Raw genomic sequence first — 288358 nt, forward strand, 5'->3', positions numbered from 1 at the left:
ATGTCTGCGTCTCTTTTCCTGCCCTGCAAATAGGTTCCTCAGTACCATTTTCCTAGATTCCATATACATGCTTTGATATACGATATCTGTCTTTCTCTTTCTGACTTACTTCACTCTGTATGACAGACTCTAGGTTCATCCACATCACTCTCCATGTTTGACTTTGACAAGATTCTGCAAGGATTCAATGCTTCCTGTTCCCCCTCTGTAAAATGGATGTAATAGGAGTAGCTTTTCTTGGAGTTGTGGTGAAGATTACGTGCAAGAGCACATGTGAAGCACTTAGCAAACTGCCTGGTGCAGACTGAGTGTTGAATACATGTCAGCTGCTATTGTTACTGCAGGTTGATCTATTTACAGCGAGGAAGCACAGGAGCAGGCTCAGCCTGGGGAGCGGGGAGATCTTGAACTCTATTCTGGAATGTGGAGTTTGAGGTCCTGACTATCCAAGCGGTCTGTCCACTAAAGAGGATTTACAGGAGAAAAGTTGGGCTACATACAGGAGTCATGGGTATCCAGGTAGAATTTGAAACTATGGGAACTAATTAATTCTACATCTGAGAGCAGTGTGCAGAGTGAGTAGAACGTAAATAAATAAAATAAATAAAGCAGGAAAACCAATATGTACAGGGAAGGGAGGCTTAAGAGAAATTAAGAAGGAGACATCAGCAATTTGGGAGGGGAACATAGGGAAGAAGCACTTTCAAATAGTCTTTGAGCATGCTCAAACACGACAAGGCATGTCCATTGGCTTTAGTAGCAAAGGGGTTGATGCAAACCTTGTGTTCCAAGGAGCACAAAGCCAGAGGGCAGAAAGCAGAGGCACTGTGTTATGAAGGAGGCAAACCGAGCCCCTGGGCTTTGACTGCTCTTTCTAGAAGCTTGTCTGGGAATGAAATAACTGGGAGAGATTTGAGAATGTGTACACATGCAAATAAATAAGATGTCAGAAAAGAGGAAAAAAATATATGGGAAAGAGTACACATGAGAGGGCAGGGTCCCTGAGGATGTGTTCTCCGATTCTCCGATTCTTCTGTTTTGCTTTCTTAGATAAGTAGGATTTGTAAATTCAGAAAGATGAATCATTATTTTTGGCACTTACTTACATAAGATCTCTCTTAAAGCCCTCATGGGAGCACGTGTTTCGTCCTGTTATATATCCTTTTTCTGTACCGTTTCTTAAAATAAATAACATATTCAAAGGAACAGTGAGAGAGAAATCAATCTGCAGTGACATCACATGTCTAGGGATTATTCTCTGTGTCCAAACAGAAATAGTTCTTTTTAATAGCTTTTCCTATTAACATGCCACCTCTTGGAAGAAAAAGAAAGTGCTGTGCCTCACAGTTGGAAAACTTTTCTATTTTAACTTCTCCAAAAAGGTAATTGAGTGATTTCATCTGTCTATAAAAGTAGCAGGTGTGTGCGTGTGTTTAAGAGACTTGGGAGTTGAACTGAAAAGTCTTTCTATAATTAAAGATATTTTCAAACTGTCAGTGAAAACAATCATAAATATGTTTGATCTCAGGATGTGACAGAGGCATTTCTAGTAACAAGAAGTGCGTGCATGCAGCCCCTGGGAGGGGCTCCTATGCTGAGCTCTGTCCCTGCAGCCCTGCTTCAGAGCCACTATAAATAGAGACAGTGCGCATAGGAGAACCAATATGCTCTTCTGTATCAGCATCTGATTGATCCCAGGAAATGAACTGCTATTAAAGCTGATGACAAGAACTGGATGATCATTTTCAAATTATTTTAAATAGGTTTTCAATGCATACGCTGCTTGACATGTAAGGAAAATGTTATTTACATATATATAACTTTGAGAGAACTGAGGAAAAGCTCAATGAGAAATAGCCTTCATGATTACCAAGCCCATGTCCTTCTAGGCCAGAATACTGCCATGTGTGTTCCTCATGTGAGTCCTGATTATTTGCCAGACACTGTGCTATGTACTTTAAAAGCGTTTACAATTGTTAACGATTACAGTCCTATGCCATAGATACCAGTATCACCCCACTTAGCAGAGGAGGAATTCGAATCTCAGTTGAATGACTTTCCCACTTTTTGAGATTTGGTATGTGGGCTTTAGAGCTACTAGTGGGGAGACCAGTCTTCCTAGCAGTTTGAAAATTGAGTGATATTTTGGGGCAAAACAACTAAGATTAAAGAAAATATCCTCACTTTATGAAATTGGTATATTCCTCAAAAGTTGTGGGCCTGGATGTATATATAAATTTTATAAATGTCTACAGCTCTATTTGAAAGGGGCCCTGCTGTGAACACTGAGTAAAGTGTTCTATAAGCAAAGAGTGTAAGTGATTATTTCCCAAATAAACACACTCGTATGGAACTAACTGCACAAATGGGGACCTCAGTGCTTCATACCGTGTGGCTAAGATGTGGACTCCTGTAAATTGAGTGTCACGGCACATGGTGGCCACTAGAGACGGGGCCATGCTCCACCAAGGGCATGGAGCTGGCCTGGGCCTGCTTGCAGCGATCAGCACGCCATCTCCTGTGCCCTTCTTGGTAAGGGTGTCTAGCGTAGACTTTTATGATTCCTGCTATGTTTCCATGATTCCAAATCTTTTTTGAAATATTTTTGTAAATATCCCATAGTTTCCTAAGAAAATTTTATTATGTGCACCTTTATTTCTTGTTATTTTTATATTATTTCAAATTTATAGAAATATGAGGATAGTTCAAAGAACTACGTCCATACCTTTAACCAGATACACCAATTGCTTACATTTTCCCCATTTTCTCTTATCATTTTCTCTCACTCTCTTTAAATGCTTATTTTTTATTCTGAAACAGTTAAGAATAAATCTCAGACATCATGCCCCTTTATCCTAAAGAGTTCAATGTGTCTATCCTAGGAACAAAGATATTCTTCTACATAACCCACATAACTGCGATTATAAAATCAGGACACTTAACACTGATACATTCCTATTATCTAATGGTGTATATTCAAATTGTATCAATTGTCCCAATTATGTTCTTTGTAGTTATTTTTTTCCCAGTCTAGGGTCCAATCCAGGACCATACATTGAATTATGTCTCTTTAATCTGGAACTGTTGCTCAGTCTTTCTGTGTCTTTCATGATTTTGACAATTAAAAAAAAAGTACAGGCTAGCTGTTTGATGGAATGTCCCTCAGTTTGGGCCTGTTTGATATTAACTCATAATTAGACATTAGACCATGTGTTGTTAGCAAGAATTCCAAAGAAGTGATGTATCTTTCTTGATGTTTCACAGCAGGTAGCACAAGATTCATTTAGTTCCATTACTGATGACCTTGATTTTCACCACTTAGTAACATGGTAGCTACCAAGTCTCTCCTCTGTAAAGTTATTGTTTCTCTCTTCGTCATTAATAAATAATTTGTGCGGGCATCCATTGACGATTCTTGGCTGAATGAGTTATTACTGTGGTATTCCAAAGTGGTGATTTTCTAACTTTTCTTGCATAGCAAAGAATTTTATCCCCTGTTATGTATTTATTCACTTATTTATCTCAGTTTACATGAGTTTGGACTCATGGATTTTATTTTGTTCAATAGGATGCAATATTTCATTATCATTATATGAGGTGATGGTGTGTTAATTAACTTGATGGGGGAACCCCTTCACAAAGTATATCAAATCATCACATTATACACTTTCAAATCTTACAGTTTTTCTGGTCAATGATGCTTCAATAAAGCTGAAAAAAATACATTCTCATAGCATGGAATTTGATTCTAATATATACAAAATCAATTATGAATAGTCAGTGATGTTGAAGAGTGGTATCTTTGTTGTAATCAGTGTACCACTTCTCAAACAATCTACTAATATTTCTCTTTTTTAAGCTAGTATAAAGTTCACCACTATCAGTAGGATGATTCTCCCTTTTAGATTTTAGGTTCTGGTAAATTCACATTAGTCGCACCTTCTGTAAGATTTTTCTATTTTCTTTGCTCAGGCACCCTCTTAACCTCAAAGAACAACTTGAGAGGTCAGGAATGGATTAAAATATATGTTGATAATAAATAGTTGCTTCTAATAATTATTGATTCATTTCTCTGTGTACTTTAGTCCAATAAGTATTATCCATTTGGCCTCTTAACAGCCTATTTTGTTTGGGATGTCTTCTGGTCAGTCTCTCTTTACAAATCCTACATTGTAGAATTCTCAAAATTAAATCTTATTTGCATGTGTAGAAATCTACAAACTTATGACCAAAAGTGAAATGGCATAAACTTACATGTGAATCTATTGATTACCATTGCTTCTCATATTGTCATTGAACAGGAGAGGCACGGAATGGTTTAACTGAAATTATACCAGGGAAACTCTGTGTACCACGTTCAGAGGCTAAAGAACAAGGAATCTAATAATTGTGAAACTTCCTGGAGAAAAATTACCTGGAAGAAAAGTAGAGTTTGGAAGGATTTCAAATTTAGATCATAAGTTTCGAAAACATATGTAGTGCCTTTTTGACTAGGCCTCTTCTTGGACTTAGGAAAACAGGTAGGGTAGTTAGGAGTGAAGAAAGGAGTCTGCTGGTTGAGAGGCATTGAACTAGGACTAAATTTTCCATTTAGCATGTTATTTAGGGTTTGTATTTGCTTTGTGCCTAGCCCAAATGAGGCATTCTATTTCTTGGGGAAGTATTTTCTCTACTGTAGATATTCTAAGAAGTCTTTATTTTGTTCTGTGATAATTTTAGAAAATAACCTTGACTCTCCATTAGAGGGAGGTTTACTTGAGTTTGCAAGTTGTTATTTTAGATGGTGAAAGCCACACAGATGTACAACTTCACTGTAAATGTGGTCTTAAGTAGCACTTAATCTTAATCGTACTTAGCTGCGTCTAATGGAAAACCGTTTTTGTTTTCTTTTAATTTTAGAGGAATGGTATTTGTTCCACCGTGGCCTATCTGAAATGGTATTGGTGTTGGAAACACAGCACTCTGTAGCAGGTTCACGTTTATTTGCCAGAATGGTTGATCCAAAAGGTTAAATACCTCTGTACTTCCTACAGCAGTATATAGAAAATGAGTTCAGATGGCTTTCATCTATCACCAGATGCTGTGCTTCCATTGGTCCCACACTGATACAGACAACCTAAAAAATAAGTCAAACTGTAGCCATTGAAAGCTGCCACTCTGGTCTGTGGGTACATAATGGCTTTCCCGCTCAACCCTGCAAAGCTGGCTGCAGCTCAGTGATTATACATCAGCTCTGAGGCAGAGAGCTTCCGTGTGAAGATGATGCATCGCCCAAATTCAGCAGTGCATTGCGCACACTCATTTTAATCATTGCCTGTATACTATTGCTGTCATCCTTTTTTTTCTTCACAAGAATATAAGTATTTACTTACAAATTTTTAATCAGGAACAAAGCATCAGGTAAGCAGGGGACTGTTTATTATTATAGACTGTGAGTCGATTATTTCCTCATTTTTATGGCCAATTGATGACTAGTTTCAAGTTATAAGCAAATGTTGACTGATGGTAATATCTATTAAGCACATGCAAATGGTAAATGCAGTATAAAACCTAGGAAAGCCATAATTCTTGTTATCTAACAGTGCATAATCTAAGACTAAAAGATAGTCATATGTTCAGCCTCTGCCTTCCTTACCCACCGGATCCAAAGGAGATTGGCAATAAGGCTGTGAGTGAAACAGTCTTCCCTAGTCATTCTTAATTAAGTCAGCTTTTTATTGAGTAGATGATATCTGAGAATGTTTTTGGGAGGGGCGGCTGATTACAAGTGGGCCCAAGGGAACTTTTTGGGTGATGGAAATGTCCTATATGTTGATTGTGCTGGTAGCTACATGAGTGAATACATTTGTCAAAACACATCAAACTATATATTCAAAATGGATGAATTTTAATATATTTAAATCATACCTGGCTCCTAATTCATAAAGCAATCCTGGAAATTAATGTAAAGTCCAACTAACTGATAGAATATTCTTCAAAGGATATGAAAAATCAATTCACAGAAAAGGAAATACAAATGACTATGAAGAAAATATACTGGTACTAGACTCCTCTCAAAATAAGGAAAGGCAATTTAAAATAACATAATGTAGTTTTTGTTTTTTTGTTTTTTTTTTACATGTAAGTTTGAGGAAAATTATTGATAACAAACACATTGTATAAGAAAACAGGTGCTATCCAAAGGACAGCATGAAGAATCCTTGTGATGATGGAAGTGTTCTGTATCCAGGCTGGGTCAATGTCAACATCTGGCTGTCATATTGTGCTATAGTTTTGCAAATGTTACCATCAGGGGAAACTGGGTAAAGGATACACAGGATCCCTCTGAAGTTATTTCTTACAACTGCATGTGACTCTGCGATTACCTCAAAATAAAAAGTTGAATTAAAAAGAGTCCATGTACAGATTAGCATGGATAATATGCTACTTTGTATATAAAAATTGTGAGAAGCAATCTATAATTGTTTTATTGTAAATAAATAATGGAATGCTAGAAAAATTCTTAAGAAATTTAAAAATGTGGGAGGGAGGGATGGAGGGAAAATGGGAGACATGAATAGAAAGGAGACTTGTCACTGTATGTTCTTTTAAATTTCCAATTTGTATGTGCTTCTGTCTTAGATTATAAAGTCCCATAGGCCAAGTATATGTGTTTTCTTGATACATACCTGCACACTTCTCCATGCTATTAGTTATTTAATAATTTGTTTAATGCTTGCTAACTGATTTATAAACGTGAGTTAGGAGATTTGCCAAGAGGACAAATCTAGTTGAATAAAAATGTAAAACATGGAGAATGGATTAAAAAAAGCTGGAAGCTGAGTGGTGGAATAGAAGATAGTAAGAAATATGAGAAATAGACACACTTGTGAACACTTACCAAATGTAATTAATTTTTTTCCATCCTCATTTTCTTTATTTGATATGAACTCGTCATTATGAAGCTGTCGGCTCTGGCTGTTGGGTAACTAAACTTTCTAATTCTTGGATCAGTGTTCATTTAGTCTATTTACTTCATCGACTCAACCCTTATCTTGATACTGCATGAGTGTGCGTGTGTGTGTGTGTGTGTGTGTGTGTGAGGTGGGGAGGTAGTAAGAGAGAAGGAGAAATGGCACATCCTACAGTTTAGTCTTCAGGTTTCTAGTCATTTCTCAATTCACTTTCTATCCCAAAGAGCCCACACATATAAAACAATTAGATGCCAGGCACCATGTAAGCACTTTCTGCACTTATTAACGTAATACTTGTAACAACGCTATGACGAAAGTTGTATTATTATCATACTCAGCTTTATTTTTCTCATCTATGAAATAGGTGAAGTGAACAACTTTCCAACATCATATAGCTAGTAAGTAATGGAACCAAGATTCAATGCAGGTCTGTCTGATACCAAAGTGTATGCTCTTTTCTTCTCTGCTTATATCTGAATGAGGAGTAATCAGGTGAGCAGAGCAGAGGTGGTGCCGTGATTAACGACACGCATCTATCTCCAGAATAGTTCATGGGGAGAGAGGCAAGAATTGGGTGACTCCTTGACCAGATTATAGTAGTCTGTATAATGAAATGCCTGCGATATCATAGATGCTTGGGTCATCATGAAGGAAATGTATACTTTATAGAAAGTATGGAAAACATTTTGTCAAAAAATGGAACGTGGGAGAAAAGAACAAAACATTTGATGTCCTGTCCTGGGGAAAAGGACATGGTGGTGCCTTTTACTAGTGAAAATTGGTAGTAGAGTTATCTTGGTTAATTAAAAAAGAGAGGGAAATACTTCTATTGCCCGGTTCTGCTATATGTGTTAGGATGTTATTCAGACAGGGAATGAGGACTGGCTAGCTGACAGAAGGGCAGAGAGATGTGAAGTGTATGAGGAAGTCGTGACTCAAGACAATTAGGATGGCTAAGCTTGTTTTGATGGCATACTTGGAAAGAAAAGGACAGGGCCAGTACAAAGATGAAGAAAACCAGACTCCTAAATTAGAGAAAATGAGGAGGAAAGAGAGAGACCATGAATTGGTTCAATGATAGATTGATAGATTTGAAATAGATCTTTGAAAGAATCAGATGCGTTTGTATAACTGTTTAAGGTAGAACGTTTCATTGTGCTGAACAATATCAGGGTATAATTTTCAGGTAATTTTAGGCTGGTGGAAATACCACTTTCGTGGAGCCTGCTGTATTTCCCTTCTCCTCACGTTTGGACTTCTGCTGATGGAAGTGCACTCCAGGCACCAGTGCCGTACCAAGTGCCAAGTCCCATTCCAACTCTAAAATTAACCATGATGGCCCTTTGGGAACCTCAAGGATATAGAGACTACAATTTTAAATTGTCTCCTTTCCTTCCTGCACCTCTTCACTTGGTTAGGCCAGAATTTACACCTGACTCTCTCAGATAATTGTTGGATGGCTGCCAATCCTAGTAGGGACAATGGTTTAGAAAAATCCTCTCTCACTGATTTCAGGGAGTTTGCACATACCATGGGGGAAATACGCCTTGCTGTAGCCCACCCCTCTGGGAATTCATGGACCAGTGACTGCACATAATGAAGCTCTACCTGGGGAGAGAGCCTCCGTGATAATCTAGTGATCTTCAAGAGAGAAAGTCTGAGCCCAAGGAGCTGCTCTCAAGATTATGTCCTTGTGGAGAGTGCTTCCTTTTAAAAGTCAGCCTCCTTCCATCGCACTGTCCAGTTGCAATGGAGTTTCTCCACAGCCTAAAAATTATCACCCGACCCACAGTTTGGGGGACGTGCAGTAGACTTCCAGGGTTTGTTAAATCTCCATAGCCTAGTATCTCACACGTGTGCTACTGACATTTAACCCAGAGGAAACAATTTTTTTCTAAAAGTAAATGGTTACCAAGGAGATTACAACTATTTGGCAGGAACCAAACGTAGTCTAAAGTTTGGACAAAGTGCTAGGGGAAAAAAAGGTACATTGTGGTATAGTGCTGAGGCCCTTTATATTCCTCCTGATTAAAATTCGCCTGATAACTTACTTTCTGGAAACAAAATGTAATTCCTCAATGCTAACCTTTGATTCTTAAGACCTAGATAGTAAATAATGAATGGGACCTAGATAAAATGAGTTCTAAAAATGTAATTTTTACTTTATCTGATAAATTATATTTTCTTAAAAAGAGCCTCTTTAGAGATTCATACTAAAATATTTACAGATGAGGTAGTATGATGTCTGGGATTTGCTTCAAAATAATCCATGTGTGAGGGGAAAGGAATAGGTAGAAGTATAGAAAAAAGAAGACTGGCCAAGAGTTAATAATTAATCGAATTTAGGTGATGGGTACATGATAGTCTATTGTGCTACCCACTGTACTTTTGCATATGTTTTCCGTCATGAAAAGCTGGAAAATAATAGCACATAATGGTCAATCTTAGAGGCATTTAATTCTTGGGAATTTGACTACTTTCCTCAAGACAGATCATCCAAAATTTCATAGCAACTGTACATCATGCTTACTACTTAGCTCTGCCTCCAGGTCTTTATTTAGCATTAAATGTTGGCAAAAAGTATGGATATATTTTCAAGGAGGAAGCTCCAAGGAATTCAGCTTGATTAAGCCAAATGTGGAAGAATCTATATCATATCCACCTGCATTTCTAAGGGAGCGCTCTCTGCTGGGTCAAGAGACCTACATGCTCAGGTGCCAGAAAAAAGTGAGGTTCTAAAAAGAGAGGACAGAGTGTGGATAGAATTCAGTTTTTTTTTTTTTTTTTTCACACACACTGTATTTTATTTTTACAGGAGATAAATAAACTGACACCAAGCATTGTAAATGGATGACCACAACAAAAGCAACAATGATTGCAATTACCAAACATGAAACACACTCATACTATGTCATAATATTGACATTCAGTCCAGTAATCCTCCACTGTAACAGCTCCTTTACTTTGCAGTGAAAATTGATTTGTATATTTTTTGCCTCTGAGTCCTTGTGGGATTTTTTTTTTTTAATTCATAACAGAAAGTCACAAAAATTATAATCATCCTCATCAGTTCACTCAGTCCCATGTAATTAATTTTCTTTTTCATCTTGATCTTTTGTTAGCACTTTTATGAATTCATCAGTTTTCCATTAGAGTTCTGAAAATGCTTATTCATTCAGTTCAGCAGTATAGTCAGTTACCAGAAACCTGTACTTGTCAGAGGCTTTTCCATGAATTCCTTGAAGATGAAACCCTTTTATAGGAACATTTTTGCGAAAGCATCAGAGTACACCCAAAACTGTCTGTAAATGACAAAAGACTTAAAAATGACCACGGTTAAAGAGTTGATGAGGGCTTCCCTGGTGGTGCAGTGGTTAAGAATCCACCTGCTAATGCAGGGGACACGGGTTCGAGCCCTGGTCCGGGAAAAAACCAAAAAAAAAAAAAAAAAAAAAAAAAAGAGTTGATGAAAGTTCATAATAATGCAATTGACAAGGAAATTTAGGTATTTCTGAGATATACATTTTAAAGTAATAACTAGAATTATGACTTATAACATTATACCAGAACATATAAGATTTTTAGAAATTTCATGTAATGTCTGAAACATTTATATTAACATATTTCCATACAAATAACCCAAAGAAAGTTTAGTATTAGTTGTTTTTTGTTTGTTTGTTTTTTTATACTGCAAGTTATTAGTCATCAGTTTTATACACATGACTGTATACATGTCACTCCCAATCACCCAATTCAGCACACCACCATCCCCACCCCACCATGGTTTTCCCCCCTTGGTGTCCATACGTTTGTTCTCTACATCTGTGTCTCAACTTCTGCCCTGCAAACCGGTTCATCTGTACCATTTTTCTAGATTCCACATATATGCGTTAATATGTGATATTTGTTTTTCTCCTTCTGACTTACTTCACTCTGTATGACAGTCTCTAGATTCATCCACGTCTCAACAAATGACCCAATTTCGTTCCTTTTTATGGTGGAGTAATAGTCCATTGTATATATGTACCACAACTTCTTTAACCATTCGTCTGTCGATGGGCATTTAGGTTGCTTCCATGACCTGGCCATTGTAAATAGTGCTGCAATGAACATTGGGGTGCATGTGTCTTTTTGAATTATGGTTTTCTCTGGGTATATGCCCAATAGTGGGATTGCTGGATCATATGGTAATTCTATTTTTAGTTTTTTTAAGGAACCTGCATACTGTTCTCCATAGTGGCTGTATCAATTTATATTCCCACCAACAGTGCAAGAGGGTTCCCTTTTCTCCACACCCTCTCCAGCATTTGTTGTTTGTAGATTTTCTGATGATGCCCATTCTAACTGGTGTGAGGTGATACCTCATTGTAGTTTTGATTTGCGTTTCTCTAATAATTAGTGATGTTGAGCAGCTTTTCATGTGCTTCTTGGCCATCTGTATGTCTTCTTTGGAGAAATGTCTATTTAGGTCTTCTGCCCATTTTTGGATTGGGTTGTTTATTTCTTTAATATTGAGCTGCATGAGCTGTTTATATATTTTGGAGTTTAATCCTTTGTCCGTTGATTCGTTTGCAAATATTTTCTCCCATTCTGAGGGTTGTCTTTTCGTCTTGTTTATGGTTTCCTTTGCTGTGCAAAAGCTTTTAAGTTTCATTAGGTCCCATTTGTTTATTTTTGTTTTTATTTCCATTATTCTGGAGGTAGATCAAAAAAGATCTTGCTGTGATTTATGTCATATAGTGTTCTTCCTATTTTTTCCTCTAAGAGTTTTATAGTGCCCGTTCTTCCATTTAGGTCTCGAATCCAATTTGAGTTTATTTTTGTGTATGGTGTTAGGGAGTATTCTAATTTCATTCTTTTACATGTAGCTGTCCAGTTTTCCCAGCACCATTTATTGAAGAGACTGTCTTTTCTCCACTGTATATCTTTGCCTCCTTTGTCACAGATTAGTTGACCATAGAGGTGCATGGGTTTATCTCTGGGCTTTCTATCTTGTTCCATTGATCTATGTTTCTGTTTTTGTGCCAGTACCATATTGTCTTGATTACTGTAGCTTTGTAGTATAGTCTGAAGTCAGGGAGTCTGATTCCTCTGACTCCATTTTTTCCCCTCAAGACTGCTTTGGCTATTCAGGGTCTTTTGTATCTCCATACAAATTTTAAGATGATTTGTTCTAGCTCCGTAAAAAATGCCATTGGTAATTTGATAGGGATTGCACTGAATCTGTAGATTGCTTTGGGTAGTATAGTCATTCTCACAATATTGATTCTTCCAATCCAAGAACATGGTATATCTCTCCATCTGCTTGTATCATCTTTAATTTCTTTCATCAGTGTCTTATAGTTTTCTGCATACAGGTCTTTTGTTTCCCTAGGTAGGTTTATTCCTAGGTATTTTATTCTTTTTGTTGCAATGGTAGATGGGAGTGTCTCCATAATTTCTCTTTCAGATTTTTCATCATTAGTGTATAGGAATGCAAGAGATTTCTGTGCATTGTGTATCCTTCAACTTTACCAAATTCATTGATTAGCTCTAGTAGTTTTCTGGTGGCATTTTTAGGATTCTCTATGTATAGTATCATGTCATCTGCAAACAGTGACAGTTTTACTTCTTTTTTTCCAATTTGTATTCCTTTTATTTCTTTTTCTTCTCTGATTGCCATGGCTAGGACTTCCAAAACTATGTTGAATAATAGTGGTGAGAGTGGACATCCTTGTCTCATTCCTGATCTTAGAGGAAATGCTTTCAGTTTTTCACCAATGAGAATGTTTGCTGTGGGTTTGTCATATATGGCCTTTATTATGTTGAGGTAGGTTCCCTCTATGCCCACTTTCTGGAGAGTTTTTATCATAAATGGGTGTTGAATTTTGTCAAAAGCTTTTTCTGCATCTATTGAGATGATCATATGGTTTTTATTCTTCAATTTGTTAATATGGTGTATCACATTGATTGATTTGCGTATATTGAAGAAACCTTGCATCCCTGGGATAAATCCCACTTGATCATGGTGTATGATCCTTTTAATGTGTTGTTGGATTCTGTTTGCTCGTATTTTGTTGAGGATTTTTGCATCTATATTCATCAGTGATATTGGTCTGTAATTTTCTTTTTTTGTAGTATCTTTGGTTTTGGTATCAGGGTGATGGTGGCCTCATAGAATGAGTTTGGGAGTGTTCCTTCCTCTGCAATTTTTTGGAAGAGTTTGAGAAGGATGGGTATTAGCTCTTCTCTAAATGTCTGATAGAATTCACCTGTGAAGCCCTCTGGTCCTGGACTTTTGTTTGTTGGAAGATATTTAATCACAGTTTCAATTTCATTGCTTGTGATTGGTCTATTCATATTTTCTGTTTCTTCCTGGTTCAGCCTTGGAAGGTTATACCTTTCTAAGAATTTGTCCATTTCTTCCAGGTTGTCCATTTTATTGGCGTAGAGTTCCTTGCAGTAGTCTCTTAGGATGCTTTGTATTTCTGCGGTGTCTGTTGTAACTTCTCCTTTTTCATTTCTAATTTTATTGATTTGAGTCTTCTCCCTCTTTTTCTTTTTTTTTTTTCCCTCTTTTTCTTGATGAGTCTGGCTAATGGTTTATCAATTTTGTTTATCTTCTCAAAGAACCAGCTTTTAGTTTTATTGATTTTGCTATTGTTTTCTGTGTTTCTATTTCATTTATTTCTGCTCTGATCTTTATGATTTCTTTCCTTCTGCTAACTTTGGGGTTTTTTTGTTCTTCTTTCTCTAGTTCCTTTAGGTGTAAGGTTAGATTGTTTACTTGAGATTTTTCTTGTTTCTTGAGGTAGGCTTGTATAGCTATAAACTTCCCTCTTAGAACTGCTTTTGTTGCATCCCATAGGTTTTTGATCATGTTTTCATTGTCATTTGTCTCTAGGTACTTTTTTATTTCCTCTTTGATTTCTTCAGTGATCTCTTGGTTATTTAGTAATGTATTGTTTAGCCTCCATGTGTTTGTATTTTTTACGTTTTTTTTCCCTATAATTCATTTCTAATCTCATAGCATTGTGGTCAGAAAAGATGCTTGATATGATTTCAATTTTCTTAAATTTACTGAGGCTTGATTTGTGACCCAAGATGTGATCTATCCTGGAGAATGTTCCATGTGCACTTGAGAAGAAAGTGTAATCTTCTGTTTTTGGATGGAATGTCCTATAAATATCAATTAAATCTATCTGGTCTATTGTGTCATTTAAAGCTTCTGTTTCCTTATTTGTTTTCATTTTGGATGATCTGTCCATTGGTGTAAGTGAGGTGTTAAAGTCCCCCACTGTTATTGTGTTACTGTCGATTTCCTGTTTTATAGCTGTTAGCAGTTGCCTTATGTATTGAGGCGCTCCTATGTTGGGTGCATATATATTTATAATTGTTATATTGTCTTCTTGGATTGATCCCTTGATCATTATGTCGTGTCCTTCTTTATCCCATGTAACATTCTTTATTTTAAAGTCTATTTTATCTGATGAGTATAGCTACTCCAGCTTTCTTTTGATTTCCATTTGCATGGAATATCTTTTTCCATCCCCTCACTTTCAGTCTGTATGTGTCCCTAGGTCTGAAGTGGGCCTCTTGTAGACAGCATATATATGGGTCTTGTTTTTGTATCCATTCAGCAAGCCTGTGTCTTTTGGTTGGAACATTTAATCCATTCACGTTTAAGGTAATTATTGATATGTATGTTCCTATGACCATTTTCTTAATTGTTTTCGGTTTGTTTTTATAGGTCCTTTTCTTCTCTTGTGTTTCCCACTTAGAGAAGTTCCTTTAGCATTTGTTGTAGAGCTGGTTTGGTGGTGCTGAATTCTATTAGCTTTTGCTTGTCTGTGAAGCTTTTGATTTCTCCATCGAATCTGAATGAGATCCTTGCAGGGTAGAGTAGTCTTTGTTGTAGGTTCTTCCCTTTCATCACTTTAAGTATATCATGCCACTCCTTCCTGGCTTGTAGAGTTTCTGCTGAGAAATCAGCTGTTAACCTGTGGGAGTTCCCTTGTATGTTATTTTTTGTTTTTCCCTTGCTGCTTTCAATAATTTTTCTGTGTCTTTAATTTTTGCCAGTTTGATTACTGTGTGTCTCAGCGTGTTCCTCCTTGGGTTTATCCTGTGTGGGACTTGCTGTGCTTCTTGGACTTGGGTGGCTATTTCCTTTCCCATGTTAGGGAATATTTTGGCTATAATCTCTTCAAATATTTTCTCTGGTCCTTTCTCTCTCTCTTTTCCTTCTGGGACTCCTATAATGCGAATGTTGTTGCGTTTAATGTTGTCCCAGAGATCTCTTAGGCTGTCTTCATTTCTTTTCATTCTTTTTTCTTTATTCTGTCCCACAGCAGTGAATTCCACCATTCTGTCTTCCAGGTCACTTATCCATTCTTCTGCCTCAGTTATTCTGCTATTGATTCCTTCTAGTGTATTTTTCATTTCAGTTATTGTATTGTTCATCTCTGTTTGTTTGTTCTTTAATTCTTCTAGGTCTTTGTTAAACATTTCTTGCATCTTCTCGATCTTTGCCTTCATTGTTTTTCAGAGGTCCTGGATCATCTTCACTCTCATTATTCGGAATTCTGTTTCTGGAAGGTTGCCTATCTCCACTTCATGTACTGGTTTTTCTGGGGTTTTCTCTTATTCCTTCATCTGGTAAATAAGCCCTCTGTCTTTTCATCTTGTCTATCTTTCTGTGAATGTAGTTTTTGTTCCACAGGCTGCAGAATTGTAGTTCTTCTTGCTTCTGCTGTCTGCCCTCTGGTGGATGAGGCTATCTAAGAGGCTTGATGGGAGAGACTGGTGGTGGGTAGAGCTGACTGTTGCTCTCGTGGGCAGAGCTCAGTAAAACTTTAATCCACTTGACTGCTGATGGGTGGGGCTGGGTTCCCTCCCTGTTGGTTGTTTGGCCTGAGGCAACCCAACACCGGAGCCTACCTGGGCTCTGTGGTGGGGCTAATGACAGACTCTGGGAGGGCTCACGCCAAGGAGTACTTCCCAGAACTTCTGCTGCCAGTGTCCTTGAACCCACGGTGAGCCCCACCCCCCCCCCACCTCTGCAGGAGACCCTCCAACACTAGCAGGTAGGTCTGGTTCAGTCTCCCCTGGGGTCACTGCTCCTTCCCCTGGGTCCCGATGCGCACACTACTTTGTGTGTGCCCTCCAAGAGTGGGGTCTCTGTTTCCCCCAGTCCTGTCAAAGTCCTGCAATCAGTTCCCACTAGGCTTCAAAGTCTGATTCTCTATGAATTCCTCCTCCCGTTGCCGGACCCCCAGGTTGGGAAGCCTGACATGGGGCTCAGAACCTTCACTCCAGTGGGTGGACTTCTGTGGTATAAGTGTTCTCCAGTCTGTGATTCACCCACCCAGCAGTTATGGGATTTGATTTTACTGTGATTGCGCCCCTCCTACCATATCATTGTGGCTTCTCCTTTGTCTTTGGATGTGGGGTATGGTTTTCGGTGAGTTCCAGTGTCTTCCTGTCGATGCTTGTCCAGCAGCTAGTTGTGATTCTGGTGTTCTCTCAAGAGGGAGTGAGAGCACGTCCTTTTACTCCGCCATCTTGGTTCCTCCCTAGAATTCAGTTTTTATTAGTCCCTATGATCCTTGGCATCAAATCTATGTCAATGGATGTTTATAAAATTTGTTCAATTAGAATTCTCCTGAAAAAATTCTAATAAGTGCATTTCAAATTCTGTTGTTTTGCAAAATGCCAGGGATTAATAAGTTCAATTACAATTTCCTCCAGAAAAGCAAGAGCACTCCCAATGCACTGATTTTTTTTTTTTAAGAGTTAGTCATTGCCAAAGCACAGTTACCAGATAGGTCATGCTAATTTTCCAACGAGGTCGGCAGCTACAGCTTATATTACAATGTTGGAACCTATTGTTAGTGCAGATGCATTTTTAGATACAGCCAGAAAAATAGAGAGATGGATGTCGTTCATTCATTAATCAATCATTTAGGAGGGAATTCTGGCATAATGTTATATGCACGGGCTCTGGAGCCAGACTGCCAGCAAGAATCTCAACATTCCCTCTTACTGTGTGGTCTTGGGCAGGTTATGGCACCTTTTTGTGTCTCATTTTCCCCCAACTCTTTCATAGTGTAGTGGTTTAACTAAGTTAATATTCATAAAGGCTCTAGAACAGAGTTAGCTTTTGCAGTCATGGAGCTTATAGTAAGATAGGCTGTTAAGACATCAATCCTAGAATGTTGGAGCTTGAACAAAGACTAGGAAGCCTAGTCTAATCCTCTTATTTTATAGCTTAGGAGGCGTGAAGGAATACCAGTGTCCATGTTCCACCATCAGAGAGCTGGCATCTGGGTTGGGCCCTCGGGTGAGTCTAATGTGCAACCAGGGGTGAGATCAGTGACTTGAAAGTTACAGAAAACTGTTCTGCTGGAGGTTTTTCTGCTTAATCTTACTATCTGACATCTGGATGGAACATTCTATGAGGGCTCTCAGCCCTTCACCCAATGTCTGTGCATCCGTTCCCACTATGTTAAAGCAGAGCAACACAAACATGTAATTAGTGTGCTCATACCTAATATTTATTGCTGTGAACACCTCTGATTTTTCTTTCCCAGCTTAAAAATAGCCGTTTGCTTTAAAATGCCAAACGTGACAAGAGGGAGGGGATATGGGGATATATGTATATGTATAGCTGATTCACTTTGTTATACAGCAGAAACTAACATACCATTGTAAAGCAATTATGCTCCAATAAAGATGTTAAAAATAAAATGGCTCTGAAGAACCTAGGGGCGGGACAGGAATAAAGACGCAGGCGTAGAGAATGGACCTGAGGACACGGGGCGAGGGAAGGGGAAGCTGGGATGAAGTGAGAGAGTGGCTTGGACATATATACACTACCAAATGTAAAATAGATAGCTAGTGGGAATTAGCTGTATAGCACAGGGAGATCAGCTCGGAGCTTTGTGTCCACCTAGAGGGGTGGGATAGGGAGGGCGGGAGGGAGGCACAAGAGGGAGGGGATATAGGGATATATGTATACGTATAGCTGATACACTTTGTTATACAGCAGAAACTAACACACCATTGTAAAGCAATTATACCCCAATAAAGATGTTAAAAAAAAAACGCCACGTGTGACAAGGCCAGCGTTGCTAAGGGTAGAGGTGAAGGCAATTTGCCTAAATCTGAAGCTTAGCAAAGAGCCTGGACTAGCCCAGTCATGTCACTTTAGACAGTAACAATTTTCTGCCACCTAGTGGATACTTCAAAGAATAAACCATATCTTTATTTTTAAAAAAATCAACATTATCACAAAGCAATGACTTCTAAGGGTCCTGCTACCAGAAGGAAACGTTTTGGGGTTAGTGAGAGAAATCGTTTTCCACACACTATGTCTGAAATGTAGTCTTCCATTTTTATTCATTTACTGACTTATTTTTTCAATGGAAAAAAATTTATTGTCCCATCACTTCTCTTAATATTGCTAAAAAAAAAATAGTAGATACACAAAGTATAAATCCAAATATGCTTAATTCCTAGAAGTTTACATGCTTATCGGCCTGTGGTATAGATAAATATGTTTGTATTTGGCTCTTTCAAAAATTTCTCCTACTGGAAGAAATTAAAATATTGTCTACACAGAGACTCTCAAGGAATCTACAAAAACGCTCTTAGGACCAATAAGTGGGTTTAGTAAGGTTGCAGATAAAAGGTGAACACAAAAAAATCGACTGTATTCCTGCAAACAAGTAATGTGCAATGGAGAATCAAAGTTTTAAAAAAATCCCATTTACAAAAGCTCCAAAATAACTGAAGTATTTAGGTATAAATCTAACAAAATTTGTGTAGGATCTGTATGCTTAAAATTGCAACAAAAAACCTACTGGCAGACAAATAACTATTCTGCAATTCAGGGAATTATGTACCAGCCAGAATATAAATAAGGCTTAATAAAAGTTCGATAACAAAGTAATATTCAGAGTAATAAACACATTGCTTTACTTAAAAAAAATTCTCCTTTCCAATATTGGGGGCAGTAGTGTCCAAGTTTAAGAGCATGAACTCAAAAGCCAAGCTTCCTGTTTTAAAATTCGGGCTTTCCCCTCTATTAACAGTGGGAATTGGAGAACTTAACCTCTTTGTGCCTTGGTTTCCCCATGTGATAAGGATAGTACCTGCCTCACAGGGCTGCTGAGAGGATGAAATCCATGCAAAGTCCTTGGTGTCAATGTCATTAGTATTTTTAACTGTTGTTATTGTTTATGTGTGTATCAGTATTTACTAATTATGGGGAAGAAGTTCAGAAGTGGCTTGTACTGAGACCCAATTCAATTTAAAAAATTAACAAGCATTTATTTAGGCTTATTTTATACTCAACATTACAGGGAATACAAAACTGAATCAGACAGTGCCCTGTTTTGAGTCAGTGTTCTCAGAAACGAATGGGGGAGAATTAACTATAATTCAAAGCAAATATATTGAGTGTGAGACTGGAAGCATACTGAGTGTGAGACCAGAGTTATAAACAAAGTAGAGAGGTGGAGGAGGGTATTTGCAGCTGGAGAAGTTGACTTATGAGCTGTAGCTTAAATAATGGATAAATTTTAATGGAAATTAAATTGCCTAAGTGGAGATGGTAGGGAGGACTCCACAGGTACATATTTTAAGCAAAGGAATCAAATTGGGAAAAATCTAGGATTTATTTATTCTGGATGCAGTAAGATCGGTCTAAAGCATAAGATTGCTTCATTCTTTCACCCAACACTTATTTGAGCATCTACTCTGTGCCAGGCTCTGTCGAGGTACATTTATGATGGTCCAATAGAGTAGACAAAGACTCCATCCTTAAGGATGCGTATTCCAATGAGGAAGGAATACCGGGAGAGGAAGTCTGAGAGGAGAGGGTGGGACTAGATTTTGGAGGAGCCCTAATGAGGTGCCAACAAAGGCTGCTGAGTAAGATGGAGCCATGATCAGGTGCTACTTGAGAAATATTTATGTGGTGGAGGAAGTGTGAGTGATAGATAAAAAGACGATGCTGTAGAGGCACAAAAACATACTTCAGTAGGCGGTAATGAACGTCCAGGTGAGAGGGAATGAAACCTTGAACCATGGAAGCGAAAAGGAGGAAACTGACTTAGAAGACATCCAACAGGGGGGAGCAGGACTTGGACCAGCATGACGAGGGCATGTGAAGAGTGATGCAAGACGATGACACTAGGCTCGCTGAGGAGAGGGGAGGCATAGTTACGTAGTGCGTCGTCCGCATCACTGGCACCATAGACGCTGGAGCCAGACCTATCTGTATCATGACTCAAGCCAATTATATTATCTCTTTAAACCACAGTTCCCTCATCAGCCCAATGGGAATAAGTAAAAGTACCACTTTATTAGATTGTTGTAGAAAATAAAGACAAGTCCTTCCCACATTACTGCAGACATGGTGAGCGCTCAGCCCTGGAGGCTATTCTTGGGGGAAGTAAAGAAGGCTAAGCAGAGTCACCTACACCTGCCTGTATTTAGCATCAGATGTGCTTGTAGTGGGGGGGCGTTGCTCTCACCTTACAGCTGACGGTTGTTCACAAAGAAGATAATTAGCCAAGAAGTTTTTGACAATTATTCCGCATTAGAAAATGAATCACAGATTAAAGGACCTTAATTTTTAAAAAACTTTTGTTGGAGTGTAGTTGATTTACAATGTTGTGTTAGTTTCAGGTGTACAACAAAGTGAATCAGTTATCCATATACATATATCCACTCTTTTTTAGATTCTTTTCCCATATAGGCCATTACAGAGTATTGAGTAGAGTTCCCTGTGCTATACAGTAGGTCTTTATTAGTTACCTACTTTATATATAGCCGTGTGTGTATGTCAATCTCAATCTCCCAGTTTATCCCTGCCCCCTTACCCCCTGGTAACCATAAGTTTGTTTTCTACATCTGTGACTCTATTTCTGCTTTGTAAATAAGTTCATTTGTACATTTTTTTTTTCTTTTTAGATTTAAAGTAATTTATTTTGCATTTGGGAATCCAAGCAGTTGTGAATTTTGGTAGTATTCTCCTCATAAACTGGCATAGTCCTCATTTCAGCAGCTAGAAGCATACCTCTTATGAGGGACAGAGATTTCGTGAAAAACCTAAGAATGAGAATTGGACTAAAGTTTCAATAGCCAGAGTGTTTTATTTCCCCCAATCTCAGGACCTGTCTCTGAACATTTGCCAGCTGAAGACTTTTATTATCCCATCTTGAGAAGCTACATATCGAGCATAATATCAGGAAGCAGAACTGTGGGTGCTGGTTAAGGACCAGGCAATATGGATCAAGAAGTGTACCTAGATGTCTATTTTCTGGAATTCCTTCCAAAGTAATTATGTGAAGAGTCTGAATCTGTGTCCAGAGGGAATTAATGCACATTAACACAAAGAGAGCACTGAAATAGGAGAGGTGAGATGGTCAAAGGGGAAGCTTAATAAGGAGGAACAAGAGAAACACCATACCTGGGGAGGAATGAGGCAGCTCATGAATGCTGCTCTGGTACGCTAAGAAAATTTAGGATGCCCAAAGCTACACATACTCAGCAACAGGTTAGAGTAAAATTGTCTTGCACTTTTGAGAGACACAGAGAATGCACTTTGCAGTTTAAGCAAAGTAAGTACAATTACATTTCTAGCTGTAAGTACATGAAACAAAACTTGTTTGGATAGATCGACTCCAAATTTGGCAGGCGTATTTGGGATGGTATGGCATAACATAAAAGCTACTCCGCATGCAAAATCTACTTTGAGGGCCCAAGAGGAAACTTCAAGTATAGGCAGTTATTCTCCAGGGCACCTGAAAATTAAGTGTCTGAAGAAACCCATGTGAATTCTGGTTGAAAGAAGCACACTCCACAGATCAGTAGTCACTGGACAGAGGAAACAGCGACATCAAATTTAAAAAATTCAAAGCAGATGCTTGAAGATGCAGGTGTTGATTTGCAATCTAGCTGCTTCTCACATGGGCAACTTCATATAACACGATCAGGATGAGTAGCAAAAAAGATTTACATATTTATCATGGTTACTGACAATCAACATAGGAAGAATATTATTGTAACAATGATAACACTTTCACAACTAAAATTTAATTCAGTAAGTATTTATTGGTCATCTACCAAGTGGCAGACATTTTGCCAAGCTCTGGGTGTATAAAGATGAGTAAAAGCATGATCTAGGGGTGGAGTCAGGGTGGAAAAGAAGGTGAAGATAACTAACGTTTAATAACTTTTTAATAAGTTAAATATGTTTTAGGCAGATGGGAAGCAGTTTGCATCTATTTCATCTAATATTCAGAGCAGCTTTTTGAAGTTTATATTACAGATCCCCAATTAAAGATTGAAAAACCGAGGCTCAGAGAGTTTAGTAACTACCAGATGTCACACGCCAAGGGAAGTGGCTAGGCTGGGATCTGAACCCGGTTTATCTGGCTCCAAAGACCATCATCTTTTAATTAGATTTTCTCCCATTCCTAACTGTAATATAAATTGAGTTATTTAAACTGCTCACAGAATTGTAAAAGAAGTTGAGGAAAATGATTAATTTTTTTCTAAGGGATATCAATAGAGATTTGACATAGGAGGTAACTTTGATCTGGGCTTCAGAGGTTGATTAACATTTTGACAGGCAGGAGACTCCTAGGCAGAGAAAGTGTAAAGGAATGAAATTTGAAAGAAACGAAAAAAGCTTGCAAGGGAAAATTTTAAAAGTGTGGCTTTTCTTATAGGAATTAGGTGTAAGGGACTGGGGAGAGCAGGGAACCAAGACAGATTTTTTTAAAAGAACAACTTTATGAGATGTACTTACATATCATACAATCCACTCATTTCAAGTGTACAATTTAATGATTTTTAGTAATTTTGCCAAGTGGTGCCACCATCACCATAAATCAGTTTTGGAATATTTTCATTCCCCTATTAAAGATCCCTCATGCCCATTTACATTAGAACCCCATTCCCACTCCTAGCTCTAGGAAACCACAGATCTACTTTCTGTCTCTATAAATTTGCATTTTTGACATTTCATATAAATGGAATCATACGTGACCATTTTTGTCTGGCTTCTTCCATTTAGAATAATGTTTTCAAAGTTCATGTTGTGGCATGTTTCAGTACATCATTCTTTTTTATGGTTGACTAATATTCCATTGTATGGCTGTACGATGCTTGTTTATCCATTCATCAATTGAATACTTGGGTGGTTCCACTTTTTGGCTATTAGGAATAATGCTGTTACGAACATTTATGTGGACATATGTTTTCATAGCTCTCGGGTAGATAACTAGAAGTAGAATTGCTGGGCTGTTTGGTAGTTTTATATTTAACTGTTTGAGAAACTGCCAAACTGTTTTCCAAAGTGCCTGCATCATTTACATTCCTGCCAGCAGTGTATGAGGGTTCCTGTTTCTCTACATCTTAATAGCACTTGTTATTGTCGACTTATAAATCACAGTCATTCTAGTCTGTGTGAAATGGTATCTTGTGGTTTTAACTTGCATTTTCTTAATGACTAATGGTGTTGAGCATCTTTTCATGTGCCCAAGACATAAAATCTAAAGACTCTGTTTGGATGATGCATTTAAGATGCGGAACATAAGAAAATAAGTGGAATTTGTAGGAAGGATAGTGAAGTTGTGAGCTGCCTGCATAATACTGATTTGCAGATGTTCAGAAGGCAGAGAAAAACTTGGGTCTGGAACTCAGAAGAGAATTGAAGGCAGGACACGTAGATTTGGGCTCAGTTACACAGAAAAGGCAATTGAAATCAAGAAACTAGATGTGTTCATTGACCGGGAAAATGTGGAGCAAGAAGCTTGAGGAGAGAATGTTTAAGAATATCTGTTTTAAAGAAATGGATAAAGGATAGTGTACAGGCAAGGGAGGCACAACTTTAGGTGACATTAAGAGAGACAGGTGTCATGGATGCCATTGGAAGACAATCTTAAAATTTTGCCAATGTTGATATCTTATTGTACTTCTTTTCAGTGTTTTTCTTCACACATAAATTAATAAATTAAGTAACATTGGAATATATCATACATATTGTTTTATAACACTTTATTTCCACTCAACCTCAATCATGAGCATTTTTTCATGTCACTAAGTAGTCTTAAAAAATTATTTTTTTCGTGGCTGTTTTTAAAGTTATTTCATTATAAGTAGGTATCATAATTTATTCTCTTATTTTGGACCTTTACATTGGTTTCTTGTTTGGGGCTTTTTAAAGAACACTGCAGTAAACCTTCCAGTACAAAAATATTTGTGTGGCTCTCCAATGATTCCTCCAGTATAAGTTCTTAGAAATCAGAATTTCTTATTCAAAGCTTATGGAAAAAATTTTAAGGTTCTTTTTATATACGTTGACAAATTGCCTTCCAGAAGTACCTTTCTCTCCCCAGCTGTGTATAAAAATAATGAGCCAGATGTATTGAACATGAAAAGAACATCTCATAAACATAAGGACAATATTTAACATCATTACTATTTTAGAAGATGTGTTTCCAAGATTGCCATGAGCACCTATTGATGGGAACCGCCTGGAGAATTTTGTAATTTTTTAATTTTTAAAATTATTTAAAGTGTACAACATGGTAATGTGATATGTATATACATAATGAAATGATTACTGTGGTCAGATTTTGAAGGAACAAGGGAAGGCCAACAATAGCAAATACCTCACAGCAGCATTGGAAGGTGAATATTAATGACTTTGGCAACTATGTATCTGTTGGTGGCATCTTAAGAGTAATTTTCCCTTGAGAGGGGGAGACAGATACCAAATTATAATTCTCAAAAATCTTATTAAAAATGTTCTTTTTCTTTGTCCATTTATTTTGCTTTCTTCAAATGCCTTGTGGTTTTGAAAATGTTTTATTATACTGTAGGGAAAAATCAATTTAATTTTCTGTTTTTTTCAAGAATGTTAATTTTTTATCACCACTCTTTTTTTCTTCATTTCTTCTTTATCCATGCTCCCTCATTTATTTCCTTGGGTTAGAGTTTTCAGATAAACAGCTTCATAGGTGATGCTACAGAAACAAATCAAGGATAGGCTGTCATTTGTATAAAGAAAGAATAAGCCTTTGGGATTCAGTGTGTGGACTTCCATAAATGTCAAACCTAACTTTTGTTTTTGTATGTGGTGGGAATAGAATTTAATGTCACTGTTTGAGTCACTGAATGGGTGTCTGTTGAGCTCATTAATGTTCCCCATTCAGAGAACCCTTTATGGACATCCACTCCATAAGCTTATTACCATTCATGGGAAAATATTTGACCCAAATACTATTTGCTTCTCTGTGACATGGATCATAATTCTATCACAGTGAGCTGTTTCCTTTCTCAACCACAGAGATATACAATCCAGGCATTCCAAATACACATAAACTCTGTTATTTCTTTCATAAACTCAAACTTGAGCATGAATCTCTTCTGTTTCTTTCCCCTCCTTTTTGATTCTCAATTTGAGAACTATCTCCTCCAACCCCACATTCAACAGGGTATCTGGTCCAAAAGCTGGTCATCTGGGGAAATTCAGAATGTTCAGAATTCTGAACAAGAACTTCTCTAATTCTCTCTGGATAATGCATTTTTAGAACTGTCTAGGAAGCCACATGGATGATTGAGTGGATGGACTAATTTCTAATTTCTCTTGAGTTTGATGGTTCAAATGAAGACTCTTGGTATCCTTGCCCCTTGGTGTTCTTTTGTTATGTTGGCATAACAAATCTAAACACAGTAACTTCTGAGAAGTTACAAGGTCAAATCTATCTTATGACATTTTACCCAAGTCTTGCTAGGTCTCCTTTACCTCTTCCTGGAAAGAGGACCTCAGAGTTCCCCAAACATTTCTTTAGTTATCCCAGCTGACTCTTGGAATGTTTCTGATAGAATAATAAAGATTTAAAGGTCTGATGCTTCTGAGGGAGAGGTTCATGCTAAAAGTAATACCCCAGCAAGTATAGTTTCTAGTGATATTCTGTTTCATTGAAGAAACACCATTCTAAGACATAAAAGTTTATCTTTTGAGTACCCTTTAGAATTTCATTATATTTCAAAGCCTTACGATTTTTAAAAATGCTCTAGAAATGTTTGAGAGATATTCTTCTGAACCTTTGTGAAACACGTTCTGACATTAAATGATTTAATCATCTAATGTAACTCTAAAGAGAACCTAATTGATGCTTATAGTGTGGATTAGCAAAAGTTTCATGAAGTCTGTTACAGACACAGATTTTGCTTTAGATAAAACAAAAGATTAAAACCACTAAGAGTTTTAACAATTCCTCTTATATATAAATAGTATTCCTCCAATATATAAAAGAAATTAGCAGAAGACTACCTCTGTCAAAACAGGAAAATCCAATTGAATGGGATATTTCTGATAGAACATTTTTAGAATCACAAATAATAATTAAAATAATTTTTAGTTTAGAATATTTTAAAATTTGATCACTAAGAAAGAACATAGATGTGGAGGCATTGCTGTTTGGGTCAGACAGAATTGAATTATGCTATTTTTGTATTAATACGAAATGATATTTGGACATATGGTTAATTTAGGTGTTACAAAAATGAAGATAAAAGTCATTATGCCCACTTACGTAACAAAAGCAGAAACACTACAAAGTTATTCCATACCTCTTTTGCTTACTGCACAGTTAATGTAAAAAATAAATATCTAAAAACAATTTGAGAAATATGTACTATACAAACTCATTCAGCATAAGAAACTTCTGAAAACCAGAATTTGTAAAACAAGTAAAAGCAGTATTGTTGTGATAGTAAACATCTGTAAATGTATTTGAGAATAATTTATGTGCTCAATTAAATATATCTAAAATGTACTGTAGCAATCATTTTCCTATTTAAAATATGAATTATTATCAATACAACAAGTAGGTTAAAAAGTATTTTTTTCTTAAATTCAAAAATGGTGTTACTAACAATAGACATATATTTTTAGGTTGATTTTTCATTTGTAGTACTAAATTTTGCAGTGATATTTAACCGAGGCCATTCGTGACAGTGTTATGCATTTTCACAATGGTTGACCGATCTTTCACTCCAAAGTACAGCTTAATGTTTTTTTAAAGTAAGTTTTGAACCCATGATTGTAGTGCTGTCACACTTCACTTAACCAGTGGGCCTAGATTGTCCCAAAATAACGTTTATGATTTTGTTAAGTGAAAACTGAAACGTTGGTCACGCTTCCTGTTATCATGGAAGCAGAAATTCTTCTCTTCATTTTTCTCCTTCACCTCTAACCCCAACATGACAACACAAAATATTTGATTCATTGACTTGTCTACTCATCTATATCAACAAATCTAGCTCTTGGCTTGCATTACCTATTGCTGTTTCTCTCTTTTCACTTCTGTAGCCACTAACCAAATGTATTACTGCAGTCGGAGATCTTCATCTTTGGAACCTTACCCTCTTCAGTTCTAGGCCACACGGCAGCATTAGCACAATGTTCCTCACACACTGTCGTTAATGCTTTTTCTCCCCTATTTAAGAACAATTAGTAACTTTCTGTTGCCTGTTCTATTAAGTGTAAGCCTTTAATCCTAAGAGTTCATTATTCTCCCTTCATCTGACCCTTTCTCGTTTAGCAATCCCATTTCTTCTTGCTCTTTGGCACAGTTGTTCTGCTACTTCCAAGCCATCTGGCTGCTCTTAGCACACAGGATTTGCTTCTAACTGCTTCCCTACCTGTGCAGATGTCACGCCTTGAATCACTGGAAGCCCGCTGCTTCCTGAGACAGCCCATTCCATTTTTGGGTAGGTCACTTAGAGAAGTTTTCTCTTTACTGAGCTAAATCAACTCTAGTATATTGTGTATGACTTTTACTTTTATCTTTGTCAGTCTAAGGCTGTCTTCCTTCTCAGTTGTCATGAATATGTGTGTTATGTCTATAGTGGCACTTTTCATAAGCTCTCTACATCCGGCTCTCCCACGCTTCCATACCCTGATCTACCCTCCCACCACCCCAGAATCACAGGAGCTTGAGCTCTAACTGCGCACAGTAAATGTTTAATACATGTTTGATGACTAAGCTACCTTCTAAATAGGGAATAAATATCTTCTAAAAATAGAAATAATTCTCTATTTAGAAGGTAGCTTAGTCATGTGAAAGTATATGTACTTAACTATACTTATCAAAGGATCACAAAATCTCTGTCTTGGAAATGGTTCTGTGAATTTTTTTAATTGTAAAGATTGAACACAAGCCTGATCACGTGCATACTCACACCCACCCCCCTATCCCACACAGCAAAATGCCTAAACAATACCAATTGTTTAAGAAAAACCATTACATTTTGTATGTTTGTTTATAATTGACTAACTGAGACAGTGTTACATGTTGTATATCTACACAGATTCAAAATGGCTTGGTTTTCTAAATATATGATACACTGTTATATTCTAGATCATAGAACAATTGGCATATTCAGTTTCACATGTGTAATTTCAAACAATGCAGGAAAAATATGGATATTTTTGCCTGCATTTAACAATGTGAATAAGAGAAAATATCTTGGCATTGTTAATACCAAAAAAAGGACAATTATATCTTTCAAATCGCCTATGAAGCCTGACCTTTTATTAGTATCTCTAAATTGCTAATCTCCAAATGTCCTTGCATTTTAAACTATTTCAAAAAATGTGTTTCCATAACAATTTTAATTAAATCTCTTGTGATGTAGTTGTAATCAGCCACAGCATGTAATTAGACTTCAATCAGAACCTTTAATGCTATGCAGTAATCTGAGAGTAGACACTTATAAAAATGTTATGTCAATGTGGGTTTCTTCTCGTGACCTCTCTCTGCTCCACCCAAGTGACACCATAACAAAGGGTGGTAACTGAGCATGGAGAGCAGAGGTTGATTTCCATTTATCCCACATAATGTGGAAAATTTTGTCCAGGGGCAGCTAGGTAAGGTCATCATCAGTAGATGTCTGGTATAAAGTTAAACACATGGTGATAGGCTTTTTACTAAGGCTGTGACCAATAAACACTGGCTTATTTGTAGATTGGCTACCGAGGGTTGAGAGTGCCCCTCACAGTCATGCAAGAGCTTGAAGCTCTAGAACACCATTGGCATGGGTGAGGTGAGTTGCATGGGCATGGAGGAACAGTGGGGAGGGCTCGTCTGTAGACCTTATCGCTCTGTGGTGCTGCTTTGCAGGTCCTGAATTATCAGCAGTGAATTATTCTTTTTCAGTTCTTGTTATTACTAGGTTTCTTTAAAGCCCACTTTTATGTCTTCCCATTAATCAACTATGTAATTTTGGAAGGCAAAATGCATGACGCTCAGAGCTAGTTATGCATTCTATTATGCCTTTAGGTATCTGGGTGAAAGTCAGGTTCCAACACTCAATCCCTTCCCTAAAACTCATTTCCAGAAGTGATGATTTAATGATCTATTTACTTTAAAGGTTTGCCTTTGGGGACTGATTATCTTGGTTAGCTCTTTTGAAAGAATAGAATTTTCTTTCATGGAATCTGTAAGTATTTAGAAAAAAATCTTTGTGGGCTTTGAAATGCATTTAATACAAAATGTGTTGAAACCTATGCTTTGACTATCCTTAGGGAGAAAGGACCCTTTTATAGATATGCAGAGAATATAAAGAGAATGAGAGGCATAGTGTCCAGAATTCTCAAATTCCACTGATTAAATATGGTAACCAACCAGCTGTGGAAGCAGGATGGATGAGGGCAAATCGTAGCTTTGTTCTTCAACTCTGAAGTCAGTACTTGTGAACAATAAAAGAATGATAAAATGACAAAATACTTAAATGTGATGATTAGTAATCAGTTCCTCCTGATCATTTTTGTTCTACCATTCACAGCCAATCATGTTATGTATAACTAGCTAGTTAGGAATGCAAACATTAGTTTCATGTATGCCCTTCAATTTGATCTCTTGTTTTCCTTTTTACTCTGCAGGTTTGAAAAACATCAGTTTTCAGTAATATCATCCATGACTTCTAGGTATAGATCATACACTTGATTACAGTAAAGAAATATTTTCCTGTATTTCTAACAGCAGAGTGCAGTATTTTGCAAGGAAAGGTGCCTTTGCGACTTAGTATATATTCATTTCTGTTAGACTGTGTTTTTTTTTTTTTTTTTTTTTGAGCTCTTATAACATAGTTCAATCAGACTGTGTGCAAAAACTCTTCCGCTATAAACTCTACGTGAATTTTTTCTAAAAATTAAGTCAGAAATACAGCGTCGATCGAGTTCTGGATTTAGTGAGAACAAAAGCAAGGTGGATTTCAGGTGGGGAAGGACTGTCTTCTACATGTCAGTGTCCACCCCAGAGCCACATTTGTGGCAGAAGATTTCCTTGTTGTGAGTCAGGAAGCCTTCCCCCACCAAGGAGACTGAGCACTTCTCACAGTTAAAGCATTCGCTGTGCCACTGGCGGTCTTGAAAGCAGATAAACTTGGCACCTCTGAAACCTGTAAAGGAATTGGAGAAAAAGAGTAATCTATTCTTTCAACAGATAGATTGAGCATTCTCTCAGGGACTCTTCTGGGAACTGGAGATACAGCAGTGAGCAAGACCATGTAGAGGCAAGTAACCTAAGAAAGGAGGCTGCCCCCAGTGACCTGTGTCCATCTGGGAAAGTCGCCCGTGGACAAGTTCTTTCTATGAGACCCAGCCAGATTCTCAGTCAAATTTTTTCATAATCCACATAAGTAGGTAGAATCTGGGTATACAAAGCACATATTTTTGGAGACAGTTAAGGATTGCCTAAGACATAAGGAAATACAGGGTAGTGCAGTGAGAAGAGGGTATAGGTTTTGAAGTCAGACATATCTAAGTATGAATATTTATTTTCCCTCTTTGTGACCCTGTTTACTTAGAAGCAAAATTAAGATAAAATAAATGTATACTTCCCAGCCTGGTATTTGATATCTTAATGACTTGTAGTTCTCTTCTCTTCCCTCTTTTTTCATGTTTCATTTTATTCAGGATAAAGTCCCATGGTCGTATTGGGGCTTGGGACACAATTCCCAAAAGCCCTAAATAGAGAATTTCATCTAAACTATCCTGTAGCTAGCCTAATGTGATGACCTTATTACCTTGCCCAGAGGTGACTTCAGCATAGGCTTGCAGCAAAGATCTGTGAATCTGATCCCTCTGGCCACTGAGGCCATGCTACCCATTGATGAGTTTCTAAGAGGTGCTTGGTCAGCCTCTGTCACTTCAACTTGGGCCTCACTTGAACCATAGGGTTTCTAAGAAAGGTATGAGAATTTGAGTCTTCAGTGAGACTCTATCTCTATATCCCAAATTTGAATCCAGCGTATGGTTCAAGGAACTGATTTTGAGGAGTCGTAGAAAAGGAGAAAAGGTCTAAGGATTGGGAAGGGGTTGGGATGCCCTAGGCTTGAGTCTTTATTTGCCAATGATAATGAACTTTTGTTTTCATCCTGGAAACGTTTTTTGATGTCTTCACATAAATTTACTAGTTCAGGGATAAATTTACATCAAATTCTTGTACTTTTCTTGATTAAATTTATAGCTTGCTTATTTATGATGCTGTCATCACTACTTTCTAATAAGAGTAAATCAATAATGTACCAATTAATTCCCTTAATATTATTCAAAACAAGCTGACTGCAAGAATAATGTGCTGTATATATATAAATCATCTCTGTTCATCAAACTAATTATTATACATCCAGCATTTTGATGCACATGAGGTTTTCTTGATTTTATTATTAGGCCTTGTACAGGTGGCAAATGTAAAAATAATTCTTTCTAGAATTTTACAAAGAAGAATAAAAAAGAAGCATCTGGTAGCAGGAATATAAGAAAGTCCTGACTCAACATGTGAGCTGATTGTAAAGTTTTTTGATTTTGGATATGTTTACTCCCTCAGGTCACAAGAGTCATTTGCAATAAGAAAGTCAGCAATGAAACAGGTCTCTGACACCTGTTTTATTTGGCTTCATTTATTCCTGAAAATTCTGTAGAATAAGAGCTAGCATTTGTTGAGCACATGAAGATGAGCCAGTCACTATTCTAAGCCCTTTACTTCATATAGCTCTCACCTCACCTTCATGGGGTAGATATTACCATCAACCCGACTTTGCAGACAGAAATTGTCGAACAGAGAGGTGCAGACTCTTGGCCAAATCACCCAGATGCTAAGTGGCAGATCTGGGATTCAATTTCAATCCTAGGCCATCTGGTTTCAGAGCCTATGCTCCTAACTTCACCAAATTGTCTAAAATTTCTTTTTTAAAGAACATAACCGGGAACCTTAGCATCCCTTTCTGAAGAAATCAACATTTGAAACTCACTTTACTAAAAATAAACAGAAATAGAAGAAAGCAAAGATGTGATCTTGTTCAATTCCTCATTTTGCAAATAAGGCAAATGAGGACCTTGGAGGTGAGTTTTGTACCCATGGGTCACACAGTAGTCAGGGGCAGAGGCAAGACCAAGGTCTTTTACTCCCTAGATCAGAGCTCTTCCTACTAGACCAAGCTGGTTCATTTATCCCAGAAAGTTTGCAAGGTAAATCCTATCTTGCAGGAGGAGAAAAAATTGTAATTACATCTTGAGTTTGTTCCTTATAGATTTAGTTACTTTAAAATAGTGTTTTGAAAACATTCTAACATAGTTTCTTAGGATGACATATTGTTTGCATGAATGTACAACTTTCAGAAGATAAATATATGGTAGTATAGTTCCCTGTGGTACATTAGTTCAAATAGTTCAATTTTAAAGAAGCACTACTACAGGGCCTATATACATTTAAGAATCAGATCAAAACATATTAAAGTGAGTTGGAAGTTTTTGCAGGCATTTAGTTTTTGGTGTCTCTCAATCACAGAACTAAAAGAAGGTTAAGATAATGACCAAAAGACTGTCCTAAATTAAATGCATATCCTGCATGTGGATTACTTTGGGGACAAATCATTGGTTCCTGATCATCCCTATGCTTCATGTGGAACAATGTAGTTTTTCTGTCTGATCTAAAAAAAAAAAAAAAAAAAGCTGTGCTCAGTGATTGACCTGTAACAACCCATCAGAAAAATCACATGAATCTGTGATGGGTCAGAAATGAAGCTCATCAAGGTCAGGGCTTGTGTAGGCGCTTTCAGATCAGTATTAGCCATTTGGGTCCCCAGAAAGTTTTCAAACCATTTTGAGTTGTTTAATTGTCTCATTTCTTCATGGAACACCCCCCCGCCCCGGCCCCCAATTTTTTTTTCTGGCCAATTCAAGAAAAGTGTTGTAGAATAAATTGACTAAATCCATTGGGCTGTGATTGCAGATTCTACTGATTTTGCTGCTCCAGTTACTGTTGCATTTATGGAAGTCCCATTTCTAACTAAAACCAGTAGAGATGGTGGCTTATTCTCTTGGCTTCAGGAGTTGCCAGATGTATAGAAGCAGGAGAGCAGCGTGGTTAAGAGCCCAAGATTTGGAGCCCTATAGTCTGGGATTGTCGACGTAAGCCCTTGAAAGGGTTGGAGAGGTGACATAGCTGAGTGATAGAGACAAGGTGGAAGCAGCAAAGGGGGCATGCCCTACATAATGGGCCAGCCACTCAGCTCCATATGACCGTGACCCGGCCGGGAAAGCGAGGGTAGTCTGCTCACCCTGGGCAGGCTCTTTGTTTACTTTTTGGCTACAGAGATGGATTTTACATTAGTTGTTTACAAACAAGTGCAGGCCAAACAAACCATGCTTGCTGGCCAGATATAGCCCATAGGCCAGTGTGAGATTCTGAAAAACATGGTGCCTTCCTTGTATAGACAGACAGAACTGTGTTCTGTTCATCCAGGAAACTCCCTCCCTTGCAAGTAAGTGAAAGCCTATCAAGCTGGGTTTGCAGCAAAACTCTTTATTTGAAGATGAATAAATATTCAGTTTTACTTTGTGATATATTTGAAGATAGAGGAGGAGGAAAAGGATAAAATAATCTTTAATTCTGTGTTATATAAACTGAGCTAAAAGTGAAATATGACCTAAGAGTACTAGGAATGGAGAACAGAAGTATAGTTCTGCCACGTTATTCGGTGACCATACATTGCCTAAAAGAATAGCTTTTGGATTTCTCAGGTGTGATGAGATCTTCAGTTCCTTTACTACAGGATTAGCATTTTAGAAGTGTCTCTAAGGAAAATGTAATGCTCTTTTTACCTTGAAAATCCATTTAACACAGATCGGATTTACCATTTATGTTATTTTCAAATCATGTCATGTATATTTTGTTTCTTCAACAGAATGCTATCTTGTTTTTTTATCTCATCTATTCACAATTAAAACTTACTGTAAGTGAATAGAAAGCAAAGAGAATAATACATTTGTTAGAAGCATCTTAAATTGAGGTTTAATTAATTCCTGACCTATGCTATCCTAATTATTATAGCTTCAGATTTTTGTACAGTACTTGCATTTAATTAAAACTTTTTCTATTTTAAGGCCCTGTTACCCTTGTTTGGAATTCAGCATTTTGTTTTATAAGTATCCCTTCCCCCACTCAACTTAAAAGTTCTGCCTCAGATCAGGCCTCCTTGTGAAGGTCTTCTCCGCTCATCTTATCCTCCTTCCCTGAATTATTACTTTATGTAGAGTCAGTACCATGAGGTTTAGTATTAATTACCCTCTACAGAGCATAGCTACCTTAATTATACTCTATACTTGCCTTGAGGGTTCTGCGTAATATTTATATTTATATATAGGTACCCATGTTTATTTCAAAAGGAAACATAAAGGAAAGATCATTCTTTTTTAAATTGCATTTCCTGAATTTAACTACATAGCATTTACAGAGCCATAACTGTCTCATGGTAGGACCATATTAAACTGAATAACTCACCAGTAATAGGCTTGGTGCAGGTGGCACACTTTTTGGCATAAAGATGGTTGTAGCAGTCCAAGCAGAATGGATAATCATCTCTGGACATAAACTCTTCTTCACAGAGCTCTTTCCTACAGCCACGGCACAGAAAGCACTCTTTATGCCATGGCTGGCCACAAAACATTATCCCACCTGAAGTAATCACCTGGCAAATGATCACAAAAAAGGCAATGACTGTGGAAGTTATTACAATTCAGACGTTTTGTGATTCTCTTCTGTGCCCACAAGTGGTACTTTGGGCTACTCTATCACACTGTGTCAGAATGTCTTTTCTCTGTGATTTTTTTGAATCTATATTAGAAACAAAAGGCTACAGGGATTAAATAGAACTGGTGATAAATATCCTAATTTTTCTCCTACAGTGGAACAGAAAGGAAGCAGGGCCCTAATGAACTCAGGAAGATGAAAAAGAAATAGGCCCTTGATTCTTTTGCTCATCTTTCTCTTTCTTGTTGGTTTTCAAAGATCTGTTTTTAGAGCTAACATATTTTCTATGCTATGTTCTTATGTCCATGTATAACTTTTAAGGATCCTAAAAAAAAAAAAGCTTCTTTTTTTTCCTGAATGCTTTATTCCAGCAGTAGTAACCCTGAAAAGAATTGATCAACACCATAATCTACTAATAATGAATAATATTTCTGAGGTGTTTTTTCAGTCTTCAACCCTGTTCTTAACTTCTTCTTAACATTCTCGATGTCCTGACACAGTAGGGACTATTATCTTTCCCCCTTTAGAGATGAGCACCTACTGAGAGTTAGAGCAGTTAAGTCACTTGCTAGGGTCACACAGAGCTAGCATTCAAACTTGCACAGTCTTATTCCACAGCGCATGTGCTTAACCATGAACACAGTACTGAGATTAGATTACTTTGCACTGATAAGCAGTTGACAAGTCTTTGTTGAATGAATGAACAAACACTAAGGGAAAAAATGTTTGGAAAGCAACTCCAGTATTGTATCTAGCACAAATAGGGGTGCTGTGGGCAACTTCAGCATTAGGGCTCAAAGTCATAAGTGCTGGTTGTACATTGAACCTTAATGTGTGATATGCTAGGGTTTTGCAGAGATGCTTGTTATTCCTCCATAAGATTTATTTTCTAAACCAGTTTAATCTGGATTTTACTTTTTTAAAGGCTGAGATATCTTTATTTAAAAGTCAGATGGAAAAATATTAGCTTTTCTTGTGTAGCAATTTTTAAGTCATAGCATCTTTCAAATCCACGGCTCTTGAGCTCCTGGGGTGTCCGGGGAACCTGGCATATGCTCATGGAAATGTCTCATAATGACTGAAGCAATGTGATATCTGAGATGCCGCCTGTAATCTTTGTATGCAAATTAACTAGATATAGAAAAAGTAGTCTATTCTAAGCCATGCTATTGTGACATCTAAGTATCCTATAGCCATCCTATAGGATACTTGTCTATCCTATAGGCTTTTGAAAAGATTATTCTAAAAATATTTTAAAATCTTACAATGACTATCTTAAAAATTAAAGATACTTGATAGAAAGTTATTTTTCATAAAGGAGAAAAAGTATACTATTCTAAATAAGTAAATAGAAAACATAACGGTGTGTGTGAGCTAAAGCAATTTAAAATGCCCCCTACTGACTTCAAATGCCTTACAGAAGGCACAGCAGAATTCCAGATTCCTTTGATTTGTTTGGTCAAATGATTAGCAGGCAATGCTTAAAAGATTCAAAACTTGAAAACTGTATTCACAGCAAAATAAAACTTGATGTACCCACCAAAGATTGTTTCATTAGGGAGAAGAAACTCTGGAACGTTAAAAATTGTTTGCTTGTGATTATATTCTTTTGAAGAGGCAGATGGGCTAAGATGAAGTCTAATATCCAAGTGTGGTTTTTGCTACTGATTGATCCCAGGATTTAGAACAAGTTTCTTCTCTGGCAAAGTGGAGGCAATAATGATTTTGCACCCAGTGGATGAAAGCTGATGAATTACAGAATACTCTATGTGAAACTTGAGGAGTTTGAATTCAGAGTACTACAGTTTGAGGTTACTTGCTTTTTGGTAGAAAATAGATTTTATTTTGTGAAACTAAAATGTGTGAAAAAAGTTCTATGGGCCTGATGGTCAAGTAGTTTTTGCTTATTTTCTTTTGTTTTCTATTTGGTCTTTGGCTTGGGTTGAAACAAATTGTTTTTCTTCAGCTTGGATCATCTTGATCTGTAACATTTATATCCAGCTTTCCTTAAAGGACTTGTGGTTTTAAAAAATTAAATAGAAAATAATCTGGCATGTTGTGATCTGTCTACTACCCAATAGAAACATTTCATAAATTTTTTGGTGACTTCAAATCATGTCCTAAATACAGGGCAGGCTCCTCTAACCTGGGAAACACCAGGGCTTTGGCCCCAGGTAGTGCTCAGCTCTGATGTACTAGAGAAGTTCTCTTGAATCTTTATAGCATTGAAAGAAACTTTATATTGTGTGCCCAACAAATGATTTTAAGATGAGTCTCACGAGTGTCATTAATATTTTAGTGTAAGTCCTTAAGAAACGTAGCCTAAAAATGGCCAACTTAGTTGTCCCGCAAAGCAGTGAGATAAATCTATTTTATTTCCAGCATCCCTTTCTAAATGCATGTCATTGACTGATAATTTTTCGGAGCTTCATCTGTCACAGGGTCATAGGGTCTGACTGTTTCTTGTAAAGTCATTTTCTAAGTTGTTATTTCTGGTAGAGTAATGGAAGTCTTCGGGTGTAAGATGGTTTTGTAGCATGTTACTTTCAACTGTAATTTTCAGCCATCATGACAGTGTAATTTAATAATTATAGCATAGGGGTTGATTGATGCCTCTTCAAATGCAGTACCAGTATTTTAAATATATGTGGAAAATCATTGAGTGTGTATGTTTGTACATGCATTTGTAGAAAGTGGCAATGACACTTCAGATGCAAGTATGCAAGTGGTCTTAAGAGACCTGCCAGAGTAGCCTGTAGATCAAAAATGTTTAGAAACCACTGGACTTATCCAATATGTTTTCATGATTCATGCTTTCTCATCACAAGTTATAGGGTTATTTGAAACTTATGATGCCTCACAGGTCAAGAATTTCTTTGAGAACATCAATATATATTTATGGAATACAGACAGACTTTATCAAGGTGATAGAGATGAGTGACTTTTTCACGTAAAAGCTTAGAGGATACAAAAAGAATTGGACCATGTTTACTTGAAAAAAAATGACTTTTTTTCCTATTGGAAAATATGTTTTGAATGGGTGTCCAAGTTGAAAGGCCCTGCATGGAGCTCTGGAGCTGGAGGTGAAGGAAACCACTTGCAGTTCTTAAGTCATCTTTCTGTCTTTCTGTCTAATGAATTTCCCTAATGATCTTGTCAATCTCTTGAGTGTCACTCTCTTATCTATCCACTCTTTTTTTTTTTTAACATCTTTATTGGGGTATAATTGCTTTACAATGGTGTGTTAGTTTCTTCTGTGTAACAAAATGAATCAGCTATACGTATACATATATCCCCATATCCCCTCCCTCTTGCATCTCCCTCCCACCCTCCCTATCCCACCCCTCTAAGTGGTCACAAAGCACCGAGCTGATCTCCCTTTGCTATGCAGCTGCTTCCCACTAGCTATCGATTTTACATTTGGTAGTGTATATATGTCAGTGCTACTCTCTCACTTCGTCCCATCTTATCCTTCCCACTCCCTGTGTCCTCAAGTCCATTCTCTACGTCTGCGTTTTTATTCCTGTCCTGCCCCTAGGTTCATCAGAACCATTTTTTTTTAGATTCCATATATATGTGTTAGCATACAGTATTTGTTTTTCTTTTTCTGACTTACTTCACTCTGTATGACAGACTCTGTGTCCATCCACCTCACTACAGATAACTCAATTTCATTTCTTTTTATGGCTGAGTAATATTCCATTATATATATATGCCATATCTTCTTTATCCATTCATTTGTTGATGGACATTTAGGTTGGTTCCATGTCATGGCTATTGTAAATAGTGCTGCAATGAATATTGTGGTACATATCTCTTTTTGAATTATGGTTTTCTCAAGGTATATGCCGTGTAGTGGGATTGCTGTGTCATATGGTAGTTCTATTTTTTATCTACTCTTTAGAAATATAAAAGCTTCAAGCTAAGAAGACATTTATATTGCTTGGACATAATGTGAGGAGTGAAATATCCTGTTTAAATTGGTTCCCTTGGTCACTCTGTGAGACAAATCCATATCTCTCTGAAATTAAATGGATCAAAAATTTTCTAAGAAATATTTTGTATTCAAAGAGAGACATGGGCCCTCTACCAGAATATGTGAAACCTTGCCTGAACAGCAGTGAATGGAACTGGAATATCAAATCACTTGAGCCTTTGGAACATTAAATTCATGTTCTGGGTGGAATTTTATGGTGATAAAAATAGATGGGCCTCCTCACTGTGACAGGTAGTGCTTTTGAACATGTTGGAATTCAAAATTAACATGAATGTGCAAAGACGGATATAACATGATAGTATCAGTTCATTGCAAACATATAATGCCGCTAAAAAGCAATGGTTTGGAAGATTTCACAAGCTTCATCCTCTTTAGATATTTACCTTCTTACAAAAGCTGCAGTAGTGAGCAAACTCCATCTCAAAACACGGCACACAATAATTGCCACTCTCTATGGAAATCAAAGGTTTAGTTCCTATTGGCTGTTGGCAATGCTTGCACACAAAGCAGGTTTCATGCCAGTAGTTTCCCTTAAATTCCATTTTTCGGGAACCTGTACCCCCAAAGTAAGAACCTGTTAGTACAAATCAAGCATAATTGTTTTCTTTTAAGCAATAATATGTCAAATTACTTAAAATATATACTAAAGTTAAGGTGAAAAAAGCAATCATCCATATAGAAAAAATAGTGTTTACTGGTTTCCAAAACATTTATCTGAAAAAAGAGGTCAATAAATAGAGTTCAGCCACGGTGATGGTGAATCACTCTTTCGCTGGAAACTCTTGTGCTGTTTCACAATTTTGAGATGCGAAAGTACTATAAATGTAGACTCTGAAAGGCTGCACATGGTTCAGATAAACTGGGACATAATAAGCATTACAGGGATATTAGGAATGCCCAGGGCACAAACTCCTGGGCTTGATGTTGTGTAGTTATGGTCTCCTAGAAAATCTTTGAACCTATAATAAGAAAATGAGAGAGAATTGTTCGTATGCTGCTGCCCATAGGGATTGAGAAGAGGATCAAAACAGAGAATTAGTACTTGCTAAAGGTGTAACAATTTACTTGGATCCTTGTTTTCCCTGGGAGAAAATAAAGATGACTGACCTTCACACCAGTTTGTGTTGAGCTACAAAATGATGATTGGTCCCATTCTCCTATGATGGATTATGTTTTCTGATGTTATTGGTTCTGCCTAGGACAGGGTGTTTAGTGCAGTGTTAGTATTATTTATTGGTATAGATTTTATCTTTATTCCATGGCTCAGTTTCTGGTTCAAAATGTTTCTATGAATTAAGTTTATGAAAAAACACAAGACAGTACTTTGCCCATTGGAGACAGAAAGAACAATCTTTTCATGTCTAAAGTACACTAAATGAGATAAAGAGATAGCAGAAAGATGTCTTTCTGAGAAGCAGGGTTTTGTGTAGTATAGTCCCCCTTTATCTGTGAGGGGTACCTCCCACGACCCCCAGTGGATGTGTGACACTGCAGACAATACCAAACCCTATATATATATACTATGTTTTTTTCCTATACATACAGAACTATGTTAAAGTTTAGTTATAAATTAGGCATTGCAAGAGATTAACAACAATAACATAATAAAATAGAACAGTTACAACAGTATACTGTAATAAAAGTTACGTGAAGGTGGTCTCTCTCTCAAAATACCTTATTGTACAAGTTTAATGCTTTTTCCATCTTAACCAAGCACCTATCATGCTCCGTGGCCATAACTTTTGCAGCTGGAGGTGCAAAACTAGCACGAATTTCTTTTTCCTTCTTCACAGTTTCATGGATGGAAAATTCGTTCTTACATTAGATCTCAGCAACCTCAGCATACAACTTCTTTCCTTACTAAGTTGAGAACTTCCTTTTCATTTAAAGGGAGCACTTTATGGCTTTTCTTTGGCGTACCTGAATGGCCAGCATCACTACTCTTGCACTTTGAGGCCATTATTAACTAAAATAAGGGTTTCTTGAACACAAGCACTGCAATACAGCAACGGTCTGATCTGATAACTGAGATGGTTAATTAAGTGACTACTGGCCAGGATGCTCTGGACAAAGAGATGATTCACGTCATGGGCAGGATGGAGGGGGATTTCATCATGCTACTTAGAAGAGCACACAGTTTAAAACTTAAGAAACTTTTACTGCTGGAATTTTCCACTTAATATTTTCAGACTTAATATTTTTGGCCTCGGGTAATTTTAACCATGGAAAGTGTAAACCATGGATAAGGGGGAATTAATGTACTACACTCTTCCTGTGCTTGGGTTTAATTCAAAGCGTTGCAGGTTCAGTTATAGACCAGGAGTGCCTTGTGATCTTACCAGGCATGATGGTCTTCTTACAATGGAAGCACTTGGAGGAGCACTCATTAGAGTAGTATTCGGAGCACAGCTGGCACTCATCCTTGGCAGCAAAAGGCTTTTCCGCCAAAGACTGATTGCATTTGGCGCAATTGAAGCATCCTTCATGCCAGTGATGGCCTTTGTAACAAAGATCCTTTGAGACAGTAAATAAAAGTTAATTAAGTATGTTTGTGACCAAACAGGCCATTTTATAAAACAATACTAAACACTCTTGGGACTCTGGTGCCAGTAGGTGGTGCTGGTAGCTTGAGGGCATGTTGTTATTGATACTTATTACCCATAGAGAGGCGACTCTCTGGGGCAATTAAGAACTAGACCCTGGGGCTTCCTTGGTTGGTCACAAAAGACAGATGGAAAATAAGTGTACTCTCCTGTTTCTTCACATTCCCTCTACCTTCCTTTTATAAACTATAAGAAAGGTTTTTCATGGAATGATTTTTATTTTTAGGTTGTAACATCCTATTACTGTTTGAGATTTACCTAAACAAAATCTCAACACTAGTTAACTAAAACAAAGACCACCCCGACTCCCCCCCAAAAAAGGAGAAAAAAATATATAATAATGTGCATTCTGGGAGGAATGGGTGTATGCGTGAGAGGTATCAGCGCACAATGGTTTAATGAAGATGGGGCTAATGTGAAGCGAGAAGATACAGGTTTTTGAATCTTTATGGCTCCAATTATTTGTAATAGTTATTCACTTTTATCATTCTAGAAATAACATTTCAGCTGTGTAACTTTGGGCAAATAACTTCTTTCATCTTTAGCATCCTAAACTATCTCCTAAGATCATTGTAAGGATATTAAAGTGTATCTTATGTTTCACAGTGCTGAGCATAGCGCCTGGAACTTGATTGATGATAGCTTTGAAAATCCTTATATCTAGTAGCAGAGCATTAGAGTATTAACAGTCAACACTAAAGAAAAAGAGGCATTCCAAAGCACTTGTCTGCTGTTCATATGCAATAATTCTGTGAACTGAGGTAAGACCTACCTTGGAATCTGATTTGATCGGTTCTTTGCACTCCTCACAATAGTTAGAAAAGATACGATCATAACAAGTAACACAGTATGGATTATCATCCTTTAGTACATACTTCCCAAGAAGTGATGCCATGCAGTATTGACAATCAAATTGAGCAGTTGTCATTTTGGCTTAATCCTATGAATAAAAAAATAATTTACATATATAAAGGCAAGATTTTTTGATAAGATAAATTATAAAGCCTCAATACAACATGAGTCAAGCACTTGAATAGATTTATATTTTCTTATATGAACACCCACCAATTTAGGAAATAAGCTGTATTCATGGTGACACTTGGAGAGATTTAGGAAAGGCTACTCTCCCATCTTGGCAGTTCCTGTGTGTTTTACTAGCAAAATGCATTAAACCAGCAGCCAGAGTGTGAAAAAAGATCTTGTATTCCTCATTCACTAATGTGGAATTCAATGAGAATGTAATATGTGTTGAAATAGGATGGTTTCATCTCAAGGATATAAATATGAACTGTCGATAGAGCTTTCACTAACTGTCATAAGTTACTGTCTTGTTGGAGAGTTCTGGAGGTGGAGTTCCATGGGAATAACAACAGTCTTTTTTTGCTCTAACTGAAATAGAAATTACTAATCAAGTACATTGTCATTTTCCCCGCCATCCTTTTATTTCCCAATTCTTTATCGGGTACCTAATGAGGGTTCTGCACATTAGTCCTAAGGTCTTCCTGTACCATAGACTCTCCCTTGGGACGTCCTCCTTACCTGTGGCTTCAACCTCCCTAAATATACTGTTGACTCAAATCTCTAGCTTTAGCCTGTTCTTCATTTGCCTCCTGGATATCTCCACTTAAATGCCCCACACTTAGCTGGTCAAATACAACTCCTCAGCAGTGAGGATTCAGTCCAAGTGTTAGGTCTGTGTGACTGCCACTGAGCAATTTTCCAGATGTGGACATGCAGTTAAAACCATCAGTGGTAGAAAAGAGCTATCGGATTCTTCAGGTTTTAGGGCTAAACTAACATGTACACAGAAGGAAGAATAACAGCAGCATTTTATAGAATGAAAAACATAAAGCCAAGGTCAGGATAAGAATTCTAGTTATTTTGTAAATTTAGGAAAACCATTAAAAAACAAAACACGTGGATTTCAAAAGGGTTTAATTAGGCATTGAACACAAGTTTTTCATTGTCACCAAAAATAATACCACTGATTTTCTTAGAAAATAAATACATTGGGAACTATGAATATTTTCTAATTCTCCACCTCAGAAATTTGTTTTTTTAAATTTTAGCAAAATCAGAAAATCAGTTAATTATTGTGATGATTTTTACAGCATTTTTAATGCCAGTTTTTATTTACTACATTCAAATTGCATTCTCACATATTTTGCCTTCTTTTAATGATGAAGTTTCCAGCAGAGTGTCTTGCTGAATGTACATTGTCATTAATTCTGTTTATAGCAGATCTTTACTAACAAAGAAAAGACTAAGGATTTAGAATATATGTGTCTTTTCCCAGGAAAGATGAAAATTCAGACTAGAAGTTCCCAGTGGAACATGCCAAAATTATCTGCAAGGAACACTGAATTCCCTATTTGATTAATTCCACAGAAATGTCCCTTTTTAGTGAATACAAACACACTAAAAGGATTGCTGAGAGCTTGGAAACAGGAGGAAATAGATCTAAATCCCCTGAAAGATTTAAAAATGCAAATTTTATTCACATTTACAGTGATCCAGTGTTTATCTCTTAATAGTGAAATACGGTATATACCTTTAACTTTCATCACTTAATATGGAAAATACCATTTTCATTGTTAATATTTCTTTAGTTTTAGATGTATATAATAGCACCATGAAGCACAGCCTCTCAGGACTTAGGAACTCCCAGACTACTTCCATTTTGTGAGGCTTTTAGTATATTATAAAATGAAGAAACACCAAAGGGATCACAAAATTGGTAGAATTTCAAGTTTTTATTTTAAACAACACTCTAAATACAACATTATAATACCTGTACCTCATTTGGTGTTCAGAAGTCTAAATAACTAAAATCTAAATATCTAAATAAATATTTATTTTATAATATAAATATTGATATAGAAATGTATATCAGTGAATATAAATACTTGTCTAAATGTAAGTACAAGAAGATTCTGCCCCATCCCCATTCTAATCACATAATAGGCCTTGCTCCATACAAATTCTTAACAAAATTGACCCTATTTTCTCCAGTTTTTTAAAGGAGAAAGTACATCTTATTCCATCTGTTTTTTTAAAAACAAAGTCAGGGAGTTGGGGAGGGTGAGAAGAGTCAGTTCAATATCTCAGAACTATGTAATTTTGCATTTTATAGAACTGTACAGTGGGAGTAGGCATTTGGTCCAGGTCAACACGTGTTAAATGTCTACTCTGTAATAGTTGAAGTCCCTGCCCTCAAGAAGTCTGGATTCTCTTAGCTCTTACCTTGGTAATAGTGAATAAATTTGAGATAAGAGAACAAACTGAACGTTTGTGCTCTTATTCTTAGCTGGGGAAAGTACACTAAGAAATTCAGTCCTCATTTTCATAAAGTCTATCATTTAACTATGGGTATATGAGTACATCTATATAGAGTTTCTTAGAGGTGTTATAACCATAAATATGATACACATTCCACTAGAACCATATAGAATTCTTAGCAACTAATAGAAAGGAGTGAGGAGCTACAGTAAAGGGAGACCTTTCTAAGAAGATTTGAAGGAAGTTAAGCTTTTGCAAGTCTGTTAGGAAGGAAGGAAGGAAGGGAAGAAGGATCTTGATTAGCAGGGAAGGAAGGGGAAAAGATAAATGGGAGAATGGCACAGGATTACATCCAAAGTTGGGGAATGGTGAGTCTTGACAACAGATTTTCACCGGGGTCCATTCAGGATAAAGGAAGACCTTGAAACTATTTAAAGCTTTTCAAAGCTATTTGGACCTTTAATAAAAGCAGTTCTAAGTGGTGTGAGGGCAGGCAAAAGAGGCAAGAGTATGAATTTTTCCCATTGGGTCACATTTTCCCACCTTATTTGCTCCTAAACATCATTCTGTACTTTTTTTTGGCCTTTGTCTCTTTTTTCCCCCTCTTCTTTGTCCCTTACATTAATATTTTTGAATAATCAGAGAATAACTAGTGTCCTCAAGAGCAGACCAAATGTCTAGTTTTTAATCATTTTCTAACAGGTAAAACTGTAGGAAAGGGGATAGGGACTATATGAATCTCACCTCAAGAGCCCCCATCTGAGGGTTAATTTGGCAAAGATATTGAAAAATGTTTGCTTTCAAAGATTTAAAATCCTTGAACAGAGCTGATTTATAATTATGAGTCATAAGAAATCTTAATAGTATCCTAATTGAATAGCATTTAACTTTTCCTGGCAAGAACTTAGAAACGTTAGTATCAATATCAATTAGACATTCTTGTCAAACTTTTCAAAAGGATTAGATTATATTCTTGCCAAACTTCTATCAAAGTGATTCTGCAATTATGCAACAGTTTAAGCACAGAATTTTTATCATTGCATACTGGAGTTTTGGAAGACTGATTTAGAGGTACACTGATATATCAAAGAACCTATGAAGATAAGATAAATAGCTCAGAAGTCCAATGTCATGAATGCACTTGGCTTTCTTTTTCCAATTCTCTCCCTTAGATTTTAGATTTCTACCTAAAAGCATGTGAGTTTATTGGTCCTAACTTCTATAGCTGAGAATGCTGTTTCATAACATGTTTCACATGTTATTTTTAAAACCAGGAATAATTTTGTGTCAAGTTATGTTATATGGTGAGTTAATGATTAGAAGTTTAATGCTGTGAGCAGTGTACTCACTTATATTTTTATTATGCTGAACAGATTCCCAAAAAGTATAGTTGAGAGAATATCAAGCAGGAGAGAGGCAAGGACTTGAGGCTATGCAGGGTATCTTTAATATGCTTTGGTTTGCAAGGCATCACACACCATTCATTCATTCTATAAACAGGTAATTTTTTTTTTTTGCACAGTAATCTGCTAGAAGTTATGAAGGACATAAAAATAGACTAGACTCAAATCCCATCCTCAGAGAGCTTATAATCTAGTAGGAAGAATATGGACATTTTATAAATAACTAAACAAAGGTTTGGAAGTGATAAGGAGAAATGAAAAGTTATAATAATTTAGAGCAATGGTTCTAAACACAATGCATGTTAGAATTTTTTAAATTTCCAAAGTGCACTCCTATTCGAAACCAATTAAATTGGGATTTCTGGGGGTAGAGAATGAGAATAAGTATTTTTCAGCTCCCAGAAGGTTCTAATGTCCAGTGATAATTAAAAACCACCAGTTAAGAGAAGGATGAAGGAAATTACTTTTACCTGGGAAAAATTCAGGAACAACTTAGAGAAAATGGCATTTGAATGGATCGTGTGGTAGTTATCATGGGTTGGTTCTCCCAACCCTGGCTCTATCCTCCTCCTAGTTGGAGAAGTCAGGCAGCTAAAGACATCTCCTGGACCCTCTTACAGCTAGTGTTGAGGATGCAAATTTGGCTCTGCTAACTCCAGACAGGTGTGTGTACATTGGAAGGTGGGAGTGATACGTTCTTGCTGCTGTTGCTGCCGGCAGGCTGGGTCGTAGAAATGTGAGTGGTTTCCCCCGTTCAGAATGCCTGAACTCAGGTTTTCCAGGGTCCAGGGACTTGTTTTCGGTCTGTGAGAGGTAGTCGTGGTAGTGGTATCAGCGGTGGCAGCAGGTTCCTGACCTCTGGATTACAGGGCAGGATGGGTGCTGTGGTGGGCAAAGAGCAGCCTCTACCATCCTTGAAGGAATTGTTAAAAATACTAACAGTGAGTTCTAATGCTCCCGTGTGTTTCCTGAGAGCCATGTACTGTGTTAACCACTTTGTGTAGATTCTCTCTCTTAATCCTCACAACAATCCTGTAGGATGGGTCTATTATTAATATCCCCATTTGACAGATGAAGAAGCTTAGAGAGGCCAAGATAACTTGGCTGATAAAAATGCCAAATCCAGGATTTTATCCTACACCTGTCAGAAACTGAAGCCCAGGATCTGAGCCTGTGTAAACCTCTCCTTTCCTGAAGATGTTGAGGGAGGGCACTTGAGACTGACCAACAGAATTAGGAAAGATGTTTATACTTGAATACATGAGGCCTGCATGGAAAATAGCAAGTAATCTATTTGAAGTGGCTTGCAGGGCATGAGAGGGTACTAATTGGAGGACAAGTTTGGAAAAGTAGGCTGGGCAAGATCACCAATGGCTTAAGTTTCAAGCTAGAGATGAACATATGTTTTCTATAGAAAAGATATAACCACTGATGATTGAGAATAGATGAGTGAAGTGTTTTGAGCTGAGATTCGTGAAAATTAATGGAAATAGTGAGAGAAGGGATTGGAAGGTAGATATACCACAGACAGGAAATCGATAAGGAGTCTATTTTTTAACATTCCATTTAATCAACATATATTATTATTATCCCCATGTAAAAAGAGTTGTTTTATGTATTTTGGTGGGAATATGAAGAAGAATTCTTATTGAGGAAATAATGGCCAGTCTATTAAAACTGACAAAATACATCATGTTACAAATTTAAAAAACAAAACAAAAACTATGACCCTCACCCAGACTAAAAACACACAACCTAGGCACCTCTGGGTAAAACTACTAAAAATCAAAGATAAATAACATCTTAAAAGTAGGTTAGGGCTTCCCTGGTGGCGCAGTGGTTGGGAGTCCGCCTGCCAATGCAGGGGACACGGGTTCGTGTCCCGGTCCGGGAAGATCCCACATGCCGCGGAGCGGCTAGGCCCGTGAGCCACAACTACTGAGCCTGCGCGTCTGGAGCCTGTGCTCTGCAATGGGAGAGGCCGCGACAGTGAGAGGCCCACGCACCGCGATGAAGAGTGGCCCCCGCTCGCCGCAACTGGAGAAAGCCCTCGCACAGAAACGAAGACCCAACACAACCAAAATAAATAAATAAATAAATATATTAAAAAAAAAAAAAAGTAGGTTAAAAATATTACTTCCAGAGTAACAACAAATTGAGAATTTACCTACTTCTCAACAGAAAAAAATGGAAGGTAGACAATGGAAAGATAAAATGGCTGAAAGAAAATGGGAGCCAACCTAGAAGTCTATACTCAGGTAAAATATCTTTTGATAAAAAAGGTGAAGAAAAGATATTATCAGAAACTGAATATATCAATAGCACACCCATATTAAAGTAAATATCAAACAGTGTTCTTCAAGGAAAAGGACACTGAGCTCAGATTGAAGCTTAAAGATAAAAGGGTGAAAAACAACAAAAATTATAAATATGTAGGTGAATCTGAATAAACATTAACAGAACAACTTTAAAGAATTTGAACACTTAGGCAAAATGGGAAACTTCAAAGATAAGTAAAACGTTAAAACGGATACAAAAAGAAATATAAAATTTTAACTGGTTGGTAACTATTAGAGAAACTGAATTTGAAATTAAAAGCCTACATATAAAGTAAAATACAAGGCCACGTGGCTTCTCCAGTGGATTTTACCAAGATTTAGGAAGAAATAACACCAATATTAACAAACTATACCAAATAATTAAAAACAAGAAACATGATCCACTTAATTTTGAACCCATTAAAACTTTGATTACCAAAATCTAAAAACATTATGAGAAAAATTTATAGGCCAATCATACTCATAATAATAAATTTTGCAGTAAATACAAAAAATTTAGCACAGACAATAACTAATTGAATCCAGTGATATGTGAAAAAGTTAATATCATGATAAGCTGAGTTTATCCCAGGAATGCAATTTTAGTTTAAAATTAAGAAGAGAATCACTGTATTTTACCACATTTACCAAATAAAAGAGTAAGCCATATACTTAGCAGATGCAGAAAAGACTGATAATTTAAAAAATTGCTCATTGGAGGATACTATTAATAATGAAAAGCCACAAAATGACAGATTAGTAGATGATATTTGCCACATATATAACTGACAAAGGATTAAAATGCAGAATATATAAAACATCAATAAGAATTTAAAATAAACTAATGGAAAAATGGGCAAAAGATATAAGAAAAAAATTTTTCTTTTTAAAATGACAGATATTTTAAAGGAAGCTCATTCAACTCAGTATGAAATAATTTGTACTCATGGTCAGAAAAAATTAGCAAGTCTGACAATATGAAATGTTGGTGAGGATAAGGAGCAACTGGAACTCACACACTGAAATAAGAATGAAAGATGAATGGATAAACCACTCTGAAAAACAATTTTTCATTATATTGTAAAGTTGAACATGTATCCTTCATATGACTCAGTAATTTCTCTCCTAAGTGTGTGACTCATAAAATCTTGCAAAGGTCACCTGAAAGAAAGTTCGTGGCAACATAGTTTATAGTAGCCCTAGTAGCAGGAGACTCTGAATGTCTATCGAAGGGAAAATGGATAAATAAGTAGATGTATGGTCATATAACATACTGCTATATGGCAATAAAACAGATGAATTACAGGTGCCCTCCTTAATACAGATAAACCTCACTACTGAGTGAAGTAAGTAAGTTATAAAATAGTAAATACACCGTGATTGCATTTTTATAAAGTTAAAAAACAGCCAAAATTGATTATTAGGAATTATGATAAATATATGGTAACATGTTATTAAACATAATAAATGTTATTAAAGCTATTTTAAAAAGCATGATGATGATGATAAACACAAGAATTAGGATGCAGTTTAAGATTATCTAACTTCTGGAGTTAGTCGGGGATTGGGAAGTTGCAGAGGGTTTCAAATATGTGGAAAATATTTGATTTCTTAAGCCAAATTATTTTTATACTTTGCATATATTAGAAACATTATTTTCTATATATGTAATGTTTTGTTTTTAATAGTTTAAAAAATGAGTGGGTGATAAATGAGTTCTTTCCTTATGTTTGTCAACAGAGAAGTAATCCAGATGGATGTAGTAATATCCTGAGAATATTTTTGTGTGCTAATGGTGGTCATGGAATTTATTGTCCAAACAGGGAAGATATGGGGATAATTGTGGGCTGATTCAAAGGGTAAATTTCTCAGGGTGACCATTTGGATGCAAAAAAGAGAAGGAGACAAAGTTTTCTCTCTTTCTTTCAATACTCAGTTACCATGAAAGTGTGCAAAGCCAAAACATGGTTCCAATATGTATGATCTTTGTCTTATTACTTTACAATAAGACACGAGCTGTGTCTTACTATCGTGTCAGAGATTACAAATTTCAAAAGTAAGAGGGCTTTTACTTTTTATGGTGAAATTGAAACATACTACGATATAATTTGGGCCTTCTGGTTTCCAATAATGTCTCTATGTTGGTGTGGTTTTGAGGAATTTTATTTACTTGAGGGAGTTGAATTACCATATATCCTATATTCTAAATATCAAATATAAGTTGTTACGTTGATTTGATTATAGCTTTCTTTGTTCCATGTGGAGGCAGGCAGTACTATATAAAATCATCAAATTGATTATGTGTCTTGATAAGAGGATATACAGTAAATGGTATTTAAGATTACTTCTATCTCTACTACATGATTTGTAAATTTTGCTAAATGGGTGAAAATAATGCCACAATCACTACTTTTGCACATACGTAAAAGTGCACTATTCTTCAATTCAAAGTTTGTTGGGTTTTCTGGCTTAATTTTCATCTGGTTATTCAAAGTAGCCTCATTCAGCCTGTATAAATACATTGCTGCTCATCTGAGAGTGCTACATGACTATTTCAATTGCCCATTCAGGTCTTTCATTGATTCTGTAAAGTAGATCTGTTTCTGCTTTTCTTTAGGAAAGAACTTGAAAGCATTGAAATCTAAAGGGCATAAGGAATATTAAAATGCTCTTGGGAAATGTTAGTTCAAAACGCTGACGTCTTTGAAACTTGTGTGATTGATATACGGAACTTGGGTGAAGACGGAGAGTGGATGAAGAATCTTAATTCGAACTGTACCTAAATGAATTTACCTGTGCTAGTTTTCCCATTTAGGATTTTAATTTGAACTGTTGCTGTGAGGGCAGATAGGGGCTGATGGCCAGTCAAGGGCACTTTGGAAGCCTCACTGAGGAAAATATATTGCTCTGTGCTCTATAAGGAGTTACAGAAACCATCCTCAGTGTGTGGTTATGCAATCCACCTAGTCTGCCAAGGCAGTGTTTTCAATCATTCTCCCCTCTCTCCCTGCCTGTACCCCCTACATATATTTATTGGGTACCATATCCTATTGATTCCACTTCAGAAGCATTCCTTAAATCTTTGTTTAGGCCCTCCTCGTATCTCTGATGGACCATAGTGGCTTACATCGAACTGAAGATATTATTAAAAGTTTCTCCCTCTACTGAGTAGAACCAAGCACATTTCTACTGTATGAATTTTGCTCTCTAAATAAGCTCAATTTCCCTGGGAGTTCCAGAACATCTTCCACAATACTCAAGAAAAATCTTTCTCAGGCTCATGATCATCTCCCTTCCTTGGAGAAGAACCTCCAACAGCTCTTCTTTGACTATAAAATAAAGTCCATTACTTAGCATAGAGACCCTTTGCTACTTTGTCTACTTTTCTCACTATCTCTTCATCCCTTTCCCAACCCTGTACCATCTGAAACGCACACACTGCACCTATGCTTTAGCCATTTCCCATGACTCCCTATTCTTCAAATATACTATGTCTTGTTACACCTTTGAACCTTCATGCGTGACTTTTCTTCTGTCTCTAATGACTTTCTTCTTGTCACCCCCCCCCCCCCATTGACCACCTACTTCTCAGTCAAGGTCCAGCTAAAAATCCTTCTCTCTGCAGCTTTCTCAGATCTCTCTGGACAGAAGTTGCTCCCATTAGTTCATACATATGTCTCTTTTTCTTTTGCCACACTTGGTAACAGTTATTTTGTACTGTGTGTGTCTCACTTCTAAGCTCTTCAAGGGTAAGGATGTTGCTTAGTTCTGTGTGTCTCAGGTCTGAGCATAGCAGGACCTCAGAACATGCTTTATGGCTGAAGAAATGAATGAATGGAAAACTTCCTACTTCCCATGAGCTTGGAGTCCAAGACAAGAACTAATGAAAACACATATGCAAAGGGAATTCTATCAACAGAATAAAAGATAAAGACTCAAGTATAAAAAAAGTTAAGAATTTGCATATGTTCACTTGAGTAGTGAATTAATTCATATCTATTATATCTATGGCAAATACATCTAAGGACGAGATAAGATTAGGGAACGGAAGGTGAAGATCTAAGGGCCTGTCCATGACAAGGAGAGTCCTTTCACTTTCCCTGAAGAAGACAGCTAGAATGCCCTTTAAATACCAGCTGAGGAAGGTATCAAAGAAACAGCAGAACATGGTTAATCTGTTGACATTATTAAAGGGTTTCCTCTCTAAACTGTGGGCACCAATAGGCTTCCATTAACAGTTTTTGAACTGTATGATCAAATACTTCAATTCTCTGTTGGAAGATGCACCAGCCTTTCTGCATCCATGAATATGATTTTCGGAGACAGATCATGTCTTTACCAAGATTGCAAGGTCATTGTCTTCAGAGATAGGTGATACTAGCTGAAGTATTATTTCACTGAAGTGTTATTTCTGAGTGAAATTGACAATTTGGGTGGACTTAAATGAGATATATGAAAAAATATATCCTCCAAAGTCTGTGTAAACTAGGCCAGACAAAATAAGTATATGTTGTACAGTGGAAAAATTTAGATTCACAGATTTAAAAATATCATGGAGTTGGAATAACTAGTAAAGTTCTACTCTTAGTTTTTTCCTTTGTTTCTTTTCCTAGTTCTGAGGGTGGAGTTGAACAGACCGGTGTGTACTTCCGTATCTGTTTTCTGCTTATAACCCAAGACATAACAAACATACTGAGAAAAATATTGGGTTGGAAAGCAGAGGCTATAGATTTTTGCACTAGTTGCTTAAGCACGAGCATGGAAACTACTGCTATGGAAACCGTATAATCTTTCTGGCACTTACTTTCCTTAACTATGAAATGAGAACATTATTAGCTGCTTGTGATCCCACCCACAGATCAAGTGAGATTAGAATGGAAAAGTCATGAGTGAGTTGGCTGTAGGTGTATTTGACTTGATGGAAAGTGTAATTGTAAGTGTAGTTCCCATTTTGAAGAAGGAGGCTATTTTCTAGACCCCTCAAACACTACTTCTGAAAACTAAACAATTTAAAAAATAACTAAAGCCATAACTTCAGGCCATCAATCAAAAATTACCTAAAACAAGCATCATAGAATTGTGGTGGAATGCTTGATATTAGTCTCTAGGGACATATTCACAAGCCCAGTTTGTTGGAAACTGAATGTCTTGTGTAGGGAGGTCAAATGAGAATTCTCCTGAGACCTGATGGCACTGCTCTCTCGTGAAACAAAATAGCTGACGAGAGCTTTCCATCTGGTTAATTTGTTCTGTGGATACTAACAAAGGAAAAATGTGCTTTGTATGATTTTCTTGGAGGGATTACGTTCAGAATCATGTAATTATGGCAGTGATTACTGAAACAGGTACATTGTAGTTCATGGTAATACATAAGTATAACCACATTTTAACAAACATTATATTCTTTACAAAATAAAAAAGTAGGGCTCTCAAAAAATATATAGGTTTAATACCATCTTTGATTTTTTTCCTCACTGAGATATAAGAAAAATTTTAAGACATAAAGAATACCACCTTTTAAGGTGCAACTGGATTATCTAGATCTCTGTCTATCCAGATACCAACTTCCTGCTTTTAAACCCATCATTAGGCTTGCCTCAATTTTTATCCCAAAGGAACCACTATCATTTCAATAGGTATAAGCTGTCATTCCTTCTACTCCCTGTAGCCTTGCTATTATTTCTGTAAAAGGTGTTCTGGAAGAGCAAATACAAGTTCCTAGGTTGCCTCAGGATCTCCTCAAAGTCTTGAGTTCTCATGTAGTGCTGGGGTTTGGTATACACAAGGACTGAACTAAAAGAGGTGATTTATCTAAATGTATTTAGCACAGAGTCAGCACATGGTAGGGACAGGATGTTTCCTGCATATGAATCCCCCAAATCAACCTCATTTTCTGGAGATGGATTCTAATCTAAATATCACTGCAGATCTAATATAAGTATCAGAGAGTATTCCCTCCACCCATCTCTAAGCTTTCTGAAAAATTCAGCAAGTACTCTGTGGAATACTAAATGTAGTAGTTGTGTCAGTTTTTTTGTTCTGTTTTGTTTTGCTTTGTTTCATTGGTTTTCCTTTCTATTTGAAGATCACCTTCATCATGCTCATTAACTACTATCAGTATCTGAGCCCTAGTAGCTGTTTTCTCAGCAGTGGGGAGGGAGCTCATTGATTCATCTGTTTAACACTGTTTCTACCTGCTTCCTCTTGCATCTATTGACAAATGCAAGCATATTTAGCAAGAAGTGTGATCTGTCATTGTAGAAACTAAGTCTCCTGTGGAAGGACTGAATCTCTAACACATGCTAGTCCTATGAATCACCCCCACAGGGCCAGGTATTTGAGTTCACAAGATCACATGAAAATTTCACTATGGTCTAGTGGAATGTACTTCATCAGACAGGAAATGCAATATCTTTTGTACCTTTTTTCCTTCAGTTTTTGAGTTCAATGTCATGTGTTATAAAGACATTGTGACTGGATCACTGTAAAGCCAAGACAGCTATTTTATTTTCCTGGGTGGTTTTTTTCTTTGTTTGTTTTTTTGGCCGCGTTGGGTCTTCATTGCTGCACGCAGGCTTTCTCTAGCTGTGGCGAGCAGGGGCTACTCTTGCTTGCGGTGCGCAGGCTTCTCATTGCGGTGGCTTCTCTTGTTGAGGAGCATGGGCTCTAGGCGTGTGGGCTTCAGTAGTTGCGGCACGCGGGCTCAGTAGTTGTGGCTTGCAGGCTCTAGAGCACAGGCTCAGTAGTTGTGGCGCACGGGCTTAGTTGCTCCACAGCATGTGGGATCCTCCCAGACCAGGGATTGAACCCGTGTCCCCTGCATTGGCAGGTGGACTCCCAACCACTGCGCCACCAGGGAAGTCCCTTGCTGGGTGTTTTAAAATAAACTCTAATTTCCTTCCATAATTAGTGATGAGAGAACTCTAATTAATTCACCTTAAGAAGATGGCAAACATATTCAGTTTACACAGTGCCTGAGAGCAGATTAGGGTAATAACCAGGGACCCAGGAATTTAGAGGAGCTGAGCCAAGTGCTCCAATCACCACAGTTGTCGATGCATCTTAACCCCGTGTAATCTTGAAAACCTAAAAGTACGTGCTCCTTAGAACATAGAAGAACCAAGCAAAAAATACTTTCCATGATTTTCTTTCCAATAAATATATTTTTAAATATGAGAAATAAACCATTTCTATTCTGATGAAAGATAGTATTAGAAACTGTCCAATGAAATGAAGAGCGTGCTTTATTTGGAAGGTGGCCAATATAAAACGATAGATGTATTCTTTATCTAATAGAGCCTATAAAGTAGTTTTCTAAATCGAAAAATGGCTTAAAAATGACAACTCCAGTTAAACGAATTGGGAAGAATGTTCAGTCGTTTAACTAAGAGCACGAAATAAGATTTCATAATCAATCACTTAATTCTTTCCTGAGAATAAGACAAGTCTGACCATATAATATATTGGCTTTCATGTATCCTGGCATTAATGCGTATTATAGATTCTGTTGGTTTATGACCTTCTTCAAATTCATAAAACACAATGATGAAAGAAGAGCTCATTTCTGGGCCTTCCGAAACAGAGCCTGTCAAAAAGTTCTAAAGCTGCAGACATTTTTGAATTTTAGGGTATATGAGTTTGTATTATAAGGTATATTTAAAGTATATGAGTTACATTTATGAGTTGTATTATGGTATGTTCAATGAAGACCCTTTGTGTTTCTCTTAGATAATTCTTCTATTCTAACTTCTATTATAAATTTTGGAAGGGGGGTTGTTGTATTCCTTATGACCATAATATAAGCTCACTGAGAGCACCATATCTTACTCATTTCTGTACTCCAAATGGAGCCTGGAAGTGCCCAACACTTACTGGGTGATCTTTTAAAATGTTGCAGATAAAACTTAGGTAATTTTTAAAGGATTTCTACTTTATTGAAAGTGGTGATGGCTAAAGACCAAGAAAATAAGCTGAAGCACCTCCAGTTTTGAATTTTCTGTTGGGAGGCATCATTATGATTCCCTAGTGACTAAGCATGCTAGGTAAACATTCTTCTCTTGATTTATAGGGATGAGGCACCAGATACTCTCTCTTTTCCTCTGAACTTGTAAGGCAAGTCAGAGGATAACAAATGTCTATGTCTTTCAAGTCTACCAGCAGTTTAATAAGTGGATACCGGTGTGGTGTAGGTGTCTCTTTGGAACTTTTTATTCTGTTTTCAACAATAGTAGTCACTGCAGCCTTTAGACTCCTATGAGCCTGTAGCAGGAGCTCTCCCTAGCCCTTCACAGCCTGGGGATGGGGGTGGCAATCCCAGCAGCCTGCCACTGAGGGCTAGCCATAAGGCATAAGTGCCCCTTTTCATATGCATACAATTTCCAATCATTCTCCAAATTAACTCTCAGTTGCTCATTTTCATGATTTTTGTGGGGACAGGTCATAGTAACAGTTTATAAAACTACTCCATTATCAGCATCCCATTTGGCATTTTGACAGCATCTAAATACGTATATGGCAGAAAACATGACATTTATATTCTGCCTTGTAAGGTAGAATATTGTAAATCATACCCGTAGATGGTGCTTTAGAGCAAATTAGATAATACATATCAAAATACCTTAAAAACAATTATGAGTTATGCAAAAATAAACCTTGCTGAGAATATATAGGAATTAAAGTAATGGTAGACAGAAAATTTTAAGACTATATATAATTTGTTACCCTAATAGTGCTGTAACATTTGGTACTGATCAAAACCAATCTTACCTTCTCATTAACCGACATTTAACTTAAAAATACCTAGTCACTCTTGGAGAAACCACAAAAACAGTGATGAAGAGACAGAGAAGGTAGTGAGATTTACTTTCCACTTGTATATAGCCTTTTGTACCCTTTGAATTTTGTACCAAATGGCTTATTTTAAAAATTAAATGAAATCTTAACACAAATCAAAAGGCTAAACTTATTTCCCTTTGAATCACTTGTTCTTGACTATAGAACATAAGAACTAAAAAAGATCAGTTTTAGCTCCTCATTTTACAGGGATAGAAACTAAATTCCAAAGAGGATATTTTTAGGGCTAGTATTTCTTTCTAGAAAAATTAGGAAAAATGGAATATACCTTCCAAATTAATTTTTGTAAATACTTAAAAGGAAATACCCACAGTGCTAATCAAAGTGAATTTTAACAAGCTTCTTTTTTTTAGCTTCTTTTTTGGCTGTTTAGAGCCAAGCAGCTACTCCCCTCCCATTTTATAAATAGATGCTGACTCAGAGTCTTTAAATGACTGTCTTTAAATCACACTACTTTCAGTGACCTATTCCTGGTCCAAGCTCTTTAGCATTTCAGACCTTTCAAAATCTGGCATCTTCCTTGGCCTGGTTCTATCAGTTTTAAACCCAACAATATCAAACAGCTCTTTGAATACAGTGAACGTTACTTCCGTAGGTTTCACAAAGAGCTCTTGAGTGCCAAAACAGTGCTTGGCAGTGAAGGTAAAACCAGGTCTCTCCCTGTGAAAAGCCTCCACTCTGGCATGGGAGAGAGGCTCACAAATAATTACTCTACTCCATCAGTCTTACCAGATCAGGGCCCTGGCTCTCCATACTTCAGCACACACTGTGCACTGTAGCCCTAGTTAATCGTCTTTCCCGCTCAACAGTAAGCTTCAGGCGGGACAAATGCTATGTTACCACCAAACTAACTGGTGTCTAGCGTATTATAGCATGTGCTGGCCACTCACTAAATATTGTGGATGAGAGGGAGTGAGGGGAGAAAGGAGAGAGGGCAGCTGGAAATGCTTGGACGTAGGCACAGGGTGCCCTGGAAATTTCAGGAAATTTCTAGAAAATGTCAGGTAACACTTCTAGAGCTGTAGCTTAAAGTTGGAATAAAAGCTAGTCTAAGAAAAGGTGGGGAAGAGCAGTGGGGAATCCACACAGTTGTGAATGTGGGGAAGCAGCACACTGGGAGTGTGGACCAGGCAGAGAGCATTGCTGGACCTGCTTGAGGGACCACACCTGGAGGATGGCATTTCCTCCATACCTGGATAGGCAAAAGGTCACTTACAAAATGAGATACTTTTACATGTCAGAGCTTTCAAAACTCAACTACACATTGCTATGAATATATATTTGCCCACTTTTCTCTTCTTGGCCACCTGAAGACCATACCCTTAAACACAGGTCTGGGATGTATGCTGTCAACTAGAAGTCTCTCTTACTTGGCATTTTAACAGTTTACATTGATGACTTAAATTTATACTAAACTAAAATTATACTTACATTTATACAAAAAAGCAGGAATAGTTTTTTGAATTAAAAATCATATAAGAGAACCTCTCATTTCCCTCAGGTTTCTATACTGGTCATTTAAAGGAATTTCTCTCTTTTGAAAGTGTTGGGGGTAAAATGTTGGTCCCTTGGCTCACTGATTCTGTTCTACCTGGGGAGTGACTTAATTGAGAAGCAACTGGGCAAAGGGGTCTGCTCAAGTGCCACTCACTTCCCTTCCCCTCCTTCCGGTGGGATTTGCCAGTGCACAGGCCTAAACTCTGCCCTCCTTCCTGGAGGGAGCCCACTATAGCCGCCCAGCCCCATGAGGGGGCACTGGGTTAATAAGTTCAATTCAGGATGGGAGGGGCAGTCTCAGGGAAAAGCTTTGTTTTCCAACCCAGCCTTAACAATAATAACATTGATAATAAATGGATTCATATATGACACTTGTGTCTATTTCACAATTGAATTAGAACTCTGAAAGAAGAGGCTCATGGTTAAGTGGGACTTTCAAATCCACACATATATTACAATAAAGGTGGCTTTATTCCTAAGTCCTTTTGCTGTACTGCATGCGTATGTGTATGTGGCAGGAGGGAAGAAAAGAGAGAATAATATATATACCAGTTTTTATTAACCAGGATGGTAGGTTAGGATTCTCTAATTATGCTAGGTTTGTAGTTTAAAACTTAACAGAAACAAAATGAAGAAATGAATAGCATTATTTCTAAGTTCTTGGCTCAGTCAAAAACCAAACAAAATAATAAATATTCTAATTACCTTCATCAGAATAACCATTAATTCTGTTTTAAATGTGTTTGGTAATTTAACTTGTTATCTAGTTCCTCTTTAGGTTACAGTTTATAAGATTTTTGGATTTTGAGTATCAGTTTTTCAGGTGGAATTCTGATAATGGCATATATTTATTTTTATTCATCAATTTTTTCAGATCATTTGGTGCCTAAGTGAAAAATATCATAAGTGAAGTACCAATAGGTATTCTAATAATAATTTATGGTTTACAAAGTGCTTTCGTGTATATTATCTAGAACAGTCATTCTTAAACATTTTTAGGTTAAGAATTTTTTAGCACCTAATGAAAGCTATTTACCTCTTCTTAAAAATATATTCATATTCCTGCATTCACAGAACTTTCTCAGACCTGATGAAGCCAGGGTTCTTGGAACCAGGCTGTAGAGTGGAGGTTGCCAACTACATCCCAAGAACCAAAATCTAGCCACAACCTGTGTTTGCATGGCTTGAGACCTAAACATAGCTTTTACATTTTTAAATGATCAAAAAAAAAAATCAAAAGAAGGATAAATTTTTTTTGACATCTGAAATTATATGACATTCAAGTTTCAGTATCTATAAAGTTTTACTGGAACACAGCCTCAGTCCATGGCTACTTTTGAACTATTATGGCAGAGTTGCTTAGTTTTGAAACTTAAAATATTTACTGTCTGACTCTACAGAAAACATAAAATACATTTTGTGGTTTTTGGTCATATTTTGTTCGTGTTTGTTAAATTACACTTAACTAGAGTTTGAAAAGGACTTCTGCACACTGCTTAAAAGCATATAAAATTATTTACTAAATGACTTTAAAAATAATACTTGAAATCATTAACATGGTGTTTGGAAAAGTACTTAATGACGTGGCAAAATGCTCCTGATATTGCTTTAAGTGAAAAAAAAAGTAGGAATTAAATAATCAGTGTGATCTCAACCATATAAATACGTTTGAAGAGTAGGAAACAAGTTTAGAAGAAAATATGCTTGATTAAATTTATAGATTTTTAAAAAAGATTTTTACTGTTCATTACTTTCTAAACTGTACAATGCATAATGTATCACTGAAAATAAGGAAAAGTATTGAACAAAATTCGAGTGCAGTCATTTAGTTTAAAAAAAAAAAACTCTCAAAGATTAGAATCTTCTGTAATAGTATAACTGCAGAAATGTTCAAGGGAACAAATTAATAGAATGATGTAATTACAAGACCAGAAATCATTTTTAAATCTTACTTCCTTTAGGTGGCATGACAGCTTGGTGTCAGATGCTTTTTTTTTTTTTCCCTGGATGCAAATTATACCCATGAATCTGTTAAAGAAGTGCTGAATTTTATGGGAAGAAAAAATTTTACATAACATCAAAGCATTTTTAGTTCTATACTGAGAAACCTTTGGTCAAACTTTATGATAGGCATCTCCTTGTTCACGCATGAAATGGTCATCAGCACAGTGCAGGGATTCATGATATAAGCAAAATTGAACAGCTTGACCAATGTTTCTGTAGATACTATACTGACTTGATCTACTTGGTGAATGAATGAGTGAATACATGAATGAATGAATTACCTGTATGTATGACTTTTTGGCCCTGTCAAAAAAATGATAAATAGTTTGATACCTTGACCAGGACAACTATTAATAGTCTTTTTAAAAGTATTAGGAATTACATGATTATGATATTTTACTTAAATTGTCTTATGAACAGTAAGGATCATTAAATATAAAAGATCATTAAAAAGGACAGAATCAAGCTGGAAGACAAGAACCCCAGAAGCCCATTTCCCCACCATCTTCAGCGTGTACTATCATTAAAATTAAATTGAAAATAAACCCCAAAGTGTATTCTTAAATAATAAGAGGGGAGAATCTGATACATCAAAATGATCTACTGAAAAATAAAACTCAGGGTCCATTGATGATACTGCTCTGGCAAAATGAATAAGCAAAGGAAAATCTCAAAGCTTTGCCAACAATCAAGTAAGATGGGTTTAAGGTCTAGTAGCAACAGAATTGTATGAGCAGAATTTGAGAAGAGATAAAAGCAAAAATGCCTATTGGTAGCATTACTCTAAAACAGAATGCTACAAGATGGGTGTTTTTATTCCATCTTCCAAAGTAGTGAGGCAAACTAATGCACCCGAGTTCACAGAAGACTCAACATTGACCAGACTTCAAAGTTTTGACTCTCTCCTCTGTCATTCTTGCACTGACTATCTAGCCTTGCATATTTATTTAATGAATTAAAAAAATTTTTTCCTTTCCAGTGGGTTAACAATCCAACCCAGAGGCAGCAGTTGGAGAGAAGCTCATTCTATTATATCCAATATTTCCCTTTGCTCCAACCAGATCTTAAATCTTTCTGTTCCCTGACTCCATGTCTCATTTTACGGGTCTTTAGAAATGTGTATATAAAATGCATTCATTCTTACTGATCATCTGAAGCCTGCAACAGTGTGTGGGATGCTAGAAATTCAGCGGTAATTGCCACAGTCCCTTCTCTAAAAGAGCATACAGTCTTGTAGGAGATACAGATAAATAAATGAGTTTATAATGTGAGCCCAAGAGGGCACATTGGTAGTATGAGGATATGCAGAAGTGGCACCAAACAGATTTGGGTGGAGGGTGGTCTGTAAGTTCTTTCCAGAGAAGGGAGCACCTGAGGGTGATTAGGGTGAGTTAGGTCTGTATGCACAGAGCTCTTCTTTGGGTATATAAATTGAGGGAGAGGTGGAGTTAGTTCACCTCCAGTTTCTGGCTTGAGCAACTTGTTGTTGCCCATGGAGGCCTGGCAGAAAAGAAGCATTTGCTCAGTTCAGTAATCTGCTGAAGGTCATTTGGTATGACTGAGCAGCAGAGTGTGTGTGTGTGTGTGTGTGTGTGTGTGTGCGCGTGTGCGCACGTGTGCGCACGTGTGCGCACGTGCATGTGCCTGTGTGCGCACATCAGTGCCATAGTAAAAACTGGGAGAAGAATGTAGAGGCTAAATTATTCAGGGTCTTAACTAGTAATAATAACAACTTGCACTTAACACTTTTTCTATGCCAGACACTGTTGTAATTTTAATATAACACATTGATTCCTCATTTCAAACCTAAGAAACCTAAGAAAAATAGTGATAAAATAAAACCTAATAAATAGTGATAAAATAGTGATAAAATAAAAAATAGTGAAAAATAGTGATAAAATAAAACCTAATAAAAATAGTGATCTCCATTTCATATACAAGGAAAATGACAGACACAGAGGCTGACTCCTCTAAGTTCCCAGATCTAGTGAGTAATATAGCTGAGACTTGAGCTCCAGCCAATCTAGCACGAAAAGTGTGGTCCATGAACCAGTATTATCAGCATCACCTGGGCGCTTGTTAGAAATGCAAAAACTCAGGCACCAACCCAGACCTACAGAACCAGAATCTACATTTTAACAAAGACCCAGAGGTGGTTCCTGAGCACTTTAAAGTTTGGGGACATCTGCTATAACCCACTAAACTCTACTGCTTCTCTTTACTTTGGGAAGGAATCTGGACATTATCCTAAGGCCAGTGGAAAGTCAGGAAAAGGTTTGAAGTAAGAGATTGACAAAATCAAATCTGGTTTTAGACCAATAGTTTCAGTGGCTTCAGTATGGAGAATGCAGCAGAAGAGGGCAATTCTGGAGGCATGGAGACCCATGAAAGGGCCACTGTTCACCAAGTAAAAGAAGATGGCAGCCTGAAATAGGGTGATGGCAGTGACATAGGAGAGAAGCTGGTGAATGTATGAGGTAGCATGGACAGAATTTGGAGATTCTTTGGGTATATAAGTTGAGGGAGAGGTGGAGTTAGTTCACCTCCAGTTTCTGGCTTGAGCAACTGGTTGTATCATGATGTCATTTTCTGTATGAGAATACTTGGGGGAAGTAGGGTGGAAAGTAGGAGAGGGGAATGATGAATTTACTTTTAGATTAAAATGAGATTTGAGAGGACTGTGGGAAAGCCAAGTAGAGCTGTTCAGCCAGGTCCAAAGAGAGAGGGCAGGGAAACCACATACATTACTTGAACATTTTAAATTCTATGTCAAAAATTTTACCTGGCTTGCCCTTCAGGCCCCTTCCCTTCCCGCATTGTATTCACTGGGGTCCAAGCCTGCTCTGGGCAATCCTGTATTCAGCAGATAATTGGACATATAGGTTTGTAGCTCAGAAAAGATATCTTAGCTGGACATAAAGATTTTGGACTCAGTCATGTAGAATAGATTGTAATTGAAGTAATGACATTTAGCCCAGAAAGAGAAAGGGAATCTAGGATGTAGGGAAGAGGAAGAGGAATCTGTGAAACAGACTGAGAATAGTGATCTTAGAGGTGGGAGGAAAACCAGGAGTTGGATGCCATGGAATCCCTGTGTAAAGAGTGTTTCAAGATGGGGAAAGTGGAGAATAAGGTAAAATGCTTCTGAGATACTAAGAAGATAATGAGAAATGTCTGCTGGACTTAGCAATGCACTAGTGATCAGTCACCTCAGTGAGAGGTGGGGGAAGCTGATAAGGACCAAAGCCAGACTGCAGTTGATTGAGAAGTGGGAGCTAAGAAAGTGGAGATTCTTTACAAGGTGTAGACAATACTTTTACGAGACTGAGCTATGAAGCCGAAGAGTGAGGTAAGTGGAGGAGCTCAGTAATGAAGGAGAAGCTTTTCAAGATGGGGAATTTGAACATGTTTAAATGTTGATAGGAGGAGCCAATAAAGAAGGAAAGAATAAAGATTGTGATCCCTGAAGCAGAGGGTATGAGATAACGGGCACTAGTTTAGATCTTACCTTTCATGTTCCAATCTACCAATAGGCCGGTATGGGGATTGGGGGGAATGGCCAGAGAAACAGGAAGGTCCCACTGCAGTCACCTGTTCCACATTCTGGGGTCTCTAGAGGCTTAATCCTATCACCCTTCCATTCTAAGCCTTACTCTCCACGAAAGGAACTGTTCTGATACTTGAATCTTCTACTTTTATTTCAGTGGACACATTGCCCAGAACAAGTATGGCTATGAATTAACTATGTATCTGCTTTGAAAATTAACCCTTAAATGTCATCTCCAGCTAAAATCCTTACCTTAACCTTACCTGTCCTCAGGTGAGGACAGTTGAGAGAGACAGTTTAGACATACTTCCACTGTAAGCCTTTTAAAGATTTGGTAAACCCACCAAACCCAGGGTTTGTCTGAAGTCTGTGGTTTCATGGAGAATAGTGGTTCATAATCAGGACCCCTCAAGAATACTCAAGGACAGGTTTCAAGAGTCTATCAACCCCAGAAATGTCAAGGAAAAATCTATTTACAATGGGCTTTTTTTTTTTTTTAAATGAGAAGAGGGTCCATTGATTCTATCAGATTCTTAAGGGAATCTGTGATCCCGAAGTGGTCTAATGTGGAGATAGATAATGCTCAAGCTGATCATTTTGGAGGGACTCAAGGTGTTATGGCAGGAAGGAGTCCTCTACCTCCTCCTTCCCCTCCTTCTTTTCACAGCTCCTTCCAGGGTACCATAAGGTAACCAAGAAAAATGATGACAATCAGAGAGGAAAAAGATAATTACAAGAACATGGCAATGTACGGTTGTTTAGCTGACATCTGACTCAGAACTTTCCATGTGAACCCAAGTATTTGGTTTTCAATTCTAAAGAGATCATGTTTCCTAGATTGAAAATGTGAAAAAACAAATCAAAGCTTCTCTAACATGTTCTAGATAAAATTTTATTTTCAATATAGTAGAAAGTTACTAGGCTTGCTTAAGGAACCCAAATTAATCCAGCTTTACTCAGAATGTTGTTGGCAAGTATAATAAAAATAAGAGGTAGACTTGTCCCTGAGGTAATGTTACATTAAAGCACAAATCTGCTGCTCTCGTTTAGGTAGAACAGTCCCAGAATTGGCAACTAATGATAACACATGGGAATAAATAGAACAAGTATAGAAAACAGACATCAGAGTTTACCTTCCCCACCAAGCAATTTGGATTATGGCTTTAGGCACATATCATAAATATGTTAAGAAATATCTTGTGTGATACATATATTTGCAATATTTGTGTTAAATTTTAATCCATATACGTTACTAATAAACATGCTGGAATTTATACACGATAGTATTGTGAATGTGAAATGAGGGCTAAAATGACTTGAGGAATTTCTTACATTTTATTTATAAGAATTACACATTTTATTAATGATTGTTTTTAGTTCCTACATTTCCAAAACGAAAATTGACAAGCTGAGGAGCTGCGTTTGGTTTTCGAATGCATGACAGACACCAAAAAGGGTCTGATTAAAATAGTGAGGGAAAAAGCATAAACACATATGGGAAGCATACTTTTGCTTATGTAACGCTATCCCAGTTTCAAGAAGCAATGCTTTAGATTCATTCAGTGTACTAAATATCTGTGTGGGTCAGAAACACAGACATTTTAATTCAATCTTAGAAAGCCTAAGATTAGGAATTGTCTTTATTCCTGCTTGTGAAAAATAGGCAGATTTGTTTGTTTGTTTTTTTAAATAGCAGGAATCTCACTAACTCACTTAAAATCTGTAAATGACTTTAAATTGTGCTCTGGATATGTAAATCCAGCCATAAAATATCCTTAGTGATAAAGTCAGTCATCCAAATAAATTAAGCCAAATAAAACTCCAGTATGAGTCATTCCTTTTTTATAAATACAATGAAGTTATACCTCCAATTATAAAGACAATTTTCAGAACTCAGGAGGCAACTCAAAAGTTATCTGGCTACAATGTTGCCTTAATACACATGGCACAGAAATGAGAAATCTGAAAAGCTCAGCATATAAAATTTGATAACTGTTGGCTCAAATGTTTAAAAAGTTTCTATGAAACTTCTAGATATATACTTACTTGCTAAGTAAAAACAAATCACTACAAAGTTTCTTTTAAGCAGTCACTAGAAAGTTTATAAGAATCTCTTGTACTTAAAAAAAAATTAAAGAAGCCAGTAAAAACCACATTAAAAACACAAAGAAAACATTAAGGAAAAGAAAACAAAACTTATTTTCTTAAAGCTGCTTCTTCCAGTGATTTAAACAGTACGAAAGGAGAATATATGATGATTTACTTTTCCCTCCAACACATTCATATGTCAACTCCAAGAGGAATAGAATGGGCCACCAAAACTATCTGAGGGTCCCTCCCAGTTGCAGCTTTTTAAACTTTGTGGAAGACAATGGGAGGGTGTGTGAGTTTCCTCCAAGTCTTGTGACATGTACATAGCTGACTCCTACTGGGCTGAAAAAGCACTCCTTGTCAATTTTTACTTAAAATTATGAGTAACAAATTCTCTGCAGGACGTCCTTAAAGGGAAATCCTGCCAGAATTAGTATCTGAAATGTCTGGATAATCTCCAGAAAGTTTAAAATATAAAGTGCACATACAGACACTCACAGACACTCAAGAAATTCCCACTGCCTAGGCTAAATTGAGGGCATATTTAAATTAAAAAATTTCTATAACGGATGATGTATTTCCTGTTTTTTGTTTTGTTATTTCAGTGACTATCAGAACCCTTCTTATAGGTTAGAAATGGCTGAACTATAGAGCTTTTCTTTTGAAATATCTGGAAAGAGATGTGGTCCCATGTTCTCACCTGTAGCGTTTTTGGTAGCTTGAGAGATGAACCGTGGTTTGTGGCTTCTATCATTGCCTTCCTGGGAAATTTGCGAACTTTGAGCCTTGGATTTGACTAGGATAACTCAAAGTAGTTGCCTGCTTCCTGCCCAGTACCGTGGACCTGGCATTCCCTGCTGTTGCCTATTTCCCTATGAGCTGGCAACAATTGTTATGTCACGTCCACAGCTGTATGACTTCATTTAAGCACAGACTCAGATAGTCTTTTGAAATCTTAAGTCAAAACTTGAAAAGTGGCTAGATATTTCATGAGTCGGATCTAAAGAAATGTTTGAATATTGAACTAATCCACAACAGGAATTCTCAGTGGGTCAAACTGATCCATAAAGCAAGTGACATTTGCTCTTAAACTCTCCATCTGAGGCCATTTCTTCAGTTCGTAAAGGTGGGTGAGGGAGGAAATGTTCCGCCTTAACTCCATTTATGCTCAGACCAAACTTGAACTGTCCTTGTTCTAAGTGCCAAAGGAATGATATGTTAATATTTTCTGAGGTCAAACTCAGTTACATACAATCAAAAAACTTGAACTAGGGAAATATAAAGCCAATCAACTCTGTGCTTTGTTATTCACCCGACTTTGATGATGAAGATATGATGAAAATGAAAACATGGTGATTAGCAGCAACAAATTGTTCTTATGTCCTTTCACTGAATTAATCTATTATAAAAGTCAATCTAATATAAAATATTGTTAGTAATAGATTTTAATCCTCATGACACCATGGCTAGACAGGCATTATTTTTCTCCTTTTATAGGTGAGGAAGTGGAGTTGAGGAGGTATAAAATTGCCTATGTCCCCATCTGGCTATGGAACTATTACCCTCTTTATTAACCCTATGCTTCCTGAGAGGGTAATCTACATTCACTTACCCAACCTGTGATCCTCCTGCTCCCTTCTCAAACTACTCCACCCAAGAAAAGCTTCATTAAGCCCAATAAAGACCTTAACATCCCAAAGAATAGTCTTTAATCCTACCTGAAATTTCTTGTCTCTGCCATGTCCATTTCTTTTTTTTTTTAACATACATTTTTAAAATTTATTTATTTATTTATTTATTTAATTTATTTATTTATGGCTGTGTTGGGTCTTCGTTTCTGTGCGAGGGCTTTCTCTAGTTGCGGCCAGCAGGGGCCACTCTTCATCGCGGTGCGCGGGCCTCTCACTATCGCGGCCTCTCTTGTTGCGGAGCACAGGCTCCAGACGCGCAGGCTCAGTAGTTGTGGCTCACGGGCCTAGTCGCTCCGCGCCATGTGGGATCCTCCCAGACCAGGGCTCGAACCCGTGTGCCCTGCATTGGCAGGCAGATTCTCAACCACTGCGCCACCAGGGAAGCCCTCCATTTCTTTTTGAAACTCTCTTCCCTTGGTTTCACTAAGTCACACTCTCCTGATTTTCTCCTTGGGCTTAGCACCTTCAGCCTCCTCTCCCTTTATTCACCTCACCCTTCCCTAGAGCTTCATCCTCAGTTCAGAATGCTTCTCTGTACGCTCTCCGTGGGCTTCCTTATGAAAACAGTTAATGATATATTATGACTCCTTAACCTGTATTCTCAACTGATATCACTCTCTAAGGTGCCAGACCTGTATCCTGTTGTCTACTAGCTGTCTTTGTCTAGAGGTCCCCAGGCATCTCAAACTCAGCAGTCCCCAAAACACCTTCATCTCCTCCCGACTCCCCACTGTACAGATAGTCTGCTGTATTTCCTATCTCAGGGCATGGCACAATCATCCAACCCATCATACCTTGGACTCCTCACTTTTCTCATTTATTCTCCACCGTCCCCATCATTCATGCCCAACCCCAACTTCTGTTGGTTTTACTTTGTTAAATATCTCTCAAATTTCTCATTATCCCTGCTTTCTGGTCCTCACATTTCTCACTTGGATTATTGTCATCAGTCATAAAACAACTGACATCTGTCTCAGTCTGGTCCCCTTCTATCATTATATCACTATAAAACAATATTTATTTAAAGATATCAGTTTATTGACTTATACATGCTTCTTGCAGAAAGTCTGGAATAAGAATGAAAAAAATAAAGTTTAAAATGACTTGCAATCCAAGAGACAGTCAGAACTCAAAACATCACCCAAATATTATTATGCATACATATAGCTATACAAGGAAATGTTTATGTAAATGTTTTCATGCAAATGTTTACACAGCTATAGTTAAATATATTTAATTAGAAAACCAAGATCACATTGCATATGGTATATCTATTTTACTTAATACACTGAATGATTTTCCAAATCAATTAAATATTTTTAAAGTGGCTGTGAATAATGGCTGCAATATAATGAAATATGTGATGGAACAGTGCTTCCTCTTTTTTTTCTCTCTCTCTCTCTGATCTGTTTTCTTCAACACCAAAACTTAGCCTGAGCATTTATAAGGTATGAATCACAGGACTTCGATTTAGGTGGGAAAGAGGAAAGGAGAAAAATATAGAACACTCACTTTAAGTTCATTTACATTTACTAGACACTATTTAAACAACTATATATTCTGTACTGTGTTTCATGCCTTCAAGGAATTATCCAACCTGTAAGTCTATATAATGAAGTTTAAGGCTGCATTTTAGGTGAGTAAAGACAAGTTTAGTAGGAAAACAATTTGATAAAGTGCTTTTTCTCTTCTTTACATTGAATAACAAGAAACACAAGAGAAAATCTGTGGAAATTTTAACTTGACTAGTTTAGTTTTAGCTTGACTAGTCAGAGAAAGGGTTTTTCTTCAGCAGACTAGCATGTGAATAAACAAAAATATTTCAGAGCCAAGAAGATTGCCTCCTTTTCTTGAAAGACACATTATCTATGTTCCTCTTCTATCAGAGGCTGGGAAAAATATTTGTACACATTTTTAAGTCCACATTTTACTTCTCAGAAGGGGAGACATTGATTTCACAAATAATGTATACTTCTTTTTTTCTCTCTGCAGGGATGGAGAGCTTTATGTAGTTGCAAAGAATATATATTAATATATTTTGCTAATTTTCATCATGATAACATACAATCAAAATGCTTTTTTTTTTTTTTAGTATATGCCTTTTTAAAAAACATCTTTATTGGAGTATAACTGCTTTACAATGTTGTGTTACTTTCTGCTGTATAACAAAGTGAATCAGCTATATGTATACATACATCCCCATATCCCCTCCCTTGTGTCTCCCTCCCACCCTCCCTAACCCACCCCTCTAGGTGGTCACAAAGCACTGAGCTGATCTCCCTGTGCTATGCGGCTGCTTCCCACTAGCTATCTATTTTACATTTGGTAGTGTAGATATGTCCATGCCACTCTCTCACTTCATCTCAGCTTACCCTTCCCCCTCCCCATGTCCTCAAGTCCATTCTCTACATCTGCATCTTTATTCCTGTCCTGCCCCTAGGTTCTTCAGAACCTTTTTTTTTTTTTTTTAGATTCCATATATATGTGTTAGCATACGGTATTTGTTTTTCTCTTTCTGACTTACTTCACTCTGTATGACAGACTCTAGGTCCATCCACCTCACGACAAATAACTCAATTTCGTTTCTTTTTATGGCTGAGTAATATTCCATTGTATATATGTGCCACATCTTTATCCATTCATCTGTTGATGGACATTTAGGTTGGTTCTATGTCCTGACTGTTGTAAATAGTGCTGCAATGAACATTGTGGTACATGTCTCTTTTTGAATTATGTTTTTTTCAGGGTATATGCCCAGTAGTGGGATTGCTGGGTCATATGGTAGTTCTATTTTTAGTTTTTTAAGGAACCTTCATACTGTTCTCCATAGTGGCTGTATCAGTTTTCATTCCCACCAACAGTGCAAGAGGGTTCCCTTTTCTCCACATCCTCTCCAGCATTTATTGTTTGTAGATTTTTTGATGATGCCATTCTGACTGGTGTGAGGTGATACCTCATTGTAGTTTAGATTTGCAATGACTATACTACCCAAAGCAATCTACAGATTCAATGCAATCCCTATCAAACTACCAATGGCATTTTTCACAGAACCAGAATAAAAAATTTCACAATTTGTATGGAAACACAAAAGACCCCGAATAGCCAAAGCAATCTTGAGAAAGAAAAATTGAGCTGGAGGAATCAGGCTCCCTGACTTCACACTATACTACAAAGCTACAGTAATCAGGACAGTATGGTACTGGCACAAAAACAGAAATATAGATCAATGGAACAGGATAGAAAACCCAGAGACATACCCACACACATATGGTCACCTTATCTTTGATAGAGGCAAGAATATACAATGGAGAAAAGACAGCCTCTTCAATAAGTGGAGCTGGGAAAACTGGGCAGCTACATGTAAAAGAATGAAATTAGGACACTTCCTAACACCATACACAAAAATAAACTCAAAATGGATTAAAGACCTAAATATAAGGCCAGACACTATAAAACTCTTAGAGGAAAACATAGGTAGAACACTCTATGACATACATCACAGCAAGATCCTTTTTGACCCACCTCCTAGAGAAATGAAAATAAAAACAAAAATAAACAAATGGGACCTAATGAAACTTAAAAGCTTTTGCACAGCAAAGGAAACCATAAACAAGACAAAAAGACAACCCTCAGAATGGGAGAAAATATTTGCAAACGAAGCAACTGACAAAGGATTAATCTCCAAAATATACAAGCAGCTCATGCAGCTCAATATCAAAAAAACAACCCAATCCAAAAATGGGCAGAAGACCTAAATAGACATTTCTCCAAAGAAGATATACAGATTGGCAACAAACATGTGAAAGGATGTGCAACATCACTAATCATTAGAGAAATGCAAAACAAATAATGTATACATTTTAAAGGATTTTGGTAAACTGTCAAACTGCCTTTCAGAATGGATGATCTTTCTAGAAGACAAATCTAATCACCTCACGTCCCTGGTTAATCTTTAAAAGCAACCCCTTGTTTTTCGGAGGATGGCTATACTTTTCCGTTTAGCATGTAAGGCATTTTGTGATCCCCCTCTGACCTCTCTAGCTTCATCTTACACTACTTCCCCAAACCATTTTTCTTATTTTCATACTTCAGGGATTCTCAAATGTCTCATTGCATATTAATTTATCTTAGTACTCCAGAATCTCCTTTTCTCTGCCCAGAAATGCCCATACCAGTTCCTTCAGGACTCTGTTCAGGGGGTCACCCCCAGCCTGTTCAGCTCCCCTCCCTGCAGTGCAAGACAGTTTGACTTTCTTCTCCCATAATATCCTCTGCTTGCTTCTCTCAAAACACTGTATGGAACTATAACTGTTGATTCTTGCCATCTCCTTGAAAGCAAAGCACATTTTTAAGATTTTCATTCATATTCTTTGTACTTAGCTGCCTTACAGGATGCAGGAGATTATTGAGCCAAGGATTTAAATTCACCATGTCCTCCTTTTTTTCCATCACACCCCACTGCAATCCCTTCCTTCCTGCTCTTCAAACACACATCCAGGTTAGGTCTTACTACTAATCACTGAAGAGGAACAGAGGTGCAAATAGAGACAAGCCTGGTAAAACAGATAAAACACAACACTGGGAACTTATAAAAATTTTATAATAACCTGTTGAAAGTAGTTGTTCCTTCTCTTTTTGTGTGTGATGTAAATGGAATAAACAGTTTCTGAAGGCCCAAAAGTCAGGCTTTCTTAGGTGGTTTGGAAGAGGTCTGTCCTGTGTTCTATTTTTCTAAATTAATTAATTTTATAGTTGATTTACTAAGTCATGGTAAATCAACTATAAAATTATATATATATGTAAATTACATATATATATAAAATATATATATATATATAAAATACTTTTTTCAGATTCTTTTCTATTATAGGTTATTACAAGATATTGAATATAGTTCCCTGTGCTATATAGTAGGTCCTTGTTATCTATTTTATGCATAGTAGTGTGTATGTTTTTCCCAAAGTAACTTATCTCCCCGCTACCCCCTGCTATCCCCTCTGATAGTAACCATAAGTTTGTTTTCTATGTCTGTGAGTCTATTTCTGTTTTGTAAATAAGTTCATTTATATAATTTTTTAGATTTTTTAGATTCCACATAAGCAATAATTATATGTCTCTCTGATTATCTGTATGGTAATCTCTAGGTCCATCCATGTTGCTGCAAATGGTATTTCATGCTTTTTAGTGGCTGAGTAGTGTGTTGCATATATATACACCACATTTTTTTTATCCATTCATCTGTTGATGGACATTTAGGTTTCTTCTATGTCTTGGTTATTGTAAACAGTGCTGCTGTGAACACTGGGATGCATGTATCCTTTTGAATTAGTTTTCACCTTTTCAGGATATATGCCCAGGAGTTGGATTGCTGGATCATATGGCAACTCTATTTTCAGTTTTTAAAGAAACCTCCATACTGTTCTCCATAGTGGCTGCACCGATTTACATTCCCACCAACAGTGTAGGAGGGTTCCCTTTTCTCCACACCCTCTCCAGCATTTATTACTTGTAGACTTTTTGATGCTGGCCACTCTGACCAGTGTGAGGTGATAACTCGTTGTAGTTTTGATTTGCATTTCTCTTAATAGTGATGTTGAACGTCTTTTCATGTACCTGTTGGCTATCTGTATGTCTTCTTTGGAGAAATGCCTATTTAGATCTTCTGCTCATTTTTTTTTATTGGGTTGTTTGTTTTTTGATATTGAGCTGTATAAGCTGTATATTTTGGAAATTAATCCCTTGTCCGTAGCATTGTTTGCAAATATTTTCTTCCATTCAGCAGGCTGTCTTTTCATTTTGTTTATGGTTTCCTTTGCTGTGCAAAAGCTTTTAAGTTTAATTAGGTCCCATTAAAAAATTTTTGCCTTTGTTTCCATTACTCTAGGAGACAGATCCAAAAATATATTGTTGTAATTTACGTCAGAGTGTTCTGCCTATGTTTTCCTCTATACGTTTTATAGTATCCAGTCTTATGTTTAGGTCTTTAATCCATTTTGAGTCTATTTTTGTGTATGCTGTTAGAGAACATTCTAATTTCATTCTTTCACATGTAGCTGTCCAGTTTTCCCACCACTTATTGAAGAGACTGTCATCTCTCTGTTGTATAATTTTGTCTCCTTTGTTGTAGATTAATTGACTATAAACATGTGGGTTTATTTCTGGGCTCTCTATCCTGTTCCACTGATCTATGTGTCTGTTTTTGTGCCAATACCGTACTTTTCTGATTACTGTACCTTTATAGTATAGTCTGAAGTTGGGGAGCATGATTCCTCCAGCTCTGTTCTTCTTTCCCAAGATTATTTTGGCTATTTGAGGTCTTTTGTGTTTCTGTACAAATTAAAAGTTTTTTTGTTCCAGTTCTGTGAAAAATGCCATTGGTAATTTGATAGGGATTACACTGAATCTGTAAAACGCCTTGGGTAGTATGGTCATTTTAACAATATTGATTCTTCTAATCCAAGAACACGGTATCTCTTTCCATCTGTTTGTGTGGGCTTCAATTTCTTTCATCAGTGTCTTAGTTTTCAGAGCACAGGTCTTTTGCAGGTAAGTTTATTCCTAGGTATATTATTCTTTTTAATGCAATGGTAAATGGGATTGTTTCCTTCTTTCTGGTATTTCATTGTTAGAAATGTAATGGATTTCTGCATATTAGTTTTGTATCCTGCAACTTTACCAAATTCATTGATAAGTTCTAGTAGTTTTCTGGTAGCATCTTTAGGATTTTCTATGTATTATAATATCATGTCATCTGCAAACAGTGACAGTTTTACTTCTTCCTTTCCAATTTGGATTTTTTTTCTTCTCTGATTGCTGTGGAGTCCTGGGTTCTATTTATTCTCCTGTTGGCTTGGTGTGGCCTTCAAAGTGGAGCAACTTGAGTGAGTCTGTAGATCATTTTAACAGCCACTTTAATAGTGCACCTAGGTTCTGTGGAAAATTACATCCCAGAGCTTATAAATGTGTTTTTCTTTCATCTCCCATGTACACTGGGTCAAAGACTTCATTGGTATTAGTCAAAGAAAGAAAGCAAACCTTCCATCGTCCCCACCCCCTATCCAACTCACATAAGTTAGCTCTTGATAGAAAAAAAATCCCATTTGGCCATGGGTCAAGTGGCCTTTCTGAGGAAGGAATGAACCGTTTCTTCACACACTCTTCTTCAGCTCACTGTTGCACTTTGACCTCATCCTTGGTGCTTCATGGTCTGACTGAAGTATCAATACATTCTCCAAAAAGTTCAAGATGATTCTACATTCAGGTTAAGCAATTTCTACATTTATTGTTCTAATTTAGCATTAACGTCTTTTTGGAAAATATACTAATTTTGGTAAGATGTACCACTCTTCACTGAATCTGATGGTCAGAAGTGAGTTTCCTTTGACTATTCAAAAACACATGGTCTGGAGATGGAACACATGAATGTGAATACCTGAGCACATTATTCAAATATCTCTACCATTATCTGCAACAGTAGAAAGTAGCAGATGAGAGTTTAGCTACACATTTGCTGAAAACTAGCTAACTGAAAGTGATTTACTGAGGTGAAATGGTTCCCGAAATGGCAAACTTTCAAGGAATGAAAGAGGACTATGGAATTATTTTTGTGTAAGAGAAATATAACAAAATCCTTTAGGGGCTTCCCTGGTGGCGCAGTGGTTGAGAATCTGCCTGCCAATGCAGGGGACACGGGTTCGAGCCCTGGTCTGGGAAGATCCCACATGCCACGGAGCAACTGGGCCCGTGAGCCACAATTACTGAGCCTGCGCGTCTGGAGCCTGTGCTCCACAACAAGAGAGGCCGTGATGGTGAGAGGCCCGCGCACCGCGATGAAGAGTGGTCCCCACTTGCCACAACTAGAGAAAGCCCTCACACAGAAACTAAGACCCAACACAGTCATAAATAAATAAATAAATAAATAAATAAATAAATAAATAAAAGAACGTGAATTTCTTAAAAAAAAAAAAAAAAAATCCTTTAAAAATGTTCAGAATAGAATTTAAAAATGTAAATACATATATGTATCAATTAATCCTAGTAATTAAGATAACAAGCTTCAAAGTACATAAAATTTAACAGAAACAACAGACTTTATTTTAAATAACATTCTTAAATCTGCCCATTAAGATCATAGTAGATAAACATGGAACAACTTTTATTAATGAAATTAGATTTATAATATGATATCAGCTAAATAATTTTATTTACAAAAAAATAAAAACTGCTCTTATTTACTGTGGAAAAATAACCATTTTGATAAATGAAAAAAATTTAATGCAAACAAAATAAGACAGAATATTTTATTTGCTTCATTGTCTCTTCTATTTTTATTTTCACAAATTAAGAAAGTCATAATGCTTTTATTTGCTTCATTGTCTATGATCTAGTTTGACTCAAATGTGGATTACTTTGGTATCTCTTGAAACATAAATGGTAAGGTCCTTAAAGACTGAATAAAAAATCAGGTTGGGTGTTCAGTATTTTGGAAGCTGAATCAACAAACTAACTGGAATTTGTGTTCACAGAGGATTTGTCAGTTTTCTTCCTTTGCCCTTATGAAAATACATTAATAGAAAATTAGCAATGGAAAATATTTTTTAGTTTGTTACATTCCTATCAACTTTGCTTAGCAAATTATATTTTTTGCAATCAATATTAATACTTTGTCTAGAATTAGTGTAGAGGTAGACCAATCTCTGTATTCAAATATTTTCAAAAATAGTTTTAAATGCCATGTAAGGTATTATATAAAATAGTATTTTTAAAAAATATTTGAGATTTAATTTACTATTATATTTTAAATAAGTTTCTCTTTTATATACAATAAATTGTTGCCTGAAACTCATCTGATTGAAATGATTACTCCAAGGAACTATTTTAGTCTTTTAACTAGTACTAATCTTTACAGAACAAGAACACCTATTTTTTAATAAGGGTTTCTATTTTGAAAAAAAAAGTTCTAATGATTTAAATGCACTTATAGATCCCCTACAACAAAGTATTAGGTGATGGTGACTATTAATATAAAAAATGAAATTCAGAAATGCAAACTGGGTTAAAGAAAACTATATTAAATTTTTAGTTATTACAATGTTAAAATTACAATGTTAAAATGTGACTTACACCTATCAGTAGTAAATTATATTTTTTCTCTCACTCTTGTTAGCATCTTACTTTAGAATAGAGCACAGCAGTGCATGGGCTCCTCGGGTGTTCTTCTTCTGCACCTGTAAACACATCCCTGGCTCCCAGCCACATAAAAGTTCACTCTTGTGGGGGAGATGAGAGGCCCTCTATCTGCCAGAAATAAGAGCGAGGGCTTAGTAATAAAAAAATATTTTGCAAGTTTCTGTATTTTAGGTTTGAACCATTCTCTATTAATTTTAAAGTAAAATACATTATTTTCAACACCAAAAAAAAAAACTGCATTTTAAGTTTCTGCTTAATATGTGTAAGTTTACACATGTCACTTGAAATCCAATAAAACAACTGAGTCCTTTCCTAGAGATAAAAGATAGCAGAAAATTTATTCTTCATTCAGCATCTAGAAAGAAAATAAACCTGAAATGTATTTTTAGAATAATGTGAAAAAGAAATCTTCCATGGAGAACCCAATTTACAAAAATTCGCATCTTTATAAGATTTACAATGAATACAACACTACTGTTTTAACTGAATTGTGAGTGTGGGAAGTGCTATTGGGTGGGGGATTCTGAACTGTGAAATGTGTATTTTTTTTTGTAACCACTCACCTTTAACTTTGGGGAAAAATGTTTACTATATGACAACATTAAGTAAATTAAAATCATTACTCTTCTGTCACTGATGATTTCCTGGATTTGACAACAAGGTCTTTAATGGATGAAGAAAGTTCTTGAAGCTCTTTACGAGTCATACTGATGATATCTTCTTGTTCTTTGTCTAATTCATCACTCAAGGGATCTTCTCCCTGCCCAGTCTTCTTATTTTGACTGACTAAATGCTTTATAACCAAACCTTGATACTTTACTAAAAGAGTATGTTGAACCTGTGAAAAGAGGAGAAAAGTTAACAAACATGATTTAATTTTCTGTGGAACAAAGTATTGGGTTGGCCAAAAGGTTCCTTCAGTTTTAAAGTAAAAATGAAAGACATTTTTCGTTTTCACCAGGAACTTTACTGAACAACATATTCATTGTTTTGTTCCACTACTTTCTGCCGTTTTTCAGGCAGCTTCATAATTCCACCTTCCCAAAAATTTTGTTTCTTTTTGAGCACAGAAATGTTCCAGGTGCCTTTTACAGTCTTCCAGGGAACTGAAGTTTTTTCCATTAAGAGAATTTTGTGAAGACTGAAATAAATGGAAGTCCGAAGGTGTGATGTCTGGTGAATACAGCGGATGAATCAGAACTTCCCAGCCAAGCTGTAATAGTTTTTGCCTGGTCATCAAAGAAACATGCAGTCTTGCGTTATCCTGATGGAAGGTTATGTGTTTTCCGTTGACTAATTCCGGATGCTTTTCGTCTAGTGCTGCTTTCAGTTGGTCTCTTTGGGAGTACTTGTTGGAATTAGTCATTTGGTTTTCTGGAAAAAGCTCATAATAGAGGACTCCCTTCCAATCCCACCATATACACAACATCACTTTCTTTGGATGAAGACCTGCCTTTGGTGTGGTTGATGGTGGTTCATTTTGCTTGCTCCATGATCTCTTCCGTTCCACATTATTGTACAGTATCCACTTTTCATTGCTCATCATAATTTTTAAAATTGGAACATTTTCATTAACAGTTCAGTAGAGAATCATGTGCGGAAATACTGTCAAGAAGGTTTTTTTCGCTTAACTTACGTGGAACCCAAACATCAAAGCGATGAACGTAACCAAGCTGGTGCAAATGATGAAAAACGCTTAATTTGGATATTTTGAGTATGTCGGCTATCTCCTGCATGGTATAATGTTGATTGTTCTCAATTAATGTCTCGATTTGATTGCTATCAACTTCAACTGGTCTACCGACTGTGGAGCATTGTCCAGCGAGAAATCCCCAGCACAAAACTTCACAAACCACTTTTGACACGTTCAATCAGTCACAGCACCTTCTCCATACACTGCACAAATCTTTTTGTGTGTTTCGGTTGTGTTTTTACCTTTCTTGAAATAATAAAGCATAATATGCTGAAAATGTTGCTTTTTTTCTCCCATCTTCAATATTAAAATGGCTACACAAAAATTCACCAATTTTGATGTTTTCTTTTTAACAGCACACTGATATGACAGCTGTCATAATACAATCTAACAAACTGTTTCAAATAAAGTTAAAGACAACTGACTGCTACTGGAGCCATCTTATGGAAAAAACCAAAGGAACTTTTTGGCCAACCCAATACATTGACGGTTTTCATCTTTACAAATTACTAGCCATATAGAATTAGAAAGCTGAACCTATCAAGGTCCTTGCTCTCAAGGAATTTACAGTTCGGGGGAGATAAAACATGAACACAGATCATTTTAATGTAAGTTGACTGAGCTAGCTTCTATCACCAAAGATACAGTCAAAGTGATATGGAAGTTCAAAGAAGCCAATTTACCTTTAGCTGAAGAGTTTCTCAGATGAATTTGTGCAGGATAAGACTTTTTGAGCTGGTCCTTAAAGGACAGGTTAAACCTGCATAAACTGAAATGGAAGACTGAACATTATTATTTCTCTTCCAAAAGCTTAATTTCCAGATTCAGAATATTCCTTACCATGGATCTTACAGGATCCTAAAAGATTCCTGAGCTATGCTGAGTTTTAAAAACCAACCTCCTTATTCACTGTTTCCATTCTTGGAAGCAGGAAGATGATGTTAATATGTTTTGTTGTCTTAGTGTTCACAATGATTCACATCTATCCATTCAAAATATTCAGAATCTAAAAGCTATAAAAGTTTCAAGTGCACTGAAAATGTAATACCTCTGGAATTTTAGTATTCAGAAAAGCAATGATCTGCGGGACACATCTTCCAGGTGCATGGAGCATGCTGTGGGTTGAGAACTGAAACAACAGAACCGATGTGAGATGCAGAATAAGAGCAGGGTCTTCTGTGACTTTTAGCTGTTCAGCCAGTGCTTGTCGATGCTGGAACAGTATCTGCCTAAACAAAAATAAAATAACATAAATACATTATCATATTTTAACAAGTTCTCACCAACTTCAGTTCTTCTCTTCTGTTTTCATTTTTAGCATCTCTAGTTTAATTAATCTAGTTCCATGAAAATTTTAAAGGACCTTTTAGGGGATACAGACACACATAATCCTAAACAGGCATGGACAAACTAATATGCTAGAAAATGACAGAAAAACATATATATATATATATATATATATATGTAGCAGGGATACTCAAAGTATGCTTTTTATTTTGAATTGTTGGGGATCAAACAGATGTGCACTGGATTAAATAAGCTTTCCTATAAAGGTCTTAAAGCTAATAAGAAGTTCCCAGGCTTGATCAACTATGGGATTAACAACTCTGCTACCTTATTCTATTGGGTCAGAGAGAGACACCTAAGGATATGAAGACTGACTATGACTGAAGGTCTACAGCCATTTAGACACAACAGTTCTCTATGCAAGATTCAGATAGACTCCAATTTCAGATACGAAATTTCAGACATTAATTCAATGTTACCTTTCCCTTTTTTTGTCTCCCCTTTTCACCATAATATCACAAGCTTCTGCTGCAGAATCCAGACAAGAAAGAAAGTCTTCTATGCTCTGAAAAGGTATTTAATACCATGATTTACTTTTATAAAACAGGTTGCCTAAAGAAAAGCAGTTGTTTAATACCGTTTTATAATTTTACACCCTGGATACAATTTTTAAAAAGGTCATTTTGTCATGAAGTTTGAAACTGTGATTTAGGACTAGAGGGTAAAATGCCCCCAGCTTGGTCTCTTCCTTCAACTGCCAAAGAGGTGTCTGAGTGCAGGATAATAGGTTTAGATTTAGTTTTCAGTTATTCTGTCTATTCAAAGATCACAAATTCTAGCCCAAATATCTAAATAGAATAAAACTTCACTTACCTTCTCATTCAGAGAGCTATGGAGTTTTGTGAGAGCTACTTTAGTTTCTTCTGATAATTTACTTAGAATTTTTTTTCTTACCTATAGGGCAAAAGAAATTCCTTTGGAATGGTGTCTTTGACATGTACTGGATATAAGTTTAAACAAAGCAAAACAAAAAGTGAGTATTTACTATTGTAACAGAATGCTGAGTGAAATTTATCTTTGTTCTTAAATTTTAGACCACAAACTAGGGATAAAAATATGCTAAAACACTCTAAAATCAGAATGCTAGTCAACAGTAAAAGACGCTAGATGCAGCCCCTACTCCTCCCATCTGCTCTAGCAGTATAAGAAGAAGAATGAGAGACAGAGAGCGCATGAGTGAATGAGCACATACACACCATTCATCGTGCAAGAAAAAGAGAATTTGGGGTAAGAGGCTGCTCCCTCTTTTTTCTATTGTGGTGGGAAGAGTGTTTTTCTCTAAGGCCAAGTGAGGGGGCCCCACTCATAAAGATCCAGAAGGCCATGAAGGTCCAGGATGCCTATAAGTGAGGGGACCTGAAGCACAGAAGGATGGATGCTTGTTATACTGTCTGGTGTGTGGGACCTTTTCAGCACCCCTCTCCACACAGCTGTGCTTTGTGAAGTTTGGTGGCATTCTTGACCAGAGTCCTAGGGCTCCTTCTAGTGCAAAATTTCTGGAGGAGGCCTTATTGGAATGGCTTGGCCAGCAGGCCCTGAAAATTACAGTATGTCTTAGAAGATTGGACCAACCTATTGACTCCTACCCCATGCTACAGCAATCCTCCTGTGGCCCTTAAAGGGCATGGGAATGACCCCAGGTACTTCCCACAGCAGAGGCTGGCATGCAGGCAGGTACATGGAACTAGCCAAGCAGTTGAGAATCACTGCTCAAGGCGAAGAATGGGAGGGGAACAGTACCTTGCCAGGGTAGGAGGGAGAGATAAATGGACCTTTATCTGGAGGTTTAGGGGGAGTCCTTGCTATGAGAAGGAGTCACATGATACTAAAAACATCCCCACAAAACAGCCTATCCCACCTATGCAACAAAGACACATCACGAGAAGTCACAAGCATTAGACTGATTTGGTTTGACCTAGATCAATGCCAGTGATATGCAGTCAGTCTTATGAAGGCACTGTTGTCTCTTTCATTCTTCCTAAATCTCCAACCTTAAGTAGATCTAGGGTGAGGAAGAAGAGGAGGAGGAGTCCTAGGGATAGGCCATACCTTTCCTCATGTAGGCAACTGGGAGCCATAGCTCCACCTAACATTGCAAGAAGGGATGAGATGAGCTTTGAATTTGAGATTAGAATTTAAGAAAATGAACTGGAATTAGTCTAAATAAATGAGATGATGTCATGAAATGAAAATGACTGCAAAGTCAGAACACTGATAAGGGACTTGCAACTCAGCAGGAAAAAGGGATGTGACGTAACAATAATCAGGAAAAAATAAAATAGCTGATTCCAAAGTAACTAAGCATCATTACCTTTTTTTTTTTTTCCTTGTTCTGGGTGCTTCCTGGGATTCTAAACTGTGATGCTAGCCTAGACCTTTAAGAATTTGTTAAAATTTCAGCTGCTTTACTTCCAGCTTCTATGATGGACACCTCTTCTCCCTGAAGATCTGCCTAAAGTAAGCCAGTTCATTTGTCCCGTCTCTCCATCCTACACCTCTTTGAATAGTGACCCTCACTCTTTGCAAGGCTACCTAGTGAAATTAAATCCAATCTGAGTCATCTGATGAGCTTAAAAAAAGATTCTGTAGGCTAGTAAGCTTATTTATTTACTTTTTTTCAGAGATAATACAACGTTTTCCTGTTGCTTTCTGTACAATAATAGTAAGTAGAAGGCCAAGCACACATGCTATATTTATTACAGGCATTCCCAGACACAATGACTAGTATTTCCTTACTTTTATTATTACTGTTAATAGACTGGTTATATTACCAATCCTAGTAGCAACTGTATATATATTGTACTAAACTAGAACTAAAAATCTGACAGATTTCTTCCTAAAAACTCCTTTTATTTTCCTTTTAGATGTGAGAAAATAAAACATGCTTGGATTTCAAAGCAAAACACATCAAGAGTGGCAAGAAAATCACTAACTTACTTCACTTGTAATGGTTGCAGGATTGTCTACTGCCATCATTAATTCCGAAGCTAAGAAGTTGAAAATGAGATTAGTGACATCAGTACACACTGTCTTCAGCAAGTGCTTCGTAAGAGCAGCCTGGGTATCATCTGGAGAATAAAAGCGCTTCATTAAAATGAATGTCCAAGGACAATTATGAGAATCAATGAAAAAACAGTGTTAAGTATAATACCTGTAAAGAACTTCATCCCTTTTTCAAATAATCGAATATTATTATAAAGGTTTGAAACCTCTTCTTGCAAGTCCTTGATCGTGTGCTTCCTGCCAGTTCCAGAGGCAGAAGTTGAAGACACGAATACTGAACGTACCACTTCGAGATAAGTTTTATTTAGAGGTCTGTGCATGAGATAAATATATTTAGTTTATTAAAGTGTACTGGGTTTATGTAGATAAGAAATTTTGCTTCTATGCAAATAAGGCTTTAAAAAAGATCCCTATTTTTTTAAACAAGATTAATTTGGAGAATAGTTAATAAGAATTTTCCCTCAAATTCCAGAAATTATAACTTCAATGAATTATTTTTCTCTGTTTTAAAGTACTAAAAGTTACTGCATGAAAGACAATAAGAAACACAGTAACAAAAGCTTCAGTTCAAATTCAATTCAGAGCAGCTTTTAAAAGTTAACTTGGAGAACAGTAGCCTATACATTTGTTTCCCATCCTCAGGAATGATAACAAATTCTCAATTTCTAACGTACTATAAAAGCTATGTATTTTTAAAAAATCTTTTTATGCCCAACTCAGATTATTTTAAAAAGTTATGGCAAATGATTAATAGTAACTTTCATCTTTTTATATATGAAAAATGTAATTATGTAATGTACTCATGCACAAGAATGTTCACTTAAGTTTTTTAAAAATCTCACTACAAAAGCTGTTCTTCTAATTCAAAAATTTAGATGCACTAGGCTCCTGGATTGCATTTAGAGAAGCTTACACATAGAGACTAACTTGGGGGAAAACCATGTTAGTTAGCAGTAGTCAAGTTATACACAATTTCTTTTATTTCTGTATAAAAATAAATTTAGCCTGGCTCACTTATCAGGTAGTGCTATTTTATTCTCTTTGAGGGCAGTGTGTTACTTTATTTTCTCCCTAAAAGTGCACTGTTTAATCTCTGTCAAATAGAAGATATTCTTTTCTTCATTTTAGATGTACTTTCATGCAGTGTTTGTTAGAGACCAGCCAGTGTTCAGTGCTGGTGTTTTTCTCCCAGTTAGAACTGTAAGATGAGTGAAGGAGACCACCTCCACACTCCTGCCCTGTATTTCCGACACTGCCTTGCCCAAAGCACTTAAATGTTTGTTGAACTGTTTCTGTAAGCAAACAAAATCTGGAATTTGGTGACTAGGTTAAATTTTAAGGTTTGAAAAGAAAACACCTAAATTATATGTTTTCTATGATCTTGCTGAAAATTTTAAGTAATAACTAACTAACTCACTAAATTTCTATTATAAAACAAAACATATGTTCTTATACTTGCTTTATTAAGTACTCAGCAAGTTCAGAAATAAACTCCTCAGGGGCATCTTGTAAATGTTTTCTTAAAAAATCTTCAATCTCATCCTGGAACATAAAAGCGATCTCTGGCTTCTTCTTTCCTGTAATAAAAATAAGCCATAGGAAAAAACAACAAAAATAAGCAACCTACAAGCAAATAAGGTTCCATTAATATATTTAATAAGATGATGGTAATTCATTTATTGCCTACCATAAAGTCTCCATTGTTAGTTTCTGTCACCAAAATCGCCAATGTCCAATAGCAATAACCAATGAAAACACTGTTGAAATAGGATATATAGTGGCATTTCTTTTGAGTAATAATTTTCTAACTTGTTTTCTACAAGTCAATCAAAAAATAATAAAGATGATTTTTTCCTCCCAAACTAACTTGGATGATGCAAATAGTTGGAAATCAAAACAACAAGTGGATAAAAAAAAAATCTTTTAGGAAAGGATAATTTTTCTCTGTTGAACAATGGATACTGAGTGGAATGTCCTTCTTTATAAAAATAAATATTTAATAAAAATCCAATCATCCTTATAATTTACACAAGGTTTTCAGGAAAGGTCTTTATGATCAAGTGAACCACAACTCCAGTAGAATTAAGCTAAAAATTGTCTATTTTGGAAAGGCATGGAAGAAAAAACAACTTAAAATTTTACACCCATAATTTATTTTTGCTCTCACAAAAATAATTCTATACCAAGGAAAATTTGTATGTAATGGAAATAATTGTTAACTGTGGAAATGTCATGCCTACTCACTTACTTGGAAAAGTATGAGTTGCAAAGAAAGCTAACAATATTTCCATTACTAATTGTAAAACTATAAAAAAGTGATTATTCCCTGCTAAATTAGGTTATTGACTCTATAAGTAAAACCTTAAATAAAAATAGAATAGCTCAAAAATCAATTTTCACTATGCATCAAGATCTAAGTACAACTACTTATCATAGCTTTAGAATAGATGGAAAAGCACTATCCTTTTTTTCTGAGATCTGCTATTCATTCCTGATCTCACAACAAATAGTATCTGATTTCTCCGTCTGCTTCCTTGCATGCATTTTACTAGTTATTAAATTGTATTTCCTTCTAGTAATCTTTCACATAGAGTTGACTGTATATTTTAGCTGAGAACCTAACTGCATCCTCCATTTCTGAGATTACAACAGAACCCTTTTTCAAAAGCACTGAAATTACCTTTTTTTATGGGGAGAATGGTTTTACTCTTTTATAGCTCCTCTCTTATACTATACACAAAAAGAGTATCACATGCCTCATTTAACAATTACTTAGGGCTACAGATTTTAGAGAAGTATTTTCTTAAATGCTACTTCACTCCCACTCCTTGTTACATCTGGGAAAATAGGAAAATCCATTTATTAATGAAAAAGTAAAACTCACACAGAATAGTCTTAATGCTAATTAAAATAAGGGTAGAGCTCATAGTTTCTAAGATACTTTTCCTTTAATTAATACTGCTTTATGTATGTTGAGAATAGTAGCCATTGTTACCTATCTTAGACTACTTTAGACAGATCTTAACCAATTGTTCTGTTACAGGTAGCAGCACATTAACATCTGAAGCCTTGTCACTTGACCCTTATATCTCCCAAGCCCATACATAATAAATTCTGTGGAAGAGGTAAAAGAAAATGTCAAATCATCATCATTTCAAGTTTTTTTTTTTTTTTGGTGGGGAAAATGAGGAGGGGAGGTATCATAGTTTCATTAATTTTTTAAAAACAGAAACATATTAAAAAAAATCATAATTTTATTTAGAAAAGCAAAGATGTCTCTTGCTAACTTAACCATACCAAACACTAACAAGTCTAGACAAAGAAAGATGCATATACTTAATTCTCCTGCTTAGATAGAAGCAACCAACCAATTAGGTGTTACCATAAAAATTAAATATGCATGAAATTAATGAAATTAATGTTTTCTACTTAACTTTGTAGAGATTCACTATTCATAAAATATTCTAATTTCTTTTGCATGGAAGTTGGGAGACCATAACAATCTGTGCAAGCCAAAACTGCAAAGTGTTCTTAATAAACAATGGGAAAATTTACGATTGTTCTGTAACCTTTTAAAAATGTTTGTGCAAACATTCAAAGCTCTTACTGTTGGTTATAAATGTATAGGGAAATGAAAAATAAGACTAATAGTTCTAGTTTAGTACACTGTAATTTAGCACATCAGAAACACTGAGAATGGAAATGTTTTATTTCTTTGTAAAACACTCATCAAGAATAGTATGAACAGGGCTTGCCTTCTCATCCAGTAACTTAAAATACAGAGGAAGCATCTTTTCTATGCCTGGGCAAGTTGTCATATTCCTTATTAAACTCTGGATCAGCTTACAACATTTTATCCTTTGCCCTTTCAGCATTGTGCAACATCTCTGAGAATTCCTTTAATGTGAAGCTTTTTGCCAACTTCACATCCTCTAAGACATTTTTATCCTTTTCGTCACAACCATTTCCCTTATTTCCGCCTTTACCAAGTTTCTCTGACTGCGCAGCTAGAGTCTCTTGAACAGAGGCAATGCCAACATTCCCATGGTCAGGCATTTCTTTTATAACTCCATTTATTCTTGATTCATATTTTATTTCCAGGGTTATGACTTTTCCTTTGCTGCACATTTATCTTTGTTGGCCAATTCCCCCTTTTGATTATCCATTTTTGTAAAACGTCACATGGATTTATCACTGGGGGACAAGAAGTCACCACAACTACATGCTGTGTTTTCTATACATAAAGTGAATAAGAGCTGCACAGTGATCAGCCTCTGAAAAGCTTGGAAATGAGTGATGTGACTGTCACAGATCATGATGCACATCTGTTATTTACGTGCCGATCTGTAGACTAAGGAGCCAGCAACAAAGTTTGTACTTCAGGCAATTACTCACAGTTAATACACCCTGGTAACTGAAATATGAACTGTGTTGTTGGGACTCTGGTGTTATTTAACTAACTGTGAAATCTGTGCTCACTGAAACTCTGCAAAGCAAGGACTTCTTTAAGCATAGACACCTAAGTGTATGCATCTTAAGAAAATGTTAAAAAAAAATCATGCACATACAAAGGAAGAGTGAAATAAGCTACACACCTGTGTGAGATGACTCATCATCACTGTTGTCATCTTTTCGCCCTCTCTTCTTGATTTTTTTAATTCTATACTCTCTGGCATTGCCGCCACCTCCTCCTCTCACACTTCCACTGCCCTCTGGTGGAAAACGACATTAGTTAGTATTACCTAACTAAATACTGTTTTTAGAAATAATGACAATATATTGTTGTACTTAACTTTACAGTAGAAAAATAAAGCCAAATAACTGACCTTTCAGCCACTTTTTAAGGTTGTAGTTTCTTTATTAAAACAAGTTTTATAAACTCAATCAGTAAAAATTAATAAGTAAGATATGAAATCTCTTGAATTTGAGCAACTCACTTAGATAACCCGCCTGCTCTAAATGCAGTCTCTTCCTCTTTCTCTAATGACATCTATTTTCTGCAGCTTTGATTGACTTTTTCCTGGCCGAACCCATTCCTTTACCTCCTCTTCTAGCTTCTTCAAAAGTGCCCTAATTTGCTTATCTCTGTTACCACAGCCTCATTAACATCCCCAACTACAGTACCTCACAAATTTGGTTTTGTCTTTTTGACTGAAAGATTATTCCCCAGGTTTACAGGAGACATCCTGACTCTCCCACCACCCAAGAAGATAACTTCTTTTTTTTTTTTTTAAGAATTTTTTTTTAAATTTATTTATTTATTTATGGCTGTGCCGGGTCCTTCGCCTCCGCACGAGGGCCCTCCCCAGTTGTGGCAAGCAGGGGCCACCCCTCATCGCGGTGCGTGGGCCTCTCACTGCCGCGGCCTCTCCCGCCGGGAAGCACAGGCTCCAGACGCGCAGGCTCAGTAGTTGTGGCTCACAGGCCCAGCCGCTCCGCGGCATGTGGGATCCCCCCAGACCAGGGCCCGAACCCGTGCCCCCCGCACCGGCAGGCAGACTCCCAACCACTGCGCCACCAGGGAAGCCCGAAGATAACTTCTTGACAGTAGGGAGAACATCTCACTAACGTCTGCATACTTGAGGTTAAGGCAATGCTTGACACATAACAGGGGCTCAGTAAATGTTGACCATAGGGGCTTCCCTGGTGGCACAGTGGTTGAGAATCTGCCTGCCAATGCAGGGGACACGGGTTCGAGCCCTGGTCTGGGAAGATCCCACATGCCGCGGAGCAACTGGGCCCGTGAGCCACAACTACTGAGCCTGAGCGTCTGGAGCCTGTGCTCCGCAACAAGAGAGGCCGTGACAGTGAGAGGCCCGTGCACCGTGATGAAGAGTGGCCCCCACTTGCCGCAACTGGAGAAAGCCCTCGCACAGAAACGAAGACCCAATGCAGCCAAAAATAAAAATAATAAATAAATAATAAAAAATTTAAAAAAATGTTGACCATAAATATTAAATTGATTAAGTAGAAAAATACAGTTATCAATCACCTACTGGCTAAATGAAGACTAAAAAAATACAAACTATGAAACAAACTAAAACACTGTAAATAAAAGTAAAATTGTTACTGAGGTATTTCTCTATTATATATTTACATTTAAAATATTCAACAAAATAGGATACTTCAGTAATGGAACTGTAACACTGAAAAATATTGAAAATACATTTCTTCATAAAAGATTCATTTTTTCAATAAAATGATTTATATAAACAAAGATCTTTTTCTAAACTCTAAGAAGAATTCTCTTAGACGTCATCATATTCTATAAGTTCTATTGCTTTCATGATAGAAAAACACAACTTTCAAAAGCACAAGTTTAAAGTGAATGTATCTTTTACATTTGGTAATAAGTTTCTTATGGGAAAGACGTTGTTTGACATTATTCCATGAACTGTAATTAAACTATTATAAAACAACAGCACTATCAGAACAAAACACCAGATGAACCTGAATTTTTATAAGGATATAAAACAGACTAGTTATACTGACATTAAGTGCAATCAATTAATTAAGGTGGATTTATAATTATATCTTAAAATAACAAAATATGCATGGTTATGAATATTATTATGATTTATTGCAGTAATTTACTATGTAGTTTTCCGAGAACAGAGAAATTTCAAAATATTATTGAAAGATTTTGTAGAAAAAGGTTTTTGAAGAGGAAAGAATCTCAAAGATATAGTGAATTCCCACAGCAAATAAAGTTTTTATAACATGGGTTTAATATAGCTGTATTTAGTAATGAAATATGTTGAATATCTAATTTCTTTAACCCTGATACAGCACTAATAAAATTATTCCTACTATAAAAAGTATGGAATATACATGTTAATTTCCAAATGCAAGTTACTAGTATGCCAGTGCTACCTAGGATAATTTCCAGTGACTCTAAATTAAAAGAATTAAAAAAAAATGTCCTTGGGAAATTCATTCACTCAATAAATATTTACGGAGCACTTAAAATATTCCAAGGAGTGCTCTGAGTACTAGGGAAGAACAATAAATGAGATGGAGCAGACTCCCAAACGATAAAAGACATCACAGTGATAAAAGTGCTGTAAAAAAAACTGGGAGGATAATCCGATGGAGAGTGACGGTGTGTGTATACTACTCTGGGTGGTTAGGGAGGCCTCTGTGAGGAACTGACATTTAAAGGTGAGCTCTTAATGACAAGAAGGAAACAGTTACTTGAAGCTTGGGAGGGAACAGCTTGTGCAAAGGCCTTGAGGTGAACACAAACTTGCAAAATTTGAGAATCAAGAAAGAAAAAAAAAGCTACTGGGGCAGGAACATAAAGAATGAGAACAGGAGATCATGAAATTAGCTTAGTTCTCACAAAATGAAACACAGTAAGTAATCACCAATATTTTCATTTTCATAATCAAAAGTTAATTCACTAGCAAAAGATTTGGTTAATATTAACAGTTAAAGGTGAATCAACCAAATAAAAGGCCTTTCAAAAGGTCTGATAAGTGCAAAGTTCACTGCAACAAATAAACTCATCTTGAATCTTGTTAATAATGTTACCTGTTGCTTTCCTCCTTCGTTCATCTTTTTTATCCTTTTTACTTGTATTAACGCTTTCTAAAATGGAGACTTGTTTCAGATCTTCTTCAGTGATTAAATGGACAGGATTATTTTTCATTTCCTGAAATAAAACATGCTTATTTTTTGTAGGCAAAAATATATAACATTACAAAAAGCATAAAATAAAAGTTGTTTATATACTCATATCCTAACTGTTCTTGTTTGGTTTCATTGCTAAGAACTATAGAGCTTTGTCTCAGCTGCCACTCTGAGATTGTTTCTCCATGCCCCAAATAAGTCTCCTCCCTTGCTGTTCTTGACTTTTTGTATTTATTACCAGCTAATGAGAAATCCTATCCTATCACTGAACAGCTGATCACACAGCATCAGATGCAATCTTCTTCAATTGTTATTGGCTAATTTTAGCACTGCTTAACGGATGACCCTTGCTACCTCTCTTTTTAAGACTCCCAAGGTCCAGTGCCACTTGGATATCTGAGATTACTAGAAAGATAATGAAATCTCCATCCCACCCCACCATAATGATCACATATGTGTTGCATACTTAGGCATGTGAACTTTTTTCCCCTCTGGACTCATTCTTGATCTTTGCTATTTATAAATTAATGTTAGGAACAATGAACTATTTCCAACTTCAGAAACTGATTCTTTATCATGGGAAAGGGTTCTAAATCTGTAGTGACAAACATACATTTTCACGTTAAAAATACTTCCTTTTCAGTTTTGCAAAGAAATGTTAAGAATGTTGACAGTGCAAACAAAAAATCACTTTCTTTTCCTGAATTTATTTTTGTGGTTGGAGGGAGGAGCACAAGGAAAGAAAAAAAAAAATCAATGATTATGTTAAATTTTTATTTTAGTAAAGGGTCTCAAATGAAAATAATAACGTAGTCATTTAGTAACTGGTAGCTAACATGTACTAAACATTTTATTTACATTGCTCCTTAATTTATATTTATCCTTGTGAGACTGGGCATCACCATCCTTTTCTCTGAAGATGAGGAAACTGGAAGTCTATTTGTCAAAGGCAAACGGAGTAAACAAGTTGAAATTAGAACTCAGGTTTACTGATATCAATCCTGTGTACTTTTTACTCCTCTCTGCTGCTTTGCAGGCCAAATGTAGAAAAGTTATATCATTTTTAAGACTATTAAGGAGCTTCAAAGGAATATAGATAAATACAAATTATTTATATATTTAATAAGCCCTCATGAATTTATTAACAGTCTGAGATATAAATGGGCTTTTTCTACCTATTTTGTGAGCAGGCTTTATAATGAGGGTGCTGCTAACTAGAAGCATGAATTGAACAGTCATTAAAGCAGACCTGGCATGATCTCTGCTTCTAAACACTTCCATAGCCGTTGCTCTGAGGAACTACTCAATTTTAATAGTAACAATTTCTTTCCTCATAAGTTATCCCGTTGGTATATCCCAAATAGGTCAAATTATGAGGCTCTGCTAGATTTAGTAAATATAATGTGTACTGATTGATAAATATACTATACATTTATGCATATAATCCACAGGTATCATTTTTATGGATTTTAATGTTGGACCAATACCCTCAGGGGACTTAAGTGTGAAATATATAATTTCATTTGTAAGATTTCAATTTATAAAAGCAGCTTCCTAAGTTCTAACTTCTATGTTCTGACGGGAATGGAGAAGGAGAAAAACAAATCCAGGAGAGGAAATAAAAAGGAATGATGCATTGAAGGAAAATAATGTATGAAACACAGTGTTCAGTTTTGGGTATACTGCTTACCTCATTTTTCAAAAGTCAGCAGATGATTCTAATGTGAAAGTACTGTTAAAATTAGTAGGTGAAAGGAAATCTGGCATACCTTTTCAGCTTTTTGGTGCATCAGGTCACTGAACAGTTCTGTACAATCATTTATAAATTTTTCACTGACTACAATAGTATCGCTAAAGACTACAGCTAAAGCCTGTTTGCTGAGTGCTCTCATCACATGTTGAAGCAATATTGCAGCATCTTCCACTGATAAGGAACTGGGTAGCAGAGGCTAGAATTACAAACAAGATGAAAACAAAGTATAAATGCAATATAATACAGATATACCATTTGTTATATGTATTCTCTCCCTAAGTGATCTCATTAAGTCCAATGGTTTCAAAACCATCTATATGCTGATAACCTCCCAAATCGTATTTCTACCTTTATCCTCACTCCGAACTCTGAAATCACATATCCTACTGCTTCCCTAACCTCCCCCCACTCATATACCTAACAGGCATCTTGTATTTTAACATGTCCTGTTCAAAACAACGTGGTTTGTGCCTCCTGCCCCCAGACTCCCAGCTCCCATCTTCTCTTCCCCATTGCTCCCCCATCTCAATTAATGGAACCACTCTCCATTCAGTTGATCAGGCCCCAAACCTACAAGTCACACTGAGTTCCTCTCATAAACTCACAAACATTCCAACTTCAAGTCCTGGTAACTTTGCCTCCAAAATACATTTCTTCTTAGTTCTTTCTACTATCTGAAATGAACATTTTCATTAAAACCCCTCCTCCCCCCGCCAACCATGAAAGTATCCTTCCTGAAAGCTACATCCTAATTCTTAAAATGGCCATATACTAGTGAAGTATCAGTTGTCACTGGTTTAAAGGAAAATTAAGAAGAAAAAGATAAAACATACTGCAATATCAACCCATGTTCCAGAGCTGATGGCTTCCTCTACTGATGCTTCCACCTGATCCACAAGTCCTTGACCAACACAAGCTGCTTTCAAAAACAAGAGTTGTGTAGTCTTATATCTTTTCTTTATGTAGCTCACAGCATCTGGGATTCCAAGTCTGGACAAAGCATCAAATTCTAGAAATACATCACGAGGTTGGAATAGAATCATCATTCACACCTTTTAGAAATCTCAGAAAAAGTTAAGTTCTACCAAAATCTATTCTTTGTGAATGCACTGTATTCTAATAGAGTTTTTTAAGAATAAAACATAGAAGTGTACCATAGCCTATTCCCTGGTTATGTTACCTTCCCAAATTTTTATTACTAAACATATTTGTAGAAAAATTGGTTCAAGTACTGCATTAATTCAGCTTTGTCTCTTACTCTCCAATTGAGGGGTCAAAGGGAAACATGAGGACTAAAGAGCAATAAAAGTAGAAATGAGGATAACGGAATGTAATGATTTAAGTAGAGAAACAAAAACTGGAATTTTGATTATAGTTAACTAAAGGAATGGAATTTTAAAAATCTTTCATTAGACAACTGAGGACAAAGCAATTCTCTAGTCTAATTTACACTAGTAAAAGATTAGCATATAAAAGTAAAAAATTTAAGACTTAAATTTGCAGCCATTAAAGTTATTAGAGATATCTACCATCCTCTCTCTGTCCTCAAATAATAATATTTAAGGAAATTAATTACAACAAAATTCTAATCCAAGTCCTTGGCTGAAGAAACTGAGAAGGCACATTGTAGAAAGTCAAGAAAACATAAGCCAAACCAGTATTCATTCTAGCACACATTTAAACTGAACACTAATGACTTATAGGTATACTTATTTATAGGTAACTGATTCCTTACATAGTTTGACTTGGGTTATGAAATTGATCAAACTGAGTTTTATATATATATGCTACTTGTTTTAATGATTAAATTCAATCAATCTACTTTATCCAAATGATGGAACCTCAGAAACAAAATTTAGAATAACTTCTATGTTTCTGAAGTACTGGATAACTAATAAAAATGAACACTGTAAAACTGACAGCAATAAAATATTTCTAAGATTATGTAACTAAAAAACCAGGCAACTTCATAAGTTACAAGATATAATAAATATAATTACTTTCTATGGATTAAAAAGAACTTGAAGTATCTTATATATAGTATCACATTACTAGAAGGCTGGTAACAATCAATACCGGCTTCTGGCCTTTCTACATTACAACTGTTCAATAACTATGGAATTAAACTCAGTTACATGACCCACAAAAAACTACAGTGTGATGACTACTTTTATACTCAAAGGGAACCATTATAGTCTGCTGGCCAACAGAAAAGTACAAGTGTACTCCCAGGGCTACACCCTTTCTAAGAATGTGTTTAATATTAGAAATGATTTTTAGTTAAAAAGAAAAAAAGTTACCCAGATAGCCATTCTGCCTGAGAAAAGAATCCACCCAAGTACTTTGTGTTCTGGAGTAAATGTCAGGGACAAACACCGCTTTATCCTGTCTCCCACCAACCACAGTGCCTCGTAAGCGTCCACTATTAACAAGTTCCTCAAGAACAGCTTAAAAGAAAAGCAAACAAATAGAAATAAATCAGAGCAGGTAAAAATCTCAAAAAGTAAAACACTTTAAAATTTCACAATTTAGTTATTCTTACCCTTTAAAAAAGCAATTTAAAATTTAAATTTCATACTAAATAAAGACATTATATTTTAGACAAAACTTTCCTGCCATTTATGAGAATACTCAGGTCATAAATTCAGGAAATTTTGGCAACTAGCTAAAGATGCTGAACTGTAATAAAAACTAATTAATATTAATGTTGAATTTTTTAGTCTAATTTTGGAAAAAAATGCCAATATTTATCTCATGATTAAAAGTAGACAATTACACACTGAGAATAGATAATACACAATCACTAGTGTTACCAAGTTCAATTTCCTCATATTTAGAAAAATCAAGACACCTGGATCCTATTAGAATCAACAGTGTGAAATAAAGCCATGAATATCTGTATAAATTATTACATTTCCACTGTTTAAATTGAAGGAACACATTTTAATCCTACCTATAACAGAAATATAATGCCACGGTTAAGAGGATGGATATGGACCCAGATAGCCTAAGTCCAAACCTCAACTCTGCCACCTACTAGTGCTGCCATTAACACCAAATTTATGATTTTTATTTAAACCATAACATTCAGCTACACACTTTGTTGTTTTAAATATCAAAATCCCCTAAAAAGAGACAAAGCAGATAGGACGGAGTTATTCCTAAGTGAACCAACAAGAACAGTCAAAAGATGTCTGGCACAAAGAATGATTCAGGAAAGTTAGCTTTTAACAGAAATAAAAATTAGTTTACATAGGAATTTCAGAATTCCAATGCTGAGTAAATCAGAATCAGAAAGGTCTAGATTTCACAATTGACTGAAGCACATAATTTTAAATTTTGTGTGACTGTACAACACAAATCCAAGCTAAATTCAGACGAAAGTTATCAATTTATCAGTTATTACTTGAAGAACTTTACATTATAATGAAATTTCACCAACTCTGATTATGGAAGTTCAGAAATACGTCACATTTTAATTTTAAATTTGTCTTAAAAAATTTAAATTTAACTCCATATTCTGAAAAATACAGTGAACAAAAATTAATTTTTGGTTCTGTATTTAAATTTCTTCTCCATTATTCATTTTAATTTTATATTTGCACAGATACCTGAGTTGAAAGATTAAGTCACTGCTTTTAAAAATTACTTCAGCCAAGCTTTATAAAAAAACCTTCGAAATCTCATAAGAGTTTCACAAAAACACAAAATAGTCAATGGACCAAAATTATTTTGAAGCTATTACTGTACTGTTTGAATGCTAAGAATTTATTTTTAATGCTATAAGCCTTTTGTAAAAATTTTATTAGCCAAACACTACTTTCATAAGAAAATGTAGTAAAAATCTGTAAGAAACAAAGTAAAAATTATTCTTAATCCCAAAATTTTAAATCTCTATATGCATATGCATAGCAGAGTATTTTATACACACACATTTTTTTTTTATTCCACTCCTCTTGAGGTACCCAACACTAAATGTTTGGTGGGTATAACAAGACACGTATATGAAAATTGGTATAGAGAAACTTCTCAACCAGAAATATATTTTTAAAAATAAATTTATTTATTTATTTATTTTTGGCTGTGTCAGGTCTTTGTTGCTGCACGCGGGGTTTCTCTAGTTGCCACGAGTGGGGGCTACTCTTCATTGTGGTGCGCAGGCTTCTCATTGCAGTGGCTTCTCTTGTTGCAGAGCACGGGCTCTAGGCACGCGGGCTTCAGTAGTTGCAACACGCGGGCTCAGTAGTTGTGGCTCACGGGCTCTAGAGCACAAGCTCAGTAGTTTTAGCACATGGGGCTCAGTTGCTCTGTGGCACGTGGGATCTTCCCAGACCAGGGATCGAACCCGTGTCCCCTGCATTGGCAGGCAGATTCTCAACCACTGTGCCACCAGGGAAGCCCCCTAGATATATTTTAATTACATAAGTTTTAAGATTAAAAGAGGTAAAAACATTAAAATTAGTTAAGTTTTACATTTAGTCTATTCAACAGCTAATTAAGTGATATATCATTTAAAGCAAACTCACAGTAAAGAAGCTGCTCCTGAAACCCATATTTTGAAATCAAAGAATTCACTGCTGTAGGCCTTTATGGAAAGAAAAAAAAAAATAAAAAAACCATTTTACTCATCATAGAGTTACACATACTTATGAATTAAAAAAACTAGGATGATTAGTTTATGAAAAACAAATTAATTTAGAAGAAAAAAATGAAGGCAAAATTGCACCATAGATCAAGACGGCAGGATAGGACATGGAGCTCACCTCCTCCCGTAAGTGTATCAAAAATACATCTACATGTGGAATAATTCTCACAGAATACCTACTGAATGCTGGCAGATCTCATACAACCAAAGTTGCAAGAAAGATCACCATTTAACTGGGTAGGAAAAAGAAAAAAAAAAGGAATTAGGACAGGATCTACGTCCCTGGGAGGTACCTATGAAAGAAGGAAGGTTCTCTCACATTGGGAACTCCCTTCACTGACTGGAAGATCAGCCGGGCCAGCAAGAGAGCTTCAGAGGCTCAGCGGAGAATGCAGCAACCAGCCTGCCACAGGCAGAACAGAGAGAGGCTGGCATGGACGGGCCTGACCACCTTGCTGCACTCCCCAGCCAGACGCATGTCTGCTAGTGGGCATGGGGGCTAGGTGCTGAAACTTGGGCTTCAGGGGACAGACCTGGGGAGAGGACTGGGATTCGCTGTGCAGAGACAGCCTGAAGGGGGTGGAGTATGCTTTGGGCTGCAACAGGAGGTGTACACAGGACTGAGCCTGGGTCTGCCATAGAAGCCCCACTTGTTAATGGGGTGACTCTCAAGCAAAGCGAGGGGCAAGGCCCCACCAGAGCAGCCTCAATCTCTGCGTGCTCACAGCAGGTGTGGCTCTGCCTCTATGAGCTCTGGGAGCATGCAAGCCTGGGAGTGCTGCCCACACTTGGAGGTGGGGCTGAAATCTGAGCTGTGTCCCAGCAGCTGATCAATCCGCGGATTTATGCCACTGCTGGCAGCTTTGTAAGCTCAGCACCTGTGGGACATCCAAGCAGATTACTGGTGATCCTGTGGCTGGGGCAAGTCTGGCATTAGCAGCTGTAAGCTTTGTGGGCATGCATATGTAGAGGTGGAGCTGGGGTCTGGGCTGATTCTGTAGCTCCCAGGGCGGGTCCAGGTGTGCGACCATGACAGTTCAGGTGCCTGACTTCAGTGGATCTGCGCTGCTGGTTTTGTGAGCACAGCGCCCGAGGGTCACCCAGGTCGACTGCCTGCATTCCCATGATTGAGGAGGGGCCAGGGGCAGTGCCAACAAGAGCATACTTTGTGAGACTGCACGAGTGACAGGCAACACCACAGGTGCCCTCCTGGCAAACAGCTCCTGTGGAGGAACAGGCAGTGGCTTTTCTCCCAGCGGGAGCACTCCAGTCTTGCCTCACACTGTAGTAGCTTAGAAATGTATCTGGGGGCTTCTACTCCAACAACTGGTGAGCAGACCCTGTCCCCAACAGGGCTGTGACAACCACAGAGCAAAGAGGACGCCCTGCTCAATATCCATTGCAGGCTCTGGTCACCACAACACCAGTCACACCTCCATCAGTGGGATAACGGCCAGCACATACTGAGAAAAGACATGGCAGGGCCCCATACTAAAACAGCTCTCACACCAAAAATATTAGATTCATGCAGGGTACACGGGGATGCTCCGACATAAAAACAGCCCTCCAAGACCACAGTAGATAACTGTTTCTCCTAAACTCTTACAGTAAGAGAAATATAAATAAAATGAAGAAGCAGAGGAACCAAATGCAATTAAAAGATCAAGAGAATTCCCCTGAAAGAACAAAAAATAAAACACCTCTCCAGTCTACTAGACCCTGAGTTCAAAAAGGAGGTAATAAAACTACTGAAGGAATTAAGAAAGGCTATCAATAGAAATGCAGGTCACTGTAACAAGGAACTAGTTACTAACTATAAAGAGGAACCAAGAAAAATTAGAAAACTCATTTGCTGAGATGAAAGCTGAGCTAAAGGCAATAAATAGCAAACTGAATGATGCAGAAGAATGAATAAATGATCTGGAAGAAAGAATAATGGAAATTGCCCAATAAGAACAGCAAACAGAAAGACAAATGAAAAAAAAAAGAAAGCAATATATGAGACCTATGGGATAATATAAAGTGTGCCAATCTACACATCATAGGGATCCCAGAAGGAGAAGAAAGAGAAAAGGGGATCGAAAACATATTGGAAGAAATTATGGCTGAAAACTTCCCAAACCTAAGGAAGGAAACAGATATCCAGGTATGGGAAGCAGAGAAGGTCCCAAAAGGATGAACCCAAACAAACCCACAACAGGACATATTATAATTAAAATGACAAAAGTTAAAGATAAAGGGAGGTTTCTAGGCAGCAAGAGAAAACAAAGAATTAGTTACAAAGGGAACCTACTTAAGCCTATCAGCTGATTTCTCTACAAAAAGGTTTCAGGCCAGAAGGGAGTGACAAGATATATTCCATGTCCTGAAAGGGAAAAACCTACAACTTAGGGAACTCTACCTAGCAAGATTATCATTTAGGAGAGAGAAAGAATGTCTCAGACAAGCAAAAACTGAAAGAATACAGCAATACTAAACCTATCCTAAAAGAAATATTGAAAGGTCTTCTCTCAATAGAAAAGAAGCAAGAATCTGTAGGAAAGAAAAAAAAAAAAATCACAACTGGGAAGTAAATCACTTAAATAAGCCAGTACACAGACTTAAAAAAAATTATTGTGAAAGCGATAATAACTACAATGAACAGCAAAAGGATAAACATGAAGGTGCAAAAGAGGACATCAAAATCAAAAAATATGGGGGAGAAGAGTAAGAAAATACAGATTTTTTTTTTTAGAATGTGTTTGAGCCTATATGACTACCAGTTTGTAGCAAGTAGATACAGGAATGGGTTAACATACTTGAAAAAACAGCGTAATCACAAATCAAAAACATACAACAGATTCACAAAAACCAAAAAGAAGAGAACAAAAGCATAATACAAAAGAAAACCATCAAACCACAATAGGAAAGACAAAAAAGAAAGAGAAGGGAATAAGAAATACAAAATCAACTGGAAAACAAGTTTTTAAATGGCAACAAATACATATCTATCAATAATTACCTTAAGTGTCAGTAGACTAAATGCTCCAATCAAAAGTCAAAGAGTGGCAGATTGGATTAAAAAACAAGAGCCTACAACATGCTGTCTACAAAAGACCCACTTTAGGGCAAATGACACACATAGACTGAAAGTGAAGGGATGGAAAAAGATGTATCATGCAAATGGAAGTGACAAGAAGGCGGGGGTAGCAATACTCATATCAGAGAAAACAGACTTTGAAACTAAGACCATAAAAAAAAGATAAACAAGGGCACTGAATAATGATAAAAGGATCAATACAAGGAGAGGATATTGCACTTGTTAACATATATGCACCCAATATAGGAGCATCTGAATACATAAAACAAATACTAACAGACATAAAGGGAGAAATTGATGGGAATACAATAGTAGGAGACTTTAACACCAGACTCACATCAATGGATAGATCTTCCAGACAGAAAATCAATAATGCAACAGAGATTCTAAATGACACATTAGAATAGTTAGACTTAATTGGTATTTTCAGGGCATTACATCCCAAAAAACCAGAATACACACTGTTTTCAAGTGCACATGGAACATTCTCTAGGACTGACCACATACAAAAACACAAAACAAGCCTCAACAAACTGAAGAGGAGAGAAATTATTTCAAGTATCTTTTCTGACCACAACAGCATGAAACTAGAAATCAACCACAGAAAGAAAAACAAGAAAAAAACCGATTACATGGAGACTAAACAACATGCTACTAAAAAAACAATGGGTCAAGATGAAATCAAAGAGGAAATTTAAAAATACCTTGAGACAACTGACAATGAAAACACAACCATACAAAATCTATGGCATGCAGCAAAAGCAGTCCTTAGAGAGAAGTTCACAGCAATACAGGCCTTCCTCAAAAAATAAGAAAAATCTCAAATAAACAACCTAACCTACCGCCTAAAAGAATCAGAAGAAAAAACAAAACCTATAGTCAGCAGAAGAAAGGAAATAATGAAGATCAGAGAGGGAATAAATAAAAGAGATTAAAAGAAACAGAAACAACCCAATCAAAAAGCAGGTAGAAGATCTAAACAAACACTTCTCCAAAGACATACAGATGGTCAATACAGATGAAAAAAATGCTCAACAATGCCAATTATTAGAGAAATGCAAATCAAAACTACCATGAGGTATCACCTGACACCAGTCAGAATGACTATCATCAAAAACGTCTACAAACAATAAATGCTGGAGAGGGTATGGAGAAAAAGGAACCCTCCTACACTGTTGGTGAGAATGTAAATCTGTACAGGCACTATGGAGAACAGTATGGAGGTTCCTTAAAAAAACTAAAACTAGAGCTACCATATGATCCTGTAATCCCACTCCTGGGCATATAACTGGACAAAACTATAATTCGAAAAGATACATGCATCCCAATGTTCATTGCAGCACTATTTACAATACACAAGACATGGAAGCAACCTAAATGTCCACTGACAGATGAATGAATAAAGAAGATGTGACAGATATACATACACACCCCCCCACACACACAATGGGATATTACTCAGCCATAAGAAAAATCAAATAATGCCATTTGCAGCAACATGGATGGAACTAGAAATTATCATACTAAGTGAAATAAGCCAAAAAAAGACAAATATCATACGATATTGCTTATATGTGGAATCTAAAAAAAAAAAAAAAGATACAAATAAACTTATTTACAAAACAGAAATAGACCCACAGGCATAGAAAACAAACTTATAGTTGCCAAAGGGGAAAGGTAGGAGGGAGGGATAAATGAGGAACTTGGAATTAACATATACATACTACTATACATAAAATATCAATAATAAACAACAAGGACATACTGTATAGCACAGGGAACTATACTCAATATTTTGTAATAATCTATAAGGGAAAAGAATCTGAAAAAGAATATATATATACACACACATATACATATACATACATGTAACTGAATCACTTTGCTGTACACCTGAAACACACCCTTGTAAATCTATACTGCAATTAAAAACAAAAAAAGAAATCAATAAAATCAAGACCTGGTTCTTTCAAAGGGTAAACAAAACCTACAGACCTCTGGCCAGGCTCACCAAGAAGAAAAGAGAGAACTAAATAAAATAAGAAATGAAAGAGGAGAAATAACAACTGATACCACAGAAATACAAAAACCATAAGAGAATACTATGAACAATTATATGCCATCAAATTGGACAACCTAGAAGAAATGGACAAGTTTCTAGAAACATACAGTCCTCCAAAACTGAATTAAGAAACAGATTAATTTGAACAGAATGATCACTAGAAGTGAAACAGAATCTGTAATAAAAAAAACTCCCTGCTGTTGGGCTTCCCTGGTGGCGCAGTGGTTGAGAGTCTGCCTGCCAGTGCTAGGGGACACGGGTTCGAACCCTGGTCTGGGAAGATCCCACATGCCGCGGAGCGACTAGGCCCGTGAGCCACAACTGCTGAGCCTGCGCGTCTGGAGCCTCTGCTCCGCAACAAGAGAGGCCGCGATGGTGAGAGGCCCGCGCACCGCGATGAAGAGTGGCCCCCACTTGCCGCGACTAGAGAAAGCCCTCACACAGAGGCGAAGACCCAACACAGCCAAAAATAAAAATAATAAATAAATAATAAATAAAATATTAAAAAAAAAAAAAAAAAACTCCCTGCAAACAAAAGTCCAGGACGGGATGGCTGCACTGGGGAATTAATTCTACCAACCATACAAAGAACTTATACTGATCCTTTTCAAACTCTTCCAAAAGACTGAAGAGGAGGGAACACTCCCAAAGACATTCTATGAAGTCACCATCATCCTGATACCAAAACCAAACAAAGACACCACCAAAAAAGAAAATTACAGGCCAGTATCTCTGACGAATATAGATGCAGAAAATCTCAACAAAACATTAGCAAACCGAATCCGACAACACATAACAAAGATCATACACCACGACCAAGTGGGATTCATCCCAAGTTCACAAGGATAGTTCAACATAGCAAATCTATCAATGTGATACACCACATAAACAAAAGAACAGACAAAAACCACATGATCATCTTGATAGCTGCAGAAAAAGCATTTGACAAAATTCAACATCCACTCATGATAACAACTCTTACCAAAGTGGGTACAGAGGGAACATACCTCAACATAATAAAAGCTATTTATGACAAGCCCACAGCCAACATAATACTCAACGGTGAAAAGTTGAAAGCCTTCGCGCTGAAATTTACAACAAGGATGCCCACTGTCACCACTTCTGTTCAACACAGTATCAGAAGTCCTAGCCACAGCAATCAGACAATAAAAAGCAATAAAAGGTACACAAACTGGAAGGGAAGAGGTAAAATTATCATCATAAGCAGGTGACATAATACCATATACGGAAAATCCTAAAGACGCCACACAAAAACTACTAGAACTGATAAATGAATTCAGCAAGGTAGCAGGATACCAGATTAACATACAGAAATCTGTTGCATTTCTTTATACTAACAATGAAATATCAGAAAGGGAAAGTAAAAAAAATTCCCTTTAAAAACTGCATCAAAAAAAGAAATACTTAGGAATAAACGTCATCAAGGAGGTGAAAGACTTATATGCTAAGAACTACAAAACATTAACGAAGGAAAATGAAGATGATTCAAAGAAATGGAAAGATATCTCATGCTTTTGGATCAGAAGAATTAATATTGTTAAAATATTAATACTACCCAAAGCAATCTACAGGTTTAATGGAATCCCTATCAAATTACCCATGACATTTTCCACAGAACTAGAACAAATAATCCTAAAATTTATATGGGACTATAAAAGACCCAGAATTGCCAAAGCAATCCTGAGGAAAAAGAACAAAGCAGGAGGCACAACCCTCCTTGACTTCAGACAATACTACAAAGCCACAGTAATCAAAACAGCATGGTATTGGCACACAAACAGACACATGGATCAATGCAACAGAAAAGACAGCCCAGGGAATTCCCTGGTGGTCCAGTGGTTAGGACTCTGTGCTTTCACTGGCAAGGGCGCAGGTTCAATCCTCAGTCAGGGAACTAAGATCCTGCAAGCCACACAGCCAAAAACAACAACAATAACAGAAAACACAGAGAGCCCAGAAATAAACGCACACACCCCCACGGTCAATTAATCTTCAACAAAGGAGGCAAGAACATACAATGGAGAAAAGACAGTCTCGTCAGCAAGTGGTGCTGGGAAAGCTGGACAGCCACATGTAAATCAATGAAGTTAGAACACTCCCTCACACCATACACAAAAATAAACTCAAAAATGGCTTAAAGATTTAAATGTAAGACATGACATTGTAAAACAGCTAGAAGAGAACATTGGCAAAACATTCTCTGACATAAATTGTAGCAATGTTTTCTTAGATCAGCCTCCCAAGGCAACAGAAACAAAAACAAAAATAACCAAATGGGACCAAATCAAACTGATAAGCTTTGGCACAGCAAACAAAACCATAAACAAAATGAAAAGACAACCTACGTACTGGGAGAAAATATCTGCAAACAATGTGACCAACAAGGAGTTATTTCCAAAATATAGTTTATATAGCTCAATATAAAAAAAAAAAAAAACAAAACCAAACAACCCAATCAAAAATGGGCAGAAGACCTAAATAGACATTTCTCCAAAGAAGACATAAAGATGGCCAATAGGCACATGAAAAGATGCTCAACATCACTAATTAGAGAAATGCAAATCAAAACTACAATGAGGTATCACCTCACATGGGTCAGAATAGCCATCATCAAAAAGTCTACAAATAATAAATGCTGGAAAGGGTGTGGAGAAAAGGGAACCCTCCTACACTGTTGGTGGGAATGTAAATTGGTGCAGCCACTGTGGAAAACAGTATGGAGGCTCCCTAAAAAACTAAAAATAGAGCTACCTTTTGATCCAGCAATCTCACTCCTGGGCATACATCCAGAAAAGACAAAAACTCTAATTCGAAAAGATACATGCACCCCAATGTTCATAGCAGCACTATTAATAATAGCCAAGACGTGAAAGCAACCTAAGTGTCCATCAACAGATGAATGGATAAAGAAGATGTGATATATATACACACACACAATAGAATATTACTCAGCCATAAAAAAGAATTAAATGTTGCCATTTGCAGCAACATGGATGGACCTAGAGATTATCATACAAAGTGAAGTCAGAGAAAGACAAATGCCATATGACATCACTTACATATGGAATCTAAACTATGATACAAATGATCTTATTTACAAAACAGAAACAGACTCAGACACAGAAAACAAACTTATGGTTGTCAAAGGGGAAAAGGGGTGGGGGAGGGATAAATCAGAAGTTTGGGATTAGGAGATACAAACTACTATATATAAAATAGATAAACAAGAAGGTCCTACTGTATAGCACAGGGAATTATATTCAGTATCCTGTAATAAAGTATAATGGAAAAGAACATGAAGAAAAATATATATACACATATATATGTATAACTGAATTGCTTGCTGAACACCAGAAACCAACACAACATTGTAAATCAACTAAAAAAAAAAAAAAAAAAAAAAAAACTGCACCAAATTTTACATCCTTAAGCAGAACTATGCTATTGAAATACCAGGTAATTGATCTGTCTTCCCATTCTGGGATCAATTTACTTGCCCACCAAAATTTCACCTCAAATTTGGTGACTCTTGACTATCTGTCTTGCCCTTTATTGTATGTTAATTTCTTGTTCATTCTATTCTTTCTGTCTGCGAGGCTCTCCTCACCTGGGAAGTCAGTGAATGTTATATGATTCCATTTCTGAAGAAAAATGAGATCATGTACGTACTGAAAGGAAACTGGAATGCTGTATTCCAGTTAGGGTGTATGACTGGGAGAAATCCACTTTAATTTCTCTCTTTTGCTTATCAGTATTTTCTGTAATGATTATACATTTCTTTTTTTTTTTTGAACAGCTTTAATGAGACATACAAAATTTACATATAAATTTAACCAATTCTAAGTATACAATTCAACGATCTCAATAAATTAATAGAGCTGAGCAACCAACACCACAATCCAGTTTTAGAAGGTTTCCATCACCCAAAAAGTTCCTTCCTAGATGTTTGCAGTTAATTCCTGTTGCCACCCGTAGACCTACAGAACCACTGATCTGCTTTCTGCCTCTACAAATGTGCTTTTCTAGAGATTTCTTATAAATGGAATCGGTATGTGGTCTCTTGTGTCCGGCTTCTTTTACTTAGCATGTCTTTGAGGTTCATGCATAATAAAGCACAGATCAGTATTCACTCCTTTTTATTGCTGAATAGCATTCTGGTGTACGGATATACTATATTTTGTTGTTTGTATCCATTTATCAGCTGATGGACACCTGGATTATTTCCAGTTTGGGGCTATTATGAATAATGCTGCTATGAAGATTTGTTTCATGCCTTTGTGCAGAGATATGTTTTCATTTCTTTTGGATAGATCCCTGTGAATGCTTTTCTTTTATAATAATTATAATTTCTTTTAAGTAAAGGAAACAATTGAAAAAAAAGATCTAGACTTTTTTCTGACTCCAATTTTTTTCTTCCCTATTCATTTTAAGCCAAATATACAAGTTCTCTGGTTTAGGTTTAGTCTGTGATTTTATTCTTATGCATATAACTAAAAGACTTTTAAGTTATTCCAACTACTTGATTCTCTCTTGTTGATTATTTAAAATGTTATAAATTTTCCCTATGACAAACCTGGGAGAGCAGAAACAGTTGTCAAAATATGAATTAATATTTAAAACCGCTGTGTTTGGGGATTTTTGACTAAACTATTACTTTTACCAAATTCTTATATAGATCAATTTGGTTTATATTAAATTATTTTACCTAAAATTTTCAGTTGAATTATTTAGAGCCCCCCCGAACCAATTAGGTCCAATTACGTGAAGTTTGCTCTCCTCTGTTTATCTTATTACAACCTTCTCATGTTTTTTGTTTCTTTCTACCTGAACACATTCCTACAAAAATGTGGAGGGCTCCTTGAAGAACTTTATCTTAAAATTGCTGGGTGCATAACTTACTATGGGTGTTCAATAAAAGTTTAACTGGATTGCACAAAATTTCTAGCTTTTATTGTACAATGAAACTTAGCTGCTGAATTATTTCAATCTGGAATACAATGTAGCTTAGTATACCTATATACCTCATTCTTCTCACTAATTACTTCCTGCTCTTCTTTCTGGCTACCTATAGTAACAATAAACATAAACCCTTTTTAATCAGAGATGCAGGTCTTCTCTCTGAAGTTAGACCAGAAAAGTGAGTTGGTTCCTTGTATTTAAGAGGCAAATATGAAGATACATTACCTTAAATGGAACTATCTAGAAGCCACACAGCCTAGCAACATCTTTTGTGGCTCAAAATTTGTTTTTGCTCTCATGGTTTGATAATACCTCCATACAGAGAAACTCAGGGCTACTATGAGTCAGGAAAATATTATTTGCTGAACCAGATGATAACTACACTCACCACAATAACTGGTCAAAGAAAAAGGATAAATATTTGTTAATAGGAAAAATACACTTTTTTTTTTTTTTTTTTTTTTGACTAAGTGATAAATGTTCAGGGTACAAAAAAGTTACAAAACGGAGTCCCCCTCCATTCCTATCACTCAGCTACTCAGTTCCTCTCCTGGAAAAAACTACTGTTCTTGTGTTAGAAGGGTGATCCGGTGGAAGCTGTCAGAGCCTATGTAAAGAAGACATCCATATAGGGAAGAGAGCTGTAGCAGCAAATGGGAGATCAGTCACATAAAGGGGAATTAATCAAATAAGTAAATACATTAAGGATAATGGGAGCTAGGTTTCTCATGGACACAGAAGGGAGTTACAATTATGGAAAAGGAGAAAACTAGAACAAGACTTAGAGTGTTGGAGGTATCAGTGTGAACTCACGGTTCCTGATACACAACGATACAAAAATATAGATATATAGGGGGGGTGTATATAATTGTGTAACGTGTATACCTTAGCTTGTCTGCTGAGAGGGCTTGGGAGCAGGAACAACCAAACAGCAATAAACAATCTAGTGTCCAGATCTTGGTTTCTAAATACTATACTCTACTAAAAGGAACCAGGGCTCCTTGGAGGAATGGCTGATTCCAAGGTTGGAACAGGTAAAGTATGAACTGAGCCTGGAACTTCTTGTTGTGCCAGAAAGAAAAGAAGTGTTGGAAGAATGATGGGGACCTGTCAAAAGGACACAGAAGCCAGCATGAAGGGCCTTCCACTAGCTAAATCAGAGCCAATTTGAAAATCTAAATAATGGTAACAATAGATTATAATCCAATGAATAATATAGAAAACTGTAAGTGCACAGTGATTTAATAAATGAATAAACTGAAAATTTGATGAAAAACAGGGTAACTCACATGATCTCAAACTGCCCTCCCCATAAATACTTAATTATAAAGGGAAACAAGAATCTTTATGAGAAGCCTAGCAGATATCTCCTTATTAAGAAGTCACAATGCACCTCATCAGTAACTGGAAAAATCTGAATTGTATGCCACCTGATAGGGTTCAATGACAAGAACATATAATCACTTTTGTGATATTCCTGCCAAAGATGCATAACCTGAATATAAGTATGACAAAGTAGCAGAAAGGAAAGATTGAATATTCTACGAAATAACTGGCCTGTGATCTTCAAGTGTCAAGGTCATGAAAGTAAGGGTAAGTGTTCCAGATTGAAAGTGACTAAGGAGACATGACAATTAAATGCACTATGTGATTCTGAACTGGATCCTTTTTGTATAAAGAATATTATTGTGACAACTGGTAAAACATGAATGGGATCCAAGGACTGGATGGTAGTAATGGATCACGGTCAATTTTCTGATTTTGATGTTTGTATTGTAGTTCTATAGGACGTTGCCCTTGTTTGTAGGAAGTACAGACTAAAGTGTGATTATGGGACATCATGTCAGCCACTTTCTCTCAAATGGGACAGAATTTTAAAAAAAAAGGTTCTCTTGCAACTTTTCTGTAAGTGTGAGATAAAAAAAGGAAGGAAGAAAGAAAACTGTTGCATTAGATTGCAAGCTCTCTCTTCTATCCTTTTAGTCTTTTGTTCCACCAGGGCCCTGAATGTATTAGGTGTTCAATGCGTGCTTTTGATTTGTTGAATGACAAAAAGAAATCACTGTGGCTGCCACGAAAAAATGTCCTGAAAGGTAATAAGAGTAGAAGAAGGGGGACTTGTTAGAAACCTCCTGAAACAGTCTAGGTAAAAAATGGACTGAAGTGGTAAGAATGGTGATGTCAGAGAAGTAAAGATTACGTAAATATTTAAAATATGAATTCAAAAGATGTTGTGTTATGGAAAGGGAGGTAAGAGAAAGGATGGCATAAAAGAGGACTCCCAGTTTTCTGGCAAAACCAACCTGATGATGATATTTACTGGTAATGGAAACACCAGTGGAAGAATAAATTCAGAAGAGGTGGAAAGTGGGACAGTAGTGAGTTAGTTTAAATATGCTGAATTTGAGGCACTTGTAACAAAACACTTCAAAAGAGATGCTGTACAGATAGTATGAGTCTGAAACTTAGAAGAAAGGTAAAAGCACCTAGGCAGACAGTACAGGACTGAGAAGAAAAGATGGCCTGAAACAAAACTTTCAAGGCTCGTGAAAGGAGGAAGAGCCAGAAAAGGTACAGCCTAATAAGGTACTGCCAAAAGACATAAAAAGAAACCAGGAAAGTATAGTGTTAAAAAAAAAAAAAAAAAAAAAGAAAAGAGATGGGAACATTTCAAGAAGGAAGCCGTAATTGGGGTTAAATGGTGCTATAAAGTAAAACAAGGACAGGAAATACCCATTAGATTTAATGATACTGACATCATTGCTATGTAAGTTGTAGAAGCCAGATGGGTGAGTTGAGAAGTTACTGAAGGTAAGAAAACTGAGACAGTAACTGTAGACATCAATTCGAGAAGGTTCACTTTAAGGAAAGGAATAAACAAGATGGTAAAGGGAGTGGAATATGGGGTTGAGAGAGGTTTGATTGTTTTAAAATGGAGAAATCTGGACATTTAAATGCTGGTGGGACCCAAAAACCACTGAGATAAACTAAATGACACAGGAGAAAAGAGAATTGAGAATGTAGGTTTTCTTAATTCCACACTGGAGTTTGTTACACAGGCCCCAAACATTAAGTTCAAGTGATTTTGAAAGTAAAATTGTTATTCATTAGAATTCTAGAATGTTATTTAGTAAAAAAAAAAAAAAAGTTCTGAAGTCATCCAGTCCCGTCTGCGGCCCAAAGAAGTTAGGTGTGACTGACTTATCTACTCAGGGTCACAAGGTTACTATGTGATAGGGCTATGACCCAAGGACTTCTGACTGCATACTCTTTCCACGATCCCAGGGTGACTTTATATATGTTCTGGGTGTTCTGCAGAAGTACATCTGGGGTCATAACGATGGTGAAGGTAGGCGAGTAAAGGAGATGTGGGTTGGAGAGAGTGTGGCTACATTCTAGGGCTCTGGAATCCCCATTCCTATTTCACAGAAGCTGCCCTCTGTCTATTTAACAAACTAGGGTCCTGAATGAGATTCTGCTTTAAAAAAAAAAAAAAGCAAACAATAATCAAACAAATGTAAAAATATACATAATTTAAAATATGCTTACCGGGTAATAGCACTGAACAACCCACGGATGCGTGCTTTATGTCTAGCTACAAAAGCTTCAGTAAATATTACTCCTCTGTTATCAAGATCAACGTGTCCGTTAATAATTCTACCTAGTCGCTGAGTTAGTGCCTGAGGGTAAAGATGGATGAAAATTCTTATTAATTTGAAAGAACAAAATTACACATTTACATTTGTACAGTCTTACTAGAGTCATGTTGCATGCTGATGCTGTATTAATCATATGATTGAATAATTTCAGCAAGCATGAATTAATAAGATATATAAGATAAAATGAAGACTTAGGATCTAGGAAACTTCATAATCTTATGGCAGAGACAAGAATCGAATGAATCAAATAGCTGAATGTTAAAAGGCTCAGCTACTTGCTAAAATAAGGCCTATTTCTATGGTAAAATAAAAGAGATTAACCAATTTTCTAGTTATAGGTAGTCTGACACATAGACAGCCAAGACATATACATGGGTCTTGGAGAGGATCCTACATGGAGCCTCTAACACTAACAGAGAGAAATAAATGTTATTCCAAGATTCTGCGACCTAGGGAAACATAAGACCTGAACAGTTATCTTCTGTGATGCAAATATTAACAAACTGTGTCCAGAAATCTATACTGACAGACAACCTGATTTCTTGGTAATCTCAAGAGAGTATTTTTCCACAGCTACGCTATGACTGGGATCAGGTACATATAAAATGAGCCTGGACATATTTGCCTTCCCAGGACAAGTTAAATCTACTCAAGTCAGCTTGGCTGGTACTTTTATGGTACAGAAAAATGCTTTCCAAACAACTTCTTAATGAGCTTTTAGAATACTGCCTGTGATACTGAGAAAAATTAAAACTGAAAAATATTAAGAAACTATATATATTTCTAAAATGTATCAGTAGCACAATTTTATAAGAAATCATTTGAATCTGTTCTGATACTTTTATTTAAAAGTGTCTAAAAATTTTTTTTTTTACCTTCTGTGATTTACATATATTTGCCAATTTTATCTTCTGTGATTTACATACATTTGCCGATTTTATCTTCTGTGATTTACATACATTTGCTCAGGAGCTTAGGCTCCTGAAATGCTTTGTAAAACAGATCTATGCCCTAAATGGTATTTTAGATGCAATTAGGAGAAATCACTCACTAAAATGAGTGAGTAAATCGGTTGTATTATAAATTAATCTCATGCGATTATGGTTTGGTAAGTTAAAGTATAAAGAGATTTGGCTTTTCCCTTATTTGTTGCAGTAAATACAAAACAAAACCATCATTTATTGAGTACTTCCACTGTGCCAGCCATTTCAGTAGCTGTATCATGAATATAACCTCATTGAGATCTATGAAAGAGACAATTATTCCCATTTTCAGATATGTAACTGGAAGCACAAAAAACATGAAATAATTTTCCTGACACTGAATAACTAAGCAGTGGCATAGACAGAATTCAAATCAAGGTCTGTTTAACTCCAAAGCCCATGCACTTTCCACTGTACCAAATGGACTTCTATAATTCGAAAATGTCAAACCACTTTAAGAAAAAAAGAAACAACAAACAGGGAACTAGCCTCTATTTTCAGGTAGCATTGTTATTACACTATAAATCAAGATATCTGATTTGAGCATTGACACAAGTACCAAAAATTAAGAGAATATAAGTGATTCCTTGGTTCCTCTTCCTGTCACACTGACAGTTTAGAGGAGGGAAAAAGGTGACATCAAAAGATGTTGGTACTACTTACATTTTGGGCAAGAAAATTCTTTGTTGGGAAGGGATGTTCTGTGCACTGCAGGATGTTTAGCATCAGCCTTGACCTTTACCACACAAGATGCCAGTAGCACCCCTTCTAAATTATAGTCTTCATCAGTTATTTCTTAAAATATAACTAGGCAATCAGAACTGATGATACCCTGGTTAAAGTTTCTGTACAGCTGTTATCAGAACATTAAATAAACCTATATGCTTATGGTATACCTGCTACTGCATCCAAGCAGGCCTAGAACTTAAGTCTACTTAAGTTTAGGGTGTCTCTGGGTTCAGGAAGATTACAATCACTTCTAAACAATCTCATCAGAGCCATCAATGTTTAAGTATTCCCCAAATATATTGCTAGAACATCAGTAGTCAAACACTTGCAAAAAATCAATTAATGGTAAGAAGGTCTAGTTTCTTCCCTCCCATTAAAATTCTTTTATTTATCTGAAAAGACATACTAGAGTATTAAGAAAAAAATACCTGTGTCAGAAAGTTTCCAGGAAGATCATAGGTTTTACACAGTTCGGATATCGTTACCTGACCACTTTCCTGTAATTTATCATTTACCTCTTCTGCTAACCGATCCAAATAGTTCCTAATAGTTTAAAAAAAAAAAAGGAAAAACCCAATTAGGAATAATAATTTTCCTCTATCTATTATGTTTAATTCCTGTTGCAATAAGGTATGCCCCCAAAGTAATGAATATGGTATGTTTAGGTAAACACCATTCATTACTCATATTCTGAAAATTATTTTCTTACCAATGTAACTAAATGTAAGGTTAATCAAATAATAAATGCTGAAACTGTTTTCAACAATTAAAATTCTGCAATCATTTTCATTAATATTTTTGGAACAATTCTGCTTTCAGAGTTAAACTCATACAGGAAAGATGATAAAAATTATGTTTTGTGTCGCTTTAAAACAATAGAAAAAAACAAAAGTTTATATTATTTCCAAGTACTCCACACAATTAAGCACTTACTTTTTAAGTACAATGATCCTTACAATGAAAATCAGCACTAAAAGAGTTCTAAACAAAATGCTGAAATGGCCACAACTGTTCTAAATTTAGGTATAAATTTGCTTACAAAAAAAAAAGAAAACAAAAAAGTGTTCTTAAATATCGTACTTACTCATCTATCAGTTGTCCCAACACTAGCTGAACATGTTTTTCTGATTTAACAATGTCACCAATTCTGTTTTCAATATGAGTCAGATCCACGTTAATCGCCTGGAAAATAAGTACAAATTCTATTAGTGATAAGTTCATACTGTTTAAGTTTGAAATTACATATTTAGAACTTTAAAAAAAAAACTTACTTACCCTTAGGTGAATTTCAAATTGATTTGAAATATTATAAAAAGTCTCAAATAAAAAATTAGAGGCTTGTTGCTTATTTACTTTCACTTCTGAACAAGTACATTTTCACTTGCTAAGAAAGTTCATATTAAGAAGTTACACCATTTCAGGGGTCTTTTCTCCTCCAGAGTCCCTCCTGGAGCCCGGGGAGTCTGGTGGGGCACAACAGGCAAGTCCCAACCCGCCAGAGATCACGCAGTGAGGCGGTGAGTCTGTGACCCAAACCGCCCACTGCCTCGGAGCAGTCGCCAGACTGCCGCCCCACAGGCAGCCACTTGGCCCAAGGATCAACCCAGCCCTGGCTCTCTCGCTCAGGAGAGGCTTTGCAGGCCAGAATTCAGGGGATCAAGCTGGCCCATGCATCTCAGCCCCTGCTGTGGTTCTCAGGCTTGCTAAGATGTCAGCCAAACCTGCTGTCGGCTTCGTGAACAAGGCTTCTCGGCAGATCCTGGCTGGTGGTTCTGAGGTAGGAGGTAGATGGGCCCCTGGGCTGAACAGCTAGAGTTTGTCAGGCAGAGTAAATTGGAGCTTTGTGTTCCCTAGACACTTCAAGGACAAAGCTAATGGCAGGAGCTGAGCTCTGCCAGAATAAAGAGATAAGATGACCACATCTATCACTCCTGAGGTCAAGGAGACCTCCCTGACTACACATGTGCAGAAAGACTCCTCGGGGGTCAAAAAGGGAGGGGTGCTACCCCATAATAGGTGCTGTCAATGTCCCATAGGCTGCTGCGCTGGAATCCATCTTGGCAAAAAGATGCACACGCATATGGAGAAGCACCCTGGGTCAGGTCAGAGGTTGGAAACGAAGCAAGATGACTGGCCAGAGAAAAACAAACACCTGGAAAAACTGCCTCCATATAAGTAATTTAAATCACATCTCTGGTGTGCTCCTCATTAGGGAGGATGCCTGCACTCTTCTCTGGGTGTGTATTTTTGCTTTGCTCTAAATAAACTGGTTCTTTGCACATACTGTGCTTCCAATAAATCTTGTGCCTGCTTTACAATGTCTCTTTGTGGAATTCTTTCTCCCAAGAAGACAAGGACCAAGGTCCTCTCACCTGCCGACGTCATCTGGTGCCATGACTTGGATTGCTTCCAAGGTAACTGGCAGGTCTTGCTCAACTATGGCTAGAGACCTCTACTTGCACTATCTTCCTTACCTTCTCCTTTGGCCTGCATCTTTCTTTCCTACTTTTCTTGCACATAAGGGTCTGTTTTTCACTACATATTTTCACACCCTCCTGGGAGAAGATCTTTTGCTTTTTATTTCTAAACTGCCAGCGCTGTCTTTGTCAGGCTGAGTGCACAGGCTCCCTGAGGTCTTATCTTTGTTACAAAAAACACCAGGGCATATGACTTTGGAAATAATTATGTTTCCCAACTCCAATTCTTCCAAGAGTTCCTCCTTTTACCTCTCGGACCCCCCCGCCCCTCAAGCTTTGGCAGCCCTTACACTGCTATGGACAGCCTATTGGGCTGGCCAATTCCCAGCAGATCATGTCATAAATTTTACAAATGCTCAATCCCGAGGAGTACATCCCAGTAGGAAATCTTGTTACTGGACATAGGGGAGATCTGACGTCTATAAAGCTTAAGGAAAAACCGGCAACCGCTCTGCACTGGTTCAAATGTCCACCCCAGGTAAGAAGGGAGGGCACCCTGTGCAAGGAACCAAAGTTGACCAGAGATGTCTGGTTAGAAATCAGTGGGGGAGTAGAGGATGCTCCAAAGCCCGTCAGCATTAAGATCGAAAGACATTCAGAGGACACTCTGAATCTCCTCCAGGTGCCTCCTAGTAATGTTTCCAGGATGCTGGACTTCATTTCTAGGAGCACTGTTCTTGGCTGCAGGTTATTCAACATGGGAGGATCTCCTTCTAAACCAAAAAAAACACCCCTCAGAAACGCTCCCAGGGCACTAAGTTTTTTTTGTTCTTTCTGTCCACTTTTAGTCATAAACACCATGGAAGGTATCCCTGGGACAATGTATCAGCCAGTCTGCCTCTGTCATTAGGGCCAATTTGAGCACTCTTTGGTCTAAATTCTAGCTATGAAACTATGAATACAGAAAAAGATGTTTTTTTTTTTGACACTGTGTGGCCACAATACTCTTTAGACTTCAGAAAAAACTGGTTAAGATAAAACCCTTTTGAAATTGCAAAACTGGTTCTTTCTGCATATGCAATTAGAGAAAGCTAGCTTGTTAAAATACTTTTTTTCAGAATTCTGACCCTGAGAGAACAAAAATATGCCTAGGAGAAAGCCTGAAGTTAACTCTTCTCATGTCCTTGAGAGACAAACACAGCCCACTTTGCCTGAGACTTCAGCCTTGGGTTAATTAGTAGAACTTCAAGCCAAGGGGAAAAAAAAAGCAAAGAGGCATTTTAAACCTCAAGCAGAAACTGTGAGATCTCTGTCTGTCTGGATTTATGTATATCTCAGTATGTGTCTCTGTCTGTGGATAATATTGCTGAGGCTAATTCGTAAATGAACTCTATTTAATTGGCTGAAAGAAAAGTAAGTGCTTACAAATCAAACAATTCTATATACAAGAGAAACTAAGCTAAACAAATTTCAGGTTCACATGATCTGGGAAATATTCAGTATTGAATTGGTATCTGATATTAAAGTTAGTTTAAGTTTATTAATACAGACATGTCTTTAGAGTCATCAGTATTAAGTATAATACCTTTGTTGTACCTAGGTTTACTGAAAGTCATTAAGTTCACACTGTATCTGTTACAACATTTGTCAACAAGAGAATTAACTTCGTATGGGATAAAAGCTTTTGAGTAAACACTGTGGGAATAATTATGTTCTAGTTTTTCCAGATTTTTGGTACCTTGAAACTTTAGTTTTGCTAAATCAAGTCAAATGATAAAAAGTCATTAAACGTCTAAAGGGAAACTAAAGATGTTTGGGTTTATTAGACACATGCCTTGCACTACATTGAGAAAAACTGTGCTTTGGGAAAATGCATGTTTTTAGAGGTTATGGAATATATTAAGTTTGCTAATCAGGAAATGCCAATACGACAAACAGTTCACAATTGCTTTCTTCTTGGTTTTCACTAGAGGTTAAGGTTTTTAAGGATTAACAAGTATAATACGTAATTAAAGCTACTAAAATGATAAGGGAAGCATTTCAATGTGTGAAGCAAGTAGAATATATGTTGTCAGTGATAGAAGATATGAAGACTGGATTTAGTTCTCTCTCTGTTAAGAGAACAAAGTTTTCTTGGAATGCTGCTTTTGATAACAGACTGTGAATTTCTTTGCCTTTAGGTGATTTGTATTTGCTTTTGAAATCTTTTGTTACTTTGGTTGAGTAAGTAAGTATTATTTCACAATGATCTATGATTCTATTTGACTAAGTGTTTTAAAACTTTTTGATATTTTTTAACAAACTTCCCAAGTGTCAAATTGTAATTAAAGTTCTTCTGACCTCCAGCTAACTTCAAGGCACTTCAGAGGGCCCCTGAGGCATCTCAGAAAAATATTACACTAACTGGGATTATTTGACAGATTAAATTACAGGAGGAACATTGTCAAATAAAAGGTAACAACGACAGACTCTGTAAAGATCATGACACATGTAGATAAAGTTCACTCTGCTTCTACAAAGATTAACCCCTGACTGTCAGACTCTGCCATCGTGATGTCCTTGTAACATGGCAATGGTCTATTCCTAAATCAGGGAATTTAAAATGGGTAAACAATAGCTGTAAATTAAACAGTCAGGGCTATGGGAAATCCAAGGTGGCCACCTGGCTTTTCCCAGCTCCCTGGTAAACTCCATTTTTACTTGATGGGTTAAAGCCTTCCCTGGCTGCAGGGCTGATGCCCTCACAATGAAAAGGAAATGGTTAAAAAATGTGTTTTCCACTTGGGGTATACTTTCTTCAACCTCCAGTGATCGAGGCACCCACTTCAACGGACAAATCATACAAGCCTTAACACAAACTTCTTGAAATTATCACTGTAACTATCATCTTCAGTCATCAGGCAAGGTCAACAAAACTAATGGAAAAAGTGGACTCAAACAGAACAAAAATTAATTACATGGGATTAAATGAACTGGTAAATATGATTAATTTTTATGACTTTGACATATTACCGACTTCTAATCTTTGTTTTTCAGATACAGAAAAGCCCTTCTCCTCAAGCTACTTATGGCTTACAACAATTTGGTAATTTACACCTGAAGATAAAATTAAAACATTTTCCTCTTTGCCTGGTCCCTCCAGAAATTGGAGACCCTTGGGTTATGAACAGCCTTATCAAGTAAATAAAAAAGACTGCCTCCTGACATGTACAGGAATCTCAAAATATTTTAGGGACCTCTAGAAGACAGAAATCCACCTAAGCAAAATCTGATGGCTGGCCTTTGGCATGGCTTTCTTGGCCTTGAGAGGCCTTTTGGGAATTTAGTCTGAGACTCCTTCTGAGGAGTTACACCAGAGTCAGTATGGAGGAGCCTATGTGGTCAATGGACCAAACTTATTTTGAAAACAAATTGTTCTTGGCTGTGTTTGGTGGAAATGAGGGCAATTTTAGAAAAAGGATTGTTTCACTAAATATTAAATTCTAGTTTTGTTAATTAAGGCCTGTGTCTACTAAGACTCACTTCCCAGATAGTTCCTCACTGTTAACATTATATTGTTACAAAATTTAATTAAATTATTAAAGGGACATTCTAAGTTTCTTTCTGAAGCCTAACTTCATAATCAACCTTTGGATAAAGATCACATACTCCATGATCTACAACCTGAAGATTAACACTAGGCTATGATCATTTAAGTTTAAAGGAACAATTAGACTATATTAAGGATAACCAGCCTAGTAACATTAGGAAATTAAGCTGAATGTCTTATGGACAATGCCAATGTATATAATTTCCCTTAAAGATAAGTGGTACAAAACAGACTAAGACAGACAACTTGAGGATATACTAGGCTGCACCTAATGTAAGTTCTTGACTTAAACCCTTACTTCTGACCTTACTAATACTGCTAGCTATATTTTTTTATTGCCTGTTTTACAAAATTGTTATTTCTTACATTACCAAATGTGTGACTGATCTCTGATAAAATGATGACATATAGTCTCATATGAAATCAATGACTGTTAACAGTGTAACTCTAGATATGGGAGGAAGCAACAAGATGGAATATTTTCCTGGATCGTAAGAGACTAGTAAGACAAGTGGTCCAGAGACTTTTGGCTACTGATAACAAGGCCTGGTCCAGTAATAAATAGCACAGTGAGTGACCTGTCAGCAAAATCTTCACCAGACCTGGGAATGAACATTCCTAGCGCCATGGGACAAAATGGTCATAAAATGCCGCCCAAACCATGTTCAAATTTATGATTATAAAGGGCCCTGCCAACTGGAAACTGGCACTCGCCATCTACCTCTACAAGGATTAAATCATGAGCTGCTTCAGCTGCTGACCTTCAACATCCCATGAAAAGAGTTCGGGATGGAAATCAGAAATGAGGCAGTCTGTGCTCTGGGGAAAAGTGACAGAACAGGCCTTCAGATAGTTAGATATTTTCAGGTAAGGATTTTTTTGATCCCAAATTCTTGCCTCTTCTCATACCTAGAAAAACACTAAAATCATTAACGGTGACATCTGCTTTGGCTATTAAGGGAAAAATTACAATTAAAAGTCAAAACGAAGGAGCTGTGGTTCAGCCATGCAAGGTAATACTAGCTGACACTACGGGTGTGATTTCAGAAAAGACCTTGTATTGCTGAGAACTTAAGTTTTATGAGCTTATGACTTGACGCCACCAGCCGTTCTCAGGACAATACCAGCTGACAGCTGGTAGCTACAACCTTACATTTTCAAGGTCTCCTTTTGTAACTACTACATTTTTAAATAATAAAATTGCTTTAGATCATACATTAACAGAAAGAAGGGGCATGTGTAGTGACCAATAGCTCCCGTTATTTATGTGTTAATACCACATCAAAGGTTAAAACCTACTTAGATAAAACTAGACAACTGGCTACCTGGCTACAAGTCTCCCCGAAGCACCAGGTCCATATTGGGTCTCAGGCTTATTCTCCGGGGAAAAAAAAATGAGATCTGTTTTGTCTATTAATGTGCAGGTTGTCAATCCTCCAACTGCTTCTAACTGGGGCTGTAACACCTACAACAATCACACTGGGTTAATAGAAAAGGACATCAAAAATATATGACCAGGTCAAATGGTTCCATTCTTTGAACAGGATAAACCAAGCACTGACTCTATCTGGACCAGTATCAAAACTGTTACCAAATGTAACCTGGTTCTTACTCCTGCTTGGGCCTCTGGTTACAATAATTCTTTTACTGATCTTTGGCCCTTGCCTTCTTTTAACCTACTTGTTCAGTTTGTTCTCTCTAGGATGCAACAGTTTCCCAGACAATATGACGGTGATCCAGAGATTCCAGCCATCCCTTGAAACGGATCTTGCCAGAATAATAACAGAAGTCACCCTGGGGCCCCTTAATGAGACCTGGTGAGGGCTCCATGACCCCAACTAGGTAGGGTCTATGAGCCCCTTGCCAGCCTGAAGAATCTATAGAGGAAAGACTGTTGCTGTTCATCCTCCCAATAACGATTTCTTGGGGTTCACGTCTCTCGGGGGGATTTGAGGTAGAAGGTAGACAGGCCCCTGGGCTGAACAGCTAGAGTTTGTCAGGCAGAGTAATTGGAGGTTTGTATGCCCTAGACACTTCAAGGACAAAGTTAATGGCAGGAGCTGAGCTCTGCTGAAGTAAATAGATAAGATGACTGCATCTATCACTCCTGAGGTCAAGGAAACCTCCCTGACTGCACATGTGCAGAAAGACTCCTTGGGGGTCAAAAAGGGAGGGGCGCTACCCCATAAAAGGTGCTGTCAATCTTCCATAGGCCTCTGTGCTGGAATCCACCTTGGCAAAAAGATGCACACGCATATCAGGAAGGGCCCTGGGTCTGGTCAGAGGTGGGAAACGAAGCGAGATGACTGACCAAAGGAAAAAAAAGGCCCGGAAAAACTGCCTCCATATAAGTGATTTAAATCACCTCTCTGGTGTGCTCCTCATCAGGGAGAACGTCCACACTCTTCTCTGGGCATGTATTTCTGCTTTGCTCTAAATAAATTGCTTCTTTCTTCTCTTTGCACATACTGTGCTTCCGATAAATTCTGTGCCTGCTTTACAGTGGAATTCTTTCTCCAAAGACAAGGACCAAGGTCCTCTAACCTAACGACATCAGTTCTGCTCATTTTTGGAAGGCAGGGAAACAAGGTGGTGGAGTTGAAGGACGTGAACTCACCTCCTCTCAAGAAAACACCAAAATCACAACTAACTGCTGAACGACTATCAACAAAAAAGACTGGAACCTATCAAAAAGGATATTCCACATCCAAAGACAAAGAAGAGCCACAAGGAGATGACAGGAGGGGCGCTTTCTCAATATAATCAAACCCCGTACCCGCCAGGTGGATAATCCACAAACTGGATCCTCTGTTACAGAGTTTCTCCCACAGAAGTGAGAGTTCTGATCACCACGTCAGGCTCCCCAGCCTAGGGGTCTGGCATCGGGAGGAAGAGCCCCCAGAGCATTTGGCTTTGAAGGCCAGTGGGCTTGCATGCAGGAGCTCCACAGGACTAGAGGAAATAGAGACTCCACACTTGGAAGGCACACACAAGGTTTCATATGCACTGGGACCCAGAGCAAAGCAGTGACTCCACAGTAGCCTGGGCCAGACCTACCTGAGGGTCCTGGAGGGTCTCCTAGGAAGGTGGGGGTCTGCTGTGGCCCACTGCGGGGGCAAGGACACTGGTGGCAGAGGCCCCAGGGAATACTCCTCGGGTGAGTTCTTTGGAGGTTGCCATTTTGGCACCAAGATCTGGCCCCACCCAACAGCCTGCAGGCTCCAGTGTTGGGACACCTCAGGCCAAACAACCAACAGGGTGGGACCACACCCCATCCATCAACAGAAAGGCTACCTAACGTTGTCCTGAGCCCACAACCACCTCTAGACACACCCCTTGACATGGCCCTGTCCAGCAGAGGGGCAGGACCCAGCTCCACCCACCAGGGGGCAGGACCCAGTCCCTCCCACCAGGAAGACTGCACAAGCCCCTGAACCAACCTCACCCACCAGGAGGCAAACACCAGAAGCAAGGAGAACTACAATCCTGAAGCCTGTGGAATGGAAACCTCAAACACAGAAAGTTAAATAAAATGACATGGCAGAGAAATATGTTCCAGATAAAGGAATAAGATAAAGCCCCAGAAGGACAACTAAGTGAAGTGGAAATGGGCAATCTGCCTGAAAAAGAATTCAGAATAATGATAGCAAAGATGATCCAAGATCTCGGAAAAAGAATGAAGGCACAGACTGAGAAGATACAAGAAATGTTAAACAAGAGCTAGAAGATTTAAAGAACAAACAGAGATGAACAATACAATAACTGTGATGAAGAATACACTAGAAGGAATCAACAGCAGAATAAATGAGGCAGAAGAACACATAAGTGAGCTGGAAGATAGACTGGTAGAAATCACTGCCGCGGAACAGAATAAAGAAAAAAGAATGAAAAGAAATGAGGACAACCTAAGACACCTCTGGGACAACGTTAAATGTGCCAACATTCACATTATAGGGGTCCCAGAAGGAGGAGAGAGAGAAAGGGCATGAGAAAATATTTGAAGCAGTAACAGCCAAAAACTTCCCTAACACGAGAAAGGAAACACTCACTCAAGACCAGGAAGCACAGAGTTCCTTACAGGATAAACCCAAGGAGGAACAAACCAAGACACATACTTATCAAACTGACAAAAATCAAAGACAAAGAGAAAATATTAAAAGAAACAAGGGAAAAGAAACAAATAACATACAAGGGAATCCCCATAAGGATATCAGCTGATTTTTCAGCAGAAACTATGCAAGACAGAAGGGAGTACCACAATATATTTAAAGTGATGAAAGGGAAAAATACTACAAGCAGGAATACTCTACCCAGCAAGGCTCTCATTCAGATTCGATGGAGAAATCAAGCTTTACAGACAAGCAAAAGCTAAGCGAATTCACCAGACCAGCTTTGCAACCAATGCTAAAGGAACTTCTCTAGGTGGAAAGAGAAATCCAGAACTAGAAACAAGAAAACTAAGAATGGAAAAGCTCACCAGCAAAGGCAAACATACAGTAAAGGTAGGAAATCATCCACACACAAATATGATATCAAAACCAGCAATCTTGAGAAAAAGAGAGTACAAATGCAGGACATTGGAAATGCATTTGAAATGAAAACACCAGCAACTTAAAACAATCTTGTATATATAAACACTGCTGTATCAAAACCTCATGGTAACAGCAAACCAAAAATCTATGATACACACTCAAAAAAGAGAAAGCAATCCAAATACAACACTAAAGATAGTCATCAAATCACAAGAGAACAAAAGAGGAAGGGAAGAAAAAAGACCTACAAAAACAAATCCAAAACAATTAACAAAATGGCAATAAGAACATACATATCAATAATTACCTCAAATGTGAATGGATTAAATGATCCAACCAAAAGATTGGTTGAATGAGTACAAAAACAAGACCCATATATATGCTGTCTACAAGAGACCCACTTCAGAGCTACGGACACATAGAGACTGAAAGTGAGGGGATGGAAAAAGGTATGCCATGCAAATGGAAATCAAAAGACAGCTGGAGAAGCAATACTCATATGAGACAAAAGAGACTTTAAAATAAAGACTGTTATAAGAGACACAGAAGGACACTACATAATGATCACAGGATTAATCTAAAAAGAAAATACAACAATTATAAATATATATGCACACAACACAAGAGCACCTCAACATAAAAGGCAAATGCTAACAGACATAAAAGGAGAAATCAACAGTAACACAATGAAAGTGGGGGACTTTAACACCCCACTTACATAAATGGACAGATTATCCAGACAGAAAATCAATAAGGAAACACAGGCCTTAAATGACACATTAGAGCCGATGGACTTAATTGATATCTATAGGACATGCCACCCAAAAGCAGCAGATTACACTTTCTTCTCAAGTGCACATGGAACATTCTCCAGGATAGATCACATCGTGGGCAACAAATCAAGCCTCAGTAAATTGAAGAAAACCGAAATCATATCACGCATCTTTTCCAACCACAATGCTATGAGATTAGAAATCAATTACAGGAAAAAACCTATAATAAACAAAAACACATAGAGGCTAAACAATATGTTACTAAACAACCAATGGATCACTGAAGAAATCAAAAAATACCTAGAGACAAATGAAAATGAAAACACAACAATCCAAAACCTATGGGACACCGCAAGGGCAGTTCTAAGAGGGAAGTTTATAGCAATACATTCTTACCTCAGGAAACAAGAAAAATCTCAAATAAACAGCCTAACCTTAAACCTAAAGCAACTAGAAAAAGGACAAACAAAACCTATAGTAGAAGGAAAGAAATCATAAAGATCAAAGCAGAAATAAATGAAATAGAGACGAAGAAAACAATAGCAAAGAACAATGAAACTAAAACCTGGTTCTGTGAAAAGATAAACAAAATTGATAAGCCTTTAGCTAGACTCATCAAGAAAAAAAGGGAGAAGGCTCAAATCAATAAAATTAGAAATGAAAAAGGAGAAGTTACAACAGACATCGCAGAAATACGAAGGATCGTGAGAGACTACTACAAGCAACTATATGTCAAAAAAATGGACAACATAGAAGAAATGGACAAATTTTTGGAAAGGTACAATCTTTCAAGACTGAACAAGGAAGAAGCAGAAAATATGAACAGACCACTCACAAGTACTGAAGTTGAAACTGTGATTAAAAAACTTCCAACAGGGGCTTCCCTGGTGGCGCAGTGGTTGAGAGTCTGCCTGCCAATGCAGGGGACGCGGGTTCGAGCCCTGGTCTGGGAGGATCCCATGTGCTGCGGAGCGACTGAGCCCGTGAGCCACAATTACTGAGCCTGTGCGTCTGGAGCCTGTGCTCCGCAACAAGAGAGGCCGCGACGGTGAGAGGCCCGCGCACCGTGATGAAGAGTGGCCCCCACTTGCCACAACTGGAGGGGGCCCACGCACAGAAACGAGGACCCAACACAGCCAAAAATAAATAAATAAATAAATAAAAATTAAAAAAAAAAAAACAAAAACTTCCAACAAACAGAAGTCCAGGACCAGATGGCTTCACAGGCAAATTCTATCAAACATTTAGAGAAGAGTCAACACCTATCCTTTTGAAACTCTTCCAAAAAACTGCAGAGGAAGGAACACTCCCAAACTCATTCTGTGAGGCCACCTTCACCCTGATACCAAAACCAAACAAAGATATCACAAAAAAAGAAAATTACAGGCCAATATCATTGACGAACATAGACACAAAAGTCCTCAACAAAATACTAGCAAACGAATCCAACAACACATTAGAAGGATCATACACCACAATCAAGTGGGATTTATCCCAGGGATGCAAGAATTTTTAAATATGCGCAAATCAATCAGTGTGATACACCACATCACAAAACTGAAGAATAAAAACCATATGATAATCTCAATAGATACAGAAAAAGTTTCTGAAAAAATTCAACACCCATTTATGATAAAAACTCTCCAGAAAGTTGGGCATAGAGGGAACACACCTCAACATAATAAAGGCCATATATATGACAAACCTACAGCTAGCATCATACTCAATGGGGAAAAGCTGAAAGCATTTCCTCTGAGATCAGAAACAAGATAAGGATGTCCACTCTTGCCACTTCTATTCAACACAGTTTTGGAAGTCCTAGCCATGGCCATCAGAGAAAAAAAAGAAATAAAAGGAATCCAAATTGGAAAGGAAGTAAAACTGTCACTGTTCACTGATGACATGACACTATACACAGAAAATCCTAAAGATGCTACCAGATAAGTAAAACTCATCAAGGAAATTGGTAAAGTCGCAGGATACAAAATTAACATACAGAAATCTCTTGTTTTTCTATACACTGACAACGAAAGACCAGAACGAAAAATTAAGGATACAATCCCATTTACCACTGCATCAAAAAGAATAAAGTACCTAGGAATAAACCTACCTAAGGAGGCAAAAGACCCGTACTCTGAAAACTGTAAGATACTGATGAAAGAAATCAAAGATGACGCAAACAGATGGAAATATATATCATGCTCTTGGATTGGAAGAATCAGTACCATCAAAATGACTATACTACCCAAGGCAATCTACAAATTCAATGCAATTCCTATCAAATTACCAATGGCATTTTTCACAAAACTAGAACAAAAAGTTTTACAATTTGTATGGAAATACAAAAGACTCCGAACAGCCAAAGCAATCCAGAGAAAGAAAAACAGAGCTGGAGGAATCAGGCTCCCTGACTTCAGACTACACTACAGGTTACAGTCATCAAAACAGTATGGCGAGAGAGGAACCAAGATGGCGAAGTAGAAAGATGTACTCTCACTCCCTCTTGCGAGAACACCAGAATCACAACTAGCTGCTGGACAATCATCGACAGGAAGACACTGGAACTCACCAAAAAAGATACCCCACATCCAAAGACAAAGGAGAAGCCACAATGAGACGACAGGAGGGGCGCAATCAGAGTAAAATCAAATCCCATAACTGGTGGGGGGGTGACTCACAGACTGGCGAACACTTATACCACAGAAGTCCACCCACTGGAGTGAAGGTTCTGAGCCCCATGTCAGGCTTCCCAACCTGGGGGTCCGGCAACAGGAGGAGGAATTCATAGAGAATCAGACTTTGAAGCCTAGTGGGAATTGATTGCAGGACTTCGACAGGACTGGGGGAAACAGAGACCCCACTCTTGGAGGGCACACACAATAGTGTGTGCACTGGGACCCAGGGGAAGGACGAGTGACCCCAGGGGAGACTGAACCAGACCTACCTGCTAGTGTTGGAAGGTCTCCTGCAGAGGCAGGGGTGGCTCTGTTTCACCATGGGGACAAGGACAATGGCAGCAGAAGTTCTGGGAAGTACTCCTTGGCATGAGCCCTCCCAGAGTCTGTCATTAGCCCCACCACAGAGCCCAGGTACGCTCCAGTGTTGGGTTGCCTCAGGCAAAACAACCAACAGGGAGGGAACCCAGCCCCACCCATCAACAGTCAAGTGGATTAAAGTTTTACTGAGCTCTGACCACCACAGCAACAGTCAGCTCTACCCACCAACAGAGCCTCCCATCAAGCCTCTTAGATAGCCTCAACCACCAGAGGGCAGACAGCAGAAGCAAGAAAAACTACAATCCTGCAGCCTGTAGAACAAAAACCACATTCACAGAAAGACAGACAAGATGAAAAGGCAGAGGGCTATATACCAGATGAAGGAACAAGATAAAACCCCAGAAAAACAACTAAATGAAGTGGAGATAGGCAACCTTCCAGAAACAGAATTCCGAATAATGATAGTGAAGATGATCCAGGACCTTGGAATAAGAATGGAGGCAAAGATGGAGAAGATGCAAGAAATGTTTAACAAAGACCTAGAAGAATTAAAGAACAAACAAACAGAGATGAACAATACAATAACTGAAATGAAAATACACTAGAAGGAATCAATAGCAGAATAACTGAGGCAGAAGAACGGATAAGTGACCTGGAAGACAGAATGGTGGAATTCACTGCTGCGGGAACAGACTAAAGAAAAAAGAATGAAAAGAAATGAAGACAGCCTAAGAGACCTCTGGGACAACATTAAACGCAACAACATTCGCATTATAGGGGTCCCAGAAGGAGGAGAGAGAGAGAAAGGACCCGAGAAAATATCTGAAGAGATTATAGTCAAAAACTTCCCTAACATGGGAAAGGAAATAGCCACCCAAGTCCAGGAAGCGCAGAGAGTCCCACACAGGATAAACCCAAGAAGAAACATGCCGAGACACATAGTAATCAAAGTGGCAAAAGTTAAAGACAAAGAAAAATTATTGAAAGCAGCAAGGGAAAAATGACAAATAACATACAAGGGAACTCCCATAAGGTTAACAGTTGATTTCTCAGCAGAAACTCTACAAGCCAGAAAGGAGTGGCATGATATACTTAAAGTGATGAAAGGGAAGAACCTACAACCAAGATTACTCTACCTGGCAAGGATCTCATTTAGATTTGATGGAGAAATCAAAAGCTTTACAGACAAGCAAAAGCTAAGAGAATTCAGCACCACCAAGCTCTACAACAAATGCTAAAGGAAATTCTCTAAGTGGGAAACACAAGAGAAGAAAAGGACCTACAAAAACAAACCCAAAACAATTAAGAAAATGGTCATAGGAACATACATATCAATAATTACCATAAACGTGAATGGATTAAATGCTCCAACCAAAAGACACAGGCTTGCTGAATGGATACAAAAACAAGACCCATATATATGCTGTCTACAAGAGACCCACTTCAGACCTAGGGACACATACAGACTGAAAGTGAGGGGATGGAAAAAGATATTCCATGCAAATGGAAATCAAAAGAAAGCTGGAGTAGCTATACTCATATCAGATAAAATAGAATTTAAAATAAAGAATGTTACAAGAAACAAGGAAGGACACTACATAATGATCAAGGGATCAATCCAAGAAGAAGATATAACAATTATAAATATATATGCACCCAACATAGGAGAACCTCAATACATAAGGCAACTGCTAACAGCTATAAAAGAGGAAATCGACAGTAACACAATAATAGTGGGGGACTTTAACACCTCACTTACACCAATAGACAGATCATCCAAAATGGAAACAAATAAGGAAACAGAAGCTTTAAATGACACAATAGACCAGATAAACTTAATTGATATTTATAGGACATTCCATCCAAAAACAGCAGATTACACTTTCTTCTCAAGTGCGCACAGAACATTCTCCAGGATAGATCACACCTTGGGTCACAAATCAAGCCTCAGTAAATTTAAGAAAACTGAAATCATATCAAGCATCTTTTCTGACCACAACGCTATGAGATTAGAAATGAATTACAGGGAAAAAAACGTAAAAAACACAAACACATGGAGGCTAAACAATACGTTACTAAATAACCAAGAGATCACTGAAGAAATCAAAGAGAAAAAAAAAATACATAGAGACAAATGACAATGAAAACATGACGATCCAAAACCTATGGGATGCAGCAAAAGCAGTTCTAAGAGGGAAGTTTATAGTTATACAAACCTACCTCAAGAAACAAGAAAAATCTCAAGTAAACAATCCAACCTTACACCTAAAGAAACTAGAGAAAGAAGAACAAACAAAACCCAAAGTTAGCAGAAGGAAAGAAATCATAAAGATTAGAGCGGAAAAAAATGAAATAGAAACAAAGAAAACAATAGCAAAGATCAATAAAACTAAAAGCTGGTTCTCTGAGAAGATAAAATTGATAAGCCATTAGCCAGACTCATCAAGAAAAAGAGGGAGAGGACTCAAATCAATAAAATTAGAAATGAAAAAGGAGAAGTTACAAGACACCGCAGAAATACAAAGCATCCTAAGAGACTACTACAAGCAACTCTATGCCAATAAAATGGACAACCTGGAAGAAATGGACAAATTCTTAGAAAGGTATAACCTTCCAAGACTGAACCAGGAAGAAACAGAAAATATGAACAGACCAATCACAAGTAATGAAATTGAAACTGTGATTAAAAATCTTCCAACAAACAAAAGCCCAGGACCAGATGGCTTCACAGGTGAATTCTATGAAACATTTAGAGAAGAGCTAACACCCATCCTTCTCAAACTCTTCCAAAAAATTGCAGAGGAAGGAACACTCCCAAACTCATTCTATGAGGCCACCATCACCCTGATACCAAAACCAGACAAAGACACTACAAAAAAAGAAAATTACAGACCAATATCACTGATGAATATAGACGCAAAAACCCTCAACAAAATACTAGCAAACAGAATCCAACAACACATTAAAAGGATCATACACCACGATCAAGTGGGATTTATCCCAGGGATGCAAGGATTCTTCAATATACGCAAATCAATCAATGTGATACACCATATTAACAAACTGAAGAATAAAAACCATATGATCATCTCAATAGATGCAGAAAAAGCTTTTGACAGAAGTCAACACCCATTTATGAAAAAAACTCTCCAGAAAGTGGGCATAGAGGGAACCTACCTCAACATAATAAAGGCCATATACGACAAACCCACAGCAAACATCATTCTCAACAGTGAAAAACTGAAAGCATTTCCTCTAAGATCAGGAACGAGACAAGGATGTCCACTCTCACCACTATTATTCAACATAGTTTTGGAAGTCCTAGCCACGGGAATCAGAGAAGAAAAAGAAATAAAAGGAATACAAATTCGAAAACAAGAAGTAAAACTGTCACTGTTTGCAGATGACATGATACTATACATAGAGAATCCTAAAAATGCCACCAGAAAACTACTAGAGCTAATCAATGAATCTGGTAAAGTTGCAGGATACAAGATTAATTAATGCACAGAAATCACTTGCATTCCCATACACTAATGATGAAAAATCTGAAAGAGAAATTATGGAAACACTCCCATTTACCATTGCAACAAAAAATAAAATACCTAGGAATAAACCTACCTAGGGAGACAAAAGACCTGTATGCAGAAAACTATAAGACACTGATGAAAGAAATAAAGATGATACCAACAGATGGAGAGATATACCATGTTCTTGGATTGGAAGAATCAATATTGTGAAAATGACTATACTACCCAAAGCAATCTACAGATTCAATGCAATCCCTATCAAATTACCAATGGCATTTTTTACGGAACTAGAACAAATCACCTTAAAATTTGTATGGAGACACAAAACACCCCGAATAGCCAAAGCAGTCTTGAGGGAAAAAAACAGAGCTGGAGGAATCAGACTCCCTGACTACAGACTATATACTACAAAGCTACAGTAATCAAGAGAATATGGTACTGGCACAAAAACAGAAACATAGATCAATGGAACAAGACAGAAAGCCCAGAGATAAACCCACACACCTATGGTCAACTAATCTATGATAAAGGAGGCAAAGATATACAATGGAGAAAAGACAGTCTCTTCAATAAATGGTGCTGGGAAAACTGGACAGCTACATGTAAAAGAATGAAATTAGAATACTCCCTAACACCATACACAAAAATAAACTCAAAATGGATTAAAGACCTAAATGTAAGACTGGACACTATAAAACTCTTAGAGGAAAACATAGGAAGAACACTCTTTGACATCAATCTCAGCAAGATCTTTTTTGATCCACCTCCTAGAGTAATGGAAATAAAAACAAAAATAAACAAATGGGACCTAATGAAACTTCAAAGCATTTGCACAGCAAAGGAAACCATAAACAAGACGAAAAGACAACCCTCAGAATGGGAGAAAATATTTGCAAACGAATCAACGGACAAAGGATTAATCTCCAAAATATATAAACAGCTCATTCAGCTCAATATTAAAGAAACAAACAACCCAATCCAAAAATGGGCAGAAGACCTAAATAGACATTTCTCCAAAGAAGACATACAGATGGCCACGAAGCACATGAAAAGATGCTCAACATCACTAATTATTAGAGAAATGCAAATCAAAAGTACCATGAGGTATCACCTCACACCAGTTAGAATGGGCATCATCAGAAAATCTACAAACAACAAATGCTGGAGAGGGTGTGGAGAAAAGGGAACCCTCTTGCACTGTTGGTGGGAATGTAAATTGATAGTCACTATGGAGAACAATATGGAGGTTCCTTAAAAAACTAAAAATAGAATTACCATATGACCCAGCAATCCCACTACTGGGCATATACCCAGAGAAAACCATAATTTAAAAATACACATGCACCCCAATGTGCATTGCAGCACTATTTACAATAGCCAGGTCATGGAAGCAACCTAAATGCCCATCAACAGACGAATGGTTAAAGAAGTTGTGGTACATATATACAATGGAATATTACTCAGCCATAAAAAGGAACGAAAATGAGTCATTTGTTGAGACGTGGATGGATCTAGAGACTGTCATACAGAGTGAAGTAAGTCAGAAAGAGAAAAACAAATGTCGTATATTAACGCATGTATTTGGAACCTAGAAAAATGGTACAGATGAACCGGTTTGCAGGGCAGAAGTTGAGACACAGATGTAGCGAAGAAACGTATGGATACCAAGGGGGGAAAACTGCGGTGGGGTGGGAATGGTGGTGTGCTGAATTGGGTGATTGGCATTAACATGTATACAGTGATGTGTATAAAACTGATGACTGATTAAAAAAAAAAAAACAGTATGGCACTGGCACAAAAACAAATATAGATCAACGGAATAGGACAGAAAGCCCAGAAATAAACCCACATACTTATGGTCAATTCATTTATGACAAAGGAGGCAAGAATATACAATGGAGAAAAGACTGTCTCTTCAGTAAGTGGTGCTGGGAAAACTGGACAGCTACATGTAAAAGAATGAAATTAGAACACTCTCTAACATCATACACAAAAATAAACACAAAATGGATTAAAGACCTCAATGTAAGACTGGATACTATAAAACTCTTAGAGGAAAACATAGGCAGAACACTCTGACATAAATCGCAGCAATATTTTTTTTTAACATCTTTATTGGAATATAATTGCTTTACAATGTTGTGTTAGTTTCTGCTGTATAACAAAGTGAATCAGCTATATATATACATATATCCCCATATCCCCTCCCTCTTGTGTCTCCCTCCCAGCAATATCTTTATGGAGCCACCTCCTAGAGTAATGAAAATAAAAACAAAAATAAACATATGGCACCTAACTAAACTTAAAAGTTTTGCACAGCAAAGGAAACCATAAACAAAACGAAAAGGCAATCCACAGAATGGGAGAAAATATTTGCAAATGAAGTGGGTGAGAAGGGATTAATCTCCAAAATATACAAACAGCTCATGTAACTCAATATCAAAAAAACAACCCAATCAAAAAATGGGCAGAAGATCTAAACAGACATTTCTCCATCAACATACAGATGGCCAAAACAACATGAAAATATGCTCAACATCACTAATTATTAGAGAATGCAAATCAAAACTACAATCAGGTATCACCTAACACTGGTCAGAATGGCCATCATCAAGAAGTCTACAAACAATATATGCTGGAGAGGCTATGGAGAAAAGGGAACCCTCCTACACTGTTGGTGGGAATGTATATTGGTACAACCACTATGGAGAACCGTACGGAGGTTCCTTAAAAAACTAAAAATAGAGTTGCCATATGATCCAGCAATCCCACTCCTAGGCATACATCTGGAGAATACTATACTTCAAAAAGATACATGCACGGCAATGTTCATTGCAGCACTATTTACAATAGGTAAATTGCTTCCAATTAGGTTGGAAGCAACCTAAACGTCCATCAACAGAGGAATGGATAAAGATGTGCTACATATATACAATGGAATAGTACTCAGCCATAAAAAAGAATGAAATAATGCCATTTGCAGCAACATGGACGGACCTAGAGATTATCACATTAAGTGGAGTATGTCAGACAGAGAAAGTCAATTATCATATGATATCACTTATATGAGGAATCTAAAAAAAAAATGATACAAATGAAGTTATTTACAAAACAGAAACAGACTCAGAGCCTTTGAAAACAAACTTATGGTTACCAAAGGGGAAAGGTCAGGAGGAGGGATAAATTAGGAGTTTGGGATTAACATATACACATTACTATACATAGATAATCAACAAGGACCTACTGTATAGCACAGGGAATGGTACTCAATATTCTGTAATAACCTATACAGGAAAAGAATCTGAAAAAGAACTATAAATCAACTATACTCCAGTATAAAATAAAAATTAAAAAAAAAGAAGTTGTACCATTTCACACAAAATTTGCCAGTTTCTTGTATATACTGTAGTGTACCTTACTGATGACATGTACACCTGTATTTTCTAAAAATATCTTCTACATTTCTTTTACTTCCACATATTAAAAACAAATAAACATGAAACTGGTGATTTTTCTCCCAAAATTACATAAATTTTGTAATTACATAAAATGACAACTATGAGTTTATTTCGTAAAGAATAAAGAATAAGCAAGTCAACTGAGAAAGAAGAACTTATTAAACTGATTCAATATATGTCAGTGAGTGTTATGTAATTATTTCTTCACAAACACAAAACACGATACCAGTACCAAGTGAATACTTAGGGCACTGAAAAAATTAATGATATAAAAAACACTTGAGGAATCAAAGTAAAAACTATTATAAAGTTGAAATTTACCTGTTGCAGATCAACAATGTTTACTCGACCTTTAAAGAAAAGACATTCATTTATTTTACATTATGTGTTAAGTACATACCAGCCAAAAACTGTAAATTCCAAAGATTTATGTTTTGGACCGTCCAGGTCCTCCTTCTACAAAGGACACAGGGCTGCAGTAATTAATGTCTTCAAATGCAAACCATTAGCTGAATAAATTTTCATGACTTAAGGTACAGACAATAGTTTATTTTCAAAGTTCCATTTGTTATATCAGGCCAATTAGAGAATCAGCTGATACACGGGTTGGCCAGATATACAGGGGTTATTTACCTCCCTTTGCAATTTTATCTACTGTGACCAAAGAGATACAGACAACTAAATTCAGGTAAACTTTTTTCAATTATTTGAAACTGGTAGGTTACCACTTATTAGCTAAAGAATATCTGTTAAGTATTCCAAATTATAGCTAATATTTTATTAGGACTATGCAGGAAGATAAAAAACAAACACCAAGGGTGTACCTAATGACATCTAATGAGTTGTTTTCACAGATGCATCTAATCTAATCAAATAGTGTTCAAATTTGCTCAGTAATTGGTTCAAATTTCAAAAAGACAAAGGAAACAAAAACTTTTTTGTATGCTTGTAATAGCATTTCCTACAAACAGATATAGCACATCAAACTGTTTCCTAATTTGCAAATACTTAAAGTTTAAAAAAGAGCATGGTAGTACAACCTTGATTTTCAACACTCTATAATTTAAAATCTCTATTCCCTCTTCATAATTATCACCTGATAACACGTAGCTAAGTATCCACCCCTGAGTCACCCAATAAATTCATGAACTGTGAAAAGAAACAGCTGATTAATTCACATACAGAACACATAACCCAAAATAATAAAAACCGCTATTTTTAAAGTGACAATATTTGACTTCATTTAAATTATACGATCATGTTTACCTAAACCTATTAAAAATATTAAGGCTGATTACCATATTAACAATTGAAAGGGTGTCTTATAACCTCTAAATCACTTATGATGTATAGTTTTAAGGGTTTTTTCCCCCCTTCCAAAGAACCAGAAGAAAAAAACTAAGGAATTACTTACCACCTCGAACATGTAGCTCATCTCTCATTTCTTTACTAATTTGGGCTGGAGTAATATATTCCTTCCCATCAAGCGTGTGAACTACTTCTAGCTGTTTCTGAGCAATCAATTTATTCACAATCTCAATGCAATTCCGCTCTGACAACCTGAGGGAAACAAAAGTTAAGTTTTAAAAATGCATTTGATACATTCAGGGCATAATATGATTAAGAAAACGTATGAAAATGGGCTTTTAAAAAGGTTTGGGTAGTCATTAGGTTCTATATTACAAAATCTGTATCTTTTATTAGTATAATACTAATTCAATAAATTAAAAAAAGTTCTAGGGAGTAAATAGGTTTACATGAACTTAAATCATGTAGTTCATTGTTACAAATCTTTCTATTACAGATTTCAAGTTTGCTCTCTCTTCTAGGCCTGCTTCTAATCTTCAAATCTGAAAAATGAGGACATGTAATTTACATAAGAGAAAAAACTGCCCTACTTCTATTTCAATTTTCACTTTAGCTTCAGTTAAAAAAAAAAACCCAAAATTTTCTTTTATTGAATGCATTATTGCCTCATTCATACAACTAATCTGTAGGCAGGAGATAGGAAAACACGTTAAGCGTCCTAGTTTGCTCGCACTGATACAAAACACAGCATCAAGGGATTAAAGTCTTCAGCCCCAGAAGGAACAAGACAAGGAAGAGTCAACAGATAAAAAAGGGTTCTACTAGCTTTTTACGTGCTCGGTAATGGTAAAAAGCAGAGTTAGGGTGCTTCTCAGGACACCCCCTCCCCCACAAAGGTTAGTGGGTTTGTAGGAAATATCAGTGTCCGGAGTCCCTAAAAATGACAGATGAGACCCGGGCTCTGGCCTAGCACACCTGTTCTGGAGAATAAAAAGGCAAAATGTTTAAGGAGTCAACATAGTATTTGCAAAGTACTGTATTTCGGGGTTAGCGTCTCCTTTCAAGCTCTAAATCAGGCAGTGCATAACAGGCAATGACTTGCTGACGGTTAAGTAAGGGTCAGAGGGACGTTCTTAAGACAGCTCCAAGTCACCAGCCCCAGCTGTCGTGGGGGGAGGCCCCGCCTGCACCTGGCTGGGGCTTAAAGGGTGGGGGGATGTTCTCGGTCTCCCCCCGCCGAGAATTATACTGGCAGCCGCAATCTAGGCTCTGGGAGCGGGGGAGGGGGCGGGAACGCTGACAGCGGCTGGGAAGGCCCGGGGTCCAAGGCCTGGGGTTTGCGGCCTCAGGTCTTGGCGTGGCCGCCCAGGGGCTATTTTGGACTCCACAATGGAGAGGGAGGGTCAGGCACCTCTGCGTGGCCTCTGCGAACTGCGCCCGCTGGAAGTCAGCCGCCAACCGCCTAATCTCTTCCCAAGCGTCCGCCATCTCGGCCCTACTCGCCAAGCAGCCGACCAACCGCAGACACGTCAGCCGAAAAGCCACGGGAGCCGAGGCGGAACGGGCCGCGCAAAGGGACAAGAGACTCCTCCCCGACGCAGCTACGAAACGCGTGCGGCCGGCGCAGGCGTGGGCGGGGCCCGAAGAGCCGCAGCCCCGCCCACCCCGCGCGGGAGGTTTGTCCTCGGCTATGGGAGCCCGGCGGGGACTTCTGAGAGCTAGGCTGCGAGGTCTCTCCTCGGCCGCGGATGGGTTGCAGGAAAGCCAAGTTAATAAAGTGTTACTTTCGGTCTTTGTTTGCATTATCCCTAATGTTTTGGAGCAGTGATAATCAAATTAACTACTCTTCTTTTTGTTTTCTGCCCTCCCTTTGGTTTATTTTTGGGACGGGGGCGGGGCTGGGGGTGGGGGCGGGGAGGAGATGTGCCCGGGCCTGCAGTTAGCATCCCCTCTTCTCTAGTTATTAATGAAGGGCAATCCCGTTTGTGTAGGGAATCATGCTTATTTTTACTTGGGCTCAAAGCTTTGAACCTGTTGGATAATTATTATTATTATTTTTTTTTGCACAAATATGAATAATTTGGGTACCATAAATGTTGGGAACTGCTTTCATGTAATCTAGAGCCTTTCCGATTTCTCTTACTGGGAGGATTAGCTCCATCAAATAATGAAGAAATATAAACATAAGGTAGTAAATGTATATGGATGGCTAAATGGCTCTGGATGGAACGGAAGAAACAAGGAGCACGTTTGTTTTGCTTTCCCCTACATTGAAATCAGTAAAAAGTAGATAGTTACTCTGGAGTACCTTTCTTGATCCGTTTTACTTTTATACCTACTCTTCATTTTTAAAAAATGTATATACTATACATATATAATTCCTTTTAACTATATGCCCTATAGAGTTGGTGAAGGGGAGTTATTTCAGTTACTTTCCCATCTCAGTATCTCATTCTGGGTCACTCAAAGCCAGTGCCACAAATGTTCTTGTCTAGTAAAGTTCCCAGCTTTATGTAAAATGCAGAAAACAGTAATAAAACCTGTCACTAAGTACTGCCACCGAACAGGCAAACTGTTGGGCAATGTGGTTGCAAACTGAGAGGTGGAACACCGGACGTTAAAGAGGTAACTTGGAATAGAGGAGGTGATGTGGTCCCAAAGGGCATCAAGTTTCAGGACAAGCAGAAACATTCATTCATGTAGCAAATACTTATTGATTATCAGATGCCATGGAGTACAGTGGTGGATAAGGCAGACGTGGTCTTGCCATAAACAACTTGAAAATCTAAGGAAGCAGATTTTTAAAAAGCCATTTAATATAAAGTATGAAATTTATAACAATAGAAGTATAATGTACTATGTGACTACTTGATATCCAGACTTCTTACTGATCATGTAAGACTCACGATCAGCATGGAGTCTACTTTCCAGCAGCATCCTCTGCGGCTGCATACCACATGTGGAGTAGCACACTGTGTCCTAGATACACCAAGCCTTTTCAGGACTTCATGTCTTTTCTGGAATGCATGTCCTCTTCTTCACTCTCCTCTACCCACATTTATTTTTTAACTTACTCTTCCATGATGTCCCAGCTTAAATAAAACTCTTCAATGAAACTTTTTAAATTCCTGTGATTGTTTCATATGCTGTGTCCCCACAATTCTCTATTCAGATGTCTCTAGCAGCAAGCAAAATTATACTGTAATTTTTACTCACTACATCTCTCAGTAGTCTGAGCTCTTCAGTGAGCTCCTAAATGCTCTTTAGCATTTAGGATGACAACGGGTACATAGTGCCTGGTATATTCCATAAATGTTAAATGAGTAAGTCAATGTAAATGTTTTGGTGCAGCACTATGTTTTGGTACAGTAGTAACATTTACATTTATTCCTAAAAAGGGAATAATTCCTAAAAAAGGAAGAATTCATGATTGTACTTTGTAGAGATGGCTTATGCTGACTAAAAGGATAGCCACCAGACAGATGAAGCTATTTAAATTTAAGTTAATTAAAATTAAGATTATACCAGCAATGAACAAGTGGAACTTGAAATTGAAAACACAGTATCGTTTTCATTAGCAAGCCCCCAAATGAAATACTAAGGCATAAATCTAACAAAATATGTATAAGATCTACGTGAGGAAAACTACAAACTCTAATGAATGAAATCAAAGAAGAACTAAATAAAGGGAGAGATAGTCCATATTCATGGATAGGAACACTCAATATCATCAAGATGTCAATTCTTCCCAACTTGATCTATAGATGCAATGCAATCCCAATCAAAATCCCAGCAAGTAACCTGTGGGTATCAACAAGCTGTTTCTGAAGTTTATATGGAAAGTCAAAAGACCCAGAATAGTCAACATGATATTGAAGGAGAAGAACAAATTTGAAGGACTGACACTACCTGAATTTAAGACTTATTACAAAGCTACAGTAATCAAGACAGTGTGGTATTGGTGAAAGAATAGACAAACAGATCAATGAAACAGAATAGAGATCCCAGAAATAAACCGACGTAAGTATAGTCAGCTAATCTTCCACAAAGGAACAAAATGTAATACAATGGAGCAAATATAGTCTTTTCAACAAATAGTACTGGAACAACTAGACATTCACATGCAAAAAAAAGGAATCTAGACATAGACCTTACACTCTTCATAAAAATTAACTGAAAATGGATCACAGACCTAAATGTAGAATGCAACTATAAAACTCCTAGGAGATAACAGGAGACAATTTAGATGACTTCTGTCATGTCAATAACTTTTTACATAAAACACCAAAGGCACAATGCATAAAATAAATAATTGATAAGCTGGACTTCATTAAAATTAAAAACTGCTCTGCAAAAGTCCATGTCAAGAAAACAGAAGGCAAGCCACAGGATGGGAGTAAATATTTGCAAAAGACACATATGATAAAAGACTATTTTCCAAAAGATAGAAAGAAGTCTTAACGTTCAACAATAAGAAAATAAACAACCAGATAGAAAAATGGGCCAAAGACCTTAACAGACACCTCACCAAAGTAGATATACAGATGGCAAAGCAGCATATGAAAAGTTGCTTCATATCATATGTCATCAAAGAAATGTAAATTTAAACAGCAAGATACCACTACACACCTATCAGTATGGCCAAAATCTGGAATGCTGACAACACCAAATGCTGGCTAGGATGTGGAGCAACAGGAATCCTCATTCGTTGATGGGAATGCAAATTGGTACAGCTGTCTTGGAGACAGTTTGTCACTTTCTTACAAAACTAAACATACTCTTAACATGATTCAGCAATCACACTCTTTGGTATTTACCCAAAGGAGCTGAAAAATTATGTCCACATAAAATCTGCAGACAGATGTTTATAGCATCTTTATTCATAATTGCCCAAACTTGGAAGCAACTAAGATTTCCTTCAAAGGGTGAATGGATAAATGAACTGTGGTAAATCCAGACAATGGAATATTATTCAGCACCAAAATGAAATGAGTTATCAAGTCATGAAAAGACATGGAGAAAACAAACGCATATTACTAAGTGAAAGAAGTCAATCTGACAAGTTTACATACTGTATGATTCCAACTACATGACATTATGGAAATAGCAAAACTATGAAGGCAGTAAAAAGATCAGTGGTTACCAGTGTTTGGGAAGGGAAGAGGGATGAATAGGTGAAACACAGAGGCTTTTTAGGGCAGTGAGAATGCTCTGTATGATACTATAATGATGGATACTTGTCATTATACATTTGTTCACATCAGTAGAATGTACAACACCAAGAGTGAGCCATTATGTAACTATGGACTTTGGGTGATTCTGACGTGTTAATGTAAGTGTATCAGTTGTAACAAATGTACCCCTCTGGTGGGGGATGTTGATGATGGAGAGGCTGTACGTATGTGGGGGAACGGGGTATATGGGAACTTTCTGCACCTCCCTCACAGTTTTGCTGTGAAGCTAAAACTACTCTAAAAAATAAAGTCTTAAAAATATATGTATCATTTAATGTCAGTTCTTTAGTCACAAAAGCCACTCAATAGCCACATGTGGCTCATGGCTATCTTATGGGACAGTATAGAAAACCAATTTTATCTTCACCAAAAGTTCTGTTGGACAGCTCTGGTTTAGACCTTTGATAAGGGCACAGATTTGTTCAGACTCTGAGCTCATGAGACTCAAAGCAACCACCTCCACCTAGCAACCATATATCCCAACTACAGTTTCAGTTATTTTGAATGGGGTATAAAAATTTGAATAGGGACTATTTCAGTGTTAGCCAACATCTGATACATTACCTGATAGAATAAGGGTAGGCACTAGTGGCTACTGAATAAGAGATGAGAGATTCCTTTTAAGAACAATCTTTGTGTAGACTTGAAACATAGAGCTTCAATTTTCTAGAATATTTTCTAACAATTTGTGTCTACAAACTTAAGTCGGATTTTGACGTGTACATTATGTGGGAAGGAGTCAAGGTTTTCTCAGCTACACTAGGTACATGATTGTGACACCATCCTTAGAGTCATCTTAATTTCAAAGGCTAATGAAATATTCTAATATCTGTAATGTGGATTGATGGTTTCACTGATTTGATATGAGCTGCGATCCTGTAAAATTCCTCCAAGATAAACTTTCTCCAACTTAACCAGCAAAATAAAACTAAACAACTGCAAAACGGGTACTTTCAAGCAAGTCAGTATTCATTATTTGTTGTTGTAGAGAAATTACAAAGACATAGACAGTGTTAATTACATAGCTGACATTATCTTATTGTAGTTAGGGATATAACAGTTACCTTAACCTCATCATCAAAAATGGCAGTATAATCTTGTACATAGAAAGCATCAATGCCTTAGGAAACTACTGTGATTCATGGGTGGAAGAAGAGAGAAAAGGTCAGTAAGCAAGAAGATGAAATTGAAGAGATACAAATAAGGGAAGCGAGAAGGTATAGGGGATCGAACAGTTAACAATACCTCTGCATGATCAAAGGGAATGTAAATAAATGCAACCCTGTTGGCTTTTAAGGTAAAGAGGTTGTGACTTTTCAGAGGCCACTTTTTTTCCCCTTCAGTGGTTGCAATCGAAGTCAGATTGTAGGACTACTTCATAAGCAAATGAGAATGATGGGAGAAAGAACAAAGAGAACTTATCAGATATTAAATGAAAAGAAGATAAGTCAATGAAAAGAGAGATTGTGATAATGTTGAAGAGGTAGGCAGCAAATCACTCAGGGGTCACAGAATCAGAGGATATCAGGGCAGGAAAGGATCTTCAGATCATCCATGCTAATATCCATCCACAGTAATAATTTGTGAGTCTCTGGTAGATTATGTACTTTTTGCTTGAACATTTGAAGTGATGAAGTGTTCCCTTCTTTGCAGGGTAGAGTAATTCAGTTTGGGACAGATCTGTTAGAAATTCCTTCCTTATACTAAAGCAAGATCTGTTTCTCTGTAGCTTCCATATTCTTTCCTTGAGTGATTCACAGGATGGTTCTAATATATCTTTCCCATGACAACTCTCCAGATATTCAAAGCATGTTCCTCCTGTTTTCTTTTTCCAAGTTAAACATCTCAGATACTTCAATTATATCTCATGACGAGATTTCCAGACTTCTGAATATCCTGGCTACCCTCTCTTGTTAAATTCTAGTTTGCCAATGTCAACTTTAGAAAGTGATGCCCAGAAGGAATTTAGTATTTTACACGTAGTCTGACTAGAGTGATGACAGTGAGATTAATTTCCCTAGATATTATACTTCTGTTAGTTGGACTCTTGGCTTAAATTGAGCTGGTAATGAACTGTATCTGACTGGTATTCATCTAAATTGCTATCAAACCAGGTTTAGTCTATTCTGTACCTGAACAAATTAATTTTATTTGATAACTTTCGCCTTGTTATTTTTGACCCATTCATTCATTAATTCTTTCAACAAATAGTGTTTGAGGTCTACTATATGCCAGGCTTTGTAGTATGCCCTGGGGATACCAAGAAGAACAAATTGTTCTAAATGGTTAAGGCTATTTCAAAAATTATCTGTGTCATTCAACATTGTTATTTCTGCCATCACTTGTCATCTATAAATTTGATAAATATGATTAAGTCTTTATTCAACTTAATAACAAAATTGATTAAGAGAGAATCAAGGACATATACCTGTGATGACTGATGACACTCATACAATAGGACCCTAGATTCTAAAATTTTAGAGTCAGAGGGAACATCTAACAGTGTGGTTCATTTATTTTATAAAAGAGAGTTAACAAATGCCTTTGGGTATGATTGTCTTAAATGCCATACTTCTTTTGTTTAAGGGGAAGATCATGGAATGCCACTTTGTTTATAGAATTTCATAATTCAAATTTATTAATCTTAGGAGGAGTAAATTTTTCCAGATTTACTCTTAAGGAACTCGTACTGTTTTCTACTGATCATCATTTTTTTAAATTTAAATCCTGCAAAGCCATTTATTTAATGATTTATCTTAGAATATGTCATGCTTTCGTATATTTTTCTTTTCCTTATTATTCCAAAATCAGGTTTTAAACTCCCCTTTTGTTATTTGTAGGTTTTGTTGAGAGGTGAGGGAGCAAGTTTCTGCTCATTCTGACCTTTTGCCTTCATCAGTAAAGCAATAACCAGCATCGATTCTGGTTCCCATCACTTTATCTTTGGTACATAATCTTTGTAGTCTGACTTATGGAGTCAAATGCATGTCAATATTTTGTAAACTATAAAATTCTCTGTATATTTATGCCCCCTATTTATGCCTCACTAGTGTCATTTGTGATTATATTGGCAGAATTTCATTTTAGAGCCACACTTCTGTGAAAATTGTGCTGCAAATATATATATTTATTCCAAAAGCACTAAGTATTCTTTTGTTTCCAAGGGAACAAATACTATATTACTCTTTTCTGGTTTTGCTTTTCCCCCCCAATTCCTTCACAATGCTGTATTTAGAGCCAAATTTATTAGCTCCAGGCATCACTTTCTTTGCAGCATACACTTCTCCACAGTGTAACTCCCAGGCAAAATGACAAAAAGGCAAATTCGCAAAGGAACAAATTAGTTCTCTTGTCAGTGCTTGGGCTTTGCTCTCAAAGGAGCTGTAAATTCTTCTGTTTCACCAACAAAATATGATTTAAAGGGATATATTGCCAGCTCGTATCAGTGCTAAGGCAGTGGTAGGTAGAGTTAATAGTCATAGGAACACATTTTAAAGAAATACATAGTATCTGTGCTTCCTGTCAAGCAAGGGAAAAGTTAGACTGGCTCAAACTCCAGGAACAACTGTGACATTCTTCTTCTCCTCCTTTCCTTCTTCTCCTTCTCCTCCTTCTTTTTTTTCTTCTTTTGTACCTTTTGACCACTTTCACCCATTTCACCCACTCCCAACACTTCACCTCTGGCAACTACTGATCTGTTTGGTATCTGTATCTATGAGTTAAAAAAAAATTTTTTTTGTTTTTTATGTTCCACATATAAGTGATACCATACAGTATTTGTCTTTCTCTGTTTTCTTTCTTCTTTCTCTCTTGCTTCTTCTCCTCTCTCAATTTCTTCCTTCTCTTCTTCTTTCTCTATGCGTTAATTATTAATTACACCAACAAGATGACATGTTGTAAAGAAATAGGACTTGCAGCAGATGCCACACTATAGTGGCAGCAGTGACAACATCTGGAAGTTGTCAAGAGCCACAGCTGGCATCCCTAAAATTCACCTTCCTAAATTCCATTCCGAGGAGATTGTTTCTGAAAATAAGTTCTGGCCAAGCTCCTAAAGTGCCAAAATCAAGGGTAATTGGCATCTATCCTAGTTCATGTGAAAGGTAAAAATGTCTTCAGATATATAGATATACAGGCTATGTGAATGCAAACCTTTAAGGCAATTCTTATGCTCTTTTAATTGAATTTGTTTCTCTGAATCTTAAAATATATGCTTATATTTTAAGCAGATCGAGTTTGTTTATGAGGGAGATATTGCTGATATCTGTTATTACTTACCATAGTAACTATATTTCTGCATAATTTTTACATGGACTAAACATTTATTGTCTTGCTCTACATTTGCTTGACAACAGTGATTCTAATCAATTTTATAGGGTCAGCAAATACACAGCACACAAGCTAACACTTCCTTCTAGCACCCAGGGCAGACCACTAATCAATGATGGCATTTGTCTTGCTAAGCCTGGAAATGCCTCAGATTTCTTCTCAAACAATGTTCCAGCCAACCGCTGACAATATATCAGAGTTGGCACTTGCTATGAAATATATTTGTCATTCCAGAGCAAGGCCATACCTCTGAGAAATAACCTCATGTAAAAAGATCTGTGGGCAGTGGCATCAGAAATATAAGGGTCACCGATTGAGTATGTCAGAAATCTCTCTGATTGGGGAATTGTGCTAGGAAAATCAGATAGAGATCCTAATTTCTCAGGAGCTGGGAACTGCGGGAAGGTAATTCCGGTTTGGACTTTGAGTAAATGTCAGATGCAAGTGAAGAGAGAAAACAAACTTTGGGGCTACATCTCTAGATCTGTATATTGTCTATCTGTGTAGCCATCAGTCAGATTCTTCTCATTCTATTGAGCGTTTGTGTGTGTGTGTGTGTGTGTGTGTTCTAAGATGGTGCCAATTGTGACATCATAGGTGTTCTTTGGGACTAGCTGCCCAAAGGAGGATGAAAGAGAAAACTTTTGTTTTTGGTTTTGCTTTCCTACTACATAGAGGAAGGAGCTCCTTCTAGTAACCTAGAGGTTCTCACTTTTTAGTCTCAGGAAAATTTTGTGGTCTTAAACACTTTGAAGATCTCCCAAAGAGCTTTGTATGTGGGTTCTATATAACAATATTTACCATGTTAAAAATTAAAACAGAAATAAAATAATTATTGAAAATGACTGCAGTACATGCCTGTTAACATACATATTTGTGGTAAAATTATCTGGTCTTCTAGAACAAAAAAATTAGTGAGAAGAGTGGCATTGTTTCATGTTTTTGTAAATCTGTTTAACATTTGGCTTGCCGAAAGAAAATTCAGAAAACTTTACTTGATATAAATATTTTATTGATCGAGAAACAAATTATTCATGAACAGGGAGACTTCAAAACTAAGAGTGGTAAAAGGTTGGCTTTCAGCAGTTATAGCTCAGTTCATAAAGTTTAAATAAACTTTATAAAATTTGTAAATAAAAGTTTATAAATAAAATTTATAAAGCATGAATGAGGAAGTACATTGTTTCTTATAGTGATCAGTAACTAGAAAGTTACATTCTTTTTAGGGTAATAGCATTTTATTATCTGACTTGTTTGTGTATATGTTCACTTGATTGGCTAGGAAACTATGAGGTGATGCTGATATGAGGAAAGCTTAAGTTTTGTTTAAGGTCAGAGTCAGCGTTATAGGGAAATTGAGACGTCTTTAAATTTTGGTTACATGACTATTTGTGTTTGGCCTACAGGTATATTCAAACTGTGCCCTCCATTTTCGTTTCTTTTTAACAGGCTAAATAGAAGGTAGCTAGCTTCTTAATTCAATTTGTTATGCTATCACACATTATGCAGTCTCTGGAAAACATCACCATACACTCATGATAAAATAAGTGCAAAAAAGACAAATAATGTCTTAGTATTTTTTGAAAATAGTTTTGACCTCACAGACCACCCCCACCCCCGAAAGATTCTGGGGATGCCAGAGGTTCTTGACTTATATTTTCAGATCTGTTGCCTTAACACATTCTGTGATGCCTGCTGACTTGATGTAAAATGAGTGCAGAAAGTCTCTTGGTAGGGCGTCCCTGTCATTTTTACCATTCAAAAAGTACCAAGCCTGTGGAAACAATATAGGTCAACTGAGATAATTCATTCAATTAAATGTTTATTGAAGATATTTTCATAACTTTTGCAGTATGTGCATTCATAATTTAGAGAAAGTACACTCCAAAATTATTGATACAGAAATAATTATTTCAGTAAGGATAAATAAAAAATAATCAGATGTAGGGAAATACAAGTAAAAATAGAAAGTCAAGATCTGGAGAAAAAAATGACAATGCAGATAGTCAGGCCATATAACCCTTTAAAGCTGCTCGTTCATTTATTTAAAAAATGCTTATTGAGCACCAGTATTAGGCATAGGAGATGAGTGAATGACTAAGACAGCCCAAGTTGTTACCCTCATTGAGCTTACATTCTAATTGTATAACTTGTATCCCAAATATGACTTTAAGCAAAACAAAAAACAAAAAACCAAAACCAAACAAACAAATATGTCAATTACAAGATTATCATTGACAAAGGTAAAAAGGGCTTCTCTGGGGAAGCAAAGGTTTTTGGAGATGTACTAAATAGTTTTCCTGCAGAAATGTCATAATGGACTTCATAAAGCTATTTCTTATAGCCTCTATTGATGAATGCTGACAGCATGAGAACAAAATGCAACTGAGAATATCACAGAAAACGCTTTTTGTGAAACGAACATTATAATCCATTTGTTGCCAGTCTTATGAGACCGTGACTCTAAAAGGAAATTACTTTTCCTTTTTATATTCACATTTTCATAGTACAAGCCCTTACTGGTCCATTAGAACTGCATACTGCCTACTGAAAATTAGTCCCAAGGCTCTGACTTACAGCAAGAAGGCCAGGAAATGTGGAGGAGCACCGGGTATTTGATGGGAAGTAAATGTCTGATACAGATGGAACTTTGAGGGAATGGTTCTTTAGAAGGGAAGTTTTTGTTGTTGCCATTGTTGTTGTTTTCCCTAATGGGAAAGAATGGTTTGTGTCATGGGCTGAATCTTGCTCTCCCCAAATTTATAGGTTGAAGTCCTAACCCCCAGCACCTTGGAATACGACTGTATTTGGAGACAGGGTCTTTAAAGAGGTTATTACATTAAAATGAAGTCATTAGGGTGGTCCTTAATCCAATATGACTGGTGTCCTTATAAGGAGAGGAAATTAGGAGACAAATATACAGAGTGAAGACCATGTGAGGAGAGAGAGAAGATGGCCATCTATAAGCCAAGGAGAGAGGTCTCAAAAAAATCGATCCTAACAACACCTTGATCTGAGACTTTTAGCTTCCAGAATTGTGACAAAATAAATTTCTGTTATTTAAGTCACCCAATCTGTGGTACTTTGTTATGGCATCCCTAAAAGACTAATACATTGAGATTATATGATGAAGGGAAGAAACCACTGAAGGCAAGGAATCAAAGATATGAGGGGGAGGGAGGAGGAGGCAAGGGGAAGGGTAGGAATCAGAGGGGGAAAATCTCAGCAGAGGCAGGAAAGTCTGGGATAAAACCACAGATAGATGGTGTGGTCAGTTGAAAAAGATATCCGTGTCAATTCCCTGGAATCTGTGAACATTATATGACGAAAGATGTGATAAAGTTAAGGCTCTTGAGAGGAGATGTTTATCTTGGATTCCCTGGGTAGGCCCTAAACATAATCACATGTATCCTTGTGAGAGATGGGCAGAGAGAATTTCAAGACAGACACACAGAAGAGCAGAACATAAAGTGATGCAGCCTGCAGCCTGGGGACACCTGGAGCTCCCAGAAGCTGGAAGAGTCAGGGAGAGAATAGACTTCTGTTGTTCAAGTTTGTGGCGATTTGTTACAGCAGCCACAGGAAACCGAAGAGGGACTAAGCTGGAGATCAGAGGGAACATTTCTTCCTTTTAGACCTGAGATACAAACGTAAGGATGGTTATACACTGATTATCTTGGAGGTGGTGGTGATGCAGTAGTTGAAGTAATCAGAGACTGTCCATTTGGTAAATAATGAGCCTCAAGAACTTTTCTGATTTGCTTATTAGGTGGAAAACCCAGAGTTTAGACTGAACCCCAAATATTATGGAAAGCATTGAGGTTTCCTTTCAAAAAAAACCTTTTAATACCAACAGTAAAGCTTCTTAATTTGCTTCTTCAAGTCTTCAGTTATAAATAAAACACCAGAGAGGAAACAAAGGGTCAGTAATGAAATACCCAACTCCTCAAGGTGTGTATGTTTTATAAGTTACGCTAGAAATTTCCAACTGCTTTTCTTGAAGTTGAAAGAACTTTCGTAACAAGATTGCTTCTTTGAAATACTGTTAACAATACAATGTTCTAGATTGTGATATACTGCAGTATGTTAAAATCTAATGATTTTTCCCCATAAAAATCCATAATATTACTATGATTGAACACTGCTTTAGAACTTGGTAAATACGTTGTTTTTCTAAAATCTTGTATTTGTTATCATACTTATTGTGGCAGGTGGGGGAACATTTGGGTGAATGTTTGTTGTTAACAGAAGGATGAATTAGTTCTGCAGCATGAGTTGGCATTCCATGAAACCCATTCACGAAATAATTGCTTATTGGAGCTTTTCATCATTATAGCTGAGAAAGAGAGGCACATCTGTGCTCCTTGCAATATGAGACATTCATCTTTCAAGCAAACGAAACACACTAGAATAGATAGGGATACGGGAGAGAAAAAGATTCAGTAGTTCTACTTGAAACTGATTCTAACACTAGAGGCAGAACTGAGGTTCAACACTATAGCTATACCATGAAAAGCCACAATAACCATATGGGGGCTTCACACATTTTAATTCTGCCTATGATAGCTTTCTTTTGGGTAATTTGTTAGAGAAAAACAATATGAAAAAGAAACATGTTTAGAAGTCTGTAAAGTATTATTAATTATTTATGGGCTTTCAGAAATTCGATATGCTGCCATCTTGAACAAATAAGAAATGCTCTAATTTAAACATACAGCATGAAATAATATTCTAAACCCAAAAGTGTTTTCTCTTCCTGGTGACATTTATTCGACCACACACAAGCCAAACAATGGAAAGGGACACTGTATGTGCGTGGGTATTGGGGTGGGGGAATGGAGGTGCAGGAAAACCAATCACTAGAAGCATTTTCTGGCACTTCATGAACCCGGAAAGTTCTTTGCCTCTGATGTCTGACATCCTTCCTTTCAATTCTCTCTACAACCACCAGCAACCTGTCTTATAAATTACCTGAGTCTAGGGACAAAGTCATTTATTTTTGTACTAAACAGATATACATAGCACAGTGCCTTAAGGTGAAATATTAAATTGTCACCTTATACTTGATTTTTACAATAGTTACTGAACTGTTTTGTTGATTTCAGTTTACATTTCTACAACATATTTATATTTAAAACATAATTGTATTAAAAGCATAGTTTGTCATGCCACTTGCGCTTTTTAAAACATTTAACAGCTCTTCATTGGTCAAAGAAATGAAATATAGACTCATAAAAATCTCCTGAAATAACCCTACACAATCTATCCCCAAATGCTTGCCTCAGCTGCAGCCTAATCTTCCTCAGCACCCTTCAGGAAGGCTGGGATCCAGGCAAGTGCCACATTGTTAGCTTTCTCAAAACCTGCAGGATTCCTGCAGGGCTCTGCATATTTGCACATGACAGTTTACCTTTCTGAAATACACTTTCCCTTCTTTTTCATCCCTGGCAAAGTAAGTTTCTCCCTTATTTTTGCTCTAACAACCTTTATCTGCTCTCCTCTTGAATAATATAAGGACCTTAGAAAACTCTAATTTTTCCACCTATATGATTTTTAAACTCTATTCCACTATTTTTATTTCTCCAAATTAGTCCAAGGTTTAACATTTTCTTTCCAGCTTCTACTCTTCCCCTCTCAGTAAATATTGCTAATTATTTCCCAAAGATCCGTTCTCTCCTCTTTTGTTAAAGATTATATCCTAACTATATTAGAGTGACAAAGTAACTAGATTAAAAAATTTCTATTCCTCACATTTATTGCAAATGAAGGGGGTGAGGAGATGCCAGAGCTGTCTTGGGGGAAGCTTTGGGAGAAGCTCTTTGAAGCTGATAAATCTGGGAAGAACACGTTTCTCTTGCCTCTTCCTGCATTTTAATGTCTGTAATGTGGACGTGGTAGCGAGAATTTCAGCAGTCACTGAGTCCACAAAGTAAATTCGGGAGAATTACTGAGACTTTGGCACCGATATCTTTGCGTAATGGAGTTTATACTAGCAATCTCGTAATCGTTACATCTTATCTAAGACTACATAGCAGCCAGAGAAATCCTTTAAACATGTTGGTTTGTAAGAGAAAACATCAAATAATGGTTACATGTCTTTGAAATATGCAAATTCTTTATACATTACCCCCCAAGATCTTAACCACAAAGGAAAAAAGTGACAAATCAAAATACATTAAAATTAAGAACTTTCATCAAAAGATACCATGAAAAAGCACGACACAGACTAGGAGAATGTATTTTCAATGTATATGTCTGAAAAGGATTTGTATGCAAAAATATAAAGAACTTCTACAAATCAATAAGGAAAATATTACAACGCAATTGGAACGTGAGCAAAAGACTTAATAGACACTTCAAAAAAGAGAATATCTAAATGACCATTAAATATGAAATGTGCTCAACTTCATTACTTATTAGGGAAATGTACATGAAAAATAAATGTAGTGAAAACTAAAATAATGAAATAACAATATACACCCACCAGAATAGCTAAAACTAAGAAGATTGACATTATCAAGTGTTCATGAGTATGTGAAACACTGCTGGTGGAAGTAACAATTTAAAAACACTGTTTGGCATTGTCCACAAAGGCTGAATGTAATAAACATCTCATTCCTCAACAATTTTACTCTGAAGTAAAATCCAATAAAATGCATACATATTGTGGTAGGCTGAACAGTGACCCCCTGAAGATGTTCACATCCTAATCATCAGAACCTGTGAGTGTTACCATATATGACAAAAAGGACTTGGCAGGTGTGATTAACTTAAGGATATTGAGATGGGGAGTCTATTCTTGATTATCTGAGTGGGCCTGATAGAATCACAAGGGTCCATAGAAAAGGGACACAGTAGGAGTCAGAGAGAAAGCAATGTGATGGCTGAGCAAGGGAGTGATGTGGCCAAAAACCAATCAATGCTGGTAGACTCTAAAAGCCAGAGGGGCAAGAAACAGATTCCCCTGGAGAATTTAGAAGGAACCAGACCAGCTGACACCCTTATTTTTGCCCCATGAGATTCATTTCAGAATTCTGATCTCAGAACTCTGAGAGTGGGAGCTTTACTTGTCTTCATTAATACTATGTCTCTGTATCTAGACAGTGTAAGTGCTCAATAACAGTTGTTGAAAAGCAATGTGTGAATGAAGGAATACAAATGTCTTTATTTCTCTCGTATTTGGTGGCTAAGTTATCATGGTCTACAATTCTAGGTTGACAGTTATTTTCTTGCAGCACGATAGAGAGGCTTCTGACTTCTCTCACCTCTCAATTCTCTCCTTGTGTAACTTCACCTGGATGTTCTAGCCTCTGTGTCTCTAAACTTCTCCTTCATTGTACCCTTCTCTTTATTTCCTTATGCTGCTCTTTTGGTAGTTTATTCAAATCTACACTGAGTTCATTAATCCTCTCTGTTTAACTTACCTACATAAAGTGCACAAATCATAAGGATAAATCTCAATGAATCATTACAAAGTAAACATACCTGTAACCACCACCTAGGCCAATAAATAAAATTTACCAGCACCCAGAAGCCTCTCATGCCCAGTCCCAATCACTATGATCTTCTTCCTACCTAGAGGTAACCATTATTCCTTTACTATTTCCATTAGTGGAATCTATTTAACAGCATCAGTGGGTCTACTCACAACAGATTCTCTTGTTTTAGTCAGTGAATATCCTAATGCCTCAAAGACATTTTCACTGATTATAGAATTTTAGGTTAACAGTTTTCTTTTGGCACTTGAAAATACAATTCATTGTCTCTGGCTTCCATTACTTTTATTGGAAAGGCAATGATGAGTCTTATTATGGATCCCATCAAGCTAGTCTGTTTGCCTTGCCTATAACTGATTTTATGATTTTGTTATTTTTCTTCCTTTTTCATTGATTTCACTATGATGTGCCTACCTGTACCTTTCTTTGTATTTATCTCTTCTAGTTTTCCTAATGCTACCTGAATCTGTGGCTTGATCTCTTTTGCCAGCTTTGAAAATTCCATAGCCATACTCCCTTCAACTATTTTTCAGCCATATTTTTCACTCTTCTTCTGAGCTGGCAATTATACATCTGTTCAAACTTTTCTCAGCATCCCCTATGAATCTCCTGTGTAATTTTCTCTATTTTTCTGTCCTTTTGTTTATCTGTACCTTATTCTGTACATTATTTTCTGACCTATGTTCCAGGTGACTTATCCTTTTTACATCTATGACTAATTTACTATGAACCTATATATTGAGTTATTAATATTGGGTCATTATACTTTTTCAGATTTAGAATTTTCATTTGATTCTATCTTTTGTACAATTTTTAGTTGTCTGCCAGTGTTTTAAATCTTATCTTTTACTGCCTTGAAAATATTCAAATCTATTTCTAATAACTCTATTATTTGGATTTTCTGATTGTTTCTATTATCTATTTTTCTCTTGGTTGTGATCATATTGTCTGGTTTCCCTGTACCTTGTTTATTTTTTTAAAGTAAACATCACATTTAATATAAAGTAATAGAGATAATTTAGGGGTATATGGTGTTATTTTTCCACCAGAGAGGATTTATATTTTCTTCTGGTAGATAGCTAGAAATTCCAGATCATTTTAATTTAATAAAAGTTTGAGGTGATTCTTATCTGGGCTTCAGTTCTTATAAAAAGCCTGTCTTTTTATGATAGACCCTCATTTGTAGGGTATATTTCTTTGTGGTTCCAAACCAATGTCTGAGGTGTTTATCACTACCCCTGTCTTAGGCAGGCAGTGAACTCCAATTTTTGTTCCCTTGGCACGATGATCTGTTCAAAATCCTGCTAAGTTCCTGATTCTCCCAGATGTCTCTTCCGGTATGAGCATGTACATAAAGGAAAAGTGGCCCCAGATACAGAGCTCTTCTTTTTTTTATTTCATCCCCTAGATCTTGCTCTTTTAATTAATCCCTGCCTCTTTCATCCTCAAATGGAATCAAGTAGATTTAATAAAAAAAAAATTTTTTAACCAGCTTTAATAGTTATTAGCATGAAGGTTGACTTGATTTACTTTGGTCACAATTACTGGAAATGAAAATCATAAGCAATTTCTAGGTTTTTCACTTACAAGTTCGATTTTATTCTTTAAAAAATATTCTGTCCTTTTCTACAAAGTCTCCTTCCTTTGGTATGTCTTAGATTCCTTTTATACATCTTTTATTTTTATTCTAAAGATAGTTATTTTGTAGTGTCTACTCAATAATTACATTATTAGAAGTTCTTGGAGGGTAGAATCCGGTTGTTTATTGTGGTTTTTTAAAAAAGGGAGTTCTGGATTTACATACTAGATTCAACCCTTAATTGTTGTGTGACCTTAGGCAGTTTGCTTAAATTTCTAAGGCTTAATTTTCTCCACCTTTTTGAAATGGAAATTATGTTAAATATAATTTCCATGGTTAGCTGTGCAATGTAGATGTTTATTTTTACCTGTTCTGTTAATAAAAAGGTGAGGAAACTTGGACTAATTTTTTGCTTTCTACTAGCAAATAAGTTATAATGCACTTGTTTTGTTCTGTAGATATATAAAACTTGGTATTTTGGAGCTCCCCTTAATTACAATGATTCAGTCTGATATTACCTTGACAGACAGAACTCCCATCTTATTGCTAGAAAAACCTGGGGATTTTCACTTCAGCAATATGGAGGGCTAGATCACCTACTCCACATGTGCTGGTTATAATGCAATAGCTTTTTAAAGTTCACAAGGGCACTCCTCATTGTTCAAAAATAAAGAAAAAGCAGGAATCTGGCATGGTAAGCCAATACCAGGTTTGTGCTGCATGCAGGTATTTTCTGATTCAAAGAGACTTGTGTTTTCATGGCCCAATACCTTGTATCTATGCAAAGTGATTCCTATAGCCAGTTCCTTCAAAGGGATATTTGCTCAGTGAAAAGACAAGCTAGGAAAATAATGTCTTCCTACCAAAAAAGATACATGCCAAGGTCACTTGTTTGTCCTTGGCTCTGGCTCTAGGTAGGGCAAAAAGAATTCATTTCTTAAGAATTCCTAAATATAACCATGACTTCAAGTGGAATCAGTAGTTGGATTTATATAATCCCAATTCTAGAAATTAAAATAATGTGGCCATGGGTATCTAACAGAAGCAAATAAAATTACTCTCTAGAAAGATCCACACTTAACTCAGATTCCCTCATTATTTCCACAGACTTAGATTAACTGAGCTCAAAATTCAAAATTATAAAACGCTCAAGAAACAAGTCATCATGAATGAGAATCAGTATGAACAACAATGGAGTTTGAGCTAGGAAGCTCAAGGAAGCTGCTATTTCCAAACCACCCAATTGTTACATGCTAATCCCTCGACAGCACGCTGCTTCAGTCATCTGTGCCCTGCTTCAGCTTCTGCCTTAGGAAAAGGAAGCACCTAGTGGCGGGTAACTGAAAGTCAACAGAAGCACACTCACTGAAAATACGGTTAAAGGAAGTAAAATTTTTGTTTATAAATGTGACAAACTGACTGCTTCTTACAAAATGATAGCGGGATACCATAAAAATAGAGCACCTGAAGAGAAAGAAAAATAAGCATCCCGATGTTTAAACTTCACATCATAAAGCCCATATGCTTTATTTTATAGGAAATCCCCTCGGGTCCTCATCCAGAGGCTACTTACTGTATTTTGTGTAACATTCCTACGTGCCTGATTATCTACTTTTTCAACCTACAAATGGTGTATGGAATATGTAAATCTAGATAACTGTGAGAAATTCACTATCAAGCTCCATGAGGATAGAGACTGTATTTATCTTATTCAGTTTTGGATTTCCAGTGCCCAGCATATGCCTACCACACAGGAGCAGTGTAAGAAATATTTGTTGAATGAATGAATGAAAATTAATTAGGGTTATCAGGGAATCTAGATCTTTCCAGTGAACCAGATATGTGACATATCCTGAGAGACCTGAAAAAAACACAGTTGTGATGCTAACACTGTTGCTTTTCAGAGAGAATTGAAATGGAAAATATTTCACCTTTTTTTCCGTGAGGTCTGTCAACTCTGTCTTGAATGACCTAAACTGTGAAGTTTATAACTGAGAATGTTGGCAACTACTTGGATTAAAAACAAACTCAACCGTATTCAAAATACTGACCTCCAAGCAGAAAATTGATATCCTTTTATTAGATTCTTAAGCCAGGCTTATTTTTAATGTGTCTAACATGTTTAAAACACAGCCCTTATCAAACTTAACTCTAAATTACGATGCATTGACCTACATTTTGTCTCTACCAAGAACCTTTTAATCAAACTAGCAATCTACTTATTGGTTTAATTCAACATAAGGGAGCTGGTGATTCTGAAACCCAGAGGCTATTCCCATGATAGCAGTAGTCCTTGAGTAGTGTAGATTTCTTTTTCTTCATTTCTAAGAAAGATAATGAATATAAAGACAACTGAAAACAATAGAAATTTACTCTCTTAAGTGGTTGAGTTTACTTTCTTAAAGTCAAGTTGAAAACATGTCAGAATAGTGTTATTAGTATGTGTTATAATCAGGAATGTGCCAGAAAATAATCTATTCATCTAGAATGAGAGAGCTAACTGTAGAATACATTGATTAAGAGCACAGGCTATGGAGCCAGACTAAGGTTCTTAAACCCTGGCTATGCCACTTAGCAGCTATGTGACTTTAGTAATACTTAACCTTCCTGGGCTTCAGATTCTTCATTTGTAAAATGGTGATAATAACATCATCTTTTTAATAAGGTTGTTGAGAAGGTCAAATGAATTAATATGGAGTTTATAGAAAGTACCTGGAATATAGGAAATGCAATATAAATGTTTGGTCTCCTATCCTTTCTAATAAAGTAACTTTAATTATCCTTTGGAGAAACTTATATAAAAAGGAAGAACGGCATGTATTCGTATCAACGTGAATTCCACCAACACCTTGGCTGTATTCTTTGTACAACTGGGCAATCATTTCACTACTAGTTCTATCCAAAGATGACTTCATGTGGGCCTAGAAGTGATTTAATGCTGGATTTTTTCCCCCCTCATGAACAGTTTAGTGAATTCTTTAGAGACCAAGCTCCTTGGTATGACTCTCTCTTGGCTTAGAATAATGTACTCTATTCAAGCAGTCACACCCTTGAATAAAGCAGTCAGCCACCAGGAGTGTAGCTGTCTACCTCCAATTTCTCATCTGCTGAGGCCTGTTTCCCCTCTTAGATGACAGTTTTGGACAGGATCTATGACAACTCCCAAGCTTGTTCCTTTTCATCTGTGGCCACATCTGCCCACAGGAAATAGACATGCATCCTTATGAAAGCAAACTGTAAAGCAGTAGCACCTTTCCTCCTCTTGCCCTTCAGAGTCCCTGGGCAGGAGTCAGTCATCAGTCCTTTGGGTTCCCCTAACTCTGGGCACATATCAAACCTTCCAGGTGCTTCTACCGAAGATCCTCTGTCTTCCCCTAGGTTCACAGCATCTCAGCAACTCTCTCCCCAAATCCTCTTTCCAACCCCACCGATAACCCATTAATCCTCTCCATGTGAGTTTTAGAATAATTAGTATCTAATTCTCGACCACACCACTTTGACACACTTAAGTTCTACTGGATATTATCCCTTAACTCATTTTAGTATCCAGTGTTCACCTCATCTTTGTGCCTCAGTTGAAATTTCCTATTATATTCTGTTACAGAAGAAAAGCTTAGTTCTGAGGACATTAATGAGAGGTTTAAAAAAATTTTTTTTTTATTTTTGTAACTTTTATTGGAGTATAGTTGCTTTACAATGTTGTGTTAATTTCTACTGTACAACAAAGTGAATCAGCTATACGTATACGTATGTCCCCTCTTTTTTGGATTTCCTTCCCATTTATGTCACCACAGAGCATTCAGTAGAGTTCCCTGTGCTATACAGTAGGTTCTCATTAGTTATCTAATTAATACATAGTATCAATAGTGTATATCTGTCAATTCCAATCTCCCAATTCACCCCACCCCCCTTCCCCTTTGGTATCCATACGTTTTTCTCTACAACTGTGGCTCTATTTCTGCTTTGTAAATAAGATCGTCTATACCAATTTTTTCAGATTCCACATATATGCATTAATATACGATATTTGTTTTTCTCTTTCTGACTTACTTCACTGTATGACAGTCTCTGGTTTTTCTCTAGAATTTCTGGTTTCTGCATGTTCCTTTTTGCAGATTGTGTTGTTCTCTGCCCTTTATCCTGGATTTTTCCTCAACAGTCTGGTCGTCCCTGACTGACTACTCACATTTCAGAGTGAGACACTAAAACTGACAGGAAGCTCTCTCTGCATATGTGTAGGTTGGACTATCAACCGGTGGGCTTCTCTGTAGCGTGATCCAACTGGGCAGTTTTACAGTGGAGTGCTAGTGATGAGGGATCTGTTAGGTCTTTATTCTAGGCATGGTCACCCAAGAAAGGAATCCTGCGATCCTCTGCTTTTAAGGTATGGTGGTAGTGGTAGCGGTGGTGGATTGAATCTGGACTGCCAGTTTTCTCTAAGCCAATAAGGAGAAAGGTACTAGGCTTTCACCCTTCATAATGTAGTACTCAACATAATTTATGGAATCAGCTCTACTGTCTTTGTGGCAGTGACATGTGGGTGAAAACTTGAAGGTTAAGTGAGATTATCCATATAAGGAGTAAGAGAGACACTGATCTATTAGTGGGAAAATCATGTCTGAAATCCCCGAGCAGGTATGTTGTTGGCTAAGTTCAAGGATTTCAGGTGCGACCAAAACCTAATGAGCAAATAAGAGAGCAGGTAAGATGGCATGAAAGAAGCAGACAGGGACAGATTATGTAAGTTATTAAAGGTCACATTTGGAATTCTGGGTACAATTCTAGGTGTAATGAGAAGCTATACAAGGGTGTTAGAAGAGTAATCTCAGTTATTGCAGATAACTGGACTGACCTTTCCACAGATAACAATTGTAATACATATGTGTGTGTATGTTTGTGTGTATATAATTTGAAGGCATTAGATAGTAACCAGAAGCAGACAGAACCTAGAGAGACTTTAGCCCTAAAAGAAGACACCCATATGCACAGACGAGATTCACATTTATATGACCTCCCTTTTTTTTACACAAGTCACTGCATAATATAGAACATCTAGACTTAAGCAGCAAGCCAGAATCTTATTGGCTTGAGAAATGAAAGGTTGGTGTCCAAGGATGCCAGAGTGACTGAAAATTTAGGAGGACACACTGTAAAGGAGGAATTCCTAGAGAAGAAGACACAAAAATATGAAGAATTCTCTTCAAATACTTGGGTGACCTCTGGACTATGCAATCATGGGGGAGACTCCAAGAAATCCACTAGAAAGTAGTAGCTGAAAGGATGAAAAAGTGAATAGAGATGTTAGATGCTTCTCAAAGCAGAAAAGGCAGAGTTTGGAGTTTGAGTTCTTTCAAATTAGGGAGTTTGGTGAACCCCCAGGGTTTTCCACCTCCCTATCCTATCAAAGCCTAACACCAAGCCTCCACAAGTTCTAGGTGATCATCTAGTAATTTAACTCACTTCCAGAAGAAAAATCAATGGTCTTCTGGGGAAGAGACTAGATTATAGCATTTCTACACTGGAACACAATGCCTCATATAAAATAAAAAATTCTAGATATGCAAAGAAGCAGAAGAATGTGACTTACAATTAAGGAGGTGGGGGAAAGCAAATGAATAAGATGTGAAAATTAGCATACAAGGACTTTAAACTTGATTTTATAAACATTTTAAATGACCTAAGGGAAACAATGGTTATAAAGAGTGAAGAGATGAGAAATCTCAGTAAAGAAAGAAAATCTATACAAAACAAGAAATTTTAGAATTGAAAAGTACAGTTTCTGAAATGAAAAAAAATCACTGAGCTGGCTTAACAGGAAATTGGATGAAGCAGAAGAAAGTCAGTAACTAGAGGACAAGACAATAAAAATTATCCAATCTGAAGAATAGAAGGAAAACAAAGACTGGGAAAAAATAGCACAGCTTCAGTGGCCTCTGGGATAACATCCATTGATCTAACATATGTCTAATTTGAATTCCAGAAAAAGAGAAGACATAGAATGGGGAAGAAACAAGTTTGAAGAAATAATGGCCCAAATTAAGTGAAAAACATCAATTTACAGATCCAGAAGCTCAGAATACTCTAAACAGGATAAATATAAAGAGAACCACACCTTAGGCACATCATAGTCAAAGTTTTGGAAAGCAAACATAAGTTTAAATTTTGGAAGTGGTCAGAGAAACAAGACACTTTATATATACAAGAACAATGATCTGAATGGTAGCTGCCTTCTCAGCAGAAACATTGGAGGACTGGAGACAATAGAATGGCATCTTTAAAGTATTGAAATTAAAAACAATAGAACCACCAATCTATGATTCTATACTCAGTGAAAATATTCTTCAGAAATGAGGGCAAAATATAGATGTTTTCGGGTAAATGAAAGCTGACAGGATTAGTTATCATCAGGCCTGTGCTTTCAAGAAATACTAAAGAATGTCCTTTAGGCCAGAGGGAAATAACACCTGATGAAAACTGAATCTACTATAAGGAAGAAGAGGACAGGGAATGGCAAATATATACATAAATATAAAAGATGACTTTTTTCTCCCTTTATTTCCTTTACAAGATAACTGACTGAGGTTTGTAAAACATTTATAATACAAGCTGAATATAATAAAAAATAGCACAAAAATAAGAGACAGTTAAATGGAATTTTATACCTACAAGATTCCTAATTTTACATTAATTAACACACTATTAAGGCTAAGTAGACTGTGATAAATTAATCCCTAGGATAACCACAACCAAATAATACAAATAGATATGTCTAGCTAAAAAGTCAATATACAAATTAAAATAAAATACTAAAAATTATTTGATTAACCCCTCCTTCCTCCCAAGAAAGGCAGGAAAGGAGGAACAGAGAAGCAAAAAAAAAAATAGAAACCAAGTAAGGTGGTATACTTCAATCAACCATATCAATAATTGCATTAAATTTAAATGGCCTAGCAGACCAATCAAAAGGCAGAATTGATGACAGTAGAGATGGAATTAAAAGGATGAAAGAGAGAAAGGCACTGGTAGTAGGTGCTACCTACCATTGCTCAGTAGAAGGTATATAGCGTGAAAACTATCTGATATAATGTGATATTGCTGTATTGTATATGTTAGAACTTTCACTCGTCAGGCCTAACTTTAGAACTACAAGTAGAACTCACTATTGTTACTGGTTTACTTCATTCCCTGCACACTGAAAATGAAAGCACACATCCAGGTACTAAATTATCTTTCTTTTGGGTGTTTACAGTCTGGAAGGCATTGAAATAGCTAAAGAATAATGAAACAGGAGAACTGGGGCCAATACACCCCTGGTTATTTCTTTCTTGAGTTATTCCCTTCCTTTATATCATCCAGTACAAAATAGTGTGTACCTATTTTTAATGACACCCAGGGGATAATATTCCTCTTGGCAACTTGGAGCAATGCTTAGCAGTTTTCTCTGGAAAGAAATGCTTTATACGTAGCATGAATCCCTTGTGCTGCTCTTTGAGTTTATTTTGAATGAATTAAGAATTCGTTGAACACCTGCTATGTGCAGTACACTGGGGAAGAACAACTAAACTCAAAAGCAATATTAAAAGAGTGTCTCTATCCTTATTAAAGTCAAATATGTGTGGAGAGATATATAAATATTCAAGTAGTTAATTAAAAATACAAGGAATATGATAAATATTAATTGGTGAGCAAAGACAATAAATGCAATACAAGTCCCTAGGAAGTATAGACAACTGTGAGATGGGCTGATTAGGGAGAACTTCAGAGAGAACGTATGACTTTCCCTGAACCTGAAATCATGGGTAGGGTTCAGACTGGTAGAGAAAAGGATGAGAACTCATTCCAAGTGAAGAGAATTGGGGAACAATGCTGTGCCATAGTGAATCAACACATTGTGCTTGAAAACAAAGGACAGACAAGCCCATGTAGAAGGGAGGCTTTGAGTGGCCATGCACCAGGGTCTAAGAGAGGAAAGGCAGGTTGGGTAAAACCTATGGAAGGCACGGAAGGCAGGTTAGGTTGCTTCAGCTTTTACCAGGAAGCCACCGGATGTGGTCGAGGAGAAAAATAACATGGCAGACATAGTTCATGAAAACTAATGTGATCCTGAAGAGTTGCGAGGATTGAAGAGGAGAAGATTCCTCTTATTTTGCCTTTAGTATAGTCAGAGAAGGATTTGAATAAGGCAAAGTTATATGTGAGAAAAGAATAAGTACGTTTACTATAGACTACCTTTAAAAAGCAGATAAGGAAATGCTAATATTATTAATTGTGGAACTGTTTCAAGGAGAATATTACACATTGTTGAGTATCTGTGAATTTTCGGTCAAGAAAATTTATGTGACCTTAGTTATGAACTGTCAGTAATTGTATAGTTGTAGCTTCTAGTAGCCTAGAACTCATTTTGGATGAACTGCACTGGGTCCCTAGGAGAAGGGGCTCAGAATTTAAAAGTATGTCATTGGTGTGTCTTTATTAGCTCTCCTTTGTTCATGGGGGATAGAAGCTATCTATAAAAACTTAATGTTTTGTTAATAAAAGTGAATTAATAATGTCTCATAAAGTCTTTCATTCTGCATTTCATTTTGACTTTGGGCTTATTTCAACCTTCTTTGTGATAAAGTGGGGGTACATTTTTATGTTTATTTGCTGTGAAAGATTTATGAAACTCAGGTACCAAAATATCTAGAACACCTGCATGAATCTGGAAACTTTATAGAGCTAATTGGCGATATGGTACACCGCCAGATAAGCACATCAGAAGGAACTCAAAAAAATATCTAAAACTGTTTTCTTTGACTTTTCTTGATAATGGCTTTATTTATTATGAAATGCTGGAAGTGGGGTTAGGGGCTAAACTGGGAGAGAATTTGAGAAGATATTTTAATGTAAAAAAAACTTTAGAGAAAAATTTATTCTTTTGAGCTTTTCTTGTGATATTGTATCACCTGCTCCCATGATGCTAGTGGCCATCTTAGTCAATGAAATTTCCTGTGAATTCTGCTCGGCCTTGCTTACGTCTCCCTGGTATATCAAGGAAGCTCTATCAAAGGAGGTCCTGGGAGCGGTATGGATAGGACTTTGCAATTTGATGATAAAATGACACTACATGTTAGATCATTTTATGGAAAAATTTGGTAATCATTAGGCTGGATATGATTGATTGTACCGTTATGGATGAAAATGCTAGGAAACCATTGAAATCTGATTTCTTTTCATTTTTAGCATTTATATATTGTTTTGAATCACATGAGTTATTAGGATTTAGTGAATGACGAGATCATTTAATATTATCCAGAATTCTACGAACCGAATACAGTTTGGATACCTCGTAGATGGTCAGAATTACTGACCTTTAAACGAATGAATCATTGTATGCGTCAAGATAATTTTATATGCAAACAAAATTTAGTAATTTTTAAGGTATAGCTTTTGAACTATTTTCTGCTCTTACATAAAATCTAGCTTTAGAAGAACCATTAAAAGAAATTAGGGGAAATTCTCCTGCAAAAAGTATCCTGCTTATTAGAATCTGGACATATCCTATGGCCAGGCCATTCCCACCATAGATAAATTCTAATTCTCAACTAACTTTTAAGGAGAGTGGAGAGAGTAGCCATTCAGAGATGGAAAAAGTTTTATTCTGTCCTCCATCCTCTTCTTGTTCTGAGATTTCACATGAATAAATTTTAATTTCCATGAAATGGAAGCTTTCCACTTATAAATGTGAGGGGTGGGTAAGCAAGTATTCACATGTTGACTTTTATCTGCATCTCTCAATGGTTTAGAGATGTCCTACTTTGCCATGACTCTCTATTTCTGATTATTTTCACTTACATTTGTGAGTGTGTGTGTGTGTGTGTCTGGGTGTTTGATCTCAGGAATGCATTGCTGTGCTTCCTTATATTTTCCCTTTTTTACAACTTCACATAGCTTATGAATCCTTTCCTCATATATATTGTCTACCTATTTGAAGTAGAATATTAACAAAAGGCATTCAACAGCACTACATAAAAGATACCATAAAATTGCTTCAAATACTCAATTCAGTAGGGAGTTTGCAAAACTAGAACCTGATTTGCATTTTCTTCAAAAGAATGGAATAGTCCCGAGTTTGACTGTAGCAGAGCAAAACCATGATAATATAGGGAGAAAAAAATTAAAGAAAGTTTTCATCACCTATGTTTTTCTTGTTCTTGATCCAGCCTTCCAGAGCAAATGTGATACAGTATTATCTTACTGTGATGCCTGTTCCTAATTGAAATCTATAATTTTTGTGGTTGAATTTTGACACATATAATCAAATCATATCGTGTTGTGAACATAGAGATCCAAGTTTATATCTCATCTCTGAATGCACTGTATACTATATGAGAGTTCAGCCACTAAATGGGGGGAGCTGTAGTGATCATACCACTTCTTGGGGATAATTGGGAAACTGGGTTGCCAGAGTCTAATGATAGGCATGCCGACTTTCATCCCTTTCAGATTTCCAACTACATGCCGGACTGTAGCTAAAATATTGCTTGAGAGTTAAATTTTTAAAATATTTTTCCTAAATGTAACACTTTTCTACCAAATGACCTAAAAATATCTCTGATATTTCCATGACTATTTTATTCTATTCTTATTGTAGGTGGGGCAATCGCACATATGGAATGATTCTACTTCTGGAGTTTGTAGATGAATACAAAGTGGACCAGAATATAGGGAAGGATTAATGGTGAAAACAATGAAAAAATAAAGTTCGCTTAACAAGAATCAAAAACATTAATAGTTTCCAAAATCGACACATCAGCAAGAGAGATTTGAAGGCTGGACAGGAGGCGCTGGTCACATAGTAATGGAAAATGTAGAAAACTTTGATATATTTATGGTTGGAGTTTTTCCTCTTTGTATAATGGATAGTATTAGTAAACATTCTTTCTTGTGGGATGGAAATAACAAATTAAAAAATTTCTGATCCTCATGAAATTTCTAATTGTAACCAAAGAACGTAACTAGCTGCTTATGTCCTATTCTCCACAATGTAATGTCAACCCTTGAACACTAAAAGTAGTTTACCCAAAGGTGTGTGCACAGAGAGAGACATGAGAGAGATGCTAAGGCTCTAGGAACTACCCCATGCATACACCATCTGGTCTGTGCTTTCCTGAAGAAGTATATGGTTTATCAGGGTACAGCAGGTGGGACTTCGACCCTTAGGCATGGGTGGTAGGCTAAAAGGCAAGATGTTCTCACTCCTGTTCATTCCTATTGTGTTCTGAGTGAAGGATTATTCTAGCACATTGCCTGTGATAGAAAACTGGCTTAAAAATATTAAGTATGAAGGATGCTATTTATTTCTACTTTGAATTACTTTCCCTTTTTTTGTTTGATCCTATTTGTTTTACACAAAGTAGGTAAATAACCAATTTACTTTATAGAATTTTAAAATAATACTTAGAATGCTTGTCCAAGTTCTATTTTAGTGGTCTTTCACCATCACTGCCTTCGTAAATTTTATGAAATACTTGTCTCTAGGTGGCAGCATTTCAAGCCTTTATAATACATTATTTAAAAATACATAAAATGAGGTGTTCCTCAGTGTGGCTAGTGATGATTTGGGGGAAGATGGTAAGACAGAATAATTTGCTGACAAAAAATCAAGGGCTTGTTGAATATTCAGGACGTATTTGGCATTAATCAAAACCAAACTGGCAGGAAAATGCTCACAAAATAAAACAAGACTGTGTTTTTGTTCACAGCTGGGCTTTCCAAGGACCGTCAGTGTGATTCAGCATCCACACTGGCTAGACCTCTGGTGGAAAGAAAATCCTCTCCAGTCATCCTTCTCAGATTGTGTGAGTGCAAAGAACATTCTCTGTTGTCACATCTGTGTGGCTTCTCAACCAGTTTGGCAAAGGGGAGGGGAATTAGGCCCTTGCCTGGGCTGCATGCCTTGGACAATAACAGATTGGATGCCTGTCATTACAACTGTCATTTATTGGCTGCTTCTCATGTGATTGCTTCAATCTATTTACTTTACAAATGCTTATGGATTTATTCCTCACAATAACCCTAACAGGTAGGCACTGCTATTCTCCATTTGCAAATGAAGTACTAAGGCGCAGAGAGGGTAAGTGACCTGGCCCTAGGTAACACAGATAGAAAAGTGGCAGAGCTAGGATTTGAACTCCACCATCGTGCTGCAGAGATTTTGTACTTATTTACCATTGCTAAGCTGTGTAGTCTTAGCTGGAAAAGGCCTGGAGGGAGTGAGAAAAGTACAGCAGCAGGTATAGTGTGGCTTTATTGGGCTTTGGGGAGAAACATCACTTCTTTATGCTCAGTGGTCTGTAGAGTATTCTTCTGAAGGTTCTGAGACTACTTTCTGACCTGGTACTTAAATTCAGTTCAGCATACATTTATTGAGTGCCTCTTGTGATCTAGGAATCACATAAGGCGCTAGGGACAGCAAGACAGGTAAGATACAGATAAGACTCTACATTAAATCTTAGAAAGATGTTCTTTATCTTATAAATGTCCTCAGATGGCATTCTTTGCTGATGCCCTTAAAGTAGCAGAATGACACAGTGAGAATGCACAGTTCCAAACGCGTGCTTGTTTCTTACCAGAGGTCAACCTCCCTTTTTGTTTACATCTCAAGTCATTCAGGGAAGTGCAACCGATGATGTCCATATCAGATGAATCCGATTCCTGGTGTGCTCGCTGGTCATCAGTAGCAGGCCATGGTTGCTTGAAGCTGCTTATTAACCTGCTGGCTTACTGATGAGCTTCTCAGACTGCAAACATGCATAACTGAAATGGAAGAATAATAGTCAACTTTCTTCTTCCATTCCTGTATTTTAGATCCTTTTTGTTTTGACTCCTGACTTCCCTTGTTCTCGAAAATAGCAAATAGCATGTAGAAAAAGCTATCAACTGATAGTCATGCAAAAATGGCAAGGCAATACTGCCTCTCTTGCAATGAACGTATCATCTGAAATAATATTTACTACCATCAAATTCCATAAATTCCATAAAATAATAAATAAATGGAAACCTCATTCTTCAGCTGTTTAGCAGCAACTGCACTTCCTGATTCTATGATTATTTGCAACAAGTGATTTTGAGAATTAATTAGGAATTCGAAAATGTGAAAGAAGATGCTTGAACTTCACAGATAACATGTTTGAAAGACTTACTATTTCTAAGTCTCTAAAATCTATGGGTTAAGCAGCAGCTTCATAGATATAGATAGCTTGGAGCCATGCTGTTGGTGGCACTTCAAGTACTTCATGATAGTAACAACATAACCAACCAATAACCAATAACCAACATTTATTGGGTCAGGCCATAGGCTAAGTATTTAATATGCATCATCTCATTTAATCTTCCCAAACACCTAGTTTTCACATAAGAAAACAGACTCATAGAGGTTACTTGTCCAAGGTTACATAACTAACTGTGACAGAGTGGGGCTCCCAAACTGGGAGATTTGCCTAACCAGTCTACACCCATGGCTACCTTCCCATTCTCTCTAACAAAGTCACTTAGTTTATTGACTGTAGCTCGTGCCCACCCATTCAGCATATCACAGCTGTAAGCCCTTCTTGACTTCCTGAATTTTCGTGGATTTATTGTGAGAAGTAAATTCATTCCCCAATTGTATACTTACTACTCCAGAGAGCTTTTCATTTTACATTTCATTTTAAATCTGTGTTATGATTTCATTAGTGTCAGTTATCTATTGATGTAACAAATGACTTCAAAACTATGTGGCCTAAAGCAACAATCATCACTTATTATCTCTCATGGTTTCTGTGGGTCAGCAATTCAGATAGGGCACAAGAGGGATGACTTGTCTCTGCTCCATGATATCTGGAGCCTCAGCGGAAGCTGGAATCATCTAGAAGCTTGTTCACTCTCCTGTCTGGCAGGTGATGCTAGCTGTCAGCTGAGGGTCTAGTGGGGCTTTGGTTGGAACATCTATATGTACCCTTTACATCAGTCCTGGGTTTTCCTCACAACATCATAGCTGGTTCCAAGGGCAAATATTCCGAGAGAGAGCACCAATGCAGAAGCTCCATTACCTTTTATTGGAGGGGGTGGTGGTGGTACAGCTTTATTAAGGTATCATTCACATACCATAAAAGGCACTCACTGCAAGCATATTGAATATTTTTCAAAGTCTATACCATTGGCGTTCATGTGAGTGGATATGCATAGTTAAGTAAAATACGTACTAGTGGTAGGTTTAATGATAAAGTGAAGATAACAAGCCGTTTTTGAGGTATTCCATAAGTCATCTCAATATATCTGACTATGGTGCCTTATTTAAAAATGGGGTTCTTGATTGGGGAAAAAGGATGTTGAGGGCCTGGGCATCACCACCCTACACATACATACTGTGCATATTTGTTGGGAACTTTCTGGACATATGTGACGACCCCAAGAGTAGTCACACAAAATACCTGATAAACATGGCTTCTGTTGTGGGTGAGCAAGGAGTTCCAGCTGTAGACACTACCAACTCCACTTCATTGCAAACAAAATCCTGATTTTCTTCAGGGATGTGATTGAAATGTGAGCAGATAAAGGTGGAGTTCCACTCATGCCCCCTACCTCCAGGGAATAAACCATAAACTGAAGCCCACACTCTTCTTTCATGCCTTGGGAGGTGTAGTCTGAGAGCAAGAGGCTTGGAGGTGCTGCAGTCATTTTGTGACCATGAGGGTAGAGCCAACAAAGTAGCAGGGAAGCCAACCGGAGTCCTGATATTTTTGAGCAGCTAAAGTAACCAACTCTAAAACTTCTACTTCAAAAAGTCTTGATGAGTGAATTACTAAACTATCCTTAATGTTCAAGCCACTTTAATTCGCATATTTTGTTACTTGAAGCAGCACTCCTCCCAAATGACAAATTCCTGTGAAAAGAACAAATCATACTTACTCCTGTCGGCAACAGAATAAAAGTATACAACTACTTGCTCTTATTAATTCTATTGCGATAAACTGAATTAATCTTGAGACTATTATAATTTATAATCTTTCTTTTGGAAAGTCAGTGCCAGTAAGTGGTTGGAACTTCTAGGCACCTGAGGCCATAATGACTGTGTATTAAAGATATATTAAATCAATATTAAACTAAAAATCATTTTTGAACTTTATGTTTTAAAATATTAGAGAATATAGGGAGAAATCTCAAAAGAGCTGAGCAACTGATTTAGGAAATAAAAAGTTGGGAACTGGAAACTATAAATTATGTAAGAGGGGCATGGTCTGCTAAGCTGGGGTCATTTTGCACTGCCGAGTTGTGTGCAGGACTCCCTCTGAAGTCAGGTAGACTTATGTGCAGAAACCGCTGTCAGGATCTTGCTCTGAAACTGTAAATGAGGAAAGCTGAGAAACTGGAACAATTTCCTGATAAATGTGTGGGAATGTACCAGCTTTCAGGAAGAATAGGTGTTTGATGGAAATCAATGCTCTTGAGACTCTAATATTGCCGGATAAATTAACAAGAAAGAGAGAATTCCATTCACTTTCTTTAAACTTAAAATGATTCGTTTAAAAAAAAAAAAAAAACCTTTAGGAATACTTCAGTTATTATTTTTTCCAGATAGTTAAGTATTTTAATGAATAATGCTCACTCTTTGAATAACTGGTATAAGATTAGACATTTTTCTTTCCAATATTCTTAGAAAAAATTTCTTTCATATTAGGCCCAGCTTAACCTGTGGGTCAGAGGCTACCGTTTGTGTGTCCTTGCTTCTGGAGTGGGAGGTATTGGTCTAATACGCATGGCACCACTCAGTTTACTATGAGCCTCCTTGACTGTTAGAGAGAGGGTGAGGAAGGGACAGTGCAAATTTGGCAATGTCAAGTCTCTGAAAACCATTTTTAAAGAATTTTGTCATGGAGGTTCAAGGGAAGAATTAAAACTCATCTTATAAGTCCTGATATGATTATAAAATTTAAGCAGAAGTTGTGATTTATTAAAAAAATGTTTTAATTGACTAGGTATTTAAAGAGCCAGCATGCAGAATCTTGCTTGAAGTCAGTGTTGATTAGAAGCCTTTCTGGTCGATTATAATTACAGAAGGAATTTTTTAAAAATCTTGATTTTTAATCTTTAGTTATGAAAATTTTCATAGGCATTACCAGGCCAGGTCTGTAATTTATAAGCTCATCATTCGTGGGGATAAGTGGTTATTGTATCTTTGCTGCTGTCTCTTTCTTGTGGGACATTTCATCATTTTTTATTAGAATTTTATCACTATAGTATTTACTAAGTTGGTATCAGAGATTTACAGTATGCATCATTTTAGAGTCTGCTATATGAGATCTCAGACAATTTTGATAAAGGTAATAGTATTGATCTATTGATTGAATGATCTGGTTTGTTGTTGTTGTTGTTTATGTAAGAATCATAAGATGTTCTTAGTGGGTAAGATCAAAGGTGTAGACAATGAAGTATTTGTAGACTGAGCCCTCAAGAAATTTACAGAGAATGTGATTTTTATAGAATTGTGTGGAATTTGGCTTTGCAGATCAAGCCGTCTATCTTACACTCAAGGGACTGGAGGAGCTCCTAAAAGGTCCATTATCTTGTTTGTCAAGGACCATAACAGTGGGTTAGTGGAATAGGAAGAGAACCCACATCTTTTAACTCTTGTCCAGAGGTCTTTAGAATACATCATAATATCAATCTCAAATAGCACCAAATTTCCCTAATAATCTACTGGGGGTCTATCATTTTATAGTTATCTAAACCCTTGTTTTTCAATGACATTTGCAGGGTTACAGGTTCAATTAAATTAGCATATCAGTACAGAAAATTTACATTTATTATTTTTGCCCTAGAAAAATCTCTTTAAAATTTCAAGCTTACTTCTGGTTCTAGTGTTTTGGGATTTAGAAAATTATCACACAATCTACTTATACGCTGTGTAATATAGCTTTCTGGGTTCCAGTGGGCTCATCATAAAATGAAAACATTGCTGTAATTGATCTCTCAGTTCCAGCCTTAGAATTTTCTTAATCTGTATACAATATCCACTTAATCTTCAGATGAACTCTTCCTGGTATTAGGATTTTACTGTGTTTCTCTCATTGGGGAATAAAGACTTTCTTTGTGCATGTAAAATAATTTTAGGCATGAATGGTTAGAAATATTTTTTGGCAAGTGCCCTCTTTATCTCCGAATTAAATTGGCCTTAAGACTGACCCTGAAGGTAAAACCACTGTAGTCTTTTAGAATGCCTTAGATTAGAAGTAAGTTCCCTGAGCTAGCCTCTGTCTTCCATGTTCTTCACTGCAAGTCTCTCTTTTCTGAGGTCTCAGTTCTTAAATTCTCAAGTGCCAGAGATGCAGAGCCATTACTCATTTGACCTTCTCCCACCACCCACATCTGCCTGTATTGGTTGAAATAACACTCTGGATAAACCATGGCCTCATTCTCCTAAGTTCCTAGGGCCTTAGCCCTCTGTTGCCCAGAGATCCTGGATATGTCGGGGTGGTCCAGTTATTAGGTAGGCAAAGACTTCTGATTGTGGTAATGGGTCTGGGAGAGCACTGACGGATCTGAGCATATACAACATCAGTGCTAGGGTGTGAGGTGCAGTCAGTGGCGCTGGAACTCCAGGTCCTGTTTTATCTAATGTATCAGCACAGTGTCAGTGTGAGGGCAATTTTACTGATGATGATGGTGAAGAGAACTAAACAGTAAATGCCACTGCGGAAAACTGGAAATCTGTGCTCGTAATAGGTACAACATAAGGATCAAAATTTATACTAACTAGAGTACTAATTATACTAATTATAGTACTTTTGTGACCTAATTTTAACTTAGGTTTATTTATCGAGCAGTAAAATAATGATTAGATATAAAGCTAAGTATGCCACATGAATGCTATTCTGTTTTATTGATTACAATATTCAGACTTACTCACGTACTCATCAGTGTACATATAATCTAGTCCCGTACTCATGCAATGGGATTATTGTTTCAGATCTTAAAAAAAAATTAGATTGCATCCTGATGAAGGTAATTTTGATCCTTAAAGGATTTGTGTGAATGCTAATGAGTGCCACCTGAGAACTGTCAGCTATGTACAGGAAAATCTTGAGAAGCATGTGGAACAGAGGGCTTTTAATCACATGCTAATTCTTTGAACAAATTTTAAAAAGTAACGTTTCTTGGTTTTTCCTACGTGTTCATTGCAAAAGTAATGGATATAGAGAAAACTTAATATATGAAATAATTATTTACCCATACTTGCACCACAGGTAGATAAGCACCAGTGACATTTGGCACGAACTCATAATTCTTTCATAGACACACACACACAATTTTTTTGGATGCAAAATTGCTCTCAGTCTATTTTTTTTGTATCTACTTTAAAATATTAACTTTTCTGGGTTTCAGTAGATTCATCAGAAAATGAGGGTATTGATCTCTGAGATCTAGCTACCCCCAGTTATATGAATCTCTACTAAAGTTTCATTTATTCTTTGGATAAAAACTCTTGCACACCAATATAAAAATTCTTTTAAATTCACCATTTCCCACCTAACAATGTTTTGTGAACATTTTTATGGCTTTGAATATTATTCAATATTATGATTTTAATGGCTTTATGTTATTCCATTATATGATGATATCATGTTTCTACCAATCTTTTTTTTAACATTAGGGTATTTTTTCTAATTTTCCTGTTATATTTTACGCTCAATTATTGTCTTTGTAAATAAACTCTTATGCAAGTATCTGATGATTTATGTATAATAAATTCTTAAGTGTATAATTTATGGGTCAAAAGATTCCCCAAATTTAGGTGTTTTATAAATATACTGAAAATTACCTCCAGAAATAATGTGCTAGTTTATATACTCCTGAATTTTAGCTCAGCATATTATAATTTAAAATATTTATTAATCAAGTTTAATACAATAGCACACTGTTTTATGTTCCTTTGATTACTAAATTTTTCCATGTATTTATCACTTGCATTCCTTTGCATATTTTTGTGAGTATTCATCTACTTTATTGATTCCTTCACATATTAACATTTTATCAGAAGTTTGCAAATTTATTTTCCTGAGCTTATTCCTTGACACACTAGCTGTGTGATCTTGGGCAAGATGTTTATCTTGCCCATGCCTCAGTTTCTTTAAATTAAAGTGGGACTGATCTAGCCCATCTCTTCAGTTAATGTTTTCTGGATCTGAAAACTGGTGCAGATTTGGGGAGTGAGTAAGACTGTGACTTTTTATTAGAGAGACCACACTCACCCTCCTGCTCTTCTGTTCTTGCCTTTTTACCTGATTGTAGAGGTTAAGTAGCACCATCGTTGGCTGCATGTCTATCTTTTTTTTTTTCCTTAAAAGTATTATTTTATTGAAGTATAGTTGGTATACAATGTTGTATTAATTTCTGCTGTACAGCAAAGTGACTCTGTTATACATATATATATTCTTTTCCACATTCTTTTCCATTATGGTTTGTTACAGGATATTGAATACAGTTCCCTGTGCTATACAGTAGGACCTTGTTGTTTATCCATTCTCTGTATCATAGTTTGCACCTGCTAATCGCAGACTCCCAATTCATCCATCTCCTACCCCCTTCCCCCTTGGCAACACAAGTCTGTTCTCTATGTCTGTGAGTCTCTTTCTGTTTTGTAGATAAGTTCACTTGTGTCATATTTTAGATTCCACATTTGTGATATCATAGGGTACTTGTCTTTCTCTGACTTACTTCACTTAGTATGATGATCTCTAGGTCCATCCATGTTGCTGCAAATGGCATTATTTCACTCTTTTTAATGGCTGAGTAATATTCCATTGTATGTATATATACCACATCTTCTGTATCCATCCACCTGCTGATGGACATTTAGGATGCTTCCATGTCTTGGCTATTGTGAATAGTGCTGCTATGAACATAGGGGTGCATGTATCTTTTTTTTTTTTTTTTGGCTGCGTTGGGTCTTTGTTGCTGCAAGTGGGCTTTCTCTAGTTGCGGTGAGCGGGGGCTGCTCTTTGTTGCGGTGCATGGGCTTCTCACTGTGGTGCAAAGCATGGGCTCTAGACGCACAGGCTCAGTAGTTGTGGCATGCGGGCCTAGAGCGCAGGCTCAGTAGTTGTGGTGCATGGGCTTAGCTGCTCCGCAGCATGTGGGATCTTCCTGGACCAGGGCTTGAACCCATGTCCCCTGCATTGGCAGGCAGATTCTTAACCACTGGGCCACCAGGGCATGTATCTTTTTGAGTTATAATTTTGTCTGGGTATATGCCCAGGAGTGGAATTGCTGGATCATATCGATCATTTGTTTTTGACTTCCTTTGTGGTGCTGTTACAATAAAAATAACTATCTTTTTATGTAGTTGGAGTCTTCTACTGCTTCATTTATGGCTCCTGTATTTTCTAAGACAGTCTTCCCTTACCCTGGAATTAAATTGTGTTATTCTTAAAAAAAATAGGGTTTCTGTGGAGGAGAAGAAAGGTATTTTATTTAAGAAAAATAACCACTATCTTTTTCCTAATCTTCAGCACACCCAACTTAAACATAATCTGCTGTAATGCTTTACACAATTCCTGTGTACTGAAGCAATAACAAGATTAAAATACAGTTATATATATATATATTTAACATCTTTGTTGGAGTATAATCGCTTTACAATGTTGTGCCAGTTTCTGCTGTATAACAAAGTGAATCAGCTATACGTATACATATATCCCCATATCCCCTCCTTCTTGCTTCTCCCTCCCACCCTCCCTAACCCACCTCTCTAGGTGGTCACAAAGCACTGAGCTGATCTCCCTGTGCTGTGCAGCTGCTTCCCACTAGCTATCTATTTTACATTTGGTAGTGTATATATGTCAGTGCTACTCTCTCACTTCATCCCAGCTTACACTTCTCCCTCCCCATGTCCTCAGGTCCCTTCTCTATATCTGCATCTTTATTCCTGTCCTGCCTCTAGGTTCATCAGAACCATTTTTTTGGGGGGGGGTTCCATATATATGTGTTAGCATACAGTATTTGTTTTTCTCTTTCTGACTTACTTCACTCTGTATGACAGACTCTAAGTCCATCTACCTCACTATGAATAACTCAATTTCATTTCTTTTTATGACTAATATTCCATTGTATATATGTGCCACATCTTTATCCATTCATCTGTCGATGAACACTTAGGTTGCTTCCATGTCCTGGCTATTGTAAATAGTGCTGCAATGAACATTGTGGTACATGACTCTTTTTGAATTATGGTTTTCTCAGGAGATATGCCCAGTAGTGGGATTGCTGGGTCGTATGGTAGTTCTATTTTTAGTTTTTTAAGGAACTTCCATACTGTTCTCCATAGTGGGCTGTATCAGTTTACATTCCCACCAACAGTGCAAGAGGGTTCCCTTTTCTCCACACCCTCTCCAGCATTTATTGTTTGTAGATTTTTTGATGATGGCCATTCTGACCGGTGTGAGGTGATACCTCATTGTAGTTTTGATTTGCATTTCTCTAATGATTAGTGATGTTGAGTATCCTTTCATGTCTTTGTTGGCAATCTGTATATCTTCCTTGGAGAAATGTCTATTTAGGTCTTCTGCCCATTTTTGGATTGGATTGTTTGTTTTTTTTGATATTGAGCTGCATGAGCTATTTCTATCTTACCTCTAGAGGGGTGAAGCTCTATTAACAACTGCCAGCCGGTCAAAGCCCCTGGGCTGCCTCTCTGGCCTTGCCAGCTGTCCAGGTAATTGCGGCCTCCTGGCATCTGCTGCTAAGCCCCACCTCCTGGACTCTCATCCCCACAGATAGTAACAAACCCAGCTCTGTGGCCACCTCTCCCAGTCAGCCCTGCCCTGCAAAGAAGTCCACCACAGAACTGCCTAGGGATGCTGGTGCCCAGACCAGTGCATTCCTCATGGCCTTGCTGAATAGTTCTTTACTTGATGTCCCATTCTTCCAGTGGAACATAATTCTCTGATGAGTATTCTAGCCTTACATTTATTCCAGCACACCACTCTCTCCTCAGCCCCTGTATTCTTTACCATCTGTTAGCGTGGGCCATCACTTTCTCAGACTTCCAGGAGCCATTCTGGTAACAAATGCACCCACTCCCTGAGGTTCCTGCCAGGTTGTTAGATCTCATTCCCTGTGAAAGTGCTCCAAATCAATATATCCTACTTTATCCAGTCTTACATTCCGGCCCTTTGGTTAAGGACCCTCTCAATCCAAGGCCAGATGCACTCTCCTGGTTCCCGTTGGTGCTGCTGCCCCTCGGGTGTTTAGCCTCCTTCCTCCTTTGCTGTGCCCGGCTTGTCACCATGCAAGTTATGCTTGGACTTAACCCTAGTCATCAGGCTGGCAACCAGGAGAGGAAGTGAGGGAAGCTTCCGAGAGGGGAACCTGTTGCTCTACATGGAAGAAGCCTCTGTTACATCTTCCAGCACAGGGACCTCTGCATCAGGGTCCCCTGGTTTTCCACCACAGACCTTCCTTGACTATTGAATCATCTGTGGAGCTCTGCACCTTTAACTTTCAGAGCTGCAACTTGCTGCTCAGCTGTGTCTTCTTTTCCACTTTGTAAGCTATTAAAGAGGCCAATGGTTCTCTCACTTAGCCCTTAACTGTTTTTTTAGCAATGCTCAGTTTCTTATGATTCCTTTGTGGTAAGCAATACAATTTATCAGTAACCAACCATCTCTGCTGTCTTTGTAGGTATTGTTACTCTTGATCTTCCAAATGCCTTCCAGGTCATCTGGGGTGACCATTAGCAATTGGGCTGCTTTGGGCCAGGGACGGTCCATGCCCCATATACCACTCAGTATGGCATCATCTTAGCCTGCTTGGCAGTGAGTGAACTCGCCCCCAAAACTCATTGCCTCTTTTCTTGGACTACGGGTGGTACCATTTGTATTAGTTAGTAGCTCGCATCGAGACAGAATTAGACATATGTATTAATTTCCTATGGCTGCTCTAACAAATTACTGTAAATTGAGTAGTTTCAAACAACACACGTCTATTCTTCTGCAGTTCTGGAGGCCAGAAGTTCCAAAATCAGTTTCCCTGCGTTGAAGTCGAGCTGTTGGGAGAACCACACTTCCTCTGGAGGCTCTGGGGGAGAATCTGTCCCCAGCTCCTTCCAGCTGCCACTGGCTGCTGGCACACCTTCCATTACCAGCAGCTTCAAATCTCTCTCTTGCTGTTGCTTTCCCTCTGCTTGTGTTTATGTCAGATCTTGCTTGGCCTCTCTCTTATAAGGGCATTTGTGATAGCATTTAGGGCCCACCTGGGTAATCCAGGATACTCTCCTCATCTCAAAATCCTCAGCTAACCACAGCTGTAAAGACACCTTTTTCCAAATAAGGTACATTTACAGATTTCAGGATTATGACCTGATATCTTTGGATATTAAAATATTAAAATACAGCCCCCCACAATATGCAAGAGATTTATTGGGGAAATACCTGTGAAGAAAAAAAGGAAGGGAAATGCAAAGGCAGTGGGGAAATGCAACGCTGACACTTCTGAAAGAGAGTAAGAAGGAAGGGGCAATGTGTATAAAGTGTATCAGACTGCAGTGCAATTCCAGAAAAGTTTGCCCAGGCTGATGGGGAGTCCTTGAACCAAAGTACTTCATTTAAAAGGTCCTGTGTCTGCAGGTATGGGTCTGCATGCATAAGCCATTGTGCAAAGTCACCGGCTTAGTGTAGCATTTGGGAAGTGTGGCCTGGGCAGGACTGTGGTGGTGAATCCAGAAGAGCAAGAGCTCAAGCCATCAGTCAGTTACGCTCTGTGGAGCTGTGGAACTGAGCAAGGCATTTTCATGGCCACCACGTCCATCCGTGTACCTTTCCTTCAGTTCGTGTTGTCATCAATCTTCACATTTCTCAAGATCCCTCACTAGCTAGGCAACCCAGTAGCCATTAACCAAAGATTAGTTTAGATTTGTACCCATCTACCTCTCCTTCTACAAAAAGTGGAGCACAAATTATTGCCTGAAGTTTTGCTCAGCGGGAGAATTTCCCTCGCCTACTGTCATTTAGGGACACCCCTAAGTGGGACTGTAATAAAGCAGTGATCTCTTCTTGGCTGGGGACATAATACCTTGTAGACTTACCTCTGAAAAAAGTTTGTGCTTTTTCCTCCTCTATGAACCAGTCATAAGGCACTGCTTATGAATTCATAGGTGTTGGTGAGGGGGAGGCGTAAAGGCAGTAATAGAGGCGCCCTGGCGTCTGTTTTACCAGCTCATGTGATTCACTTGTGCTGTCTGCACCATCTTGAGCCTGGTCTTGGGTGTACCACTTCAGTTTAAGAGTAGAATGCTGCTGCACATGTCCCACTCCATAATTTGACACAACAAATGTCACATTTCATGATGGGCAGTCCTGGTCACAGAGTCACATAATGTCTGTGTCTCTGCTGGACCCAGTTCAAAGCCGAGACGTGCTTTTCAAATGAAGGAAGATAGCATGTCCTTACTTCCAAATCCTAAGATCTGTGCTGTGATTCTTCTGTTGAGCCTCTGTCAGCCAGAGGCACTTTAGGTATCATTGAATCTGCTGGGTCATAAAGCCTAAACGGCAGGACCACTTGCACCATAGCTTGTGCCCAACATTGAGGCTTCTCTTACTCTGGAACCCACTTAAAACTGGCAGCTTTATACATTACCTCATAATTGGATTGGGGCAGCACATCCAAATATGGTATTCATTCTCTCTAAAATATAAAAAGTTCTACCGGGCTTCCCTTGTGGCGCAGTGGTTGAGAATCTGCCTGCTAATGCAGGGGACACGGGTTCGAGCCCTGGTCTGGGAAGATCCCACATGCCACGGAGCGGCTGGGCCCGTGAGCCACAACTACTGAGCCTGCGCGTCTGGAGCCTGTGCCCCGCAACGGGAGGGGCCGCGATAGTGAAAGGCCCGCGCACCGCGATGAAGAGCGGTCCCCGCACCGCGATGAAGAGTGGCCCCCACTTGCCGCAACTAGAGAAAGCCCTCGCACGAACCGAAGACCCAGCACAGCCAAAAATAAATAAATAAATAAAAATAAAAGTAGCTATAAAATTAAAAAAAAAAAAAAAAAAAAGTTCTACCAAGCACTACGCCTCTTTCTTTGCAGTGGGAGTGCCAAGTACAGCCAACTTTTCTCACTTTACAGAGGTTATCCTCACCTGCCACAGACTACGGCTCCTCTAACAACTTATCTATGTGGCCGGTCTCTGAACTTTCATGAGTTTTATGTCACCTCTCTCTGGCAGGCATATGCCTTTTAAAAGCATCTACTTTTCCTACTTCCCGATCACCAGGTCTAATCAGCATATTGCCATCAATCTAATGAACCAGTGTGACGCTCTGTGGAATATCAAGACAATCAAGGTCCCTCTAGGCTGTAAGGAGACTGAGAGCCAAGAGCTGACACAGCCCTGAGATAAAAGAGCAAGGGTGAATCACTTCTAATTTTCTCTATTACCTGGTATAGAAAATAAATGTTTGCTGAGTCAGTGACTGCCTAAAAGGTGCCAAGGGCTGTGATGATGTGCTCCAGGGATGATACCACATTGGGAATAGCAGCTGCGGTAGGTTCTACAAGCTGATTAATTTTATAATACATAAGTATCCCTGAGCATATATCTGGCTTTTGCACTAGCTAAATAGGGGAGTAAAAAGAGGACATGATAGGAATCATCACCTCTGCATCTTTCATGTCTTTGATGGTGGCACTAATTTCTGTGATACCCAGTGATACAGTTTTGCTTTCAATGATGGGGGCAAGGTAAAGGGGCTTCTTACCATAATGGCCTTTACACACTGTGGGTTACAGAACCAGTGTGCAGATGCCCCCAGCCTTGGAGGAAAATAACTACAAAATGGGTCTGCAGTCCCAGTGTATCAACTATGAGATGGATTCAGGCCAAGACTTCATCTATCCCCTTACCTCCACAAGGTCCTCTGACTGCCTGACTGGGGTGGCATTTCAGGTCTCTGGGGGTGAGCATCAGTTCAGAGTACTATCTGTTAACGTCAGAATGTCTGAGTTCTGTTAACCTCTGAATGTCTGAGTTCTGTTAACCCCTGAATGTCTGAGTTCACAGTGCACAATCACCCTGGTACATGGCCACATGTCCCTCAGGGGAAGGCTTAGAGGAAGAGTTTTAGTGAACATTTAAGGCATGGGCAAGGTCTTCCTCTAATCAAGGGACTCTGGGTCCAAGAACTGGTTTAAGTTTCAGAACGAGACAAGTGGTCTTTTATCCCCAATACAGTGACTCACAAGTCTCTGTCACTAGGCCTAAAATTTGTTTTCATTTTTACATGTCAAGCAGTATTTTAATGGCTGCCCATCTATTTTATTCCTAGGGATTTTCGTACTCAATTAGCTACCGCCAGAGATCATTTTAGGTTAAAAGACTTTGATTACTGCCCCACCCCATTGGCTTATTATGGTAATTGCACCCAGCAAGTGTCTAATGATTCAACAGTGCCACCTGGTTTCTACCCATCTGGAAATGAAAGCAGGGAGCCCGATTTTATGATGGCATCTGCCACCATCATCTCTAGCCTATAGAGAACAGCCACCATAAAGCTTTTGAGAATGTTGGTCTTCCCCTCACCAATGCATTTCTTTTTTTATTTTTTTAATTTTTTTTTAGGTACATTTTTTAAAACTTAATTAATTAATTAATTTTTGGCTGTGTTGGGTCTTCGTTTCTGTGCGAGGGCTTTCTCTAGTTGCGGCGAGCGGGGGCCACTCTTCATCGCGGTGCGCGGGCCTCTCACTATTGCGGCCTCTCTTGCTGCGGAGCACAGGCTCCAGACGCGCAGGCTCAGTAGTTGTGGCTCACGGGCCCAGTCGCTCCGCGGCATGTGGGATCTTCCCAGACCAGGGCTCGAACCCGTGTCCCCTGCATTGGCAGGCGGATTCTCAACCACTGTGCCACCAGGGAAGCCCCTGCATTTCTTAATACCTTGGTGAAGGAGGTGTCCTTTGGGTCCTACCAAGAGGAATTTCTGGAGGCAGCTAAGCAGAGGCATGTGACAGTTTTATTCCAATATTACCTCCCTAAGTCTCTATATTCCTTCCTCTATTCTAAGCCAGAGTCTGGCATCTTATCCTCATTGTCTGGAGGCCACTAATGAGCTCATACTTTCAATTTTATTCATCATTTCTAGGTGTTTTGTATTTGGAATTTTTTTCTGGTTAGTCTGCCAGATTGCAAGAAATGTGTTATTCTTACAGTTTATGATTAATGTTTATATTAGTTAGAATCCCATCTACATTGATTCATTATTTCATATTTCTCTTGACTACAAGGACCTCATTATGCTTTAATTACGTGTTAAATATTCCTTACCATATATTAATACTGTTTTAGACTTTTGAGTATAACCTTCCATTATAAACTCACAAATAATTTTTAATCTTGGTTTCTTTTATGTTTTTATAAATTTCCTTGATTCTGCTCTGCATTCTAGTGAGTTTCTTAATGCTGTCTTCCTACCTATTATTTCTCAATTTCTCTACACTATAAAGTTTATCCCCTCTATTGCATTTCCCATTCCAATTGCTATGTTTTATATCTCAAACATGTTAATTTTAAAATTTACATGTCTTTATTTTGTTTCTGTTTACTTCTCATTCTTTTTATTTTCTTTTTTTAAAAAATTGAAGTGATACCTCTGTTTAGCCCATTGGATATTTGCAACATATTTATTTTAAAGTTTTTGTTAGATTTTTAAAAATGAGATGGATTTCATCTGGAGTGAATTCCTGTACCAGTTATTGATTTTGTTGGTTGCCTTTTCTGGCATTGGAATTTATCTTAGTATTTTATTGCTGTGTGACAAATCACCACAGACTTAGTGGCTTAAAACACCATTTATTTATTGTCACACTTCCCATGTTTCAGAAGTCCAGGCACAAATTAGATGAGTCTTATGATCAGGGTACCAGATGAGGGCTCATCTGAGGCTTAGAGTCTTTTCTCAAGCTCAAGCAGTTGTTGGCATAATTTATTTCCTTGCAGCTGTAGAACACATGGTGGCTTGCTTCTTCAAGGCCAATAGGAGAAAGCATCTCTGACTTCTTTTAAAGAGCTCACACAATTAGGTCAGGAGCATCTAGGATAATCTTACTTTTGAGTATCTCAAAATCAGCTGATTAGGGACCTTAACTTCATCTACAAAATCCCTTCACCTTTGCCATATAATGTGACCTAATCACTAGAGTGCCATTCATAATATTCTCAGATTCTTCTGGCAATCAAAGGGAGGGAATTACACAGGGTATGTACATCAGGGGATGGGAATCTTTAGGGTAATCTTAGAATTCTGCCCATCACACATATTTTAAAGACAATTTTGGGGGGTAGGGTATACTCATTTTCAGTGGGAGATTTTATCTCTTACTTGCTTTTTTACCCATCTCTGAGGAGTGGTTTTGCTGCTGCCCTCACTCATCCTATTTGTCCCTAATCCAGAACCAGGTTTTATAGTGTTTTTAGTGCTGGTTTCCTGTGATGGTGTTGGGAATACTGAATACAGAGTCAGAATGGTAGGGGAGAGGAAGATTGTTGGCCTTAGATGCTTGTCAAGATGCTCTTTTAAGTCCTCTGCACCCCTAATTTGGACTATAATTGCAGGCAGCATTCTACAAGACTTTTTGTTTGTTTTATGTTTTTATTATTTATTATTTTTAAAGCTTTCTTCAGGACTTGGTGCAGCCAAAACCTAGACTCTGGTTTCAAATAGTGAGTGTGGCACTGCTTTTATGTGGAACTCTTATAGTTTCCTTTATTCCCACTGTCAACTTCAGGCCCCGAAGCCCAGCCATTCTGTGGATTCAGTTCCCACTGGCCATTTTTATTACCTGTCCATTTCTAGTCCATCATGATGTTTAACTGTTAAGTGTTTGGTTTTCTCTTTTAATATTAGTCTTCTGTCATTTAAATATCTCTGGAACAGAGACCGTTTTCAAAGTATGAACTCATTATGCCATTTTCATCTAGAAATCCATCTGTGTATTTTTTTCTTTACAAAATATATTTAGTTTGTCATTGTTTTTGGTCTCAAATTAAGCATTTTTTTTTGTGATTGAATGAGGGAATTTAATCCACTTACATTTATCATTTTATAAATAGATTTGGTTTTCTTGTTGTATTGGCCATGACTGAGAATCCTGTTAGTGGGAGTGAAATGTTAAATGACTGTTAGAGATCTCATTCATGTATAGAGGTCTGGTGAATAGGTTCTATCCCTCTGGACTATTGTGTTGATTTTGCTCCTTAAGAATATTTGAACATAAAAAAATTGCCACAGTCTCTATTACTAGAAGAAAGTTAATTTGCTTAAAAACAGAATACCATAAAATGTTGACATAAGCTTTAAGTTCAGACTTAGTCTTGATCTTCCTCAGAAGAGGCGCCACTGCTGCTAGCTGCTCTTTTCTGCAGAGACTTAAGGTGTATACAATACAGCTATTTATTTTAGCTGTTTTCTCCGATTGCTATCCAGGGCTCCAACTGCCTACTTCCTGGAGGCAATGTTACTCAGTCAGTAAAGAGATTTTTAAAACATAAATTTTTAATTGGGAATCATTTTAGATTTACAGAAGAATGAAATACAAAGATAATGCAAAGAGTTCCTATACACTGTACACCCAGTTTCCCCTAAATCTTATACTTTATATTACCATGGTACATTTGTCAAAACACTAATGGTACTTCACCTTAACTGAATTCTAGCCTTCGTTTGGATTTTACCAACTTTTCTATTAAATGTCCTTTTTCTATTTCAGGATCCAAACAAGAATACCAAATATCAATTCATGATGAATAGATTTTAAAAACTAACATAGATTCACAAAACATTTGGGTCTTTAGTAGAAGATGGTATTTAAGGTGAGAGTTTCAGCCATTTTGACCAGCCAGAAGAACCCAGAAGGGTAGAGGGAAATTTCTTCCTACCCAACAGCTGGGATGAGGATAGGATGCAACTTTACTGGCTGGACACTACTTGCCCCAAAGCTGTTGCAGTAAGAGATGCTGGACACCTGACAGAAGACAGCAGAAGGTGAGAATTCCTACCAAATCAGTCAGTATCCTGGATCTGTTGGAAACAAGAGTGCCGTGCGGCTGACAGGATCGTGGTGCTCCGGCCGGGTGTCAGGCCTGAGCCTCTAAGGTGGGAGAGCCGAGTCCAGGACATTGGACCACCAGAGACCTCCCGGTCCCATGTAATATCAGTCGGTGATAGCTCTCCCAGAGATCTCTGTATCAACACTAAGACCCAGCTCCACCCAACGGCCAGCAAGCTCCAGTGCTGGACACCCCATGCCACACAACTAGCAAGACAGGAACACAACCCCAACCATTAGCAGAGAGGCTGCCTAAAGTCATAATAAGGTCACAGACACCCCAAAATGCACCACTGGATGTGGCCTGCCCACCAGAAAGACAAGATCCAGTCCCACCCACCAGAACACAGGCACCAGTCCCCTCCACCAGGAAGCCTACACAAGCCACTGAACCAACCTCAACCACTGGGGGCAGACACCAAAAACAACGGGAACTATGAACCTGCAGCCTGTGAAAAGGAGACCCCAAACACAGTAAGTTGAACAAAATGAGAAGAGAGAAAAAAATGCAGCAGATGAAGGAGCAAGGTAAAAACCCACCAGACCAAACAGATGAAGAGGAAATAGGCAGTCTATCTGAAAAAGAATTCAGAGTAATGATAGTAAAGATGATCTAAAATCTTGGAAGTAGAATGGAGAATATACAAGAAACATTTAACAAGGACCTAGAAGAACTAAAGAGCAAACAAACAATGATGAACAACACAGTAATGAAATTAAAAATTCTCTAGAAGGAATCAATAGCAGAATAACTGAGGCAGAAGAACGGATACGACCTGGAAGATAAAATAGTGGAAATAACTGCTGCAGAGCAGAACAAAGAAAAAAGAGTGAAAAGAATTGAGGACAGTCTCAGAGACCTTTGGGACAATATTAAAAACACCAACATTCAAATTATAGGGGTCCTAGAAGAAGAAGAGAAAAAGAAAGGGTCTGAGAAAACATTTGAAAAGATTATAGTTGAAAACATCCCTAACATGGGAAAGGAAATAGTTAATCAAGTTCAGGAAGTGTAGAAAATCCTATACAGGATAAATCCAAGGAGAAACACACCAAGACATATATTAATCAAACTATCAAAAAATTAAATACAAAGAAAAAATATTAAAAGCAGCAAGGGAAAATCAACAAATAACATACAAGGGAATCCCAATAAGGTTAACAGCTGATCTTTCAGCAGAAACTCTGCAAGCCAGAAGGGAGTGGCAGGACATATTTAAAGTGATGAAAGGGAAGAACCTACAACCAAGGTTACTCTACCCAGCAAGGATCTCATTCAGATTCAATGGAGAAATTAAAACCTTTACAGACAAGCAAAAGCTAAGAGAATTCAGCACCACCTAATCAACTTTACAACAAATGCTAAAGGAACTTCTCTAGGCAGGAAACACAAGAGAAGGAAAAGACCTACAAAAACAAACCCAAAACAATTAAGAAAATGGTAACAGGAACATATATATTGATGATTACCTAAAATGTAAATGGATTAAATGCTCCAACCAAAAGACATAGACTGGCTGAATGGGTACAAAAACAAGACCCATATATATGCTGTCTACAAGAGAACCATTTCAGACCTAGGGACACATAAAGAGTGAAAGTGAGGGGATAGAAAAAGATATTCCATGCAAATGCAAATCAAAAGAAAGCTGGAGTAGCAATTCTCATATCAGACAAAATAGACTTTAAAATAAAGACTATTACAAAGGACAAAGAAGGACACTACATAATGATCAAGGGATCAATCCAAGAAGAAGATATGACAATTGTAAATATTTATGCATCCAACATAGGAGCACCTCAATACATAAGGCAAATGCTAACAGCCATAAAAGGGGAAATCGACAGTAACACAGTCATAGTAGGGGACTTTAACACCCCACTTTCACCAATGGTCAGATCATCCAAAATGAAAATAAATAAGGAAACACAAGCTTTAAATGACACATTAGACCAGATGGACTTAACTGATATTTATAGGACATTCCATCCCAAAACAACATAATACACTTTCTTCTCAAGTGCACATGGAACATTCTCCAGGATAGATGACATCTTGGGTCACAAATCAAGCCTCAGTAAATTTAAGAAAATTGAAATTCTATCAAATATCTTTTCCGACCAGAACACTATGAGGCTAGATATAAGTTACAGGAAAAAAAACTGTAAAAATTCAAACCCATGGAGGATAAACAATATGCTACTAAATAACCAAGAGATCACTGACGAAATCAAAGAGGAAATCAAAAAATACCTAGAAACAAATGACAAGGAATACACGATGACCCAAAACCTATGGGATGCAGCAAAAGCAGTTCTAAGAGGGAAGTTTATAGCAATACAATCCTACCTCAAGAAACTTAACTTACCAATAAATAACTTAAAGTTATACCTAAAGCAATTGGAGAAACAAGAACAAAAAAACCCCCAAAGTTAGCAGAAGGAAAGAAATCATAAAGATTAGATCAGAAATAAATGAAAAATAAATGAAGGAAACAATAGCAAAGATCAATAAAACTAAAAGCTGGTTCTTTGAGAAGAAAAACAAAATTGAAAAACCATTAGCCAGACTCATCAAGAAAAAAAGGGAGAAGACTCACATCAACAGAATTAGAAATGAAAAAGGAGAAGTAACAAGTGACACTGCAGAAATACAAAGTATCATGAGAGAGTACTACAAGCAACTATATGCCAATAAAATGGACAACCTGGAAGAAAAGGACACATTCTTAGAAAAGCACAACCTTCTGAGACTGAACCAGGAAGAAATAGAAAATATAAACAGACCAATCACAAGCACTGAAATTGAAACTGTGATTAAAAATCTTCCAACAAACAAAAGCCCAGGACCAGATGGCTTCACAGGTGAATTCTATTCTAACATTTAGAGAAGAGCTAACACCTATCCTTCTCAAACTCTTCCAAAATACAACAGAGGGAGGAACACTCCCAAACTCATTCTATGAGGCCACCATCACCCTGATACCAAAACGAGACAAAGATGTCACAAAAAAAGAAAACTATAGGCCAATATCACTGATGAACATAGATGCAAAAATCCTCAACAAAATACTAGCAAACAGAATCCAACAGAACATTAAAAGGGTCATACACCATGATCAAGTGGGGTTTAACCCAGGAATGCAAGGATTCTTCAATATATGCAGATCAATCAATGTGATACACCATATTAACAAACTGAAGGATAAAAACCATATGATAATCTCAGTAGATGCAGAAAAAGCTTTTGACAAGATTCAACACCCATGTGTGATAAAAACTCTCCAGAAAGTGGGCATAGAGGGAACCTAACTCAACATAATAAAGGCCATATATGACAAACCCACAGCCAACATCATCCTCAATGGTGAAAAACTGAAACTATTTCATCTGACATCAGGAACAAGACAAGGTTGCCCATTCTCACCGCTATTATTCAATATAGTTTTAGAAGTTTTAGCCACAGCAATCAGAGAAGAAAAAGAAATAAAAGGGATCCAAATCAGAAAAGAAGAAATAAAACTGTCACTGTTTGCAGATGACATGATACTATACATAGAGAATCCTAAAGATGCTATCAGAAACCTACTAGAGCTAATCAATGTATTTGGTAAAGTTGCGAGATACAAAATTAATGCACAGAAATCTCTTGCATTCCTATACACTAAAGATGAAAAATCTAAAAGAGAAATTAAGGAAACACTTCCATTTACCACTGCAACAAAAAGAACAAAATGCCTAGGAATAAACCTACCTAAGGAGACGAAAGACCTGTATGCAGAAAACTATAAGACACTGATGAAAGAAATTAAAGATGATACAAACAGATGGAGAGATATATCATGTCCTTGGATTAGAAAAATCAATATTGTGTTAATGACTATAGTACCCAAAGCAATCTATAGATTCAGTGCAATCCCTATCAAACTACCAGTGGCATTTTTCATAGAACTAGAACAAAACATTTTACAATTTGTATGGAAACACCAAAGACCCCGAATAGCAAAAGCAAACTTGAGAAAGAAAAATGAAGCTGGAAGAATCAGGCTCCCTGACTTCAGACTACACTACAAAGCTACAGTAATCAAGACAGTATGGTACTGGCACAAAAAGAGAAATATAGATCAATGGAACAGGATAGAAAGCCCAGAGATAAACCCACACATGTATGGTCACCTTATATTTGATAAAGGAGGCAAGAGTATACAGTGGAGAAATGACAGCCTCTTCAATAAGTGGTGCTGGGAAAACTGGACAGCTACATGTAAAAGAATGTAATTAGAACACTTCCTAACACCATACATAAAAATAAACTCAAAATGGATTAGAGACCTAAATATAAGGTCAGGCACTACAAAACTCTTAGAAGAAAGCATAGGCAAAACATTCTATGACATAAATCACAGCAAGATCTTTTTTTGTCCCACCTCCTAGAGAAATGGAAATCAAAATGAAAATAAACAAATGGGACCTAATGAAAGTTAAAAGCTTTTGCACAGCAAAGGAAACCATCAAGAAGATGATAAGACAACCCTCAGAATGGGAGAGAATATTTGCAAATGAAGCAACTGACAAAGGATTAATCTCCAATATTTACAAGCAGCTCATGCAGCTCAATATCAAAAAAACAAACAACCCAATCCAAAAATGGGCAGAAGACCTAAATAGACATTTCTCCAAAGAAGATATACAGATTGCCAACAAACACATGAAAGGATGCTTAACATCACTAATCATTAGAAAAATGCAAATCAAAACTACAATGAGGTATCACCTCACACCAGTCAGAATGGCAATCATTACAAAATCTACAAACAATAAATGCTGGAGAGGGTGTGGAGAAAAGGGAACCCTCCTGCACTGTTGGTGGGAATGTAATTTTATACAGTCACTATGGAGAACAGTATGGAGGTTCCTTAAAAAACTAAAAATAGGACTACCATATGACCAAGCAATCCCACTGATGGGCATATACCCTGAGAAAACCATAATTCAAAAAGAGTCATGTACCATAATGTTCATTGCAGCACTATTTACAATAGCCAAGACATGGAAGCAACCTAAGAGTCCATCGACAGATGAATGGATAAAGAAGATGTGGCACATACATACAATGGAATATTACTCAGCCATAAAAAGAAACGAAATTGAGTTATTTGTAGTGAGGTGGATGGACCTAGAGTCTGTCATACAGAGTGAAGTAAGTCAGAAAAAGAAAAAAAAATACCGTATGCTAACACATATATATGGAATCCAAAAAAAAATGGTTCTGATGAACCTAGGGGCAGGACAGGAATAAAGACGCAGATGTAGAGAATGGACTTGAGGACCTGGAGAGGGGGAATGGTAAGCTGGGACGAAGTGAGAGAGTAGTACTGACATATACACACTACCAAATGTAAAATAGATAGCTGGTGGGAAGCAGCCGCATAGCACAGGGAGATCAGCTTGGTGCTTTGTGTCCACCTAGAGGGGTGGGAAAGGGAGAGTGGGAGGGAGATGCAAGAGGGAGGAGATGTGGGGATATATGTATACGTATAGCTGATTCACTTTGTTATACAGCAGAAACTAACACAACATTGTAAAGCAATTATATTCCAATAAAGATGTTAAAAAAGAAAACAAATTCATTTGATTTGACAACTCTAGAGCAAGCTGTAGCTGGACCTAGGACTGAAAGCTGCGATTCATGTTGCTTTCTGTGGAGAGACTTACTATTAGGGTCATAGACAACATCACATACAAGAAAGCATTTTCTATTGTTTGCCCTGCCATTGTGAAGTGCATTGAAAGTGGAGAAAACTAAGATATCAAGGCATAGGCATCATGTTTATTTCTGCCTTCTGATGGTTAAGGATTTGCCACTGACACAGAAAAGAAGTATCAGGAATTTAGTATACGTCAAGCTGACCTAAAGGAGAGTCTCAAGATGGATAGCAGACCATTTAACACCCCAGACAGCTGGATTCTCTAAGCTGGTTTCCCTGGTTACTGGAAGACTCCCTACTCATGTAGTTGAATAACAAATTGTTGAACATTTGAATAAGTGGTCAGGGAACGTACTATGTGCTAATATTGGGGGTGCATATTTACCAGGAAGGCAAACTCTCTTCAGAGGCCTATAGGTAAGTGAAAGAAGATATTCTTCACAAAGATCCCACCTGATTTATCAGGAAAATCTTACCTTTGTTTAATTTTGAGATTTTTTTTTGCCCTTACCAGTAGCCAGGAGGGGTGGAATTTAAATACCCTTACTCTTAGCTGACCAAAAGCTTACAGGATTCAGAGGAATGCAAAGAGTAGTGCAAAAATGCACAAAAATGCACAAAAATGCAAAAATGCACTTCTGTCTTGAGGCCGACACTCCAGCCCACACAGAGCCCAGTAGAATTTAGGGGTGGCTTCTCTGTCCTATTTATCTCTTGCATCCAACTTTTCAGGTTCAAGTCTTGAGCTGCCTTGTGAGGCTTCCCCTCTCACAGTTGCTAGGAAATTTAAAACCTCTGCTTCTGATCTCTGCTTTCTCTTCATACCTCCCAACTACCACCGGCCCGGTTTTCTTCTCAGCCTCAGGGGAATTGTTCTTCATTCCCATCTGTTTCTACTTTCGATAGGGTTGGGATTGTGTGGAGGTGGCTGCATTTTGGATTCCGTGGAGGGGAAGTTGCAAAGCAATGAGACTTATTACTCAGACATATTACAGTGCATATGTCCTGTGCACTATTGTGTTAAGAGCACCCTGGTTTCTATCTCTAGTTTTAGATGCAGTACCAAATGTCGACTTTTCTCCTTGCTGAGATATGTAACAAGAAGCAGGAAGGGAGCTGGCATTTTCTAGGAATCAGGAATGGAAGGTGGAAGGAGTGGGAGGAGGATGAGGAAAAAACTTCATTCTGCTTTACTTCTTACATGCTTTTTGCATTCTTCAGACTTGCCAGTTTCTCTTTTTTCTTTCCCGGATTCCTATTTGGATTCAGTGTGTTGGCTTGTTTTCCCCTCTGGTGAATTGGGAAGTCTGCATTCTATTTTTATTGTACTAGTGGTTATTTTTGACTTTTTATACCACATTGGAAGGTCTTTCTCTCTATTGATCAATGTCAAAAATGAGAGAATGTTCACTGCAAAGCTGAAATGCAAACGTAAGCAGTTTCATTCCAGCATTGTTGTTCTTTTTTTTTTTTAAAGGAATTCCTTTATTTTTATTTTTTATTTTTTATTTATTTTTGGCTGTGTTGGGTCTTCGTTTCTGTGTGAGGGCTTTCTCTAGTTGCGGCAAGCGGGGGCCACTCTTCATCGCGGTGCGCGGGCCTCTCACTATCGTGGGCTCTCTTGTTGCGGAGCACAAGCTCCAGACACGCAGGCTCAGTAGTTGTGGCTCACGGGCCCAGTTGCTGCGCGGCATGTGGAATCCTCCCAGACCAGGGCTCGAACCCGTGTCCCCTGCATTGGCAGGCAGATTCTGAACCACTGCGCCACCAGGGAAGCCCCAGCATTGTTGTTCTTAACGATTAAGTTCTTTAACCTACACAGTGATGTTTCAATCATCTTCTCTTTTAGCCTTTATTTTTAGCATTATTTCCTAGCCTTTTAAACAAAAATTATTGAGAGCAAGATTTCTTGAACTGGGATTACATACTTCTGGAGTATTCCTTGCCTATGTTTATCTTAGCCAGTAAAGGATGGTTCGTTTTACTGGAATGCTGTTTATCTGAAGACTTGGGAAAGTATTGTTAACTCTGTTGTCATATCTATTTATAAGGGAATCAGCAGAATTCCAGTTCTGTATGTATCTTCTGTGTGCAGTGTGTATGTGTGAGAGAGAGAGAAAGAGAAAGAGAGAGATAGATTACCTAGAAAAAAGAAAATATGCAGAGTATAAGGAAAATTTTGTACTTTACGTACTCCAAGAAACAAGTGGTATTATGTTACTATGTGGATGAATCAAGGTGGGGTCTGCCATGGTGTTAAAAACATATGCTCATGTCATTCACCCCCATGGTTTTTGCAAGTCTGTCAGACAGAGGAGCAGAGGTGTGTGATAGTTTACTAAGTCTGTGGGAGTCCATAGAGCTGTTTTTTTCTTTTTTAATAAAATTTACCACTTTATAGAACATTGCTTCTTTTTCTGACTTTAATTAATTACCAACCAACCATAACTCAGCTCTATCAGTCGAATCACTTCAAATTTGTGCTGAAATTGTGCTTTATTCAATGTTCCTTTATAAACATATGATTTTGCTTCATGCCATTTCCAACCAAAGTGAGGTCCCTTTTCACAAATATCCTCAATTGTTACCTTTTATTATTTTGCATGTCCTCCTTTGTCTTACTTAAGTGTCCTCATTCACCTTTTAAAAATTAAAAAAAAGAAAAAATCTTTGTTTGGAACCTGGATCTGTGATGCACAATCATGAACAGAAAGTACAAAGCATGATAAGGAAATTGAGAACAATGTTAAATCATCATAGACTGTGGTAGATGAAGACATTATCCCTAAGTTTCCCACAATGAACTTGACAGCAAAGAAGATGATAGCTCTCCTCAACCACAACCACTAAATTGATACCAAGCAGAGGTATCAATCGGAAGAAGCTTTCGATGCATTTTGAAGCCAATTTAAAAATATAGGTTTTAGTTATTGTAGAGATGCAAATGAACCTAAAATTTGGTGTCTTTTATGTAAGAAAACAATGAGTAATAACTTCATGAAATAATCTTTCTTTCCATTCCATTTACAAAAAAACTACATTTTCTCTCTTTGTGCATATAAGGTTTTTCTTTTTTTCCAAACTCTTAAGTTCAGAATTTCATCAGAATACATCTAAATATATATTTTTCTCATTAATTATTCCTAGGACTCTGAACTTTTTAATCTTTGATTTGCAGATTCAGGGTTTGTTTGTTTGTTTGTTTGTTTTCAGTGAATAAGAGCTTTTCTTGATTAGCTTTTAGCTTTTTAACTGTTCCTTTTCTTCTGTTCATCTTATCTTGGAATTCCTGTCATGTATAGGTTGAATATTTTGTATTTGTCTTTTAGGAATTGTCATTTGCATCTCGTAAACGTTTCTTCCTCTTTAGGTGATTTTCCTAACTTTCTATCTCCTACTTAACATATTCAGGTCTTCTTAGACAACACTTTCTGCTATTTTGGGGCTTCCAAACAATTTTTTTCTTTATCTTTTAGCAATATGCTATTTGATAGCATTCTGTGTCCAGAAATTGTGATCTAGCTTCTTTGGACAACTGAAGAACAATTAAACAGAGTTGTAAAACAAACAAAAGAGTTGTAAAATTATGAACCAAAATATCTGGTCGAGGGCATTGCAGGACTACCTTGGTAAAGAGCACTTGCAAGACTGAGACAAGAAGAGAAGGGAAGAACAGGAAGGTGTGTGCCAGACATTTGGTCTTTCCTTTTCCCCTCAATGCACTTGTCAATTTGAAAGCAGTAACTGAGAGGCTGGGAGGCTATGCAGAGCTTCTCTAACAGTCTCACAGCATTGGCAGGACAAACACTGGAACTGGGGCAACAGGAAGTATACCAGTAAACCAACTAGTAAATGAACTAGTTCTTGCAAGGCCTGACCCCAGCTTCAAATAATTTCCATTCACGATTGGATTAAGGAGATAGGTTTTTTAGACTTATTCCTGGCAGAAGCAGAGCAAATACATTTGGATGAAGAAATAAGTTATATTTTCAAATGACCCCTAGATATTTCTACATATAATTTTCAAGACTCAATAAGAAATAATGAAACATAAAAGTAAAATAACTGTTTAAAAATGAAGAAAAAAACTGAACATATCCAAAAGAGATACAGATATTAAAGATAGCAGAAACACAATCTTTAAAATTACTGTGATAACATATTTGACATTCAATTACAAGTTGACATTTTTAACTAAAGAAGTAGAGATTATAAAAAGAATTGAATGGAACTTTAAAACTAACAACTAAAATAAATAAAAAATAATTAGTAACTTTTAATTAAATATATTTAAAATAATAAACAAACAAATTAATAAAATTAAGGATTTAATGTCTGGCTATGCAGAGCTTCTCCAGCAGTCTCACAGCATTGGCAGGACAAACACTGGAATTGGGGCAACAGGAAGTATACCAGTAAACTAACTAGGCTTTCAGTTGAAAATTTTACCTTTAGGAGTAAGGGTAAAAATAACATAAACTAGTTAAACACAGGAGACTGAATGCAGTTGTGAAAAAAAAATAGTGAACTGGAAGATAGGTCAGAAAAAACATCCAAACTGAAGTAACTGACACAAAAGGATGGAAAAGAACATATGATGAATAAGACATGCAGTTAAAACGTCTGCAACTGGAGTCCTTGGAGGAGAGAATAGAGAGGATGGCACAGAAGAAATCTTGGAGGAGATATGGCTAAAAATTTTCCAAAATTAATAGACGATATCAAACCACAGATACTAATGTATACAACCATCAAACAGGATCAGTACAAAGAAAATCCCACACAGTAAAACAATTGAAAACAAAGATAAAATCTTAGGAGAAACCAGAGAAAAAGTTGTGTCACTTCAAAGAACGACAATGAACTGACAATGGACTTTGCAGAAGACAAGGGAATAATATCTTCAAAGTGCAAGAAAATAATTACCAACACAGAATACTGTACTCAGTGGAAATATCCTTCAGAAGGGAAGACAAAAACATTTTAATAGAAACACAAACAGAAAATTAATCAGTAATAAACCTACAGTAGAGGAAATTATGAAGGGAAATTATCAGGCAAAAGGAAAATGATGACAGATGGAATGTTGGAGGTAAAGAAGGATGAAGTATCTCACAAAGGATAAACGTCAGGTAAATGTAAATGAATACTGTCTTTTAAACAATAATAATAATGGCTTATGAGGCTGTAAATATATTTAGAAATACACCAACACAATAACATAAAAAATATTCATTATTGGGGAAATGGTTAAAAAACAGGGTAAAATACATAACTAAGTCTTTAGTAAATCAAGTAGTCAAGCTGTGATCACAGATAACAGTTCACTAGTACAATAAAAATAAAAGAATATATAAACCACACCTATTAGGAGAAGCAAATAAATTAGAAATAGTTAATCCAAAAGAAGATAAAAGAGAAAAACAAATACAGAACAAAACAGAATAGGGATAGTAAGATGGTAGCTATGAACCACTACATACCAGTAATGGTATTAGATTCAAATGTGACAAATACTTTAATAAAAACAAAGACTGTCAAACTGGATGAAGAAAGAAATCCTCTGTATTCTGCTTATAAGGGACATTTAAAAAATACAAACATACAGAATGGCCAAAAGTGAAAGTATGGAAGAAAATAGACAGTACAAATTTTAAAGAAAAGGAATCTGTTATAATTACATCAGTATCTTCTGTAAGTAGTATAAAGCTCGATCTTATTCTCTTATTCAGCAGCAGCTCCACTCATTGCCAGCCTGCCGACGGGTGACTCAACATATCATTTTAGGTTCTGCTTCCAAGGACCACTCCCTATCCATCTGTCTTAGGTTGAGTCCCTAAGAGGGTTTTGGGACATGCTCTTGGGCATGGCACCAGTTAGGGAATGAAAGAGCAGGATCATGCAAAGAGTAAAATTGTACTCAGATGGCATTACAGCAGAGGCTTCATGAGAATTCCATGAGAATCTCTGAAACTGGGATGGTATCTCAAATTGAGGCAGTACCCTGGGGCTTTGTAACTGCACATCTACCAGGATAAGATCCAAGCTCTCTCTGAGAAGGTAGTGTGTTACGGGGCTACACAGCTCTCTTCTTTGGAGGAAAATTTTGGTGGCAGGACTCAGCTGTGAGTCATTAGCAGCCAACATTCCCAGCAGCTGGGGGAAGGAGTGTCTGTGTCTTGCAGGGGAATACGGGCAGCCCACCATAACATCCAACTTAGGAGACTTTTGCTCCTATTCTTCCAGCCAGTCTCCTGAGGACAGTATAACAAGGGGCTTAAGAGTACAAGCTTTAGAGACTCCTGTGATTGGAAGGTGGACCCACCACTCACTATTTGGGTGACCCAAGGCCAAGTTGGTTTCTTGGCTGAGGTACCTGAGTTCCTCATCTGTATGTAATTATAATAATATTTCTCTCATAGGACTGATATAAGGCATATATGAGGTAGTAAAATCAATGCTAGACAAATGAAAAGGAGTCATCCAACATGAAGTATCTTTTAACAGGTCAGGTGGCTTTGGCTTTGTCACTCTGGGAGGAAACTCAGACATGCTATCTCTCTGTTTACTTTGGCTATAGGTTCTGGGAGGAATTCCTGCTGTTTTGATTATTGTTATTGCAGATTTGCAGTGAGTGCAACACCTGCAGGACCCTTATCACATCAGCTCCCTGTGAGCTGGGTGTGTCTGCTCCAATGCATGTTCTCAGTCATCTAAGTCAGCGGTTGTTATGGGTGGTCTCTAGGGTCTATTTCATTGAATTCCTAGTACACTCACCTTTCTAAGCATTCTTTTCTCGTTCTATCAGAAATTCCAATAAATAATGATAAATGGAGAGCATCCCCCCGCTTTATACATTATGGATTATTCCACGGGAATCTGGGAAAGGAGATCTAATTTCTGTTGTGGCACTAACAATTTACCTCTGGGTGTCTTGGAAAATGACTATGGAACACACACGACCAAGAGGGTACAAAGAAGAAAAGACACAGCTGCTTCTGACCTCCAGGAACTTAAAAATAGCTGCCTCCTGAAAAAATCCTTTACACAGTTCTGCCTGTAGAACAGGTTATTAATATTTGACAAATATAAATTGACTTGCATGTATATGTCGGGAACTAGGCTAGGAGATATATTTAACAACACATATTCTACATTCTATCCTCTTCACCATTTAGATCCACTCTTGCTCCAATTAAGTTTTGCTCTGTCCTGCCAGAGCTTCTTCAGGGTGGTGGACACTCAAAATTTCTATCAAAAATGATTTACAATGGAAGGGTTTGTAGGACAAGCTATACTCTCTGGTGCTGCAGCTGATGCTGAGGTCACAACTGATATTCATCATCCATTTCTATATATTCCTCACTCTCAGCCAGCATTTCTGTTGATCTGCTTTGCTTGTTCCAGAGCTTTACTCCTGAGAGATGAGACCCTGGTTTCTGCACCCTTGTTAGGCAATGGTTGCTACAGTTGCCCCTTAAGAATAGTCATACATGTGGAAGTACTCAGAGATAAGCCAGTGAATTTGTCAAGTCCCAGGCGCTCTGCCCATTACATAACAGCAACTGTATCTCCTCAAGATAATCAAGCTCAATTATTCCTGCTACAGTACGTATATGTATAGCTATTCTTTTTTTCTTTTTCATTTTCTTTTTTTTTTTTGCCTTCTGGTCTTCTGGTATGAGGAACTCAAAAACTGTCAGGTGTAAAACATAAATTTAGATTTAATGGACACCCTGCTGTGTTCCTGATGGAAGCATCTCCTCCTTCACTCCCAGGAACAAGAAACTCTAGACCAGAAAAGCCAAAAGTTGTGGGAACAGGAAGCACAAATTCTCCAAGTGGGTTACTGAGAGTGACATTTAGATAAGCCACTCCTATTTCTACTCTTTGGTTCCCAGACCCCACTATCAGGGACATAACACTATAAAATAGTCATTGGTTTAATGTATACACTGTATTTTGAAGGACAACACTGCACACATAAGCTGGGATCTCAGTTGTGCAATTAAGGGGCCATTACAACGTGAAACCAGGAGGGCAACTTTTGAGTGATGAGATTTTGGAAGGACCAGGGGAGTCTGTCTGTGAGCATCATTGCACCACTTCTCCTGTGGGTCCCTTGGCCTGTGGTGATGTTATCAGGGGTCCCGTGATAATAAATCATACACTCTGTAAGCTCTTACAGAGCGGTGCTAGTCAAGGGCCTGCACGCAAGAACAAACCTATACCCAGAATAGGTACCAGTTCTATTAAAGAATGAATTGCTACCCTTCTGGAGTAGAAAGGATCTGAAATAACCAATTTTCTATCAAAGTGGCTGGTTGGTCTCCTAGAGAGGTGCTATCACATTGAGAATTTAGTGTCAGTCTCCACGGTGGACCAGCTACACTTTCAGCCACGGCAGTAGCTAAATCAGCCAGGTGAGAGGAAGCCTGCACTTTGAGACCCGTGTGCAAGCTCTGGTACAAACTGAAACATGGTTTGACTGACCTTTCTATGTTGAGTAGTGCGACAGGAACTTCGTTTCCACAGCACAAGCTCAGATTGAATTCTTCTGGCTATCCCCCCATAATTGAATATTAATCCTAGCACTCCACTCAAATTCATACTCCTGGCATTTATTTGAAATGGATACATTTCAACTTTGAATATATTGCTTGCTCTATGTTTTGCATTTTTAGGTGCCCTATTTTCAGTCTGTACTTGTCTCATGTATTGTTCATTGTAAAAATCTGAGAGGGCAAACATTTTTTCTTGGTAATTCTCTTTGAATTATACTTACTAAATATAACAGTGATGGCAATAGCTATTATTATTGAACAGTGGCAGGCAATATTCTTGAAATATGTTTCACAAGAGCAGGGATTTTTGCTGTGTTTATAATATAGTCCCAAAACCTAGAAAAGTGCCTAGCATATAGTCATGTCAAGAAAACTTTAGGGCTTCCCTGGTGGCGCAGTGGTTGAGAATCTGCCTGCCAATGCAGGGGACACGGGTTTGAGCCCTGGTCTGGGAAGATCCCACAAGCCGCGGAGCAACTGGGCCCATGAGCCACAGCTACTGAGCCTGCGCGTCTGGAGCCTGTGCTCCGCAATAAGAGAGGCCACGATAGTGAGAGGCCCGCGCACCACAATGAAGAGTGGCCCCCGCTCGCCGCAACTAGAGAAAGCCCTCGCACAGAAACGAAGACCCAACACAGCCAAAAAATAAATAAATAAATGTAGTCATTAAAAAAAAAAAAAAAAATCTAGAAAAACAAAATAATATAAAAAAGAAAACTTTATTGACTAAATAGACTCCTGCAGGGTGTTACTATCCTTACTTACTGTTGCAAAAGTTAAAGCTCAAAGTGGTTACGTGACTTTCTGAAAGTAACACAGCCAGTGAGTGGCAGAGAGAAATTTGAACTTAATTCCGTCTTTCAGAGGTGTTACTTTTTCCACCACTCAATAGGGATGACAGGGTGACCTTGACTGTCAGACAAGTCATTTGTGTTTCCCAAAATATGGAAAACTCAATGGGGGCAAGGAACTTAATCAGATTTTGTAGCCCCAGGGGTTAGCAAATAGCTTGATATGAAATAGGCCTTCCATAAATATTTGTTAAATAAATGGCTATGATTTACTCAAATAACTAAGGTGATTTGCTGCCATGCAAAGATGTAGCCTCAGACACAAAGAATGGGAGCTCATTTACCAACAAATCTTGGAAATGAGAAGGTATGGGGGAGAGGAAAAGACAGGTTCACAATCTTCTCCCAACGTTATAAAACCACAAAGAGATTTCCTGAAAGCTTTAACACAAATATAACCTGTAATCCTTGGTTAGAAAATTATCACTGATCAGTTATTCTGGATTGATTTTTCTTTTTATGGTATTCAAATGATCCCGATGACTGTGGAGTTTTATCCCATATAAATTAACTCACATGGAATCGGATTCACTATAGAACTTAGAAATGGGAACAGAAAATTTCTCCTTGGACTTGGATTAAGTTACTAGACATTTCTAAACTAGAAAATTCAGAGCAGAGAATCTTCTGGGCTTGTATTTTTTTTTTCCTGTAGACCCTAAACCATTTGAGATTTCTTATTGTAAGGTGGGAATTAGCATTTAGTTCCCAAGAGGCATTATTGAAAAACGTTTTTCATGTTCACAGAATTTAGAGGCATATGTTTGTTTTGAAGTTTGAAAATAACTTGTACAAATGTAACAAAAAATGCAGAAAAAAAGAAATATTAACAAACCAGGGTATTTGTGGGATCAAGAAAAGTAAGGGATAGTAGTTCTATCACAAAGGTGAAAAGAAATTAGGCAAAATAATCATTTAATTTCATGTTTTGATTCAATAATTCAGTATAAACTTATGTTTTCCCTAGTGAAAATACAGCCAAAAATATTTTCTTTATCAATCAACAAGATTCTCAATATAATTCCAAATATAAGAAGGACTAAAACAATGAAGAAAAGCTTTTACTAGTAACAGTCAAACTGGTCTGACAGACAGCCTTGGAACACTGCCCTGCTGCTATGACAACTGGCATTTAAAAACAACTTCCTCAAATACCAGAAAAGAGGCAAGTAGAAATTTTACCTTATTCCTTTTACCTTGGAATTTTGACTGTGAAAAATAAGATGAAAAGGGAAAAATATCACTGGGAAACTTAGTTTTAGCAATTTAAAATTTCTAAGTTTAGAAATTTTACTTTCTAAGAAGGAAAGAAGAAAATTGTTTCATTGACATTCGATACTCTGATTTTATACTTGAGTATAGGTCATCTAAATACTTGTTTTTAATATTCTTTTAATATTCTATCAGATCTGGACAGTTACTGTGTGTGTGGCAGGGGTGGAGGGAAACAGAGAGAGAGAGAGAGAGAGACAGAAAGAAGGGTGGGGGTATTGCTGGTTAAATCTATCATATGTCAAGTCTGCTAGAATAGACATTTGATAGATTTAGCCTGAGGAATATCACTGACTATTATCATCTTCCTTTCAACAGTAAGGGCCAAAATATGAGTGCATAACATTAGATTGTACCCCAGTGGAAAAGAACTGAGAGATGCTTCTGAAGCAGAGTAGGGAGGTTTGCACCGTTCTGTTATAATTAATGCTTTTCCTGGTCTTTGGATAAAGAAGCGTTTATTGCCTTTTGCTCTAAGCTGGCATCCTCTATGATGAATTTACTTTGAACTGGAGATTTTTCAAAGTATACACTATAAAGAGATGAAAGTTTCTAAGAGGGTGACCAGTATGATAGAAATATTTCCATTCATCATGTAGGTTTACATTTTACCCAGTGGGATTAGGAAAGAGAAAAGCACTCTTTCTGCACAAGGATCAGTGAAATAAATCTCAGTAATAAATACAAAGTTGAATTTTATAATTCCAAATTAATGAATACTGGTAATAATAAAAAGTAGCTCAAAATCAAATTGATCAAACATTTAAAGTAATTTAAAACCGTAAATAACATCAATACCGTCATATGAATATTGCCAGAACAATGTAAGAAGCCCTAGAGGGGCAGATGACAGGCAGACCAAGAAATTCATGAGGTATTTGTAAGAGACAACATCCCAGTAGGAACCATGCCCAAGTTCCCACATTATGGCGTTCCTCAATCTGATGGTTTTATCTAGTCAGTTCTGGTATTTCTACGCCTTAGCACCTGAAGTTATCCTTTTAACTTGGAACATTTAGAGAGGCACAGAGTCTACAATATGGCATGAAGCATATAGAGTTGACCAAAAATGAAATGAAACTTAAAATACATCATGGTCAGTATTAGCCTGAAAACCCATCTCCTACTGATGTACCCATCATGGCGGGAGGCATAAAAATTCTGAAATCATGGAAATGAAGGGAAGAGAGAGAAGCCAGGTAGCAAATTTGAGACCTAGGGTATGCATGTGTGGAAAGGAGCCAGGACCGCATGCCGGGATTGAATGTTTAGTGGAGAACTGAGCCAGGGCAGTGCTTTCGCCAAAACAGAACCCTGGAAAGCAGGTGACATAGGAGGTAGAGATGCTGGGTCGTCTAAGTTAATTAGGTAAAGTACATCTCTCCCTGGCCTGCGGCTGTTTATAATAGGCTGGCTGGATGCCTGGCACAGGAAGGTGACGACTAGTACCTGAACACTAGAATACTGCTGAGACCATAAATCAGGCTGAGTCCAGAAGTGCCTCTGAGGCAGCACTTTCTGCCTGAATCTTCTGGTTTACCTCATTCTCTGCTGGTGCCGCTACTTCTGAGATCCATGTGCCATGTTCACCTGGCTGTTTCTTGACATCTGCATGAACTATTTTTTTTAGTAGGGAGTTTGAGGTTGGCTTTAGAATAGGCAAGTTTCAAAGAGAGTTGAAATTAAGTGGAGCTCAAGAGGAAACACCCAGAATATGAGGTCCTGTTAGTAAGTGTCTCGTGGGAATAATAGCATTCTGGTTGAGTAAGGGTGTTTTTTTTTTTCTTTTTCTTTTTGAGGCCCCAGGCAGCAAAGGCCTTCTCATTCCACACCAACTTAGTTACATACCCTGGCCCACTACCCACAAAAAGTCCCCAAGCCAGGTTCTTCTGGACCCATAGCTGGGCCATAGAGAAGATCAGTAGACATCCAAGATGTCTGTGAGGAAGTCTCCAGGGATGACTTTCTCCCACTCCTGAAAGCTGGCTGGAGTGAGCAGCAAGGAAAAGTCCCTGTTGCTTAGTTTTCCTCAGGACATCACTCACTGTTCAATACTCCTTGTAATCACATGATAGAGATGATAGAGTGGAAGAGTGTATCAAGGATGAATTATGGTTCAGAAATGTTTCCCATTGCTCGGATTTACAGTTCATAATTTGGGGACTAGGGAATAGTAATTTTATTCATTAGTATGTATATTGAGAGTGAGGGAAGGAAGATGGCGCTTTTAGATGAGACTTCCACAAAGGGGTGGTACTGAGCTGAGTCCTGACAGATGAGTGGGAGTTATCCAGGGAGAAAAGGTGTGGGTGGGTAGAGATTTGTAGAGAGGGCTTTCCAAGCAGAGGGGAAAGCCTGGAGATGAGAGAATGGGGTGCATTAGAGGAAACTGCAAGTAGTCTGATGTGGTGCAAGTAAGAGGAGGGGGATGGTGAGAGGTGGAGTTGGAGGTATGAGAAAGGGAGAGGTCACGAAGGGCCCTTTTTTGCTGTACTAGGAAACTTGGACTTCCCTCTCGTGACCATGGGAAGCCCAAAAAGATTTCAAGTGGTGGAATGTCATGATCAGATTCCTTACCTGTTGACCATTTGTGGGTCTTATTTCTTGTCTATTTGCTACTGTTTAGGTCTCTGCAGTGCTGAAAAAATGGGGATGAGGCTGTCTCTGCTTTCTCCTCATATGAACATCTCTGCTAGTGGCTTCTGCAAAAGGTCTTCTATAGAACAATACCTTTTGTGACAAGATGGGTAGATTTCATATACTTGTATGAATCTGAGTGGGAAAAAATTAAAAAAAATTTTTATTGGAGTATAGTTGCTTTATAATATTGTGTTAGTTTCTACTGTACAGCAAAGTGAATCAGCTATACATATACATATATCCCCTCCTTTTTAGATTTCCTTCCCATTTAGGTCACTGCAGAGCACTGAGTAGAGTTCCCTGAGCTATACAGTAGGTTCTCATTAGTCATCTATTTTAAGCATAGTATCAGTAGTGTATATATGTCAATCCCAATCTCCCAATTCATCCCACTCCGCACTTTCCTCCTTGGGGAAAAATATTTTTCAAACACAGTGTTCAGTAGAGAGAATCCATTATTTAGATGATTTTCTTTTGGTGATTGCTTGCTACCTCATGCCATCAACTACCCCTCGGTTACTACAAGTGGGTTTCAAGCTTTTTGCCTGCAGCATTATGGAGGTCATTCTGGCTGTTGTTTCATGCTCAGTCAGGCTGAAAAATTTCCTCCAAGAGTCTGAGTTAGTGTCTCTGGCGACATTTCAAGAAGATCAATGATTAGAAAGCATTTGGGTTTATAAGTATCACCTGGGAAGCTTGTTAAATAAAAGATTCCTAGATCCTACCTTCAGGTATTCTGCCTCAGTAGTTGAGAGATGGGGCCCAGAACCTCTATTTTTAATAAGTGCTCTAGGTGATTCAGAAACAAATGATCTGGTAATTACACTACCCCCTTCCCAAAACCCCTTTTCTATAATTTTGATTGTTTATATTTTACCTGATTTCTGAAGTGGAACTTAAAATAAATCTATTACAGTAAATAAGGAATAAAAACATGACTTTGTATTATATTCATTTCACTATTTATTTTTATAAGCTGTAATCAATTTAAAATAATGAAGATGTGGAGCTTGTTTGAATGGTAAGGTATTCCAGGATTTTGAAAGTGGCCTTGCATGACATTTAGAAATTAGAATAGCCTGATGATAGGGCAAGGCACAGTTGTATCTTGCATATGTTAGAAGTGGAGGTGTATTCTGGGACAATGAGACCCAGCATGTGTCCTTTAGTTAGGCAACATCAACATCACCTGGGACATTATTAGGACTGCAAATTCTCAGCCCCAACCTGACCTACTGAATCAAATCTTCTGGGGTGGGGTCCAGAAATCTGTGTTTTAACAAGCCCTCCAGGTGATTCTGATGTTCACGAAAACAGAATAATTGGTCTAGTGCACTTATATCTCTCCATGGAGACTACATGTTTCGGTTTTTAAAGTTTAGTAGTGTATCTTACACTGTGGAAATGTTGCTTGACTTGTTTCTCTAGAATAAATTCACATCTTAGAGAGTGATTTAGCAAGGATTTTGTTCACTCTAAAGAGACAACAACAGCAATAACAAAAAAACAACAGTGAATTTAAGAAGTAGAAACTGCTTTCTCCCTTCAAGTATAAGTTAGAGCAATTCAGGACTGGTTTGACCCTCCATGATATTAGAGACCGGGGCTCCTTTTATTTTATTGCTCAGTCTTACGAGCACGGCATCCCCAGATTCACCCATTACCTCTGAAGGTTGCTCTGGCCAGACACGTACATCTGCATTCCGGTCGGCAGAAAGGAAAGAATGGACAGGTCACAGGAGATGCAGACACTGTTGCCACTTACGTTCCATTGGTCAGGATCAAGCTATTGGTTGTTGTTAGCTTCCTAGAAGGCGGTGATATGTAGTCTTAATTTAAAAAGGTATACCCAGCTGAAATTCAGGGTTTTATTATTGAGAAAGAAGCAGAAAAGAGAAATTGGGTGAGGAGCTGGGGATGGGTTGGTTGTTACTGTCACAGTGGGAGTAGACACTTATCTGGGAAACTTACATTTCTGATATGTTCCTTTTCTTTTTTAACCTTTACTTCCCTTGCATATAGTTTTTTTTTTTATGTTTTCCATTTTTCCACTTTAGATTTTCAACTAGTTCTTTGGTCATTCTCAGAGATTTGAGGAAAAGTTTGCTAAATCCTACAGAAGTTGTAATGATGAAATGATTCTTGTTATCTATCTATCTATCTTTCTATCTATCTATCTACCTACCTATCTCTATATCTGTCTGAATGTGTACATAACGTTTCCATGATAAACTTTTGCTGCTTTGCTGGTATATGTTATGTATGTGAATAAATACGGAAATTCCCATTTTAAAAATAATGCTTCTAATGGTTCACTTTCTCTGAGTTTATGAGTTATGCCATGTCAGAGAATGATTCTAGAACCTTTAGGGAAATATCAAATTTACATGATAATATCAATGACTTATTTTAGACAGCTTTAAATAATTCGCTTCTCATTTTTTCCAACTTAATATTTCCTGACATTTGAACCAGACAATGGCTGAATACAAATGCTTTATGTGTCCTCTAGTGGAGACACCTAGTGTAAAATGGTTATTAAAAAGCCTATTAATCATCCCTTTCTCTAAAATATTCAGTTCTTTAAAGCTGATTGCTATTAGCTGTTCATATTATTTTAATTAGAAGAAAACATGGCTGCTGAAAATTAGCCAAAGGTTCTATAAATAAAAGTGTCCGTCATGCAGAGTCAAATTTGAATTAACCTTTTAGCATGACAACCTTTCCACTGGAATTTTTCAGGGCTTGCAAGCCATTCATTTTGTTCAAAAGCCATATGGGCTATGTTTCACCTGTATGTAATCCAAATCTGTGAGAGTGTGCTCATGGAATACAAACACTGTTCATCAGCTGTGACTTAAATACCTTTATTGAAATGAAAAACACCCAAATCAATACAGTATGATATGGTGGAGGGGGAAATACACAAGACAGAATAAAATAACTATCTCTTCTTTTTCCCATTTATCTCCTCATGTGAGCCACATTTTGTGTCCTGACCTGCTTTGGGCTTGTTAGTTTCCTAAGGATGGACTACTTACTCGTGATTAAAGCAACATCAGACTGTAATTACTGGGAATCAGACAGTCCACTTTTACTCTTAGTTATTACCCACATGAAAGGTGTTTTCATAAGCTATCTGTTGGAAAATCCATATGTGACATAAATAAGCATTTTCTGCTGACTGATTTTATGTGTTGCTATGACTATGACTGTGAAAGAAATGCTCGATCAAAGTATAAAAGGTGGCTGGACCCTGAATTCACTTCAGTTCCCTGTTACCAGAAAAATGTTTTCAGAAAAAATGTTTCTAATTGTTATGCAGTCAATGAAAATCATCAAACACAACCATAGCAACCACTGTCAGAACCTGACCTTAATAAGCAAAGAGGCCTGATATTAATTCAGTTTCTATGGTTATATTCAAAATAAATGTGGTATTTTTCTATTTAAGATTTACAACTCTCACAATTCTCTGTGTTCATTATAGTAATCAACTATACCTGATTTACTAAACTTACAAAAAGAACCAAATGATAAAACTCTGCATTTTACAAATAATACCCTAGATCTTCAGTGGTGATTTGGTGACTCTAGTTTTAAGTGGAAAGCACGAGGCTGACCACTGCATGCTTGAAACTACTCATTGCAATGATCCTGCACTTCCTGGATGCTTCTACTTCTCTGACCACTACTTTTCTGCTTTTTGGTTATATCTCTTCCTGAAACCCAGTTCCTTACAGGAAAATGCTTTGCAATCTGTACACATACAAGATATAAGTGTTAGTTATTCCCATGGCTCAGGACAGAAAATTAGAGAATCAGGCAAATGGTTAAAACCAAGGGTTCAGTGAGTATAGAACCTATGGTAAGGACAAAGCGAGAGTCTAGGATGTTGAATCAGAGAAGACAAAAAAGGACAGAGGTGGATTTATAGTGGGTGAACCATAGAGCCAGGGAGGTAGGCAGTTCTGACATGGATCCCAATCTTCAGTTCTCTCCTTCAACCTCTAAAAACACTTCCCCTCCCCTCACCATAAGCATGCTTGGTAGGCAGTCTCTGAAATGACCCCCAATGATGATGATCCCCACCTCTTGGTATTCACCTCCTTCTCCTTGAATGGATTTAGTGACTTGCATCTGATGAATTGAATACAGAAAAATTAATTGGTTATGACTTCTGTAATCTGATTACAAAAGACAGTGACTTCCATCTTGCCAGCGCTCCCTCTCGCTTTATAGCTTGTTCACTGTCAGGGACGAGCTGCAATGCTGCGCTGTGAGATGCTCTATGGAGAGGTCCATATAGTAAGAACAGAGGGAGGCCTTCTGGCCAGCAGCTCGTGAGGAAGTAGGGCCTCAGTCCAGCAGCTACGAAGATCTGAATCATTCCAACAATACCAGGAGTGAGTTTTAAAAAGGATCCCTCCCAGTTGAGCCTGGGAGTTAGGCCATGTCTGCACTCCTGACCCACAGAAACTGTGAGATAACTGCTATTGTAATTTTAAGCCACCAAGTTAGGGATAATGTATTACACAGCAATAGATAAATAATAGAGCCAGACTTTGAAACAGCTATACAATCCAGCCATGCAGAGGGCAAGCCGGGAAGGGTTAGAGCATGCAAGGGAAGGGTCCCCTCAGCATGCAGACAGGGATCAACGTCCGGAGACACAGATCAGGAAGAGACAAAGGGAAAGAGGGTGAGTGAGAGAAAAAGAGAAGTATAAAGCATAAATCTCACTCAGGGGTCAGTGTTTAAACTGGAAACAATGACGACAGGAACATCGTCTGAAACCAGAGAGAAACTTGGCGCTCAGAGTGGAGCCTATCACAGGATCTCCTGCTCCCCCTCACAGGTTATTACAGACATTACAATTAGAGAAGTAAAATCCAATATGTTCACGATAGATCTCTCCACAAAATCCTCGGTTTAAAAATGTATACTGTTGCAGGACAAACAGAACTCGGATTTATGAAGCACAAATTATATACCTCATATTTCATATTTGATGATAGAGTTCTCTTTTTCCTCCGATGTATGCAGACATTACAGGACGATGTGGATGGGGTGTGTGTATAATAGCATCCGAGGAAAGTGCACTGTGGTGTGCTATCTGAAGCCACTGACTGCAGCCGTCCCCGCTGAGATGCGTCTCACTCACGAAGCTTGGAGTTTGCAGGGTATGCCACTCACAAGAAAAGCATGTTTCTGCAGTTATCTGTGGCTCGGCTGATAACAACAAAGAGCTTTGTGCAATTGTCATCCAACGTGGGATGCAGCGAATTCTCACAATTCCATCAGGGACTGTAGAGAGAACTACAGTGTAGTGATAATCTTAGATCTTAGGTAGAAAAATGTCCCCGTAGGTCTTTTGAATTGGAGGATTTTCCAGGAAGACTTGCTTTAACAGCTTGTGCCTAGGCCCACGGAGCAAGTAGCCTCATCTAACTGGCCGGTAGGCTCTCAGCACACCCCACCTCCTGTGTGTCTCAGATTTTCCAAAAGCGATTTGACTGCAGTGTAGGTGGACGTGACACCTATAATCATGATCCGCTATCCTTTGCCGCCAGTAGTGACTTGTGCCTCCTGAAGAGAAAGAAATGGCCGAGCTATCCCTGTTGATGCTCTACTGGGCTACCCATGGGGTGGAGCTGAACCGTACTTAGTATCATATGCTCTAAGTATTAGCATTTCCTCAATATTTATTCTAGTTCTGCTTTGTGAACAACTCTCTAGAGCCAATAGGTGAACTGTATTCCCTTCCATATCCTGCCTGAGATGTCACCGGTGTTGGCAGCTAGAGAGTGATCTACTTCAAGTGCTGGCTTCCACTGCCCCTGGAACCTTGCTCCCGATATTTAAGACGTGATGCTTAATGGACACCCTCTGACAACTCAATGTAATTTAAAACATCTCTCTTAATCTACTCATCTTCTCTTAGAACTTTGCTTCCATGAGAAGATGGGAAATGGGCAGTCTCTTCAGGTATGTCATTATAGATCCAAATCCCAATTATAGGCATATGAAGATATGTTTACAAAACTGTTTCTGTGTATTAATTTCAAACTTGATCTATGACCTTTCTCTGAGTGATAAAATTTCATTTTACTTATATCACCTTCCTCCTTTTTTTTCCCCTTTCAATATAATTTTTATCACTTTTTATTTCCTATATTGGTTAACTTATAATTTTAAATAATAATGCTTAACATTTTGTTGATTTATCATTTATAGATTGTCCCTTTTTCTTCCTTTCTATATAGATGACCTATTACTTAAATTACAAGGAAATAGTATTTTTGTCAAACTTTGGCACGAATGCCTGTGTAGAATTTTCTTTTTCATTCTACACTCCTTTCCAACAGCTGCCTAAGAAACAAAGGCAAATTTTGTAAATCTTTGCATGACTGAAAATATCATTATTTCACTTTTATCCTTAAACGAAAAAAAATCTCGGTTGAAAATTATTTCCTCTCTGAATCATCGGGTGCTGGTTTTGAAAATCTTTAAGTAATTCTGATTCTCCATCTTTGGATGTGATCTCTTTTTATTATTATTAATTGTTTAGGATTGTCTCTTTAGCATAGTATTCTGAAATGTCATGGCAATATGTTTTGTTTTGGTTTTTTAAAGATATTAAGTATACTGGTACTCTTTTTGGTTCTTTCAATCTGGAAATGTACACTCTTTAGTTTTGAAAAAGTCTTTTTTTAAAAAATATTTTTTATGCCCATGACATTCCTTCTATTCTCTTATGAAACTCATATTAATTGGTTATTTGAGCTCTTGGTTTGATGCTCTTAGTTCTTAGCTTTTCTCTCACATTTGCCATCTTCTTGACATTTTTGTTTACTTCTAAAGTTCTGTAGAAATTTTTGTTTCAACGATGTTATTTTAACTAAGAGTTCTTCCTTCTAAATATCATCCATTTTTATTGATGCAAAAACTTCTATCTCCCTGATGTGTTAATTTGCATTTTGTGTTTAATTTTGAAATGTTCTTGCATTTCCCGCATTATCTTTCCTCTGAATTTCTTTTCTGGGTTTGCTTACTTGGCCTCCCTCTTACATTCTGGAGACTTTCTGAATATGTTTCATGAGTCTTGGTGACCATTCTTATTTAACAACGAGGCTCTCCAATTTTGGTTGGAAGCTCTGTGATCTCTGTGCTTGTAATGAGTACTCCTCACTCTTGTGAAACTGGCCCAAATGACGGCCAGTCACCCAGGCCCCCAAATTTCAATGCAGGGAAGTTTACCTCTGGAATATTTTAATATCTACAGAAAAAAATTCTCTAATATTCTACCTGAGGCCTGACCATTGGTTTCTAGTAATCTGTGTAAGGTGGGGCAGAGGTCTTGGAATCAGGCTATTACGTATACAATGGGTCAATAATTACTCTTATTTTCAAGTATGTGCCTCATTCTTGCTCTACTAATGTACCTTATATTCCAGTGATTTTATCTTCATCTGTTACCAGTGATTAAACTTTCAGTTTCTGGCCTCTGGGGTTGGGGTACTTGATGACTTGTATTCAGTGTGTGGGAGTGGAGGAGGAGAAGTGAGGGTACTGAACATAGTCTTTCAAGCTACCTTCTCTCTCCTACACCCACTCCCCACACACACCTGTTTTCTTCTCTGTAATTTCCTGCCATCCTCTAGATCAGATCTTTCCAAATCCTGTGCTTTGCTGGGATAGTGAAAGGGCTGGTGGCAGAAACCAGCTAATTTTTTATCAACCTCCCCCCTGCATGGCAGGAGCCTGAGATTCTAATTACCAATGTCATTTTGCTGCTCTAGCTGCTAAAATCTTTCTGAGGTCTCTTGTTTCTTAATCTTGGAGCTGATAAACATGTGTTCAATATAGTATTCTCAGCTTGAAGCTGTGTAATATAAAATAAACTATATAACATTTACTGAGCGCTTATATACCAGACATTGTACTAAGCACTTTATTTCATGTAACATTCATAATTTTCATTTTACACATGAGGAAACCAACAATCAGAGAGATAACGAAGGATGGTATAATTATAAGATGTCCAATACAAATTTTTACTCCAGTGAATTGAATTTAACTTCAAAAATGTTTAATCAACTATAAGAAAATAGACATATGAGAGAGAGTGTCTTTCATCCCACCAGACTAGCCCGAGCTAATGTCAAGACTATGTGAATGTCTTCTTATGATAAGTTTATATCTTAGACATTTTATATCTAATGAGTGACAGAAAGTGTCACTTCTAATAAATATGGCAAATTCGGAAAAGAACAGATAATTTATTATTTTGGATTTTTTCAAGAGTTACTGAGAGCTTATCTAAAATACACATATCCTTTGCAATGTGACTCTGTCATAAATATTACTTTCAAGGGTTGAATTCTAATCAGAGTTCATTAGTGAGTGAAAAATATGCTGTAACTTAACACATGAAAGCTATAGACCACAAGATATAAATGAATAGAAGAAATTTTCTAGCAAGGAAAAGGATGCAAATGTCCTGGGATCCCACTCCCAGGAAACTCAGTCCATTTTCTTCTCAAACAAAAAGAATATTGATCTCATTAAACAGAATGCTTAAACCTCGCACATTTAGTGATAGGCAGTGCTCAAACCTTTGTGTGCGTTTGGAGTCTTCAGAATAGCTATAGGCTTACAAATATCCAGCTACTTTAAAAAAAGTTTTCTTTAGCATTTATAAAAAAATGCATCAAAAGTCTTTCATCAACAATAAAAGACTTTTTCCCCTAAGGTAAAAGAATAATCAGCTTGATTCTTGCTTCCTTACTCCTACTCTTGCAATCAAACAAGATAGAACCAGACTTGAGAGGAAGGCGTGTGTTACCTTCAGGGACCTTTCCTTGTAGAGCGAAAGAAGAGCTCTCCTCCATCCTATGTTTAGGAGCTATCCTTCAAAGACCCTGGAGCTAGAAACACTGGAATTTTGTACTGTTCTTTTGTACTATTTTTTTGACTCAATACTGTCTCTCCAGTGGACAGCTTTTTTTTTGAGGGGGAGAGGATCTGACATAAGTTTATTTATTTGTTTGTAACTTTTTATTTTGATATGCTTTTAAACTTACAGAAAGTTTTCAAGAATAGTACAAGGAACTAGGAATACCCATATAACCTATACTATACCCAGATTCTATTATTTACATTTTGTCCCATTGCTTTCTTTCTATGTACTTGCATATTATTATTATTTTTGTGAATCATTTGAAGGTAACTCAGAGAGACGAATTTTTACCCCTAAATAATTCACTGTGTGTTTCCTAAGAATGTGTTTGTTCTCCTACCTGTTGACAACATAGTTATCAAAATGAGGACATTTTCTTATTTTTTCCCTCTTCAAGATCCAAATCAGGAACATGGATCACATTTATTTTTCATGTCCCTTTGGTGTCCTTTAATTTGGAACAGATCCTCAGCCATACTTAATGTTTTTTGCCTTAAATTTTTGAAAGTTACAGATCAGTTGTTTTGCAGAATATCCCTCAATTTGAATTTATCCGATGTTTCATTGTTATTAGTTTCAGGCTATGCACTTTTGTCTGGAACTCCACTGAAATGATATTTTAGCTTTCTCAGTGAATCATATTGTGGCACACAATTCAGACTGCACTAATATTAGTGATATTAGTTTTGATTGCTTGGGTAAAGTGGTGTCCACCAGGTTTCTCCATGATAAAGTCACTATTTTCCCTTCCTAATCAATAGGTAACTGTGGATACTTTGAGATTATGTAAATATACTGTTCATCAAACTTTTATGTACTAGATTTGCTATCCACTAATGGTTTTCTGACTCTGTCGTTCTTTCTTCATTTTTTGGTCTGCATTCTACTGTAAAAAGTGCATTTCCTTTCCCCCCTCCTTTATTTTGTTTATTTATTTATTCATTCATCTATTTATTTATGTCAGTGCAGAGTCATGGATTTTTATTTTACTCACCAGGTTATAATCCATTATTATCAATATTTATTTTGGTGGTCAAACTGTCCTAGATTTGACCAGTGGGAGTCTTTTTGAGCTGACTCATGTATTTGTTTGACTTGTCCCTTTATCTTTACTTCCTTACTTTCTGTCACATCAAGGCTTGTCTTGTACTTTCCATGCCTTAGCACTGATATCATCTATTTTTCCTAGGAATCCTGGTTCCCTTTAGTGGAGAATGGAATTTATAAACCAGGATCTGAAAAGTAGGCATGCCATTGCTACTGGTGTGTTTTTGTTCCTCTGCCTTCTCAGTGAATAGAATGAAAAAATATCATATAGGTGTGTAAATGAGAAACCTTGCTCTAATTATCATCGATATATTTATTTGTTTGTTCAAGCCTAGAATACACAAAAGGGAATTTTAGAACTGATAAACCGCAAAGCAAACTTATTAACTAGAGTTTTATATTTCAGTTTTCTTTTTGAGGTAAAATCATAAGGATACAATTCAACGAGGTCTGAAAAAAATAATATACAGCCCATTCTCTAACAAGTTATAGAAGATATTCCTCCCCGAAAAGTTCTCTAATCCCTCTTCCTGGTCCATGCACTCTTCCAAACCCTGAGAAAAACTACTCTTCTGTTTTTTTCACTTTAGATTGGTTTTTGTCTTTTTGAGGACTTCAATCAATATAATTATGTATATATTATATATAAACTTCTTTTATCTGGCTCTTTTGTTAAGTAAAATGTTTTTGAGATTCACATGTTGTTACATATATCAGTACCTCATGCCTTTTTATTGCTCAGTAATATTCCATTGTGTGAAATACCGGTTTATCTCTTCTCCTACTGATGGACAAGTTCATTATCAGTGGAACGTATGCCCCCTCCCCCTCAACTTTTATTGATGATGTGTATTCCTTGGGAGGTGTGGTAGAAACATGTCCCCTTTTCTTGGCTGTCCATTTTTCAAATCCCTTTTGTATTTTAAGAAATATCCCATCCTAGAATCTTGGTGGGATACAGGGCCCCAGCTCCCAGTACAGCAGCCAATGGAGGAGAAACTTTCCTTCCCCTGACCCCTGGCATTAAGGGCTGTGGGCAGGTGATAATAGCTCAGCAGACTGAATTCTTCTGCCAGGAACATTGACTCTGGGGTAGTAAATACAAAGATGGAGGGGCAGTTTTAAGCTTAGTTCTAGTTGCGGTGTAGAACAATGACTGCAGTGGCATCCGGTGGTTTCTGCAGTAACACCCAGTGGCAGTGGTCTCACAATGCTCAGGGCAGTGGAGCTAATGGCTGCTTTCTGAACAGATTGATTCTGCAGAATGACCTCACCTGATGCTCTCTGCCTCTCTTTGCTTGGTTTCTGCCTATTTGGGGAGCCCAAGTTCCAGTTTTCCTAATAATTCTTAATATCCTACATCCTTCCAGTAAGTTAGACAGAATTGATTTCTCTTCCTTGAAACTAGGAACCCTAACAGTTACAAGACTCAAGGACAAAGTTCTCAGGGACAGTTTGTAGCCAATAAATAGAACTTTTGGTAAATGAAAATCCAGTGCATCTCTTAGTCTTATTACTTAGGTAGCAATAGCACTAACTTCTCAATCAGCTGAAGCAGTAAGTCAGGTAAGTATATTTAACATAGAATGGTCTAGAATTTATTCTATTATTAGGCATGGAATGATGAAACTTATAGATTATTGTAAATGGTGTATGGTAGCAAATGACAAAAGATGTATCCTAATTCTTGCATACAAATCACCAGTTTTCGTCAGTAATATTAGAAGTAGAGAATTATTAACAACATCGATCATTCTATTTCTGTCATAGGACACTATAATATTACACACACTCTAAAAATTCTATCAGAAAATAATACTACAAGTTAAAGAAATATGTATTGGTTTTCTGGCAAAAATAGCTCAGCCCATATATATATATATATATATATTTTTTTTTTTTTCTCTATAAAGTAAATTGTGTGCACTTGGAGTTGTACGGTGGCAGTCTAGCTGTTATGGCCCTCTGCTACCAAAGTGTAAGAGCTACCATTTGCTTTACTACTTACACTTCTACATAATGTAGAATATTTTTGCTAACATGAATTGCCTCTTTAGCTCTTTTAGGACATTACTATGGAGATACAGCATAGAATGGAAGGCTACTAGAGAGACACAGGTGTTGGGAAAAGCAATTAGGCATAAATAACATTAAACACTGTGCTCATTTCTCTATAATATTGTAACTAGTCTCTTAAAGTCCATCTCCCAGAAAATAAGACAGCTTTAAAACTTTTAAATCTAAATTAACTTAGATCATGGGCACATATTGATGCTGTTTCATACAGAACTGACTCGGATGTGAAATCAAGATCACAGCCCTGATGGAGAGGGGGAGGTGAGTAGCAAATCAGTGTTTTTAAAAAGTTCCCCAGGTAATTTTAAAGTACAGCCAAGGTTAAGGACCTGTATGCTAACCTATGGCCTCAGGGTCTCATTTTCCACCCTAAACTGCTTTTCCCCCAAAGAATTATGGTGTTAGATTTTTAAAATAGAGAAAAAAAAAATCATCTTCCATTTTAACTTTGTGAATGAAGACTATTTTTAAAAAGCTATTTAATAATATATTATTACAGAAAAACTCTAACTGTCCTAGAAGAACAAATAATCTACTTAAACATTTAATTACTTAAGAACCACTGGTTGACCAAATAGATCACATTTTGTCACATAATACATTTTCTGGGAATTTTCACTTTTACGATAAGGTTAGACAAGTAATGTCAGTGAATGTCCCCACAGCCATTCCTGAGAAGGTGAAAGCCGTAAACTTGGGGTCAGATGTATCTTCAACTTAGAGCAAAATTACATTCCTCCTATCTACTTTGACCCAAGTCTTTAGTAATTGATTTGCCCTCTGGGAGAAGTATTAGGAGTGCTGATAAGCTGTTCCCTGTTTCCTTTTAGCTGCTTGACACCTCTTCACCTTCGTTGACCAAAGTCTTCTGGATGATTCTATAGCTACTGACAATCACAAAAGACTGCCTTGGGAAAGTCATGTTGAGAATAAAAATGCAATTAGGCATAAATAACATTAACTTCTTCTTCAACTTCTCAACTTTGGAGGTGGAGTGGGGAGGTGAATTATGTGAGATATATATATATATTTAAATACTTTCTGCTACAAATTGATAGTTAAAATTCTGAAAACCAGGAAAAATGCTTGTAGCTTTTTTAGTGATGACCTTTCATGAACATCTCATTTTTTTTCATTAAATTTGCTTTCTGATAATACCAGGACTAATAATGTATATACACGAGTTAGGAATAACTATAAAAATATTCTGTTTTTACATCGAAGTGGGGTGGAATGAAGAAAAAGGTGATCTCCTTTCCCTTGCATACAACATCACAACACCAAGCTTTCAGCCTGCTCTGTCCAGAATGGCACCCAGAGGAGGGAGAGGGGAGAAAAAGAGCGCCCCTGATTACTCAGGCATTAGCAACCCCCCTTCAAGTGGTTCCTCAAACAAAGTGAAGCTAGAGAAAGGTTTCTCAAGGGGGACTCTGGACCTTTCGAGGTAACTCTTTCACTCTGATTTCCCTTTAACGAAGCAGGTGAAAGGCCATTTGGCACCAGCCGGTTCCTTTTACCCCAGCTGCCTGTGATGAGCGCGGTTGCCAGGCAACCAAGTCTCTGGCTCTCTCTCTGTGCCTACATCAGGCTAGGAAATTTGAAGGTTTTTAAAGCTGTTTGTTGCAGACAACTTCCACTGAAATGCCTTTAGCTTTTTAGGACTATTTTTTAATTCCTTACAGTACAACTACATTATCTTTTCTAATTTTCTCTCCTTTGTAGAAGAGACTATTTAGAGTGTATATGGCTATATTTCCACAGGAAAATATCAAGACCTTGACTTCAAAATCAGAAGTAATTTACATTTTAAAAGAAGAGTAAATGAGCATCACAGCTGCATTTCATATGTTTCTTCCTGTCAGCTTAACTTCTTTCATTTTCTTTCTTCTCCCCTTCTTTTGCTTTTAAAATTTTTATTGGCTTTCCTCTCTTTTTTTCTTCATTACACCCCACTTCAACGTGTTTCTTTGATATCTTTCTTATTCTCCCCAGTGTCATGAACTCTGTGTTATTAATGCATTCATCTTTAATCAGTTGCTAATCCCATGAATTTGAAGTGAATCAAGCCTTTCTGTACAACCTCACTGGTTTATATTTTCTTCTTACTTCTGAACTCCTTTCATCATCATCATCATTATTATTGTTATTATTATTATTATTATTATTATTATTAATCTGTGGCTAGAGACGGTTAAGGGGAAATAACTGACAAAACATTCCGAGTTGTTATTTGGACTCGTCTTGTTCCTGGCAGAGAAACCTGCACCATTGCTCTCTGAGCCTCCCCGTGTGCCCTCTCTGCTTGTATGGAGGCCCTCTTGGTACATTCCATTAGCCTTGAACCCACAGAGTTCTCCAAGTATTTTGGTCCTACATTAACCTGGGACATCCTCTTACATACTTAATATTATGAAGATATTATACTGAGTGCCATTCCATTTAAAAAAACATGAAATGGGTGTGCTTCCTTTTGTTCTTTGTCTCTGAGTCTGGCAATAACATAAAACAAATGAGAGCAAATTGGTCTGGCGAAGCTTTTAATCTGCTCCTGCAAAGGGAGAAACACCTGGTAATGAGACAAGAAAAAAGGTCAAAGTTCTCCTGGAAAGATGTCCACTCAAGACAACAATGCATTTCAAACTTGAACACCTTTTGGTGATCCCCACTCCCATCATAAAAAACAAGCCCTGATATTTGTTTATCATCATGAGGTAACAAGCAGTTTAAGGATTTTTTATTTGCTCACTAAGGATTTGGTATAATATGGAAGTGGACCTGCTCAACGTCATTGCCTGAAAATCCACTGTTGCAGATAAACTCATCTGTTAAAACTGTTAAAATGAAAAATGGGCTTAATGGTTAATATACTTATGGTTTTGATTTTGAGAGAGTAGGTATGCAACCAATCACATATATTTCTGGAATTTATGAGTAAAAACTGTTCTTCCTCTATGACTCAATATTATGATCTTCCATATTTGCTATGGAAAGTATAATGGAAGAGTTACATCATTTTCTGTATGATAAAATCAGGGTACTGTGTTATAGTAGGCCAGAAAACAGGGGGTATGGATTTTACTCTGAGTTCAGTCCCTAGCTAGCTTTTTGACTTTGGGCAATTCCCTTAATCTTGGTCTCAGTTCCGTCTTCTGTAAAGTTGTATTCTCTGAGATATATTCTGCTGTAAAATTCTATTATTGAATTTTAAAACCACTAACCTTTTCAGTGAGTCTGATTTAGGAAAGGGATGATATAACGTTTGTTCAAACTGGTAAAGTTTTTAAATGAAAAAGGTATTTAAACCTCCTTGTATTTGTTAATTGAGCTATTTTTTTTACTTAGACATGCAAGTTCAAAATTTATATCTCTTTTCAACTCTACAGCCAGTGGTTAAAAAGTACAGTTTCTAGAGACTGGGTACACTTCAGTCTGCCTTCATCATTTATTAGTTGTGGATCATGGGCACGTTCCTTCATGTCTTTGTGCTCGGTTTACTCACCTGTCAATTGGGAATAATAACAGTATCCAAAACACAGGGATATTGTGAGGATTCAATGAGATAACTCACTTAAGCCCTGAGCAAATGACTAGAGCATTAACATATTCTTTTTTTTTTAATTTAATTAATTAATTTATTTATTTTTGGCTGCATTGGGTCTTCGTTTCTGCGAGAGGGCTTTCTCTAGTTGTGGCAAGCGGGGGCCACTCTTCATCGCAGTGCGCGGGCCTCTCACTATCGTGGCCTCTCTTGTTGCGGAGCACAGGCTCCAGACGCGCAGGCTCAGTAGTTGTGGCTCATGGGCCCAGTTGCTCCGCGGCATGTGGGATCTTCCCAGACCAGGGCTCGAACCCGTGTCCCCTGCATTGGCAGGCAGATTCTCAACCACTGCGCCACCAGGGAAGCCCCTAACATATTCTTCATATGTGTCAGCTTTTACTGTCACCTTGCTGTCAGCAGCTATCCCATGCTATTATCACTCCATACTTTATTAGTGTAATAATAGCCTCCTAGTTTTAAAGTCTCTTTCCTAAGGTCTGTTCTATACATTTCCCAGCTTAGACTGCCCAAAACACAATTGTCATAATTTCACTCCCCTGCTAAAAACTATGGCAACAGATTTCAATGAACTTATACCCAGGAGAATTGAGTATAAATTAGTCTGGCATTTAAGGCTCTCATTAATATATTGGTTCAATTTATCTACCCAGCCTCATTCAATTACTTTCTCACATATAAATGCTCTACCTGAATGGATCTCCCCAAGTGTCCCTGAGAACAAGTGCTCTGCTCACCCATATTAAGCAATTAAGGGCAGAGGCTGGGATGAGTCTTTATACCCCATCAATCCAGGATGTGGCACACAGTGGGTACGCAATAGTTGTTGAAACGAACTGCTTCTGCTCATACTGTTTTCCTCCCAGGGGTCCTCTCTTACCTTTACCTATGTAACACCTATCTCCAAGGTCCTATCCAAATATCATGAGTTACTACAATTCATTAACTACCTACCTACTTCTTCTCATAGTACTGTCATGTATCTACTCTGGTAGCACTTATATTCTGCTGTATTATAATTATTTTTGTCATGATCTTATAGCCTAATTTTTAAATGGATTTGAGAGCAGTGTACTATGTCTTATTCAATTTTATTTCCTACAATGCCTAGCATTTTGCTTTGTTAACTGTCAGAGGCTAGCAGTCGAGTGCATGAATATGACTAACAGACTAATATTATCCATTGTTTTGTTACCATTTTTAAAAAAAGAACTATGCTATTTCCATAGAGGCAGATCTGCATTCCTTCCCAGGCTTCTCAGTCTCTGCAAGTGCAATCACATCCTCTCTATTTAGTATGACTTTAGGTACCTGCTGAAGCCCTATTGGCTTTCTCATTATTCCATGGACGAGCCATATTCAACCTTACCCCATCCTTCCAGTAATGTTTTCTTTGCCTGAGCGCAATCTTGTCTTCTTTGTGACCCAAACCTCATTTAAGGTTCCATCTCAGTTCCCAAATTTTCCAGAGAGCACTCTATGATGACTTCTGCAACATTTCTTCTCTTTCACCACTGAAAAGAGAAATTAATGCACTTAATTTAACAGTCATACAACTTAATCATACAAAGAAACCCCTGCCCCCAGAACAATGAACCTGGAAGAGAATTTAAAGGTGTGGCACTACAGAAATTCTGATATGGAAACTTGAGAGTGGCTACTTCCATATTAACTGACTTTTTGAAATTCCTTTTTTTCTTCTCCCTCGGTTATCCTTATATTATCTATACAGATATCATTCTTGGCTGCTTGTTGTAAGATGTTTATGCAACTGAATCACTATGTAAACAGTATGATTTTACATGTGCTAAGTGCTGATTATATTTTAATTCAATAGAAAAATACGATTTAAATTTGTATCAATTTTTTATGTGTTTTAGCCTTTCAATCCATTAGATATTAGATTCTTTAGGGCAGAGGTCAAATCTGGAACTTTCTTTGAATTTCCTCCATTAGCAAGCATAGTTCTAATCACATAGGAGATTTTTATCATATGAACATTATTCATTGTTAGATGAGACCTACCTGCCAAAATGACCTAGTTCACTTTATATTTATTTCACAATACGTGGCACTCTAACTTCACTCCATTATTCCTGGTCTATTGGTTCTAAGTTACTGCATACTTACAGTTTTTTTCCTGGTCTATTGCCTTCTAACTTACTGTCATACTTACTGGACTTCTCAGTAACCAAGGCAACTAAAGCTGTATCTTTGGAGAAGACTTAAACAGATATATCTTGGGGGGGGGGTAGGTACACAGGGTGGGATAGGATTTGCTCTCTCTGCTGCATTCATACTGTTTTTCACCTTTTGACTGAGCATGAAAATGGAATGTATTATAAATATTTGTTGAGTGGCCTATAGGAAGAGAACTGTGTTAGACCCTTTATATACACCATCTAATTTTATCTTCTCAACAAACCTATGTAGTTGATGGTACTAAGCTATATTTGTAGACATGAAAGCTAAAGCTAAGAAAGCTAAAACTAAGCTAAGTCTTTATCCTTAAACTTGATCGCAAGCCTTTCTGATTCTAGGGTCCATGCCAACAGAAGAGGATAAGACAGTGGATCTCCATCTTCAATGAGCAGAAAAGTCACCCAAGGAACTCTTTAAAATACATATTACTGAGATCAACTCCAAAGAGTCCAATTTGTTAGGTGTTGGGTAAGGCCCAGGAATCTATATTTTAAGAAACACAAAAAAAGTATTCATTTGGAAAAATTTTGAGATAAGGAATAGTTAAGATAATCATAGTAACAGTGGTAATAATAGAACAACAACAAAACCATACAATACACGGATCAATACCACACTGTCTCTCAGTTACTGTACCACCTTCCTATTTGTCAGGCATTGTGTGTTAAGCACTTATGACATATGTTATCATTTGATTCTCACAACCACCTAATGAAGTATATATAATTATCGTCTCCCTTTTATGTGAGGAGGGAACTAAGATCAGAGTGGTCACATAGTTGGTAAGTGGTAGACTTAGCACATGCCCACAACTCTATGAAAGAGGCAGCCAAATAAAAGGAAAGCCAGGGAAACTGCTGTCATAGAGCCGAAAGGAAGAGAGCACATCAAGAACAGATGATGTCAATGCCTCAGAGTTAAGTAGCTAGGTTGTGAGAAGTGTTCCCTGGATTTGTAAATGAAGAGGTCATTGCTGATCTTAGCAAGATCAACTTGAGTAAGAAGATAGGAGTAGTAAGGCAGAATATTGAGAGTTGAATGAATGGAAGATGTAAAAAATAGAGTGCTTAAATACCCATTTTATGAATGTCCAACAAAAAATAAGGAAATAAAGAAGGGTTGTTTTAGGGGGTAATGCAAATTTAGTGAGCATTTTTAAAAATATGGGATAGTCATGAAAATATTAAGGGGAAGGTACAATGATGAAAGAGAGGTAGATAAGGATGAAAGTAAATAAAAGTGATGAGACAGAGTCTTGGAGAAGATGGGATAGATCCATTAGCTTTGTATAGAAGCACTTATTTTTCTGGGAAAGGTGAGCACAGCTGTGGATACAGGTATAAGTATTTGACTAGTGATGTCGACATGGGCATTTATGTGCAGGGAGATGGGAAGTTAAAGTAGCTCCTATGTGATGGATTTTATTTTTTGTGTTGGGAAAACTAATAGGGTCTTCAAGTGAACTGATAAAGATTTAGAATAGCTACTGTGAGGAAACAGAGGCCAAATTGACCAAAAACACATAAAAAGGATTGCTGTGGGGTTAAAGGCCCAGCTGAGAGGAAAGATCATACAGTGTAGTGGCATCGGTGTGTATGGTTGTGTGGTTTTTATTCAATGGTGTTCAGTGGATGCAGAGAAGTAGAAGTAGGATTGGGTCCATCTTAGCTTAGGGGTTTAGTAAAACAAGTGGTGTGGGCAACAGTGAAACGTATGTAAGAGTGTTGACAGTAGGCTTGGTGAAAAGGGCTCTGGAACTAGAAGCTGGGGGAAGACAGTGAAACTAGTAGAGCCTTATAGACAAGGAGAAAAGGGCTAAGGAATTGGGTTTGAAAGAGATGGTAAAGTAGTAAATGGTAAAAGTAGTGAAAGAACTGGAAAAGTAGGCAGTTGGGGGATGAAAATGGGAATGAGTGGGATCTAATGTATTTTAGTTACAGGGCAGCAACCTGAAACGAATGTGAAATTTTTTAACTTCCATGATCTAATCTATTTTCTTCTCTTACTTTTTAGGAAATCGGAGATCCTAACATCTAAGGAAGAGGTCTACTTTCGGCCTTGTGTTTCCTCTCACGTATTGAGAGCTTTTTGATTATCTGGACCTTTATTCCTTGTGTCTCCTTTACTATCAGCTCTGCTATCACTTGCTCTCAGTCAGATTAGGAGAAGTATTTATTTCTTTAATTTCTAGAATAACGACTGCAATGTGTAGGACCATGCATCAGGATCACCTGGAGAGCATGTTGACAATTTATACCTCTGACCTTCACACCAGACTTATTTAATCAGAATCTCTGTGGGGTGGATTCTGAGGAATCTGTATTTTTAACAAGCTCCACAGGAGATTCTGACTCATGTGACTGTTTAGGAGATGTCAGTTACAATAAGGCAGATTTTTCTCCTTTAACTTACCAATTCATACTCAGTATGTTTTTGCTGTTGACTCCTATTTGTTGGACAATAATGCTGTTGCTGGTGGGTTCTGACTTTGGGGTGGAGAGGCAAGAAAGCTACAATTTGACCTTGAAATTGGTACCTTTTCTAAATTTCATTCTTACACACAATACCCCCCCCCCACACACATACCGTATCTCCATCCACTATTGACACCAACACCTAACACATTTAGAAAAGCAAAAGCAAAGTAGAGATGAAAGTGGAAAAGATTTACAGAACTAAGCAGCATGACCAAAAAACGCCAAACAGTAGAGATGATTACAAGTAAAAGGTGAGTGGAGATTGGGTAGGTGTAGAGAATAGACAGTTGAGTAAGAGTTTCAATTCAGAAAGAGATAGAGATGTGTCAGTGGTGACTACAGATGTACTGTTCTGCTTTCGGTTGAATTAGACACGTGGTTGATGCCCACGTCTTTGAAACTTCCTGCCACATTTACATTGTGCTTTTTTGGTAATTCTGTGATCCATTAATAATCAGTGAATTCTCTTGGCACTGAACTCTTGTGTTGTTAGATTTCCCACACTGAAATTTCAGTTCACAAACAAGAAGAAATCTTATTTTTGGTATCCTGGTACCTAGAGGTAAGTAGAGAATGTATTATTTTCTTCAGTATCTGCTGACAGTTTTCAAGGAACAAAGGCACAGTGTTGCATCTAAAATCTTCCCTTAGTGACTTAGAAGTCAGGCTTCTGTATATTGGAGTTATGAATCATACAACAAATGTGCACACTCATGGATAAAAACATCATCACTTGATAATATTCTATGTGGTAATATACTAATCCATAGAAATGAAAATATTTTTAAATGTTTCCTTTTGAGAAGGAACTATATCTTAGATATATTTTTTATATTTACAAAGTACACTTTTATTATATCTTTGTTAATGATTTCTGTTTAACCTAATACAAAGGCTCTCTCTCCTTCTTCCTCTCCTCTCTCTCTTTCTCCTCTACCACCTCAACACTCTTTTCTCTGTTTCTCTGTGTATGTAGTCTCATTAGCATCTTTATTCCTTCATGTAAGAGATCTTACTGCATAAAAAAACTAGAATGAAAAAACTCAGAATCACATAACCTAAGTAAGATTTAGAATAGGAAACATGCCTTTCTTTGAAGAGTAAATGACTGGATGTCACAGATCATGCACGTCATTCTTCACTTGATAAAAATACATGAATTAAGTTTCAACGTGGACCATGTAAGTTTCACCTCCCTGAAGTGAATCACCACCATCTCATCTCTTCTGCTTCTAGTCTTAGTGCCCAGGTGCATGGACTGCCTATGTTCAGGCTGGACCGTGTGGCAACAGCAAACATGACCATTCAATTATTCCGACAAGCATCATTTTGAATTGTTCTTACTCCCCAGTGAGAGAAATTTCTCTTAGGTTTGAGCCAGAATAGTCAACGTTAGTTCAATTTATTCACTTAATAAATTCTGTCCAATACTAGAACTTTTGAATGAACTTATGGCCTCTCTCTTGTAAAATCCACAATCTAGATGCCCTATTCAATTTGGACTCTGGCTAATGATGCTCATATCCTGCCCCTGAGCTATGTCTCTTGGACATGTTCCTGCTTTAGGAATCATGCTCATCTCTGGAGTAACTAACCCTTGCCCTTATTTCCATTTTCAGAGATTCTGGGCCTTAGCACAACTTGTTGTGCTTTCAGTACTCTGGCCCCAGTGTCCTCTGATCTGAATTCTCGGGCCATGAATGAAACCATGGCCATGTTGCTCTTTATTTTAGTCCCAAGGCATCTGATTTTGTACTCATTATGTAGTCCTTTCTTACACAGTAGCCATCTACCTTCATTTAGGTGTAATTACTTCATACCTTGATAATGGAAACATTCTCCTAAATTACCTCTATGGTACTTCTCCTCAAGTTCATTGTCTTTGATATTACCAACTTAATAGTCCTAAATATATATTTTCTCTGTGATGCATTCCCTAGTGAAAAACTCCAATGACTCTACAATGCTTACAAAATCAAATTGACATTCCTTAGTTTATCATTTTATGTCTTCATCCACAATCTATTCTTGATTTTTTCCAGCCTTGTCTCTAGTTATTTTCCTACATATAGCTTTTACTATGACTTTCTTGGTGTTGTTGGATGATACTTTTTACTTTTTAATTTACTGAATTCTTTCTCCCTGAAATACCCTCCCTCTCTAATTTAGTTATGAGAAATCCTACTCATTTTCTAAGTTTCCATTAAATTCTTTTTCTTCCATGAGATTTTCCATCATTTTTCTATGATGTTTTCTCCTTTATCTGAATTCCTATAGGTTTATGTTTTATTCATTTGATACTCACAGATATTACTGTAGCTATTTTGGAACATAGCGTATCTACTCAAACAGACAGCAAACCCTGAACAAAGGAAACTATTTCTTATGTATCTTTGTATATCAAACAGTGGTTTGGGCCTAATAGGTACACAGAAAATATTTTTAATGTGAAGTAATGGCTAGTACATCAAAATATGGTACTGTTATGAGATAGTAAATATTAATTTTTAAGATAATGATGATCATCCTTAAAGCATGAGAGTTGAAACTTACTGGTCTATAAGAACATTTCCACAGTGCCCATATAATTTCAATAGTGTATATTTGGCTTTCAAAACTATTTCCAACCAGCGTACCATAAGATTTAAGTAGAGTTTACAAAAGATAGTGATTACTTTCTTGATTTATATAGAAAGATGCTAGAGCACCCTAGGATTCACCACTTACTAGATATCAGCCTTAGCTTTATTGTTTGTAAAAAACAACAAAAAAGCACCTCAAAAACAAACAAATCAATGAACAAACCATATAACATTTGTTTTATGGCTTCATTAATTTATTTTTTATTTATCTAAAAATGCTTATTGAGAATTGACTATGTGAAAGTCACTGAACTCAGAACTAGGGATATGATGGTAAACCATTCCTGGCCCATGAACTGGGGAAAATTAAAGTATTAAGGTAGTATTATCATATGAAGGGAAAAGAACGTTTGCATTGCAAAGATAGACAAGAGAACATGGACTATTTTGGGAAGATGAATGACTGTTATCAAATTTTATGAATTCCTCAAAAAGAAACTTAACATCTACTATGTGCCATGTACTCTGCTATGCAGTGAGTGTAGGGCAGCTGTTGTAGCCTTTATTACTGTTCGGCAATTCATTCTCCCCTCCCTCAACACATAGGCAAACTATGCCTCCCCATTCCATTGATTTTGGTCTTGTCCATGTGATTGCTTTGACCAGTGAAATATGGGCAGAAGAGACAGTGTGACAATTTTTAAATGAGGCTTAAGAATCATCATGAGTTTCTGTTTCCTGTTGCACTATTGCCATTTGCCATAAAACCATGCCCTATGTTGTCACTGTTTCTTTAGTTTTGGTTCCAGAATGAGAAATATGTGGAGCAGATATAAACCCAACCAATAGCCTGGAGTTATGCTTAGGAAGCCCAGCTGTGTCCAGTTGGGCCAAGCTGTCGTCACAAAATCATGAAGAATAAATATATTCGTTGTTCTAAGATGCTAAATTTGGTTGTTTGTTAATGCAGCAAAAACTAAATAATACAGCAGTGAAGGAGGTATTGTGTCTAGTGGGGAAGAAAGACATTATTAAACAGGTAGTTATCAATGTTCTTTGTGTTTTGAGGAAATGGAGTGTTTCTACAAGCATGTATAGCAGGTAGACACGTTATTCTGGGGGAAGAGGAAAATCTTCTGGGGTGGCTACTATTTATATATAAATCAATTTAATTTAGCTTCTAGTCATTACTTAGTATACCCTACACCAACTTCTGTTGGGGAACAGATATACCTTTGGGAAACAATTTCCCAGAAAAATCAGATGCAATATCCACAACAGAAAGCAATTGCTATTTTTACCTCATGTAGTAGTTCTGCATAGTTATAAATTATTTTAATGAAGGACTAAAAGGATACAGTTCTGTATTTTCACTTAAGACCAATATTCTTGTAGCTTCTATATGACAGGTAACCTCTATAGGCACAAGCTTATTCTAGTAATAGAGAGTATTTCTCTTAAGTTATAGACCATAGACTATTTAGATTGGTGTAGTCCTTGAGGTGACCTGTCCAACAACTTCATTTTGCAAGCCAAACAACTGGGGTTCAAAGATGCAAAATTACTTTCCTAAGGCTCCCATTGGAATTTGGGAAGGCTCAGATGTGGAGGTCAGGTGTCCTGATATCTGGATCACAGTGCCTATAACTTTGAAATAAATTTTTCCCCATATAATTGTCTTTGGGTGAATTTTAAGGAAAAAAATTGATTATAAATATTGCAAGTTTCTGTGGTGATTCAACTTAGAGACAAGAGGTAAATTTTAGAGGCTGAAAATTTTTATTAACTGTAGACCAAAGGGATCCTTAAGTTATCTACCAAGTTTCCCTACATTTCCCTGCCAACCCTGGTCATATTATACATTTTTATGTTTAGTATTATTCATAGTTTTTCATTACATAATTTTTGGTGTGATCACTCAATTAATGTCTATCATTTGTATAATTTTCCTTTTAGGCTCCATTAAGGCAGAGACAATGTATCCCCAGTAGCTAGCGCAGTATTTGATGCATGCTAAGTGCGCAATACACTTTTGTGGGATTAATGAACAATCTCTCATCCATCCCATGCAAGTAAAATAATCATGCTTCATCATTTGGTATGAACTATGTCCCATGCTAAATAATCTCTTCTTGCCAAATGGTCAACAGAATATGTTTTTCATAATGTCTGAAGGAAATGAATTAATGGGTTACTTTCAACAGATTTTTATTAACAGATCACATAATGAATATAACATTAAAATATAGCATTATTAATAATAATAAAATCCAAATAGGCACAAAATGATTGCATTAAAATTATTTCATTTAAGAAGAAAATAAGGGTACACAGTGACTCATTAAATGAAGGTCTATTCAAGTGGAATTAATAGAATTACTAATAAAAGATTTCAAAATTATTTGAATGACTAATACTTAAGATATGGGAAACTAAAAGGCAACAGTGCTCTAATTTACTATCTTGATATTTAGAAGAAATATCTGTTGGATTAAAGTAGCCTCATTGCCTAACTCTTAAATGATGCATTACTGAGTCATGTAAAAAAATAAAGTGTTAAGGGGAATAACATAGGTCCTGAATACTTATTTTGCCAGCATTTTGGGGACTCCAGGGCTAAAAGGGTAAGAGGAGAGGGAAAGCCAACATACAGCTCAGTAACTGAGTAACTTTCATAGTCCTGATGTGTGGGAGTAACCAGCTCCCCAAATGATCTCCACTCTGCTTTCTTTGCTGTTCGACTTGCTGCATTCTCTAAGAGATTACCATGGACTCTTTAAGAATGATGTTAGGCCCCTTGGCATCCAAAATTATGACAACATAGAGCAAAACTTGAACCAACCAGAAAATCTTTCTTCTTACATAAAGGTTATACATGAACACTTATCATTGTAAAAGAACCACATCTTGCTGGAGTTTTTGAGGAGGCTGTTATTTATTAATGACATACATACATCTTTCCTACATGATTGCTAAATGATTTGAGAAATAAAACAAAAAAAAAATATGTGAGCCAAAATACCACCTTTATCATTGCTGGAGACCAGGATGCAGATTGCAGCTTTAAGTCCATTAGCCAAATGGGCTTGGTACCTGGATTCCAGAATTAGGGGACTTCATCCATTTACAGAAAGTGTGGACTTGGGCAAGGTCTCCTTTCATCACACTCCCCAGAACTGGCTCCTGCAAGACTTCCAGCATGAAAGTGAAAATGAAGACTAAAGGTCTCTGCGGGAGACTGGCTTCAAGAGAAAACTGGAGGGTGGGGCATGTCTAGTTATTCTTCCTATGTTTTCAGGCAGAAAAAGCACTCCATCTTCCTAAGAAGAAAGTGACTAACAACAACTATAAAAAAAAATGCCAAAAGTACAGTAGTCGAACTCTCTCAATACAAGGAAAATTAAGAGTAGAGGGAAGCTTGAGGAATTATACATGATGAAGATGTCTTTAGTGGCAATATACTTACGTTCCTGCCTCAAAAAAAGCAGGGACAAAATATTCTTGAAATCTCTTAAGAACAAAAAGACCTCAGTTGAAAGTGAAAAGGGATAGCAATTTCTGGCAAGACATCTATTTTGATGTGGACAACAGGAAACTTTCTGTGAAAGAACATTGAACTATTGTAAATCAATGGAAGGTTGTAAAACACTTCATGTTTAAGTGTTTCTTTACAACTTTTTCTCTATATTTTCACATTAGACCATGTAGACCATGCAGTTTTATGACATAAGAAATTCACATGCATCTCAGTCTGGATACAGAATTTACTAAGAAGGTCTAAATAAAAAGACTTTCGTGAAGGGACTCCAGACAGAAGTGTGATTAGGATTAAGAAACAAAACAGGAATGCTGGGTCACCAGAGACTTGCAACAAAGGAAGCTATAGGGCCCAATGGGTAGAATAAAGACATGTTTTCTTGGAGCTCAGTGGGCACTCGAGTGGCAAAGAATCTGTGCGATGCAGTCTGTAGCAGCTGACCTCTCAAAGGCAGATCAAGGAATGGAATGGGAAGAGAATGGGTCTGGCAGGATAGGGAGCCAAATGGAGAATAATCAGCATGCCAGTTATTAAAAATTGCTTATAAATAGATTTTTGGCCATACAATATTCCAATATCACCATACCATGTATTACAACCACTACCTTTTAATTAACTACTTAGATTGTGTCCAATGTTTTTGCTATTATAAACAACATGGCAATGCATATATTTCTTTATTTCTACAATTTTCTTAGAGTAAATTCTTGGGAGTTGAATTACTACATTAAAAAGTACAAATGTTCTGGGGGCTTCCCTGGTGGCGCAGTGGTTGAGAATCTGCCTGCTAATGCAGGGGACACGGGTTCGAGCCCTGGTCTGGGAGGATCCCACATGCTGTGGAGCAACTGGACCCGTGAGCCACAGTTACTGAGCCTGCGCGTCTGGAGCCTGTGCTCTGCAACAAGAGAGGCCGCGATAGTGAGAGGCCCGCGCACCGTGATGAAGAGTGGCCCCCGCTTGCCGCAACTAGAGAAAGCCCTAGCACAGAAATGAAGACCCAACATAGCAATCAATCAATCAATCAATAAATCTTTAAAAAAAAAAAAAAGTACAAATGTTCTTCGGCCTTTTGAAACTTGATAATAATGTTTTAAAGCCATACATATTATTCTTCCACCAGCAGTGTGAGAGTGTGCTTATTTTACTGCACACTGTTGAGCATTGCATATTCCCATAAAAATTATTTCTTATTCTGATGAGGATTTGTCCATAAAAATAACATCTGTGTATTTTTCAAAAGAAATCTTTAAAACTGCATCTCTTTAATTTTAATAAATTTTTTTCTATATGCTTTTTGAATTTTGTAAATCGTGTCAGCATAACCAGGTAATAATAGTATGTTGTTCTCTGCTGCTGCTGCCGCCACACCAGCATCATTGATTTAACCATCCTATCTCTCCAAGGCTGCTTTGGGTTGCTTCCTTAATCATTTAGTACATTATTAGATACACTGATATATGTTTTCTGAGCTATCTGGTTTATTTCATATTTCAGTCTATTTTTCTTTTGGATAATGTGACTAAAACATAGCAGCTCTGGAGTGCCAAGCTGTCTGTAAAGTAGCTTGACAATGGAAAACAACAAAAGATAGGCTCCCTGTTCCCTAACATATTAGGAGGCTCACCACCTCCTTCTTTACCTTTCAGCCTTGCTAATCAATGTTAATAATAGGACAACAACAAAATAAGGAAACAATAGCACTTGTTGAGTGCTTACCAAGGGCTAGGCATTGTGAAGAAGCTACCACATCAGCTTAAACCACAGCAACAGTGCCTCTCTTCTGGGTCACGAATGAATTTTTTTGGAGGCTTAAGTACCTTTACCAAATCTTGTTAATTCTACTTTCTAAATACTTCTTAAATTTCTCCACTTCTTTCTACTCCTATTGCTATAACTCTATTCAAGCAGTCATCTCTTTTGCTGGATTAATGCAGCGGATATTTTCAGTTCTCAACTGGTTTGATCTTTTAGTAGCTTGCTGTTTAACTTGTCTATTTTTTTTTTTTTAACGTTTCAATGACTATTTTATTTCCAGAATCTCCATTTGGTTCCTTTTGAAAAGCATCTGAGTTTTTTTTCTTCATAAAATCTTTATTCTTCATGGAATCTCTTGCTGCCTTGATCTCTCTGAATATTTTAAACATAATTATTTTAAAACTTCTCTCTAATCTCTTTGATCTCTATTTCCTTAGTATGAATGATCCCATTATAGCTTTTCCTGAGCTAGTCTCCAGTGGGAGTTTTTTTTTCTCTAAAAGCCTGGATATTCCTTAGATTTTTCAAGAGTCTCTATGTTGCTGTTTCCATGTAACCAGGATCTATTGGGTCACTGGTTGGGACCTATGTTTTATAGTAGTTCTTGTGAGAGGTTTCTGTACCTCAGGGATCTTGTGAATTTGGGTCTCATCCCCATGCAAGATAAAGGCCAGGCAGGGGGTCTGTCTCCAAGTCAGTCTGGTGTTTTTGTAGTCCCTACAAGGACTTAGTTTTCAAATCAGTTGGGTAAATACCCTAGGAGAGCGATTGCGGGATCATGTGATTAAATTCGTTTACTTTGTAAGAAACCTCCAAACTGTCTTCCAAAGTGGCTGCAGTATTTTGCATTTCCACTAGCAATGAATAAGAAGTTCTGTTGCTACACATCCTTGCCAGTAGTTAGTATTTCAAACTTTGTGGATTTTAGCCCTTCTAATAGTGGCATCTTAATTTTGTTTTAATTTGCATTTCCTTAATGACATATGACATTGAGAATCTTTTCATACGCTTATTTGCTTTCTCTATATCTTCTTTGGTAAGGTGTCTATTCATATCTTTTGCTCTTCTTAAAGTTGGGTTATTTATTTTCATTTTGTTGAGTTTTAAGAACGCTTTGTATATTTTGGATACCAGTCCTTTTTCAGATATGTGTTTTGCTAATATTTTCTCTTAGTCTTTGGCTTGTCTTCTTATTTTCTTTCACAGAACAGATGTTTCTAATTTTTAAAATTATTTTTAATTATCATAAAGTACACATAAAACTGATCATTTTAACCATTTTTAAGTGTACAGTTCAGTGGTATTAAGTACATTCATATTGTTGTACAACCATCACCACCGTTTATCTTCAGAACAGTTTTCATCTTTCAAAATTGAAACTCTGTCCCCATTAAACCATACTTTCTATTCCCCCCTTTCCCCAATAACTGGCAAACACCATTCTATTTTCTGTCTCTATGAATTTGACTACATAACTCATATAAGTGGAATCACAAAGTATTTGTCTTCGTGTGACCGGCGTATCTTATTGATACTTAATATAATGTCCTTAAGATTCATGCATATTGTATTATGTAACAGAAATTCTTTCCTTTTTAAAGGTGAATAATATACCATTGTATGTATATACCACATTTTGTTTATTCATTTATCTCTTGATGGACACTTGGGTTGCTTCCATGTTTTAGAGATTGTGAATTATGCTGCTATGAACATGCATGTATAAATATCTCTTTGAATTCTTGCTTTGAATTCTTTTAAATATATATCCAGAAGTAGAATAGCTGGATCAAATGTTAATTCTCTTTTTAATTTTATGAGGAACCTCCATATTGTTCTCCACAGAGACTACACCATTTTGCATTTTCATCAGCAGTGCACAAATGTTCCAATTTCTCTACATCCTCACTAACACTTGCTATTTCTCTTTTGTATTGTTTTGTTTTTGGGTTTTTGTTTTTGTTTTTTTGGGGGTTTTTTTGTTTTTAGATAGCAGCCATCCTAATGGGTGTAAGGTGGTATCTCATTGTTAGGTTTTGATTTGCATTTCCCTAATAATTAGTAATGTTGAGCATCTTTTCATGTGCTTATCAGTCACATGTATATCTTTGGAGAAATGTCTATTCAAGTCCTTTGTGCATTTTAAAATTGGGTTGTTCGTTTGTTTTCTGGTTGTTGAATTGCAGGGATTCTTTATATATTCTGGTTAATAATCCCTTATCAATATATAATTTGCAAATATTTTCTCCCACTGCATGGGTTGCCTTTTCACTTCATTGTTTGTGTCCTTTAATGCACAGAAATTTTAAGTTTTATTAAAGTCCTGTTTTGTTTATCAATGATTTTTCTTTCACAAATAATGCTTTTAATGTTGTATCTAAAAACTCATCATCAGACACAACGTCACAGATTTTCTCCTGTTTTCCTCAAGAAGTTTTGTAGTTTTGCACTTTACTTTTAGATCTATGATCTATTTTGAGTTAATTTTTGTAAAAGGTGAAAGGTCTATGTCTAGGTTCACTGTTTTGCATATGAACATCCAAGTGTTCCAGCACTATTTGTTGCAAAGACTATCCTTTCTCCATTGGATTGTCTTTGCACCTTTGTTGAAAATCAGTTTACTATATGTGTAGATCTATTTTTTGTCACTCTATTCTATCCCACTTTAGCTAATACTATGTCTTGATTACTGTAGATTTTTAGTAAGCCTTGAAATAGGGAAATGTGAGTTCTACAAATTTTTTTCTGCTTCCTCAGTATTGTCTTAGCTATTCTAGGTCTTTGCCTTTCTATATGAATGTTAGAATCAGAATCGGTTTATATTTACAAAATGTCTTGCTGGGATTTTGATTGGTATTACATTTAATCTATAGATCAAGTTGGGAGGACTTGACATCTTAACAATATTGAAACTTCCAATTCATGAACACAGAATATTTCCCTATCTATTCCCCAAGCAAGGGTGGAAAAACTTTTGTATAGCCCTAAGTCTTTTATTTTTAAACCCTCAAAAGCCAAGTTCTAGGTCCCTATCTAGGTCTAGGCTTAAAGCCTCCAGTCTAATCCATATGCTGTGTAAAAATCCATGCCTCAGAGGTGAATATCATGTCTTTCCCACTTTTTAAACCATAGTTTCCTTCAACTTGAGCTCATTGATATATCTCTGAATGCTTCAGCAGACTAGATTTATTTACTTGATTGAGGTACTTTACAGACTTTTCCTGTGGGTTTTTAAAATGTTAATCATTTTCCCTGGGACCTCTACCTTTTTCTGGACACTCATCTTTAAATATGAGTTTCGACACCTTAATCTCAGTGAAGTGTCTTCTGACTCCCTGATTAGGTTGAGGTCCCCCAGTTGTGCACTCCCTGGTCCTTGTATATTCCATGCTTAACAATCAGGCAGAAGAACCTGAAGTAATTTGAAAAGAATACAAAAATCCTTTACTTGCATTTATTAAACATCTTGAAAGGCACAAAAAATCATCAACATTCTTTCTTAAAATCCTTTTTTATTCCTCTTCCATCCTCTGCCAACACAAACCTCAGCTTTTTTATATTCTTCTGTTCTCAAAACCATGAGAAAAACTCATTTGACTCCCAAGAACTATCAGTCCTGTAACCAGCGCCTCTCTAGTTTCCATATCTTTTGTGTTCTAGATGTTTAGGATTTCTTTGGGTTTAGTAGCATATTTATAATTATAATATTATAGTTTGCTTGCACTAACTTAAGATACTTTCATTTTTTTGCTGCTAACCATTCTTGACTTTACTCAGATCTTATGCTTCAGTTGTTCAGAACTGCTTTTACTCAGACTATTCTCCCTCTCTGGGATGCAAACGATAATGCTCAAATCTTAGCTTTTGGTGTAAATATTGAATTTTCAAGGCACAATTTATGACTTCATCTCTAGTGATTTCACTGCACTTCACTCATACTGTTAGAACCAATACTCCCACTGGATGGTAATCATTTGTGTATATGTTTCTTCCCTCACTTGACTGAACACAGACAGAATGAGCATCACTGATAATCACACACAGTGGCATAATATGAGAAATTTATCTTCATCCTATGACCTATTAAGTTGCACATGATTTTTATAATTCTACCAAAAAGAGTCAGTCCTAGGGGATAGAGTGCGTATCGGTCTCTGCTCAGAAGAGACGGGAAACTAATATTCATTAAGTCCTATCATGTTCCAGATAAACTCAAAACCACCTCTGGCTCGAAAGGAAGCTGAGTGAAACATAAACCAGTTTGAAGATCCCTGCCACCCAATAACAGCAAAGGAGGCCTAAGTGATGAGACACTCATGGGTGGGCCAGGCCATAACCAGGTTAAGCATTGCAAGGAAGACAAATGATTTACTTTCAACTGCTGTATATAATTGTTTATAATCCCAATTTCTAAATATTTACAAACTGTGCACCACCATTTAATTATTTCCAGTAGTTACTGTATAAATAACAGTTGTATAAATTTTAAAATACAGTGAGTTATAACATGAAAGATGCTGCAGTAATACTGAGAATTATTAAGTGTCTTCCTAAAAAACAAAACAGACAAGACATAAATTCATAAAGTTGGTTGATGACAGATAACTGTCATCTGTCCTTCACTGGAAGGAAAAGAAAAGTGAGTCTCATACAGATGAATGGGCAGAGTTTATAAAATGAATAAAATGTAATGAAACACCCATGAAGAGCTAAACACCTAGGAGAGACAAGGAGTGTATTAACATTAAAAAGCAAGGAAAATTATATTTCAGGGAGCATAAAAATAAGTAAGTTTCATAGCTAAGGGGAAGTTAGAAGAGTATGCATAATGGGAAATAGAAAGAGAAAGAAAAATGTAAGTTAGAATAGGTTTTCTGAAACATCAAACTATGAACTAGCTAGGTGACAGTTCCTTTCCATTCTGCAGTGAAAATGACACAGCAGGAGATACGACTTTTCAGTTTCCCTAGGATTTTTGCCATTTAGGAAAGAAATATGTGACGGAATTTATTCTATTCAAAACAAAAATAGAATTTTAAATATGGGATAATGAAGCTAGATTTGAAATATTAATAACGTGATTTACAGTCTACCTCTCTGGAAAAATGGAAGCAACAGAATTTTCATGAAACTCCAGGGATTTGAAATTAGCTTAGAAAGCTACTAGGTCATGGCACGTTACTACAAAATCTTTGAAGACTGTAAGCACCAAGATGGGAAGGAGAATGCTGTCTGATCTGAAAGGGAATAATGAAAAGAAATAGGAGGAAATTGAGCAAGGGCAACTTTATTCTACCATCCAAAAAATTTCTTGACAGTGACAGGAAACAGAGCCCCAAAGAAGTGCTAAAAGCTTGATGACATGAATAATTGTAACCAGTCTGCATTTCATTGAATAATCTTTTTAAAAGTCATGCAAAAAATACTGCCTAGGTTTGGCGGGAGAGGCACCATGTAGCCAGCATTATTTTTCTCTAATTTGTAGCATCCTTAATAGATTAGGTTCACATTATTGTGCACTTATTACTGTTGTATCTGGAAAATATGAATGTATGGCACATGGGGAAAAGCCAAAGAAAATCAATCATTTACAAATTGTAGAGCTGGAAGAATCTAGAGACAACTTTACAACTCAATCTGTCATTTTAGGGTAAACAACAACCCAACCAACTAAACAAACAAACAAAAAACAGAAAAAAATCCGAAAACTTAATGCCTGAGAATAAGTGACTCATTGAAGGTCATATGATTAGACAATGGCAAAGCCACGACTAGGACCCATGTTTCCTGATAGAAAATCTAGTTCTCTTTCTAACCACACTCTCTTAGCTAATTAAGAGTGTCCATCAACTACTCAGTAACTGGATGCTAGGCATGGCTGAGGCCTCCTATCTTCCTGAACTTAATTTACCTAATACAGCATGTCTCCATGGCCTGAGCTCCTTAGCATGGCTTAGAACAGAAGCTGAAAACTCAGATGCTACTGGGACCAGACTGGTAATATAAATTAGCAAAGCAGATAGACATTTCAATATCAAGTGAATAGAAATAATTCTCATTTATTTCAAAGAAATATATACTTCATTTTCTTAAAACATGCCACGATCATGATTTTTTTTTTTTGCTTTCCTACTTTATATTGTTCATTCAATTATTCAACAAATACTTAAGACAGAAACAGTCTTGATGTGTTTGAATAACAACAGAAGGCTAATGTGACTAGAGTAGAATGATTAAGGCAAAGAGTAATGGGAGATGATGTTTAAGAGGAAAGCAGAGACAAGATCATGTAGTTGACCGAGTGCATAGTAGGGGTTTTAGTTTTATCTGATTTTATTTTTTTCTGTACGTGATAGATAGGATGGCTTACTACCTCAGTGCCCCGGACTGAGGGAGTTCCTGGAACATAGAAATTTCATGTTAAATCCAGGAAGGTCCCAGGCAAACTGAAATGATTTGGTCAAGCTAGTGATGGCTTTAAACAAGGACCATGATATGATACGATTTAACTTTTATAAAGGTCACAGTGGTAGATAACTGACTAGGAAGTTGAGAGTAGAAGCAGGGAGACTTGTTAGGGAACAATTGCTATAATATAAGTGAAAGATGATGGTAGTCTTTGCTAAAGTTTTAGTGATGATCCATAGTGAGATGTGGTCAGATTCAGACAAATATCTTGAAAGGAGCGTGAGTGGACTTTCTGATAGATTATATATCAGGTATGAGAGAAAGAGAAGAGTCAAGAACAAAGAACTGGATAATTGTGGTTCCTTTTACTGAGATGGGGATAGTTGAGGCAAGAGCAGGTCTGAAGAAGAAATTCAAACATTTGGATTCAGACATGTATGCTTGAGAGCCTAATCTGTATTCAAGTGGAGATGTTGAATTAGTCTGGGTCATGAGTACAGAGTTCAGGGTAATATTTGAAACTAGAGAATCCTGAGTGTTATCAGTATATAGAGGAATATTCGAAGCCTACAACATGGGTAAGGTGAGGGAAGAGAAGAGATGTGAGGAATTAGATGTAGGACATTAAATATGGATGGAAGAGTAAGCAGTAAGATGCAGATAAGTGGAAGAGAACCCTTCAAAGAAGCCTGAAAAGGGCGAGTGAGTTAGGAGGAATACGTAAAAGTGTGATGTCATGGGAACCAACAGAAGAAAGTGTTTAAACAAGGATTATTGAAGAACTTTTCAAATGCTGATGAGATGTCTAGTTAAGGTAACAAAAAGAGTTGGTTTTTGGATTTAGCAAGATGGAAGTTATTGGTGACTCTGACGAGTGGTTTCAGAGGAGTAGAGGTAATAAACGTCTGATTGAAGTGGCTTTGAAAAGAGAATAAGAGAGGGAGAGACAACTCATGCATCCACTAGTTGCGATTTTATTATGAAAGGGAAATGTGGCAGTAGTTTGATGTGGGTTGTGAAAAAATGGAGTATTTTTAAAATGGAAGATATTACTGCATGTTTGCATGCTGATAAGAATAAGCCAGTTGAGAGGGGAAAACTGATAGTTCAAGAGAGTGCAAAATCTTTGAGTATGCAAAAAAGAGAATGGGATTCAAAGCAGCACAAGCGATGGGTTGGCCATAGGTGGAAGCCTGACATTTTATCCCTTTTAACATTAAGGAAGGCAGGGGACATGGGTACAGATACAGGTAGATTGAGTACAGGAAATATTCTGTATTAGAATAAGTGAAAGAACAGAGCCATTAGATGTAGACTACTTGACCTTATGGTGGGGAGTTCATGCGTGGTGGAAGCACGCAGGCAAACTGAAAGCACATGCCCTCTGTGCAGGGGCAGCTGCTTCTTGGCTCTACACAAATCTTTTTGTTTGTTGCCTGATCTTTGTGTATTTCAAGAGAAACCTGAAATGCGGGTTTTAATGGAAGATCTCCAAATTTTTTTATTTTTATTTTTTTTATTTTTGGCTGCATTGGGTCTTCGTTGCTGCGTGCGGGCTTTCTCTAGTTGCGGCGAGCGGGGGCTATTCTTCATTGTGGTGCGCGGGCTTCTCATCGTGGTGGCTTCTCTTATCGTGGAGCACAGGCTCTAGGTTCATGGGCATCAGTAGTTGTGGCATGTGGGCTGTAGAGCGCAGGCTCAGTAGTTGTGGCACATGGGCTTAGTTGCTCCGTGGCATGTGGGATCTACCCAAACCAGGGCTTGAACCCGTGTCCCCTGCCTTGGCAGGCGGATTCTTAACCACTGCGCCACCAGGGAAGCCCAGATCTCCCAATATTTAAATGTTGACTTAAATTCTATGAAACAAAGCAAATAAGGGCAACAACAAAAGCACTGTGTATGACAAGCAATTACTTCTGACATCTAAATCTAACCTAGGGGCCGTGAGTTGGGAGCTTCTGTTCTGGAGGCTTAAAACCTAGTCTCACGGGACTTCTCTGGTGGTCCAGTGGCTAAGACCCTGCGCTCCCAATGCAGGGGGCCCGGGTTCGATCCCTGGTCAGGGAACTAGATCCCACATACTGCAACTAAGAGTTTGCATGCTGCAACTAAAAGACCCCGTGTGCTGCAACTAAGACCCAGCGCGGCCAAATAAATAAATAAATATTAAAAAAACGCACAAAAAACCTGGTCTCACACCTATAAGGGCAATTGGCATCTGTTCATTGCTTCAGAGGAACCAGAAATCAGGCAAAGAACAGTACATACCAACCCTCACTCTTGCTTCCATTCTGAGAGGGGGAATTTGATTTCCTAGGGAGTCCCTAGTTTCCTGGGGACTTGCCTGAGCAGTCCCAGAAGGGTTTGTGGAGAAGCTGCTGGTTATCCACACATCTGACCCATACTCTCTAGGGAGAGTTCTGTCTTCTCATAAATGGGTAAATGGGAAGAATAAATATAGGAACCAAGAGAGAATTAAGTGATACAAAAAAGGAAAAAAAAAAAAAACACACAAAAAAACAGAGCAGGATTCTGAGAACTCAGAAAAAAAATAATGTTGTCCAAAAGAACTACAAACTAGAACCCAAAGAATTTGTTTAAATCTGCTTATAATCCCAATAAATATTAATAATTATAAAATGGTAATAGCAGCAGTACTGGTAGCAACTGCTACCAAAATTTATCGAACCTCAGTATAAGCCAGACTGTTCTAGTGCTTAATAGGCATTAACTTATTTGGAACTCACATCAACCCTGTAAGGAAATTGCTATCATTATCTTCATTTTATAGCTATAAACTGAGGCACAGAGAGGGTACATAAATATGTCTAGGATGCAAAGAGTTAAATGTAAAATGAGTTAGCAAATATGTTACATTGCTTTAATTTACTTTAAAATGTTTCAGCTAAATTAAAAATGCTGTGTATGTGAGTTTTGATTTACATACACCCCCAGAATGATTAACATGGGGTGGGTGGGTGGGTAAGAGAGTAATCAGAGTTTGAAAGACTTCTTTAGAGTCATCATTCGTGACTCCAAAGGCAGCAGTTATAAGCAAGTCAACTCTCTTTCTCTCTGGTTAGAAGTAGATAGTTTACTAATCAGTATAATGGGGTGTGAGAAATCATTTTCATTGGTGAAATTACTGATGTTTAAGATTTGTGGGTTGGCCAGAGATATTAATCAAGCACCAGTGCCTTTGCATAAATAAGGTTTAAAATCAAGGAGCTCATTCCCTTGCAGCAGTATCCGAAGGCCTAGATTCAGCCTGGCCCTGAGATGACCACAAAATAAAAAAGGATTCTATCACTTGATTCTGATTAAAACCTGGCTGGATTCTGCCACTAGAAAACTGTCACATCTGCCTCATGTGACTCTTCTTGCCAGACTGCTTCAAAGGACAGGGAGCTGGGACTTCATCAAGCTTCCTAGGAGCAGATCCTATGACTGTTCTTGTGCCACTTGCTGTTAATTTGGGCAGATGTGACAGGACTGAGACCGAAATATCCAGCCTGTTACTGGGTAGTGAGGTAGAGCCTGTAGTCTTCTTCAGTCTTGAAGTATTTCAGGCCATTTGAAATACTGTCATCCGAAGAATCTAATAATCATAGGGGACCAAACTGACTTAGTTCACAGCAAACACATACATTTAACAAAAGAGAAACTAATGTTCAGAATTTTTCCAGAGAAATATTTTTTAAACCCAAACCAAATAATGTCAGATAGAGAAGTTCATTTCATATTAATGAAAGGTATAATCAGAATGAAGGTATAATAACTTATTCAATAATAATACTAATAATAATAACCACAGTATATTGTATTCTATGTACTGGCAGTTGTGCTGAGACTTTCAGGAATACAATCCCACTTTAACTTCACAATTGTTCTGTGAGGATAGGAATTTTTGTTGCACTCCTTTTCCAGATGAGGAAACTGGATATTAGAAAGATGTAAGTAACTTTCTTGGAGGAAAATTATCTATGCAAAATGGCAGAGAGGGACTCAAAATCAAAATTTTCTCCCTCCAAAGTCTATATTATTAAACACTATATTGTACTGTTTGGTAAGTACTGATTAACTGCATCTATTCATTCATTTATTTTATGAAATATTTATTGAGTGTCTACTAGTTCTCAGATTTTGAAACTGGTAATGAAGATACAGCATGTAAATAAGACAGATACAGTCCATGTGCTTATGGAGCCTGGATTCTATTCTGACTTTAAACTAATTACAGAAATAACTGCAAAAGTACAATTGTGATCCTGAAAATTGCTGAGGAAAAAAACCGAGAGCTCTGAGAACATGGAAGATGGAACATGCAAATCTGAGTGGCAGAGGATAGAGGAATGGGAAGTGAAACCTCCCAGGGGAGAAACTAGAGATTAGGAGGCTGGCCTGATGTTCTCCAAGAAATACAGATGCAGCGAACCCAGGAGGTGCCCCACCACATTAGCAAACAGAATGGTTAATGCAACTTAAAATACCTTACTGATAAATATATAAATTAGCAGGTGAAACTATTCACCTCAACAGTGAATTCCTCACATCACAAAATTATCATAGGTTCCTTTTATATAGCACCTCATCAAGTGTTAGTTACAGATCATTAAATTCTTGCAGAGAGAGACCCAAAAAGCTGAAGGGTTCCAAAGCACGTGCTGCATAAGCATGAACCAGAAATTTAAATAAAACTAATCTCAATTATCATAAAAAAGGTCTATCACTCGTGGAGTGGTTTTATTTTCATTTTAGCCCACAGGAAGTTGAAATACTAAATACTATGTTTCCATTCCATATATGCTTTATATGTGTCAAATCATTCAGAGCAACCCAAAGAGATGTGTGCTATTACACACCCTCTCTTACTGTTGGGAAACGTGATGCAGAAAGAAGTAAACTTATTTGCCAAATCTCACATGTTCAGTAAGTGGTAGAACTGGAATTCAAGTTCTGGGATTCATATCCAGATACTTTGACTCAAGTAGGCTCTTAACACCAAGCTACATTGACTAGGCTATGCTTTGTGCTAATATATTTAGAAAATATCCGTATGCTTTTATATACCTATGAAATACATATATATGTATATGTATTTCCAGAATTGTCTTACATAGAAAGTAGAAAATAACAGGTAAAGCCTGAAAAATCATCCAAAAACTCTGCTGAATGCTCTGGAAACAGAATGCCTAATTGGTGAATTCTTTTGAACTTTTTTTGCCATAGGTAGTTTGTATGCTACATCTAACACCACCAGTCTGTGTGTAGGTGAGGTATGCTTCCCATCTTGTTTCACACAGTTAACCCAACCCTGAAACCCAAACTGGTAAAGATGTCACAAAATAATGTCATACCCATCTTACTTTCCAATATAGATGTAAAAATGTCAAAAAAACTTTTTAGGGAATACAGTTTAAATGTGTAAATAATATACCATAGACAAATATGGTTTGCCCTAGATTGCAGAGTTCAATATTACCATATTAATTAATGAATATATCAATATCATATAATTAAATTGGTAGTTAAAATAAAACAACACTGCTCAGAGCATGGCCCCTACTTGCCTCATGGATGTCACGGCTACCAGTTTTGTACAGTGATATTTCCCAAGCTGGTCTTTCTCAGTGCTCTGTTCCAAAGATACTACTAGGCATTAATGAGTGTGCTGTGAAAGAATAGTTCCATGCTCTTTGACACTCTGTTCTTGTACTCATCCTTCAAGGTTTAGCTCAAATACCGCTTCCCTCTGGGCTGTCCTCCCTGACCCTTCTCCTCCTAAGCAGAAAGGAACCCTTGCACCTCCATTGCTCTTTATGGGCACCCAGTTTATGGGTGATTTTAACTTTCATCTTGTGTTGGTGTTATTTGAAGACATTTTACCTTTTCTCTTAGATTCTATGTTCTTTGACGGCGGTCTCTCGATACCCTCCACACACAAAATAAAGCATAATCCTACCTCTTAATTTAAATAACATGGTTATTTGAAAGGTAGAGATGAAAGCACAATAGTTATCTAATCCTATCCTATTGTTATTTCTCTTTCCAGAACAAATCCAACCCTGAAAGAAGTTATGAAAGCCTCTTAGATCTATGTGAATGCTTTTTAAAGATTATTATTAAAGACTAGTTCAGGCCTTGCAAATCTAATGCAGCACATTTACTTTTGATTTTAATTGACTTTAAAAACATGCCATGGTATATAGTGAATATATGTTTTCTAATACACAAAACTAATGATTTAGACCAGATTTTCTTTCCTTAAAAATTACACAGTGGAACATTAAAATGAAGTTTTATAGAGATACAAAATGATAAGAATAGAAATATTATAAATGAGGTATCTGAGGTATAACCTACCATTAGTTTTCTATTAGCAAGGGTATAAAAGAGTTCCATTTGTTTTAGAAAGATGTATTATATAATGGACTGAAATCCCAGACACAGAAAGGAATGTACATTGATTTCCTTGAAAATGATTTATGATTTAGGCTCTGGTGGGAAATCATGTTTTTCTCATTTTACATCTCACTTGAAAATATTCTCCTAATTTAGTCCAAAATGTTCTTTTTTCTCCTAACACCGTCTGCTGTTAAATGAAAATTTCTAGAAAAATTTTACATTTTCTGTTTGTTTTAGAGTTCAGAGTTTTTTTTTTAATTTATTTAAAAAATTTTTAAGTTGAAGTATAGTTGATTTACAATATTGTGTTAAGTTTCAGTTGTACAGTACAGCGATTCAGTTATACATATATATGCACATATATATAAATATTCTTGTTCAGTTTCTTTTCCCTTATAGGGTATTACATAATATTGAGTATAGTTCTCTGTGCTATACAGTAGGTCCTTGCTGACCTTCTATTTTATACATAGTAGTGTGTATATGTTAATCCCAGCCTCCAGAGTTTTAAAAAATAACATGGACCTTGAGTCCCTTTGTAACTATATTAAAAATATAGATCAATTATAGCTTAGTGACCAGCTTGATAATACTCTGTGATGGGGAGATGAATTTAGTTCAAGTTGGTTTTGCTTATGGTAAGAAAGCTGTTCTAAAGTAGTTCAATAAAAACTTGTGATTTACCCATATGATTTATATGAGAAAAGATTTCATTCTATAGATTTTAATGGTTTAGTTAGTTTTATTAAGAATGATCTAAACTCTTTGTTAATGGCATACTATTTAATATGACATCATTATTACTGAGAAAGTGCTGATATTTTGTATATCTGATAGTAGAGAGAAGATATTTAAAATTTGCAAGCTTTCTTGAAAGTTTTAGGAAACATATATAATTTCATGCCTATAAAAGACTACATCAAACCTATGTAGGTCGATAAATTAAGTAAAATATTGGTGATTGAATGTACAATTTGATTTGCATGTGGTAAATTAAGACATAATGACAGGTCTACAACTTTGATCTTAACATCTTTAAAAATTTTTTTTATTTTATTTAATTTTTTTCCTTTTTTTTTTTTTCCAATATTTACTTATTTGGCTGCACCGGGTCTTAGTTACAGCACATGAGATCTCCAATCTTCATTGCAGGATGCAGTATCTTTTAATTGCGGCATGTGGGATCTTTAGTTGCGGCATTCGAACTCTTAGTTGACTTGTGGGACCTAGTTCCCTGACCAGGGGTCGAACCCGGGTCCCCTGCATTGGGAGTGGGGGGTCTTAGCCACTGGACCACCAGGGAAGTCCCTAAAAATTTTTTTATTGAAGTATAATTGATTTACAATGTTGTGTTAGTTTCTGGTGTACAGCAAAGTGATTCAGTTATAGATATATATGTGTGTGTGTATATATATATTCTTTTTTATATTCTTTTCCATTATGGTTTATTACAGGATATTGAATATAGCTCTCTGTGCCATTCAGTAGGACCTTGTTGTTTATCTATTTTATATATAGTAGTTAGTATCTGCTAATCCCAAATTCCTAATTTATCCCTCCCGTATCTTTTTTCCCCTTTGGTAACCATAAGTTTGTTTTCTATGTCTGTGAGTCTGTTTCTGTTTTGTAAATAAGTTCATTTGTGTCATATTTTAGATTCCACATATAAATGATATTGTATGGTATTTGTCTTTCTCTTTCTGACTTACTTCACTTAGTATGATAATCTCTAGGTCCATCCATGTTGCTTCAAATGGCATTATTTCATTTTTCTTATGGCTGAATAATACATTGAATATATATACCACGTTTTCTTTATCCATTCATCTGTTGGTGGACATTTAGGTTTCTTCTGTGTCTTGGCTATTGTAAATAGTACTGCCATGAACATCGGGGTGCATGTATGCTTTCAAATTAAAATTTCCATCTTTTCAGGATTTGAGCCCAAGAGTGGGATTGCTGGATCATATGGCAACTCTGTTTTTAGTTTTTCAAGGAACCTCGGTACTGTTCTCCATAGTGGTTGCACCAACTTACATTCTCACCAATAGTGTAGGAGGGTTCCCTTTTCTCCACACCCTCTCCAGCATTTGTTATTTGTACACTTTTTAATGATGGCCATTCTGACTGGCATGAGGTGATACTTTATTGTAGTTTTGATTTACATTTATTTCTGTAATAATTAGCGATGATCTTGTTTAACATCTTAACATTAGGATTATTTCTACTTGATAGCGACCAGATTGATTGAGGATTGATTTTTGAAAGATTCGCAGACAAACATAAGAATTTAGTTTTGATAGTTCAATTTTTTGCAAACATGAAATAATATTATAGAAGAATTTAGTGTACAAAATTTCCCCATTCAAATATGTAACTGTAGAACAAGTTTGGAAATTAGACTCAATTGCCCATTTAGGGTTCCCTTAAAATAAAACAGAAAACAAAAACTGAAATAGAGCCTTGAAAATTCAATTTGAATAATCTATTCTGTTTATGGTGATCTCAACATCATATTAGACCATTATAGACTAACGTTTCTGTAATGAAACAGCTTTCCCTGTCTTTCTCTACATTTTCAACACTGCAAAATATCAGTTTTTTTCCATTACACTTAGAGAACAAATACACTATTCTTCATTAAAATCGTGTTGACTTTAGAGTGTGATTTTTTTGTCTTCTGTACTACTCTTAGTACTACTTAACGCTTTGTGAAAACTAGCATGGGGAATGAGCTATGTGAATATTATGATTCATCACCTCAAGTAGCTCATGAAGATGTCCATTCAAGCCCATATACAAGATCATAGTTTTTAATGACTAAGTCATGAAAGGAGTCACAGTACTGTGCAATAAAGATAAACTTTCCACAAATGTTTATTGTTTACACTAGAAAAATGCTATTAATATATGTTCACTCAGAATAACGTGCAGTTAAAACACTGCAGTGTTTTTGATACATGAGTTTTAAGCCTTAATGAAAATGTTTTTCTTTCCCAAATTAATCTTTATTCCTTGTAATTCCTGTCTTCCATACCTCCCTTCCCCTTACTTTTGCTTAAATATATTTAAAGAACTGTGCATTCTTGAATGCTACCTCTTCCCAACCCGACCCTGCCAACCAAAATTCAAAATAAAAATTGCAAAATAAATTGTTACATTTTTCTCTGTCTCTAGGTTATAAATAGATATGCAATTAATTTTTAACCTCTAGAAACTTGAATTAAAACATGTTCCTTAGACTCCAACTACTATCTGGTATGGTAGACTCATTTCAGTTAGAAGATATTTAAAGGTTAAAAGAAAAATGTAAAAAAAAAAAAAAAAAAAAAGAAAGAAAAATGTATCTAATACAATTCATCATAAAATTTGGAATTTTTAAGCTGTCTGTTTTATTTAATGAAAAAAGAAAAGTCAGCAAGAAGTCAGGGGAAGGAGTTATTGACTTCATTTACGTACATTGCTACTAAGAAAACCGTTTGCAACCTTGAGACTGATTCTATGGAGAACAGCTGAAAGAGTAAATTAGTATGCCATAAGGACTGGTTAAATTTTCAGCCTGACCACAAACATATTTTTAGGTGTGTTAAGTGAGGCATTCATCACACAGTTATGATTTAAAACTTTAAATTGTATATAATTATAGTTGGGTGACAGCTCTAGAATTTCTCTTTGCTTCATCAGTCATGTTAACTGATATTTCAACTTGGACGCTGATTTCTTAGTGCTCAAAAGACAGCTGTATGAATGTCATAGGTTAAAGGGAGAAAATGCAACATCAGTTTATTAATATTTGGAGCTAATGGGAAAAGAATGATTGATTCTAACCTCCTTCACTAAAACAACCATGCTGGTGCAATAGCCTGCAGAATTACCAAGTAGAGAATTGGCATGGTGTTTGTAGACGCAGTCTCACCACAAAGGTCATGAGCCCAGACCCTGCAGTCTGACACCTCGCATTCCAACGCTAGTGGGATGCTTATTAGTGCCTCAGTTTCCATATGGGTTTATTAGAGATGAAATAGATATTACCAATAAAGCACCTGAAATAACACTTGACACCACAATGTTGTACCACTACAAACCCACCGGAATGACTAAAATGAAACAGTCAGATAATACGGTATGGGGAAAAATGTGAAACACCTGGAACTCAGTTTGCTGGGTGCAAATAATAGAACCTCAATAAATAAATAAGTGAAATATTAGAAAATCTGTTAGCATTCATAACCCAAAAAAGTGAGTTGGCAATATCAGGGCATGTCTAAATTCACCTTAGAATAAATGATTTCATTTCCAGTGTTGGTGTTGATGCCTAATCAGGGCAGTATATCTCACTATTGCTGGGAGACAACTTCCTTCCAAGAAATTGTTATTGTTTAGAATGAGTTTTCTATATTAGGTAAAGAAAATAAAAATTTGGAGCAAGGAATATAGCTTTCATATTTCTTTTAATTAATGAGGATATGGGATATGTCAACAGTGAAATGACATAACTTAGGAAAGCAGGAGATATATATGAGCCTTAGTCAACATGTCCTCTTCTGCCCTAAAAGCACTTCATTTCTCGTATGACTATTATAACAACAATAAAGAGAGTAGAAAAATTTCTCTATATATTTCACCTAATTCAAAAAACTGTTTTAATATTACCATGTTTCCCCATGTTGCTTGAATATATATACATACACGTATATATATGTATATACACACATATGTATGCATATATGCATGTGTATGCTGACCTTAGATTTTATTTTCCGTTCTGTATTTTTTACCTAAAATGATATGTTAAAATGTCATTATTTTCAACATTTAAAATTGTTATATGGCACTTCATTGGTCTATTTCATAATTTACTTCTCTGTCCTTATTTTTTTAATTTTTAGGGTAGGTTTTTTTTTTTTTAATGTGACATCTAACCTAAATTTGTTTTTTGTTTGTTGTTGGTTTTTTTTTAATTGAAGTATAGTTGATTTACAGTTTCAGGTGTACAACCTAGTGATTCAGTATTTTTATAGATTATATTCCATTGAAAGTTATTACAAAAAATGGTTATATCTCCCTGTGCTGTACAATATATATCCTTGTTGATTATCTATTTTATACATAGTAGTTTATGTCTCTTAATCTCATTCCCTTTTCTTGCCCCTCCCCCTTCCCTCTCCCCATTGGTAACCACCAGTTTGCTCCCTGTACCTGTGAGTCTGTTTCTCTTTTGTTACATACAGTCATTTATTTTATTTTTTAGATTCCACATATATGTGATAACATAGATAACACACACAATGGAATATCAGCCATAAAAAAGAATAAAATTCCCCCATTTGCAACAACATGGTTGGACCTAGAGAGTATTATGCTTACTGAAATAAGTCACACAGAGAAACATGTATCTTCTATTGCTATCACTTATACGTGCAATCTAAACATTAAAAAAAATGAATATATACAACAAAAATTTTTAAAAATTATGATTTCCTTAGGATTATTAGGTCAAAGGGTAACCACTTTGTTGTGATTCTGGGTAAATAGTGTCATTTTGTTTTCCAAAAAAGTACCAATGTAAGGGTTTTTTCACATTGTGCTTTGCAAATATAACCAAGTTTGGTCACATCCTGGTGATGAACTGACATCCTGGTTAGCATGAAATATTATCACTAAAGAAGTTACTTTCACCAACTTATCAGGTAATAAATGTCGTATTTCAACTTTAATTATTTTGGTCAACATATGGTTATATATTTTCTTAAATATTTACTTAAAATTGGATTTCCTCTTCTTTTGAATAACCTTTAATGTTCTTTGTCCATTTAACTATTTGAATCCTGTTCGTTGTGTGATTGATATAATAATCTGTATAATGTTGGCGTTACTCCTTATCTGTCATCTGTTAGATTCCATTTCATTTTATTTTCTTCATAATAGTCAAAGTTATATATGTTTTCTTCCTTTGGTTAATGTATTTTTTAAATTAATTAATTAATATATATTTTATTTTTGGCTGCGTTGGGTCTTCGTTGCTGCACGCAGGCTTTCTCTAGTTGCAGTGAGTGGGGACTGCTCTTCATTGTGGTGCGCAAGTTTCTCATTGCAGTGGCTTCTCTTGTTGCAGAGCACGGGCTCAAGATGCGTGGGCTTCAGACGCGGGCTCAGTGGTTGTAGCTCGCGGGCTCTAGAGTGCAGGCTCAGTAGTTGTGGTGCACGGGCTTAGTTGCTCCATGGCATGTGGGATCTTCCCAGACCAGGGCTCGAACCTGTGTCCCCTGCACTGGCAGGTGGATTCTTAACAACTGTGCCACCAGGGAAGTCCTGGTTAATGCATTTTTGAACCGATGATATAATTTTTTCTAATTCTTCTGCTCACTATTGCCATTTTCTTTACTTTTTTAATATTTTACATTTAATTCTTTCATTACCCTGAAGTTAAATATATCTCTTTAATTGCCATCAAGTTAGCTTTGTAAATGTCATTAGGTGTGATCTAAATAATTTTCCTAAACATTTTAGCTTCATTACATATCACCAAAACAAACAAGCAAACTAAACTAAACTAAACTGAATTAAGCCTTGCCTAGAGATAAGCATCACCCCTGATTTTGACAAGCACCAAATACACAGTGACAATAAAAGTGAGAGACAAGAATTGTCTGGTGTTAGGTTTGCATTTTTATTTTTACACTTATGATTCATATCAGTATAACCCAGATGCCAACTGGGGTCACGACGTTTCTTAAGAATTAAATGCAAATTGAGTTAAACTTCTATCACAAAAATGATGAGGCCAATGTTTCTCTTAATGTGTCAGGACTGCTTGAAGGAGATGTACTTGCACGTTAGAGTTCTGTAACTTCTCATCTTTTCCTACCAAGCTTTTGTTCCCATGGAATTCAGTCTTACCTATTTTTTTCCTCCTAGAGCTGCTATTCTTTTTCTGCTTCAGGCATAAATTATATAAGCCACATATATACTCTTTCTCATGATACCCATTTGCCTAGAGATTTTATTTGTGCATTTATCTTGTTATCAGAAAAAAATAAATTAAATTAAGCATTACTGTTTCCAGAAGATCTTAGAGACTCCATCATCAACATTCTCATTTATACCCACATTGTCCAATATCCTCCTATACAATATGGACTAATTTCTTCCTTATTCACAAGCTCTTCCCCCAATTCCAAATTTCTGTTAAATGGCTACATAGAGCCCTAGAATTTAGGTGTTTTGTTTGTTTTTTTCACTCTGCTATTTCCATGAAGAACATACGCTCAGGTTTTGGTGTTTCCCTCCTGAGAGTTCTATCAAGGCATTTCCTAAGCAAAGGTATTTCTCTCTAGGAATCTGGAGCCAGCTGTCAAAATATACATTTATTGGGGCTTCCCTGGTGGCACAGTGGTTAAGAGTCCGCCTGCCAATGCAGGGGACATAGGTTCGAGCCCTGGTCTGGGAAGATCGCACATGCCATGGAGCAACAAAGCCTGGGCACCACAACTACTGAGCCTGTGCTCTAGAGCTCGCGAGCTACAACTACTGAGCCCGCGTGCTAGAGCCCGTGCTCAGCAACAAGAGAAGCCACAACAATGAGAAGTCCATGCACCGCAATGAAGAGTAGACCCTGTTGGCCACAACTAAAGAAAACCCGCGCTCAGCAACAAAGAGCCAACACAGCCAAAAATTTAAAAAAGAAAAAAAAAAATATATATATATACATTTATTTCTCAATGCACGACAAATGACATCCTTGTTTGGCCAAAATAGAATGATATTTCCCTCTTTTTCCCATTTGCTTATGTATGATGATGGAATTTAATTGTGTGGGATGAGCCAGAATTTCAACTTTATAAGCTTATTTTTTAATTCTCTAGACTTGACACTTGTTAAGATGAACAAATGGAGAAGATGCTGGCATTAGGTACCTTTAGGAAAGACCACATGTCATTTTGTACTAAGTAGTTAAAATTTCTGTGGTAAGGTAAAAATCGTGGGCAGGACAGAGGGAAAGAAGACCTAAGTTCTGTTTCTGGGCATCCTACTCCATTTGTAATTTGGGGAAAGTCATTTTGCCTTTCCAGTGTTAGTTTTCTATTTGTAAAATGAAGAAATTTGACTAGCTGTTTTTTTCTAAAGTGATAATTTTGGCCTTTTTAAAAGATCCTACTTTAAAATACATTGATTTTTGCTTCCAAGCTTGTGACCTTTCTGGCTTACCTAAGATAGTATACCCCTCTACATATTCAATAGTTTCTTGGCTATTTTTAAAATAACATTTCATTTTTTAAATTATAGAACAGTTAAGCTGTGTGGGAGAAAAACCCTTCTAACTATAGAATATAAATATCTGCCACAAAGAATCTAATAGTGGAAAAACCAAATTTTTCTTAGTTTATTTAGTTCACAGATTAAATTCACACAAGTTGGAGAGAACTGGAAAAATACCAAAAAAAAAAAAAAATTTGTGGAGTAAAAATTACAGGTAATTCACCACAGAGAGATAACCGTGAAATATTGTTATACAGTTTTAACACGTTTTGTTCAGTTCTGACATTTTTGAGGGGGACTGTTAACACAGTCTTCTAGTTGTTTACAATTAGAGAAAATGTGAAGTTTAATACTTAAATTTAATGGTCTGTCAGTATCCATAAGTATTTTCAGTGTTGAATGACATGGCTCAAAGTCCTTATTTTCAGGTTTTTTAGGCAACTAGTTAAACACTTCATGTTTAAGAGAAAGTGTTCTTTCTTTCTCAAGGAACTTTTTCAATTTTTTTCTATACAGCTAATGAGCATGTTGAAAATATACCAGTGCTCATGACTGATAATGCCGAGTACTTGTAGGCGGGTAGTTCTGGCTGAGATGATGAAGTGAGGAGTAGTCAGCTGTGGTTGGTGGGTAGCATTTGGGATTTAAAGTCAAATACCTAAGTTCCCTGAAGATAGTACAGCACATTTTACTGGGTTAGCTTTAGAAAAACATGAGATCCTTACAAAGAACAGTGTGTTGTAAATAATGCCAGGAACCAGTACCAGTGGTTTGCTGTGATGACTTTTCATGAAACATTTTGTTCTATAGGTCCTGGGTCATCGTGTTCCCTTTGGGGGCTTTGTGGTTCATGTGTTTGAAGCTGTAAGGATGGAGGAGCAAGTGGATTCTTTTCTTCACTGGAATTATCATAAACAAAAACACCAAGTACATTCTCCTGATTTCCCAGATGAGTGATATACGCTGGGAACAAGGGGGCAATGGGACTCCAGTGTTACAAAGAATGAGACACATAGGGAGATAGATGGCTGCTGGCAGACACAGGGGGCGTGGAGACTGCCTCATTTCAGGAACTGTGAAAATCCAAAATCCCTTTCAAGTCTTTGCTGAGTTCTGTGGCATAGAATGGGGGTGGGAAGGGGTAAAGGGACTTTCATTCGTTTTTTTTTTTTAATTTTAATTTTATATTGGAGCATAATTGATTAACAATGTTGTGTTAGTTTCAGGTGTACAGCAAAGTGATTCAGTTATACGTATACATGTATCTGTTCTTTTTCAAATTCTTTAAGTCCCTTTTGACTAATTCCTGCTTCGGGACAAAGTCCTTTATCTTTGCCCTGGGGTAGATCCAAATGTGGAAACAGCTTCTATATTGGGATCAGAACACTCCAAAGTACCACAGATAGAAGGAAATTACATGAAGCAGCTTTGTTACTAAAGCTTTACTAAAGGGTCAGCTTGCTCACCTCACAATAACTTAAAATCACACAGTTTACTTCCCACTTAGAGACCACTGTAGCTGTTCCTATCCAGGTAGCACCCGGGCTGACTGCCAACTTCCTTGCTCTTCTGTTGACCTTCCCATCACTTCTCCTTATGATCTTCTCACTATTATGTAGAGCAACACTGATCTCTAGTTCCTGGCCCAAACTTGCAAATCTACAGTGATAAAAGTGCACGGAGTACAAATTAACAATATCCCTGCTCCTTTGGAGGCACTTGTATTTATATATAATAGTTATTTTTCTGTGAGGTCTGTGTAGCATTTTCTATCTGTAAATATTTTTGTAATATTGTTCATTGGCTTATACAAAGCTGAGATGTAAATGACTATTGCGATTACCTTGTAAGCATACGTGCATCCAGACTTTCTGTGAAAGTGACAATTAGAGTGAGATTCTTCTCTGGCTGTGCCTTGAAGGGTGTTTGGAGGTTGTTGTTTGAACTCTCTTCACATTCTTCTGGGATTTCTTAGCCATTTTTTTCCTGAGTGTCAAGTCCACACTCTGGATATTTTTTCTTGTCAACTTATATAGGGACACTACTTGTAAATGCCATGCTATAGGTTTTTTTTCTTATAGAACTGTTGATGTAACTCTAATGAAATTCATTCCCTGTGTTGTTGACTTTTATTTTATAAAGTACATTTTAGTGTTAGAACAGCTAAGCCATTAACATTTGCAAAACATCTGTTGTAGCATTTGTGATTAAATTTTGAATTTTTAATCATCCTTATATACTGATATCATAGTTCTTGCCAATCTATATCTTGCTCACCTATTTCCATATCTGTGGCATCACTGCAAATCATGATGCTCTTTGAGCTGAATAAAGACTCTAATCTTAGCAATATCCTTGAATATATTTAAAGGATCTTTTAAAATGTCAGCTGAGAGCTCAAAGATGTAGAGAGCTGGAAAGGACATTGCTCCCACCCTTATAACAAGAAAAATGATGGACTAACTGCAAATTAAAGAATTTTCAGAGCAAACAACTACCTCCAAAAAAATGGTGAGAGAGGGAAAAATGGGACCCTGGAATTTGATTCCTTGGGCAGATGCTGCCAAAAATCCATACTGACCAGTAGGAACATGGAGCTAACATTCTTTTGAAGGCGTTGTTAGAAGCCACCTATGGGCTAGTGTGAGTGTGAAGACTTTGCGGGCCACAGGCATAGGTAGCTTATATCCCTTTGTAGGCTTTTTCTCCATGACAGCCATCAAATGCTCACACAGAAGATCATAAAGAATCCTGAGAACAGTTCCCTGTTGTTCTGACTGGATGAGGGGAATAGCAGTCACTGACAAAAGGCCGCCCAGATCCATGTTTTCTATTTCACCTATGGAACAAAAGCGTTGATATGCACAGGGAAGAACAGCAAAAAACTGTTGCATTGGAGCACTGGATTTTTGCAGAATGGAGAAGAAAAATGAGGAGGGGAATAAAAAAGAACTCCACCTCTGGGAAAAGGGCAAGAGTACGTGCTAGACCCTTACAGCTGGAGAAGGAGCCGGAATAATGGTGAAAGCAAAACATCTAGGCACAGCTTGACAGTTACTGCCTAAGAATGAGGTTTAAGCGGAACATCAGAGAAGCCCTCCCCTCCCACACCACCACCCTCCAGGCTAACAAGCATCGATGGGCCCTGGTGGTTCAGTGGTTGAGACTCTGTGTTTCCGCTGCAGGGGCTGCGGTTTCAATCCCTGGTCGGGAAACTAAGATCCCACATGCCGCGGGGCACAGAAAAAAAAAAAAAAAAACCCAAAGAAACAAAAAAACAAAAAGAGTGAAATACATCTGAGGCAGATTCTCTCTTGAGAAGATGGCAAAGGGGGACCCAAAGCAAGTGGGAGCGAACACTAAGGAAAACCCTCTAACAACTAGCCCACACTCTAAACACAAAATATCGGCAGAGGAATTTGAAGCCTCTGGTGCACTGTTGGTAACAGTAGCAACAACAAACTTCAAACACAGCTCCTTTCCTAACCAGATTAACAAAACCCTTCACCGAAGGCCTAGCAGAAGAGAAAGTTTACTTATCTTCAAGCATAAAATACATTATCTCAGTATCAACAGGCCTGAATCAGATATGATATAGATGTGGTAATTGCCAGAGAAGAAATTTAATTATTTACATACTTAAAGTTATAATACAGAGGTTCTTGAAAATATCAACAAAGTTGATCAACTTTTAGCAAGACTGACCAAGAAACATAAAGAGAAAACACATTTTAATAGTATCAGGAATGAAAGATAAGGCATTACTACAAAACTACAGTTAAATGGATAGTAAGGGATTATTAAAAACATCTTTGTGTCTATACATTCAACAACTGAGACAAATAGACTAATTCCCTGAAAGACACAAACCAAAACTCACTCAAGAAGAAATAGAAAACCTGAATAGTTATATATCTATAAAAGAATTAAACCATAGTTAAAACTTTCCAAACAATAAAATTACAGGCCTAGATGTTTTCACTGGCCAGTTCTATCAATATAAAGAAAGAAAATAATACCAATTCTACACAATCTTTTCCAGAAAATAGAAGATGGAATACTTCCATACTCATTTTATGAGGCCAACATTACACTAATACCAAAACTTGGAAAAGACATTACACAAAAATAAAACTACAGACCAATATCCCTCATGAAACTAGATATAAATATTCTTAATAAATACATGTAAATCAAATCCTGCAATATCTACGAAAGAAGAACAGTATATAGCAATCTAATGGAATTTATTCAGAGAATGAAAGACTGCTTCAGAAATTTGAAAAACCAATGTAATTCACCATATTACAGACTGAATAAGAAAAAAACATGATCATATCAATAGATGCAGAAAAAATATTCAATAAAATTCAATTTCCCTTTGTGATTAAAAAAACTCTCAGCACACTAGGAATAAGGAAATTTCCTTTACCTAATAAGGGGCATCTGCAGAAAACTTACAGCAAACATCACACTCAGTGTTGACAGTGTAAATGCTTTTCTCTTAAGGTGTAAACAAGGCAAAGATGTTGTCTCTGACCAGTTCTATTTAATAATGTACTGGAAGTCTTAGCCAGTGAAATAAGAATAAGAGATAAAAGGCATATTGATTGGATAGGTGAAAATAAAATGATCTATATTTGCAGACAACAGGATTGTCTGCCTAGAAAATCCCATGGACCCTACAAAAGAAGTCCTAGAGTAGATAAGTGAGTTTAGCAAGTTTGTAGACTAAATGGTCAATATTCAAAAGTCAATCATTCTTGTATACCAGCAATGAACGATTGGAATTTGAAATGTTAAAATACCATTTACAATTGCTCAAAAGACAAAATAGATATAAATTAAACAAAAAGTGCAGGTTCTGAGTGCTAAAGTCTACAAAACTCTGATAAAAGAAATCAAAGAATATCTAAGTTAAAAAATACACCATGTCTATTGATTAGAAGACTCAATATTGTTAGGAGGTCAATTATCCCCAGTAAATTTAATGCCATTTCAAAGCCTGAGCAAAATAATCAGTTAAAGCTGATTCTATAACATATGAAAAAGCAAAGGAACTAGGACATTCAAACCAATTTTTAAAAAGAAAGATAAATTTAGAAGACTTACTATCTGATTTCAAGACTTACTATAAAGCTACAGTGATAATAGCTTTAGTATAGTATAATGATAGTGAAATAGTATAGCAATAGTGAAAGGAAAGATAAATTTAGAAGACTTACTATCTGATTTCAAGACTTATTATAAAGCTACTGTGATAACAGCTTTAGTATAGTATAGTGATAGTGAAATAGTATAGTAATAGTGAAAGGAGAGATCAATGAAACTTATTAGCAAGCACATAAATAGACCCACACAAATATAGACCACTATATTAGTCAACTCATTTTGAAAAAGATGCAAAGGCAAATCAATGGAGAAAGGATAATCTTTTCAAATAATGGTGTTGGAACATTTGGACAATTATATACAAACAAAACAAAACACAACCTCAACACACACCTCAAGCCATATACAACACTAACTAAAAATAGATTATAGTTCTAAACATAAAAACAAAGCTATAAAACTTCTAGAAGAATACAGAGGAGAAAATTTGAGTCAATTTGAGTTTGACAATGAGTTTTTAGGTATGACACCAGAAGCATGATCCATAACAGAAAAATTGATAAGTATTATATTTATTAAAACTAAATTTTTATTCTGTAAAAGACAATGTTAAGAAAATGAAAGGGCAAACCACAGACTGAGAGAAAATATTTGCATATCATATATACAATAGAGAAGTTGTTTTTAGAATATAAAGAACTTAAAATTCAACAAGAAAAAAAGTAGGCAATCAGTCTGAACAGATACTTCATCAAAGAAAGTATACAAGTGGCAAATGAACATATAGAAAATGCTCCATCAGCATGATATAGTAGGGAAGTGCAAATTTAAAACTGCAATGTGATACCACTTCTTACCTGTTAGAATGGCTATTATCAAAAAGACAAGAAACAACAAATGTTGGAGAAGATATGGAGGAAAGGGGGCCCTTATATACTACTGGCAGGAATGTAAATTGATGAAACCACTACGGAAAACATTATGAGATTCCTCAAAAAATTAAGACAGAACTACCATATGACCCAGTTATTTCAATTCTGGGCCAAAGAACATGAAAACACTAGTTTGAAAAGATATATGCACCCCTATGTTCCTCGTGGCATTATTCACAATAGTCAAGATATGGAAATAACCTAAGTGTCCATTGATGGATGAATAGATAAAGAAATTGTGATATATGTATATATATATATATTATATATATAATATATACACACACACACACATATATATACAATGGAATACTATTTAGCCCCAAAAAATAATGAAATCCTGTCATTTGTTTTCATGGACCTTGAGGGTATTATGTGAAATGAAGTAAGTCAGATGGATAAAGACAAAAACCATATGATTTCACTCATATATGGAATATAAAAAAAAAATAAATGAACAAACAAAATAAAACAAAAACAAACTCATAGATACAGAGACCAGATTAGTGGTTACCAGAGGGGAAGGGGTTTGGAGAATGAATGAAATGGGTGAATGAGGTCAACTGTATAGTGGTGGATAACTACGCTTGTGCTGGTGATCACTTAGTAGTGTATCCAGATGGTAAATTATAATGCTTGAACACCTGAAACTTAAATACTAGAGTTAAAAAAAAAAACATCATAGGACCTAATGGTCTCATACATAGGTATTTACCCAAGAAAACTAAGCACTTATGTTCACACAAAGACCTGTATGTGAATATTTGCAATCTCTGAAAATTGTAAACAATTCAGATATCTTTCAACAGGTCAATGCATAAACAAAACTGTGTTCAGTCCATATGATGAAATATTACTCAGCAATAAAAAAAGGAATGAAACATTGATTCATGCAACAGCATGAATAAATATTAAATGCACTGTTCTGAATGAAGGAAACCAGACTCAAAAGGCTACATAGTATATGATCTTATTTATTTGACATTCTAGTGAAACCATAGGAATAGAACATAGATCAGTTGTTGCCAGAGATTGGGAGAATTGGAGTAAGAGTTGACTACAAAGGGTTACATAAGAGAATTATTAGGGTGATTAAATTGTTCTATATGGTACTGAGATAGTGGTTACATGATTCCATTCATTTGTCAAAACCCATAGAACTATAAACTACAAAGTGACTTTTATTATGTGTAAATAAAAAATTAAAAAAAATTTGGGGGAATCCCAGGATGGAATGCAGACGAGGACAAATAAATCCTAAATCTATTACAAATGCATGGCACAACCTCACTGAAGGCAGTGGGGAAGAAAAGAAGTGAGCTAAAATTTTTTTGTTTCATCTAAATACTATAAGGCTAAAAGTGTAAACTCTCCAAAAAAACTGTACTTTGATAAGTTTGTTTCTCACAAGGGTATGGTTTCACTATCCTTAAATTACTTTTCATGTAAACTAGGATTGAACAAATAAATAAATATTCTGTAGATACAGAGAGTGAGGTTTCTCACTGCCATAGGAAGAAGTTACAAATCAGCAAGTTAGGGGAAAGCTAGAATGAGGCCCTGTGGTGACAGATTAGAGTGGGTGATATCATTATGAACTAATGCTTAGTTTCATATACATTTAGAAAGATATATATAGAAATGAATAATAGGGTTGCTAAACTTAGCAATTAGAAATACAAAACATCCAGTTAAATGTGGATTTCAGATAAGCGAGAAATATTTTTAGTGTAAGTGTGCCCCATGCAATATTTGGGACATAGTTATACTAAAAAAGTCAGTGTTTATCTGAAATTTAAATTTAACTGGGTATGTAGTATTTTCTTTAGATATATGGTACATGAATGAAGATACATACTTAAATTTCCTACTTCTGTTCTCTGAAAGGGCCTGGAAGCATGAAATCTCAGTAGCCAGAAGCACAACAAACCCCCAGATTTTGGTTTCTAAATATTGTTCTCCGATATAATGAACAAGGGCTTCTTGAAGGAATAGCTGATTACATATTTGGGGTAGGGAAATAAAGATGAGACTGGGGTGTTTTATAGTTCTAGAAAGTTAGGAAGTGCTTAAAACAAAACAAAACAAAACAAATTGAAGAAGACAAAAATGATGAAGGCATGTTAAAATAAATTGGAGCCATCCTAAAAGAACTCCTGACAGCCCAAACTGTATAATTTGAGCAGTAAAATAAATAATGGTAGTATTGGATTATAAGTCAAAAAATAAAATAGGGCTTCCCTGGTGGCACAGTGGTTGAGAATCTGCCTGCCAATGCAGGGGACATGGGTTTGAGCCCTGGTCCGGGAAGATCCCACACGCCGCGGAGCAACTGGGCCCGTGAGCCACAGCTACTGAGCCTGCGCGTCTGGAGCCTGTGCTCCGCAACAAGAGAGGCCGTGACAGTGAGAGGCCCGTGCATCGCGATGAAGAGTGGTCCCTGCTCGCCACAACTAGAGAAAGCCCTCGCACAGAAATGAAGACCCAGCACAGCCAAAAATAAAAATAAATAAATAAATAAATTTATTTTAAAAATAAATAAATAAATAAAATAAAATAAATATCCTTGAGTGTATACTGTTATAAATCAATGATTGAAGAAAGAAAGGAAGAAAGGAAGGAAGGAAGAAGGAAAGAAACAACAAGCATTCCTTACAGAAGAACTTCAGTTAATAGCTATAGAGGGAATTAAGGAAAAAATTGATTATTTGTACACTACAGTAGTAATGGTGGATGAAACACTGATGAATGCTAAAATTAGTGGACAAGATAATTAAGGATTCACAGAATATTTGCAGAGCCTCGACCAAAATATTTATTGATTACTACAGTGTTTTTAGCACAGGTACACAAATTATTTGATAGTTGACTTAGTCTATAATGGCTGCTCTACAGAATACCATAGACTGGGTAGCTTATAAACAACAGAAATTTATGGCTCACAGTTCTGGATGCTGAGAATTCCAAGGCACTGGCAGAGAGATCCCATGTCTGGTGAGAGCCCACTTCCTGGTTCATAGAGGACTGCTTTCTTGCTGAGTTGTGACTTGGCAGAAGGGAGCTCTCTGAGGTCTCTGAAAGATCACTAATCCTATTGATGAGGGCATCACCCTCATAACCTCCCAAAGGCCCCACCTCCTAATATCTTCACGTTGGGGTTTAGGTTTTAACATATGAATTTTAGGAGAACACAAATATTCAGTCTATAGCAATAGTCCTCCCTCCAAAATGTGGAGCTTAGTTTCCACTCCTCTTAAGGGGGCCAGACTTAGTGATTTGTTTGTAATAAATAGAGTTTAGAAGGGTAAACGATACTTTTTACATTGGAGAAAACTGGCAGACAACACCTTAAACACTGGTCAAAGTTAACAGCATCAATAATAAGTCAAGCTGATATCATATACACCAGTACGATGCCATGAGAAGGGAATGTCACCTCTTTGGTACTCTTCCAAAATTTCATAACCTCAGTATAATCATTAAACAATATAAGAAAAACTAAATTAAGGGACATTCTACAAAATGTCTGGTACTCTTCAGAAGTGTCAAGTTCATGAAGAAAGGTAAACAACAAGTAACTATCAATCACACATTGGAGAAGATCAAGGAGAAATGACCATGTGATATCCCAGGTTGGATCCTGGAACAGAAAAAGGACATTGGTGCCAAAACTGGGGGTATCTGAACAAAGTCTATAGTTTAGTTTAGGGTTGGCAAACTGCGAACTATGGGCCAAATCTAGCCCATCAGCAGTTTTTGTAAAATTTCGGTAGAAGGGATCTGTGCCCATTGTGTTACCTATTGTCTAGGGCTGCTTTCACCCTACAGTGGCAGAATTGAATAACTGTGATAGGGCCATCTCACTCACAAAGCCTAAAATATTTACTATCTGACCCTTTACAGAAAAAGTCTACAGACCCCTAGTATATGAGAACATCTGTGTACTATTTTTCTTTGTACACAGTCTTCTGTAGGTCTAAAATAACTTCAATATAAATTTTTTTTTAAGTCACAATTTAGATCATCAATCTTTTTTAAGCTTCCATTGTTTGAGAGGTTACTATTTGCGAATCACTTTGCTAAATGTTTTTCATATACTACCCTAATCAATCCTCTCAGCAGCCCTTTATAGCTTCTCCTATTGTTATTCACCCTTCTTTTACACCTAAGGAAAACCAAAGTTAATTAAGTCAAGTGACTTGCTGAAAGGCACAAAGTTCACATGGTTAAAAATGCAAAACTAGAGTTTAAACCAAAGTCTTCCTGAGACCAAAGTCTATATTATCCTATTCTGTCATCCGTATGCATGGGTCAACTGCAGATATCCAGTGTCACCTTCATCTAAAGTTTAGAATTCATTTAGTCAGTGTACTGAGCACCTACCATGCCCAGCACAATTTTCTGAGATCCATGGAATGACAATTCTTTTACCCACAGCACCTCCTGAACTCACCTTTGCTCCCTCAGCGCTCTGATTAGATTTATAATTATGTACATAGCCCTCCCTCTGGCTAGTTTCGTCTCTTACCTTTCTAGTTACAATGTCTCAAATAATAAAATGCATACCAAAGAATAAATCTCCATCACCTTTCCCTTACTCTTTTCACATAGTTTTCTATTCTGTAGTGGCCTCTGTGTCCTTTGTTGTTGTCCTCGATGATTTTTTACTTTTCTGTAATCAGTAAACAGACATATCCAGTCTTCACTTGAAACTCATTTTTAGTCCAATTTTCCTGTAAGTTCTTGAAATGACAGGTTAACTTTTTTCAGCCTATTAAAAATGTCTAAAACACCATTTACCTGAGTCTGTTGGCTGTTTGCATTCCCAATAGATGGCGCTTTATTATACTTCTTATTTCTAATTATTAAACACTAAACACCAGTTATAAACACATCCTTTGAAAACTAACCTTGGAAAAATAAATCTATTAAATATTTACTATAATGAAGAGCATTTCTGGGTACTACAGTTTCCATTGGTTAAAAAAGGAAAGGAAAACAAACAATCTCTTTGGTCTCTGTGGATACTTTACAGTTAGGCAATGGGGCACTTTCCTCTGGAGGTTTGTAATTCATTTTAGTGAAAGTCTACCTCTGGTTGACAGGATATTTTCAATGTGCAGATAAATGACTGACAAAACATTAAGCCCCATTGAACATAGTTAAGTATTCTTGCTATCTGAGTCCTGGTTTGACATAAGCAGAGAATGATTTTATTTGAGCCACACTTAGAATTCATGACAGGTTCACTTTCAAACACCACCACTCTGATGGCATTGCTGTCTTTACACAATGCTTCAATTCCATTTTTAGAGGATACAATACCTGTCTGTGTTTGACAACTAAAGCTAAAGTTTTAATAACTCCAAAGGTGTGCCATCGCTGGAAAAGAACTGATGAAATGCTTAAAAGAATTATTTGAAAGGTGCATTATTACTTTCATATCAAAACACATTTAAATAAAAAGGAGACAATTTCATTACTGTCAGGAAGCACATTTTCAACTATACATTTCTATAGCAACATCTCTATATATAACAACACTTCACTGTTTAATTTGAGATATAGACTACACGAGGAACATGTTTCATTGGCTTATTCTGTAGGCAATTCCTAAACTTTCTTAGGAGTGATATCAACATACAGACACTGATAAAGAAACGCAACATGACAGTTTGTTGGGTGGAGGAGAAAGAATTGTGATTCAAAAATAGTAATGTTCTGATTTACTACTAAGGAATAAATCTGTTATTTAAAGTCCTCCTCAAGGATGTTCACTCATAAATGGTTTCTCCAGATCACTTGGGCTACTTGGCTGTCAGCATCTCTCTAATCCTCAAAATCCACCTTCCACTCTTGAAGATCACAATGTCTTTATGAACATTTTTGTGACTTCCTAGAGGGCATATGCTTTCTTTTTGTTCTCTAGTTCTGGTTGCTGCTTTTGTTCTTTTTAAAAGTTGTTTTTCCATTTTTGTTGTGTGGTCCCTGGTTCACACCATGTTGATCTAAATGTGAAACTCAATACCTTTTCTTAAATTTTGCCAAACAAACCACTCACACAAAGGCATTTGAGTAGATGGATTTGGCAAAGGTTTGAAAAGATGAAGGAACATGGCAGCAATACAAACAATTACAAAATCAAAGTAAGATATTCCTAGTTTTAAAAGTCTCTTGGCTATTTCAGTAATGAGGCACCATCTATCTGTCACATTACTTCACCTTCTCTTTTCCTCCATCATTCTTTTCCACTGTTCCAATTTCCCTGCCTTCTTCTTGACCACTCCTTACCCCAGACCCACTTTAGCTCTCTCATCTACAGCCTCATTCCAGCTGAACCTCAGGTCCCACCTTCTCCCTAAATGGTTCCTTAAGCTCTGTTTTTAAACAAAGGCACATCCCTTATTAGGAAGAATTTTAGTAATAGCTCTTCGGACACTTACCCCATCATACTTGGATATCACAAGAGTTTCATCTAATGTCAGTGTGATCATCAGTGTTTTTGGCTTGATAGTCATAAAGTCATTGGCAGCTTGGCTCAAATTCTAGATTGTCTAGTTATTACCAGTGCCATTTCTGATCTGTTTTAAATGGAAACATAACCTTCCTCATAGTATGATTTTGCAAATTAACAAGTAAGTGCTCGATACACGCCAAGTTCCTTTCCATCCTTCCTCTAAACATTTCATGGGTTTGAAATCTGATGAGCAGAAAGTTATTTCCTCTCAGCCTATACCAGCTTCTGATGGCTTCTACAATGTTGATCACAGTCTTCCTGTGTACACTGTCATACGTGGCAGGGGCAAGCTTTCTACTTATTCTTTCCATTCCCAAACTTTATTTTGCCACTCTTTCTTGCATTTGGCTGGGATTGAATACCTTACCTGCCTTATATGGAATTACTTATCGGTTGTTGTTTCTTTCTTAGCACTAGCATACTATCAGATTTTGTAGGCATCTGAGGAGTTGGGCTATATTGCTGGGATGGCAGGTGGTGTGTCATTGACTGATGCTAGGATAGGCCAGGCAAGCCTTAAGTTGCCCCTGTGGACATTGAAGGATGTAGCTTCCTGACTGCTCTGGCTGTTGCTGTTCTGCCTCACCTTATGCTTTCTTGAGTTCACTCCTTCCCTGTTCCCAGCTTGTATGTCTACAGTAGTCTTTCCTGTCATAGGTTTGCTAACTGTAATCACTAATTAAATGTTGTCATGAGTTTCCTTTTTATTCACTCTTTTACCTGTATCTCATGATGTCATAAAGTCCTGTAACAAAATAATACAGTAAAATTAGGATGTGTATGAGTACAATCTCAAAATCTATTAGAGCTCTAGGAATTTGCTGGCAGGTATTTACTGTACATGTAGAGTAATTAAACAGAAGATATTAGCACTGTGGAAACCACATAGCTGGAGTAAGAAAAAGATGAAGTCCGAAGTTATAGGCTGTCACTTTGGTTTTTAGAGGCTTGTATTGGGAGGGGAAAGCTTTAGTGAATGGAAAAGGTTACTGTTCAATTAGCTTACAGATTTAGCAGATTTAGGGAAATTTAATTTCCCAGATTTTAATACAATTTAAATAGTTGATTGATGAATACCTTTAGCTATGTCACACTAAAATCTCAAACCTATTATATCCAATTTTCTTAAGAAAATTAAATACAGAATAAGACAAATCTATAATTCAAATGAAAGGGACTTCATAAACTCTTAAATACGTCTATGAACCTAAAAGTCTATATATATGGATCTAATAAATTATGTTTTCCTTGGCTTTAAATATTGTTTGAAACAAAAATTATACATGCTTTACATTAATATAAGTATAAGCAACTCAAATCGTCTTAAAATATTTTTTGAAAGTAAGTCTAATACTATAACAGTCAAAATTGAATTTAGAAACTACAACTACTCTATTTTACACAGAAACCTACTGAATATAAGGAAAATCCTCGAAAGAGCTGAGAAGCAGGGCATAGCTAGAATTACTGAGTTTGAAAACAAACCACAAAATCTGCTGTGCAAGGACCAGAAAGTTCCTATGTCCACAGGCACTTCAGCTGCTCCAACTTTGTCTCAACATCCATGAAACTGATGACTAGACTCTGAATGTCAAGTTCAGCTGCCACATCTCCTTTCTGCCCTTCTGTTTCCACAATACCACTTGTCAGGTGGATACAGTGGCAGAGGGTGTCCTCTGCTTTTCTTCTACCTTACAAGTCTCCTGAGATTGTATCTTACTGGCAGAAATTATTTCATATACAGAGTCTTAGGTGCCAGGAAGTGTGAGTGCTGTGATTTTTATTTCCTGGCTCTTGGGAGGCACATGGAAAGGGAGACCCAAAAGCTAAAGGGGTGAGAATTCAAACTTGTAAACAAACCTAGATTGAAAGTATCTTTTTATTGCCTGATGCAGAGAAATAATTTCACCAGTAGTGGAACTAAATTTCTGTTATAATGAAATATTTTACAACATGGTTTTGCTGAATATTGTTCCTTCTATGTGTGCTGAGATAGGTATTCTCTTTAGGAAAGTCAGATTTAACTCTTGAAAATTACTCTTTTCCTATTGAGATAATAGACTTCTTGAAAATCCTCTTCATCGTGTTATAATCGTGATGTACATGTTATCCTGGCAAGTTGAGACTGGATTTTAAGTCATAGTAGTATCAGATATTGGCGTAAGTAATAATTGCCCTTTTAGCAATTGGATTTGATGTTCTACTAAAATTACTGATCGCTTTTAGGTTTATGTTTTTTGTTTTTTACCATTTATTTATTTATTTATTTACACCTCTACTGGGCTTTAAGCACCTTCAGGACAAAACCATCATTCTGTATTTTTACAGCATCCAGCAGAAGTGCTGTGTATGTTGCAGATCACTGCTTTTCAAATCTTTTTAAAAACTTACTCCATTTTTCCTCAACGTTTTATTCTTTCCTTGAATGCTATTTAAAATTTCAAAATAAACCGACTATCACTGAAATCTGATAAAAATGGTAATTTCAGAAGAGAAACAGTTTGATTTTAAAGGCTATGAATCTCTTCTTTTATATAATTTTATTGGAGTATAGTTGATTTTTTAAAAATGTTTATTTTATTGAAGTATAGTTGATTTACAATGTTGTATTACTTTCTGATGTACAACAAAGTGATTCAGTTATATATATATATATTATTTTCCACATTCTTTTCCATTATGGTTTATTACAGTTTATTGAATATAGTTGCCTTGCTATACAGTAGGACCTTGTTGTTTATCCATCCTACATATAATAGTTTGCTTCTGCTATTCCCAAACTCCCAATCCATCCCTCCCCCACATCCCCTCTCCCTTGGCAACCACAAGTCTGTTCTCTATGTCTGTGAGTCTGTTTCTGTTTCCTAGGTAAGTTCATTTGTGTCATATTTTAGATCCCACATATAAGCGATATATGATATTCATCTTTCTCTGACTTACTTTGCTTAGTATGATAATCTCTAGGTCCGTCCATGTAGCTGCAAATGGCATTATTTCATTCTTTTTTTATAGCTGGGTAATATTCCATTGCACATATATACCACATCTTCTTTATCCATTCATCCACTGATGGACATTTAGGTTGTTTCCATGTCTTGGCTATTGTAAATAATGCTGCTATGAACATTGGGGTGCATGTATCTTTTCGAATTAGAGTTTTGTCTGGATATATGCCAAGATTATTGGGATTGCTGGATCATATGGCAATTCTATTTTTAGTTTTTTAAGGAATCTCCATGCTGTTTCCAGTATGCAGTGGCTGAACCAATTTATATTCCCACCAAGAGTGTAGGAAGGTTCCCTTTTCTCCACACCCTCTCCAACATTTGTTATTTGTAGACTTTTTAATGACAGCCATTCTGACCAGTGTGAGGTGGTACCTCATTGTAGTTTTGATTTGCATTTCTCTGATAGTTAGCAATGTTGAGCATCTTTTCATGTGCCTCCTGGCCATCTGTATGTCTTTCTTTGGAGAAATGTCTATTTAGGTCTTCTGCCCATTTTTTGAATGGGTTGTTTGTTTTTTTTGTTGAGTTGTATGAGTTGTTTGTATATTTTGGAAATTAATTCCTTGTCAGTCGCATTGTTTGCAAATATTTCCTCCCGGTCCATAGGTTGTCTTTTTGTTTTGTTTATGGTTTCCTTTGCTGTGCAGAAGCTTGTAAGTTTGGTTAGGTCCCATTTGTTTATTTTTGCTTTTATTCTATTGCCTTGGGAGACTGACCCGAGAAAACACTGGTACAATTTATGTCAGAGAATGTTTTGCCTATGTTCTCTTCTAGGAGTTGTATGGTGTCATGTCTTATATTTAAGTCTTTAAGCCATTCTGTGGCTTGTAGATGCATCACTTCAATCTTCCATCTTCACATGGCATTCTCTGTGTGTGTCTTAACATCATCTTCCCTCTGTGTGTGTCTCTGTGTCCTTTCCCCTTTTTAAATAAGTACGCCCATTATATTAGATTAGGGCCCACTCTTATGACCTCATTTTAAATTGATTACTGCTGTAAAGACCCTATTTTCAAATAAGGTCACATTCTGAAACACGAGGGGTTAGGACCTGAACCTATCTTTTAAGGGGGCCAATTCAATTTATAACAATATCTATCTGTATTTCTATTAGGCTAAACATGATTTCATACTTACATCTCCAACTCTAATTCACTATCATGTGGATAATGATAACCTCCTCTTGCTAGTCTGTCACCTCTCAATCCAACAATGAGAAAGCAGACTTCCACCTTCCACCACCCATCTATGTAACTTCAATTCCAATGTGCAAATATGGTGATTTCAGAATTGTTACCCCTCACCCCCATGAGAAACAACTTTATCAACTAGAGTACAATGCTTGGCTCTTCCTCTTCTTATAAGGACACCAGTCATATTGCATTAGAGACCCACTCTGATAGCTTCTTTTAACTTAATCATCTCTTTAAAGACCTTATCTCCAAATACAGTTAAATTCTGAGGTAATAGGGGTTAAGATTTCAAATATGGATTCTGGGGGAATCACAATTCTGCTCAAGCACTCCTTCAACTATTCAACCCTCCTCCCACATCCCCACCCCTGCCAATGACTGAACTGTCTACCATCTCTTTACTTTTGGCCTTTCCAGAATGTCATATAAGTGGATTCTTGTATTAGCAGCCTTTCAGACTGGCTTCTTTCACTTAGCAGCATGCATTTATGATTCATTCGTGTCTTCACACAGCTTGATAGCTCATTCTTTCTATTACTGAATAGTATTCCATTTTATGTCTGTACCATAGTTTGTTAATCCATTCACTTACAGTTTTAGGCAATTATGAACAAAGCTGCTATAAAGTTTGGGTGCAGGGTTTTGTGTGGACATACAATTTCAAATCATTTTAGCAAATACCTAGCATCATGATTGGTAGATTTTATGTTAAAACTGTATTTAGACTGTAAGAAACTGCTAAACTGTTTTTAAAGTGGCTGCACCATTTTGTATTCCCACCAGCAATGTATGAGAATTTCTACTGCTCCTCATCCTCGCCAGGAATTGGCATTGTCAACTTTTTGGGTATCAAGCATTCCAATAGATGTGTAATTCTCTCTCACTGCTGTTTTAATTTGCATTTGATTAAAGACATATGATGTTGAGCAAATTAAAACAACAAAGAGAGTTCCAGTTTCTCTGCCAGCAACTGTTACTGTCAGTTATGGGGATATTAGTTATTCTAATAGGTGTGTAGTGGTTTCTTAGTGCCCAAGGGCAAGTGATTGGTATATCTTCTTCAGTGAGGTGTCTTCAGATCTTTAGCACATTTAAGAAATTTTGTTTGTTTTCTTAGGGTTGAGATTTACACATCCTTTGTATATTTTGGATAAAAGTCCTTTATCAGATATATGTTATGCAAATATTTTCTAACAGGTTTGATTTGCTAATATGTTTGCTGTGGATTACAATGGCAAATGTACATACAACATGAGATTCTCTGTATTATCTGAGCCAAAGAAATTTTTGAAAGTGCAAATTTCTTAGAGAAGATGTTGGCTAGAGAGCCATTAGAATTGGAGAATTATAGAAAATGTGATTTCATTTTACATCACTGACTGCAAAACCTGTAGACTTGATTTCATCCTCTTTCAATCTAACGACGTTGGTATAATTTTTGTCATTTCTCAGTTTAGGAAGCTGACCATTCACAGTTTAAAAACGAGGCAAGTAGTGCTCACTTCGGCAACACATATACTGAAATTGGAACAATACAGAGAAGATTAGCATGGCCCCTGTGCAAGAATGACACGCAAATTCGTGAAAGTGTTCCATATTTTAGTATCGATACCAAGGGGGAAGGGGGGGTGGCATGAATTGGGAGATTGTGATTGACATATATACATGACTGATACTATGTATGAAATAGATAACTAATGAGAACCTACTGTATAGCACAGAGAACTCTACTCGATGCTCTGTGGTGACCTAAATGGGAAGGAAATCCAAATAAGAGGGTATATATGTGTATGTGTAGCTGATTCACTTTGCTGTACAGCAGAAATTAACACAACGTTGTAAAGCAACTATACTCTAATAAAAATTAATTTTAAAAAAATAAATAAATTAAAAGGAGGTAAGTAAATTCCTTAGGATCACCCAACTAAGTGGTGAAGCTCTGTTTCATGTCCAGTTTTTTATGCCTTAAAAGTCCATGGTTTTCTGACCACAAACAGACAGTCTTGCTAAGAGTAGGAGAGATGGAAAGTTGACATATTAAAAGCCATAAAGCAAATCACTAGTAAAGTTTCGAAAGAAAATATTTTTGTTAACGATATCTGTATTAAAACCATCCGTCTAACATACATAGTCAAGATTACATATGTATGTATGTGTGTGTATACAAATATCTATTTTTCAATACTCAGCATATAAAATATTGAAAAATATATACAATATATAATATAATTTTATATTAATTTGTATTAATTATATTAATATGTAATATTAATATATATGCCGAGTACTGAAAATAAACTTCCTAAGCCATGTTCTAGTGAAGAAAGTTGGGGTTGGCACATGCTCATTTACTGGGAGAAATTGATAGTCTGTATAACTCAATACTATGTTTCTTTTAAAACTATGAAAAAGTGTTTTGTTTCCCTGAACCTCAAACTCATTTTCTTGGACACACTGTTCTCTTATTCAGCAGTGTCTTTTGTGAAAATTATCAATGCAACACTATTAATCATTTAGCAGCTGGTATAAGAAAGAGCTCTTCGGAGATTTGGGTTGATGTACAATTCAGAAATAATAATTTGCTCACTGTGCTGCATGAGATGCCTGACACTTCATTCAATGAACCAGAGACACAGCTTACATTTTTTTGCCCTTCTGGTTTCTGAAATTGGAATGTTTAGTGCATGTTTCTTTAATAGACCTTATCATATATATAATTTAGTTCTATGAGACTAATATGTAGATTCTTTTGATGAAAGATTAAAAGTAAAATAAAGGATATGTTATCTTTCAATTCTCTTGAGGTGGTTCATTTTTATCAATTAATAATGCAAAACTGCAGGGAAATGTTCAACTGAGTTTTGCAAAAGGTATTAGGCATTTAAAAAATTTCCCTATAAACTAGAAAGTTTCAGAATGTGTAAGATGTTACCTATGATGACTGTGAATTTATGAATATGGAATGGGCTAATTAAATTTTAATATCATGTGGTGCTATGTTTATTGTGTGGTCAAAGCTTACAAGCTAACTGAGACATTTAATACAACAATAAGACTCTATAATCTGGTAAAAGATGTGCTTTTTAAGAGTTAGTTAAATCACTAATGCTTATATTTAGAAAAAAATGAGTTTACATAAGAAAAAAAACTTGGCAAATGTGGATGGTATTCATTTAAGCAGAGGATGAACATTTGAGGTAATCTGTAATTTCATATTAATTGCCCCAAATAAATTTGTGTTTTGTTTATCAAAGTAAAATTATTGACTCAATTCAGTTTTTAAATGTTGAATTTAAAAAAATCAGAAATTGTTCTGGTCTATGTAATGCCATGTAAACTCAGAAATTGTCCTTTTTCCAACTGAGTCCTTTTTTCCACCAAGTCTTTTCACGTGTGTAAAGTGCTTTAACAAGCAAGGCAAGGTTCTGCCATTTCAATGATTCTCCCAGCAAACGGCCAAAATCTTGAACAATTACTTTAGGTGCTCAGATAATCTAAAAGCTGCACCTGTTGGTGCAGTGCAAAGAGTGTTAAAGTCAGAGGGGTCAAGGATCAGTTAGTCTCAGTGGCATCACATCAGCCTGTGGCTTGTCATGACCTAAAACCACAGGGCCATTGAAGAGTATAAGTCCTTGGAAAGAAGTGGTACCCAGTAGCAGCTAAAAAGCCTAGGTTCAAACTGTCTGGGCTGAAATTCTGGGCTCCATCATTCACTAGCTGGCTGACCTTGAGCAAGCTACTTAATATCTCTCTGCCTTACTCTCTTCATATCTGAATGGGAATAAAAGTGGTACCTATCTCATAACATTTTGAGTTAAATGACATAGCCCACATTTAGCACCTAACTGGTATTTAAAAAATACTGTGTAGTAGGAATAGTCCTAGAAGCACCCTGTAAGGCATACACCATAATATCTGTTGTTCACATTCTTTCTACATTTCCTTTGCTATGTCTCTACCTGCTTCAAAAAATGGAAGATGGTGGTTTGCTTTGCATAACATAAATTCGAAAATATGTTGTGTCATTTTCCAAGTGGAAAAATATTTTCTAAAATTCCAGTTGGTCAATAAACCTTTATAACCAAATAAAACTTAGATTTTCTCATTCATGTTACTTATCTGCTAAGCTTGAAAAATACTGGGAAAGAGAGAGCTCCAGTGTGATGGAAAAATTATGAACTCATTAGATTCCATTTGCAATGTTGAAAGAAAATTCAAATCTCATATTTAATTGCAATTTTAACTTTTGTAAGATGAAGTATCAGAACTCAACATCAAGTCCCATTGTAAAACGAGGAGCTTTAAGAATTTTTATCCAATTAACAATAATTATTAACTAATTATCAATAATGTGTTGCTCCTCCACCTATCAGTTATTTTCAACATTCTGAACATTCCATACTTAATTTGATTCATTCAAAGTTCCTCCTCACATCTATCTCCTACCTAGGTTTTGAGCATTATGAATTAAATTTGTTTCCATTTTCAATTGAGACGTTATTTTGATTTGTGACTTCATCACTCATGAAGATTTTAAGTTCCTCACAGGTGTTTTGACTGATATGGACATAAAAGGACATAAAAGGTCATAAAGAGGTATAATGTGGAAACTCCATCATAGCCACAGTGAGTGTTCTGAAGAGTAGATACATGGTTATGGCTTGCCCGATATGAATATTTTAGCACATATTCTTTTTGATAAACATAAATGTTTGTTCTAAAATTCTTGAACATAAACATTAAATAATGGACAGGTAATTCCAAAGAAAACATGTAAAGAATATGCCATTTAAGAACATTAAATAATTTTTAACAATTATTAATCTTAATCTTGCCCAACTTTATTTGTAAGATCCCTACAGAGAAAAGTTTGATCACTTATCTCTCATGTGATGTTAAAACACTGGTTTTGTATACAATTATGCTTCCTGATTAAATCATGCTGCTTCTGTTGCTATTGTGGGCTTCACTTAAGCCTAAAATGCGTAGGACATTCTGGCTCAGTTGACTTCTCTTGCATGTTCATTGTTGTAACTCAGTGTTTAGCAAAGTACTCAGCATGTAGTAAGTGCTCAATAAATATCTTGTTACAAGTAAATGGCTGAGTCAATGCCGATTCACTGGACAGAGCAGTTTGAGCACTTGAGAATTTTTGTAAAAATTGACTTTTATTATAAATAATATGTATGCATTTTAGAAACTTCAGGGAATACAGATGAGCATATAGTAAAAATATTAAATTACATAAGAACCATTATTTATAAACAATTTTCTAAGTATTTGTCATATACTCTACACACTATCAATGTTTTATAATAAATTATCTACTGTTTATTAAACATATAAAGCAAAGAAATTTTATGAAACAAAACTCAAAGTGATAATCAAGAATTTGGCCAGATGGGCTTTTGACTGAATGCTAGGAGAGATGCAAAAAACAAGAAGCAGAGAGAGGAGGACAGAGAGCAATTCAATAGAGAGAGTATTTAAAACAGGGATGGAGGGAAACAGGAGGCAAAGCCTGTGTATCTGTCTTAGAGCCCTGCTCTCTGGCCTGGCCCTATACAGCCTGTGTTGTATCTTAGTGAGAGAAGAGGGGCCAGCAAACACCGTGAAGATGATTTACAACAAAATCTTTGGGAGACTTGAATGGTCAAGGAAGCACCTTTGAAGATTATCCTGACAATGTATGTGTATGTGACAGGGTAGCCAGTGAACCCAATTTAATTTTAATTATTCTTTTAAAATTTGATACATAGAGGTTGATATTTGCAGGGAAGGAATTTGGTAACTTTGCATAAGGAGCTTGGATTGTTCCTGAGGGGCAAAGGACAGAAACCTTAAACTCTCCTGAGATTCGAAGCTACTGAAATCTGTTAAATGGGCAGAGCACACTTGACCAAGACTTGGAAACAGGGAAGAGCAAAGAAGCCCTTGATATTCACATCACTAGATGGTAGAAGAAGGATGGGACCAGTGGGCTGGTCTCTGCACATGACCAGTGGTTCTGAAGTAGGCATGCCTCTGATAGCAAACTTAGTCCTTTTCTAGCCCTCTTATAACAAAAGAGGATAAAACATGAGCAAAGCTGAAGTGTTATACTTTTGGGAGCCCAAAACAGTACTTTAGCTGACCATGGTCATGCAGTGGAGGGCATCCACACAGAGAACCATTCTCCCTTGAAACTTATGAAGAACGACAGCATCCAAGACAGGCAGCTGCTGATCTGAAACCAGAGCAGGGGTCTTGACCTTAGCAACGTTGCTTCAGATAAGACTGGAGGAGTGGGCCAGGCTTGGTGATGAGCTGAGGGTTGTTTGTATGGCCTGGATGTTACATGGATGTCTGCTTATCTACAGAGGCCAGTTTGGAAGCAAACTAAACTTATGGTGTTTGGTTGTAGTATCTGCAAGCTTCAAGGGGTTAATGCCATTCTGTAAAGCAGGAACAAATAGGACTGACTAATTGGAAATGAAAAAGCTATTGCTGTTGTAACAAACTTCCACGAAGTTATCAGCTTAAAACAACACAGGTTTATTATCTTATAGTTCTGAAGGATAGAGCTCTAAAATGGATTGTGGGGACTGCATTATCTCTGGAGACTCTAGAGAGGAATTCATTTCCTGATTTCTCCCACGTCTAGAGGCCACACACATTCCTTGGTTCATGGCCCTGCATCACTCTAACCTCTGTTTCCGTCATTGCATCTCCTTCTCTGACTCTCCTGTCCTTGTCTCCCTCCCTCTTTCACTTATAAACATCCTGGTGAGAGTGTTGGGCCCATTGGATAATCCAGGATGATCTCTGCATCTCAAGAGCCTTCACTGAATCACATCTGCAGAGTCTCTTTTGCCATATAAGGTAACATATTCATAGGTTCCAGGTATTAGGGCATTTTTGGGGGCCCATCATTCTGCCTACCACAGGGAGCAACGCTAAGAGTGGGCACCGACACCTGCATCTGTGACAGCGGCTGGTCCTCTACTCATAATTCTAGCTCCTTTTTGTAAATACCAATTTTTATAGGTTTGAAGAGAATATAGTCATGAGTCAATAATTTTGCATTAGATAAGTTGCTGTTTACCAGAATGACATTATTAGTTACATAGAGGTCACCCAAAACTACTGTACATATACCCTTGAAAATTTTTATGTGAAGTCATGTTTTAGTCAAGTAGAAGATGAATCCAAGTTAACAATGAAGTCATAAATAATTAAATATCAGGTTGTAAATATCAACATCAGCCATTGTAGGTAAATCTAAATTATTATCATAAATACTGTTTTTAAAATGAAGTACAAGTCAATATTTTTTTAAAAAATAATGAAGCTCAGAGCAGGGGCATTTGACTCAGAGAGCCATGGGTCAAATCCAAGCTATGCAATGTAATAGTTGAAAATAATATTCTTACATGGTTAAATCATTGTTTTATGATTGACGATGGTAATTAGAGAAATGAAATATAAAAGCATGTGGTTTAAGAACTTACGATAAACAGTAAGACAATTAAATTCAAATTATTAACTTTGTGAAACTTTCTTACAAATAATGGAAGAAAAACATGAAGAGTTATAAAAATATGGAAATTCATAGAAATAGAAAAATTAAAAACTACTTCCAAAAGAGAAAACATTAAGGCAAAGCATGCTAATTGTGTAAATAAATACAATTAGATAAAACATTTTATTGAAGCTGAAGACTGTCAATTTGTCTGTAATGAACAAAATTACATATGACATACACCTAAAACTACAGGAATCAGAATTATTGAAAATAAATGGATGGCAGCATTTCTCAAATGAAAAAAAGTAAGCTCCAGTCAAATTTTAATTTCAGACAAACTGAGAATTAAAGACAAAATTAATTAAATGGGCTAAAACCTGTTATTTATATTTAAATAAAAATATAATATTTATGGGTTCTTTTTGGTATTGCGTAATAAAATATCAAAATATATAATTCGAAGACTAAAGCTTAGAAAAAGAAATTAAAACACAAATGATCTAGGATAACTACCTTTGCCTTTATCAGCCAAAGTAGAAAAATACAGGAAATTAGAATAACATATTATTATGTTATATATGTTATATTATTAACATAACATTAATAAAAATGAAGTATTGGTATATATGTAAAACTTTTTAATCCAAAAGAGAAGCAAAACATATTTTACAATTTCCATGAAATCTTTAGCACAGAAAATTAGGGCTAGACATATTAGCACATATTAGGATACAAAGTGAATTTAGAACATCAAAAATGGCAGGCATTATTCAAGATAGATTTTTTTTTCTAACTAAATGGTTATAAAATTTTAAATTTATAATTAAAAATTAAGAATAAATGTAAAATTTAAAAGTAAAAAAAATCAAATTTAAAAAACACCCAAACATTTGTTAGTTGATACAATAACAAATCTCCTTAGCAATAAGAGGGTCAAAGAAAATCACTATTAGACAAAGTATTGGGGATGTCTAGAGTGGTGAAAGAATCAAATTCATTGTCAAATGTTTCTCTTATTACACTTACTTCAAATGAATATTCATTTGTAACCAAACTAAAAAACTCATGCTTCAATAAGCGTATTTGCACATAGTCTCTTCAGATAGGTTCCTAGACATGGAATTAAATGGTTGGGTTAAATGGTATGCATTTTTATATGCATTTAATTTGCATGACAAACATATTCTTCAGAAATTTTGAAAAAGTAAAATTAACGACTATTGCCTCTATCAGAACATAATAATTAACTGAACAGCCATTAGTCAAATGTACACAAGGGGAAACTCCACTTTTCTAATGATTCGTATCAACTCTATTCTTGAGCCTGCAGTATGCAACACAGTAAGCAACCTGGTTAATTTCATTGTAGTAAACTTGGTCAAATAATTTAGAAGTGAGAGTCAGAGTCTTTATTATCAAGTGTCCCGAGCTAGGTCACAAAGTTCTGTAGGTTCCAGCTGCTTGTGTCCTCCCTGACTGGTCTGTGGTGCAGGTGTACCCCATAGCTGACTTTGACAAATGGCCCACTTGGGGACCCAGCTGGGCACCTGCCCTACTGCTTGCCATGGGGGATTCTAGAGAAGCAGTCCATGGAGTATGACTCCAAAAGTCCTACTGATGCAGGTTTTATTCTCTGCCAAGCTGTTCTTAAAGCTGGCAAAGCCAGCTCCTTTCTTCCCCTGCCCCTTCCCTCTACCTTCCAAACTGGCTCAAGTCCTATTCCTATAAGAAAATACATGTATCTTTGTACTTTTGTGGAGATCTTTAAGCATTCTCTCCCTCTCTTAGTTGTACCTCTGTAGGAATATTGTGTTGTAGATGTGTGAGTGTGTGTGTGTGTGTTACATACCTACTGGTACTTGCTCATTTGGCCTTATTTTTCTTTTGCACAAATTGGCTAAGCACCAGTCTCCATGATAGCTTTAGATGAGAAGTGCTCATTATGCTTCAGCCCCAAACAGCAAGGGAAATTCTTCTGGGGATGGGGATAATCAGGGTGGAGGCACAAGTCACCTTCTCTATACGCAGCTATCACCCCCACCCCTAAAGTCTGCCTCTTTTTCTTTCAGTTTTATTGATGGACTCATTTCTGTTAGTTGGGGGAAGACACAAACCAGTTCTCTGATTTTCTTCATTGTTTTAGTCTTACATCTTGCAGGATATTATAGAGTTTAGTTACCTGTAGTTTGGGACCTATCCTCCACAAATAAAGATGGGGATGGTTGTAAGGGAAGGCAAGATGACCTAGGACTGGTAGTTGACATCTTGATATGCCACTCCACCTAATATGTCACTCCATTAAAACTCTGGCAGTTAACAGTGTGGTACTGACAAAATACTTAATGTGCAGAAAATGGAATGGAATATGCATTGATGTATCTCTGAATTAAGTATATACTAATGGAAGCATTATAAACCATTGCTGAAGGAACACCTTTATTTAATTGATGTATGAGGAAAAGTTATTTCCAGATGGATTGAAGAATTAAATGGGAGAAAAGTATGAAGAACTTTGAATTCGATATTTTTCAAATAAATAATATTTAGCTATGAAAGTGAAATATCTTTATTTTCTGAGTCTTAGATAAATGAACCTCAGAAAATTTACCACACAAAGAGTACCTTTGAAATTACTCTTGCAGAAAGACCTCCAGGAAAAAGAAGAATGAATATGGGAGGAAGAGACACTATGGGGTAAGAGCTTAGCAAGTGTTATTATTGCCTTAATAAGTAACAACAATAAATAGCCCCCATGGCAATCCAGAATTAAAATTCCAGGTGACTGTAATATGACTTGGAGTATAAGGGACGTTGGACATCAGTGGGGGCTGAGAATAGTTTAAGGAAAATACATAAATATTAGTAAATGTAGAAACTCGTAGTTAAAAATAAATGCAAATTTGGGCTTTAGTTAGAAATAATCACATAGAGACGAAAATAGTATGTCTGCTCTTTTACATAAAATTCAAGACACAGTCTATTGTAAAACACACCATTTTTTAATTTACCGCTATGAAAGATAAAATGCTGCCAACTATGAAAAGGGGCTGCCAATCAAGACACAATGCTTTCTTTCTTTTTTTTTTTTTTTTAAACTTTTTTTTTTTTAATTTTTATTTATTTATTTATTTTTAATTTATGGCTATGTTGGGTCTTCGTTTCTGTGCGAGGGCTTTCACTAGTTGTGGCAAGGGGGGGCCACTCTTCATCGCTGTGCGCGGGCCTCTCACTATCGCGGCCTCTCTTGTTGTGGAGCACAGGCTCCAGACACGCAGGCTCAGTAATTGTGGCTCACGGGCCCAGCCGCTCCGCGGCATGTGGGATCCTCCCAGACCAGGGCTCGAACCCGTGTTCCCTGCATTAGCAGGCAGATTCTCAACCACTGCGCCACCAGGGAAGCTCACAATGCTTTCTTAGTTAGAATTTTTATTCATATTGAAAGAGCTCTTTTAGATATTTCATTCTCATAAAACTACAAAAAGAAAAACAAAAATAAAACCAGTAAACATATTCCCAAAACTTCTTCACACCAAGTCCAGCTCTTCTAAATGACGTTTTAGTCATTAATGATTGTTTTTCTGCACAAAATAATCCTCTGTGCTATGAAGGGTGGTGATGCAATATTTTAAAAAGAATTTATAGAAGTAAAACTACTATGTATTGCAGGTAGAACAGGCCTACTTTAGACTTCTCCTGAGGAATGTTGCTAAATATGCCCATTTCATCACCCACATCAACATCTTTTCCCATGTCATTTGGTTCCTAGGAGTTAAATATATTCTTTTCTCCACTATTTTCTCTAGGATTTTCTTCCAAACTGCTGGTACCCAATCTATAGGTTATGATGCTGACACTTTTGATATTACTGCAGGCTCAAGGAATGACAGCTATGTCATGACTACTGCCTGGCCAACAGTGATTGATTGTTAAACACTATAGACTTCAGACCCTTCCTGATTTTCAAGATATTACATTACAAAATACATGTATTTTTGAAACCATGAAATATAACTTTCAACCAGTTAAAACCAGGTTAAAAAAATTCAACCTTTCTAATATAAAGTAAGGAGGAAAAAAAAAAAGGAAAAACAAAAAGCATGGTGATATAGAACATTAAGCATTACACAGAAGAAAATCCCATGATAAGAATAATTTCAAAAAATGTGAGTTCAACTCAAAAATCTAAAGATAGAGGCACACAAATTGGATCTGAAGTAAGATTTAACAGTATGTTGTTATATTAGTCCAGATCCCCAAAAGAAAAAAAGGATCCTAAGTATTTAGAGGGGATTTAATACAGGGAATTGGTTATACAGATGTTGGACGAGCAAAAGGCAGAAGATGATTAGCAGAAGCAAAAAAGAAGAAAGGGTGATACCCAAAGATCAGAAGTTTGCTGACACTTCTATGCTGGAGCCCGAGTTTACACCTGCTGATGAACCGCTGGAGATGTTGTCACATCCTGTTTAGGATCCACCAAAGAGCTGCCCCTTTGGCAGGGTTGGAACCATGGCCTACACTGTGGCTACCACCAATGCTGTCAGGTGTTGCTGTGCTGTCACCACTATTGGTCTGTCACTGCTTCTGCTACTGTCACCACTTAACACTCTGCCAGAAACAGGAAGCAGGATGAGAGGCAGCTCTCCCCTCCTCCACCTTACAAATTCCTATCAGGACTCCCATTAGCAGAACTTGACAAGAAGCCAGTTGGCAAGAGGTCCTGGGAAATGTCATTTGCAGACCCCCAGCCCCTTCCCCACATAGCAGAATACAGAAGGAGCTTCAAGCAAACATGCAATTAACTGACACCATTATCTACAAGACTTGCATTTAAAACAAAAGGATATGGAACTGCTTATTTGTTCATTCATTCAACAAACATTTATAGCATGCCTTCTAAGTGTCAGCTCCTCTTCCAGGTGCAGTGATAGAGCAGGTAGTGAACAAAACAGACAAAATACCTGCTCAGCATATTTTTGACTTGTTAACTTGGGGAAGCCAGAAAATAAACAAAATGAGTAATTGAATTCTACAGTATTTTGGGACGTGACAAATGCTATAGGAAAAGTTAAGCAGGAGGAGGGCTAGGGAGGCAGGGGATTGCAATTTATTAAGACAGGGGCCTGGAAAGGCCTTGTTGAAAAGGTAACATTTGAACAAAGATATGAAGGAGGAGAAGAAAGAAGCCTGAATGAAATGTGAAATATTTATTTTAATAATACACCAAGTAAGGATTGTGAATTCACCAAGTAAGGTGAATGTGCAATAGGACTAAAGAAGTAAAAGACAGCTTAAATCAAGAAGATACAGTAATACAGTGATGTGCATAATTTGCAGAATATCAGTGCGGCCCAAAAACATAAACAGCAACAATGGTCAGAATGAGGAGAAATAGGTACATCAAAAATTGTGGTTTAAATTGACAGATCTCACAGACAAAAACCCTTATAGTAGATTTGGGCAACACAATAAGAACATATTAGCTTTATGTAAAAATGTACACCCAATAGAAAACAAAGATTCTTTTAATTCATTCATGGGAGGCTCCATGTACAACGCTGCAAAAGAAGCCCCAATACATTCTAAGGAATCAGCATTACATTAAGACTATGTTCTTTGTTCATAATTCAGAAAGTTAGAAATCCATATAAAAAGAACAGCCTTATGAAAATCCTTTATATTTGGAACCTAAAGTAAATATTGGTTTTATTGAAGAGAAACACATGGAAAATTATGAAATACTGAATGCAATAAAAATACCACATATCCATATTTGTGAGATTTAACCAGGGTAGAACTCAGAAATTTACATCTTTTAAGACATTTAATGAAACACAAAGAATATTGGAAAACGAAGATATTAGTTAACCTCAAGAATATAGATAAATAGAAACAGAGTAAGCACAAAAACTTAAAAATAGACTAAACATCTCTGAAATACAGAACAAAAACAAAAAAGTGTTAACAAAATGAAAAACGTTTAAAAATAATGAGAAAAAAATCTTTGGTAAGACTAATCTGAAAAAAGAGAAGATTCAGATAAACTATAGAACGAATGAAAAGGAAATAATAATCACAAGAGATACTAAGATAAAAAGGACCTCACTAACAAACACAAGTAAATTAGCAAAGCTATGAATCAAGAAGCTGTCTCATTGTACTTACCTTCTCCCCTTAGAGTTTCAGCAGTTACCCTAAGCAGAGCAATAGTTGCTGTTATTTCAGTGTAGGACATGGTAAGAGCTTGTTAAACCACTTTTTCTTCCATTGTTTAGCTCATTCTCAGGTCCAGACTACATGGGGAATTAAGAGTGGTGCAAAAGTAGAGAACTGGAGAAAAAGGGTTTCTTTAGATGGAGAACTGATGGAATGAGATTATATTTCTCTCCATTCCCAAACAAATGATGAGTTCTTTAAGACAGCCTGGGGAATTTGATTTGCATGTCTCTTGGGATTTGGGGGACATTGGACTAGTATTTCACTTTGTCCTGGAAAAATATTATATATATATATTTTTTAAAATTTATTGGCTGCGTTGGGTCTTCATTGCTGCGTGTGGGCTTTCTCTAGTTGTGGCAAGCGGGGGCTACGCGGGCTTCTCATTGCAGTGGCTTCTCTTGTTGCAGAGCACAGGTTCTAGGAGTGTGGGTTTCAGTTGTTGCAGCACACTGGCTCAGTAGTTGCGACACGGGCTCAGTAGTTGCGGCAGACGGGCTTAGTTGCTCCGCAGCATGTGGGATCTTCCAGGACCAGGGATCAAACCCGTGTCCCCACATTGGCAGGTGGATTCTTAACCACTGCACTACCAGGGAAGTCCTGGAAAAATATTTTAAAGATGACTGTGATAAGAACAAACCAGTGTAGCAGAGCCAACATTATATAACAGTCTTTGTAGAGCTTGAGGGGGCTCTGGGGTGAATATGAGCTTCCTCTATGGTCTCTAATTCCAAGAGGAAACCTGAAGGGGTGGGAGAGCCCCAAGGATGGAGTTTGTGTGGGGTGCATACCAGAAGCCAATAGCTGAGGAAAGAGTCATAACTTGCTGCCCAGAGACAGGATGTCCAATATGAGGGACTTGTAAGTGGTGACTCCTCAGAAACAGACCCTGAATGAACCCCCTAAGTAAGTACTACACAAAATAGTCGACATCACTCACAGACCACACTCAAAGGTCATCAAGAACAGATTACAATGGTACTGGTCAAGAGAGATCTTTTTACCTTTACCTCTGTTCTTCTCTCTTCTTCCCTTCACATCTGGTGGAGTTAGAGACAGCATAGTGATTACTGGAGGAAAAAGAAGAAAAGAAGAAAAGAAGAAAAAGGCTCTGCAGAAGAAAGAGAGGAAACTCAGACCTGAGTTGAGCAAGGAGTTAAGTTTCAAATGGAATGAGAAGATGTGGTTAGATTTGAATGTAACTGTTAGTATGTTAGTATGTTAATTGTGACAAGAAAAATACAAGACTTTATCTAGAAGAGTGACAAACTATTCAGCAGAGTGTAAAAAGGCAATGGTGAGGAAAAGATAAAGTTACTTTCTCCTTACACCTTACCAGGTCCAACTTAGTCAATAAACTGCTAACACCTAGATGAAATGGGTACCTTTATTAAACAAAATTCCAAAATTGGTAACATTGAGAAATAAAACAGTTAAATATTCTAATAATCACTAAATAAATAAACTAAAATAGTAATGAAAATCTTCCCTTTACTCCTCCCTGCAAAAAGTCCAATGTCTAAATAGTTTTATCGGTGAGTTCCACTAAAATTTCAAAGAATGGATAACCTTATCTAAAACAAGTTGATACAAAACTGATTTTATGAGATTAGTGTAATCTTGATTCTAAAACAGATAGGGTAGTTCAAAATATAAAGCTACAGGTTAATGTAATTTATGTAGATATAAAAATCCTGAACACAAAAATATTTTTAAAACAAGTTATTATGGTCCAGTTAGTGAGTAAACATCAGAAATTCTATCAATGTTCTTCATGTAGGTAGACTAAAAGTAAAATTACACACAATCATTTTATGGCTACAGAAAAATCATTTGATAAAATTAAACAACTAGCAGTAACAAACTTTCTCAGAAAATTTGTAATAGAAAGAATGTTCTTGACTCACTAAGTCATTTCTCACTCAGTAGAAAAAAGCAACAACTTAGGTACATTCTTTTTAGATCAAGAACAAACCTAGGAGGTATGCAATCAGCTCTTGAATGATAAGAGATTTTATAGAATAAATATCATAATGAGCTTTAGAGACCACTTTTGTTTCTGTAAATTAAAAATATATGTACACAAAAGATCCCATATAATTTTCAGGTGTGCAGGATTGGGGCCAAAGGGGTATGGGAGTGGAGATAAATAAATAAAATAAAAAATAAAAAATGTTTAAAAGTACAGTGCAGTACATGGAGATAACAACTTGACTTAAACTGAGGCAAAAGATAACCATCTCTGTGAATCTGAGATCCTAAAATAAATAAAATTAATAAAAGTAATGGAAGAAATCAACAAGAAAAGTAAATGTGAAAATATCTACTTTAGAAATACAAGATATCTAATTTCCCAAATCATTTTAAACAAATATTTTTAGAAATTATTTAAAGAAAAAGATTCAAGACCCTTGCTACAAAGAATATTACAAAATAAAAATAACACTGGTGTCTCAATGAAAATAAACATAAGCAGAATTCACACAGAAAAAACTCAGAATAGTCAATAATGTAGAAAGAATTTCAATTATTTTATTCATAAATGTAAATGTAATTTGAAACATTAAGGTACCTTTTTTGGTCTATCAAATTGAACAAAAATTAAAAGACATATCAATGATATTCAGTGCATGTGAAGGCATATTGAGACATTTTCATAAAACAATGCAATTTTTTGGCCTTTCTAGATGAAGTTATTTATTCATCTATCTGTCTGTCTCTCTCCATCTCTTTCTCTAATATATGTATCATATCCATTTTACTTTAAATTTACTAGAAGAAAATATCTTAATGATAAAAAATAAGTTCACAATAAAATACAAATCACAAAGAAAAAAAGGATAAATTAAATGACATCAAAATGGACTATTCAAAAGATCGTCAGCAAATTTAAAAGACATCACTCTCATTCACTGATGATAAGAGAATAAAGGAGACCAAAACTTTGAGTATTTTGGTAATAGTTACTAAATTTGAATATGTCCTTATGCTAGTATCAAAAATTCCATTTTCAGGTATATTCTTTCATTAAAAAAGGCCAAAGAATTGTATTCAGAAAAAAAAACAACTTTGCTATCTTAAAGAATTGCAATGTAGGAAGGAGGCTTAGTAGCTCGCGTTGGTGATGACCATCCTCATTTCCTTAAACACCAAAATTAGAGGATTTAAAAAAAATGACTCAGTGAATTCAAGACTTATACTCCCCTATTCCCTATATACATGCACATGGATTCAGGAATTTCTTGGTGATACACCTGATAGGGAACGTGTATACTCGCAAGAAACAAATTTTGAAAGAGAAAACTGAACATACGTGGCTTGAAAAGAGATCAACCATATAGACTTGTAAACAAGGCAACTCAGAATATTTATTTAGAGCAAATATTGTAGGACTGTGATATTTAAGATCTCTGAGGGGCTGGGGGTGCTTATTTGACAGTAAAACATTAATGTCAGCTGAATATTTAACTGAATAACTGACATGAGCTTCTTTTGATAGTTGGGACTGATTTTGTTATCACATCCTTGTGGTATTATATACAGAAAAACATGAACAACAGTTTTCAGTGTAGCATTATTTGTATAGTAATTAGAAAAAAAATGAAAACAACACCAAATATTCATCACTGTGTGAATAGAGAAATAAATTTTGGAAGATTCATACAAAGGGATATCATACAGCATGTAGAGTAATCTAGAACTAGAAATAAAAACTCAAAGACCAAAGCTTGAGTGCTGAGTGGAATTCATTTTTAGGTCAAGGCGGAGCCCAATCCGACACAGCATCTAAACTTTGATGGACGTGTTTGAAGGAAGAAGGTAAGTCTTTTAAAGCTGAAAAATTTCAAATCATCTCTGTCCCATATTAGGAAAACAAAGTTCTCAGAGTGCAGCTGATCAGCTGGCCATAATATGCAGTGGCTGGGGTAGGTTTCAATGGCACATCTCGCTTTGAACTTTGCCTTGGAATTTGGGTGTCTGGTTACCGCTGTGTAGACGACTTTCCTGGTTTGGAATTATGCCACCCAATTATCTTTTAGTAAAATCAGGCCTCTCCACTTTCAGCGGGCTAAGTATCAACATGGGCAGATCTCAAAATTGAATATTGAATGCAAAAAGCATATTGCAGAATCACTGAACAGTAGGAGTCTTTATGTTAATTATGTAAATTTAAGAACACATGCAAAAAATATGGCATATTGTGTTATTTTGAGCATATTTAAGAAGAATATTCTTGGGATGATTATTAGCTACTTGATAGTGTTTGCTTAATCCTCCTAGACACTGAAATCAGAAAAGAAAAAACTAAGCACATATGGCTAACTGGATTTGTCTACCATTCCAACTAAACAAAAATACATGAGTAGATGCTTCCCTTTTACAGCAGTTTAGAGCTTCACCACCAGGTACAAGCACCTTGGCTGATTTGTGGAGTCAGGGGTTGGAATTTCAGGCGATTGCGACACTATGCTTACACGCCCTATCAGTAGCTTGTGAATTGACAATGTGGCATGGTGGTCCTGTCCTCCCTTCAGTATTTTCTCATTCTGCTTTCGGTGCTGAAAAATAGAGACATGAAGCTCTATGTCAGAGCCAGACAGACTTCTCTGGAGGAGCCATTGCCTTTCAGGGACTTCTGGGGAGAACGCTAGGCATCAATATTTCCTTTTCATCTGGTGGCAAAAATTCAAGGACCAGGGGAATCACTCAAATATTTATAGGAGCTACTTGTCCGTGCCAATGCCTGGGCTCTCATCAAACTTCACGAAAGGCACAGACCTTGTCGTCAAAGGCAGGTACTTTAAAGGATAAACAACACACACTCTCATACATCTTTACAAATGCAAAAACGAATCTTCATATTTCTACTGAATGTGTTGGTATTGATGGGATAATGATCTGTTTTTCTATCCCAAGAAATAAAGAATGTTGAAACTTATTCTTCAATGTGAAAAGTTTTCCACTTCAAGAAAGATGTCCGCAGGCTTGACCAACCTTCACATTAAACCCCTGTCTCTGTCCTCACTAATTAGTCTTTTCTCACAAACAAAGCCACTAGACCAAGGTCCTCAAATCGGCTGCTGCAGCTGCTTGAGCCTAGCTGCGTGGTCAGACCC

General features: G+C 36.9%; 2 protein-coding genes and 1 non-coding gene across 4 annotated transcripts; 1 reads left to right on the plus strand and 2 right to left on the minus strand.

Annotated features, from left to right (window-relative positions):
- Window positions 1-28242: 28242 nt before the first annotated feature.
- On the minus strand, window positions 28243-66860 carry FHL5 (four and a half LIM domains 5). 2 transcript variants are annotated; one of them, XM_036871480.1, is made up of 6 exons: window positions 66754-66860; window positions 42429-42596; window positions 41393-41567; window positions 39437-39606; window positions 34808-34994; window positions 30201-30422 (listed from the first exon to the last, which is right to left on the minus strand). In XM_036871480.1, exons 2-6 carry the CDS (start codon window positions 42582-42584, stop codon window positions 30259-30261), a joined length of 852 nt encoding a protein of 283 aa, XP_036727375.1. In that variant the 5' UTR covers window positions 42585-42596; window positions 66754-66860; the 3' UTR covers window positions 30201-30258. The 2 variants fall into 2 exon arrangements, with proteins under 2 accessions (XP_036727376.1, XP_036727375.1); XM_036871481.1 differs by lacking the exons at window positions 41393-41567; window positions 66754-66860 and having other exon boundaries at window positions 28243-30422; window positions 42429-42450.
- Window positions 66861-78079: 11219 nt separating this feature from the next.
- On the minus strand, window positions 78080-137263 carry UFL1 (UFM1 specific ligase 1). Its single transcript, XM_036871479.1, has 19 exons — window positions 137108-137263; window positions 135803-135948; window positions 134710-134738; window positions 114178-114275; window positions 113522-113636; window positions 111272-111402; window positions 97483-97541; window positions 95257-95403; window positions 93790-93965; window positions 92973-93152; window positions 91105-91225; window positions 88167-88283; window positions 85031-85148; window positions 83720-83883; window positions 83506-83636; window positions 81382-81462; window positions 80988-81073; window positions 80270-80450; window positions 78080-78366 (listed from the first exon to the last, which is right to left on the minus strand). Exons 1-19 carry the CDS (start codon window positions 137182-137184, stop codon window positions 78148-78150), a joined length of 2376 nt encoding a protein of 791 aa, XP_036727374.1. The 5' UTR covers window positions 137185-137263; the 3' UTR covers window positions 78080-78147.
- Window positions 137264-271015: 133752 nt separating this feature from the next.
- Window positions 271016-271122, plus strand: LOC118905556. The gene has a single exon (XR_005022262.1). It is a non-coding gene; the product is annotated as a U6 spliceosomal RNA (small nuclear RNA).
- The last annotated feature ends 17236 nt before the right edge of the window (window positions 271123-288358 follow it).

Source organism: Balaenoptera musculus, chromosome 12 (genome assembly GCF_009873245.2).
Source record: "Balaenoptera musculus isolate JJ_BM4_2016_0621 chromosome 12, mBalMus1.pri.v3, whole genome shotgun sequence".
Lineage (NCBI taxonomy): Eukaryota > Metazoa > Chordata > Mammalia > Artiodactyla > Balaenopteridae > Balaenoptera > Balaenoptera musculus.

Excerpts from the sequence above, each read along its gene's own strand:
- FHL5 (XM_036871480.1), bottom strand. The coding sequence starts at position 42,584 with ATGACAACTGCTCAATTTGATTGTCAATACTGCATGGCATCACTTCTT. Across the intron at positions 41,568-42,428 it reads CGATCAAATCAGATTCCAAG|GATCTTTGTTACAAAGGCCA; the intron begins GTAGGTCTTACC and ends ACTGTCTCAAAG. Across the intron at positions 39,607-41,392 it reads TAAGAAGACCATCATGCCTG|GTTCCCGAAAAATGGAATTT; the intron begins GTAAGATCACAA and ends TTGGGGGTACAG.
- UFL1 (XM_036871479.1), bottom strand. The coding sequence starts at position 137,184 with ATGGCGGACGCTTGGGAAGAGATTAGGCGGTTGGCGGCTGACTTCCAG. Across the intron at positions 114,276-134,709 it reads ACATTGTTGATCTGCAACAG|GCGATTAACGTGGATCTGAC; the intron begins GTAAATTTCAAC and ends CTTATTTTCCAG. Across the intron at positions 83,637-83,719 it reads AGGGATGAAGTTCTTTACAG|ATGATACCCAGGCTGCTCTT; the intron begins GTATTATACTTA and ends TTTATTCTCCAG.